Genomic DNA, 221,518 nt, shown 5'->3' on the forward strand with positions numbered 1-221,518 from the left:
AAAGAAAGAAAGAAAGAAAGAAAGAAAGAAAGAAAGAAAGAAAGAAAGAAATGCAAGTTATCAGGCCCCATCAGGTCCACTGAATCAGAAACTCTGAGCCCAGGTTTGAGAACCAATACATTATAAGAAATCAAAATCTGGCAAGTCTGGCCAGGCATTTCCTCCCCGCAGGCTGCAAGAATCAGAACCTGCCCTCCCACTGCGGTACGGTCTCTTTCAGCTACCGCCCCCACTGTTCTCCTCCCTCCCCGCTCACACACCTGCAGACACACACACACAGCCAGGTGAACACCTGTACAGCATTCAAAGACCTGGAAACCAGCCCTTACTTTCCTTTTCTTGGAGAGTTTATTTCATAACTGTGCACAGTGTTGAGGCGAAGGGTGGAATTTAAACAATCCCTAATTAAGGAGGACGGCACCACATATTTATCACATTATACTGTTGTGTATTTACCCCTTGCCGCTCTTGATGCATTTGCATATAATCTTTCATAATTCAATTCACTTGTTTAAATCATTTCTTTTATTTTCACTTCTTTATTCGGAAGGGAATGTTCATTTTTACAGAGTACTGGGGCCTCCCAGTGGCAATCTTAGGTAATTTCAGACTCGGGTTTTAGTCTGGAAGCTTTGGAGGAATGGCATCCAAATCCTGAACTTTTCACCTACTTGTTAGAATAGGGTGGAATCAAATCCAGCTTTTTGTCTGAGGTAGATTATACGTCCTCAGATGTTGGCCTCAACTTCTTGCATCTCTCAGACTCCTCGTTGAGTCACTTGTTTACTAGAGACGTCCGGCAGCAGGCGTCATTTCGTCCCGGTCGGTGTAAACCTCCACCAGGAATACATCCAACAGAAAGACGACCAGAGGAAAAAGTATCCTGCGATTCGTCTTCCACGCTAACTTGAGGTTTGCTCCCTAGAGTTTCCGTTCCTATCATCCTGCCTTTGAAGCTGTGACTGCCCAGAGAAGCCGCCTCCCACCAGAAGTTTCAGATACACCGTTTTTCCTCCTCTGGACCCTGGAACATTCCGCGGCTACCCGGGCTCACATCACTCGTCAGTGGCAATGGGCACGGTTCTCTGAGCTTCACCCTCACAGGACGGCCTCTGGCATCATGGAAGCACACACTGAACCACAGCGGCTCACGTCCCGCCACCTGTCCAGGCCGCCAGCTAGGGTCTGAGGCTTAGTCAGCAATCTCAACCTCCCAGAAATGAGGTGCCTGTCTCCAGATGAACCTCGGGCCGTTTCAACAGAGACAAGCACTTTGCCACGGAGATGCCGGTAAACTTCCAGTCTCCCTGTCAGAGCCCCTTTGCCCTCTCGTTGGCTTCAAAACCACTGCCTGAGTCAAGACTGCCCTCACCCTGAAAGACTGCTGAGAGGTGGTTTCTGGGAACTGGTGTGCTCATCACCCCAGGGCTTAGCTCTGTGCTGATGCAGCGAGGGTCACCACCTAGTAACAGACCTGTAAACACCCGCATCAGGGACAGACAGATCGGATGATGTTTGAAAGTTCAGCCCCACCCCCTTGGCCTCTCCTGCTGAAAAGTCACCCGAGGGCATCCTATACTTCCTTCCCTTCATTCGGCCTGTGCCATCTTTCAAGAAAAAGAACAGCTTTTGCTTCCCCCTTCAAGGCACCTTTTATACAAGAGAGTCTTTTCTTTAAAAAAAAAAAAAAAAAACTTTATTTATTTGTCAGAGAGAGAAGGCATGCACACAAGCGGGGTGGGGGGGTGGAGGCAGAGGGAGAAGCAGGCTCCCCGATGCGGGACTCGATCCCAGGACCCTGGATCAGGACCTGAGCCGAAGGCAGATGCTTAACCAACTAAGCCACCCAGGCACACAAGAGGGTCTTTTCTGACCCCCACACTGGCTGTTTGAAGATCACTACATATCTTTAATGTAATATTTGTTCAATATTCCTTGCAAAGAAAAAATTAAGTATTTGCTGGGTATATACATACATTTATAAAATCATACTCTTCTTGATATATATATATATTGCGAAAGGGAGTTCATCTTGGTAGTGTTCCACTAAAGCTAATTTGTGCTCAGGAGGCAAATAAAGACAATATTTAGTAAACTGGATTGCTCTGAATTAGCTAAAATAAAATTCAAATTTGGGATTTTCTTGCAGGGCTTAGAGTGGAAAGGGGGCACGAAACAGTACCCTGAAAAGAGCACAAGCTTTGGTGCCACAGGGACACAGGTATAACCTTGGAGAAGCTGCTCACCCCCACTGAGACTCAGTTTCTTCATATGTAAATTGGGCTAATAACTCGGGTATTAAAGGTTCAGTGAGTTGCCATATGTAAAATATCTAAAACAGTGCCAGAAACATAAATGGAGTTATTTCAGCTAGGGACAAGAGAGGCTACCATTTTTCCGGTGAGTATTGCACTGTCTCTAAAGTTTCCCACATGATGCTCCTTCTGCCCAGAATGTGTCCCCTCTTCCTTCTATCTCCTTTGTCCATCTATTCAGTTTTCTTCTCTAGGAAGCCCTCGCTAACTCCCTGCTTGTGGATTAGGTCCCCTCCTATCAGGACGGTCCATTTCCCCTCCCCATGCACTGATTTCTCCATCTGCCCAGTCACACCTAACCCTAGGTCTCCAGGAGGAGTGGCCCATCTACCTTATTCACCGTGTGTCTACAGCCCCTGCTTGGCATATTGTGGGTTTTCAACAAATACTGAATTGATGAGTGAATGAATGACAGCCATCAGATGCCTTCCTAGAGAAGAATAAAATCCAAAGAAAGTAAAACTAGTTGCATTAGCTATTTTGCCTTTTTATAATTGCCTTTAAACCTCCTTGAGTTCTTTCATAAATACAGAATCTGTTCCCAACCCATAGTAGCAGCTTGTCCTCTCTACCCCAAGAATGCTGTACATTCTTATTATATGCATTTATTATAATAATTGTATAATAGGGGCACCTGGGTGGCTCAGTGGGTTAAGCATCTGACTCTTGGTTTGGTTTTGGCTCAGGTCATGATCTCACAGGTTGTGGGATAGAGGCCCTCGTCAGGCTCCAGATTAAGTGATGAGTCTGCTTGAGATTCTCTCTCTCTGCCCCTTCCCCCAGTTGCACATGCTCTCTCTCTCTCTCTAAAATAAATAAATCTTAAAAAATAATAATTGTATTATTATAAATAATTATAATCTTATTATAAGTATTCCTCAATTCTTCTTTTTAACACATGATTATGAAATGTGTTTGTCATGTTTGACATCTTTCTAATTCTTAAATTGACTATCTATAAATCACAGAACTCCTAAGGAAGGAGGAAATCCTTGGTTAGAAAAGTGTTAATAATTTACTAGATGCAAAGTGTACTTTTACCTCTGAACACCAGGTGGGTAGAAAACATTACTCATGTTTTTTAATCTAAGAATTTCTTACATTTTTATGGCCTGTTCTTTGGGCTTATTTATGATGGTTTGTGACAAAGAGACAACCTTTGCTATCATGATTTATACTCTTCCAACAAAGGAAATACAGAAAGAGATAAGAAACCCAAATTAAATCATGGCACTAGATAAGAAAACCCAAATTAAATCATGACACTAAAAAAAATCCAGTGAAGGTAAGGGGCTACTCATAATTTAAAATTATGGACAATGAAAATATAAAAATTCTCAAACCCTAAACTACAAAATCTAGCATTTACCAACTAAGTAATTTTCAGAAGCCTTGTGTCCTATATTTGTGGCATTATGAAATAACGTCTGGCTATTAAAACATTTCTTTAAGGGACTGTTTTAATTTTATTTGGCTATGCTTTTGTTTGGAAAACCAAAGAATATTTTTTTGGCATGGTAAAGTATTAGTAGTTGACAGCAGATATCCTGTATTCTTCTATTTTTTTTTTTATTAATGCCATTTTCACAAAACTGACCTGGACATCTGTTTTCATTTTTAATGATGCTTTTAAATTCCTTGATGTTCGAGTGCCAATTCTAAAACTTGATTGGATTTCAGGGCAAGACAACTGCCTTAGAATCAAAGAAACTAGGAGAATTGAGAAGAAAAGAATCCTGCCTCTGAGCTATACCAATAAAAGCACTGTTCAAGGTAGAGGCCAAAGGTTAGTTGGGTAGAATAGACAGCCAGTGGTGTATGCCCAGCAACCTAAGTACTACACAGGTATACAAAACCTGCGTACACACCGGTGTCCAGCCTGGGCCCTCTTCATAGAGGAATTAATAGGAACTAACTGACACTAACTAAGGCCACCGAGAACACAACTGCCCCATTAATTCGGCCACATAAGAATACAGAACACAGTCTTTGATTTTGTGTGGAACTCGGAAGCAGAGCAGACATTGAAAGTGGGCTTGCAGGTAAATACTCTAGACTGAATTTCACGTCACAAACTCAAAAATACCAAAACCTGGATGTGGAAATCATTTGTGAACTATTTCCAGGCTTCATAAAGACTTAAAGAATTAGAAACACAAACATACTCACAAATGTCTATGGTTTTTAAATTTACTTTGCCCTGATCGCCTACACTTTGTGAAATTATTTATCTGTTCCAGACCCAACTTTGTTTCTTATTATAGCCCTATAATTTGGTGAAGAAATAAATGCACGATTTTTTTCCTCTCCATGCAGACTTCACTAAAACTAAGTTAAAATGGAGTCAAAAGAGGAGGCACAATATATGAATTTCCTTCTAAGCTTATCAATAAGTATCCTTAAGTAGATCAGATACTTTTATTTCTAGAACCCAAGTTTCCCAGTTTGCCTTCAAAATTAGTACATGTAAATCTTTTCTTATATGAAAATCCTACCCAGTGGACATGTTTTACTTCCAAAGGATATTTGGAAATGATTTACCTGCCCATACACCAACAGCAAGTGGGAGATGGTCTTTGTCTCTAAAGTGGGAGATGGTCTCTGTTTCTAAAGACCAGGCATTTACAGAGAACACCATGCTCCTGGAACCCAAGGATTCAAAAAAATAAAAGAACATTCTGTTATGCTTCCTCTCTTCTTTCTTCCACAACAGTGAATTCATACTCTTGGCTCCAAATCTGTTAGGAAGTTACCCAGTGTCACAATTCTTTACCCAAAAAAGAAACAGAATGAAAATATGGAATAAAAACCAATTTTTGAAAAATTCTGGTTGACAAAAATTGGCACAAGTGCAATAGATATATTAGTAAATTCTAAGATAGAAGATCTTATTACAGTATTGTTTCCTAGAGGCGATTGATACAGTCTGGGTCACAACAACTTTTGTGGTTACGTGTGTTAACATGGACACTTTGAGCTGCAGAGTATCACTAGCAAGTTGGTATGTCTACTGTGAAGCCAAAACTATTCTGTGATAACTTCTATTAAAACCTTGACAATCAGTGTGTTTATTCTATTAGAAATCTGGAAAGTTACTCCAAGAATTGGACCAGGTTCTCAGCACAGTTTAACTTGTCAAAAAAAGAACACACACACACACACACACAAAGAGAAAAAAGTGGAGTAAAGGGAAAATTCACAGTCAACTCTTTTGGACTAAAGGTAACAAATCAACTAGCCATAAAATAAACTTTTAGGGTAGAAAAAGCCTACTCAAATTACATCTTTTGAAATTAAATTATTATGAAATTAAATCTAGACAAGTGTGGAGACCCTAGAGCAAAAAGATCAAAGATGTGCACACAGTGTGTGGTGGTGGGTGTTAAGATCTGCAAGTGAATGCTATAAACAGAGTAAAACAATGGCTGTAGAAACCCTTGTGTTTGACAGATTGACACCTACAGAAAGAGGAACCATATGGTTGGTTTCATCCTAACACAGTCTTTGAAAAGGACCCTTTATCTCTTCTACCTAAAAATAGCTTAGTAGTGATATACAGACATTTAGCAGAGGAACCACTTAGTTACCCCTAAAACACTCCAGAAGCCCCTGAGTCAGCTGGAAGGAAATTTAGAACTCTACTGACCAGTTCAAAACCACTGTGGTAGTAAATTCAAATCCTTCAAAAGTCAACAGATATTAATATAACTTGTGGGTGAGGGGCAGAACCTCAAAAAATGTCTCAAATACACATGTCTGATCTTAATGTCGGCCAGCCTCGGGGCTCCATCCTTCTCTTATTCTGTGTTCCTCCTACTCCCTGAATGAGCTTTACAAACCATCTCTAAACTGAGGACTCTAACTTGACATCCAGTAGCTGGGATCAAACACTAATTTAGAGTCAGCCTTGACCCCTCAATATGGCGGGAAGGTCTGTTGGCTCTAGCTTCCAAACGTGTGTAGAAACGACTTCTCCTCACCACCTCTAGCCCTCATTCCCTGCTGCAGGCTCCTCCTCACCTGCCTAGATAGCTGTCACAACCTCCTAACTGGTCCCTTCACCCCTTCATAATATTCTCAAAACAGCGGCCAGAGTGGTCCTCACATGGGGTGATACTGTTCCACTCGACTCCAGATCATCTGGTGATTCTCCCCTTCCCTGGAGAAAAAGCTAAAGTTCTTTCAACGGCCTGAGAGGCAGTGGTGCGCACTGTGACGTGCTGCCCAGATCCCCTCCAGACAAACTGAGTACCTGGATGCTGCAAGATGGCCCTCCGCTGAAGAGTCACCTCCTGCAAGGTCACAGAGCCTTCCGGGGGCAGCCCATATCCAGGGACGAGTGACACGGGTCGTCAAGGCCCAGAGGGCTTACCCCGACACAGGACCACCCAGAAAGGCCAATCTCGGTCCAGGGCCCTGTGTGGTTGGGCCTGCCCTGCAGCTTGACCTCTGTCTCTCTCCCCCTCCCTCACACAGGTCTCGATCCTAGAGGCACGCCATGATAAATGCCTGGCAAACCGAACTCCACCTTAGAGTCTGCTTCTGAAGAAGACAGATTGCCACGAAGATCGGACATGACCTGGCCCCCTTTGACCTCCCTAACCAGTGTCCCCTGCTCACCCTGCTCCAAAGCACACTGGCCTTTGCTGTTTCTGCCAGATGACTGGCATGCCCTGGGGCACAGCTGTCCCTTTTGCTTGGAACACACTTCCCTAGATATACGCACTGCTTCTTCCCCCATCTCCTTCCTGCTTTGCTTAAATGTCACCTCCCAAATGCACCTGCCCTGACCACCCAGTTAAGGCCAGAAACAAAAGGGAAAAATATAAGGAAGGGCAATTCTCACTTCTCCTAATGTATTTGCTTGCCTTTCTGGGTACCGATCCCATTTCGAAGAGATGACTTCACTCTTTTACAAAAGAGCTTGAGAATTGCTGCTTTAAAAGCATATAGGCAGTGCAGTGGTAAGAACATATGCCCAAAGCTCAGACAAGCCCTCTGCTCCATGTGCCTGGGGCAAGTGACCACCCTCTCAGCCCCAGCAAGGCTGGTTGTGAAGTAGGGATAATGACATTCCCTCGACTTCTTAGAAAGGTCGAAAGGATCACATGACTTCATGTAGTAATGGGCTGTGAAAACGGGAAGAGACCATGTAAACTGGGAGACAGCCCTATGGGCCACACAACCAAAAACCCACTGGGAGTACATATGCATCCTCCTTATACATCAGGACCCTAGGAAGTCATTTTGTCAGTTGTGCTGGACCCTGCATGGCTGAGAACTTCCAGCAAAGCATAGGGCTGGGCCTAGGAAAATAAGCACCACCCCAGGGGCACTGTGACAGCCTAAGGACTATTGCAAGAGTAGCCACCCACCAACGGAGTCTGAACCACTGGGACACAATCATCATTTTTTACCCTCCCTGCACTGACTTTAATTACTTCAGTCTTTGTTATAATCTCTAAGGTCCATGTGAAAAAAAATCACATATGATTTCAAATATCTAGGTCTATATATGTGCATCACAAAAGCTTGGAACTTTAAAACCAGTCATATGTCTGGTTATTTGAGATTAGAGGCCTAAATCTTTTCATGTGTATTTTCAACCCAGAGTTTTTATATTTATCTCTGTTTCTGTGATTCAACATAACTGTACTTGGCTTAAAAATAAAACAATAACTCCTCCAAAATCTCAGCTGTGTTTATGTTTGCTTCCATTCATTTCTCGTTTACTAGAATGAAATGTCCTTGCCCATAACCTCAAATCCACAAGCATGATTGATTTCAGAGGTTGCACTCGAGGCCCACCCCACAAAGCAGAGACAACAGACCACCTATAAACTGGCACTAATGAAAACCACAAAATATAATCTCACATTTACCATCACATTATGCATCTGCCTTTTCAGATTTACCTGCAGATCCCATTATAAGCTATTTCTTTATTCCTAAAGAGAGAATCAGAGCTTAGGTTTAAAACAAGAATGTTCATTTTAGAGATATTATTAAAAATTATCCTATAGTTATACATTAAAAATAATAGTACCATTTATTAAAATGATAATAATAATAAATGGTGCTATAGAGGGATAAGGAAAGCAGACCTTGTCCTAACCAATGACCACACAGTATGACAGACCCAGGTGCTGTATCTGGGAAACTCCCTGTCTGGGGTAAGGCAAGTTCATTGGGGGGGGTGTCCCCCTTGGAAAAGTCATGCTACATCAGATCATTCAGGATCTTCTTTAAAGGAACACTCTACTAGAAACCACCTTTGCTTTTGAAGCCCTCCTTTGAGGGTATCACGCACTCCTCTGACTTTTCTTCACAGCTTTATACAACTTAATATTCAGGCTAGGGAAATTGTAAATCTCCTCCAGGTCAAACAACTCCTTAAATCTATCTATAAATTTATTTTCTTTCTCCAACCTGAATTTCATGACCCAGAGGATGATGGTAGTTTCTTTGCACAGATGGTCAAAGGTAATGAGGAGTTCTTCCAGGAAAGGGTGGGCGTAGACAACGTCAGCTGCCAGGATGTAGTCAAAATTGTTGGAAGACCTGGGGAAGTTCTCATCTAAAGCTATGCCCCAGGAGAGCTCTTTAACCTGAGGCAAATGCTTGCATTTCATTTTGGTGTTTCGGGAAATATTATATTGCAGGTTTCCAAGTAATTCAGGTAAGTCTGTGGCAGTCACGTGTGCACCTATGTATGAAACAAAGAACAGTAGGAAAAGTAACCCTCAAGGGATAAGGTAAAGCAATCAGGTTTCAAGCCAACGTGCCTTTGCAATTCTGCACAATCACTAACCCTAGGGAAAGACTGGTCGCTACACACAGAAGGGAAATCCCTTCAAAACAGATGCTAAGGCAGCTTTACACCTCCCCTTAAAAAAAATTTTTAGATTCCCACTGCACTTTTTAACTCCCTTGCATTTTTCTGTTCTCCTGGGTTTTTTGTTTGTTTTACCATTGTTGCTGTGGCTATTTGCTATTTATCTACTACATGCTAGGAGAAAAATAAGCTAGAGAAAGAGAAAAATCAAAATATTTGGAATCTTCAATGGGACAATCAGAAGTCACTGTTGAAAGGCACATCTGTTCTTTGCTAAAAGAATTCTGAGCCCAAGTCATGTGAGGCCAAATGAGTGTATTACAACATCGGGCATCCTGTTGTTGAACAAGAGGAGCTCAGGTGTGCAAAGAGGGCTTTTCAATAGAATTACATTGGAAGCATCATGACGTCCATGTTTATGCCCAAGTTTTCAGCTTGACCCCCTTACAAGTATGAATCTTCCCAACAGAAAATGTTTAAAACCTAGCCACAACACGTGCATAGAGTTCCTACAGCCAAAGACCATAGATGCAGGACAGAATACTCAGATGAAGAAGATATGAACAATCTCCAAATTAAAAGTGAAGAGTAGAAGGAAGAAATTGGAAGAGGCAAAATTATAGAAACCGAAAATCAATAAAATTTGGCCCTTAAACTATGAGCTGTGGCAGAGCCTGAAAATAATGTGTAAGTAAATCTAGAATTGGCCAATTCCACACATCGGACAAGAATAGACTGGGGTAAGAAATAAGAAAGCAGAACTGGGAGAGAAGTCTAGTGCAGCCCAGACCAGTTAAGAACCCATTCCTTAGTCACAATGACAAGTTTCTCTGGCCATTGTGATTATATTTTGTGGGAAATATTAAAGTGGGAGGACAATATGCGTATCATTGGCAGAATCACAGAAATATGTTGTCATATTCTAGTGTGGGTGGGTCTGTCATTTTCAACAAATCCTTTTAAAATCCCAAGAAAAGGGAGATTCCCCCATCTACAGTGAATATAAACCATCTGACTATTAAGATTTTTGTGTCTAGAGAGGTAAACACTAACTAAACAAAGCCTCTATCTTTTATTATTTGTGTCAAGTTATACAAGCAGCCTAAAAGGATCAATTCTTTTTAGTGAAACAAATAACTTCCCAAAGCACAAATGTGCTCCTGATCAGGAAGCCTTCAGGTATAAATCCAGTGGTACCACTGACTACCCATATTAAATGGAATGGTGACTTTAGAAAGCAATATCAGGAAGGAGCAATGTTTTTAAAAAAATATTTGGGGAGGACTTCATTTCCCCAGTGTTTAGGAAGTTGTAAATTGCTAAATCTTGAATTCCTCTCAAGATTTTAGAGTGGCAGGTGTGCACTTCTAAAGATCAAGGAAATCAGGAGAGATTTGGGTAGCGCACATCAGAGAAGGCAGCTAAATTAAGGCAATGAAACAGGTAACAACAGAGAGAGACTGAAGTGAAGCAGGCTCAGGCATTCATAGAGGCTGTCACACATGTCATGAGAAAAGGAAATGCTGGTGAGAAAAGAAGGGGGTCCCCAAAGAAGAATGAAGATGAGCTGAGAAAAGAAATTCAAGGGGAGCCTTGGTGGCTCTATCAGTTAAATGTCTGCCTTCCGCTCAGGTCATGATCCCAGGGTCCTGGGATCGAGCCCCGTGTCAGGCTCCCTGCTCAGTGGGGAGTCTGCTTCTCCCTCTCCCTCTGCCTCCCACTCCCCCTGCTTGTGCTCTCTCTCTCTCTCTGTCAAATAAATAAAATATTTTTAAAAAATAAAATAAAATAAATTTTAAAAAAAGGAAAAACATTTTCCAGGGAAAATGTGTAAAATTAGAAGCAGACGTGATTGATACTACTCCTTTCTAACAGGTGCTTTTTCATGAAAGCGTAGGACTTCAAAATCTACAAGGAATGTACAGCTATCTGGGAATGTTGAAATATGGCTAACATCTAAATAAAGACCACCAGAGTCAGCAGCAGAAGGTTCTGCCTGGGCCTTGTGTCCCACAAGCCTCCTCCAGCAGCCAGGCGCCTCCTCCAGCAGCCAGGAGGCCTGAGCGCACCGCCCAATTAGAATACACTTGTGACGTGGGTGCTCCATGAGCAGAACTAATACAGCTTCACAGACAATTCTCAAACAAACCAGTAAGGTGACTTTAAAATTGGTAGTGTTTCTTGATGAAGCCCATTCAAGCAATTAAGGAGTTAAAAGTAGGCCTAGGTCAGAGTAAACTGGGTAGTAAAAGCAGCTAATGACATCCGATCATTAAACCCTCTGACCCCGTTCAATCAAAATTACCTACTTACCAAGTAAACTTGCCACGATGGAGACTAGCCCTGTTCCAGCTCCGATTTCAATCACATTTTTGTCAACCATATTATAGTGCTTCACATTTGTTTCCAGAAAATAGCATAGAACAAGGGCCTATGATAGTTTTTAAAAAAGAAAAAAGTAGTGCTTGGCAAGTAATAACAGAAAGTAAAATAAAAGTCTATTATATAAATATACTATATACACTAATGCTATGACGCATGGACACATGTGAATGTATGTGTGAATATATACACTTCACTACAGGAAATTATCAACAGAAGTATATCCTCCAATAGGTTCAACATTTAGACTAGAAAAAGTCCTTGGGGGTTGTTGGGGAGATAAGAGAAATGAAACTATGGAACTCAGTTGCTTAGACATGATTATCTTTAAAGAAAGCAATTTCTAATAATAATAATAATAGTCACTTAAAAGAAGTATGTGGGATTGGGGCAGACAGTGGAGGGAAGGGGGGTCTGGACCCTTCATGAACAACTGCTAAAGGGTTGGTGACCTTGTAAAACATTCTGCATGTTGAGACTGATAGATTTTATTATGATTATTTAACTCAAATGGAGCCAATTGAACGGGAAATAAAAATGTTTGCTATTCTAAACTCCCATAGTCACAAAACACTGAAGGTTTAAACAGCATTCTCTATTAATCCTACAAGCCAAAAATAGAATTAATTGGTGGAAGCATTTTCCCAATTTTGTGATTTCTAAGTTTTAGCATTGTTTGAGGTCACAAATAGAACTATGGAAACTATTATTTCCTTCCAAATAGTACACAATAAGGAGCAAAACTGTTTGGAAAACCAGTGAAATGTAACAAGTTTTGTTTGAAATTATACCGATGGCCAAACAACAGCACCATAACAATCCATGGCTTCAGTAATCCGAATCTCATGACCGACAAAATGAAATCCCTCCCAGGAGGTGGTTGTTATTAGACTTGGAACAAAACATCTTGCCATGATCTCTGCAACCACCTTCTTGTCATCATCTCTCTTCTCTGAAAGGAAAACAAAAAAGTCAATAGTTGTGGTTGTGTTGGTAAGAACCGGGAAAAAGAACCTGATGGAAATGTAGCATGTCTACTTATTCTAAGTTACTTTTGAATATTCATTGACTTTAAGTGCAGTGTAAGAGTAAGGTAAACTATTTTAAAATAACTCATACTATAAGCTAACATTTCATACATCCACAGCCACGTGAACCAAATAATAATTCATTTCTGCAAAGCCATGTGAAACAAATAATAATTGATATACTTTTTAAAAAGCAATATATTTCAAGGGCTACCAATCTATTCATCTAGAACAAGAGAGAAAGATTGGTGATGGAACATAGGATCTTGACTATTCACATTGACTACATAGTGTAATTCCAGCTGTCAATAATGTATAGTAGTATATCCTTTATGACCTGCCTTTACCTAGGCAAAAGATATTTAACATCATCCAAAAATATACCTTTGTATTATTTTATTATTACTTATTTTTATAGCATTACTTTGGGCAACTCATGGCACCTTAACATCCACAACATTGGATAAAGTTCATAAGCAACAATATCAATTACTGAGCACATAGTTAACAAGCCAGACCATGTTAAATATATCATATCTGATATTTCATGTAATTTCATTTTATTTCATGTAACTTTTACAATAATTTTGTGAGATAGGCATTATTATTCGCACTTTTACAGGTAACAAAACTAAGATTCAGAGAGCCTTATTAACTTGACCAAGTTCATGCAACTTGTAAATGAAGGAGCCAAAATGTGAGGTTTTTTTTTTTATTGTTCCAAAGCCCCCTCTCTACTCCTAAAAAGCTAGAATGTAATTTAAAAAAACTAGTTGTCTCTAAGAATTTACAAACTAGTTATGGAGCAAGACACACATCTTTCTCCCTGTCTCTGTTTCCTTCTTTGTAAAACGTGAAAGATAGAAGAACCTCCACCAAACAGTGCTGGGCGATTTAAACAAGATGCTGTATGTAAAGTGCTTAGCACCTTGGCTATTACATGGAACTCAGTAAGTCATTATCATTATTATAACTTATTATATCTTGATCATGAAACTAAATAATATTAACATGATCACCATATAAACAAAAATATTGGATTGTGAGGTATCAGAATTGAATTAATTGAAAATTCTATACTTACTCATAGAAGCAGAGAGTAGAATGGTGGTTGCCAGGGGCAGCGGTGGGGGAAATGGGGAGATATTGGTCAAAGGGTGCAAAGTTTCATTTACGCAAGATTAATAAATTCTGGAGATCCAATGCATAGCATGGTGACTATAGTTAATAATAATGTATCCTTGAAATTGGCTAAGAGAGTAGCTCTTAAGTGTTCTCATCACAAAAACAAGAAAACAGTAACTATGTGAAGTGATGGATATGTCAATTAGCTTGATTGCCGCGTTCATTTCTATATATCTATACATCTATACATCTATATATATATATCAAAACATAATTCACACACCTTAAATATCTACAATTCTTACTAGTCGATTATACCTCTAGAATAAAAGAAAATTCTAGAGTTAAATAAGTAAGGGGGAATGCACTGTGGTGAAGGTCACTAATGAATGGCTTCAGGAAGGAAATATGTCTTAAGTTTAACCTCTGATCTATGATTTGCTTTAATATTGAAGCTTTGTATTTCTTATACCAATTCTTAAAACCCATTGACTTTTCAAGTCTCGTTTCTGTTCTCTGAGTCTGGCTAGAATCCTGCTAGCTACTTCCCCGACCCAGCACTAAATCCAGGCCTAGTTCTCTTCAGCATAGTTCTTTTTTTTTTTTCTTTTAAAAAATATTTATTTAAGGAGCAAGTTATAGCCAGTTTTTCCTTCCAAACACCTAGGCAATTGCCCCAACTTTGTTGAATACCCCATCTTTTCTCCCTGATTTGACATGCTATCTTTACAAGAAGCTAAATTTCTGTACACAGTTGGGAAAATTTATGGACTATTCATGCCCAGATTCCTGTCTATTTCTGTGCCAATACCATTTTTTATTTACAGTAACTTTATTAAAATATTTTAATACCTTTGGGACACTTGCCCCCCTCATTACTATTATTTTTCAGAATATCTCTGACCATGCTCTTATTTTTTCTTCTTTTTATATTAATTTTAGTAATATTTGACCCAAATCACCATAAATCATGTTGGTGTTTTCATTATAATTGTAGTGATTGATAGATTTAGAGAAAACTGACATCTTTATAATGTTGTATCTTTCCATCCTAAAATAATGTGTATCTTCCTCGCCTAAAACAAATTTTCTCTCCCTCAAGTTCCTAAGTAGAATTTGAGAAACTCGTGATTTTGTAAATTTACTTTTTTACTTAGTTCTTTTTATTATTTTATTGTTTTATCCGTTCTCTTGGCTTTTCTAATTTTTCTGAGTCTCTACCTTAGACATGTAGTTTATAGATAGTATAGAGTATGGTTTCATTTTTGGACTCAATCTGAGTTTTTCATTTTCTAAGGATTTTATCCCACTTTCATGTAGTGCTATCACAGAGGTTTGTTCTGCTTCTGCATTCTTATTTCAAAAAGTCTTCGTCTATTTGGACTGCTGTAACACAAATACCATAGGCTGGGTGGCTTAAACAACATTTATTTCTTCAGCATAGTTCTTAATTGCTTAAAAGAGGAAGTAGGGAAAGGGAGGGGCAGGGAAAGGAGGAACGGAGGGGAGGGGAGGGAGGAGGGGGTACATACAGATGGATATACATACGATGGTGGAGTCTTGCCTGATGGGAGTGCATCATGACCTGATGGGGATGATTAACTCACACCTCAGTCCTGAGATCCAAAAATAAGCAAGTAAATAAACAAATAACAAACACAAGTATTTCCAAGAAATTTGGGAGCAATACAAAAATTTCTCATTCTGGTCCTCGTAGAAGACAATCTCCTCCTAGAAAACTTATTTCCCAAATCTCAAAAATTAAAAACTTTCACAATTTCCAACACTGCAATTATTCAAAGTTTTAAAACAGATGCATCACTCAAAAATAAAATGTCATAGAATCCTAGAATGTCAGGGCACCTGGGTGGCTCAGTCACTAGGCGTCTGTCTTCAGCTCAGGTCATGATCCCAGGGTCCTGGGATCGAGCCCAACATCGGGCTCCCTGCTCAGCGGGAAGCCTGCTTCTCCTCTCCCGCTCCCCCTGCTTGTGTTCTCTCTGTCAAATAAATACATAAAATCTTAAAAAAAAAAAAAAGAATCCTAGAATGTCAAGATGGAAAACACTTCAGATACCTTCTAGTCTACCCTTGCACCTCGTGCTCATGTTGGGTGTAAACTACATATCAGCTTTTCAGCCTCTTTGAATATTCTCAATAAGGGTAAATATGTTACTTCACAAGATACATTTAGAAATATGATTATTGAAAATTCTTCTCAATATTAAGCCAAAATCTGACACCATAGATTTTTTGTCTATTACTCCTAAAAGTAAGCTCCAAGATGAGCAAACTTTTATTTTTAAAACATGTTCCAAAATTTTAGGACAGAGGAAAACATGCCAAAAAAAATTATATATATATATATATCTCTAGTGCCAGTCTTAAAAATTCTGGACTCAGGAGTATGTGAAAGCCTCAAGAGACTTTTAAACTTTTCCACTGCACTGAGGCAAGAATAAGTAGAAGTGACAGTGTTGAGTCCCTAAGTCCTAAGAGATGTTATTTCCAACTCTGTCCTATGAGATCCGATAACATCATTCCCCAGTATTTGGGGAGCAGAATGGCTAGATGGAGGTAGATCAAGTTTGACATTGTTGAAAACTTCCGTCAGAGGCCACAATTCCGGGGGTACTTCCTGTCAACATGATTTCCTGTCCTATATTCTGTGATCCCTCAGTAGAGTCCTTCTAAGGATCCACACGGAACCAGGTACTCCTCAAAAAAACTCTAACTTAACTTCATGCCATAGGAAGGGCCCAGTCTACACCCGCTCCACCACCCTCACAAACATTGACCCTTGGCAGAGATACAGGAAAACAAAGAGATGAAAAACTGATATTCTTCAGCAAGAGCCACCTCTTCAAATTCACTTCACTGTACTTCTTCAACTATGGCGTGCGTTCACATGCAAGAGCTCTAAGAACCAAAAACATAGGGGCGCCTGAGTGGCTCAGTCAGTTAAGCATCTGCCTTCGGCTCAGGTCATGATCCCAGGGTCCTGGGATCCAGCCCCACATCAGGCTCCCTGCTCCACAGGAAGCCTGCTTCTCCCTCTCCCACTCCCCCTGATTGTGTTCTCTCTCTGTCAAATAAATAAATAAAATCTTTAAAATATATATATATATATAGGTAATATGTTTTACTGGAACTTGAACTTTCCTTTCATTATATTCACAGGCCTTGCTGAGATGGGTGGGGGTGGGGGCAGCATTTGCTGCAGAATTTCCTTAGGGAAAAGCAGGAAACAGTAATTGCTTCCTTGACCTTTCACTATATGTGCCCTCTTGGGCCTCCTTGCATACTCTTTGTAAGTGGAGCACTTTTTGACAAGTCACCCAAGGTATCAGGGATTAATAGATGTTAGAGTACACTAAATCCCAGGAGCATCTCCTAAAGTTCCAATCTTTGATATAAAAACTTTGACAGTGAATATTTACTGCTACAATCTGACGTCTTTGACTTTGCAGTTTCTTTTAAAGGTTAGTGGAACAGATTAGTGCTATGGTCCTAAGAACAGTATAATAACAAATGATTCCTGGTTTTTTACTCTTTCTAAATAAACAAAACCAGCCATTTTTTTTAAATTGGCCACATCTTTACCTTTATAAGGAAGTGAGATTTAAAAACATATATGTGAATATATTATTACAATCAAAAATTACTTATACCTCCCAAAGTAAAAGATCTTCAAAGAGATTTAATGAAACAACAATAGCCACTATTAATTGCATATACACTTAAAAGAGCAGTTCTATCCATCTATATGTGGTCATTCAAAATTAATTACACACCCAGGATGACTATGTATCATACAGAAAATATTGTCAGGTTGAATAAAAATTAACTGATAATGTTTTATATTAATACTCTCTTTTGCATTTAAATACTATATAAACACTACAGGCATTCCATAAGAAGTCAGTCTCATAAAATGTTAGTATAATTTATAACAGGAAACCAAAATGTACCAAACTTGGCTGCTTAAAATAATTTGTCTAGATGTAATATGTAGGATTTTAAAAGCAAATATACACGTGCGGTTATTTCTATCTTAAAATTTTGACTGCTGTTTTTCAGCATTAACTTTGATTTAAAGATTTTGAGGTAACAATTTTAACAGTAGTTATTTAACAGTTTTAACAGCAGTCATTTATTTAAACCAAAAGACATGTTTAATATTAAGTTTTAGCAATATCACCACCTTGATGACAAGAGCCTCTAAACTGAAATCTAGTGGAAAGAGCTGCACTATATATCCTTATGTGAGCCTTGTAATAAAAAGGAGAAATCTATCCCCCAAATAATATTCAAAGAATATGTTCCTTAAAATACATGCTTAGTTATTTATTGAATATGGGATTGAATCTTGAGAAGATTAATGAATGAGTAGAGTAGATATTCTTTGACCTTTAGTTAAGATCTGAAGAGTAATTTCCTCCAAAAATTAATAACATTATCATACAATAGAATTCTAATTTACATTTCTGAAGAATATTGTTTCCACACATATTCTCTCCTTGTTACCTAGCACTTAGGCCCTGAGACAAGTAACTAAAACTGAGTAATGTTACACAAAATGTTGAATCTTGACTTTCCTATATGAAAAGCAGAAAGCTGTGTCTTTTGATAAAAGCTATCTACTACAATCTTAAGAGTATTATTTTATTAATGAGTTTAATATTAAAATATAAATATCAAAACAAACTGTAAATAAAACATAATCAAGACAATATTACAATTATGTTGCTATTTTGGGCTTATCTTATTTTAATGCTCTTTGATACAAAAAAGACTTAACACCATTTTCCTGCTATTAAATCTTTGCTGATAGTGAATAAAATCTACCAGGTGCTCTTGTTCTCCTGAGAATTAACAATTTCAAGTATGAAGTGAAAATTAGCAGGATTCTGCTACATTATGATGATGCTTTTCTTAGGAGGAAAATCTAACAGTGAATTCACTTCAGAGGCTAGATTACAGCTAGCCTTCAAAAACAGAAGCACCATCTATATTTTTCTCTTTTATAATTTTAAGGTCAATAACAACAATAATAAATGGAAGGGTTATATCACAGAAATACACCAAAAAAATGTCTTTAATAGCTATGGCAGGTGAATTTAAGCTTCCATTTGAGGGCTGTCATGAAAACCTGTCAGCAAAATTTAAAGTAAAATCCCCTCTACTACATGAAAGGGTCTTGTCATTCAACAGAATCTTCTATTCAAAGATGAATGTCATGTGCCTCTTAGAAATAGCCAGAGATTTAAAAAAAAAAAAATGTTAAAGATATTTTCCAATTAGTAAATGGTCACAGGCTAACCTGAAAGATAGAATTCTGAATGCCTCAGCAATGTCAAGGTCTTGGGCCTGATGTTAAAATTAATTCTTGAAAAGAGTTCACAAATATTTTTTGTCTGGAGGTCTGCTTAGTTTCAAGAATATACTGAGGCTGTCTCTTTAATCAAGTGGATCAAATGATGCTACATTTACAGAAGAAAGACAGTTCATCTTTTACTGGGCCGCTCAGGATGCAAGTGGGAAAGAAAAACAAAACAAAACAAAATTAGTTGTACTCGATGTCTGCTGCTGGGATTGTTGTGGGGACAGACACCTAAGCAATTGTGAATGAAGTACGATAAGCACAATAAAAGAAGTATTTCTAAAGTGCTTTTGGGAAGCACCACTGGTTGGTGAATCGGGAGAAGCATTCTCAAAGAGGAGACATTTGAGCATGTGGAAGGAAGAGGAAGGCAGCCAGGCTGAGAAGGGAGATGAACCGCCTGCCACTGCATGGAGACAGGCCAGGGGAGTGGTCAAAAGACCCATGGAGCTGGTGTCCAAGGTACCAAAAAGACTCTTGGCCAGTTTTCCAGTTTGGGAAACTCTGAGAACTAAAATGTAGGATGAGTGGGGGTTGTAGCATGAGATAAAATACTTAGGTCATGCTAAGAAGTCTTGACTTTGTCCTATTGGAAATAATGAGACATGGAAGAATTTTAGGCAGAAGGTGAATGTGACAGGATTTGAATTTTGAAGAGATCATGCAGCTATAGAGAAAACTAAAGAGGAAGATGTAGAGAGGAGAAAGAAAGGGCGCTGGCCCAGAGTGGGGGTAGAAGGTACTTACAACAGTCACAAGAAGAGATAATAAAGACCTGAATCAAGACAACTGGTGGTGTCAGAGGGTATGAGGAGTCAGGAAATATAAGTTGGTAAAATTGGTGGGATGGAATGATGAACGGTAGGAGGAGGAGGGACCAGGATGATTCTAGATTTCTGGGCAGCCAGGGAAATAAAGTTGCCATAAACTGAGATAGAAAATATAAGTTGGGCAGGGGTGTAAATCTGCAAATTATTTTCTGAAAGTGAATTACTCTGTGGTATGACACGCTGGCCACAGAGGTATGCTGTTCAGGTTAAGGGAGGGTGCCTCTGGGAGCACAGCTGCCCAGTGGCTCCAGCTGGGTCCCTTTGGCTCCTCAGAGGCTATGCCTCCCCCAGGACTGCCCGCTAACGCCACTTCCCTCCCATTCCACAGACAACATGCATCTAGTGGGAGACTTGCTCCCTCTCTTCTCGCATGTGTCAGACCTGCATTGTGATCTGATGGCTCTCCCCACCCACTTCTGTCCCCTCTTTCTTTACCATCCACAAACATTTCCCCCAGTAAATCTCCTGCACATTTAATCCCATTTTGGCATCTGTTTCTGGAGGGCTCTGAACGGACACAAGGTAGTACAGAGGACATCAAGTAAGCAGTTAAAGGGGCAGATTTGGGAGTCATGCACAGAAATCACTGAGCCTTGGGTTAGGACAAACCTGCTCCAAGGCCGCAGAGCCTGAGGAGCTATGTTATAACACACTGCTGTGTGGGCTAACAGCTGGAGGGTAGCTGTTGGCAAGAGGTAGGCAACACAAGATATTTGGAATAGTTAACGTGGATAAGGTTTTAGACAGCTTAGACTCTTAATGTAGCATTAGAAACCATAGACAGAGGACTATTTGGTATGTGCCATAGTCCTAACTGTAATCTGTGTATAACTTAGTGACATCCTATAATTCTTGGACCTTCAGGCCAGCGCTGAAATAGAAGAACTGGGCTATAGGTTTGCTCCATCTTTTTCAAGCACAAGATACTAAGTATAAGAGTTAGGACAGGTAAAGTCAATATCCTTCAGCACTAAAGAACTGAGTGTTCCTCTGGTTAGTGGAAGTCTTTCCAACAAAAAGCCATCTGACTCTGCCCCAACAGCACACACTTAATCTGCCTGTGAACATATTTTTAAAGCTGTAGGCTATCTGAATGATTATGGGTGTGTTTTCTCGTGTTATAAAATATTTTAATACTAGTTCTGTCTCAACCTTACCTTGAACTTCTCCCATTTCCTTTGTAATTTGACAAATTATCATATGCACAGTTGAAACCAAGCATTGTTACTAATGATAATAATGATGAAATTTTATTCAGAAACTGCAGAGAAATTGCATCTTCATTCAAATCATCTAAATGGTTGGATTCTCTAAGTGATTATGACTTCAAATGTTTAGGTTTGCAAAAATCACTACAGTAAAACCATTGTGTTGAAGCTATGTAGGCTGCCAACACCGGGCATACGCCCAGCTCTCTCGGCCTAAAGATATGCTCACCTAGGTAGAGGCCACCTGGTATGCCTAAAAAGGGGAGAGGGGAAGGACTACAATTCTTAGAAAACATCCATGTGTAGATAAAGAAGAGAGAAGAAGAAAGAAGCCAAGATAATTAAATTTGTATGACAAATGTTCTACAAAAACAGTACTAGCTCTTCAGGTCTACATCAAGAGTGACTGTCTGCACTTTTTATTTCAAGTCAATGGGGATAGCTACATTACATAATCCATGCAAAGTCACTCTTGATATTTAAAATGATGTAAAAATGGGAGGTCAGTTTCAAATAACTACAGTTATAGCAGAATTCAAACTTAAAGTCTCCTTATACTGAAAGGTCAAATCAGATTATATATTTGTCTCTATTAATACATCAGAGGAACCATAAACACAGGCTAAAAATGTTTTTATAGTCTAAAATCATCTTTCATGCAGGCATTTATAAAAACTTTTAGCCTTACACAAAACTAGTTTTCTCTCTCTTCCTATCTAAAAAGAAATATGTTAGAAATCACAATCATGTATGTAGTGTATAGCACTTGGGGAAAAAATTTATTCTTCTTTTTCATATCAAAAAAAAATTCTAACTACTTAGCAAGTCTGTATATTTAATTTGTCAAAATTATCCCTAACATATCATCAGGACCATAGGTATCAGAGTAGACATTACGCATTATTATAGATATTTTCAGGTTAGCAAACAGAAGCCAAGGTGCAATATGCAATTGATAAGTCTTCACTCTCTTTAAGACGTTAGGGAACACTGAGAAGTTAAGCACTTATATTCTATTAGTTGTTTGTCTTCTTAGAATTTGTCAAATTATATAAAGAAACATAAAATAATTTACCTTTTTCAACTCCTGGATCCATTAAGCGATGAACTAATGGATGGCTATATATTGATGTTTTCTTGATCATTTCTTGAAAACTAGGCAAATAATACATTACAATATCAACTAGTAATAATTCAAAAGTGTGTGTTAAGTGCTTTTATATACCTAATAAAGCTGAAGTAACATCAAACATACCATAGAAAATTCTATTAAAATTTCATATATTAATCGTGATTTACGATAGACCCCCAAAACACAATCTATGCAGTACAAATCAAAATTTGGACAAAAGCTTCAGAGTCAGAAATTTTAAAAGCTACTGGAAGAAAAAAAGACATTACTTCACCAGAGACTACCTCAGCTATCACCAAGAAAGGCATCATCTTTATATTGACTGGTCGGATAGCAATCTTCACATTTAGAGGTGATTAAAACATTGGGAGAAAATGAATTTCGTTCAGTGTAGTGAAAACCACAACATTAATCTAAAATAGCAATAGAGGCAAAGTTCACTTGTTTCTATCAGTACATCATTAGTAAGAACCCAATATCTAATAGCCCAACCACCAAATGGTCTTTTGAGTAGCTTTCACTTTAAAGAACCCATACCATCTCAGCAAATATATTTAAAATTGAAGAAATTAAAGTATTTTGTGCCTCTCAAATAGAGCATATCATGTGAGTAAGTTTAAACTAGCTGTTACTCCAACTTCGGGAAAAGACGATTTGATGTTTTACATCTCAGTTTTGGTTCATATTATAAATAATCACCATACTCCCGTGAACTTATGTAGCACTCCTTTCTTCCAAGGATCCCAGAACACCTTTCACAGCCACCACATTTTTCTTTGCAGTATGTCTCAATAAGTTAGAAGACAAATCATTTTCCCCTGCAGCTTACAGATGAAGAAAGCGTGAAGTTAAATAACGTCCCTGAGGTCACTGGCTAAACAACAGGAAACATGGTCACGCGTCTTGTTCCCAATTTAGTTCCTCTTCCATTTAAGGAAAAAAAAAAGCAGTCTTCCTTACACGTGTCTGCCTGAAGGTCAACGTTTATTAAATGTTAAGTCCGGACATACCTAAACGGGTTAGCTGAGTTTCTGGAAGTTCAAAAAGTATCATCCACACAGCTTTTGTTTTGCTGGAGAGACCTCTGAGGGTGCTTGAAAGGCTAGCCCCGAAGCAAGCCTGCAGTTTCCTACTGTACACACTGGCAGCAAGTCCTCGCAGGAGGGTTTAGGATCCTGACAGCTGCAGCTTCCAAACCTCAGGGGTACAGCAATGAGGCTGGAATGCACGTAAATAAGGGGGCTGAAGAATAGGAATATTCCATGTGAGTGTCTCACGAACAGAACTAGAGCCAGTGAGTGAACATAAACCACTCCTACAAGCGAGTGAAGACTATTTGAGCAAAGTGACCCCTTTTTTTAACTTCGATGCCAAGAGTTATTTAGGACTCCACAGCTATGACGTCCAGTGAGACGGAGGCTGCATACTTTTTCTGTCACCTGTCTGGGTGTGAACAACATTTTTAGAATCAGAGAGCCGCACCAGAAAGTTAGAGAATGTGTGCAGTAGTGCTCTGGGCACAGGCATCAAATTGTAATTCCTTCCCACTAGGACTGAAGCAGAAGGCTGAGGGTGCCTGTTACCCGTAGTTGCACGTGCACATGCATGGCTGCATCTCAGAGCACGTATAAATCACCCTGGTCACTCAGAATGTCCTTAATAAGAAGTTACTATAGGTAACAAAATCGAGCAATATTGTGAAGTTACATAAACTTAGAGGAGTGTAGGTACAGCTTCTAGGAAATACTTTATACAAAGTTGACTCGAGGTCACGTTAATATATTGGATGGAACTAGCAGTCTGGGAGCCTAATTTTAAATTTGCTTGGGATTTGAGGCATTTACTTAATGTGTTTCTTGGCTTCCTTATCTATAAAACAGGGATATAAAAGGTACTCAATATATACTTGTGAGAGGAATATGGTAGGTAAAAAAAAAAAAAAAAATCTGCAAATTGCAAAATCCTAAACAATGAAAACTATTATTCATAGGCAGTTAATTCTGGGCAGAGGACATCCTCTTTTTTGGCTTTTTTTAAAATAAGAATAATCATTTGGTGAATAAAAATTACCTGTCTTTTTCAAGGAGTTATTTAAAAGATCATGAAACCTCAGTGCCAGATTTCTTAAGAGGCAGAATCCCTAAATTGATCATTTAAACTGACATGACAATGATTATTTCAGTTACACTGAACTGTTTGAAAAGTACATAGAGACCTCTGCCTCCACCTGTAAGTAGCTTATAGCACACCTCTGCTTCCAAGAACTAGGAAAGCAGATTACACACACACACACACACACACACACACACACTAGTGGTCAGGAAAGAACTGCCAAGGTAGCCAAGAATTCCATGTTTGTTTTTTTTTAAAGATTTTTATTTATTTATTTGACAGAGAGGGACAGCAAGAGGAGGAACACGAGCAGGGGGAGTGGGAGAGGGAGAAGCAGGCTTCCCGCGGAGCAGGGAGCCCAATGCAGGGCTCGATCCCAGGACCCTGGGATCATGACCTGAGCTGAAGGCAGACGCTTAACGACTGAGCCACCCAGGCGCCCCAAGAATTCCATGTTTTTGCTGATTATTGATAATAAAGAGGCTGAGAAGCCAAAGGGAAGACAAGGAAGGATGCCAGGAGAGCTTCCAGTGATCGATCACATAGAACTGGGAAGACAAAGAATAGTGTTGGGAGCTGGCAAGGCAGCCAGGAATTGGGAGCCCAAGAGCCCAGGAAGCAAGAGAAATAAACCCCACACTCAGCACTGACCCTTCACTCAAGGCATTTACTCAATAAGATGTTAGGGCAAGAGGCTAATTTTCCAAGCAAAGAGTAGCTGAAAGTAGAGCAAAGCTCACAATAAGAAACACCCCCGGTGTCAGTTGGTACCCCCGAGAAACTACTTTTTTAGTAATGGGGAGAAACTGGAAGATGGAGTCTTACAAAGACCGCAAGGCAGCCTTGAATTCACTAGGTCCTGCTTATAGTCAGGTGATGTTCCCCTCTGCCGCCTGCCAGAGTACCTTCCCGAGTCCTCTGCAGAGGAAGATCCACAACATCTACAATTCCTTATACACAATGTCCGGCATTCACTCCGAGTTTACTAATCATACCAAGAAACAGACAATAGAAACAAGCCCACAGGTAACCCAGATATTGGAATTGTTTAACACAGACTTTAAAGTAACTGTGATGAAGATATTCAAAGAATAGATGACAAGAATTACACCAAAGAACTAGAATCTATAAAAATTAGTCAAGAAAATAGGACTGAAAATACATGAAATAAAGAACTCAACAGATGAGTTTAACAGCAAAGGTAGAGAAAGCTGAAGAAAAGATTAGTAGGCTGAAAGATGATTTTATAGAAAAAGTATATATATGATGGTTGTCATCCTACATCATACCCATGTATACCAACTCACTTTGAATAGTGATAAATTTGCTTTGCTGCTGCTGGTTTTAAACAGGCAACCTATTTTGTAGGTAAAATTGCACCCTGAATTTCAAATTAAATTTGGGGGAAAAAGAAAGATTTGGGTACTTTCCTACTGGTTGGGTGAATTTGGTAAAGTTGGTAAGTATCTCCAAGCTTGTTTCTTCATTTGTAAAAGGATATGCCTTGGTCAGAGGGTTAACAGAAAAAAGGATAAATACCAAAATGTTCTATAAATACATTTACAGCTATAAGCTGTATATCCATTTTTCCTTTTCCTGGGTACATAGTCCAGGTAGAGATTACATTTCTGGGTATTTCTGAAGAATATGCTCAGGTCGATTCAACAGAATAAGATAAGTGATTTTTAACAAAGGACATTGTCCTTCCCAGGGCTTTGGTTCTTTCCTCTTCCAGCAGGTTGAAATGCAGATATAGCAGTGACCATTCAAGCAAGACAGCAGCCTAGGAGATGGCTGAACCTGGGACCCTGAATGACCTCATGGTGGACAGCTGCCTAACCAGCTCAGATTGGCCAGCCTGTTGAGTAGGAGATAAATCATGGTCCAGCTTATGTAGGCCATTGTATATGAAGATCTCTTTGCTATAGCAGCTTAGCCTTCACCCCAACTAGGGTAGTGCAAAACAAATGGAAATTATCTATGAAAGGAAACAAAATTAAATTTTAACAAAAGTAGTACTTACAAACATGTATGCAGAAAACTCCCAATTATAAGTAGCTTTGAGAAATGAGAATAATATGAAAATATGCAGAAAACTCCCAATCATAAGTAGCTTTCAGAAATGAGAATAATGTGAAAAAGTTAATGTCTCCCTACTCCATCCCCCGAAGAAAAGTGTTCTGCTTCAAATACCTCCAGAGAGAAGACGCATTAAAAAAAGATCTGAGTTTATTTACATGGAAGTCATTGTCGACTCTAGAAGAAAGCTGCTAGAGAGGACTGGAAGAATCAGAGGAGATATTTCTAATTAGGAAAGAATAAATAAAAAGGAAAAGCACAGCTGTAGACCAACTATCTGAGAAGAAGGGCTGAAAAGTAAATATAAATTCAAGCCTTAAAAAAAGCGTCCAGTAGTCAGTACAAGGTTGTTGAAAGTTATCTGTATTTAGTATTCACTGGGGTAAAGATTTTCAATTATTTGAAGGCAGAGGGAAGAAAATCAGCAAAGACGGAAATACCAAAGATGTCAGAAAAGATACAGACTTGGGTAGACAGTACCTCTGAAGGCCAAAGAACCCAGGCTCCAGGTAATGGACAATGCTCTCCTCAGACTGTTCACAACTAAGCAATCAGAACTCCGGGAGTTGCTGTTGTGAGAGTGGCGGCCGGAGCAATAATAAACTAACCGAGGCTAGGCCACTCAGAAGGAACGTCTCTGTTAACAATAACCAACCCCTGAAAGCCGCTCCTAAGGGAGGCCCACCTACACCGGTTTAACCACAGCCCTGAGCCCCCACAGCCATTTACACAGAAGTCAGCTCGTGACAACCAAAGTATTTTAAAAGACAAACATTACGGTACAGAGGTTCTGTGTTTGGTTAATGCTCACAGGGGAAATCACACACCCCATCTCGGTTTCCTAATTATCTTGCTATAAGTGCAGCAAACATACTCTTCAAAGTATGTTGTAGCAGTGAGGTTCCCTCTTGCCACTTTTTTAAGGGGATCCGGAGGAAAAAGGGGAAGGAGTGGGGGGGGGGGGGGGGGGGGGCAGGACTTCACATAGGTGTGGGAAATGGCCACTGTTATGGAATTAAGAAATACGGATATATTCCTTCTCATCTGGGTCAGAAAGTCAAAGGGAATGCTGATTGACAGTGACTACTGATCAACAGAAATCCTTTCCCCTGGGCGCCTGGGTGGCTCAGTCCTTAAGGGTCTGCCTTCAGCTCAGGTCAGGTGAGCCCCGCATCGGGCTCCCTGCCCCACAGGAAGCCTGCTTCTCCCTCTCCCACTCCCCCTGCTTGTGTTCCCCCTCTCGCTGTGCCTCTCTCTGTCAAATAAATAAATAAAATCTTTAAAAAAGAAAAGAAATCCTTTCTTTTTGTAATGCTGTAGGAAAGCATCAAACATTGTATGATAATAGAAACATGAGCAAAGACTGTGAACACAAGGAAATAGTCAATGACATGTAAAACACTAGAAAAGTGTAACATGTCAGAAAAATAAATGTCAAGTTGTGCATCCATATTTAAAAAAAACACAATACAAAAATTGTGCGCATACTTTTAATTGTGTTATTTCCTCACAACAAATTCATTACAAAATGTTAAGTTGTGCCCGATGAGGGAGAACAAATGGGCTTAAATTAATTAGGTTGTTCTCTTCCTTCCTCTTGTACCTCTCCGTTTCCCCCTTCTCCTCCCAAACACAGATCTGGCGGTCACCAGCACTGGCACGGGCCCCTGTCTGTCATCATCACTAGAGCTGCTGCTGGTCGCGCCCTGGTCGCTGGCGGGAGCTGGGGTCGCTGCGCTCTGCAAACCCGGGCTCAGCAAACCCGGGCGGCGGCCAGGTGACTCCGGGGCTGCTCTCTCCTGCTGCACGGTCACTGAAGACACACACACAGCGTCCTCACCTGAAGAGGTCCCAGATGACGGCGGCGAGAGGCAGGCCCCCCCCAAAAACCCGCCACATTTACTCTCTCGCTTAGAGTCAGAAAGCCTCTTTCTTTTCAGGCTTGATGACTCTTTCCATTTATTTGCTAGGCTTCTCTTCTGGGTGTTTCCTTCTGCCTTATCAGGGAACTCAAAGTCGTTTTCCATGGCAACGGACACTGCTTCTATTTCGCTGGCTGTGGCTTCTCTCTCTTTTCTCAGCATACAAGTCACAGCTCTGTTCAGTCTCTGGCTCCTAATACCCTTAGCATCTTGTCTCTCCTGTTGAGCTAATCTAAAGAAAGAATCAATTCGGAGCTGCGTCTAAAAAAATGAAATGAAATGATTAAAAAAAAAAAAATTTCAGGCAAGTCAGTCAACTTTCTGAAGCAAATCAAAGAGCTCCACCTTGGTCACTGGCTTTGGATGACTCTTTCAGAGAAGGTGCCTTCCTTACCTCTCAAAAGCCAAATCTCTCCCTCAGGATTTACTGAGAGTAAATTTTATTTTCTAGATCACACTTGAAGCAGTCCTCACCACCGGTCACCTAAGCCCTCCGTCCACATCTCCAATAAGAACCCCCTTCCCAGGCACTCAAACAGAGTCAGGTGTTTTTCAGTAGCCAAATATGCCAACTTCTTTTGGAGTACCACAGTTTTGTGCGGTCTGTGTCTAAATTCCACTCCTCCCTTCTCTTCAAAACATGGTCATTGTGCAGTTCGTTGAGGAGGCAACCCACACTGCATACTGGGAAACGGTCATGGTCTTTGTTTAGCAAATCCACATTTGGCAAGACATTATTAAAATAATAGTTGCCTGTGGAGACAGTTTTATGCCTAACGTTCATCACAGCATTATTTATGAAAACCTGAAAATCAAGGGTCCACTAAGTGCGCTGAACCCATAAGTGAAACCTCTTTGATGCAAGGTAATCTGGTCGTTTGAAATTATGAAAACCATGCAATATAAAGAAAAAATCTTATGTTAATAAGTATGAGGGGGAGTTATATAGATCAAATTGCATTTATGTATGATAACAAATATATGTGCAAAGGAGGGGGGAGAGGAAAAGAAAATAAACCTATATGTTAATATCTGTCAGAGAAAGTAAATAATGGATCATTTTAATTCACTTTTTTCTAATTTTGGGGAAATAAATTTATATAACTTCTATAATGTAAAGGAAGAAACATATTACAACACAATGTACCTGAAATTAAGGAGTAATCATCACAAAGCCGACACGCTTTCCTTGGCTGTTGGCATACAATGGCTCCATTACAGAAAGTCATCACATAAGCAAGGGAGACGCTTTTCAGAAAGGCCGTCCACCTCAGTTTTACCTATGTTTTTTCTAAATTAACCAAACCTAATGACAATAGATTTAAATACGTGTACTTTCTAGGATATGGTCTCACTACTAAGTGGTTTACCTGTACATATATTTTGGAGGTTGTTCCCGGGGTGAGAACAATCTTCTGTATGGGTGGGAATATACTCACAGATAAAGCGAGACACGATTACCTACACCCACCCCACGAGAGAACTGAGAGCCATACAAAGGCCTCATCTCAAAAATCTCTCCTGCCAACATGCCATAGTGATGATGACTCATTTATAGAATGAAGGAGCATTTGTACTCGAAGAGAATTCAATGATCAGGATTTGCTTTGGACTGGACACTTCCCAGAATTTTTTTAAATGAAAATAGCTCTGAAAAACTAAAATATTCAAGCATAAACATCTCAGTATGCAATCCATTATTAGCCTGGTTTTTTCAAAGGCAGAATGAACATGCACAGACACGGAAGTCCAGCCCTAAGAGTGAAATTGAGAAATGAAGACAAAGTGCAGTTTTCCCTTTTTCTGTTTTCTTCTGTTCTCTTATCTAAAGTGTAATATTTTTGTATGTTACATGCTCTAAAATAAAAGAGTAACGGGTCTTTAATAGCTGCTACTGGCAGCCTTTCTTGGTTCACTCCTCACCCTGAAGTTAGGAAAAGAGCTGCCATGATTACCTGCTGGGCGTTCAGTTGCTTTAATACTGGAAACAGAGACTCGTCTGTCTTCGTCCTGTTCCACCCAAAATAACGCTGACAAAATATGCAGGCAGTTAAGGCTTCTACATGTTTTTAAAGATATTTAAACAAGTGATAAATAAAAAGGTGCAAAGAACTCACCTGTAATTCCATTCCCCGTATCTCTAAAGATTTTCACATTTATAAAGAATAAAGTGGTAAGAGAACAAATGACAAAACAAACTACTGCAACATAATCATGTGGCATGTCTCCTGTTCAATGTCCTCTAAGAGAAAACATACCCAACTCTCATTTTAGGACATCAAAGACTCGTTACTCTGAGAAAAGGTTAACCATTTAGAATAAAAACAAGTTTCAGATATCATACATATTTCTTTGAGAGAAAAAAACTGTAGTTAGACTAATACTATTGCAAACATTTAAGCATCTATCCAAATGATGATTTAAATATGTAAAAAGGAACATATAAATAAGAATGAATAAAACTAATCATCTTTTCTATTCTTTCAGAATGAATAATAATTATGTGGTTGTACCTTGAATGTTTATCACTACCTCTTTCAAATAAAGATCCTCTTCACTCTAAAGAGACTGTTCATAATAGCTAAAACATGGAAGCAACCCAAGTATCCACCAACAGATGAATGGATAAGCAAAATGTGGCATATCCACACAATGGAATGTTATTCAGCCTTAAAAAGAAAGGACATTCTGACACATGGTACAGCATGGATGAGCCTTGATGACACTGTGCTCAGTGAAATAAGCCAGACACGAAAGGACCAATACTGAATGATTCCACTTGTATGAGGTACTCAAGTCCTCAAAACCCTGAAGACAGAAAGTAGACTTGGTGGTCACCAGGGTCCGAAGGGAGGAGATGGGGAGTTGTTGTTAATGGGTCTAGAGCTTCAGTTCTTTTCGGATGAAAAGAATGGGGATGGATGTGGTGACTGGTGATTGTTGCCCAACGATATGAATGTATTTAATGCCATTGAATGGTATGCTTCAACTGTTAAGATGATAAATTTTGTTATGTATATTTTACCACCAAAAAAACAAAAACAAAACAAAAACAAAAAAACCTAAGGAAAGAGAAAAAGGAGCATCTTAAACAAAGTATTAAGAAAAAGCTGATCCAAGTGTTCCCTCCAACTCAAAGGAAAACATATATTTGGCTCAGTGCTCCTTTAGGTCGAAGGGGTAAAAGGATACTCTCTAATTTTGTCCAGATCCGGCCTCCCCCACAGAAACGACCCCCTGGACTCGTCCACCACAGGTTTGAGGTAAGCATCTGCAACGGCTGGGTTGGGAAAGCCAGGTGTGAGCTGCAGCTTGCGCAATTTTTTTTTCACTTTGGTGTCATATGGGTTGGGTCTTATCTTCTTACTTTTTTGAGCTTCATGCCACCACTCTCTACAAGGCAAAGGAGACAAGATTTCATGACATTATAGTGGATGCACTGCAGATAAAGGGCTATGCTTAGAAGATGTAAACTCAAGCCCCAGAACAAATTCCATGAGCCACAGAGGAACCATGGCAAACACTGACTGCAAGCTTACTCTGCGCCTGGCACCATGTCAGCGGTCATATATGCCGCTCGTCACCAGAGCACAGTCCTACGTACCACTGTCATCACCCCACAGAGGAAGAAACCGACCCCAAGCACAAGTCAGTACCTGCTCAAGACTTCACAGGGGGCACTGGTGCAGTCAGACCCTGAGAATCGCCCGTCAGGGCCCACAACTTCTCTGGGGCTCTTTCTCAGCAGGAAAATGAGGTCACATATCTGTATCATTTACTTCAAATCAACTACAATAACAGACCCAAGAATATTTAATAATACGTAAAAATGCCAAGAACAGGTTACATCTTAAAAATGCAGAACATGACTCTATAGAAAGTAGAACCTCAATTTTGGAGAAAATGCATATATGTGAAGAAAGGAAACATATACAAGGCAATTTAAAATAATAAAAGCAATGACAACTATTATTTTACTGTGTTAGGCAATGTTCTAAGCAAGGATACAGCTGTTCATTTTCTTCTTTATATTTCATTCCTTTTTCAGTTTTTCCATTGTGATCAGAAATTACTATGGCAAGTTAAAGACAGCCCCACACCCTTTGCTTCTCCTCCCATCCAGAAGTGGGGCCCATGTCCCCTCCCTGAGCCGGGTGGGCTCTGTGACGGAGGAAGGGACGCTGTACCAGGTCTTCAGAGCCTGCTGTTTCCACATCTGGACCCTTAAGATATCTGCCTCGGAAGCAGCTAACATGCTGTGTGAGGAAGCTCCAGATGGAGGGGATCCAGATGGAGGGGGTCCAGATGGAGGGCGTCCAGATGGAGGGGGTCCGAGGCCCCGGCCCACAGTTCTGGCTGAGCTCCCGGCCAACATCAGCACCACTGGCCAGACACATGGCTCCCTCACCAGCGGATCCTCTAGCCCAGCTGAGCTGCCCCCTGACATACACAGAGCCCAACAAGACAGGCCCACACAGCCTCACCAAACTGCAGATCCATGGGCAAAAATCAATGACTGTTGGAAGCCACTGAGGTTTAAAGTATTTTACAACGTGGCAAGGGACAACCGGAAAAATTTATACAATTAGGAAGAATGAATGGCATAAAGTTAAAAGCAAAGAAAACCCTCACCAATCTACACATTCAATGAAACATTAAAAAAAAAAAAAAAAAAAAAACACTCTGTTCTGTTGCACTGCTTCCCATCCTTGCCAGGTGGGACACGGACTCTGATCTGCTCTCAGCCAGTGCCTCATTTCACCAGTGCAGGAGTGCCGCCTAGCATTACAAAAGACTAACTGCAGTCTTCACTGCAGCATCAAAAGGCAAAAAGGAACTAAGATCTGTCTTCATCAGTTTTACAATACCATTTCCAGGAGTGCACTAAGAGAACACCTATAATTCTCGCCTATTCTCTTTTGAATTTCCATCTTTGAGATAAGGAATCAGGATTGTCAGCGAGGTTGAGCAGCACAACAACATGCCGAGCATTCATCCCACTGAGAGAATCTCCCCCTCCTTAAAGCAGGAGGGCCAGGCACTGCCATAAAGATGAAAGATGGCCTCCGCCAGTCAGCTGAACTGTGGGGAACACGGCAGGGAGTGGGAGCGACTGTGCTAGGATGGAAGGATCTGTGCCCGGGCCAGGTTGGTGGGGGTGACTGCCGTTCTCTGTCCCTGCTCTTCCAGGGACATCTGGGCATTTGGGCCCAGTGTGTTCAGATCTCATTTCCCCCCAAGAGAACCCAAAATGTTCAGTGAAATCTCCCCTAATTTAAATGTTGGTAGCCGGGACACCTGGGTGGCTCAGTCGTTAAGGGTCTGCCTTCAGCTCAGGTCATGATCCCAGGACCCTGGGATCGAGTCCTGTGTCGGGCTCCTTGCTCAGCGGGGAGTCTGCTTCTCCCTCTGCCTGCCGCTCCCCCTGCTTGTGTACTCGCTCTCTCTCTCTCTAATAAATAAATAATAAAATCTTAAAAAAAAAACATATCCCTTCTTATGGGGCACCTGGGTGGCTCAGTCATTAAGTGTCTGCCTTCGGCTCAGGTCATGATCCCAGGCTCCTGGGACGGAGCCCTGCATTAGGCTCTCTGCTCAATGGGAAGCCTCCTTCTCCCTCTTCCACTCCCCCTGCTTGTGCTCCCTCTCTCACTGTGTCTCTCTCTGTCAAATAAATGAATAAAATAAAAATAAATTCTTCTTTAAAAAAATAAATAAATATTGGTAGCCAATTCACAATGAAGGCTCCACAAAAGAGGGCACTGTGTAGGCCTAACCAAACACAGCTAGGCTGATTTCAGTGGGCAGGCCCAGAGTAGCTCCACCTTAAAGGGGGGTGATGAGCTGGAGTCTGGTTAGGGGAAAGGGAAAGCGGAAAAGAAAGCAAGGCAACACTCTCAATTTCACTGCTCTTCCACCTCTCCTCAGGCTCTCTAACTGCATCTGTCTTCACGTCCCCGAGCCAGGAACAGCTCCGGCTGCTCCTCTCTGCCAGCCACCAGCTGGACAACCAGAGCAGAAATGGCTAAAATGTAAACCACCCAACTAACGAGAGAAAAGAAATATGGCATAAATAGGCATTCACTCTATCAGAAATGCAAATTTTCAACAAACAAAAAAATTCAGGATAGCAAATTAAAAATCTAAATACCATTTTTACTTATCCTATAATAATCAGATAAGAACCCAACAATATGTCTCTGAAGGCACTCAAATCACGTTTGTTCAGACTTTAAAAAAAAAGAAATAACAATAGGCATGTGATTAATCACAATACATCAGAAGACTACTATGGAGTCATTAAAAACTGTTACTCATCTATACATTGTTGACAGTATGCCTTGTTCTATCACCAAATGAGTTATAGGTTAACATAAAAAGAAACAATACACACTTGTATGACTACAGATATATATATATAAAAAGTCTGAGTACACTGTGCACAGAAAACTCTAAAATTATATAAACCAAAATGTTAACTGTAACCATCTTTTTAATTCATATTTCATAATTTTTCTATTACTATTTGTACAGTCAAGTTATTTGTAGTTTTTCAAGTTATTTAAATACCATGACCTATGAGCTACCCAATAACTTACTGCCAGTATATTATTTCCTCAATAATATGGAAATCATGAGGAGAGATACAAAAAGTGTAAAATAAATACACTGGTACATGTGCTACAGCTAAAGAAGAGCAAACATTAAAACGACTTCTGCATTTAAGTTTTAATTTTTAATCACTGATTCTTAGACCAGAACATCTGAGAATTTTTCAGACACAGGAGATACAACTGGAAAGAACTCCAAAGAACCATTAAATCAACTCCTACCAAATAGTATCTCATGACAAGTTGGTGGTTAGAAATGCCATCACAACCTTGTGAATAGACTAAAAACCACTGAACTGTGAAATTTATGGTATGTGACTTATAGTCCAATTTTTTTAAATGCCATCGAGGACCAACCTTAAGAAGGAACTCCTTTCACGGACATCCTCCTCAACACCACTGTCCCAGAAACTCCATAATTAAAGTGTACCCCAAAGGCAGCACAATGGTGGGTTCTGGGTGGAATGCACCACCATCACTAAACACATCAGAGTACACGCAGCAAGAAATGGGACAGCAGGGCCTGAGGTAAAGCTCTCAACATTGTACTTCCATGCCACTCTGGCTCCTCTTTCAGAGCACTCGACACAGGGAAGTGCAGGGACGTGTTTGCTTCTGTCCCAAGAGCGTGGAGCTCCTTGAGAGCACAGCCTACGGCTTAGTCAACTAGGGAAAGCGGAAAAGAAGCCTACCCCAGCCTAGCAGGGCATCTGACACAAGAGCAACCACTCAATCCATATCTGAATGAATGAAATGGGAATTTCTACTTGCCTATGGAATCCCACAGACCTGGCTATGTAGCCCCTTGAACTAGGATAAGCCTGGTGCCTCTAAAAAAATTGTCTCTGATTTCACTGAAGTCTAGAAAGGGAAAACAAATTTGGTAACCCAATCAATTCCGGTGATTTGTGACACTTCATGATACAAATAATAGTTCTGTTTGTTAAATTGGGTTTTTTTTTTTTTTAAGACTTATTTATTTGAGAGAAAGAGAGCAAAAGAGAGAGAGCAACAGAGAGTGTGTGCATGCCTGCGCAGGGGAGAAGAGCAGAGGGAGAAGAGAATCCCAAGCAGACTCCATGCTGAGCACTGAGCGCTGAGCGCAAAGCCCAACGTGGACTTGATCCCAGAAACCCGAGGCCATGACCTGAGCCAAAACCAAGAGTCAGATGCTTAACCAACTGCGCCACCCAGGCACCCTAAATCAGATATTTACATAAACATTTTAATTAAAGAAATTAAGAAAGAACTTACGAGAATTTTAGGAGAGGCTCCAGGCCATGTCCAGGGAATTCATTGAGAATTTCCATGGCTGTAACACAACCTACAGTTGGTATTCCTTCTGTATAATCACTTCCAAGCAAATAGGCCAAATTTATTAATTTGTTCCGGTCTAATCCTATAAAAGTAAAAACATTTTATATTTTTTAAATTTTTATTAGAACACACCAAGCAAGATTCTGGCCCTTTGTCTGACATGCTCATCCCTAAGGTATGTACCACACTCACTACCTCTTTTCTTCAGGCCCTAGCCCAAAAGTGACCTATTAGTAAAGCCTTTCCTGACCACAGCTCTATATACAACAGCACATGCTCTTCCTGTGACTGCAGGTCACCCTCTCCTCTTCTACAGCTTTGTTTTTCTACATGGATTATGTTTATTATCTGTTTCTCGTACTAGACTTGTATTCTCCACTGTTTCCCCACCGCCAAGAACAAAAATTGGCATACAGGAATCACTCAATATGTATTTGTTAGATGAATGGAAAAATGAAGAATCACTGCCAGAAACACTAACACGGGGCCATGGAGCTCACCTGCCTCCCTTCTCTACCACCTTTGGTTTACTCCAGAGATCTCGGATAACCAGTCAAAGTCTAAGCAGGTCAGGTAATTAAAACTGCAGAAAATGCCTAAACATTACTAGGGTTTTAATTTCTTAATTCTAATTTAAAAATCCTATTCCTCTCTAGAAGCAAAAGATCATTTACATGAAAACTTGTAGAGACCCACCATTTCCTAATTAATACATCAAACTAGTTCCTTGGAAAGGAAAAAATTCAAAATACAAATTCTAAAGGTAAATCTCAAAAAGTACTCATACTCTGAAGTCTTACCAAGTTGGTTGTGAAAGTCCACATACTGGTAATACTCTACAAACTTGTTTTTATTAAAAAAGTTTTTATAGACATGCCGTGCTCCGAAGAGCCAAATATCACTATCATCAGTGATTGTTCCAGAAGTCTGATCGGTCAGATCTAGGATGGCGCACTGTGCCTCTGCTTCCATGGGAGCCTCGATGTAGGGAATGCCAAACAGGCGAAGAAGTTCCTGGAGAGTTAGAGACATGCCGTGACCCCCGGGAAATGCGGGACTCGGCCTTGACCAGAAATGGGAGCAGTGCGCACACATTTCATCGAAGGCATCCCCTTGGGGAATCGCATTAAATAAAACCAGCGGTAGGAATTGCTAAAGGAGGCCTGGTTTGTACACCTACCTGGCTTTCCAGGAACATCTGCCCTGTCACGGTAGCAGCAATCCGTTCTTGCTGCTGTTTTTGTGCTTTCAATGAATTCTGCTGTGCTAACAGGCTGCTCTCCAGAGTTTCCAGTTCCTCCTGCAAAATAATTCTATCTGTAGATAATTATATTAATGATCCAATTAAACTCATTTGTTACAAAAAGCCTGCATTTAGTCTGACTAAATTACCAAATAAGCGTTCCTCCTTAGGAAGTTTCCCACTTGGATTTCTGAGCAGGTCTGTAATATCTTTAGAGTTCCCTCACTAAATCACCCATGTTTTAGTTTAAATAAATGGAATTTTTAAAAAACAGAGTGAGGGGCGCCTAGGTGCCCCAGTCCATTAAGCGTCTGCCTTCGGCTCAGGTCATGATCCCGGGTCCTGGGATCGAGCCCCGCGTCGGAGCCTGCTTCTCCCTCTCCCACTCCCCTTGCTCGTGCTCACTCTCTCCTTCTCTCTGTCTAATAAATAAAATCTTAAAAACAACAACAACACAGTGTGAGATACCACTTCCCACCCACTAGGGTGACCAGAATCAAAAGGCCAGTATTAGTGTTGATGAGAATGTGGAAAAACTGGAACCCTTATACACTGTTGGTGGGAATGGTGCAGCCACCTTGGAAAACAGTCTGATGGGGCCTCAAAACGTTAAACACAGCTACCTGTGACCAGCAATTCTATTCCTAGGTGTACACCAAAGAGAAATGAAGATATACATCCATCCCCCAAAAAAAACCTGTACATAGATGTTAACAGCAGCATTATTCATAATAGCCAAAAAGTGTAAACAACCTAAATGTCCATCAAATGATAAATGAATAGGGGCGCCTGGGTGGCTCAGTTGGTTAAGCGACTGCCTTCGGCTCAGGTCATGATCCTGGAGTCCCAGGATCGAGTCCCGCATCGGGCTCCCTGCTCAGCAGGGAGTCTGCTTCTCCCTTTGACCTTCCTCCTTCTCATGCTCTCTCTCTACCATTCTCTCTCTCTCTCAATAAATAAATAAAAATCTTTAAAAAAAAATGATAAATGAATAAAAGGTGGTTCATATCCATATGATGGAATACTATTTGGCAATAAAAAGAAAGAGTACTAACACATGCTACAACATGGACGGACCTTGGAAACATTCTGCTAAATGAAAGGAGCCAGAAACAAAAGACCACAGGTTGTATGATCCCCTTTATATGAAATGTCCAGAAAAGACAAACCCATAGAGACAGACAGTAGATGAGTGGTCCCAGAGGTGGAGAGGAAGGGACAGGGAATGACAGCTAATGGGTACAGGGCTGTTTCTGGGGGGGATGGAAATGTTCTAAAATTGTGATAGTTGTATAACTCTGTGAATTACACTAAAAATTATGAATTGTAAAAAATAAAATGTCAATTACTATACCCTCAAAAATATGAAATAATTGGAGATAAATCTGACAAAGGATGTGTAAGATTTGTACACTGAAAACTGCAAAACACTGCTGAGAAAATTTTAAAAGATCTGAATAAATCAAGATATATCCTTTGCTCATGGATCAGAAGATAAGAGTGTTGCTAAGATTTAACTCCCCCCCAAATCGATCTGTATATTCAATATGATCTCATCAAAACCTTAGGCAAGTTTCATACAAATTGAGAAGCTAATTCTAAAATTCATATGGAAATGCACAGGATTTATAAAAGTGAAACAACTTTGAAATAAACAAAGTTGGAAGATTCACACTCGCACTGCCTCGTTTCAAGAGTTACTGTAAAACTACAATTTGTGATGTGTTTTGAGTTGATTTTGCTATATCACACTCAGCACCAAAGTTGTTTTTTTTTTCCTAGGGCCAGTGCAAAGACTCCTTTCTCCATCCAACTGCCTTTGTAGCATTGTTGAAAATTTGTTCTCCATATATGCATGGATCCATTTCTGTACTTTCTATATTATGTTCTATTGATCTATTTATCTTTATGCCAAGAGCAACCTGTCTTGATTACTGTTGTTTGCTTCTATTGCAGGACTCTATTTCGTTCTAGTGATCCATGTATCTATCCTTTAGCCAATATCATACTCTCCTGATTACTGTAGCTTCACAGGAAATCTTGATATCAGGTAGTATAAGTCCTCCAATTTTTTCTTTTTGGAAATTGTTTTGACTACTCTAGCTTCCTTGCTTTCCCGTATAAATTTTAAGAATCAGCTTGTTAATATCCATCATTGGGTTTTTATTAGAATTCTATGAATCTATGGATCAGCTTGGAGAGAACTGATATCTTAATATTGGGTCTTCCCATCCAAAACCACATCTATTTAGGTCTTCCCTGATTTCTATCAGTGTTTTGTAGTTTGAAATACGTATCTTTCACATATGTTGTAAGCTCTACAGGTAAGTGTTTTATGCTTTTAGGTGTTATTGTATGTGGTTCTTGCTGTGGACTGAATTGTGTTCCCCCAAAATTCATTGTTAAAGTCCTAACCCCATATGTGATTGCATCTGGAGATGGTGTCTTTGGGAGGTAATTAAGGTTGGTGGCGCCTGGGTGACTCAGTCGTTAAGCGTCTGCCTTCGGCTCAGGTCACAGTCCCAGGGTCCTGGGATCCAGCCCCGCATCGGGCTCCCTGCTCTGCGGGAAGTCTGCTTCTCCCTCTCCCACTCCCCCTGCTTGTGTTCCCTCTCTCACCGTGTCTCTGTCAAATAAACAAAATCTTTAAAAAAAAAAAAAAAAAGGTAATTAAGGTTAAATGAGGTCATAAGGGTGGGGCCCTAATTTGATAGGACTGTAGCCTTATAAAAGAAAGATATCTCCTTCCCTCCCTACCCTCTCCCCCGCTCCAGCCCCCTCCCCCACCCCAACCCCCCTCTCTCCCCACCACATGAGTACATGGCAAGAAGGCAGCCATCTGCAAGCCAGAGAGCTCTCACCAGGAACCAAATTAGCCCGCACCTTGATCTTAGATTTCCCAATCCCCAGAACTACAAAAAAATAGTTAAGAAAAAAAAAAAGCATGCAAATATCTGATAAATGTTCATCCAGTAACTCCTTCAAGTTCAAAAGCTATTTAACTTGGCTCTTTCTTAGCCGTAAATTAAAACTCGATGTCATATTATTACCAAATTAATATCTTGCCATTCATTGAGTGAACTGTCTGCATCTTTTTCAGCTTCTTCATGTGGCTCAGTGTCCAAAGCCTCACTTCCAGAGTTGTATCTTAGGAGGCCCTCAGAGTCACCAGTGGCTTCTTCCTTCTTAGTTCCTATCAGTTCTTCTTCATCTTGTCTGGAGGGAGATTTAGAAGCTTCATGTAACTCAGCCTGAAGTTCATCGTTACTAATTATACTCTGTACTTCGATGAAACTTCCTGTACCAAAATAACAAGGTCACTTTATTTACAAGTGAAACATTAAAATTATCCCAAAGTCATCAAGAGCATTCCAAAGTATCCTGAAAAATGTTTTACCCTGAAATGATCTGAATTTACTAGAAAACATGTAAGGCTAACATATTACTATTAAATAAATTTAATAATAAAAAATGAAGGGGGGAAATCAGAGGGGGAGACAAACCATGAGAGACTATGGACTCTGAGAAACAAACTCAGGGTTCTAGAGGGGAGGGGGTGGGGGGATGGGTTAGCCTGGTGATGGGTATTAAAGAGGGCACATTCTGCATGGAGCACTGGGTGTTATGCGCAAACAATGAATCATGGAACATTGCATCAAAGACTAATGATGTAATGTATGGTGATTAACATAATATTTAAAAAAAGACTATGGAGTGAAAAATAAATTCTGTTGTTTGTAAACTATTAAAAAATGCCTATAACTTCAAAATAAGCCTTATCCATTAGATAAACTGGCACTACCTTTGAAATTGGGAACCAGGCTTTCAAAGATTTGCATATAAGCTTTATACAGATATGCTAAGTTAACTACTGTTGTTTCAGAGTTCAAAAAGGAGAATTATCAGAGGATGTCAACAGTCATGTATGTTGTTATATGTTCTCATTTCACTATGGACATAGCAAAGAATAAAGCTGTGAATTAGTGGAAAGAATCCTGGAAAAGTACTCAGGAGAAATAGCTCTTCTCTTCCACCTTCCTTCCCTCCTCTCCTGTGTCTTGTCTTTTCTTTAAAAAGAAATGTGATTCCCTTCTTCAGGTGGAGGGGGATGGATTTCAGGATGCAATCAGGACAGAGTAGGCTGGAGACCTCAGAGTGGGGACTGGGGCCAAGGAGACAGCCAGGACCAAGGAGAACACCAATGGGACCAGGAGATGGTTACAAGTTAAGAGACAATAAGCAATAAGTCAATATGTTAAGGGCAATGGGAGTAAGGTTTCTCACTGTTAGAAGGGAAATTATAACAAAAGTGGAAGCTAAAATGAAATCTGTGATGTTGGATTGGAATGCAGGTATCGGTATGAACTCATAGATTTTTATACATGAAAATATACATTTATATATAAATATGTATTTATTTGTAGAGAAATAAATACAGATGGGTGTGTGCACATGCTTGTGTGTATATACATAAATATACTTCCTGCTCTGTCCCTGAGAGGGCCTGAAGCAATGACTACTCCAGTCCCAGTGAGCACACTCAGGGTCCAGATCTTGGTTTCTAAACATCATGCTCTATTACCAGAGAGACCTAGGACTCTCTGGTGAACTGGCTGGATCCAGGGGCAGGGCAGGGCAGGGAAAGTATAAGATAAATCTGGAATGTCTTGATCAGAAAGTAAAGAAATGCTCAAACTGTAAGAGGGAATTGTCAAAAGTCACAGAAGCCAGCCTGAAGGGGGCCCCCTCTGGCCAAAGCCAGGACGACTCCAACCATAAAGTACAACAGCATCATAAATCACTAAATAAAGTAAACTCTTGAGTCCACATGGATATTAAAAAAACAGTAAATGGGGAAGAGGGAAAAGATCCTCCTTTTTATAAAAGGACGTAAACTGAAAAATATGTAAGGAATGATGGAATTAGAAAACTGCCATTTGGCAGCCATCATAGTAACCATTTATTTAGGTAAAAATCATCAATGAATGCTGAAATAAGTGGGCAAAAATTTGTTCAGGAACAACATATTTACACAGCCTTTCCATAAAATACTAATTACAAAGGAGAAACAGTAACTTTAGAATGGAGAAACAGGGGGTGGGGGGATGGGTTAGCCCGGTGATGGGTATTAAAGAGGGCACGTACTGAATGGAGCATCGGGTGTTATACGCAAACAATGAATCATGGAACACTACATCAAAAACTAATGATGTGGGAGCCTGGGTGGCTCAGATGGTTAAGCGTCTGCCTTCGGCTCAGGTCATAATCCCAGGATACTGGGATCGAGTCCCGCATCAGGCTCCCTGCTCCTTAGGAGCCTGCTTCTCCCTCTGCTTCTCTCTCTCTCTCTCTCTCTTTCCCTCTGTCTCTCATGAATAAATAAATAAAAATCTTAAAAAAAAAAACTAATGATGTAATGTATGGTGACTAACATAATAAAATAAAATTAAAAAAAAAAAGAATGGAGAAACTCAGCAGACACCAGGAAAAAAGTTAGCTTGTGTGTGTGTACAATCAATTCTTGTTATTCACAACAGTATGTTCTATAAAGTCACTGTGAACACTTAATCCACGAGTACATCCTTGTTCATAGAGTAAATATATTTATAATTGCAAATCCTAAAAACAACCCATGTTGGCAAATTCTAATTTCTTTATCTTACAAAAGAGAAAATGAATATCAGGAGTATTAAGAGACTTGCCTGAGGCTGCCCCACTAACAGGTGCTGGAATTGGGATTCAAACCCCATCCAACTAACCCGAACCAGAGCTTCTTGGTCTACACTGCACTGCTCTCTCCCATATTAACCTTCTGGTCACCTCTGTGGGATAGCTGCAACACAAAGGCAGAGTGACACCTTGTTCAACCTCAGCTGGGAGTGGTATGGCAATTCAAACTTCTAGCCACTTTACTCAGGTCCATGAATGACCACAAAGATACTACTGCTAAGTATTGATTCTGGGGTTACAAATAAATTTTAGTAAGTAGGCAATTTCACAACTAAGAAATCTGTGAATAATTAGGATCGACAATATAGAAGTCTGTATAGATGTAAATATATAGTAAACATGTATATGTATATAAATATATTAAAGAGATATGATAAAGCACATGTGGTTAAATGCTAGCCATTGAGGTACTGCGGGAAGGAACCAGAATGTTCTGTAATATTCTTTCAACTTTATTAAGTTTATAATTATTTCAAAAAAAAAAAAAGTAAAAAAAACCTGAAAGACTCACTTTCACCTTTTCCAACTGGTACTCCCTCCTTTTAAAAACAACAAAAAAGAACCAGCTGTGTGTCCTTGGGAGAGTCGTTTCACCTTTCTGGGCTCCTCATTCATCATTGGAACAAAAGTGGGAACTAGACTACACTGCAGGATCTCTCCATTCCTGGAGATGCGAAACCCTACCGTTCTGTATATCTGGAAGAGTACAAGCACCTACCATCAGATTCACTTTCTTCAGAGTCCATTTCCATTGGCTCCACGGACTTTGGAACTGAAATTAAGTCCTGGTCTGCAGATTCCACTGTCTCATGTTCTTGGATGGTTTTCAGGAAATTCTCATGCTCTTTAGAATTAAAGGATACTGCATTTTCCAAGTTACTTATTGCCTCTGAAGGGACACTTTGTGTATTACTTGTTCCTTGCAAACTGACAGTGTCAGTGATTTCAGAAATGGGATTTTTTTCACCTTCTGCTTCATCATCACTTGAAAGAACAGAGGAGTCGTATTTGGGGCCTGATGGGCAAAGGTCTTGTTGTAGTCCAGGTTCTTTGGTGTATGTTTCATTTCTTGATACAGAACTTGAACTCATCAAAGGTACTGGTGTCAGTTGTCTCCCACCCTGGAGTCTAGGTGCATCGCTGTGCATCACCACTGTGCTTTCTGAAGGAACTTGGTCTTTTCTACTCTTAACTGTAGACTCATCGCTTGTCTGAAAGGTTTCACTCACCACGTGCATAAGTGACATTTCTTCTTTTAAAACACTAGATTCACTGCCTGGACAGAAGATGGGACGGGACAAATGAGCTGAGTCTGCCAGCCTCCTGTCACTGTCAGGGCTGGTTTCATGTGCAGAGTTCACACAAGTTAGATGGGGTCCTGATGGCAACAGCATTCCTTCTCCATCTCCCTCTTTTAGGCCCCCAACAACTTCTTCATGGCAACGGTTCTCAAACAGTGTTTTCACTCCTGACCCTCCTGCCTGCACGTCCTTTCCAGCATGTGCTTCCATGTCTTCATCATCATCAAGGACCTTCTGAATGGCTAAGAGAGTAAGCGGTGACACAGGTGCATTCTTCACATCAGACTGCTTTTGAGTCTCACGCTCCCACTCCTCTTCTGAGCTGCTTCCCAGCATGGCAGTCTGCATGTCCAGGAAAGTTCTTGGAGAAGGAGGGGTAGCAGCAGGCTCTTCCTCTGGCTTCAGTTTCTCACATGGAGATGACTTCATGTCAAAAGACCTGCTGTGCATTTCGCTGGAAGAAGGAAGAGCCTCTGAACCCACCTCTGCAACTTTCTTAGCTTGAATACCTTAAGAAAAATTAAAACATTTCTCATTATATAGTTTTACAGTGAGACAATATACTTCCAGTAAGATGAATAAAAGAATACTGGTTCTCATGAATGAAGTTATAAATTTTCATTTGAACAGCACTAAGAGTTAAATTTGTTATTTAATTTTAAAGTGGGTTTGTACAGGAGCACTGAGTAACGTACAGAATTGTTGAATCATTATACTGTAAACCTGAAACTAATAGATAACACTGTATGTTAATTATACTGGGAGTAAATAAATAGATAAATTTTAAATAAATAATAAAAACAAAGAGGGTTGATACAATAGTAGGTAATCCATTAATAGCTACATATATTTATTATTACATAAGTAGGGTGGTAGTTCCTAGAATTTAGAGACATATTTTTGGTTTTTAACCATCAGGTAAGTGATGGTACCGAATACCTCTTATTAAGATGTAATGTGAAGTATCTTCAGAGACCACTCTCCTTGACTCCACCTCCTTCAAAAAGCCCCCTTCATCTTCATATTGCCTTTGGATTTGTCCTGACTGTTGCTGATTCATTTCCTTTTGGATATTTTCTATGTGTTGGTTTAGGTAGTTTTTTTTAAGCAAGCCTTTGAGCTGATACTGTGAAAAGTCATTAGACTCCTAAAATAAAATAAGTAAAATTATTTTTTTGTATTAAATACAGATAATGTTCCCACATTTCCATCCTTTTCCCCACAAAAAGACAGAGAGCAATTGATTTTTTCCATTGGTGACATTTTCATATTATAACAGTAAAATTTGAATACTAAGGAAAAAACTGTAACTGCCTTATTAAAAAATAATCTTTAAAACAAAAAGATTTAGGCAAAAGAAATCATGGATACTGTTTGTGCCTTAATCGTTTATTCAAAAAACAATTATTAAGCAGTAATGCATGCCAAGCACTGTGACATTTTGATTATGGCTTAATAAATAGATAACCTTCTGGAACGCAAGTAAATATGCAAGTAAAGTGGGGCACCTGGTGGCTTAGCCGGCTGAGCATCCAACTCTTGGTTTCAGCTCAGGTCATAATCTCACGGTTTATGAAATCTAGACAGGCTCCACACTCGGGGCAGGGTGGGGGGGTCTACTTGAGGATTCTCTCCCTCTGCCCCTTACCCTGCTTATGCTCTCTCGTGCACGCTCTCTAATAAATAAATAAATCTTTAAAAAAATATGCAAGTAAAGTGCCTAGCACAGTCCCTGATCCATAAAAGACACCTAATAATTCATGGCAATCACACTTAATAATGATTATAGTTCACATTTATAAGGCATTTTCTGTGAAGCCATTCTTCTAGGAGCTTTTATGTGCATCATCCCATTTTCTTTTCTTTTTTTTAAAGATTTTATTTATTTATTTGAGAGAGAAAGAGAGCACATGAGAGGAGGGAGGGTCAGAGGGAGAAGCAGACTCCCTGCTGAGCAGGGAGCCCGATGCGGGACTTGATCCTGGAACTCCAGGATCATGACCTGAGCCGAAGGCAGTCGCTTAACCAACTGAGCCACCCAGGCGCCCATCCCATTTTATTTTCAACCACCCCATGAGACCTATGTCATTATCTCCAGTCTACAAATGAAGAAGCTGAGACAAACAGGTTCAGTAACCTCCCTAGAGTTGCAAGGCTAGTGAGTGGTAGATGTGGGATCAAAAACAGGTTGCCAACACTACACTGCTTCTATTGCTATTATGTTATTACTTACCATCATTACTATTCTCAATATTGCATTTGTCCAATGATACAGAGGTCCACCCTGGATGACTCAGACCCTCTCTTCCCTATCAGAATTACAGGTCCCATGGGCTGCTGAGCCACACTACCCTCTACCCTACCATCTACCAATCCCAGGCTCCATGGTGATGGGAAAAGAACAAAAGGGAACAAATCATTAGGGACAATCTCCCTTCTTCCCATGCCTTCCCAACGTTGTTTACATAACCCAAATTCCATTTCCTCAAAGGCCAGCCCGAGATCCTTTCACACTCAAGAAATAAAGTGCTTGATACACAGGCTAAGCCTGGATTTTTTTCCCCTGAAATGAAAACAAATTTACTTCTGTCCTTTCTATATCATTTCTGTGCACCTTAGCATTTTCCTATGTTCACAATGTTTGTGGAAAAACCAAAGGACTGATAGAGAAAGAAACAGGACCTGTCTACCTTTTTCATATTTTTCTATCAATTTAAGAAATGTCCAAAAGTTTATAGAAAAAAAACCACTACATCCATTCATTAGGAACAATGCTGCTGCAAAATGTACATTCTGTCCTACAGTGAGTTAGAGAATGATGTGAGAAATAATAGGTGGTAGCAGTAGAAAGGAAAACAAAGCTCATTCACCCACTAAAAGCAGTAGTAATTAATGGTGTACCATGATCAGGAGACAAGCCTGACCCCAACTCGGCACACCACCTGCTCCAAGTTTCTGTGGCTGTAGAGCCACCAGAACATGCTCCAAGTTGAAGAATTTACCACTGAATTTCCTATTACCTCTGTCTAGAAAGAGGAAGAGGGAAGGTGAAGGTCCAATTGCATTTCTAGGCCTGCAGCCAAAGAAGAGACACCTGGAATATCAAGTTAGATTAGATTCTATATTACTGTTAGTATTCTACAGACAATGCATATTATGGGTTAAAATAACTTTTATGAACTAACCTAAGAATTGAACCACTAAGCATACACTGAACATTTACTATGTGAAAGATACTGACCTAGGTGCTGAAAATACAGAAGTGACAAAACAGGCACATTTGGATGCTAAGAACCATAAAGAGACATTATAGGGTGTTATGAGAACACAGAGCAGGAGATAAGACCTCGTGGTTTTTATTTCATTTTTTATAGACTTATTTATTTTAGAGAGAGAGAGAGCACGCACAAGCAAGGGGAGAGTGAGGGAGAGAAAGAATCTTAAGCAGACTCCGTGCTGAGCATGGAGCCCGATGCAGAGGCTCGATCCCATGACCCCGAGATCATGACCCGAGCTGAAATCAAGAATCAGAACCTTAACTGAATGAGCCACCCAGGCATCCCAAGACCCGGTCTTAAGTGGAAAGTCAAAAGGTTTCTTTGAAGAAATATGCATAAGTTCAAACTTATAAATACATGATGCTTCACAGAATCTCTGAGACACAAATGCTGTTTACTAGAAACAGATACTATATAAGTAATACTTATCAATTTCCTCTTTTTTCTAATAAAAAATTTTGCTGAAGCTCTAAGCATTCTAAGGATTAATGTGCTGTTGTATTATTTCACCTCTGGCATTGCTTCAAATAAGGTTCGTCTTCGCTTGGTAAATTCTTTCATATCAGTCAAGATTTCATGCTTTATTTCAAGAGGCAGGCTGCTGAAATCTTCAGACTCAATATCTATGGCATGAGGATTATGAAAGAACTCTTCCTGTAAAGAGTAAAAACGTAACCATGAAATTTACATTTTGTAAACTTAACTCTATTTACCCTGATATTTACTGCACTTATGATAAATAGTTCTACAAAATCTACAACAGATTAAACACAGTTGTACATAATCTGCAATAATCAATGAATAGGCAGATTGGGGAATGTAGCTGTTCACTCACTGATTCACTCTGAAGAAAAAATACTTACCAGACACCCCTAATGTGCCAGGCACTGTTCTAGGTGCTAGGGTACTGTGCAGATCATGCCAGACAAGGTCCCTACTCTTAGGGGTAGAGTAAGACAGAATAACCAAATAAATAAATGAACAAGAAAATAAAGCGGGTTAATCTGATAAGACAGTTGATTAGGAGAACAGGAAGAGAGAAAACATTTATTTGATAGACAGAGAAGACTTCATTAAAAAATGACGTGTGATGGGGCGCCTGGGTGGCTCAGATGGTAAGCGACTGCCTTCGGCTCAGGTCATGATCCTGGAGTCCTAGGATCGAGTCCCACATCGGGCTCCCTGCTCGGCAGGGAGTCTGCTTCTCCCTCTGACCCTCCCCCGTCTCATGTGCTCTCTCTCTCTCTCTCTCAAATAAATAAAATAAAATCTTAAAAAAAAAATGACATGTGAGCAGGGACTTGAAAGACACCAACAAGACTGATCAGGACATCCCAGGCTGCAGGAACAGCAACGACAAAGGTCCTAAGGCAGGGATGAGCCTTATGCATTTGAACAGTATCTGTAATTCCCTTAATTAGATTAGTTTTGTTTTGCTCTTCACCTATAATCAGAAATGAAGACAAGTGAGAAATTCACAGGCATGAAAAAGTATAAAACTTTTCTAAATTTAACTAATTACCAAAAGTACTTTAAAATTCTTCATTAGTAAAGAAAATAAAATAATAGAATGTGCTTTCCTGTAGGTAGGTATGTTGTATGTGCACGTGCCAACCAGCCAGCACTCAGGACAGGCCAGTCATGCACAGAACACCCCTTGCGTTCCCCATACAAAGGGAACACCTTAATGTTCCCATCAGCCTTCTGAGGAAAGCATCATTATCATTTTTGTTTCACAAAAAAAGGGGGGGAGATGGGAAATAAAGCCTGGGAGAAGTTAATTTGTCTAAGATCACACAGCTAGTGCACAGGAGAGCCTGGACTTAAGTGCAGGTCTTTCTGACCACGATGTTCATGGTCTTCACCAAGGCTGCTCTCCATTTGCTGTACTAATAATGCAGAACCTCTACAAGTTGAAGGAGCCTGAGGTTGTAGCGCAAAAGTCTTTCTCCAGATGCACCAAAATAATAGGAACATACAAAAACCAGTTAACTTGGGAATCAAAGAATGTTATCCACTATTCAAGAAACTTGAAAAAAACTCCAAAAACTTGTTTATTACAGTACAACCTCAATTTGTAAAAATGTCATTCATTAAAATATGTGTGGTGGTGGTTTTAAAACATGACCACAGGTTCTCTGACACCTCTTTTCATCTAATTCCCACCCCTTAAATAAGGGCTGGCCTCACTGACCAGCTTCTCACAGACAGAATGTGTAGGAAGAGAGGCTGCGCTATGTCCGAAGCTGACTAGAAAAGGCCACAGGGTCCCGGCAGGCAACTGCTCTCAGGATGCCTGCCCTTGGAACACAGTGCCATGCCGTGAGCGAGCGCAGGCCACATGGAGAAGCCACAGGCAGGTGTCCTGACAGCCAGTGTCAACCACCAGACATGCAAGTAAGGAAGCCTTGGAGGGGATGCCAGCCCCAGCTATGGACAGCCTGCATTTACATGGGAGCCATGCAGACAGGACTGCCTCACTGAGCTCAGGACCCCCAGCAGGAGGATGATAACAAACAACCGTTTTCACGCCACCAAGTTACACAGCAATGGAGAACTGGAACATAAGCACAGACATACGTTTACATATATATGCACACATGTGCACCTGACATGCATACACATACCCAAATACACACACGGATGTTCAACCATAAGGAGAGGGGCAGGAGAATGGGCTAATATATATCAAAATGTTACTTGAAGTTATTTATGGGTGGTATGTTTTCTATATTTTTATAGAAGTACGTATTACTATTTATACCCATTTATTGTTTAGTTGATTGGTTGTAAAAGAAAGAAGGCTTATTTTGGATATCCAGACATGCATGATGATAAATGCCATACAAATGTGTATGGGTGCCTGTGTGTTTGTACAGATGTACACATGCACACACGTATACACACACACAATAAAGAAGGCATGTGTCTATTTTTTATCAGGAACTTCCACAAATTCATACTACCTCATTATTCATTTTCATATCATCCATTTCAAATAACAGAATATATTCTGAATTCAAAAATTACGTAAGTACCTGTAATGCCTGTTTTTGACTCATTCTTTCTTGCCATTCTCTTTCATCTTCTTCTTCTGAACTGAAAGTCAAGCATACATTTACAGTATCTATGATTTAATGACAACTTATAAAAATACCTCTGGAGGCAAGGGGCCACTAGTTCTAGGGGCTAAGATGGTGACTAGGTTGGCACGAAACACACCATCATTGTTCCCAGAGCCGGGAGGGGACACGTGCCAGGGAGCAATTATAGTAGGAGCTGATGATGTCCATCACAAGGGAGGAGCAGGTTGCTCCAGGTTGCAATAAGGGGAGTCACCTCTCTCCAATTGGGGGGGTGGGCGGTCCCTAAAGTTTCCTGGAGTCTCTGGCAACTGCACTGCTTGGACTTAGCCACAAATAAGAGAGGGGTCTAGTTGTAGGGTCTGCAGAACGTTCATGGAGACAAGTGTTCCAGGCAGAAACACTACGTTCTATAAACATCTGGAAACAAGGGAAGGAAAGCCTGCCTGGAGACAGTGTAAAGAGGGCCTGGTGAGGTTGGGGAGGCATGTGATTAAGAGGCTGGAGTTTTATCCTAAAGAAATGAGAAGCTAGGAACCGTTTCAAGCTCCAAAATAACATTATCAGGTTTGGGTTTTAACAGATTCTACACCACAAAGCAGAGATTGAACTTGACTGGTAAGGGTTCCAGCGAAAGGGAAGATCAAAGACAAAGACAGAGAAAGAAGTGTGGAAGCCTTTATGGTACCTCAAGCAAGGGTGATGGTGGCAGCGATGAAGAGAAACAGAACTGGCCTGATTCAAAAGCCACTTGGTGTCTCAGAAGCCCCTGGGAAAGGAATGCAGGCAGGTGGGGGCAGAGACACACTGCCAGGCCCTCCGCCTGCACTTCAGCCACAGAAACAGCTGACAGTGAACAGAGAGCCAGAGGAAGAGTCCACAGAGGAGCCTGAGAAAGAGTGGCCGGAGAGGTTCCCAGACAGCAGGACAGCACAGGTGCCGAGACACGTGCCGCTAAAAAGTACAGGAAGCTGACACCTGCAGAGCTTCTACTGGATTTAGCAAGGAGGACATTGTGTATGGTCTCTTGGCACGGTGGTAAGAGTCAGAAGACACAGGCTGAGAAACAGGTAGAGATAGTATGTAAAAGCAAAGGGTAGGAAACATGATAATCCACATCTTCAGAAATTACACACGAACAGTGCTAGCACAGGATCTGCAGAATGAAGAGACAAACCAGCACAAACTACCAAAACACAAGGCAAGTTAGTCACTAAAAAATTTAGTCTTTGAAAAACATTCTAAAAGGTGTCAAGAATGCATTTGCAGACGCATTAATTCCCACATGCCTTAACATGTAGATAGACACAAAGGTCTGTATCTGTCTGAATACATAGACAATTACTATTTTTAAATAGTTGAACATTTACCTATTTTTCTCTTCCTTCTGTAAAGGTGGCAAAACATAGATGTCATCTTCTCTTTGAACTTGAGTAAGACTGGGCAGTGCTTCATGTCTGAAAACACACACAGACGTAGGCAGAGGTGACAGGAAATAGGACACTGAGTCAGGAAGACTCCCCTGCTTACACAAGCCCTGCTGAGGGGGTGAGAGGGGGAAAACCACGGGGCGGGAACAGGCTTCTCCCTACTGCCCAGGCTGCCCAGGCCGCTGCTGTAGGAAGCAAGCGTGGCCTCGAGAGAAAGGGGAAGCCTGCCGCGGCTCCCGGCACCTGGCCACAGCCTCAGCTGCAGGCGCGGAGACGTGCCTTATGAAAGTACAAAGTGCGGGCAACGCGACACTACCGTTTTTCTCTCTCCGTATCCAAGCTGACTCTCACCTAACAGAGAATTTTCACGACTTCCAATTACTGGGTCAAATGGGCCCACTTATCCCTCTGATTTCACCGTCTGTTATCTGCCAAGTTAAAATCAAGGAAAGGGAACCACAAGAATTCAAAGCGAAAGTTAAAAGCCTTTAATCTTTAAAATTAATGTAATTTGCCTCTTGCCTTTTGCTTTTTAAGGCAGTTTTGATAGCTTGTCTTTTCAAAAATGTTTTCAAAAGCTTCTCTGTAGTTTTTCTGGAATCAGTGGTTGCCAAATCCTTTCTGTGCCTTCTCTTAGCCTGTGAAAACAAAGGACATAGGATTCTGTTTCAGGGTATTAGTATATTAAAAACATTTCTGTGACTTTTTTCCATAGAATTTGGTTTGTCTGAGTTTCAGATTATGACTGCTTTAGTATTTCCTCCAACTGTCTGTCGTATCAGTGGGTATATTCAGGCTTCTGCTACGTAAAGGACACTGAGTCTCCATCTACCTACTACTAAATGGACTAGCTAGGATACAGTATTTGGCAAACTATTAATTTACTTTCAGTTTCTTTTAAATGGCCCTTAATGTCCCCAGGAAGCCTACAACTTAATAATATATAATTAAGTAAACGTTTCTCAAAAGGGATTATATTAATGTATTCTTTAAAATGTTACTGATACACCAAAACCAATTTCTGGTATTGGTCTTTATAAAAATACATTACCTGGGACACCTGGGTGGCTCAGCTGGTTAAGTGTCTGACTCTTGACTTCAGCTCAGGTCATGATCTCATGGGTCATGGGATCAAGCCCTGTATCAGGCTCCATGCTTAGCAGGGAGTCTGCTTGAGATTCTCTTTCCCTCTGCCTCTGCCCCTCCCCCTGCTCTTTCTCTAGCTCCCTCTCTCTCAAAAAACATAAAAAATAAAAAAATACGTTACTTACATTCCACTCTGTCCCTCAACATTCAAGTTTATATCATAAGAAATCCTAAAATGTATAGGAGTTATCTTATAAGAAATGTCCATGTAGGAAAAAATGGAATACTCTGCATGCTTATGGTGGAATATAAGGAGGAAATACCAAAACATTCTTTTCCTTTTTTAATTAAGATATAACTGACCTATAACACTGTGGAAGTTTAAGGTGTATGTTTATATATTACAAAATGATTACTAGAGTAGTGTTAACACCTTTATCATGAGGCTGGGGAATTGGGGAGATGTTATTTACTAGCAAATAAATAAATTCTGGAGTTCTTTTTTCCTGTCTAATCCTTCCAAGGTGTACCTGATAGAATGTGCCTTGGATAATTTAAAACTGCAACATGCAAGTCTAGATCTAGACCTTTTCCTAAGGGAATAAATGTCCCCAGGCATTTACCAATCCTTACTTTTATCCTACATCCTCACTTAGACAATGTCTGTCTGGTGTGAGCATGAAGTGACAAGCTGGCATCTTCAACACATAAAAGTCCTATGTCCAAATGGGTGCTGTCATTCGTGAGGGGGGGGCGGGGAGCAGTTAATACAATTACTCCAAAGTTCACAACTTTGTTCCAACACTGTTTTAAACTATCTCCAGAATAAAGAAACTCAATGTCATTCTTTCATATCCTGGTCAATTTCCTTCTTCAATAATCCACTTCAGCCACACCTGGCACCACATAAAATCCAATTACTCTTTACTCCAATTACTCTGATCTCAGATTCAGGGAGGCATTTTCCCCAACAGCCTCTTTATCATGCTCGGCAGCATTGCTAAAACACACATGGGACACCTAAGAAGATACTCTAAAAGGAAAACTCTCAATTGTAAGAATTTTAGTTTTTTTTTTTTTTTTTGATTTGATTTATTTATTTGAGAGAGCAAGCATGGGGAGCCCTACTTGGGGCTCGATCCCAGGATCCTGGGATCATAACCTGAACCTAACTGACTGAGCCACCCAGATGCCCTCCCCTTTTTTTTAAGATTTTATTTATTTGAGAGAGAGAATTTTAGTAGTTCTATTAAAAGTTGAATTTTATCATGGCACCCAGGATGTAGTCTCACAAATAATCCTTTTTTAAGGAAAAAGTGTTGACTTTTCAAGATAAACTAAAAAAAAAGTTGAAATTAAGTGGGATATATGTCAAAATAAGTCTTGGCTTCCAAATTCTAAAGAGAAAATTAAAATTCTACATGAACTTTTCTTTCTTTCTAGTAATTCAGGAAGAAAAAAAAAAAAACAGATGACTCTTACCAAAGTTTGTTTCTTCAATAGTGGAGCATCCCCATCAAACACAAAAATAGGACGAATTCGAAAAAATAAGAGTTTGCAGAGCCGATGAAACAAAGTGAGAAGATGGGCATTTTCTATTGAGTTCCCATGGCGATCCCGGACTCCTCTTAGTGCCTGGTTTAACCAAATACTGATATCTGGAGGAATTGTTAAAGGAAAGTGTTTTGGAATTTCTTCCCTCATCCCCACAATTTCAACTTCCCAATAACTGATATTATCTAAAGACTAAAACTAAGCCCTCATCACAGTTCATGTGAAACTGAAAAATGTTTAGCCCTGATGGAATCTGCCTAAAATCCGTTAACTTTATTTGAACCCTTGTTACTGTTCGCAGACTGGTTTTAAAACGTTACATCGACAGATGTGTCCTTTAAAATATCTAATTGCAAACGCTTCTTTAAAAAAAACTAATACGCTCTATAGAATTTTAATAAATTAGCACAACTCTTGTGGAGAATAATTTGGCAATCCATAGCAAAAAATGTAAAAACTGACATTCTATTTTACTCCTTCTATCTCCAGACACTTATTCTCAGAAAATCATCATAGATTTACAGTAAGAGTTACTTCTAAGAATGTCTGCAGTGATAAAAATATGATAAATGGGGCGCCTGGGTGGCTCAGTTAAGCGTCTGCCTTTGGCTTAGGTCATGATCCCAGGGTCCTGGGATCGAGCCCTGCATTGGGCTCCCTGCTCGGCGGGAAGCCTGCTTCTCCCTCTCCCACTCCCCCTGCTCGTGTTCCCTCTCTCGCTGTGTCTCTCTCTGTCAAATAGATGAATGAAATCTTTAAAAAAAGAAAGAAAGAAAGAAAATATGATAAACAATGTAAAAGTTTTCCAACAGGTCTTTACTTAAACTAAATTGTGATATACCGAATTGTTGGAATATCAAACAGCCCTCAAAAAAGGAAGCTACGGAAGCATCGATAGTGATAAGAAAGACAGGCACAAAATTATTAAAGGACACAAAACAGGTTACAAAACAATGGAATGCATAATTACGTTTTATAACATGTGATCCGTTAAATACAAAAAACTAGAAGTTCAGATGCCAAAATATTAAACAATAGTTAGCTCTTCTGTAAGTAATTTATGTTTTCTTGGGTGTTTTCTTATGTTTAACTTTTGTAAAAACTGCTTCTTACCAAATTATTTCCTATTTGTCCATAAGACAGAGGGAAGTGGCACCGCTGGTGTTCCTGCTCTGTCTCTTCCCCCGCTCCCCTAACTCGCCACTCAAGAGCGACTTCAGCAGAGCTCTCCTGCGGGCCCTTCCCCTCCCCCTGCTGTACTGGCTGCCCAGGCTACCTTAGCACCCCACACCCACTTCGTGTGTGCAGGCTGCCCCAGGGCTCTGTCCTGACGCCGACTAGATGGTCTTGCAGACATTCCCAACTTGACATGATCAAAACTGAACTCCACATCTTTTCTTTTTTTATTTAAATTCAATTTAGTTAACATACAGTGTATTATCAGTGTCAGGGGCAGAATTTAGTGAGTCATCAGTTGCATATAACACCCAGTGCTCATTACATCACATGCCCTCCTCAACGCCCATCACCCAGTTAGTTATCCAATCCCCCCACCCACTGCCCCTCCAGCAACCCTCAGTCTGTTCCCTGGGAGTCTCTTACGGCTTGTCCTCCCTCATCTCCATGTCTCTTCTGCCAGGCTGCTTATGCCCCCATTGCAGTGAATGTTACCCCAGTCACCGAAGCCAGAAGGCTCAATGCCATCCCCTATGTTCCCCTCATCCAAACACTACCGGATTCTATCAATTCCATCTTTTAATGTATCTTGAAGGTAGACCCTTCCTGCCTCCAGGGGCCTCTCACATGCTCCTTCCGCTGCCTGAGTTTTTCCCTCTCTTAGCTTAGTGTTCTCTCATAAGTCTCAGTCCATGGGTCACTTCCTCAGCCCAGATAAAGACCTCCAGTTATACGTTCCTATTCAAAAATGTATTGCTGCTCATGTGGCAGAAATCCCACTGGAGATACAGGCCTGAACAAAACAAAGGGTTTGCCCTTGTGGAGTTTACAATCTAACGGAGGGAAAAACCAAACCATGAGCTCCATGCCTTGTCTAGACTACACTTCTGTGCGCTGCTCTCTCTTTCACAGGGCATGTAGGAGGCAACAAATACTTGCTATTAATGAGCTGAACAGTTAAGTATTTAAATGAATGTACATTACCTAATTTATAACCATAAAACAAATTGGCCCCTCAGCAATTAACTCAATAAACACTGTAACAAAATAACTAGTGGAAAGCAAGCTATTATTATACTCATTCCAATATTTGAGTGCTACTATGTGCCAGCATATCCAAGGTCCCAAGATCTTGGGATGGGCAGCAAACAACATAGCCCTGAACAAAACAGATACTGTGTCTATCTCCAAGAAACGTGCACTCTACTGGGGAAGATGGACAGTAAAAAAGAAAAAAAAATGAAGCAATAGATATATAATACCACTATATGTTACAGATATACTGTAATACATAGAGTTCTGTAACACAAAAAAGCAAATCGAGCAGAGTAAAAGGACGAGCCTGGAGGCCAGTGCAGAGCTCAGTCAACACCAAATCCTCCTTCCAGGGCATATCCTTTACCCTACCACCTCTCTGTCTCACCTTTTACTAGGGCTATTATAACTAGTTTTAAAACTAGTTTCAAAGAAAAAAACAAACTAGTTTCCTAAAGGACTTAGCTCTGCACTGTACTGGATAAACATTTCTGCTTGGCTTTTTTCTGGTTGCTACACTGTTGCACAGGACTAAGTTTCCACTTAAACCATGACTTTAAATGTTATAATCAATGAGAAAATCTAATTTCAGATCAGTGGCTCTCAACTTCTGCTATCTTTTCGAACTGTATATAAAGCTTTTAAAACATAGATTACTAACATACATATGCCTAAAATTCTAAATCCTAGAAACTACGATGGGTCTTTTTTTATTATTATTATTCATAGGTAGTCTCAACTAGGGTTAAAAGTTCCAGCTCGAAATTATTTTTTTAAAATACATGTAAAACTAGGCATTCTGAAAATATGTGCATAATTTGACTTGTCTAATTTCCGTAATTTCTTTTTTATAAAAAGAAAATAAATTTTCTTTTTATAAAGAAAAAAGGGGAACATTAAATTTGTCCCAGGGCTGAAAAAAAGTTAAATCCACAGCAAAGCCAGATCATTTTATAGAGAAGACCCAAAGGATCAATAACATTTTGAAATGAAAGATAAATTACTTTAGTTCTATTGTTAGGTGACTTACAATTTAATATCCGTTAGTATGCATAGTCTAAATCTAAAGAAAGTGTAATATTTTGCTAATAGACTTAAATGCATTTCACAAATGTTAAGGCCCATAAGAGATTAAAGTTAAACTGTTATTGGATACATTTAGATTGTATAAATAAACAAGGCACTCACCTATAGATGGTTAAAAATATATTTTAGGAGACCAAGAGTAAATTATGAACCTAGTGTGTCATGGATAATTTCTTAACCAGGAAGACAAAAAATGTAATATAGGTCAGATATTTGAATGTGAATTCCCATGAAAATGAAACAAAGCAAAATCAATTATAAAACATCAAATATTCTTTTACGTATGTATTTATACACATATACATATGAGATTGTAATTATAACTGGAAGATCTTTGCAGTCCTCTTTATATGATTTGTCCCTTCAGAAAAAATAACCTCATGAAAATTACTTCATGTCCCAAAACTGCTCCTGAGTCATCTAAAAATAGATAATCTAAATTCTAAATTAAATGCTTTAACCTCCTTCCTTTGGGCAACTTCCTAAAAAATTAGAATGCCGAACTTCATGCGTCATCTTAATGATGTTACTAGTTATTAATTCTTCATAGGGGCTACGACATACAATACCTAAGTCAGCTGAAGTTTGAAGGGTTCCTGTTACTGAAAACTGTGCTTTCCTTCACATTGGGTTCTAGGAAGAAAATTTTCAGAAAGCAGTGATTCGACGAACCACTAGAGGGCAGCAATCGCACACGCACGCACGCGCACGCGCACGCACACGCGCGCGGTATCGTGCATAAAAACGTTTAAGCAAACAAAACTCACTACGGATGTATTTCAAGATTATTCACACTGAAAAAAATATCATCATCATCTTAACTTTGAAAAATTACCACTGTCCCATTAGGTGTAAGTTGTCTCCATAGTAAATAACGGCTCCTCTCTCAGTGGCTCCTTCCGCGGGATTCCCAGCTATTCTTACACTGCACTTAGCACCGACAGCAGTTATTCACACGACTGTCTCCACCTCGCTTATGAACTCCTGGGCTCCCAGGTTCCCGGAGGGAACTGGCGGAAGGCACCACCAGCTTCCAGAACGGCCACCCAGAAGAGGAGGCGGCGGCTACTCAACGGATAAAAAGACCAAAACTTCAGAAACAGCATTCATATGTTTTGACAAAGAAGAAAAACGTCTGATTACAGAAACAGCAAACCAGCCAACACAGACACAGACGACAGTCCCTTATAAAAGTCCATCGCAGAGGCTGGGAGGAAACGAAGCCCAACACTGTGCGCCTTCGGATGCCTCTCCAGTGTTGTACCCATCAGTTTCCTGTTCCAAAACTCGTAATAAAAAACCATGAGAGTTACTTTTAAAAAAGCAAAACGGTGAAACACCTGTTCCCACTATCCTAGCAAACCTGAGTGGAGCCGGACTCAGGACGGCAGGTGAACTGCGGGGGCGAAGTCCACTCCCGGTTCTCCACGCCGACCGCCCAGCAGGACAGTATTTTTAGGCTTGACAATGTTAACTAAGCTCCTCTTACTTACACAGCCCCTTCTTCCTCACACCAACCCCGTGTGCAGGTACATACCGCTGTCGCCCCCCAGCACCGCCCCTGAGTGCTAAGGCCTGAGGACCGCAACCCAGCGAGGCGGGACGGCAAAGCGGGGACAAGCAGACGCCCCGAGAAAGAAGACGTCGAGAAGGGGATGCCATCGCTACCCTGAGAGGGGCTGTCATCCTACCAAAACCATTCCGCGCTCAGGGAGAAGCCCGGGGCGCGCAAAACACCTGCGCGAGTCCCCGCACCGAGAACACGTCAAGGATACCCACGGCGAGGATCTTCCCTTCCAGCGTCTCCGGGCTCAGCCGCCGCCCGGAGCACTCCAGCAGCTTCCAGAGCCCGTGGACGCCCATGAGGCCGCCGCGGCAGTCGGGGGCGGGGGGCCGGGATTCTCCCGCAGCCTGCACCCGCGCCGGGGCCCGGGCAGAGCTCCCCTGGCTCCCGCCCAGGGAAAGCGGAAAATAATGCAGAGCACGCGGCTTTCCAAGGCACGCCCGCACGGGCGAGAGCGGAACTTCCCGGCGGCTGACCCTGCCTCACGGAAGAAGGGCAGGACCAGAGAACGGCCGGCGTCGGGAAGGAGCAGCTCCTCCTCTCACTCAAGGTCTGGCCCAGATGTGAGCACCCTTAACGGGAGAGCAGGGCGAGAGCACAGCGCAGGCGAGACGAACAGCCCGGGCTTCCGCCGCCACAAGCCGCCTGCTTGCGTCAGTGCGTCACGGCCCCGCGGAAGGGGGCCTCTCGGCTTCCGTCTGATGCGACGCCCAAGGTGGAAGTCCCGCCTCGCGGCGCTACGTGGGTTGGCGGCGCCTTTCCGTTGCTGACGCGCGGGGGCGTCTGCAGTCCCGGCGTCGGCGTCCCGCTAACCCCGAGCCTTCCGCGCCCTGGCGCTTTGTCGCCGCCAGACGCTACAGCTCTCCGCCGGGTCGCCGCCTGCTGAGGTGACAGTTTTCTGCGTCTCTTCTGCGCATCCGCTTCTGCCCACCAGCCTCCACCTGTGCACGCTCAGTACCAAGTATTGTTTCACCCGAGAGGCGACAAGAGGAAGGTGGGCGGGCGCTTCGCTGGTGTCTTTTAAAATGAGCAAGTGTTTTGTCTGATCACTCGTAGTAGCTAGATAGTAGCAGGCCATCATTTTAAGGTAGGCGCCTTTTAGAAGGCTTCACCCTTCAAATTACGTTTGGTTGCCTCTGGCGTCTAAATTTAGGATTCCACGGCCTGTAGGGCGGTAATGACGAGAAACGGTGGCCGCCGGCAGCTCTGGGGGGGGGTTCTAGAGCCCTCGGGCCGGGGCCAGGCCCCACGCCTTAGTGCGCCGCGCTGTCCAGGCAGCGTTGTTCGGAGCTTGCTTCTTGCCCTGCACCCGGGCACGACACCCGTCTTCGCAGGCTGCTTTAGCTATGGGATCAGAGGCGCTGTGTGTCGACTGCTTGTCACTTCTGAGTGACAGCCTTTATCGGACGCGCTGGTTCCGGCTCAGGGGACTGAAACGGAACCTTCCCAGTGGGAAGGTTGATTTAAATGAGGTGATTTTGTCAAGGGAGCCCTTGATGACAGAACTGTCAAAAATTAATGTTTAGCCAAACCCTTGCACAAAGTGCTTTTTTTTTTTTTTGCATTTCCTCCATCTGTGGAGTAATTCCCAGAAACAGCGCCTAGCTGTATTTTACAGAGATTAATGTAAATTGCCGCTTCGATTTTTGCCTCCGCTGCAGCACACACACACCCCAGACGCGTGGCAGGCGTCCCACAGACACTCCCCGACGACCTCCTCGGCCTCTAGCCTCCAGCGGTCGGCTGGGTCTTGCCCCGTCCCGGAAGAACCTCCTCCCCAGGCAGGCAGCCTTTGGTCCCAGCCCCGGCTGAGCCACGTAGTAACGCCCGGTCAGCGGGGTCCCAGTCCCGGCCGAGCCACGTAGTAACGCCCGGTCAGCGGGGTCCCAGTCCCGGCCGAGCCACGGAGTAACGCCCGGTCAGCGGGGTCCCAGTCCCGGCCGAGCCACGTAGTAACGCCCGGTCAACGGGGTCCCAGTCCCGGCTGAGCCACGGAGTAACGCCCGGTCAACGGGGTCCCGTGCGTTCGGCCCTAACATTTATGTTGAAGCCCTAAACCCCACCGCCTCAGAATGTGACTGCATTTGGAGATAGGGCCTTTTAAAGGCGATTAAGTTAAAATGAGGCTGTGAGGGTGAACCCAAGCCAAACTGACTGTTGTCCTTATAAGAGGAAATGTGGGCACACAGAGAGACACCAGGGATGTGTGCACGGAGGAGAGGCCCCGGGAGGACGTAGCGAGAAGGTGGCCATCTATGAGCCAAGGAGAAAGGCTCAGTGAAAACCACACCTGTCAACACCCCCAGACTTCCCGCCTCCAGAACTGTGAGAAAATAAACTTCTGCTATTTAAGCGCCCCAGCCTGTGGTATTTTGTTACAGCTAAGACACCCTATGATCCTAAGCAAGGTTCTTCACCAGTGAGAGTCTGGAAAAAATGAAGACGCCGCCGCCTTCTGGGGCTTGTTCTGAGATCAGTGATTTAATATGAAACACCTAGTGGGTAATGGTGTTCAAATTCGTTTGCTGAGCGAATGACTGAGGGAGCAAATGCCAAGGGTGAAGCGGATATACAAACTGATGGATCCTAGGGCAACGTGCCTGAGCCCCTCTCGTGTCTGGGAGAAGGCAAGTTTGGGTGTGTTGTAGCTGCCGCACCAGCCTGGCCTGATGACGGCCAACATAGTAGCGGGGACAGGAGCAGCTTCAGGACTTGGTCTAAATATTATTTTATGCCTACGAGCTGGGCAAAAACAAATAGCCAATGTAGGCCTTTGAGTATTATAAGTGCTTTTGAGACCAGAACATTTCTTTCTGGAAGGAACAGTAACTAAGGGGTGTATGTTTGACTTATAGCATCCTTTAGATGCTGCTTAAAGAGCTCTCAAGATTCTGAACAGTATACACATCTTTTGGAGTAATAATAGCAAGCACTGTCTGGAAAGCACTGTTCTGAACACTGTACATGCATTAACGTATTTATTCTTCAAAACATTTTTATAAAATATATGCTATTAGCGCCACCTTACCAATGAGGAAATAAGCACAGAAACATTAATCTTAACTTGCCCAAGGTGATACAGCTAGCGAGTACAGAGCCAGTATTTGAACTCTCAATGCTTCTATGAAGACTCTTAAGAAGAGTTGACCAAGAAATCAAATATGACAGGAATGTTACTAATCTTGAAAGAGAAGCGTGCAGTAACTTGCACATAGTTTTTGGAAAATTAGTCTCTATAAACCTTAATGTGCTCTTAATAACTGCCGAACTTATATATCAAGTTATTCAGTAATCATATATCAAGACTTCGGTAAAAATTGTTTATGGTGGGCGCCTGGGTGGCTCAGATGGTTGGGCATCTGCCTTCAGCTCAGGTAATGATCCCGGGGTCCTGGGATCGAGCCCCACATTGGGCTCCTGGCTCAGCCGGGAACCTGCTTCTCCCCCTCCCCCTGCTCATGCTCTCTCTCTCTCTCTCTCTCTCTCTCTCTCTCTCTCTGTTTCTCAAATGAATAAATAAAACCTTAAAAAAATTATTTATGGCCAATAGGCAATCTCTATAAACTCATCCTTTCTTAGGTGTCACTGTATTCCTTATGTTGCATTTGTCTCCTTTCCTCTTGGTTCTTCCTGTCCACCTCTTCTCTGAAATGTTTCATTGAACTCTACGAAATTGCTGATATTCAACTATATTTGACCTACAAAAATGACAGCTTCGTTTGGTTCAAGCTAATATAACTAAATTTTCTATTTCCTATTATAAAGTCTTACAGGAATCTAAAATTATAGTCATAATGTATATTGTTTCATTGATTATAAAAGTCTGATACAAGACAATTTCTTATAATACACTACTTAGGCACAATTGTCACATACTTCAAACAGAATTCCAGGAGTACTCCCTACCTAAAACAAAGGTTCAAAACATTCACATTATTAAAAGTAGAAAACAAAACTTTATTTGATGAAAACTTCTTAAAAGTTCCAGTGTGAAGTAACAAAATCAACAACCTACAAAGCTCTTTCAGTCCTTTGCATTTCACGCAAAATATTCTCTTCAGAAAAATGACCATTTCATAATATATATCCCTCTCTGTAGGCTAGGCGTGTCTGAATGGATAAATGGATATAAAATTCAAAAGAGAAGAAAATGAAAATATTTTAAAAATAAAAATCTGAACCCTCTCCTTGAGGTGTATTGCAATATGGTTACCAACATATTCAGCACCTTGTAATAATCAAGTTACTGATCTGAGTCATGGAACAGCCCTGAAAAGAAAGAACAAGTCATAGGTTGGAAGCAGAAGAAAAATTGACATCAACTAGAGAGGAGCTCAAATATATGAAATCCACTCTTTCTGAACTATTTAACACTCACGTCAAACAGCTAATTGTACAGATTTAAAAAAGCAGCTCAGAGTTGGGAATACGGATATTTCCCTAACGCATCTTTAATGCTGTTAACAACATAGGACTCCACGCTGAGAGGCTAATCGAATATCAGAAGATCTCATTTCACAGATTACCTCAGATGTAGAAACTTTGGATCCCACTTGTTCTTTTATTCTATCCCAAAACAAGGTTCATTGGATAGTAAGATACCAAGTCAAAAAAATCAAGAATATCCTGAATCAATGCACCAGTAGAAAAGATGAGTTTCTTGAGTCTTCTCTTTTGCCTCTTTATTGAGGATCCTGAGAAAGTTAGGAAACAAATGAGGCAGGCAGATACTGCTTACAAGTAAAAGAATTCTAGATTCACTAAATAATTTTAAATGAGCTTTAACCATGAGAGGAAACTAGAAATCAACAGCCCAATTGTGTTTAAAAGGGCAGATGGTGCTTACATCTTGAGTTTAGGAATAAAACTATCTGCAGCAAATGTCTGGTGATTAAGTCATAAATAATTTCATGCTTAAGTATTGCAAATCATGATGCTATTAAGTGAATTTGTGTTTGATCTGTTTATATGCAATTTATTGGATTTTGTGAAATGTTTTCATATTCTTTAAAAGGACAGTAATCTGTGCTTATCTGCTTACATATCTGAAATCACCCATCATAATCATACACAAGCTTACTTACTGGAGAACTACAAGGTTATGTTGTACCATATGTATCTTGTACCACAAAATCTGTTCCTATTTAGGGTAGACTTAATAAAACTTCTACTGTCTTAATGCAGTCTTGTATAAACCAGTCATGTGTGTAACACAAGATGTTCAGTGCCCAGCATGGTCAGTCATTCCCGTCATAATCACTGTAACCCTGGTAGCCACTGTTCCTTCTCTCATGGATACTGGACATCTTTTTCCATGCCAAGTCCTGATGGAAACTAGCACTGAAAGACCGGCCCAGACGCCCATGCTGCTTCTTGGAGATATTATCTTCACTCTCCGATTTGGCAATTCCCTGGGCATGTGTTGGAGGTTGTGATTCTTGTCTCATGGTTCCAAACGGAAAGTTCCAAAGGCCAAATCTTTGCCAGTTAAGTCTCTGGAATGCTATGATGCAATGCAAATTTCCCCCAACCTGAGAAGGAAAGAAAGTTGGATTAAGAAAATAAAAGGAATTATGCTAATAATGTGGGTTCCTATGAATTCCCTTATTTTTCCTCCTTCACCTGCCTCAAAACAGACCATCAGATTGCCTTACCCTGCATCTTTCTTGACCAACTGCCTTTACAAAAATAGAACAATGCCCCCAGGAGCCAAAACACCTTCCCTCCATATGCCTCTCCACCGGTCACATACACTGTAACCTCCCCATTTGCCTAATCCAAACTCCAAGATGTGGGGTGCCTAGATGGCTCAGTCAGTTAAGCGTCCAACTCTTGATTTCAGCTCGGGTCATGATCTCAGGGTTGTGAGATCGAGCCCCACGTCTGGCTCTGTACTCAGTGCAGTCTACTTGGGATTCTCTCTCCCTCTGTCCCTCTGCCCCTCCTCCCCCACTCACTCTCACACTTGCTCACTCTCAAATAAATAAATAAATAAATAAATAAATAAATAAATATCTTCAAACACCAAGATAATTCCCCTTCCTATCTCCTATACGTTCTTGATGTTAGTAGGATCATAGTGGGATGTCAATTCACAGAATCTACCTTTCCCTGAGAACTTCCCCCAGCCACCTTGTGCACATATGGCTCTGCTTCATGGCCACAGTTCATTGGGCTCAGGAGTGAACACCTGACGTAAGCTGGGCCAAAACTATGGAACTGGGCCAGAGGCAGGTGAGTCTCAGTCTAGCCTGCTCATCTGAAAGGGAGATGTAAGCTGCAGTTCCTGATCTTTAGGAAGTAAATAATCAGATAAATAAGAATAGCATACAAATCCCAAAAGAATAAGACAGATTAGGGGCGCCTGGGTGGCTCAGTCATTAAGCATCCACCTTCGGCTCAGGTCATGATCCCAGGGTCCTGGGATCGAGCCCTGCACTGGGCCCCCTGCTCAGCAGGAAGCCTGCTTCTCCCTCTCCCACTCCCCCTGCTTGTGTTCCCTCTCTTGCTGTGTCTCTCTCTGTCAAATAAATAAAATCTTAAAAAAAAAAAAAAAAGAATGAGACAGATTAGCTACTTGGCCCCTGCTAACATTCTTTTGGTTGATACCCATCCCTTATGAATCCAGGCTATAGTCTTTGCCTTTTCATTCTAAAGATACCCTTGTGTCCTGAAAGTAATTTTCACTTTTCTATCTAAGATAATCCAAAGTGGATTTCTATTATTTACAACCTAAAGAGTGCTGAGTAGAATACTGTATTTTGGCTGATTGGGAAATATCTTCAAATACTATTGTGTTCTTACCTTCTTTGTTTTTCGATACTGCAGCCCCCTCTCCAAGTGTCGGATATCTAGATATTCTGGATTTTGAGTGTTGAGATCAGTAACAATATCTGCCCACCTATAGCGAAAAAGGAAGGATAAAGCACACTTTTCTTTAAGTACAAAATACCATTGTAATGGAATGTTTTCAAAAGATGTTATTTATTAATCTATTTATTTATTAGAGAGTGAGAGCACACGAGCGGGGCAGGGAGAGACAAGCTGACTCTGCACTGAGTGCAGAGCCCAGTGCAGGGTTAGATCTCACAACCCTTCAGGATCTGTACAGCATGGTGACTATAGTTAATAACATAGTATTGTATACTTGAAATTTGCTAAAAGAGTAGATCTTAAGTGTTCTCACCACACACACAGAAAAGGTAACTATGTGAGCTGATGGATATGTTAATTAACACTTGATTGTGGTAATCATTTCACAAAATATATGTCAAATCAGTACACTGTACACTTTAATATATACAGTTGTATATGTGCATTATACCTCAATAAAGCTGGGAAAATAAAAAAAATTTAAGTAAAAAAAGGAATAACAATATCAAATATTGGTGAAGGCATGAAGAACAACTGGACTCTCCATACAATGCTGGTGGGAGTGTAAAATGGTACAACCCCACAGGAGAACGTTCTCCCAGTTTCTTAAATATACATCCATCCTATGATCAGCAATTCCACTCCTAGATATCTACCCAAGAGAAACAAACATATAAACCTGTCCTCAAAAAACTTGCACAAGAAAATGTGGCATATCCATACAACAGAAAATTACTTGGCCATATAAAGGAATGTAGTTCTGGTCCATGCTACAACACAGATGAACATTGAAAACATTATTGTAAGTGAAAAAAGAAAGACACAAAAGGCCACACGTTTTATGATTCCATTTATATGAAATGTCCATATTAGGCAAATGCACAGACAAAGTAGACCAGGGGCTGGGGGGAGGGGGCTTGGGAGTGACTGCTAATTGGTATGAGGTTTCATTTGGGGGTGATGAAAATATCCTGGAATTAGGTCATGGGGACTGATGTTCAACTCTAAATACACTAAAATCCACTGAACATTTTTTACATTTTTAAAGGGTGCACTTTATGGTATGTGAAATTTATTTCAATGAAGCTGTCACTCAAAATTTTTTTAAAGACATGTACATTAATGGTCCCAACAGCTTTACCCACAATAGACCACACTCAAAACAATCCAAATGGTCATCAACAGGAAAACAGGTAACAAACTGTAGTATACCTACAGTACCTAATACCACTCAGCAATAAAAAGAGAAGCATGACATGCATGACAAAGTGGATGAATCTCACAAGGCCAGACAAGAAAGAATACTGTATGACTCCACTGACATGACTTTCAAGGACATGCAAAGCAATTCCACAGTGATAGAACAGAGACTGTCTCTGGAGACTGACAGGAAAAGAGAATGAGGGTACTTTCAATGCAATGAAACTCTTCCATATCTTGATTGGGGTGGTGATTACACAGGTGTATTCAGTTTCCAAAATCCACCTAATTATACAGTTAAGATCTGTGCATTTCACTATGTGTAAATCTTACCTAAATTAAAGAGAAAAGGGGAAATTAACATACTTTTTACAGTGAATAGCAGGATGTTTTCTACTTGATTCTCCAATTAAGATCCAATATTCTACTTCCTGTGGTGAGAGGGGGCCCCTGCTAAATATAAAATACATTCATAGTAAGCTTAGTATAGGCCATTCACTCCTTTGAAATATTGCCTCAACTATGTTAATAAAAGATACTAAAGTTTATTCAAATATGACATTCATTAATGCTAGAACAGATACTGGAGTATAGGCTTGAACAAATTTCTTAAGGCCATTAAAGAGAAAGCATAAATCACGCTTAGGTCTTAATCCCTATTATAAAATATAGGACTAAAAAAAATTAAATATACCACCTCTCTCAGCATCTAAAAAGAAAAAAAAATCCTAGCATGCTACCAGCATTCTCCAGCTAATCCTCTCCTTTCACTGTGCATTTAAAAAGTTTCAAAAGGCATCCTAAAAATAAAACCCTAAAGTGTACCAATGCCCTAATCCCACTTCTGGAAACTAATTCAAGTAAATCTGGAGTAGAGTGAGGGGAGGGATTTGCCCAACTGTAAAGGCATCTCAGGCGATTGTTAGGTACAGGCAGAGGTAGAGAACTCTCCCCTAATGGGTACAAAGTAGGAGGACCTACTGTTTCACATTTTATATTCGATAGATGTCTGGAGTAAGGTGAAGTTGCAGAATGAATCCACAGAAGAAACAACATACCTCACCTCCAGAGCAAAGAAGAAAACATTTCAGGATTTGGAGAGATCAAGTAGTTTCCCCCTTGCTCCCCATTCACAAAAATACAGTGTCCAGCTTCCTGGTTCCCCCAGGTCTCAGGATCCTGTCCCAGGACCCCGCTACCCCACAGCGCCTTGAGAGGGACTCATGCTGCATGGCCTCCAACCTCAAAGAACCCATCCTACCCTCAGATGACTGAGCCATGCTCTCCCTGCCTGACCCTCAGGTTTTACTGAAAGAGCAATTGCTACCCCTTCCTTCTCCTCAAGTACCGAGGCCACTCACCCGGGACAAAGGGGGAACACCGATAAATTCCACATTTTTCACCATGAGAAAAGAAGATGCTGCTTAATGTACTCAGTTGGGACAATCTTTTGGTATTAGACTCCATAATTCATTTTTCCATGTGGGACAGTGGGTGAAAACACCATGACATAAGATGGGACGTCCTATGCAACCATTTTATAATAAACGTAAACGTGATTTTTCAAACGTGTTTCCCTTCATGAGTCTGAACAACAGTATCTAAGTGGATAATGTAAAAGCACAACTAGCCAAATGCAATTCTGCAAAAGAATTAGCTAAAATATTAAATAATAGTCTAACTTGAAAAAAAATAACACACATTTTCTTGGTGAATTATCCACATAAAATATGTAAATGCTTACCTGAATGCTTTATTAGCTTTAACAGGGGTTGCTTCAAAGCCAATTGGACAAAAATAATGATTTTGGCAGTGATAGATATAAGCCAGCGATTCATCTTTCAATCCATGAGTTAACTTCGACAAGGCCCCTGAAGCTACACAAAACAAAAGCAAACAAACTGAGGGACCATAAAGCACTGTAGATGCTTTACACAAACTACTAGTTAAGGACGGAAAGACATTACTTGGAACGCACGGACACTGCTGAGGAAGAGTGAGAAACTATTGGCAGATACAAAAACTATTCATACATTTACTTTCAGTTTTACCCTTGCGACTGAAATTCAGATAAACTGAACCGCAAACTAAAGACCTGAATGGTGCCCTTGCTTATCAAAACCTTCTAGGGGCACCTGGGTGGCTCAGTTGCTAAGCGTCTGCCTTCAGCTCAGGTCATGATCCCAGGGTCCTGGGATCGAGCCCCACACTGGGCTCCCCGCTCTGCGGGAAGCCTGCTTCTCCCTCTCCCACTCCCTCTCTCTCTGTCTCTCTCTCTCTAATAAATAAATAAAATCTTAAAAAAAAAACCCTTCTAATAGCACATCCTTGTCTACAAAATTTAATGACCACATAAAACCCAATACCTAGTGTAAACAACAATGGTCTCAACTTTCCTGGTTGTGCATATCTGTCACTGGAAATTTCTCAATAGACATGCCCATTAGAAGCATTTTTGTTTACAGACTATATAGACTACTGTACTAATATGACTTTGTAAAAGATATACAAAAGGTAAGAATTTTTTGATTAAATTAAAATACTGGCATTCTAATATGTTCTTCCCATTCCACAGTGGTGATCTTGCACAGCTCCGGTGATATGTACACTGATGTTGATGGGTAAATGTAAACTCTAGATAAGACACAAACCTCCAAAATGCAAACTTTTCCCCACAACACACACTTTAGTCTTTCTACAAAAGCTACCCAGACTAGAGGGACAGCTTTCATAAGCCAAGTGATGAGATAAGAACATCTCTCAGACAGGCTGGTCATACCACAGAATCCTCTTAATAACCGTTCCTCCTTTTATATTTCCCACAGCTCTATTAGTTGTGAAGTCATTTCAAAAGTCTTACCATAAGCAGTAAGTTTTTACCAGCACTCAATACTTAAAGCCATTAACTGAGGTTTCGTTAACTTGCATCTCCTGGAAGAAACTAAATTATTAATGAACAAATAGCCCGTTAAAAATGGAAATCCTAAAAATAGGTGAAGTCGATGAAAGGTGGCAATTTATGGTTTCCCTGATTGACTTTCTGGCCACTGACATAGCTGAAGACCTCTAAGAACAGCAGGTCAAAGCTAACGCAGCAGGACGCCACCGTACCCCTGTAGACACAATTTGTGAGCTGCATGGGGACAATAACATTTTTAACTTCAATCTGTTCTCCAAGTCTTCATCTAGGTCTTTCCCATAGATTTCTATTTCATGGCCTACCACCAGGGCATATCTGCATGGCACGGTGAACTTTTCCACTAAAATTTCTATTTCATAATGACAAGTGATAAATCTTTCTGCAGCTTTTGGTTGACTTCCCTTGGCAATTTAAAAACTAACACCCAGAGCATCTGGGTGGCTCAGTCGATTGGGCATCTGCCTTCAGCTTGGGTTGTGATCCCGGAGTCCTGGGATCGAGTCCCACATCGGGCTTCCTGCTCTGTGGGGAGCCCGCTTCTCCTTCTGCCTCTTCCTCTCTCTCTCTTTCTGTCTCTCATGAATAAATAAAGGAAATCTTAAAAAAAAAAAAAAAACTAACATCAAGGGCAGTTCTAATGAATGCCCAACAGAACTAAAATTCAGAAGAGGGTCTTATGTCATTACCATAGTTGAACGTCATTATAGATAGGTTCCAGGATCGTGAGCAAATGTAAATGTATGCATTTGGACTCCTAACAAATTCAATAATTACAAAAGATGGGTATACACATAACTGGTTTAGAAAAAACTCTTAAAATCTTTTTTAAAATTGTGAAAATGTCAAATAGAAAGTTTTCCCAAATAACTAAAACCTTTACTGAATAACTAAAACTTATAATAAAAGGGATTTTTATTATAGCTTTTTAATGGATATCTTTAAGTATTTCACATTTTCCTTCTTTAAAGTCAAATGTAATACAAAACACCTGACTTCGTTAGTGTGCCTGTGAAGAGTAATGACTCTAATGTCCTGGAATATATTCAAGATTTCAGGAGCAAATGAGATAGGTTAAGAAAATTCGCTCTCATTATCCTCATTACCCTTCACATCTTTTTGTCTGCTGCAAGCACTCTTTTTTTTCCTTTTTTTAAAGAGTACAGGTGCTACAAACACTCTTTGACCATGTCATTTTTTCTAGAAGACATGAGGTGGGGGGTTTTTTCTATAGAGTAATAATTATGGGCTTAGTGCTAGTCAGGGATGTTCCTGCTCCTTACTTCAAGGTTCTGGTTGGTTCAGATTAGGGATTAGCAAACTTTTTCTTAAAGGGCCAGAGAGTAAATATTTGAGGTTTGTCGGTCATGAGCACACCTCATACTAGTCACCTCTGCCTTTGTAGCATGAAGCAGCCATAGGGAATGTGTAAGCAAATGGTTATGACTGTGTTCCAATCAAACTTTGTTACAAAAAGGACTGTAATTTGATGACCTCTAATTTAAGAATAATTTTCAAACTTTTTTGGACATGCAACCCCTCTGTAAGGAAAGTTGACATGGCAGGCTAGTGCATTTAAAGGCTAAAAGCAGAGTTGCCATGGCCAAAAAGGAGGTAGGGAATCTGGATGCCTGGTCCTCTCCCCTCTCAGCACCAAAGTACTGCCATAGGATTCCCATGGCTCAACTGAGCGCAATTTGAAAATCACTGAATTTCCTATCAATGGAAGACCCAGCTCTTGATAGAAAGACTACAGCAATAGTTCTCAAGCTCGACACACAGGGCTTTCTAAACAACTGATTGCTGGTACCCACCCCCAGAGTGTGTGACCCAGTAGGTCTGGAGTGGGGACCAAAAACTTGCATGTCTAACAAGAACTTGCATGTCTAACAAGTTAGCAGGTGATGCTGATATTGGTCCAAGGATCACATTTTGAGACTTGGTCTAGAGTTAATGGAAAATTCCATTTAACTCAATGTAGTAAACCATTTGTGAGCACCTACTAACTATACCAGGAACTGCAGGAAAACAAGAGGCAAGTAATGCATAGTACCTCGACCTGCCCTCCTAGGGAAGATAAAACAAGTGTTATTACATTATTATTTACTATAGAGTGGAATAAGACAGTGCCACAGAAAAGGGATATAATTCAAAGGAGAAGAGCACATCAGGTTTGAAGAATCAAGAAGGGTGCCATTCAAGACAGAACTTAACGAAGTGGTAGGATTTCAACAATCCAGACAGAGGAAAGGCCAGGAGGAGAAAACAAAATCATTGCAGGGGAGGGATGTAATCAGGGAACAGCAGGTGGGTGGTCTAGTTTAGAATACAGGGTATGACAGCATAGTGAATCCTACCGTAGGGCACCCCCAGAATTTCAGGACAAGGTCAGAAAAAGATCACCCTCTGAAATAAAAGACAGTAAATACAATATTTAATACATTAAGGTAGTCACCCAGGGAAGTACTTCTAGGCAGGAGAAGACACAAAAATGTGTTACTGATAGAAATGAAATTCAGCACCATGTTCAGCCTAAACCAGAGTATTTCTAAAAAATCCAAAACCTACATGACAGAGCAACCACTTCCAACTGCAGGGCCTGATCTGTATGGCGCACAAGAACTACTAGAACCAGCTGGACTGCTATACAGTGAAAAGGAACATACTTCCTGAGCGGCCAACGAGAGAATTCTGGTCCCTTTGGTTATATATTTCTCACTCTAAGTTAATATATAAACATTCTGGTATTCTCTGAGTCTGTTTAGTGCAAGTTTGTTCTATAGGGCCTGATCATCTATAGGAAAACTACAGAGAATTCTGGAAGAATTTGTCACAAGTATTTTACACCTTCAAAGACAAGAGCCAGATTCTTTAATCCAGGAACATAACATTATCCTGCAAGGTTCTTCCTCCCTTGACATCTTTTAAATGCAGCTGGTCCGTGGAGGACAGCAGTGGAAGGCCAATCTGCATTGGCTTTGAATGATGCTAAGGATTTTATGCTTTAAGCAAGCACTGGAGAGCTCCTAAAGTAGATGGATCTATTAGCACTGCACACTGAAAAGTGCCGTGGTGTCTAGTAAGAACTGGGAGAAACCAGCAGATGAGGAAAACAGAGTATTGATGCATAGTCCACCTGAGATGTGCTAAGACACAGTGGTAAGCTCCTAACAGTGGCCACAGTGAGAGTATATATGAGTCACATCGGGAAAGGGTAGAGGTAGCTGTTTTCGGTTAAGTGAAACTAAGAAGTTATAATACATACCAGCATAAAAATGAAATACATGAACATTAGTATAATTGTCAAGCTAGCTGATTAAAAAAAAATTAATCTAGGGGCACCAGAATCACTCAGTCAGTTAAGCATCTGCCTTTGGCTTAGGTCAGGATCCCAGGGTCCTGGGAGGGAGCCCCGTGTCTGGCTGCCGGGAGAGTCTGCTTCTCCCTCTCCCTTTGCCCCTGCCCTGCCGCCACTGGTGAACTCTCTCTCTCTCAGATAAATAAATAAAATCTTTTTTAAAAAATAAAAAAAATTAATCTAGACTTTCCTGGCACAAATGTTGGTGGCTAAGTGAACCAACAGTTTTTTTTGTTTTTTTTGTTTTTAAGATTTTATTTATTTATTTGACAGAGAGAGACAGAGCAAGAGAGGGAACACTGCAGGGGGAGTGGGAGAGGGAGAAGCAGGGAGCCCGATGCGGGGCTCGATCCCAGGACCCTGGGACCATGACCTGAGCCGAAGGCAGACGCTTAATGACTGAGCCGCCCAGGCGCCCCTGAACCAACAGTTTTAAGTTACCTGAATAATAATAATAGCAATAATTATATTATATTATGTTATGTTTATTATATATTATATTATATTATATTATATTATATTTATTATATTATATTATATTATATTATATTATATTATATTATATTATATTACATTACATTATATTACATTTATTATATTATATGAACCAATAGTTTGAACTAGTTGTTGACCACTTACCACACAAACTTTTATTATGAGTAATTACAACTCTGAAAAAAATACTTCTACTCATATTAACAGTTAATCTGTTAATTTCACCAAAACCCCTGCATTTTGCTTTTATTCCTGAGTGAGCTCGATTTCCATTTACTGAGGGCCCCCTGGAAATGAGCATGTCAGCAAGCACTGGGGAGTTACAAAGTCGAAGAAGACTAGTACCCAGGAAAACAGACCTAATAATTCTTTAAAAATAATTGAAACAAAAAGAGAATATGCATCTCAAAGTGTTTTTCAAGTGAACAGCAACAAGGGACAATGGTTTTCACTACCGAACATCCCAGAGACAAATGAGAAAAGCCTATTTCTCAACTCTTTCTTCCACAGAGAGAGAACAGAAAGGTCTTTTGCTTGACATTGTACCACCCCTCCCTCTGAACACGGTCAGAAGTTCGAGGGCAGCCCCTGCAAGGTCATGGTCACCATATACGGACTCAGGGCTATTGAAAGATGTCCCTATGGTCAAGGAGCTGGACGAACACACTGAAAAGATGAAACATAAGGCTGCAGAGGCCAAATGCCAAACGACAGATGCAAACGATCAGTCTTGTAGGAAGAGGAAGTGGCACATGAAGTGGCAGGGGGAGCTTCAGCGATAGAGCAGGGTTTGCACCAGACAACTGATTATTGAGGAGGAAGACAAGAAAATGCCAAGGTGGGAAGCAGATCAATTATCCTTCAGGAAATACGCATAGAAAAAGACAAAGTCAGGAGTTAAGTATTGTAATAGGGAAAATGAAAACATAAAGAAAACTGAGAAAATATATTATTAAAATTCATTTGAAGAAATGGCAGCAACCCCGCCCCCCCCCACTAAGGAAAGGGGGTTGGGGCAGGGGAACAGGTGAATGAGTAGTTTATTCCATTCCTCAGTGAAAAAGACCTGGCAGATATTGGAGGAAATGTGAACATATGGGTAAAAAAGTCCGTAGGGCCCAGGGCCACACAGCCTAGATTATTAGGGACAGTGGTGAATCTACACATCAAATCATTAAGTTAAAAAAGTCATGAAGGTGGGGCACCTAGGTGGCTCTGTTCATTAATGATCTGCCTTTGGCTCAGGTCATGATCCCAGGGTCCTGGGATTGAGACCCGCATTGGGCTCCCTGCTCAGCGGGGAGCCTGCTTCTCCCTCCCCCACTCCCCTTGTTTGTGTTCCCTCTCTCACTGTGTCTCCCTCTGTCAAATAAATAAATAAAATCTTAAAAAAAATAAAGTCATGAAGGACTACTAGGCTATTAGGAAATAAATAAAATACAAACCCTGAAAAGATCTGCAAATGAGAGAGTTTCCAATAAAAGTAGGGCATAAAATCTTAAAGTCAGATGGGACATTTGGACAAAACAAATTGAAAATTCCAGAACAGCAGTTCCCAAATCAACTGTCTCCAGGGCCCTATTAGTATTTTCCTACATTCCATTAATAAGTAACTACATTCTCTTACCTTGGGAATTCGTTTAAATTTACATACCTGATGCTTCTGCTATGCTCAGATTTTCTTTGATACTATATTCTTTCTGATATCATATTTCCTTTCATATTATAATTTCTGAGCCTTGGTGATTCCCCTGATTTCCTTGGATTTTAGTGACCCTTCTCTGTGTAGGTCCTGCCCCTCTATCCAGATGCTGCTGATAGTAATACAACAAAAATCCATGAACTTCTCTATGAAATCCTCTTCTGACTGGCAAGTAATAAGACAAGCAAGTAACGGACTCATGAGTCTTAGGCTGGTGTCTCCAGGGCCCCACTCACAACGCAGTCTTGGGACAGCAGCCCGAGAACAGTATCACAGTACTTTTCCACGTGTCGGACACATACATGTGACATTCTCTCCATCGATTATTGCATTATTTATAGAAAAGTTCTGCCAATCGCTGCTGTAGGTTTATGATTCTCAGCGTGGACACATCCAAGTGGTTACACAAGACCCCTTGGGGCACAGACACAAAATATTAGAACATTTACTTTTCTTTATTGTCACACTAAAAAAACAAGTTTTACTAATATTTATTCTATGGACTGAGCATGCATGTCATGAAAGATCCCATGTCACACATGCGCAGTTGTCAGAGAAGGATGGGAGTCCCACGGGGGGGGGGGGTGCTGGCTCACATCACTAATTATTGTGCCGAGACACCCTTGCTCATCCACTTGCTTCCAGCAAACTTCCATCTTCAGTGTAAATTTTATAAGACCTTTAATGAAGAGAATCATTATTATACTTTGTAACAACTGGAGGACGTTTAAATCTTTGGGGCCAGAAAAACATTCTACTTATCTTGTGAAAATCTTATGATAAAATCAAGGTCTGGGACACCTGGGTGGCTCAATCGGTTGAGCATCTGCCTTCGGCTCAGGTCATGATCTTGGGGTCCTGGGATCGAGCCCCGTCAGGCTCCCTGCTTCTCGCCCTCTCTCATTATCTCTGTTGCTATCTCTCTTTCTCTAATAAATGAATAAATAAAATCTTAAAAAAAAAATCTGAAATCAAACAAAACCCTTGTGCTAAGGAGACATGAAGCATTTTGGGGAAAAAAATGTTTAGCAATGTTTCTATCAGTATATAATTTTGTTGCTGAAAATGATGTACGTTAATTATAAAAAATGTTAACCATATAATAGCTCTAAAATGTACTAGGATCGTTAAAAGAACACAACAGTGGGACCCACAGAACAACAAGTGGTTAGGTTTGAAATCTGAAATCAGGCGGACGAGTTCTGACACCTGAATCTACCACTCACTAGCTGTGCAACCCTGTTCTGCTTACTGAACTTTCCATGTCTGTTTCCTCATCAGGGAAGGGGGAATGATACATCTATACAGGATTGCTACCGAATTAAAGCAAGGAAGTCTGCACAGTGCCTAGCACACATGAAACATCTGCTAAAAGATGGTTTTACTACTATAAAATTAATTTTTAAAACTGAGAAGTAGGAATGTATAGTAAAATGTATGGAAATGCCCTTAAATTTAAATGAAATTACCTGGGGCACCTGGGTGGCTCAGTCAGTTAAGCCTCCGACTCCTTATTTCAGATCAGGTCACAATCTCAGGTCCTCAAAATCAAGCTCAGCAGCTGGCCCCATGCTCAGCAAGGGGTCTGCTAGTCCCTCTTCCCCCGCTACTCCCCGCCCCCCGCTCACAAGCTCACACACTCTCTCTTTCTCTCTCTCAAATAAAGAAATAAATAATCTTTTAAAAAAATGAAATTACCCTCAAAAGTTAATATCATATGAAAGATGACAGTGGTCAATATGATATATAATATGATCTTGGTAATGATGAGTTTCTTGTTTTACAGACTGATATTATAAGCTAGCATCACCATAAACTAAAATACAGACCTGGCTAGGATAAAAATCTAGAACCAACATGATTAATATTATTTTCCTTTAATTTGAAGAAATAAAGTATAAGATGTCTCTTTCCTAGAACAAAACATACACATTCTTAGGAAATGTGTCATGGGGCTAACAGGCAGAAATTATTAAATATTAGTAAAAAGTACATTAAGGAATCACCAGGATTACCAAAGATGCTCCTTACTTGTCAATGCTGATTAAAAAACTAACAAAAACAAACAAAAAAGAAAAAAACAGACCAAAGACCTTAAAACCCCAAAACTGTATAAAACATTCAGTATTAAAGCAGGAATAATTAATATACCAAATGAAAGTCAAGCCACCAATCTGAATGATACAGTTTACGGAAAACTTTATATATATCCATAACTGGTACTGATGTGGAAAACAAAGGCAAAAGAAATGTAGCTTAAATTAAAATCTCCTTACAGCTTGCAGCCCATTGATGGACACCTGAAACACGCAGAGCGTGACCTTCCTCAAGGAACCCGTGGCTGCCTTAGTGCCTTCAAGTTTAAAAGGAACCTTATCTTAGCAGCACCTGGGCCCTCACGGTCCTGAAAGCCTTGCTTCCAGATTCCTTGGAGATTGGCGCTATCCCTAACCCCCATTAATTAAAAAGTATACAGTCAGTCACTCCCCACAATCCCAATATAGCTCTCTCTGCCCACAGGTCCCAGCCCGTGAATAGGGGAAGGGGTGAAGGTCAGGCAGGAGAGACAGGAGGCCCCTGAGTAGGCTCCGGAACTATTCCTGGCACGTGGAGATGCTGAGACAGAGAAGAACAAGACATAAGGGAACAAACCAAGGTTGCAGAAGAATCTCAAGGCCACAAGCTTTCCAGTCAGTTCTCAATAGAAGACTGCCAGTAAAAGCCCATGGTGACAACCCATTCAGGACCCCTCTCACTCTGGAGAGTTTTTTTCTTTCCTTTCTGCTCTCACCTCCACTTAATAAACTTTCACTTGACTTCACCCTTTTGTGTCGCAAGATTCATTCTTGGACTCTGTGAGATAAGAACCCTGCAATTCTGCAACAGTACCACTGCTAATTAAACTGTGCTTGATTTAATCCCTATATGCATATCTACAAATAAATCTGGTTTAAAGAGATAGACGTTGATCGTAATACATAAGTTTAATCACAGAAAGATTCATAGCATTCACAGTATATTGTTGTCTAAAGAATTCTGAGTTTAGGATTGTTCCATTCAACAGAATATAAATGCGAAAATAAACACAAATACATAAAACATAGTTTTTAAACTGATCCATCAGTTTTTCTTCCTTGGGATACAGAGACCCTAAATAACCCTGCCAATGACATAACAAACGTACTGGATAAAATATTTAAAAGATCTGTTAAAATACATAACTGAAGAATTTCCAGAGACTAAAAAATAAATAAAAGTAGAGGTCCTATGAAGGTCTTTGTCCTGAAGGTTTCTGCTAAACCCCATAAAAGGTAAAGTTCTACTCTGATGGCTGCAGGAGGTCTGCAGGAAATAAGGCTGGGGGCAGGGGGCAGAATGGAGCAGAATGGGAAGGAAATCGGGAGCAGAATGGAGCAGAATGGGAAGGAAACTAAAATATGCCTGTCACCCAAAATATGCCTCTCTGACATAAAAATTATTTTGAGCTGAAGGCAATTAAGAAGCCGCAAATGCAGGAAAAGCTCTCTCAACCCTCCCCTTCCCTACCTAAAGGCAGGATGTAAATTCTCCTTTTACCAGAGACAGACTCTTAGCCCAGAAATGGCACCAGAGGAATCTGCAAACAAACCTTCCTCCATTAGTTCCCTCCCACATAAGTAACCTTCCCTGGGATGCCCTGGGCTCCCCAGATAGCCGTCACTCCTCTACAAATGTATTGTTCTTTGTTGCAGATGCTAAGTAAGCCATTCTAAGCCACCAGGCTGAGTTACTTTTCACTGAGGTTTCTCCCACATGAAGTGCGCCGTACGTGTTAATAAACTTGCTCATCTGTCTTTTTGCTACATGTCCCAGCTGAAAACCTAAGATGGGTAGAGGTAAAGTTTTGCCTTCTCTTGAAGAGGACAAGAGGAGAAAACCCATGCAAAGCTGGAACAACATGAGGCAGTATAGAGGGGAACCAGAAATGAAGTGACCACATGGAACAGAGACCAAAGAAATGTGCCAGTCTAAACTTTGGATTGATGGTGCAGCCAAGATTTCCTCTAAGAATTCAAAATCATAAACCAGTTCAGAATGATGCCATCTGTATCATCAAAAAAAAAAAAAACCTCAATTAGAGAGTTTAAATAAAAATTGTCCCAGTACTCCAGGAAATGGGCAATACTAAATGCAAATCTTCTCTCAAGATTTTTAAATCCAAACCAAGCCCCAAACCCTGCCACAGAAGTAGATCCAACTAAACAGATAACAGTTTTAAAAAATTATACACACAAGGAAACACAACATCTCAACTGAAATCCAAAAGAAACAAGAGAAAGTAGAATCAGACAAATTTTAGATATTAGATCAAATACAGGGAAAAAAAGGTTTAATGTATTTGAAAAAAAATAAAGGGGGCTTGAAATTATAAGAAACAACAGACTTTAAAAAATAAAATGGGTTAAGCGTCTGGATGGTTCATGTCATGATCCCAGGGTGCTGGGTGCATCGGGCTCCCTGCTCAGCGGGCAGCCTGCTTCTCCCTCCCCCACTCCCCCTGCTTGTGTTCCCTCTCTCTCTGTCTCGCTCTCTGTCAAATAAATAAATAAAATCTTTTTTAAAAAAGATAAAAAAATAAAAAATAAAATAAAATAGGGAAGGTGAAATGTGTGAAGGTGATTAAAGGCACAAATTTCCAGTTATAAAATAAGCCAGATATGGGGATACAATGTACAGCTGGAGACTATGGTTAATAATGCTGTATTTTATAGTTGAAAGCTGTAAAGTAAGTAAAGCTTGACAGTCCTCATCACAAGAAAAAAAATCTGTAAGTACGTGTGGTGACAGGTGTGAGCTACACCTATTGTGGTGGTCCTTTTGCAATGTATACAATAGCAAATCATTATTATGTTATATAGCTGAAACTAATGTCATGTTATATGCCAACTCTACCTCAAGTTTAAAAATTTTTTTTATTTAAAGATTTTATTTCTTTATTCGTGAAAGACAGAGAGAGAGGCAGAGGGAGAAGCAGGCTCCCAAGGAGCAGGGAGCCCGACGCGGAACTCGATCCCAGGCCCCTGGGATCATGACCTAAGCCGAAGGCAGACGCTTAACCATCTGAGCCACCCAGGCGCCCTAAAAAATTTTTTTAAGATTTGAAAAAGAACTAGGTATTTCTGGAATGAAAAACATGACTGAATTTTTTTTTAAACTGAAATTCAGTAGACACTTTTCTTCATTAAAAAAAAAAAAAGCAAACTAAACACAGGGGAAGAGAAAATTAGCAACCTGGAAAGTATATCCTTTGTTAGTTTTTAACTGTCTGACCAATTCCTGAGGAAGTGTGTTGAGTCTCACCAGAAACAGAAAGAAAAAAAAAATACCATTCATTTAAAGCTGTTTTTTCCACAGGGACAGGCTCTCTGCAAATGCGCAGAATTTAGGGAGTAAGAATAAAAGCTAACATTTACTGAGTCCTTACTCTGTGTCACACAAGGGGCTAGGTATATATAATATATGTCTCTTTTTATCTTCACAGTGACCCTATGGGATGGGTACAAATATGGAAAGACAAAGGTCTACACTGGACTCAGTAAGTGGTCCTAACTGCCTTGTTCAAGGTCACAGAACCAGTATGTATAGAAACCAACACATGTCAACTCCCAAGTGTGCCTGACTCATAACCAACTTGCTATACCTGCTACAGGTCAACAGGCTATAACCTACTCTCTGTTTCAGTCCTTCACCTTGGTAAACCATGTACCCTCTCTCTTTAACCAGACTGGTTAAGTTCCTCGGAGCCCTCTTCTCCAGTAGGACTCCACCTCAGGCTTCTGTGTCCATCCTTGGTTAGTCCAATTTTAGCAAGAACCCTGCTAAGCCAGTTTAAGGAGACTCTGTCACCCTTAATACCTGATCAGTTTCCTCATGCCCCACTCTTGATGTCTAAGCCTGTAGCCTGCCCTTGGCCTGCCTACCACAAGAATCCTCTCAGAGCAGTTAGCAAGGATCCCCCTAACCCCCCTTCATGCCCCCTTATAGTAACCTCCCAACCACTCACTTTGCTAATTGGCTATAAATCTCAGTAGTCTTTGTTGTACTCAGGGTTGAATCCCATCTCTGCTCCCATCATAATAATCCACTACAATAGTCTTGAATAAAGCCTCCATTATCATTTTAACAAGTGTCAAATAATTTTTTTCTTAACTATATTATAATTTTCTAATTAGTAAAGTCAAAAGGCTATGATGAAATGTGAAAGATGGAAATTGTCCAATATAACTAACATATAACTAAAATAGTCCTGAAGATCAGTTCCATTACTCTCTGTTACAGCCAAGACTATTTTGTAATAGAACTCTGTCACTTTCAAAGACCATTGTCCTGTTGTTAGATGTTACTGTGCAGGCCTACCATCAGATATTCTAAAATCCTGGCATTCCTTTTTAGGAAGAGGAACTGCAAATTCCATGTTGTTTCCTGAAAGAGTTTTACCAGCACACACACACACACACACACACACACACACACACACACACACGCCATAGGCCCAAACAATACAAGCAATGCATTAAAGTAGTGTTTAGGACATACTTGAAAATTCTAAAAGTTCTACATGCAAAGATGAGAAGAGCTAAAAATATTCACCCATGTTATGAAAGTACCCTACAGATTTCTATTATGATTTCCCCCTTGGATAAAGACATATAAAAATAAGAGATTGTATTTAAGGTTTGCATAATGTCCCATGAACCAAATCAGCCAATCTTTGAGACAGATCCTAAGGCGTGTGTGTGTAAAAATCTTCTATATGCTTACTTACCAGTTTCTCCAGCTGTTTTGTTCTTCCCATGAGGCTTATATAGAACATACGAGCATCCTTTTACGTGGAAGTGGTCATTAATTTGTCTAAACCATCTGAAAATGACAAGAAAGTTTGCTCATAGCCAGCAGTTCCATAGCACAGATGGCACTATTCCAATTCCAGCAAAATTCAGGCAGCACCCAAGTTTGGTGTATCTACCAAAGGCTGGGGCCCAGCAGCTGGAAACATGGTTTTCCTATCAACACACATCTACAGCATTGTTATTTCACAGAACTAGAAATCAGGTGTTGTCTGTAAGCAAGGACTTCATACCTCATAAGTGTTGTATTTCCAGTGAAAGGGCCGAACCTAATATCTTCAAATGGGGGTTGAAAGCCCAAAATACGTAAAGCTTCTTCTTGGGTAATAGGTGGAAGACTACAAAAGAAACATTACCTTTCATTTTACAATTCCAATCATATGGAAATATAACCTGCCTCAATGTTCATATGTCCATCTGATTTGCAAACAATTTTAGTAATACAGTTGACCCTTGAACAACATGGGTTTAAAGCACACAGGTCCACTTATACACAGAAAATTTTTTTTTATAAATACAATGCAGTACTTTAAATGCATTTCTCTTCTTTATGATACTCTTAACATTTTTTTTCTAGCTTACTTTATTGTAAGAATACAGTATATAATACATATAACACACAAGGTATGTATTCATCTACTGTTTATGTTATTGGTAAGGCTTGTAGTCAACAGTAGGCCATGAGTCATTAAGTTCTTGGGGAGTCAAAAGTTTTATGTGGATTTGAGACTGCCCTAACCCCTGTGTTTTTCAAGGGTCAACTATATTCTTAATACTTATTTTATCACAAATAATACATGCTTATTATTTTTAGCTAAAGGCTTATAACAAAATGCAGCAATTTTTTTCTTGATGTATGAAAAACTTATTCTTAAAACTCTTCAATTACAGAAAAAGCGTATTGCTTTTTACTAAAAAACTTCTGAATTTGGAATTTAGGGATACCAATAAATTAATAAATACTTACTTTCCAGCTCCCATCGTGCTATATAAAAAATTCCAACACGAAATTAATGAGGAGATACCACAAGAAGTCTTATATTGTGGTCGGCTTATGCAGTACCTGAGAAAACAAAAGACTGTTTTCTTCACTTGAATGAATACAAAATGTGGATACAGAAATATAATATTCATGGCAACTAAATGTGTTAGCATAATGAAAACTTTACTCATATAAGCCAATGTAAAATCTTTACTCACTTAAAATATTTTTTTATTTATTAAATATATTGTAAATGCATAACAACAATAAACCATCCAGTTTAATAAAGTTAGCTAAGTTTAACTAACCACTCTTTAAAGTAGATGTTATCTAAACCAATGGAAAAGAAATAATAATATATAAATGTAGGCACCAACTACTAAAATTTCAGTGTAAGCTCCTAACTGAGCTGCATACATGATTATTTGCAACTTCAAAAATACTGGAGAAACGAAACAAAGCACTGTCCCCATGTATCAATTTTTCAGATTCTTCAACTCAGACTAAAAAACAATTTACCACCCATTTATCACCAACTATGTCCAACTAAAAACCCTTGGGTGAGAAGCAATGGTTCCATTGTCACAGAGAATTTTAAAGTGTAACACAAAATCCTTCCATGGCACAATTTCATTGCACTGAGTAATCGAGACAATTTTCTAAATTGTCACGTGTCAAGAGAAGTGACTGCAGCTAATGTGAACTGAGGAGAAAAGAAGCAGACTATTCAATCAGAAAAAAAGAAATAGTATTGGCTTTCAAATTACCTTTTCACAACTGCTTTTTTTTTTTTAGATTTTATTTTTTTTAAGGAATCTCTACACCCAATGCGGGGCTCAAACTCACAACCCCAAGATGAAGAGTCACACACTCTATGGACTAAGCCAGCCAGGTGCACCTCCCAACTGCTTTCTAATGAAGGTGCTGACAGTGGCCAAAACAAAAAGGAGAAATAAGACTTATCACTAAACACAGTTTTGGTCTTACCTTAAAGTTAATTACAAAAAGAAAAATTACAGATACATGTATATATATTCGTATATGTCCACATAATATGCATAATGGCGCCTACACAAATCAACAACCCTTGTATCTATAGGCTGAACTAGAACCTTTAAGACTAGATACAAAAGATTCTTATGGTCCTTAACTATATGGTTATTATGTAGCCACATAATACACGAATTGTTATGGACTGAACTACACCACCCTAAAAAGACACGTTGAAGTCCTAACCACAGAAGTCTATGAATACAACCTTACTTGGAAACAGGGTCTTTGCAGAAGGAATTGCATTAAGAGGAGGTCACACTGGAGTAAGGGTGGGCCCTTAATCCAAGATGACCGGTGTCCTTATAAAAAGAGAAGAAGGACACACAGAGAGGAGAATGCCTGCCGGACGAAGACCCAGACACATGGTGGGGGAAACAGAGATGGAGGCAGAAGCGTCGAAGCTTCAAGTCTAGGAATGCCAAGGGCTGCCAACAAAGCACTGGGAGTTAGAATGAAGCAAAAAATTCTACCCCATGGCTTCCAAGGGAATGTGGCCTTGCCAATACCTTGACTTCCGACTTCCAACCTCCAGAACTATGAGACGGTTTCTATTGTTTTCAGCCACCCAATTTATGGCACTTTGTTATGGTAGCCCTAGGAAACTAGAATCATCCTCCAGAAAAGACTACAAAATAACTGGTTTACATCCACAAAAGAAAAAAACCAATGAACACATTAGAATGACTTTGTTTATATCTATTCGCAAGGCTGTTTAGAAAAGAATTCCTACCCACAGAAATGATCCTGGCCTGAGAAAGTGTTGGCATTATACAGCTCCCGTTTCAAACTCAGAAGCTAACTTCTCTAAGTGCTCAGGTATTCATAGCTCCCTCCAACATTCCGTTCTGCAGCTAAATTTCCTCCAAATGGACTTAGCAGTCAACATGACTTGTTCCCTACTGCTTTCCATTCCTTTCTTTACCCGCAATATCTTGGTTGGTTTACATTCCTTGTTGAATGGCTAAGAGCTCATGGGTTTTGTAGTCACTGAATTCTCACATGATTCGGAGTCTGTTGCTTCCACACTCGAATGACAATGTGAATGTGACATCTGGGTGACTTTTTCTCTCCTGAGAAACATGACTCCACCGTAGCCTGGCAGCCAGTGCTGCCATGGTGAAGACAGAGACCAAAGGGATAATTTCCCTTTGTACAACTGGTTTTGCACCTGGGCACCCAAGACTCCTTATACTTGAATTTCAGTAACTCCCCTAGAACATGCCTTGGTGCTCATCAATCTGTATCGACTTTCCTTTCCTGGGACACAATTTACCCTTTCAAATCTGCAGACTCTAGCCTTTCCTCATTTGGGGAACATTCCTTCCAGTTGTGTCTTCAAATTATTTTCTTTTCTATGCTCTGATCTCTTCCTCAAGAATACCAGTTAGTACTATTTGGAGCCTCTGTCTGTTATCCGTATTTATCTGTTTTTTTTTTTTTTTAAGATTTTATTTTTAAATAAACTCAAACTCAAAACCTCAGGATCAAGAGTCACACACTCCACCAACTGAGCCAACCAGGCGCCCCAATATTTATCTGTTCTTTCATCATTTTTATGTCTTTGTTCTTTTCCATGTGAGTTTTGTGCGATTTCCTCACACTGGCTCGCCATTGACTTGATTATGTTTTTCATTGGGTTGGGTTTTTTTTTTCCTTGCTTCGAATGTGGTTTTCACCTCTACAATGACTTTTTTTTTTCTCCACTTCTTTCCAAGGACCTGTCAATTATTTCCTTCTGTTGTCATACAATGTCTTCTTTGACTTCATTTTGAGAAAGTGTGTAAATTACAACTTTTTTGATAAAGGGGGCTTATTCTGAATTTTAACTTTACTTCCTAGACTAACTCTCCCAAAGATGTATATGCCTTCTGCAGTTGTCCCTGTTTTTGCTTATTTGCAACTTTTATATACATGTATCAAGTTGCTTCCTCTATGATTTTGCTCATCCTTGAATAGAGCCCATTATCACAGAAGAGTTGTCTGCTATCTTCGACTCTCCACTGTCAAATCTGCCCCCATTTTTGTTTTTTTTTTATATAATTTTGGTAGAAACACAACATAAAATTTACCATCTTAACCATTTTTAAGGGTACAGGTGAGTGATGTTAGCTATATTCATATTGTTGTGAAAGAGATCTCTAGAACTTTTTCATCTTGCAAGACTGAAACTCTACACCCGCTGGATGACACCCTTTTCCCCCTCCCCTCAGCCTCTGACAGCCACCACTCTACTTTCTATTTTTATGAGTTTGACTACTTTACACATCATATAAATGGAATCTACAGTATTTATCTTTTCGTCACTGGCAACCACCATTCTACATTCTGTCTCTATGATTTTGACCACTCTTAAGTACCTCTTATAAGTGAATCACATATTATTGGTCTTTTTGTGTTGGCTTATTTCATCAAGCATAATGTCCTTCCTCAAAGTTCATGTATGTTGTAGCATGCGTCAGAATTCCTACTATTTTAAGGCAGAATAATATTCCATTCTAGGTACATAGCACATTTTCTTTATTCCTTTATCAATGAACACTTGGGCTGCTTCCCCCTCTCAGCTATTGTGAATAATGCTGCAATGAACATAGTATGCAAATATCTCTTCAAGATCCTGCTTTCAATTCTTTTGGATATATACCCAGAATTGGGATTACTGGACCATATGGTGCCTTAGCTCAGGCAGCTATAACAAATTGCAATGGACCTAGTAGCTTCAACAACAAACATTTATTTCTCACAGTTCTGGAGGCTAAGAAGTCCAAGATCAAGATGCCAGCAAATCCAATGTCTGGTGAGAAGCTGCCTCCTGTTTAGCATATGACCACCCTCTCCTTGTATCCTCACATCATGGAGCAGAGACAGAGGGGAGGAAGCAAGCTCCCTCTTCCTGTCTCTTTCTATAAGGCACTAATCCCATTCACGGGGGCTCCACCCTCAGGACCTAATTACCTCCCAAAGGCCCCACTTCCTAATTCCATCACCTTGGGGGTGGTTAGGATTTCAATATCTGAATTGAGGGGAGACACAAACATTCGGCCCATAACATACATACCATTTTTAATTTTTTGAGAAACTTCCATACTTTTCCATAGGTGCTGTACCATTTTATAATTTTATATTCCTACCAACAGCACACAAAAGTTCCAATTTCTCTACATCCTTGCCAATAATTATTATTTTCTGCATTTTTGATAGTGGCCACCCTAATGGGTGTGAGGTAATATCACACTGCAATTTTGATTTGCATTTCTCTGATGATTAATGATGTTGAACATCTTTTTGTATGCTTGTTGGCCATTTGCATATTCTTTGGAGAAATGTCAATTCAAGTCCTTTGCCCATTTTTTAATCAGGTTCTTTGATATTTTTTGTTGTTGCTGAATTGTAGGAGTTTTTACAGATTCTGGATATTAACCCCTTATCAGATATATGATCTGCAAATATTTTCTCCCATTCTGGAGGATGCCTTTTCATTGTGTTGATTGTTTCCTTTGATGCACAGAAGTTTTAAGGCTTGGCATAATTCCATTTGTCTATTTTTACTTTTATTACCTGTGTTTTTGGTGTTATATCTCAGATATTGTTGTCAAATCCAATGTGATGAAATTTCCTCCTATGTTCTCTTCTAGGAGTTTTATAGTTTTAGATCTTTATATTTATGTCTTTAATCTATTTTGAGTTCATTTTTGTGTATGGTGAAAAGTAAGGGTCAAGTTCATGCTTTTGCAGGAGGATAGCCACTTTTCCCAGCACCATTTGCTGAAGACACTGTCCTTCCTCTATTCTGTGGTCTTGGCACCCGTACTGAAGATTGTTTGCCTATTTACACGAGTGTTTATTTCTGGGCTTTCTATTCTGACCCCTTTGTCTACATATCTGTCTTTATGCCAGGACCACACTGTTTTGATTATGTGCCTCTGTAATGTTTTGAAATCAGGAAATATGTGGCCTGTGTTTCACTCTTGCCGTCACCAACCTTCCCAGCAATTCACCAGAGGCACTGTCCTTGGCTGGAAATGAAGGGGTAAGATAATCAAGTGGCAATCAGATCAGCAGGAGGTCTCCTTCCATAGCCCCTACCTGCATTTCTGTAGCGCTGAACTGGATCTCCACCAAGAACTCCAATGTTTCTCCACTGGTGCAGCTGTAACACCCCTGGATCTAACCAAAGGGTCACCGTATGGTTTTAGGACTGCCACACAAACATTAGGGAAACCTGTGCTGTTTGAGGCCCACCATAGTCTGTGTAGCCCTTGGTGTCCTCTCTCTGTTGGTCCAGAGTGCACAGGATTTCAGACGCTTGAATTAAAACCTATGGTTTGGGAATGTTGCTATTTCTTTGTTTCAGGGAAGATAGAGTTTTTCCCTATTTTTTTTTTTAAATTTTGTTATTGTTTCCATGGGTTTGAGGTGTAGGTGCCAAGAGCAGGTCACCCCAAGATGGACCACTTTGGCATGAACATTATTTTGAGTTAAAAGCAATCCAAACCCAGCAGATTCAGAAAAAGCTCTCTACCACCCCCCCAACTGCCTGCTTTTTAAGAGGAAGAGAGCTATTGGCAGAGACTCTCCTTTACCTAAGAAACTGATCTGCATAATAGGGCAAACTCTGTTTTTCAGAACATCTCCTTTCCCCTTCCTGCTAATGGCCTTCCTCCCCTTTGTATCCTCAGACCCCTACCCCTCTCCTTAGCTCACTAAGCTTCATGTTACCTCATTGTCTTTGGAATTTCCATGTCTGTGTGGGTTCCCTATACATACATTATTAAATTTGATTTTCTCCTGTTCATCTGTCTCATGTCAATTTGATTCTAAGTCCAGCTAGAAGAACCTTGAAGGGCAGAGGAAGGTCTACCTCCCCAACAGAGAGAAGGAATGGAGTAAAAAGACTTATTCTGTCATATTTAAATCTCTCCCTTCCATCTTAAACACTTCTTCACAAAGCCTTAGGATCAATCCTAGGCACCCTTAAGATTTTCCCTATTTCTTCATCCATCCAAACTTGTTTTACTGGTCTTGCTCATGACTGGCCTACAACTTTAATTGACTTTCTACTATTTCCTATGGGTGTTTCCACTGCAACCCTAATCTTGTAATATTCTCGGTGGGAAATGAGCTTGTCATCCTGGTAATTCTTCCCCTCAGGTTATTTCTCCCATCTATCCTCTTCATCCAAGCCTTTACGACTTTACATATTGTACTGTTAAAATACAATTATCCAAATTTGTTTCTAAAACATATCTTAAACCTAAGGGATTAGAAGCAAAAATGGGCAAAGCCTTTCTCCAAAGAAACTAACATTACTGTTTTGGATTATAGTGTCTTTCTCCAACATGCTCTACATACTTATTACTACCAGTTTATCTTTGTAAAATGCTCTTTTGTTAAGAAATCATCAATGGGGCGCCCGGATGGCTCAGTCATTAAGCGTCTGCCTTCGGCTCAGGTCATGATCCCAGGGACATGGGATCGAGTCCCACATCGGGCTTCCTGCTCAGCAGGAAGCCTGCTTTTCCCTCTCCCACTCCCCCTGCTTGTGTTCCCTCTTTCGCTGTGTCTCTCTCTGTCAAATAAATAAGTAAAATCTTTTAAAAAAAAAGAAATCATCAATGGTTTCTCTCTACATCATAAGAAAAAAAGCTAAATCCTTAGCCTGGTGTCCAAGATATAGATCATGACAGGTGTTACAAAGAAAGAATATGAACTTTGGAGTCTGGCTCTCTTCAGTTTCAATACAAGATCTACTTATTCACCATGTGATGTTGGGCGAGTTTCTAGGCTTCTCTGAGCTTCACTCCAAACAAGCTTGTCATATCTTCATTACCAACAAGCAAGACACTTTCCTACCATCCATTCAAAGACCTTTGGACACTCCATCCCCTCAGATTTCCTCTCTTAAGACCTAGCTCCTCAGTGAAGCCTCTTACGACCAAGCTCCTCATTACCTCCTCTACTAATGGTAGCTTATTCATACTCATCATCTGACAGACTGCCTGAGATATTTTATGTTTTTTCTGCTTAGTTCCCATTTCTCACCTAGATTCTAAACCTTGAGAAAACAAGGGCCATGTTTTGTGCATCTCTATTCTCAACCCACAGTAAAGGGTCTAATATATGAAATAACTGATAAAATCTAGCATTTTTCAACCTCATACAAATAATTTTTAAAACCTCAAATCATAGACTAGTAATATTTAAAAGCTATCATTAATTAAACATTTTTTTCTTTAGAATAGGAACTGTATTCTAAGGTAACCAAATAGCCCCAGCTGATGAGTGAACGTTCTTCTTATTAGAAGAATATCAGCTAATAAAAGGAGAAGAAATGATAGAAATTTGAAATATCACCATTTTGCAACAAGGATTCAGGCAACAATTGTCAATGGGGTTTGGCCAAAACCATTAGGTGAAAAGTTGATGGGGACAGGATATTAGCCTGATGCCACTGCCACCCCACTGATTACATGACGTTGCAGAGGGGAACAAAGAACCTTGGTAATGTGGGCTAGGCTGTCACCATTGAAATCCAGCGATCACTCTTAGAATCTAATCCTGGATGACCAGATACTATGTACCTCCTGATGTGATGCAATACAGAGGACACAGGATCACACTTAGGCAGTACTCTTGCCTAAAATGTTCAACCAGAATCTAAACCAAGTCTTTACGTCTAATTTCTAGCTTTCAGGAAATACTAAGGTTATAGAAATAATTTAGACAACTATCAAGGGAAAAAAATTAGACAAATCCAGAAGGTAGGACACTCTACAAGACATCTGGCCAAGTCTCTTTAAGAAGTCAATCTCCTAGAATTAAAAACAAAACAAAACAAAACAAAAACCATGAAGGAAGTGAGGTAGAGACTGTTCTAGATTAGGAGAGACATATAGGCCACAACAAACAAACACAAGGTGTGGCTCATGGTTGGGTCCCACTATGAACAACCAAGCGTGAAGTTACTTCAGAAAAACCTGGGAAATCTAACTTTAGCCTGGGAATCAGATACAATGGAAATATTGTTAATTTTATTAAGTATGACAATGGTATTGTGTGGTTAAGGAAAAAAGTCAATTTTTAGAGATTACCATCTTCTGAGATCTAATACTTTCCGCTGCTTAATGTCTTCAAGAGGAGAATACTGAGGCCACTCCCTTTGATGTCTTCCTTTTTTATCTGAAGTTTTTTTCTTGGAAATTTGTTTCTTTACATTGCCTAGAATACAAGAATATAAAATAAGCAAAATGCTCAAGATGAAATAAACTACCATGGAAATACAATTAATTATGTAACAAAATTAAAAAGCAATGCCGCTAGTTCTCAAAATACTCGCGAACATATTGAAGAAATACATGTATCTTCAAGAATACTCCCCTGGCTTAAAGAGAGAGAATAAAAACAAGTTTAAGCAACCACGAGTGTTAGTTCCTATTAGATTCTTATATTCCAATTCCTGATCTGGTTGCTCAGCTAGTAAAAGACGCAATCACAAAATTTTTGGTTTAGAAAATCAAATTACCAACAGTAAACTATTTAACTAGGCCACTTTCCAAAAATGAATCCTTTCTACAAAACAATAAAACCACATTAATGTAACTCTGTTAAGAAAGTAAAAGCACTAGATCCAATAATGCAATAATGTGATATTTAAAAATATCTCCAGGCCAGCCCCTGGGTGGCTCAGTCGTTAAGCATCTGCCTTTGTCTCAGGTCGATCCCAAGGTCCTGGGATCGAGCCCTGCATCGGGCTCCCTGCTCAGCGGGTGGCCTGCCTCTCCCTCTCCCACTCCCCCTGTTTGTGTTCTCTCTCCCTTTCAACTAAATAAATAAAATATTTAAAAAAAATAAAAAGGGGCTAAAAATATCTCCAGGCCTTGCAGAGACCACAAAACAAATTAAGAATGATACTCACATGTATATTATTAAAATGCAACTTTAGCACCAGAAACTAGAAGGGAAAACAAAGTCTCCTTTCTGTGTGTGTGTGTGTGTGTGTGTGTGTGCTTATGCATGAACACACATGCGCATGCACGCGCACATACACACAATTTCTCCAAAAGACACATAACGCAAATAATAGTAGTTACCTAAGGAGGAGGAGAATTGGGAGCTAGACAAAAAGGAGACAAAAATGAAATTAGACTTTGCACTGTTTAATTTTTACACTTTTTATTTCTGAATAATGCTAATGGATTACTCAGGCAAAAATTATTTAGTTAAAATCTTAACCATAGAGAACAAACTGATGGTCACCAGAAGGGATGGGTGAGCTAGGTGATGGGGATTACGGAGCATACTTGCAATGAGCACCGGGTGATGTATGGAAGGGTTGAATTACTATATTGTACACCTGAAACTAATAAAACACTGTCTGTTAACTAACTGGAATCTAAATAAAAACTTTAAAATATATATTAATAAATACCATTCAAGTTTCATGTCACTAAAACACCATTAACATTTCAGACAGCTACGCTCAAATATTTAATAATTTTTACACATAACATATTTTCAATGAAATAATCAAATCTGCTATAAAAATTAAATAAAAGCTAATGTTTTATTTTTATGAGTTATGCATAATTATAAAATATAGATTATATAGATATACGCCTAGAAACAGACATGGAAAGGGGCTTGTTTCATTCATTCAAGATGCTCTACAATAAAACCCAAACCAGCTGGAACTCAGAAACTCTTGTGACACAGGGGATTTCTTTGATTTTTGTAAGATGTCATAGGGACAAACACTATAATATCCAGAAACAAGTTTTTCCCCATTCCCTCTAGCTATTCTCGTTAAGTCTTTATGGAGAACACAAAATTTCTACAGAGCTGAACAACCACTGGCAAACATGAGTTAAGTCTCATTCTGAAAAGTTTCTTTTCACTAATAAAATAAATCTTAGAGAGTAAGAAGATGGAAAAACAACTTTGCAACATTTTTTTCCCATGTCTTCACTGCCCAATTGTGCCTTAATGCCCTACATAGCTTTCCCAACCATTTAAAATCTTAGAGACCAATGAAGTGTGGTAATCTGTGATCCAAGCAGCCCCCAGAGTGGTCTGGACCCGCATATTTCCTCTAAGGCTTACCTGAGCCTGCCCTCCGTTCCCTTCTACTTTACTCCTAGGAACCCCCTCGGCTAAGTAAGTGTGGATTCCAAATGCACACCCTTCATGAAGTCCCCACATTGCCACAGGGGGAGCTGGTCCCACAGACAAAATTCCATGCAGTTCGAGAGAGGGAAGCTCTGGCAAAGTGGAAGCTAAGTTTGAGAAGGGAACATAACAGATCAACACCTCAACACCCTGTCTCCCCATCTCATCAACTCCAGGAACCTTTGCCCACCTTCCCTTAACATTGTCATATTCCTTCTTCCATTCCTCACGCTACCAATAACACACCCATCTAGCCCCAACACCAAAGAAACATACATACATACACACCTACCTCTAGTCATCACACTGGCTTTTAGAGAAAGGTCTGAGGATAGCAAATATAAGTAGAATATCTGCCGTTCTTTTGACTTGAGGAACTACGGGACAGAGTTTTGGGCAATCACTGTCACTGGAAAGTAAGGTAGGTGGGGAGACCAGAAATAAAAGAGCCAGAAAAGGGGAGACTCAAATTTTGTGTATACATTTGGCCCAAATCTTAGGCTGATCCCTGAACCATGCATAAAGCAGACCCCAAACAGCACAGCTAAGGCTTAAAATATTGGACAGAGATTTGAAATGTCCTCCAGAGACAAAATCTGCAGTTTTAATCAAACCAAATTCATTGCTGCTAAAATTAAAAACAAACAAACAAATGAACAAACTTAAATCCACTCTCTGGAGGAATATACCAGAATCCCAAATCACCACAACATTTCCAATACCTCGGATACCTCCAAAATTATTGAACTTGTAAGGAACCTGAAAAATATGACACCTTCTCAAGGAAAAAAAAAGATAAGACCAACTCTGAGATGACCCAGGTCTTAAAACTGGCAGATAAGGACTTTAAAGTGGATATTATAACTACGCCTTATGAGATAGATACAATCTTCCAGTAATGAATGAAAAGATAGCAAATCCAAGATAGGAACCAAAACTATTTTAAAAATCTAAATTCCAGAACTAAAAGAAACAATACCTGAAACAAGTAGTTCATTGACTATATTTAAAAGCTATCTTTAAGAGATGCACTTTAGGGCGCCTAGGGTGGCTCAGTCAGTTAAGCGTCTGCCTTCGGCTCAGGTCATGATCCCAGGGTCCTGGGATCGAGCCCCGCATCGGGCTCTCCCCTCGGTGGGGAGCCTGCTTCTCCCTCTCCCTCTGCTGCCTCTGCCTACTTGTGCTCTCTCTCTGTCAAATGAATAATAAAAAAAAAAAAATCTTTAAGAGATGCACTTTACTTTTTTTCAGTTATAAGATTTTTATCAAGAGGAAGATGAATCATGTCTTTTCTTTTTTGAGTGGATTTGACACACAATGGTACATTAGTTTCAGGTACACAACACAGTGATTCAACAATTTTAGATATTATGCTCATCTCAAAAGTAGCTACCATCCATCACTATACAACGCAATTACAGAATCACTGGCTATATTCCCTGTGCTGTACCTTTTATTCCCATAAGGTATTCATTCCATAACTGGAAACTGTTATCTTTCACTCCACTTCACCCATTTTGCCTGTCCCCTCCACCCTCCTCCCCTCTGCCAACCATCAATTTGTTCTCTGTATTTATAGGCCTGATTCTACCTTTTGTTTGTTTATTCATTAGTTTTGGGTTTTAGATTCCACGTACAAGTGAAATCATACGGTATTTTCTCTGTCTCACTTATTTCACTTAGTATGATGCCCTCTAGGTCCATCCATGTTGTGCCAAATGGCAAAATCTCATCGTTTTTTATGGTTGAGTAGGAGACATGGACTCGAAATATAAAAAGATACAAGTTGAAAATAAATGGATGGAAAAGGGTATACCATGCAAACACCAGTCAAAAGAAAGGTGGAGTAGCTAGATTAATATCTAAGTCACTTTCAGAATAAGAAATATTACCAGGAATAATGAGGGACATTTCATAACGATAGAAAAGTCAATGCAACAAGAGGAAATAAAAATCATAATTGTGTGTGCACTTAATAATAGAGTTTCAAATTGCACAGAAGCAAAAATCAACAGGATTAAATGCAGAAAAGACGACAATCACAGCTGATTTTTAACACCCCATTTTCAGCAATTGATAGAGCAAGACAAAAATTAAGTAGTAACATAGAAGATGTGAACAACACTCTCAAACACTTTGACCCAATAAATATTTATAGAACACTACGACCAACAACTACAGAAGGGGCAGGCATTCTTTTCAAATGCACATGGTACATTCACCAACATGGACAGTATGTTGGGTCATAAAACTAGTCTCAACCCATCCTAAAAGATGGAGATCATATGTCCTCTGTCCACCATGGAATCAAATTCGAAATCAACATTTAGCAAAAGCCTCAAAATATTTGGAAATTAAGCAGCACAGTTCTAAACAGTAATGCATATATCAAAGAAGAAATCACAAGGGAAATTAGAAAATACTTCACATTAAAGGACAATGAAAATAAAGTGTATCAACAGTCATAGGCTGTGGCTAAAACAGTACTCACAGAGCAATTTAAAGCACTAAATGCTATAGGAGAAAAGTCTCGAATCAAAAAGCTGAAGAACAAAGTAAACCCAAAGTAAGTAGAAGGAAGAAAAAAATAAGCACAAATCAGTAGAATAGCAAACAAACAATCGAGAAAATTAACAAAGCTAAATGCTGGTTATTTGAAAAGATGAACAAAATTGATAAAGCCCTAGCCAGGAAAAAAAGAGAACATCCATGACCAGTATCAAGAATGAAAGAGGAATTATTACTAAAGACCCTGTAGGTATTAGAGGGATAAAGAGAACTATTAGAAATAAATTTATGCCAACAAAACCAACAACTTAGATAAAATGGACAAACTAAAACTTGACAGAATTAATGGGAATCAAGACAACTCGATAATCACCGTTAGAGATTTTTTTAAGATTTTGTTTATTTATTTGACAGAAAGAGACACAGCGAGAGAGGGAACACAAGCGGGGGGAGTGGGAGAGGGAGAGGCAGGCTTCCCGCGGAGCGGGGAGCCCGATGCGGGGCTCGATCCCAGGACCCCGGAATCCTGACCGGAGCGAAGGCAGACGCTTAACGATTGAGCCACCCAGGCGCCCCCTACTGCTACAGATTTTTAACACCCCTCTGAAAACCCCTCAGAAAACAGGAGCGATCACTTCCCAACTTGTCTTAGGAGACCTGCATAGCCCTAATGCCAACACCTGAAAAAGATATTATGAAAAAATTATAGGCCAATCACCCATAAAAAATAGACACAAAGTGAAACCCTCCAACACACCGAGAATTACGAATTTACATAATATTCTGTGAAACAAGTTGATCTGGCAGATGAACAAGTAAGGAGGTTTTACAAAATGGTCAAAGAAGCCTAGAACAAATCCCAGTTCTACCTCTTACTAGCTATCAACTTTCCACAAGCAACTTATCCCCTCTGAGCCTCAATTTCTTTACCTATAAAATGAGGATAAGTGTACCTACCACAAAAAAATCCTTTATTACTGTGAGTCCAAAAGAAAGAAATGAAAAGCTGTAGTTTCTGATGCAGGGCCACCACACTGCAATTTCCAAAACTGTATGGGACCCTAGGTGAACAGCACCCTCTTAAATTGTGCAGGACACAACCTACTCAGTGGTACCTGGAGACCCTGTTGGGTGCTCTAAAATTTTAACAAGAGAAAGCCACAATGTTATATGGTAGAAAACTAAGCATTTAATTGGGAAAGATGAATTCATGTCTCTGCAAAACTACAAAATAGTGGTATGTTATTCCAGTGAACCTCATGAACCATTTCTAAGCTACCACATACTTATCTGCAATACCTGTATTTTACAGCATTCTTAGATTTTTCAAAGCTCTCAAAATGTACAGGTTATGTGTGAAGTTTCCAGTGGTAACCCATTAATGAACTAAATGTCCTCTGCCCAAAGTTATATTTTAACTACAATGACAGACAACACCACAGCAATGTTCCTTGTTCAGCGTTATAAAAGGAAACCATGTTTAATGGCAAGCTTAAACAAGATATATTGTTTTCTGATTATTTTCACATGTGAAATTCAAGCCTCCTTCCTTACCTGATTTGTGTTTCATATTTGTGGTCACCCCATCAAATTCAGATTTATCGATTTCCCATGCAAGAGGTAGCTTGCCCAGGCTATTGGATAAGTTTTCCAAGCTATTTTCTTCATTGTAGATGATTTCTGATGTACTCGTTGGGATGCCAATGTATCTTGATGGATTATTTCCAGCAGATAGAGAGGTACTATCAGAGAGGCAAGAAGAGTGGGCTGAATTTGGAGTTTTATAGATTGAGGTTGCCTGGTTGAGAAAGGCATAGTCTGAACAGATGGCATAAATTTTCTCCCGAGTGTGGGTCACTGGACAGCTCCACGGATAATGACCATCTCCTTTGGGACCCAAGGGTGCCCCTGAAGCACGAGGGCAGAAAGACTGGACAGCACCTTGTAGATTCTCTTCAGGAGACGTTCTCTCGGATTTGTGCTCACCATTTCCAGAATCATTTGCCCTTTCTGCTTCTGCAATGTTAGGCATTGAATGCAACTAGGAAAGTTCTGTTACGAAGGAGAAGTTGCAACTCTTTCTATGACTTGAAAACCAACTGTGACGATTGTTTACAGCATTCTACAGAAATTTGAGAGCTGCAAGATGGGCTCCTAAGAAAAGAAGGAGGAGAAAGAAACATCAACAATCCACTAGACACTACAAAAGCACTAAGAAAAGGAATCAAGTATTTCACATGCCTTCATTCAATAAATATTTATTTTACAACTACTATACACTTACAGCCACAATCACTGGCCATGTGTCTTATTAAAAAATTATTTTACAATAATGCTTTATAATAACATAAAAGAACTCAATAAAAAATGGGCAAAATATCTGAATAGTCACTTCTCCAAAGACAGTGCAGAAACGGCCAATAAACACATGAAAAGATGTCAGTATCATTAGTCATCATGGAAATGCAAATCAAAACCACAAGATACTATGTCACACCCAGCAGGATGGCTCTAATCAAAAATATAGATAATAAAAAGGATTGTTGAGGACCTGGAGAAACTGGAACCCTCATACCCTTCTGATGGAAATGCAAAATGGTCCAGTCACCTTGGAAAACAGTTCCTCAAACATTTAGAGTTACCATATGAGCAAGCAATTTCACTCTTAAGTATACATCTAAGAGGAAGGAAGACATACATCCACACAAATGTTCATAGCAGCATTATTTCTGATAGCCAAAAAGGAGAGACAACCCAAAGGTCCATCAATTGCTGAATGGATAAATAAAATGTAGTATATTCATGCAATGGGATATTTTTGGGGCAATAAAAATAAATGAAGCTCTGACCCATGCTACAACATGGATGAGCCTTGAAAGCATTATGCTAAATGAATGAAGCACGTCATGAAAGAGCCTAATAGTGTATGATTCCATTTATATGAAATGTAAAATAGGCAAGTCTCTAGTGACAGAAATTAGATTAGTGGGTTACCTAGGGCTGGGAGGGAGGAGGAGGTTGGGGATGATGGGGTTTCTTTTTGGAGTAATGAAAATATTCTATAATTGAGATAATGAACACACAACTTTGTGAATACAAAGCTATTGCATTAGACATTTTAAACAGGGGCATTGTATGGTGTGTGAATTTCATCTCAATAAAGCTGTGCATTCATCACCACAATCAATTATAGTTAGTAGTCACTAACTTCTGATCAGTCTCAGGAAAAACCAATTTTCAAATCTACACCAATCCCTTTGGGGAAGAAACAGAGAACAGTTCAAAAAGCAACCAAGTGCATTTGAGGAAGCTGAAGATTTATATAAAAGCAAGACCTTGATAAGTCAGACCATTACAGGTGGTAGAGGAGTACTCGATGCAGGTGCCAGGCTGAGTGTGCCCACTTCCAGGGCTCTAGCAATGTGGCTCAAGAGACACAACCCACCCCGGGTGACCGTTTTGATGTTTACTATTTAAAAATCTCTGCCCATTCACTTATTTAAAAAACTAGAAATGAGAGTAATTTTCATAAGTTACAGAAAAATGATTATATAAAACCCATCATACAAATACTGAGTGACAAAAACCTCTAAGGCAATAAGAAATAACAGAAGAATGGTCACGCTAAGTCTGTGAGGAGAAACCAATAAAGGTAATGTCTGTCCTTCACGTAATTTAAGGCAACAGAGCTCATTACAAGGAGGACTCCACATAACCTAGAAAAGATTCCATTTTCTTTATTTTTAAGGAATGCTTTCCCTCTATTCAAATCTTCAGATCGTGATTTTTTTTTTTTTTTTTTTTTTTTTTAGTAATTGGTGCAGAGTTTATAGCTCTTTGCAAGAAGGTCAGTTTGGCTGGAGCTTCACCACCAAAGATGGAAACCCCAACAGTATCTTTTGGAAACTTTTTTCAAGAAATCCTAGGAGAACTTAGAGCGGATCTCTAGACAGGAAGCTTTTATGCCTTCTCTTTCTTCCTCATCTCCTGGCATCCTGGTCATGTTGGAGGAAGATGCAAAGAGAAGGTCGGTGCCTGATGTCACACAGACTAAACTGGGGTTTTCTGAGGAGTTGGTTTCTCTGATTCTTAGCAGATGAACTGACAGAGCATTTTCTACTGATCCATTACCCTCACGCCTTTCTCGAAGAGCCGGCGTGGTGGGCAGAGGTAGGTATTATTTGTGGTATTGGGGAACCGGAGGGTATTATGCTAAGCGAAATAAGTCAATCAGAGAAAGACAAGTATCATATGATCTCACTGATAGGAGGAATTCTTAATCTCAGCAAACAAACTGAGGGTTGCTGGAGTGGTGGGGGATGGGAGGGATGGGGTGGCTGGGTGATAGACATTGGGGAGGGTATGTGCTATGGTGAGCGCTGTGAATTGTGTAAGACTGATGAATCACAGACCTGTACCTCTGAAAGAAATAATACATTATATGTTTTAAAAAAAGAAGAAGATAGCAGGAAGGGAAAAATGAAGGGGGGCAATCAGAGGGGGAGACGAACCATGAGAGACTATGGACTCTGAGAAACAAACTGAGGGTTCTAGAGGGGAGGGGGGTGGGGGGATGGGTTAGCCTGGTGATGGGTATTAAGGAGGGCACGTTCTGCGTGGAGCACTGGGTGTTATGCACAAACAATGAATCATGGAACATTGCATCAAAGACTAATGATGTAATGTATGGTGATTAACATAATAAAATAAAATTAATAAAAAATAATGGTCACTAAACAAGAATGATCTCTTTGGTTGTACTTCTACCAAAAAAAAAAAAAATGAAGATCATCAACATAAGGACATATTGTATATTGATTGTCAATAAAAGCCAACAGTGGTCTGAAAACTTTCTCATCTGAACCATTGTTTATGGAAATTTCTCTGAAAAACTGTGTGATATTTCTAGATTTTTACCATAGAAGTAAAACAAATGACAGAAAAATACTGCAAAGTACCAAGATTACACAGAAAGTGAAAATTATCCAAATTCCATGACCCAAACACTGTCGGAGTTTCTTTTCTTTCCCTGTTCTCCGTCACATCCACATCTGTCCTCCCCGTGTCAGTGGGGGCCCTTGAGGCTAAGGGTGCTTGTTACTATCATGTCCCCAGGCTTTCCTACAAGTGAACTGAGCACAAGTTATTACTGATGACAGAATCATTAGAGACAGCAAATGCTGTATTATGTTGTAATTATAGCCTGAGGAAATACTGAGACACAGAGGGGCACTTTGTCCCTCCACTAAATAGCCTGCAGCCCCACCATTTTGTCCTATCTTGTATCTCCTTTTGTTCCTAGTTTTGTTCCATTCCCAGTTCCATCCCCACTCCTAGCCCTGGCACCACCGCCACCATCCCCAGCCCCTGCCTGGGTTGACATTTCTAATCCGGCCTGTGCGGAGGTATTAGGAAATAAATCTTGGACACATATATGATCTTATAACTCCCCTTCCTAAAACCTTCTGCTCTTAGAAAGAAGCCACTCCTTGTCTGGCCCCATGATCTATTTCTTTAACTCTACCTCCTTCCTCTTCCCCCTTCCTCCTTCCAACTTTCCATTCTCTGGATGTGGTCTCCTCCTACTGACCTCCCCGTCTTCAGTTAATTCCCATTTGTACTGCACATATCCTTCAATGTCACTTTCAGGGAATTCTTTCTTTGCTCCCCCAACTAGGCTTGGTCACCCTGTACGAACTCAGTATCTTTCTTTCACAAGGCTTGCCAGGGTTATCCTTAGGGATGGGCATTTGTGAAAGTCTCATCAACAAATAGTTATGTTTAAGTGCCTACATCATTCCGGGCATTATTTTAAGCTCCAGATTAGGAGCCTAGATTCCAGGGGGCTTTACTAGGAGAGGCCTTAGGAATCAGGAGCTGGACTTTTAGCCAAGAGGCCTCTTTTTCTCCTCCGTGGTTCTCATCTGTGAGATCTGAGTTTCCAGAGAGGTGATGCTCTGTTAAGATTTTACAAGGAATGATTGCATAAGGCTCAATTTAATGATGTATTCTTAGGATCACGGCACAAGCCACTGAACAAAATTTTATAAAATGCGCCGCTAGAGTAACGATTTCTAAAAGTCACTAAAATGAACTGTTCTGTAAAATCAACGTTCCATTTTTAAGGTCAATATTTATCGCCTAGGCTACATTCTTTTCGCGTTGTATTTTCAATCCGTATTTTTTAAATATTCAAGTTTGCTTAGGGAACGACGATCTTCAGAAGGGTCTTCAGCAAAGCCTCCCCCAAAGGACAACTGTTATGGTCTATTATATGCTGTGTGGAAGGCCACGGAGACGCAGGAGCCCGAAAGTGACTTACTGATGGTGAAATATGCGCCCCGGGGCCGGGCCAGAGGCGCTAAGCCCCAGCAGGTCAGGTCCCGGTCCTACCCCCGGGTGCCAGCCCCACGCGCTCCGGGCTCCCTGCGGGGTCGGCCCCGAGCCCCTCCCCCGGCTGAGGCCGCCGGCCTACGAAGGATACCGGGTCCTCCCGCGCGCCGCAGCAGCGTCCCACCCAGGCTCCGAGGCAGGCGAACGGAGCTCCCGCCGCGCTACTCCGCGAAGCCCGCGGCGCCGCCGGGCTCAGAAGCCGCCGGGACCCAGGCGACGGTCTCGCAGGCCTGTCCCCGCCGCGCCGAGCCGATGTGTGCGGAGGCGGCGCCGGCCGACAGGAGGAGCGAGGCCGCGCTCTCTGCCTGCGCTTCTCCGGCGGCCTCCCAGACCCACGAGCGCTCCCCCGGGCCGGGCGTCCCCTAGTCCCCGTCCCCGCAGCGAGGCCTCCGGGCCCCTCCGTCCGCCTCCCTCCGCGGCCGGAAGCCAGAGTTCGCCGCTAGAGGGAGCGGGCGGAGGCCGGTGGAGTGAGCGCCTCCAACCAGCCTGGGGCCGGGGGAGGCTCCCGGCGCCCGAGGCTCCAGGGCCGCTGGGACGCGGGCAGTCTACTAACCCCCCCGCCAAGGGGGAGCAGCCGATTCGCGCTTTGAATGCACCAGTTGATATCAATACTCAAGACATCAAGACAAAAAAAAAAAAAAGGAAAACAGAAAAGCCCCGCCTGGGCCTCCACCCAGGACAGCTTTGGCCCGCGGAGCCACCCGGCCCGTCTGGGTTTTCGGGGCAGCTGGCAAGGGTCCAGAGAGGGAAGAGGGAGGGAGAGCAGGGGGCTCTGGGTCCGATTCCGGAGCTGACCGTGACCCCTCCTGGTGACCGCCTGGCCGCACAGCCGGCATACGCGGAAGAAGGGACGACCACCGCACACTCCCGGCCAGGCCCGGCCTTGCGTGGCGTGGAGACCCGCGCCGGGCAGGAGCCACCGGTATCCACGCGGGCATCTCCAAGTCAGGCTTTGTTCCCGAGAGCACTCGTCCCTTGTCTCCCTAACACTTCCCCCATCTTGCTGCCCAGCTCTTCACCCCACTTTTTCCCGGAGGAGGACGGGCACGGATGCAGCGGCCTCCCCTCGGACGGCCCCGGGGCTCCCGAGAGGCCGTGGCCCCTGGCCACCCAGGCAGCATAGGCGGCGTCCAGAGCCGGCGGGCGGCAGCTGGCCGGGCCCGCGGCGCTCGCGTGCCAGGCAGAGGGCCCCGCGCGCTGGGCGCACAGAAGCGGGCCGCCACCTTCGCCCAGCCCACAGCCCCGGATACCTCTGGCCTGACCGGCGGGGTCGAGTCGCTGCGGCCGCCGCAGAGCGGGCGCCGGACTCGGATCACAGCTTCCCGCGCGCGGCCCGCGACGCGCCTCCGGTTACCCTGGGGCTGGCGTCTCTCGTCCCATCGGAGCGCGTGGGGACAGCTCCCTGGACGGCTGTGTCCGGCGACCGGTTGCCGGATATCATTGACAACACCTTCCTTTCATCGTTTTATAGCTGCCCTCTGCACGTGCGGAGGATATGGTGACAATTTTTTAAAAATCTTAGTTGTGTCCCCGCACGCCACTCTATTGGGCATCTAGTTTATAACTGTTCCCTGAAAGCGGTGACCGCAAAGTAAATAAATGAGTGAGAGGTGGTAAAACCTGGCAAGATTTCCGCTAGTCCTGTCGCGAACTACAAGTCCCAGGAAGCCTTTGAGCACGGACGCCACTGAGCCATCCACTTGGAGAAGGCCTTACTCAGCCCAGCCGACACGCAGGCCAATCCCCTCGCCCTGCACCTTGGGCTGGAACCTGAGACCGATTCGCCCCCAATGATGCTCCAGTTGCAGGAGCAACACAAATTTGTTTATCTTTGTCCTACGAAAGAGGAGTAGCGTGGTTCCTGCTCGTTTGAGCAAAACGACTGGCATCCGTCAGCTGGACAAGCCAGCGCTCCGCCTGTGATTTTTCTGGGGGAAAAGTGGAGACCCGCGCGCCTGCCCTGCACAGCAAGGGACACCTTTTGGAGTCGTGTTTGCTGCTGTGATCGGCCAACGTGCCCCTGCCCAAGGCACGGCTGGTCCCGATCACCTCTTACACTTCATTTATCCGTGGATCATTTGAGAGTCGGTCTTGTAAATGTTTAGCATTTTGCTGCTTTACTGCTTCTTTTGGGGGACAGTGCCGGCACTCGCCGAGACCGGCAGAGACAGGCGACTGAGTCCAGAGAAGAGCGAAGTATGGGGACCCGGGCTGAAGGCAGCCGTCGTCCTTCCCGCACGCTATTTCTACATTCAGGCGGTGGATACATCAGGAAATAAGTAAGTCGAGAAACGGCTCCCTAACTCTTTTGGAATGCAGTTAAAATGTACTGTTTCTCCCGCCCAAGATCCCGTTTTTCCACAGCAGTTTAAATTTCACGATATTTGGATGCTATCCACATCTGGTTATAACAGTCTTCCCCGTCGCAATCAATTTTATTCTCTGTAGTTTTAGAAGTAATTCCGGATTAGCTCTTCTCCTGGCTGTTTTGATAGGAACTCACACAGGACTGGAGAGACAAAGCCCCTGGACTTTGCTAGAAGTACCTTTTCCACCTACTTTGGCATAAGCTGTTGTAAGGAATGTAAACCCAGTTGTTAAAAACTTGGTTGGTTCATCTTTCTCTGGTGCTGCCTTCTGTTTTCAGGGAGACATCTGCAGGTAAGCATGTTTTGAAACTCAGAAAGAAAAATGAAGCACTCTTTGAAACTTTAAAGTTACAGAAACTTATCAGAAAGTATCTGATACAGAATTTGATACAGTATTTGATACAGAAAGTATCAAAGTGTGAATCTCCTACCATTTGTAAGGAACATTATTTCATTCCACTGAATTCCAGCAATTAAAATGATAACTCAAAGCTTAGTTTTAGAATTCACATACTCCCGAAGTGATTGTCTTTTTTTATTGGTGGATGCTGACTGTGTATATTTTGTAGGAAAAAAAAAAATCTTGGGTATTTTAAGAAAAACTACCAAGAAGTTTTCCAAAGCAGAAGGAGAAAAAAGTTATCAGTTTTGTCACGTGGTTATAACAATTGGGGGAACTAAATACCATCTTAAAAATCTTCATAGCGAGAGCACTCACATTAAAAAAAAAATTTTTTTTATACAGTGTCACTTAGATGATACACAACCTACTGGCTTTTGCCCGTGGCTGAACATGATTTATAATACTGCTCTTTTAAAGAATCATTGAGAGAGACTTTTCAAAAGGTCATTATCTTTAGAGGCAAATTACCAGGTGCATGAAATAGATTGATAAGAATATTTTTATATATAGAATGCGTAAGTGGGTCCTATGTTTACATAAATATGTAGTCTTTATATATTCCTTTGTAATTTTCTAATGAAATGTTTATGTTATTGTGGACATTTGTCATCCTCTGCTTTTTTTTTTTTTAAATCTCTGATCCATCACATTCATTCTGATACTACAAGCATATGAGAGAAGCAGCAAGCATATATGTTAGGGAGAGAGTATGGAAGAAAACAGTAAGGCTAATAGACAAGAGCATAATCTTTGTGCATTTGTGCCTTGAAATAATCTTTATGTCTTGTTGTTCTTCCCATGACAGATTCACATCTTCTCCAGGTGAAAAGGTGTTCCAAATTAAAATCTCGGCACCGGAAGAGCAGTTCACTAGAGTCGGAGTCCAGGTTTTAGACCGAAAGGATGGGTCCTTCATAGTAAGATACAGAATGTATGCAAGCTACAAAAATCTGAAGATAGAAGTTAAATTCCAAGGTCAACATGTTGCCAAATCTCCATATATTTTAAAAGGTAATTTGTAACATAATTTAAAAAAAAACAACAGTATTTATGAAGCCATGTAATGGATATTTCTTAGCTGTTTTGAATGCTGAGTGAAATTATTACTGTGATATTTTGTTACTTGTGTGTAATTAGGGCCGGTTTACCATGAAAACTGTGACTGTCCTTTGGAAGATAGTGCAGCCTGGTTACAGGAGATGAACTGCCCAGGAACCATTACTCAGATTCAGAGAGATCTGGCACATTTCCCTGCTGTTGATCCAGAAAAGATTGCAGAAGAAATCCCAAAAAGATTTGGACAAAGACAAAGCTTATGTCATTATACCTTGAAGGATAACAAGGTATGATTTGTGATTAAGGTTTGCTTGTTTGCCTTGGTGATTTTTTATTTGTTTTGACCATTTGGCAGTAAGTAGCTACAGAGTTTTATTAAAAATCATTCTGTGGAATGCTTGGCTGGCTCAGTTGGTGGAGCCTGCGACTCTTGATCTCAGGGTGTGGGTTCAAGCCCCAGGTTGGGTGTGGGGATTACTTAAAAATAAAATCTTAAAAAAAAAAATCATTCTGAGGATCATTGTGATAAGCTTTACCTCAATGAAATCTGCCAGTACTTTTAGATTAACATAATAAACACAATGGAAATAAGGGTGATGGGAAATAAACCATTTCTAGGTTAACTTAATAAATGTTCAATTCTCTTAGGTTTATATCAAGACTCATGGTGAACATGTAGGTTTTCGAATTTTCATGGATGCCATACTACTTTCTTTGACTAGAAAAGTAAGTATTTTCTCTTAGGTATAATAGACAGTTTCAGCCCAGGTTTTACTATATAATTTAAAAAAAAATAACAGCATCAGTGGTGTTCTATTCTGGAACCTTATTATAATACTATTCTGAGGCTCTATGTCACATAGGGTACCTGTATGAATTTCCTAGGGTTGCTGTCACAAAGTACTGCAAACTTGGTCGCATAAAACCGCAGAAATGTTTGTTCTCTCCTAGTTCTGGAGGCTACAAGTCTGAGAGCAAGGTGTCAGCAGGCCCCCCTCCCCCCCCCCGAGATATAGGGGAGAACCCTTTCTTCCTCTCCCTGCTTCTGGTGCCCGGCTGGCCATCTTGGGGCTCCTTGGCTTGCAGCCACCTCACTCCAGCCTCTGCCCCTTACCACCCGCTTCCCCCGTGTGTCTGTCTCTCTCTTCTCTTCTGGTAAGGACACTAATCATATCGGATCAGGGCCCGCCCTACTCCAGTAGGACCTCAGCTTAGCTAATTGTATCTGCAACAACCCTAGTTCCAAATAAAGGTCACATTCTGAGATGCTGGGGTTTTAGACTTCAGCTTATCTTTTGGGGGGACAAACCCCCAATGCCCACAGCAATACCTTATAAGGGAAAATGTCTTAGAATAAAATTGTTTTAGTACTAAACCTACTTTGAGCCCAGAGAAGGCTTACTGTATGCTGAATCCTGTTTCTTGGTATAAAGTGCTTTTCGTGAGGTTCTAGTGGAGACCCTCACAGTGATAGTAAACTGGCTGATGGGAAAAACTCTACCCACGTTGTTACCGGTTGCTTAATAACAATTTATTGGATAATCTGTGTCTATATCTTGATTGAATTACTCATGGAAAATCACAGTACCTTCTCAAGCTTGCAGAGCACTTACAGTGAGTTTATTCTGAACATAGGCAGCTACAAAGCATCTGTATTCTGTCTCCTTCAGCTAAGACTTCAGGATGCTAGCAAGTTCTCCTTGCTCATCTGTGTCAATCCATGGAAAAATAAAGACTGTTCAGGACTCCAGTTTCTCAAGATACTTTTCAGACTGACCAAAAACCCCAAGCATTTACCTGTGGCTTGATTTAAAAAAAAGAAAAACCAAACAGGTTCTTTGAACACGTTTGTACCGCTTGTCAGTAGAGGCGGTCTAGTTTGGAAATCCTTAGAGCTGGCTTTGGTGTTGGGCTTCCAGAGTTCAGATTCTGGTCCCCCCACTATCTGGGGTGGGGGGTATATTTTTTAAATGGGCACATATGGCTCATTAACCAGGAACTAGGGTTAGAGTCCCAGTGCTTTGTGCTGTAATTGTTTTCCAGTAATTCCCTCTCTCTTTCTGATCATCCTAGAGTCTCTTGGCAGCATTAGAACTGATATTATCTATGTCATTTCATCTCTTTTTGAAGCCAGTCTATTGGCCAATTTGCACATCACAGAAAGGATATCTAGTATGCTTATATATATGACAGTATTCTGAAAAATTACCCACTATCCAAATTGGGGTAATTATCATCACCTGAAGCTTGTAAAGTTGGTATTTCATTTGGTACAATTTCTAAATTTTCTTGTGTTTCCAGAATTTCTAATTTCTAATTTTCTTGTGACCACTGGGTGGTCTGGCTATGCTGCAGGATAGGATATTACGTGAATCCGGCCAAAGTGAAAAGACAGGTAAATGCCACCCAAAGAAGAAACCTGTGAGGGATTCAAGGTTGCTGAGAACAGACAGCACGCATACCAGCCTCAAGGGCTGTAGCGCTTACTTATAACAGAGGAAAGGGAACAAGATCCAGTCCCTTGCTCTGTGGCAGTCCCCCTGGGCATGCAGATCTGCTCACCGCCCCCCGCCCCCATACCCCCCCCACCACGCACTGTTGCTGCAAGCACCTCACTTCTTGCTGCAGTGGAAGCTCCCTGTCCCTCCCTGTGGGGTCTGAAATACGGCAAGCTGGGCAGCCTGAGGGCCGTGGACACCTGCGCTTAAGCAGAACAAGAAGTACATTCGCTCACAAGGAGGTGAGCCCCGCCCAGACTGCGAGGGCTCTATCTCTTGGTAAAGAAGTGTTTCAGACCTGAGACCCGTTCTTATGTGGCCAAGCAGGGGTGGAAAGACTGCATGCACGAAGCTGCCTTTCCCCACACATTGATCCATAGAAGGGATTATCCATTGCCAGTAATGTAGATAAGCTCTTTACCCTCCTTTTCCAGGTGAAGATGCCAGATGTGGAGTTTTTTGTTAACTTGGGAGACTGGCCTTTAGAAAAAAAGAAATCCAGCTCACACATCCATCCAATCTTTTCCTGGTGTGGCTCCACGGATTCCAAGGATATTGTGATGCCTACCTACGACTTGACTGACTCTGTTCTAGAAACCATGGGCCGGTGAGAGACGGGTCTACGATGACCCGGAGCCTTGGTTTTCTTTCCTTGCTGAGTTTTCTTTCTCAGCCACCTTTGCACTGTGATGGTTGGGGAGGAAAATCTGTGGTGCTTTCTGTCTTCCAGAGTAAGTCTGGACATGATGTCTGTGCAAGCTAACACGGGTCCTCCCTGGGAAAGCAAGAACTCCACCGCTATGTGGAGAGGGCGTGACAGCCGCAAAGAGAGGCTGGAGCTGGTTAAGCTCAGCAGGAAACACCCGGAGCTCATAGACGCTGCCTTCACCAACTTCTTCTTCTTTAAACACGATGAAAGCCTATATGGTCCTATTGTGAAACACATTTCATTTTTCGATTTCTTCAAGGTATGACCTCAGTTGTGTCCAATCCTTTTTGTTTTTCCAAATGCCCTCATTTGGGGGAGGGAAACTGAGGCCTATAAACGATAGGGGGTGAGAGAGGTGAACGTCAAGGCATGAGGCCCCAGGGACCACTGTGGCAACGTGGGTGGTACGAAGTACCCAGACCTGACCTTAAATCTGCATCAAGGGAGCTTGGGGCCTGGGGTCAAGGTAAGCACGTTTCAGCTCCAAATCCTTTCTTATTATTAAATGTATGTATGTGATTTTACAAATACTTCTCCCACAGCATTGCAACAGACTAAAGAAGATATAAACCAGGTGTCTCTTATCAGACTTTCTGATGGGGAAATGTCTTGAAACCCATCCCAAATGATTGCCTGGGAATTCTGGGAATTAGGGAGGGCTTTCTGTATCTAAAACCCGCATTGCTCATGTTTCCTGGGGAGGGATCCTTTTTCTAACTCTTTCTTTTAGGCAGTGGGACACTGCCCTGTTCTCCAAACCACTAAGTGGTTTCTAAAGACCCATGTCATGGAAGGAATGGTGGACAAAAGGTAGTCACCTGTCCTCTGTATGTGGAAGGCAAGTGATTAGCAAACTCTATCTGTGCTGTAGATAGCCAGGTTTTCTTTTGATGGGTTACATGGCAGCAGGTAGACCTACACAATGCTGTAAGTTGAATTGTCAGTGTTTCCTCCATCTGCATCTCACAAAGACTTCTGAAAGAAATGGTTATAGAACCAAAGAGAGCTGTCATCAGCCACCCCTCATCAGAGGGTGTTCTGTCATGCCTTTGCTTTATTCCTACCTGTCGAATTTGCTACAACTAAAGACTAATTGATGACCACAGCTCTATGAATATTTTTATTCATAGACGCCCTTGCCCCACAGCTTGTTAATTTCCTCAAAACTTGTGTGTAGCCATCTGATGTAAAAAAAGATGGCTAACATGGCACAGCTGCCATCCTTAGGTGCTCACATGTGATCAATAAAGCAGTAGAGGGATTACAGAGTCATGATAAATCTATCTTCAGACAGCAGTCTTACTATTTTATTGTCTGCTTTAGCATCAGACTCGTGGCCCCTTTGTGAAATTCAGGAGAGCATTGCAATAAGCCTTTAGCTCTAGGTCAGGTGTTCTGTAATAGCATTTACTCCATGGCAGAGGCAGAGGGCAAAATCTGGCCAGTTTGCACCCGACAATGATGAGGCTTCAAGTGTGGAAAGAGGAGAATCAAGAGTGGAGAAAGGCAATTTAATGACGGCTTTTATTTTACCACTGTCTTGCAGCATAAGTATCAAATAAACATCGATGGCACTGTTGCCGCGTATCGCCTGCCGTATCTCCTAGTCGGTGACAGTGTTGTGCTAAAGCAGGACTCCATCTACTATGAACACTTTTACAACGAGCTGCAGCCCTGGAAACATTACATTCCTGTCAAAAGCAACCTGAGTGATCTCCTAGAAAAACTCAAGTGGGCAAAAGATAATGATGAAGAGGTAAGGTCAGTCTCTTCTACCCCAATAGCAGGGGTTCATTTTAAATGTCTTGTCCCTGAAAAGCATTCAGGATGCTCAGATTTAGACCCTTACCTGTAAATGGAACACCACCTCCCCATGGCAGCACATCAGTCCTCCTCGGGGTGAACACAGGTGTCCAGGCTTGGATTCACTGTCCACTCTGCACTTGAAACCAAAAGCTAAATGTTGCCCTTGAGGATGCTTTCTCTTTTGGTCAGGTTGATCGGAGCCCCAAGCACTGCCTCACCTCTGCTAGCAATATGAAAATTAAGATGGCCAGACTGGCAGGAAGGAAAACTAACTGCTGTAGATTAAAAGGCGGGATTGCATGAAGTAAACTGAAGACGAGTTGCTGAGAACTGTTAAGGCAGTGTGTTAAGCCTTGTCTTGAATTTACTTTACAATGTCATTGTCACTCCATTAAATGTGTGCCCTCTCTCTGCAAGAGAGGCTTAATTCTGAAAGGTCCAGTATGATTCCTCAAACTTTCAAGTCTAAAAAAACCTCTGTCTGGGCGCCTGGGTGGCTCAGTCATTAAGCGTCTGCCTTCAGCTCAGGTCATGATCCCAGGGTCTTGGGCTCGGGCCCCGCATCAGACTCCATGCTCAGCGGGAAGCCTGCTTCTCCCTCTCCCACTCCCTCTGCTTGTGTTCCCTCTCTCGCTGTGTCTCTCTCTATCAAATAAATAAATAAAATATTTTAAAAACCTCCCTTTAATCTGAGTGTACCCTCTTAAACATTCCCTTAACCACATAAGACTACCCTCAAAGAAATTCCTCCTGCCATTGTCCCATTATATGTGGACTCTGAAGATCAGTTTGCATATGTCTGCATGGAAAAAAAAAATGTTTCATTAAAGGCTTCTGTTGTCATTGTTCCTATAGGCAAAGAAGATAGCAAAAGCAGGACAGGAATTTGCAAGAAATAATCTCATGGGTGATGACATATTCTGTTACTATTTTAAACTTTTCCAGGTCAGTATTTTCTAAGAGAATAGACATACAATTTGTAATTGGACATGTTAGCAGCAAATAATATTTCACTTCATAATTTCTTAAAGTGTATTAATATAAGGAGATATATATATATATATATACTTATGTGGGCTAAAAACAGGGACCAACATCAAATAGTAATGAAAATAGTACAAAACCAAAGATTAGCTAGAGGAGGATGCTACAACATAATGCGAAAAGTATTTATGTTCACACTCTGTGTTGTGTGGTTAGGAAATTGGCCTCTGATCCTGCAGTTACTGTACGTGGATCTGTATCTTATCTTTGTACAATCTTGCTGCTGCCTTACCAGTTCTTTGTCTAAACAGTGCACAGTATCTTCAGACCTATAATGCTGATCCCATATGAGCTGTGATGTCTCTCGGAAAGTGTTTTCATGGACCTAAGCATTTAGGGATTATAATCAATGTATATCTGATCATTTAAAAGGCTAGTAAACAAGTAATTTGCTAATAATACTACTAGATCTAAATTAGGATTTTTGTTTTAATCTCAGAATTGCAGGTATTGAGCCCCAAATCTTAGACTCTGCTATAGAACAAAGTCGGTCTGTTTCTGGTCTGCACTGGCCCCTCCCCCCTTTTCACCTTCCTAGGGGATGGTGAAGGGATGGAGAGGGTGAAGTGTGTAAACTGAAGGATCAGGGGATTCGCTGTCCAAATTCCTAAAGATCCATGGGGGTTGTGTTCATTCGTTCAGATTGCATTTACTAGAGCATCATCGCCTAGCCCAGAGCAAGCATGTTATAAACGGAGGTGGTGTCTGAGGCTGTGCAGGCCATGGTGGGAATACTCTCTGTTCTCAAATTCCCAGTCTAGGGGAGATCGTGTGCACAGTTATTTTCACTTCAAGGCAGATGGTAGTAAAACCAAAACCCTACAAGTTGTGTAAATAAAGGAGAGAATAGGAAGAGGTCCATTAGCAATTGGCAGCCAGTGTCCAAAGGACAGCCCCCTCTCAGAAGCTCTGGTGTTGGGTGTTTAAGGGGAGTATGAAATATTTTGCTTATCACAACTTGTCACATATGAGTTAAAAGGACCATATTCTAGCAAATTACAGTGTAGTGTATCTAATTTGGTTGGTGAATGTACTTTAAGTTACATAAGGAATGCTTTTGAATTGTTGCTTACACAGGAATATGCCAGTCTGCAAGTGAGTGAGCCCCAAATCCGAGAGGGCATGAAGAGGGTAGACCCACAGGCTGAGGATGACCTCTTTCCTTGCACGTGCCACAGGAAAAAGGTAACCAGAACTGGCCAACGTCAGAGTCAGAACTAGTGCTGTTCCAAGTCCTCATTCGTTCCTTTAGTCATTGAGGCAGACAGCAAGAATTTGAGCTCCTCCAGGGGCCTCCATGCAGTTCAGTCCACCAGAGAGGCGGATGCCATGGACAACCAGGATGAAGAAAGGGCGCTGACATGCAGATAAGAGAGAAGACACAGGAACCCCCCTCCCCGCCCCCCCGCAAAGCCTTTTTTCAACGTGAGAATTCCAATCACGTGGCATTTGAATAGATTTTTACAGTTTGAAAAGTATTTTCACATGCATCATGTGAGATAGGTTTGGCAAAGTTCATTACCTCAATTTAGAGATGAAAAAAATATATGACCGTGATTATTCATGTTATCAGATTATTCATTTAAGAAGCAATCTCTGTTGATACCAGTGCATACTGATTTCATTTATAAAAGGCAGATTCACATAGACTTGTAAGGCTAAAAGGGACCTTAGGGGTCACCCAGTAATGCCTTCATTTTATGGTTAAAAAACTGAGCTTGAAGAAGAATTTAGCTCAGAATCATCTAGCTAGATTATAGAAAAGCTAAGACGAAAAACTAGTCTCCGTCATCAGATTGTGTGTCTGGTTGTGTATAAAGACATGGTGTGGCAGGGGAGGGTTGTTTTGAATGTACTTGTTTTTTGTTTGAATGAACATATATTGTATAAAAATTGTAATATATATCACACATATATACCTATGTATACATATATATTACATATATATATATACATATATAATATACAGGCTTGATATTATTCTAAGCAATAGCCTCATGTCTCTAAATGGACAACAAACTCAAAACTGTGGTATTGTGACCAAAGATGAGAAGGCAGATTTGGCAATTATCATGCCTGTCTCACAAGGAGGTTTAAAAGGAATAAAGTGACCACTCTCCCTAGTGGTGTGATGGAACCAGTTGATATGAGCTCACTGACTGTGACATATTCAGGAATTTTGCACACTGGTTAATTTCCGGGAGCTTGGAATCCACCTGGTGGGAGAGTCACCATGACAACAGCAGGTGCTACAAATCAGAGTTTTGGTTATTTTGTTTTTATTTTGTTCTTTGGGAGTACCGACTTGCCACTAAGTAACTAATCCCCAAGAAGTGGTAATTGATCAGTATTAACTCCTGTCAGTGCTGGAAGTTCATAAAATGAATGAAAGCCATTGAGCAAAGAAAAATTGCCAGAATCACAGGCACCTGGCTGGCTCAGTCTGTAGAGCCTGCGACTCTTGATCCCGGTCATAAGTTTGAGCCCCACGTTGGGTGTAGAGATAACTTAAAAATCTTAAAAAAGGGGCGCCTGGGTGGCTCAGTTGGTTAAGTGACTGCCTTCGGCTCAGGTCATGATCCTGGAGTCCCGGGATCGAGTCCCACATCAGGCTTCCTGCTCACAGCGGGAAGTCTGCTTCTCCCTCTGACCCTCTTCCCTCTCGTGCTTTCTATCTCTCATTCTCTCTCTCTCTCAAATAAATAAATAAAATCTTTAAAAAAAAAATCTTAAAAAAAATTATCCAACTTGAAATGTACCCTCATGAGATTTATGATTGGGTATCATAACACTTGTTGGCTCCAGATGAAACTGGGCAGCTCCGTTCTTCAGTCCCCCCCCCTTTTTTTTTATTTTTCCTCTTTGTCTAAGTGATTTTGAGGAGTGCCAAATCAGTATCTTCCCCTGACTGGTGCACTGAAGGCCTTTGTTAATTTCCTTCTCGTTGTCTGCTCTAGCCCTTCACTGACATGATTCACAGCTCAGACCCTTTATGGGAATACAGACGCTTAGATGTTTGTGTTGGCCATCAGTAATCCCATAAGCCACAATGTGACTTTCTCCAGAGGTGATTCCAAGCATAATCCTAGGCCCTACAAGCCTCCAACTTGCCTTTTTTCCTCCTCCCATCTTTAGGGGAAAATGATTAATAGACTAACGTAAGTTTTCTTGACTCATCTAAGACTTCTTGATGGCACTAAATATTTTGCTTCTTAATTGCAGACCAAAGATGAACTCTGATATGCAAAATACCTTCCCTTCAAATAATGGTGCTCTGAAGACTCTTCTTAACTGAAAAGAAGAATGTTTTTTAAATATTAATTCCATGGACAGTGTAAAATCCACTGTGTGACTGTCTGGATTATGAACATATCTTTCTTCTTATGATGCAGTATTCCCACGACGATCCTTTAAAGCACGGTTTTAAAATTTTATAATAAAACCAATTTTATTTTAAAGGCCTGTGTTGTGCTGATTATTAGCTGTGTTTGGGCCACGGAGCGGCGCGCAGAGCAGGGCTGGGCCCTGGCCTTGGTGTGGCGCATCATGGCAGCCACTACCCACCCGGGCACAAGGCTTAAATGACAAAGCTGTGAACTGTGGTCTTTATGCCACTGTGATTTTGGATATTCAGCCTCATGGCCAAACATACTCCTTTACCTTACAAGGCCTTTCATAACCGGCCTCTGCCTGCATCTGTAATCCAGTTTCTCACAAACCTCCTAACATGTACCCTGAGGCCCAGCAACACCAGCCCCTTACCGTTCTGTAGAGGCCTTGCTTCTTACCTTCCTTGGTTATTTGTTCACTTGGTCTGGAATGCCAGGATTGTCTTCTCCTGGCTTGGATACCCTCCAATGCACATCTCAGGAATCCCTCTTCCAAATCTCCCCATCTGCATACTTGTATGGCTGTCGTTACCCCATGGTGTGGTAATGATCTCATCATCGCCAGATTTGAAGCAACTTGACTGCAGAGACCATGATCTCCCTTGTAACCCAATAGGGTGCCTGCAACTGGAAAGACTCAATATTGAATGGGGGGATATTGAAAATCACCTAGAAATGTGATTAAGAGAATTAAAAGGGAACTAGAAAGCCTAACACTGAAACCATAATATAATGTCCTACAAATTCCTTGACCCAATAGTTTTCCCTTCCATCTAACCACTGGTTAAATTATCTATTGCAAATTTTTTTTAAATTGTGGGACGTGGGGCGCCTGGGTGGCTCAGTCGTTAAGCATCTGCCTTCGGCTCAGGTCCTGGTCCCAGGGTCCTGGGATCGAGCCCCGCATCGGGCTCCCTGCTCGGCGGGAAGCCTGCTTCTCCCTCTCCTGCTCCCCCTGCTTGTGTTCCCTCTCTCGCTGTGTCTCTGCCAAATAAATAAAATCTTTAAAAATAAATAAATAAATTGTGGGACATATCCTATACACAGAAAAATATAAAACATATCTGCGTCTTAAAAATATAAGAAAACACCCATGTAATTACTGACAGATTCTGCTTGACCAAGCTTCAGTCAAACTCCTGAACCTTCAAGGCCATCTGCACTTGGTAGTAAGATCTCACTGGGGCAAGCACTCTGCTACGTCGGTTTAGAAAGAACTCCCATCCTCATATCCCATCACTCTTGTTACCTAATTGGGTTCCTGGTCCTCCCCCATCCCCCAGGTGATTGATTATGCTGGTGTATTCTCAGCAAAAACCCTGTCGGGTCAGATTTGCAAGAACCCTGTTGGGTCAAATTTCCCCCCCATAACCCTGATGATGATTCCTTAGTAATTTTCTATCCAATGACCTCCACCCTGCTCCTTGGCTGTAAATTCCCACTTGCCCATGCTGTATTTGGAATTGAGCTGGTTTTATACTGAGCTCTCCTTTCCCCTATTGCAATGGTCCTGAGTAACATTTTTTTTTTTTTACCACTTTACCGTCTAGCTCTGATTTTGCTTTGATCTTACCGCTCGGGGTGAGAAACGGAATGCTGCTGGTTCCTTAGAAGTAAGCTCTGTCTCCCACTCTATTATCTCCCGCTCACTTGCTCCCATGCAACCACTACTGTGATGGTTGTGATCTCTTCCTTACTCTCACCTACATATACTTCCCTAAGAAATGGAGTTGAATCTTGCCTATTTTTAAATTGGTATAAATGGAATCACACTGAAGGTATTTTTGTTACTTGCCTGTTGATGCATATAGTGGCATTACATTCATTTATACATGTACACAGAATTTCATCGTATGAATAGGATCACTCTTTTATCCCTTCTATTGTAGATGGACATTTGGGGTGTTCCCATTTTTTGGCAATTCCAATGAAAGCTACTATGAGGGCGCCTGGGTGGCTCAGTTGGTTAAGCGACTGCCTTCGGCTCAGGTCATGATCTCAGGGTCCTGGGATCGAGCCCCACATCAGGCTCCCTGCTCGGCGGGAAGCCTGCTTTTCCCTCTCCCACTACCCCTGCTTGTATTCCCTCTCTCGCTATCTCTTTCTCTATCAAATAAACTAAAAAAAAAAAAAAAGAAGAAGAAGAAGAAAGAAAGAAAGCTACTATGAGCATTCCTATTCATGTTTCCTGACTCCATTTGCCTAGGAATAAAATTACTGGGTTATAGAGTATGTACGTCTGCAATTTTACTAGATATTGATTGTCCCAGTTTACATTCTCCAGTGGAGTCGAGGATTTCCGGTTGTTTTACTTCCTTGCCAATACTTGATATTATCAGATTTTTAAAATTTTTTGCTAATCTGGGGTAAAATGGTAACTCATTATGTTCTAATTTCCCTGTGTCTAATTACTAATGAGGCTGACCATCTTTTCATATGATCGTAAGCCATTTGTTTTGCATTTCCTATACAATTTTTATTTGTTCATTTACTTAGTTTAGTTCATTTCCCTACTAAGTTGTTTGACTTCCTGGTAGATTCATAGAAGTATATTTTGGAGCTAGTACTTTGTTGACTGAATCTGCCACATGCCTCCTATTTTATGGCACGTCTTAGATTCTTATTGCAGTATCTTTTAATGTTCAAAAGATGATTTTTTTTCATAATTGAGTTTCTATTGGTTATTCTCAGGATCAATACAGACATTTTAATTTGTACACAATGCTTTTTTTTTTTCGGATTTTATTTATTCATTTGAGAGAGAGAGCACAAGCAGGGGGGAGAGGCAGAGGGAGAAGGAGAAGTACAGCCGGGAACCTGACGTGGGGCTCCCTCCCAGGACCTGGAGATCATGACCTGATCCAAAGGCAGATGCCCAACCATCTGAGCCACCCAGGTGCCCCAGTTTGTACCCAATTCTTAATGTACATACCAAAAATCTAAAAAATCATGTAGCTGTGATTCTTTTCTAAAACTGACTCCAGTGACTTTCCAGCTTAAAGTTTGGAGGCGAATTTTCCTTAACAGTATATCAAGCACCAATATCTTCAAATGTTGATAGGCTATTACACTGTTAAGTCCCATTAATTCACAATTTAATGTCATGTACACTACATACTCGGATCTTTCAATCTTGCATGGCACATTAACAAAGTTACTATGAAAACAACGATCAAGACCAAGATGTTACAGAATTCACAAAATTCTGACAGGGAGAGCCAGGATCAAGGAGTGGTTTTCTTTAGGAAATAATCCTACTAAAAACGACAGGGGTATAGAGGTCATTTAAAATGTCCAGGACAGGGGCGCTTGGGTGGCTCAGTCGGTTAAGTGTCTGCCTTTGGCTCGGGTCATGATCTCAGGGTCCTGGATTGAGCCCCGAGTCCCTGGATCAAGCCCCGAGTCGGGCTCCTTGCTCGGCGGGGAGCCTGCCTCTCCCTCTTCCTCATTCTCTCTCTCTCGCTATCTCTGTCTCTCTCTCTCTCAAATAAATAAAATCTTTTTTTGAAGATTTTATTTATTTATTTGAGAGAGACACAGCGAGAGAGGGAACACAAGCAGGGGGAGTGGGAGAGGGAGAAGCAGGCTTCCCGCAGAGCAGAGAGCCCCACGTGGGGCTCAATCCCAAGACCCTGGGATCATGACCTGAGCCGAAGGCAGACGCTTAACGACTGAGCCACCCAGGCGCCCAATAAATAAAATCTTAAAAAAAGTCCAAGACATATTAAATGCACAACTGACTCCCAATTGCCATTTAATATGCTTTGTATTATAAAATATAAAAACTACCCCAGCTATGGAATGTTGAGCGGACACCCAGGACAATCAAAGCATCCCCTATTCACTATCCCACTATTTTCTGATTGTAGCAAAAAATAAACAACCAGCAAATGATTTCACCTCTTTAAAAAAAAAAAAAAATTACACTAAAAAATGGGATGAGGTGGGAATCCTTCCTTCTTAAAATTGTTTCTAGAGCTACTAAAAAACTTGCATTAACAAAACAGTTGATAAAAATATTCCTCTGGATTGTACAAGGAGGGAGACAGGGACCGCTGATAAGGCAAGGTATCAGACTTGGCTTCTTTCTCTCCCGTTTCATCAGAGGCTGGACTCTGCTTGTTTTTAGTCTCCCCAGTTTCTGCAAGTTTTATTTCTTGGTTAGCCACTTCAGCCTGGCTTCCTTTTGTTCTCCTTTTCCCCTTTGTTTGCACTTTTTTGTCCGAAGATTTATCCTTTCCTGCCGCATCTTTGGCTTCATTTCCATTTTTGCGGGAGCAGGTTTGGCTAACAACCTCCCCCAGCCTGGGGCGGAGCTAACCTTCCTCTTGGGCATCCAGGCAGCAGGGCCAGCGCACAGAGCCTTTCCGAAGTCTGGCTGCCTGGCCAATGCCACTCCTCCTGCCCCCAAAGATGATGATTGTAACATGGAGGAATACATCAATCTTTTCTTTTATGGCTAGTGCTTTTTGTAACTTGTTTAAGGAACCCTTCCTTATCCCCTGAATCACCGAGCGGTCTCCTACGTTATCTTCGGTGTAAGTTTCCTAGGGCTACCTTGGCAAATTATTATAAAATTGGTGACTTAAAACAGCAGAAATTTATTCTCTCAGAGTTCTGGGCGCCTGAAGTCTGAAATCAAGGGGTTGGCAGTGATGGTTCCTTCCAGAAGCTCCCTCCCTTCATGCCTCGCTTCTAGCTTCTGGCGGCTTCTAGCAATTCTTGGTGCTTATTGGCTGGTAGACACATCACTCCAGTTTCTGCCTAGGTCTTCACAGTGGTCTTCCCCTCTGTGTGTCTCTGTATCTTCTCCTTCTCTGTCTCTTATAAAGACACTAGTCATCACATTTAGGGCCCACCCTAAAACCAGGATAATCTCATGTTGAAAGCTATAATTATATGTGCAAAGACTTTATTTCTAAGTAAGTACATTTCATAGGTAGGCATGTTAGGACTTGGACATATCTTTTTCAGGCCACTATTCTACCCACTACATCTTCTAAAAACATTCCTTTTGAAGTTAGGAACATGAGGATTCCCACCATCCCAGAGTACTCTTCAATGTATTGCTGGAGGTCTGAGCTAGCACAGTAAATCTAGAAAAAAAAGGTAGAAAGTAGGATTGAAAAAATAATAAATAAAACTGTCATTAAAAGCAAATAACCAGCTTCAGTACACAGAAAACCCAAATGAATCTACAGATAAATTGTTGGAATTAACAAGAGAATTTTGTATTTGCTAAATACAAAACCAACATATAAAGTTCAATTGCATTTCAACATACCAGTTAGTAACAGAAAACGAAATAAAAATGTTTAAGATAGCACTTACAATAGCTTTGAAAACTACGAAGTACATATTTGAGGAACTGACTAACAAAAATGGACAAGACTTTTACAGAGAAAATCATGAAAACTTTAAAAAAAAACTGATTAAATTTTAAAAAAATTACATGTTCATGGATTGGCAAAATCAATATAAAAGATGTTATTTCTCCCCCACATGGTATATAGAATCAATGTAATGCCAACCAAAATATGCCTTGCCCCTTTTTATGTGGAACTTTGTGAACTTTTTCTTTAAAAATGTACAGGCTTGTGAAGTACAGGAAAAATTAAACACTCTCGAGGAAGGATGAATTGTGAGAACTTTCCCCACGACGCAGCAAGACTTTTTATAATGCTATAGTATTTAAGACCATGTGATACTGGTGCAGTATAGAATAACAGAATAGTGCTGCATAAACAGACACAGACCCGTGTATATGTAGAAACTCAATCTAGAATCAAAACCGCAGGAAGGTTGGATAAAGGTTGCACATTGCAGTGCAAGGAGCTGGGACACCTGGGTTTAATGATTCTGGTCCTAATTCCAATGTGGGGGGGGCGTTCCCCACACTACCAAGCAGTTCTCACACACCGGCTGGGTATCCTGCAATTCAACTCCATTCTGACGCTATCTACCTAGAGAGGCATCAGGTTCCACAGGTTAAGAGCTGAGTCCCACAAGACTGCCCTCCATTTCAGACTGCAATCTCAAATCCAGGTTGTTACCGGTACTTCCGACCAACTGCTATAAGTCACAGATTACCAGGAACCCTTCTTTGGTTTCAGTTGACTTGCTTCAGTGGTTCACAAAAGTCAGGAAACCAGTTTACTCACTAGAACCCTGGCTTGTTACAAAGGGTATCAAGGATATGAATCACAGCCAGATAAAGAAATACATAGGATGAGGTCCTTAACAAAGCAGTTTATGTTCTTGGGCCCAGTAGCACATGGTTCTGGCTCACCAGTCTGGAAACTCCCTAACCCTCATCCTTTTGGGGTTTTATGGAGGTTTTATTACAAAGACGTGATTGATCAAATCATTGGCCATTAGTGATTGACTCAACCTCAAACGCCTCTTCCCTCCTAGGGAGATTGGGGGCCGGAGCTGGAAGTTCCAATCCACTAATCACCTGGTTGGTTTTCTTGGCAACCAGCCCCCATCCCTAGCTACTTTGCAAAAGCCACCTCATTGCCATAACAAGAGACACACTGATCACTCTCTTAGAAAATTCCAAGGGTTTTAGGAGCTGAGGGCCAGAAATGGGGACAAAGACCAAATCTGTATATTTCTTATTATAAATCACAATATCACAGGTACCCTTATATGGAAGAAAAGCAATTCAATCCCTAGCACACACTATATCCAAAGATCAGCTCCAGGAGAAGATTAGTGACAAAACACAAAACATAATTTCTTTTTAAGATTTTATTTATTCATTTGAGACACAGAGATAGAGAGAGAGATACAGAGAGAGAGAGAGAGAGAGAGAGAGAGAGAGAGAGAGAGAGCATGAGCAGGGAGAGAGGCAGAGGGAGAGGGAGAAGCACGCTTCCCGCTGAGCCAGGACCCTGATGTCGGGCTCGATCCCAGGACACTGGGATCATGACCCGAGCTGAAGGCAGACGCTTAACCATCCAAGCCACCCAGGTGCCCAAAACATAATATTTTTAATCAGCAAGAGGCTGTCTCTACATTATGCTGGTAGTATAAACTTTAGCAGCTGAAATGGCTGAAGAATTATTACTTCCTTCACATTGTGGCTCTGATCAATAAAGCCTTAGGAGTTTTTACCAAAAACTCTAGAAGTTTCCAGAACATGTGTTTCTCATTGCACAAGTCTTTCCCCCCCTCAGCCTGAGAAGGTTGCCATTTCAATCTATCACAATGACACCGCGACTGATGGCCTGTGTGTGTTCCCTGGGCCTCAAATGACACGCTAGCATAGCAGGAATTCCTCTTCTGAGCACCGTGTCTAGTTGTAAAAACAAGTGAAAAGTAGGTGCTGACAGGATGGCATTCATAACACACCTCCGCCTGTCTTATAAATCTTGTGTTTAAGTGTAAATGAGGAGAGTTGAGATTCCAATAAGGAATTCAAGAGGGGTGACTTTGATTGTTGAGCACAGAATGTGTGACCTGCTGACGGATGGTAACCTTGGCAAGTCTCATGGGTCAGTGTCCTTCAAAGTCTGATTTAGAGAACCAGACTTCAGTTTGGACATTTGAGTTAGGGTATGAGAAATTGAATTAAAAGCTTCATATGCCCATATAAATGTATATGAATTTTTCCCTCTCCAAAAAAACGTTTTCTGCAACTTTATCTCTTTTCTGCAATTTTTTCACTCAACAATTCCTCAAGGATCATGGCAAGATATGCTTGCAGTTGTAATGCTTCTTGCCGCATAAGAAGGGAGAAGTCTGGCATGTCCCCGGATTTACCCTACCCAACAAGGGTTCATAGTAAAATAGTCCTGCCGTTGACATCGCAAAAAAAGAAAAACAACAACAAAAACCAAATAAGAAAACCACAATACATCATGGATCTGTTTCTGAAAGAGGACTTTCACTACCTCCATTTGGAATGCAAACCTAATTAAGTTCTTCTTTCCAGCTTTCTCTTAACTTAGGAAAAAGACTGTGGGGGGGGGCACAGCATCCCCTAAATGGAACCCAAACTACCCCCTCACGCAATAAGAACTTCCCTCAGCCAACAGGACGCCATGTGATTGACTCCCAGACAATGATCGCTCTGACCTTCAATGCCCACCTGCATGTACCCACTAATCTTTGCCCTACATTTTCCTTATGTAAGCCTGGAAGTACTTCTGGCACTTTGGAGATGGTCTTTGAGACGCTAGTCCACTGTCTTCTGGGTGTTGGCTTCACTGAAATGAACTTTCTTGTGTCACCACCGCTCATCTCTCTGCCTCTGGATTTTGTCAGTGGGAGCAGCTGAACCTAGTCTGTTTGCGACCCTGGGAGCCAGGCGCTCTTGTGCCCTCCTCCCAAGCTACCTGTCCATAGTCTTACATTACATTTTTCTTAAAAAGAATATTTTGGATATGGAGAGAGGATGTGGCTATAAAGGGTAGCGTGGGGGATGCTTGTGGTGATGGATCAGCCCTGTATCTTGATCATAGTGCTGGTTAGCAGAATATAGCACGTGATAAAACTACATAGAACCACACACACACACGTGCACACACACACACGTGCACACACACACACACACACGAGTGACAAAGAAGAGGACAGTTACCACTTGCCCTGGGCTTGGGGTAGATTTATTCATTCAAGAAATACTGATTTGCCCAGGCATGATTCCACACACAGGAGATTCAAGGTAAGACAACCACAACAAAACACCCTGCTTTCGTGGAGTCTGCAGTTCGGTGAGGCGACAGATGCATTCACAGGGTGTCAGGGAACCGGGATAGGATAGGAAGACTGGGTGAGGTGATTAGGGAAGGCCACACTGAGAAAATGCCACGTAAGTGAAGACCCCAAGGAGATGCAGGGTTAGCCACTGGAGGAAGAACAGCCAGGGCAAAAATCCTGCACTGGGGGCATGTCTGGTGGGTTCTACCGTGAGGACAGCAAAGAGGCCTGGGTGCCTAGAGCTGAAGGAGCCAGGGAAGATGACCAGCGGGAAACAGAAAAGGAAGACGTGACAGGACTGATCATATTGTTAAAAGGGAAACCACATGCCCCAAATGGAGTCACTTAGAGTAAGACCCCATGTCAGCAAACCAAGACTTAATACTAACTTAACTGCAGTTTCAATCCCCACCCCCACCGCCAATGTAACCTTTAACCAGGCAACATGGAATTTCCCGGTCAGCACTACAGCACTAGGAAATTTACTGATAGACCCCTTCCGTTCCCCTTAGGAGGAGGACCTTGCCTAAAACAATGCATTACTTGCTAACAATTTCCTTTCCCCCAACATTCCCCCCCACCCCACCCCACCCCCGCCTTTGGAAACCTTTCTTCTTCCACAGCTTGATGGAGCTCCCTTTTATTTGCTAGATAGGATGCTGCCCGATTCATGAATCATTCAATAAAGCCAATTTGATCTTGTAGGGGCCAAGGGCAGGCTGCCTTAAAATGTGCCACTTTGGAAATTGATTATTTTAAATAAAAGTTACTTATGAGACAGCCTGTGCAAGGACACTCAGACCATCTTCTGTCCCCCTGAAAGCAGGAAATGAATCTCCCCTGCGAAAAGTACTCTCCCTGTACCAGTAGGTAAAGAGTCACCCTTATCACCAGAGATGGAAATTTTAGAGCTGAGGAAGTTGTATAAACAACCTTTGTTACTTTTTTTTTTTTAAGATTTTATTTATTTATTTGACAGAGACACAGCGAGAGAGGGAACACAAGCAGGGGGAGTGGGAGAGGGAGAAGCAGGCTTCCCGCTGAGCAGGAAGCCCGATGTGGGGCTCGATCCCAGGACCCTGGGATCATGACCCGAGCAGAAGGCAGATGCTTAACGACTGAGCCACCCAGGCGCCCCCAACCTTTGTTATTACTTTTTACTGATTTGCTTCCACGACCCAAATTCTGTTTAGAATTCCTTACTGATTCAAGCCCCCAGAGTTTTCTTTGTTCTGTCAGTTAAAAAGTATAAAAAGTGCCTGTCTTGATCATTTCTTTAGATCTCAATTTCATAATTGGGCCTCTGTGCACATGTAATAACACTTTGGGGTTTTTTTTTCTCCTGTTAATCTGTCTCATGTAAATTTAATTCTTAGTCCACCTGGAAGATCTCGAAAGATAGAGAATTTTTTCTTCCCTTCAATCTGTTAAATTAGTCAGTTGAGTTTTTATTGTTTAACAATATAAAACCGAGGAGCTAAGATGGCAGAGTAGTAGGAGGACCTTAGGCTTGCCTCTTCCCTGGAACACAGCTAGATAAATACCAAATCATTCTGAATACCTGAGAAATCGATCTGAGGACTGACAGGACGAACTGCACAACTAGAGGGAGAGAAGAGGCTCCATTATGGAACGTAGGAGGTGCGGAGACACGAACTGGGGAGAAACGGATCACAGGTGCTGCAGAGGGGAGGGAGCCCTGTCATGGAGAGAGGCTAGAGGGACAGAGGAACACATGGGGGATCGCACAAGGAAAACACTCCCCCAAAGCCACTGACTGGGAACACGAGAGGGGCTGGTTTTTGTGAGTTTTTACAACGAGCAGGGCTCAAAGACTGGAGCTTTAGAGGTCCATGGCATGGCTGGTGTGGAGCCCTGAGGGCGAAGCAGTGCTCCTGGAGAAGGAGGGCAGGTAGCCCGGGAGCAGACTGCAGCAATCTGAGGATCCACTGGGATGCACGGGGAGAGACGGTTCCCCCTTCTTGGAATGCATCTGGGAGAGGTGGCATTGTCTCTCTGAGACAAAAGAGCTGGAGGGTGCCATTACCCGCCCCTGCCCCTCAGCATAAGCACAGAGACGCCTGCTGAGGGCTGCTAACCCGGACACTGGCTCTTTCCTGCACTGTTCTCCAGACTCCACATCCTTGCGCTTTGGTGCAACTGCCCTTCTGGGACAAACCGGTACTGGCCCCAGCATGGAAGAACCTCCCCCAGAGGACCAGCGTGGGTCCATGCTGCACTGGTCCCTAAAGTTTGGAGTTTTAAAACTCAGCTGGCCTGCCAGGGATAGAACACAGGTGCACTGCACAGCCAGGCGGGCAGGTGGCCCGGACATAGACAAGGTGAAGGCAGGGATCTCAGGAACACCTGGGACACATGAGGGGAGATTGTTCACTCTTCTGAGAAGGCTTCTCAGACACTGGTAGGTACGAACTCCCCACTCTGGGATGAGGAAGAGGGCCCGTGCCATTTCTCTCCCCTGCCCCCTACATAAACAAACTTCAGTAAGCAGCATAGTGCCAACTCTGGCGGCCTAAACTGCTTACACCAAGCCCCATTCCCCCTGCGTTCTGCAGGTGCTGCTTTTCTCAGAAGACCAGCACAAACCCCCCCACATGCACCATGTCTACTGACCATAGAGTTCTGCAAAGCTTCAGCTCTAGTAGAAATAGCATCAGGTCTCTTTCAACAAACAGACCAGGGCCCACCTAGTTAAAACTTGTCACAGTCTGGCCAAGGTCCTAACACTCCCCACTACAGGCAAGGAGAAACAATGCAGAAGACTGACCTAAGGGAAACAGTAGCCAAAACACACAGCAGAGTGCACACAGCACACACCAGAGACGCTTCCTAAAGCACCAGGCCCTGGACAGTATATGACGACTTCTTTATAAAGCCATTACTCTCAGTAGCAGGAAACATAACAGGCTTTCCTAACACACAGAAGAAGACAGAGACCTAGACAAAATGCCAAGATGGAGGAATTCACCCCAAAAGAAAGAAAAAGAAAAGGTTACTGCCAGGGATCCAATTGAAACAGATATAAGTAATATGCCTGATCCAGAATTTAAAGCAACAATCATAAGCATACTGGCTGGGCTTAAGAAAAGCATAGAAGACACAGGGAGTCCCTTACTGCAGAGATAAACAACCTAAAAACTAGTCACACCAAAATGAAAAATGTAATAACCAAGATTGAAACCAGCTGAATGTAATGACCACGAGGATGGAAGAAGTAGAGGAATGAATAAGTGATATAGAAGCTAAAATTCTGGAAAATAATGAAGCTGAAAAGAAGAGGGAAAGAAAAATATTCACAAATGTAGACTTAGGGAACTCAGTGACTCCTTAAAGCATAATAACATTTATATCACAGGAGTCCCAGAAGAAGGGAGGGAAAAGGGGGCAGAAGGTTTACTTGAGGAAATTACGGCTGAAAACTATAAGGAAACAGACATCCAGATCCAGGAGGCACAGAGAACTCCCTTCAAAATCATCAAAAGCGAGACTACACCAAGACATATCATAGTCAAATTTACAAAACATAAAGAAAAACTCCTACAAGAACCAAGACAAAAGAAGTCCCTAACTTACAGGGGAAGACAAATAAGGTTAGCAGCAGATCTTTCCACAGAAACTTGACAGGCAAGAAGATAGTGGCATGATATATTCAACATATTGAACAGGAAAAATATACAGCCAAGAATACTCTTGACTAGTAAGGCTAGCATTCAGAACAGAAGGAGAGAGAAAGACTTTCCCAGACAAACAAAACTAAAGGAGTTCGTGACCTAACCAGTCCTGTAAGAAATTTTAAAGGGAAATATTGAGTGGGAAAGAAAGACCAAAAGTGACAAAGACTAGAAACAGAAAATCTCCAGAAACAACAAAACAAGTAATAAAATGGCATTAAACTCATATCTATCCATAACGACCCAGAATGTAAATGGACTAAATGCTTCAATTAAAAGACATAGGGTGTCAGAATGGATTAAAAAAACAAGACCCGTCTATATGCTGCCTACAAGAGACTCATTTTAGACCTAAAGACACCTGCAGATTGAAGGTGAGGGGATGGAGAACCATCTTTCATGCGAATGGACATCAAAAGAAAGCTGGAGTAGCAACACTTATACCAAACAAACTAGATTTTATTTATTTTATTTTTAAAAAGATTTTATTTATTTATTTGACAGAGAGAGAGCAGAGGGGGAGGGAGGGGGAGGCAGAGGGAAAGGGAGAAGCAGGTTCCCTGCTGAGCAAGGAGCCAGATGCGGGGTTCAATCCCAGGACCCTGGGATCACAACCTGAGCAGAAGGCATACGCTTAACCAACTGAGCCACTCAGGCACCCCCAGACAAACTAGATTTTAAACCAAAAACTGTAAGAAGAGATGAAGATTACTATATCATAATAAAAGGGTCTATCCAACAAGAAGATCTAACAATTGTAAATAATTATGCCCCCAACATAGGAGCACCCAAATATATAAAACAATTAATAATAAACATAAAGGAACTCATTGATAATAATATAAGAGTAGGGTACTTTAATACCCCACTTACATCAATGGACAGATCATCTAAGCAGAAAATCAACAAGGAAACAATGGCTTGGAATGACACACTGGACCAGATGGACTTAACAGATATATTCAGAACATTTCACCCTAAAGCAGCAGAATACACATTCTTTTCAAGTGTATGTGGGATATTCTCTAGAATAGGCCACATACTAGGTAACAAATCAGGCCTCAGCAAGTACAAAAAGACTGAGATCATACCATGCATACTTTCCGACTACAATGCTATGAAACTTGAAGTCAACCACAAGAAAAAAATTGGAAAGACCATAAGTACATGGAGGTTAAAGAACATCCTAGTAAAGAATGAATGGATCAACCAGGAAATTAAAGAAGAAATTAAAAAAAATGCGTGGAATAAAATGAAAACACAGTGGTCCAAAACCTTTGGGATGCAGCAAAAGCAATCATAAGAAGGAAGTATATAGCAACACAGGCCTACCTCAAGAAGCAAGAACAATCTCAAATGCACAACCTAACCTTACACCTAAAGGAGCTAGAAAAAGAACAACAAGTGAAGCCTAAAGCCAGCAGAAGAAGAGAAATAATAAAGATTAGAAAAGAAATCAATGATATAGAAATAAAGAACCCAGTAGAACAGGTCAATGAAACCAGGAGCTGGTTCTTTGAAAGAATTAATAAAACTAGCCAGACTTATCAAAAAGAAAAGAGAAAGGACCAAAAAATAAAATAATGAATGAGAAAAATTATATGCCAACAAATTGGGCAATCTGGAAGAAGTGGATAAATTCCTAGAAACATATAAACTACCAAAATTGAAACAGGAAGAAATAGAAAACTTGAACAGACTGATAACCAGCAAAGTAATTGAATCAGTAATAAAAAATCACCCAACAAATAAAAATCCAGGGCCAGATGGCTTCTCAGAAGAATTCTACCAAATATTTATTTTTATTTATTTATTTACTTTAAGATTTTATTTTTTTGAGAGAGAGGTAGAGGGAGAGAGCCAGATAGAACACAAGCGGGGGGGGGGGGAGAGGGAAGGGGGAGAGGGAGAAGCAGACTCCCCGCTGAGCAGGGAGCCCAATGCGGGGCTCGATCCCAGGACCCTGGGATCATGACCTGAGCCAAAGGCAGATGCTTAACCAACTGAGCCACCCAGACGCCCCCTACCAAATATTTAAAGAAGAGTTAATACCTATTCTTCTCAATCTGTTCCAGAAAAATAGAAATGGAAGGAAAAATTCCAAACTCATTCTATGAGGCCAGCATTACCTTGATTCCAAAACCAAAGACTCCATTAAAAAAAGAGAATTACAGGCCAATATCCCTGATGAACATGGATGCAAAAATTATCAACAAAATACTAGCAAATTGAATCTAATAGTACATAAAAAGAATTATTCACCACAATCAAGTGGGATTTATTCCTGGGCTGCAAAGGTGGTTCAATATTTGCAAATCTATCAACTTGTACACCACATTAATAAAAGAAAGGATATGAGCCATATGATCTAATAGAAGCAGAAAAAAACACTTGACAAAGTACAGCATCCATTCTTGATAAAAACCCACTCAACAAAGCAGGGATAGAGGGAACATACCTCAACATCATAAAGGCCATGTATGAAAGACCCACAGCTAATATTATCCTAAATGGGGAAAAGCTGAGAACTTTTCCTCCATGGTCAGAAACAAGACAGGGATGTCCATCTCACCACTGTTATTTAACATAGTACTAGAAGTCCTAGCCTTAGTTGTCAGGCAACAAAAAGAAATAAAAGGTACCCAAATCAGCAAGGAAGAAGTCAAACTTTCACTCTTTGCAGATGACATGATACTCTATGCAGATGACCTGAAAGGCTGCACCAAAAAATTGCCAGAACCGATACACAAATCCAGTAAAGTTGCAGGATACAAAATCAACATGCAAAAATCTGTTGCATTTCTACACACCAATAATGAAACAGCAGAAAGAGAAATCAAGGAATTGATCCCACTTACAACTGCACCAAAACCCATAAGATACCTAAGAATAAACCTAACTAAAGAGCTAAAAGATCTGTACTTTGAAAACTATAGAGCACTTATGAAAGAAATTGAAGATGACACAAAGAAATGAAAAGACAGTCCATGCTCATGGATTAGAAGAACAAGTATTATTAAAATGTCTATACTACCCAAAGCAATCTACACATTTAATGTGATGCCTATCAAAAAACCACTAGCATTTTTCACAGAGCTACAATCCTAAAATTTTTATGGGACCACCAAAGACCCCAAAAAGCCAAAGCAATCTTGAAAAAGAAAAGCAAAGCTGCAGTCATTACAATCATGGACTTCAAGGTATATTACAAAGCTGCAGTGATCAAGACAGTATTGTCCTGGCACAAAAAGAGAAAGATCAGTGGAACAGAACAGAAAACCCAGAAATGGACCCATAACTATATGGTCAACTAATCTTTGATAAAGCAAGAAAGAATATCCAATGGAAAAAAAGACAGTCCCTTCAACAAATGGTGTTGGGGAAAGTGAACAGCAACAGGCAGAAGAATGAAACTGGACCACTTTCTCACAAGATACACAAAAATAAATTCAAAATGCATGAAAGACCTAAATGTGAGACAGGAAACCATCAAAATCCTGGAGAACACAGATAGCAACCTCTTTGACATCGGCTATAGCAATTTCTTATTAGGTCTCTGGAGGCAAGGGAAACAAAAGCAAAAATGAACTATTGGGATGTCATCAAGATAAAAAGTTTCTGCACAGTGAAGGAAACAATCAGCAAAACTAAAAGGTAACCTTTAGAATGGGAGAAGATATTTGCAAATGACATATCTGATAAAGGGTTAGTATCCAAAATCTATAAAGAACTTATTAAAGTCAACACCCAAAAACCAAATTAATCCAGTTAAGAAATGGTCAGAAGACGTGAATAGACGTCTTTCCAACGAAGGCATCCAGATGGCTAACAAACACATAAACAGAGGCTCAACATCGCTCATCAGGGAAATACATACCAAAACTACAATGAGATTCCCCTCACACCTGTCAGAATGGCCAAAATTAAGAACCCAGGAAACAACAGATGTTGGCGAGGACGCAGGGAAAGGAGAACCCTCTTATAACATTGGTGGGAATGCAAACTGGTGCAGCCAATGTGGAAAACAGTCTGGACGTTCTTCAAAAGGTTAAAAATAGCACTACCCTAGATCCAGCAATTGCACTACTAGGTATTTACCCAAAGGATACAAAAATACTGATTCAAAGGGATACACGCACCCTGATGTTTATAGCAGCATTATCAACAATAGCCAAATTATGGAAAGATCCCGAATATCCATCCACTGATGAATGGATAAAGAAGATGTGGTGTGTATATACAATGGAATATGACTCAGCCATAAAGAGAATGAAATCTTGTCACTTGCAATGACATGAATGGAGCTAGAGTGTATTATGCTAAGGAAAATAAGTCAGTCCGAGAAAGACAAATGCCATATGATTTCACTCATATGTGGAATTTAAGAAATAAAACAGATAAACGTAGGGACAAAAAAGGAGAAAGAGGCAAATAATAAAACAGATTCTTAACTATAGAGAACGAACTGAGGGTTGCTGGAGGGGAGGTGGCAAGGGGGGTGGGTTAAATGAGTGAAGGATATTCTTGGGGGCACTTGAGATGAGCACTGGATGTTATGCACAAGTGTTGAATCACTAAATTCTACTCCTGAAACTAATATTACTGGAATTTAAATAAAAACTTGAGACTAAAATAAAAACAAAAAAATAAACAATATAAAACCTTGGTGGTCATTGTAAGGGCTTTGGCTTTCGTTATGAGAGAGACGGGAAGCCTCTGGAAGGCTTTGACAGGACGGTTTACATTTCAACCAGGTCCAGCTGGTTGCTGTGATGATCAGGTAGCAAAGAGGTGGAGGCAGAGATGGGAACAAGAGAGCATTTAGTAGATTATTTCAATAATCCAGGCATAGTTGAATGGGGGCACTCCAACCAGTCCGGTAGAAGCAAGAGAGGCAGCTGGCTTTTGTTTATATTTGCAAACAGAGTCAATAGGATTGACAGCCTGTGCGTGCGAAAAAAAGAATAATGAGAGTTGACCTCACGTTCACGGACCTGCGCAACTGTTGGAACGGAGCTGCTGGGATGGGGAAGGGTCCAGCGCGGAGCGAGCCGGGGTGAGGCAGCAACTGGAGGCGGCTCCTGAGCCACCTCGGGGCTGGCCAGTACCTGCGGCCCTGCCCCCAAGGAAATGGCTGGAGAACTCCCGCTCCCAGCGTGCTCCGCGCGCCGGCCCGCGCGCCCGGGGGGCGGGTCCTGTGCGCGCGTGCGCCGAGGCGGAACGGGCTGGCGGGGGCGGCGAGGCGGTTCCTTCGAGCGCGCTAGTTTGTTCCGTGAAGGGAGTGAGAACGGTTAGGCGCACTCGGCCACCTTCCGTTCCCCGGTAAGTGCGGCGGCGGTGGCGGTTGGCGCCGCCAGGTGGGGGACGGCCCCCGGACGAGAGTGCTGGCGCGCTGGTGGCCCCATCTGGAACGTTTCGAGCTCGCGGCCGTCGCCCCTCGGGGGCTGTTGGTCGCCTCCGCGAGGCGGTCGGTGTAAGCTTGGCGCTCGCGGGCCCGGCCGCCCGGGTTTCGCCCGCCTGGCAGATGGCGAGGCCGGAGTGAGGGAACGGGGCGGGCGGGGAGAGGCGAACCGCGGGGAGCCGTGAGGGGTCGCGCCGGGCCCCGGGGACGGCCACCGCGCAGCCCCGCGCACGCGCGCCAGGGGCGTGAACGCTGGGAGCCTCAGGTGCCTTCGAATCCCAAACTCCTGGGGGACCTCGCTCCGAGTTTCTGCCCTGGGACCGCTCGGTGTCTGTCGTGGACCCGGCCGGATCATCAGCCCCCAGAAGACTTGGACTCTCAAACGTTTCTGTTTGCCCACGACTTGCCGCGTAGTGCTGTAGATACGGCCGATAACGCCCACGGCCGTTTCTGGTCGGAAGTTACGGTGGTTGGGGCGTTTCGGCCCTCGGCGTGAGATGCGATCGCTTATTGCACGCGGAGCCTGAGTCGTCCGGCAGGTCACGCTAGCAGGCTCGCGCTGTGGGGACGCTGCTGAAAAGTGAGACGACTGCCGACCCGTCGCGGTGTCTCCGCAGCTCCCCGCTCGCAGAGCCACATTGGTGCCCTGCCCTCTGTGAATTCAAAACCAGAGGCTGTAGCCCGGACTGCGGAGCCCACGCTCCGGTGGGGTCATACGGGTGGTCGTGGTCGCCCGGCACGTGCGCGCCAGGCGTGAGGAATAGACTGTTCACGGGAGAGCTGGAGGGGAGTGGAGGTTCCCTGGAAAACACGCCCGCGCGCGCGCGCACACCACACACCCGCGCGCGCACACACCCGCGCACACCCCACACGCACATGCGCGCGCGCACACACACACCTGCGCGCGCACACCCCCCACACACGCCCCCCACGCACACACCCCCCACACACGCCGCACACACACACCGGCACACACACACCCGCACACACACCACATGCGCGCGCGCACACACACACACACACACACACCCAAGTTGTTGAGGAGTAGTATTCTAGGCTAAGATAGTGGGTTGAATACGTGTATCTGATACTACTCCCTCCTGAAATCTCACCAGAATTACAGTAAAGAGGTTTTTTAAAAGACATACATCCAAATTACGGAGAGAATGGGAAAGGAAACAACGGCAGTAAAATATTGGGATCTGGAAAGCAGATGGTCTTCGCAAACCTTAGCCTAATTCTAAACCTGCAACAAGGCGTACTGTGGAACAGGTCTGTACAATCCACAGAAACTGGCAGCCCCAGACCCCTTGAGAAGTGCCAATGAAGGAAATGGTGTTGGGGGCACAGGTGGAGGGCTTAAATAAAGCTTAAACTTAGGTGAAAGCTGTTCGAGAAGCAATTAGATGCCTACATCTCCTTCCCTATTTCACATTTTTGGGTGACTGCCTTTCTCCTAGTAGAAGGCAGGAGGCTATTCCCTTGAGAACATAAAACAGGCTCTTTGAACCAGGGGACCCCGGGCACACTTAATTATGGGGCTACATTTATGAAAGCAGGGACGCTTTGCACTCAGCAGTGTTCCCGCATGGCGAGCCTCCAGGAGTGACCTTCAGGACGACTCAGCCTCAGCTAGACTAATTCCCCTCAGGCTCAAATAAGAATTTTTCTACACATACATACACATTTGTGGAAAGACAGACGATAAGTTGGTCACAGTGGTTGCTTCCGGGAAAGGAAAGGAACTAGGTGGCTGGGGGAGAAGGATGGGAGGAGACTTAACTAGTTACATTTTTGTTCTTTTAAAATTTTGTACCATATGCATATATTACCTATTCAAAAATCAAATGTATTCCTTAAAAAATATAATTTCAGATGAATATACCGTTTGATACAGCAGTTCCTCCCCCACAAATTTATTATATAGGTTTGTCTACATGAGAAAATAATTTAAGTACATGCCATTCGTCACAATATTTTAGCAAAAGATTGGAAACAATCTCAGTGTTCATTAATAGATAATGGTTGGTGAAATAAATTATGTACGACCTTCCTTGGAGTATATTGCAGCCATAAAATACAATGAAAGAAGCTCATTGTATAAAGAAAAGAGTAAGCACAAAGTGGATTTTAAGTGGTGGGGGATTCAGAAAAATATCATGGGTTTTTTTTTTTAAAAGGAGGGGTGTGTGTGTATATATGTAGAAAATATCTGGAAAGATATGTAAGAAGCAGGTAATATTAGCTGACTTTGGAGAGGGGATCTGGATAACAAGGCAAAAGAGGAATAACAGAGGCTTTTCACTGTATATTTTTGGTACCTTTGAACTTGAACCCTCTTCTTGTTATCCACTGAATGAATAAATAAATGTTAACAGGAAATAATAGATGAATAGTGGAGATCCTGATGTTGGTAATACCCGGAACAATAAAAGATCTCTTACAATAAGAAGGAATGCTGCATAACAATCCCCAAATCTCAGTGGCCTACATTTCCTGCTCTTGGTTCTTCAGTGGCTTAGATCTTGGCTGGATTAGGCTGGACTCCAACTTTAGTTTTGGGTTCGTATCTGCAACATGTATCTTTGTTCTGGGACCCAGGCAGAAAAAGCAAAAATACCTGGAACGTGCTCTTCTGATGGCTGAGGGTGGGAGTTCAAGGGGGGCTTCTTGAAATTTGCCCTGTTTCTGCTCAGAAGTGACACATTGCAACTTTTACATATATTCCATTAGTTAAAGCAATGTCATATAGTCAAGCCCCAAGTCAATAGGGTAGAGATGTATGTACGCTCCGCCTACTGGGAGGCTCTGCAAAGGCACCTAACAAAGGGTGTGGATATATACTTCTGTTGCAGGGTAGGAGGAGGAGTTGGGAAAGATAATGATAAAAGAAATGGGTTAATAGAAAAATACTCTGACATTAAGTTGAAGGTAGTTGGTTGAGAATAAAGATGCTTAGAAAAAAAGATATGCATGTATGCCAAAATACAGCATTCTACTTTGATACGAATTTTCTTAAGGTTTCCTTGTCAAGGTATCACACTGGCTTTTCTTACGTAATATCTGCCATCCCCACACCTGGCCCTGTAACCCAATTCTGAGTGCCCATGGTTTTAGGAAGTTTGAAAATAATGAAATAATGCACCTGTAAAGGCACTAGTTCTTAGAGAAGTAGTTCTAAATGTGTTAATTTCAGCTCCTGAATGTGTTCATTAATAGTTCTTATGTCATATCCATGTCTGCCAACCCACCTTTCACAACAGAATCTTCTTTTCAGGGAGATGTCCTTTGCTTCTCAGATGTAATGCACTTTAAGTTTGTTATTCAACAGTGAAAATGAGTCATACAGAGGTAATACATATTTTCATATGTTCTGCATCTTCAGGGCTCCTTTTTTTTTTTTTAAGTCATGTGGCTCCAGAGTAATTTTCTTATTTTTAACTTGTACTGTGAGAGACGGTATAGCATTAGTGGTTAAAGGAAGGACTTTTGGAGCAAACAGCCTGAGTTTGAATCCTAGCCACTAGCCTATATAGCTAGTGGCTGTATAACCGTGGGTACATTACTTAACCTGCTGTGCCTCTGTTTTCTCATCTATAAAAAGTACTTGCTTCATAGAATTATTAGGAAGGTTAAATAAGTTAATACATATAAAGCACTTATAGTAGTACCTGACACACAATAAGTACTTAAATATTAGCTATGTTAATATTGCTTTTTATTTGGAGACCATGTGAATCATGGGCCTCACAGAACAAACATAGTTATTTAGTTGTCTGAATAGGCAAGGAAGTAATTTTTGATCCCTTTATTCTCTTGAATTCCAGGTTAAATTAAAAATACCTTTTGGAAATAAATTACTAGATGCTGTTTGTTTGGTACCTAACAAGAGCTTAACATATGGAATAATTCTTACACATGGAGCGTCAGGAGATATGAACCTTCCTCATTTGATGTCACTGGCATCCCATCTTGCATCTCATGGTTTTTTTTGCCTGAGATTTACCTGTAAAGGCCTTAATATTGTACATAGAATTAAGGCATATAAATCAGTTTTGGTAAGAAAATTTCTTTATATTTACTTATAACAGAATTTTGTTTTAAAATTCTTAATACATTTAAGACAAATTCTATTAGCAGTCATTTGGTTTATTTTAAAAAGCTTTTAATGAATATTCTTAGAAACTCAACAGTACATGAAGGCTGTATAGTATATTTCTCTTTGCTCTCAGTTTCCATGGAGATGAATGCTCACATCATAAATGTTCTTTCATGGTACTACCAAGGAAGCTATGATGTAATTTTCTTAATGGAATTATATAACTTCAGCATATAGTTCTGGATATTTGCCTACTATACTATGAATGTACAAATATAGCACAGTTTTGAAACTGTAAAATCCCTGGATAACACAAATTTGAAATTTTTTAAATCCAGATTATTTCAAACTTGCTAAGTTTTTCAGGGCTTTAAATTAGATTTTAGTACTATTCTGTATTGGTTGGAAGCTTTTACTGGCTGTTTTTTTTAATGTAATTCTTTAAAAATACTTTCGTACTTTAATTTTTTTTAGACAGGCCAAGTAGTTTTTTTTCTCATTTATTTGCCTGTGTTTACCCAGCTATGATTTGGTAGTGACAGCATGACCAGAAGAGCAAAGAACTCGTTACCTCTTTCAAGAAGAATCCCTTGAGATTTTATGGTTGTCTTTGCAAAGAGTTTTATACATTTCACTAATGATGAGAAATACTTGTTGGTTTTCCAGTGGAATATTTCATAGAAGAAGAACTGATAATTTTTTGGTTGGTTTTTCTAGAATTACCTAAAGACCTCAGGAGAATACAAACTGGCAGGTGTTTTCCTTGGTGGTAAGTTGCAATACTTGCTTTTAAATCTGTTCATACTGATATAGGAATAGGTGATCAGGAATTAAAATTAATTGATGATAGGAAGCTAATTTAAGAATTTTTTGTTCTGGGGCACCTGGGTGGCTCAGTCGTTAGGCATCTGCCTTTGGCTCCGGTCCTGGTCCCAGGGTCCTGGGATCGAGCCCCGCATCGGGCTCCCTGCTCAGCGGGAAGCCTGCTTCTCCCTCTCCCACTCCCCCTGCTTGTGTTCCCTCTCTTGTTGTCTCTCTCTTTGTCAAATAAATAAACAAAATCTTTAAAAAAAAAAAACAACTTTTTTTTTTGTTTTGGTAAGTCACTTTGTTGTATAACATCAAGGTACTTTATATATTTAAAGCAAATTTAAATCTCATAAATATGTACTGTAACCCAAAGAGCTCTTCTTTTATTTATATCCCTGAGTCACTGTTTCTCAAATGATTCTTCATAAGGATTGTCCTTACCCCTTACCTCAAGTATTCTTCAGGGGGAAAAAAAAAAAATTCCTTTTTTTTGACTTGGGATCAATTTTTAGCATTTCATGAAGCTATGGATGTCCATTATGGGTATTACAACTTGTTAATTGCCACCTTTTGGAGTTAAGTGATAGAGTCATGATGGATGAACAGTAAATGAAATCTAATTTGCCGTATTATCACTTCTATATATGAATGTTTATATTTCAAACTGAACTTAATTTTAATTGATTTTAGGTCGTTCAATGGGCTCAAGAGCAGCTGCTTCTGTAATGTGCCATATTGAGCCAGATGATGCTGATGATTTTGTTCGAGGTCTCATTTGTATTTCTTACCCACTGCACCATCCAAAGCAGCAACATAAACTTAGAGATGAAGATCTCTATCGTATAAAAGATCCTGTATTGTTTGTGTCAGGGTCAGCAGATGAAATGTGTGAAAAGGTGAATTATAACTTGATGTTTGCATAAATGAGAGAGTGAATGAAAGTGTCTTGGGAACAAGATGTTATCTGCAACTTTCAGTCTCTTTAAAAGGTCCTGATTGGACTCATGCTAATTTTGTGACTTAGTTACCTGTTGCTTTGGAGAACTGAAAAATATTAAGCATGCTGACAGAATTCATCTCCCTGGAAAGACTTGCTAAATGGATTGACTCTTATTGGGAATAAAAGATTAATACCTGAATTTTGTGATTTTGGGATTTATACTAAACCATACATTTGATTTATCATTTCAGCATTTAAGCAGATTCTTCTGTTTGTTATAAAACTGACTCGAGAAAGAGTAACTTGTACATGTTACTATGTATTGTCAGTAATGAGTGCTTGATCTGTTCTGTGGTATTGCTGTATTTGAGAGATGTGGACTGCCACTTCTGTGGACATCTCTTTGCATATTCCATTGCCTTGAAAGTTGTCTGTAGGGCAGGTATTTAATGAACATTCAGTGAATGGATGCCAGCATAGGCGGTGCAGGGGAGAGGGAGGATCTTTATTAAACCCTGAAAGAGCGTTAGTCTAGCATCCTCTTCTTTTTTTCCTTTAGAACTTGTTGGAGAAAGTGGCACAGAAAATGCAAGCTCCCAATAAAATCCACTGGATTGAGAAGGCAAATCATTCCATGGCAGTGAAAGGACGGTCAACAAATGATGTTTTCAAAGAAATAAATACACAGATTTTGTTTTGGATCCAGGAAATCACTGAAATGGACAAGAAATAATTGTATTTAGCTAAAAGCTATGTTATTTTGAATACAGATACAGTTCATTTGATAAAGAACATCACACCTCAGCATTATGAGATATTTCAGATGAATTTAATGTTCTTTAATGTTTCCCCCATTTTTAAAATACGTTTTAATTGTGGAAATTAAGGTCCTTTATAAAATATCATTTGAAAGCACTGTTGTATAAAGATGATGTACAAATATTGAAGGTGGTCTAAATATAATTTATTTTCATTAATATAGTTAAGTTTTGAAAAAAAATTAAACATTTGAATTTTGTTACAATGGAACTTTTGTCTTATTTGCTATGCAACTGAGAAAGTACTCTTAATTTTGCAGAGCAGTGTCTTTAAAAAAGGAAAACAACAGTTTACTGTGGTAAATTTAGTCAGTTTTATAGAATGTATGCATTCATTCACCTAATCTTTTAATCTCGCGGGATAGGAAGGAAGATACATTTTCAAATATGGGGATTCTGAACATTGTTTTTGTGATGAAGTAGCTTTCATTCAAGAAATGTTTCTTGAAGGCCTGTTACAGGCAAAGCCTGATTAGGTTTGTGAAGATGAGTAAATACTTAAGAGCTTAAATATAATGGAGGAACCTGATGTCTAGACCTCTCTCCAATTAAGGGGAGAAAGAAGTAAGAACTAAACCGTGGGACTAACATCTGTGCTGTATCTAGGCAGAGTTAGGGTACTTACTTTTGGCTCGGAAAGTTCAGTTAATACCTGGACTGGACTTGAGTGGTGTTGAGCTATATATTAAAAACATAGTGTCTGTATTTCCTACAAAGGGCACAAAATGTGATGGGGCTGATATATAAGTTTGTAGTAAAGGGTCGTTTTCTATAGTAAGGTATTAATTCTTTTTCCTGGCTTCTTTATACTCTAATATTAGGCCCTTCAGACAACCTCAGGGTGGCCTGAGCAGCTTACAGATTTTTGAGGTCCCTCATTCTTTCTCTGATGGAGTCAATAGATTTTAATTATTTGTTAATTTTTTCTAAATAGTACATAAAGAACAGAAGCCTAGATAACAATGTCCAAATTGTTTTATGTTGTAGAATGAAACTATGAAATCAAATTTTCCCTCAGTGTATAATAGTTACTTTTTGACTAAATTTCTCAAGGCCTAAATTTTTAAAAATAGTATTTATTTAATCATTGATTTACATTCAGAACTTTAAAACACTACTGATGTCAAAATATAAACATGTAAAAAACATCCAGAGCTGACAAATACAGTCATAGTGTATAAACAAGTATAAATCAATTGGGAAATATTAATACTGTAAATCAGAAGTAAAACTAATGGGAAAATGAAAAGGAAAACTTATTATAGAGCAGACCATAATATAAAAGTACAATGAAGAAATAAATTTAAAAGGTTACTAGCCAGGTTATATAGTTATAATATTCAAGTTTGCAAATTATAAAGTGTAGGCATGATATAGACGACCAAAAATACTATAACAAATACAGAGATAATGTAGGTCATTTAAAGTTGATTTTTTTCCCTGAGTGGCCTGTAAGAAACTTCCTGATTGATGAAAAGGCTTGTCTTTTGAGAACTGTGTACCTAGTCAGGGGTGGGGAACATATAACTCCTAGAGAGAGATCAGGGATCTGTGTAAGGCTGAAATGAACATTTGTGAAAAGGTTCCGGCTGCTTTTCACAAATTTGCCATGTCTTGCAGGAAAAATGAGCAGCCCCTTCAAGTTTGAGATTATGGTCAAAGAGCTGTCCTGGCATCTCTGGTAGGCACCCCTGATTAATGGCACAACCGCTACCTAGACCAGTAGTTCTCAACTAGTGATTTTGCCCCCTAAGGGACATTTGACAGCCTCTGGAAACTTGGTTGGCACAATGGGGGTGGCGGTGCTACTGGCATCTGATAGGTAGAGGAAAGGGATGCCGCTAACAGTCTATAACGCACAGGACCGCCAGCCATAACAAAGAAGTATCTGATCCAAAATGTCAGTAGTGTCCAGGTTGAGAACCTTGTCCTAGACAAACTTTAGCCATGGGAATATCGTGAAATCCTTTCTCCCTTACCATTAGCTTTTCTACCCCCTTCCAAATCCATTTGCTTCCTTTAAGTTGCCAAGCCCTGGGTTTTCAGTCTCAAAGTCTGTTGTTTTATCCCCTCTTCTGTTTACACTGCCATCACTCTAATGTAGGCCTTTAGTAATTCTCATCTGCATAATTGCAGTAACCTAACTGATTTTCCTATTTTGTGGTCTCCTTGCTTCAACAAACCAATTTGACACCCTCAACTCAAAAACTGCTGATGGATCTCCAAAAGTGGCTTATAGTAAGTCTTTAGGTCAAGGCTGTCCGCAATAGGGTGTATCAACTTTTTAGTGCATTTCCCCATACTCTGAACGTGTACAGCACAGTATTCCAGTTAACCCGGCGTATACAAAGTTTTGGAACAAAGTCTTTCTGCCTCCTCTTCCTGAAACTTTCTTGTTGGTCTTTGTTACCAAATCCTCCTCATCCTTTAAGACCCTTAAATTATTTTTCCCTCTTTACAGCTTTTTTTGAATTACCGCAACCAAGTATCCCTCCTTGGAACCCATATAATATCTTCCTCTCTTTGTTGTTAATCACACTCTGCCTTCTTAATACATTATTGGCATATTTGTGCCACATCATATATTAAATACTCCCATGTCAGGGAATGGTTTTTACTGATCTTTGTATCCATAGAGCACTTGTTAATTAGTTGTTCAGTGCCTTACATATTCATTATTCAGTATTTGTTGTTTTGAACTAAGATATTTAGAGGGAGAATTTTTAACCATTATGAGCAATCTCTGGTTTTGTATTGCTATTTTATACACCTATTATTGGGACTTTTTCCTGATACATAAAAAAAAAAGCCTAGTTCACAGTGTCCAAAAAGTGTAAAGAATGTAACATTCATAGACATAATAGATTTTTTTAAAAACTTAGAATTTTTCGGGGTGCCTGGGTGGCTCAGTCTGTTAAGCGTCGCCTTCAGCTCAGGTCATGATCCCAGGGTCCTGGAATTGAGCCCCACGTCTGGCTCTGCTCAGTGGGAAGTCTGCTTCTCCCTCTGCCTGCCGCTCCCCCTGCTTGTGCTCTCTCTCTCTCTCTCTCTCAAATAAATAAATAAATTTTTAAAAAAAACTTAGAATTTTTTGGAGTGTTCTCTTATGGTGTCTATATTACTGTTAGTGATGGGGTTTCTCTGGTGTTCATTATTTTATTTTTTTATTGTCTTCATAATTTTTAAAAATAGATCCAGCTTAGCACTTTACTCTTATGCAGCGTACTTGAGATTGACATGGGAAGACGTTTCTGGTGTAAAGAACAGAGATGTCTGCTGAGAACTAGGTGATTGTACCTTTTTTAAAGTAGGCAAGTACATAGGTAACAAACATGCAAAGCCCTAATGGAGGATACTTTTTACCTCTACGTTCTTCCCCTTCAGCAGGAGTGGTACACAGAAGTTCCTTTTCAGTTCTTACAGAGCTGGTCTGTGGTATACAAATCAGGCATTCCGTGCCATAAAGCTCTGAAAGATCTAAGGAGCTCTGAAGCGTTAAAACATTGAATACAGTAGTTAACATTAAATGAATTCGAGAATGCCTGCTATCAGGCAAGAGAAATTGAGTATTTTGCTAGCTGCATTAAATTCTATAGAAAAACCCAGCAGAATAAATCACCCTGATTGTGTATGTGGATGGGGGCTCAAAGAGGCGGGTATACTTTATCCCAGAAAAATCCAGAGGAATTGCTGAAGTTTCTTCAAGAACTAATGAATGCCTGCCCTGCATTCTGGAGGGCTATCCTTTGCAAAGACAAACCCCAAGGTCATAGTTAAACCTAAGTAAAGATTGTAAATACCTGTAGGCTATACTCTGGTAGACTGAGAGACTAAAACTCTGAGGCTTAGGATGTGTCACTGAGCTCATTATTTCCAATACCCCAGGAAGGTAAGAGCTCAATAAATCTTTCACTCAGTTATACTTAATATGACAGAAGAGACCTGAAGAGTTAACTCCATTGAAAAGAATATACTTCTTTCCTCAACCCACCTTGAATAAGTGAAGACAAAGAGAGAATTAATCTTCAAAGAGAAAGTACTCTAAATCCAAGGTAGTGTTAACACTTTTCATTAATAATCTAGACTGTCTTGTGTTTGGACTGTAAACTTATACACCTACTCTCTAGACTTTGAGGGCAAGTGAGCGGTACTTAAAGCCGGCTCTACTCCATGCTGATTCTGACATCAGAAAGCCTCCCAGTAGCTGTTCCTTGGAATCACCAGAGACAGGGCGAAAAGGAATTCACCAGGAGACCATTCCAACATTTTTTTTTTTAAAGATTTTATTCATTTGAGAGAATGAGAGAGAGAGAGCACATGAGAGGAGGGAGGGTTAGAGGGAGAAGCAGACTCCCCGCTGAGCAGGGAGCCCGATGCGGGGCTCGATCCCAGGACCCTGGGACCATGACCTGAGCCCAAGGCAGACGCTTAACAGACCATTCCAAAATCTAACTTTGGTTTTCAGCATTAACAGTAGATCGTTAAGGAACATTGCTAACAGACCCCTCTAGCTAAAAGAATAAAATGAGACATCCTATTAAAAAAAAAAAATCAGGCAGGCCCATAAGAGACAAGCTATCATGTCCTACCTAGTGACGATGAGACATACTAAAAAATCATTTGGTATTTACCTGAAATTTAAACTGGGGCATTTAGTTTTATTTTTTTTGTTTTGTTTTTACTAAATCTGGCAAAACTACCTATTTTCCTAATCACAAGCATAAAATACAGTATTCCTGGTGGGTTATGTCTAATTCAAATTTGTTCTGGAATTACAGGGTAGTAATAATCCAAGGGATTGTTTATAGAATTATTTTCTTTTTGTGAAATTAATAAAGGATTATTTAAAATTTTTAAATTACAAAAACTAAAGCAGCATACATGTCTCATCAATGAACTTTAATTATTGCTAAAGTAAGTTGACATGAGCTCAGTTGAATACCCACTATGACACGTACCTCCCTTTACTTAGGCCCAGAGCAGGCCCTGCTGCACTTGGTCGAGACACGGAGCAGCACTGGAAGTTTTCTTCTGGCAGAGCATTGCATGTGGTTACAAGATGGGCATACCACCTTTTTGTGTTTTGGGGCATCCAAAATTGAAGACTTCAGAATGAGACATCAACCTATCTCCCATATTACATAAAAATGTCAAAGCAATTTTATTTCTTTAAAAAAGCAGTGCAGAATAGACTGGAAGATAATACATTTTGGACATTGTGGGAACTTGTAGAGTCCTGGACTCAAAATGATTGGGTGGCAATCTTTTTTATAATTTTCCTAGGGATTATTGTTGAGATCATACTCATAAAGATCTGTACATCCTTTACTAAGAAGCCTGCACTTCCAGAAAAGGGTAGTTCAAGTGCCCAGGAGGTAAGAACAAATGGTTGATTTCTTTCTCTCCTATTTTTCAGAATCATACATAAGAATAACATAAAATTGTAGAACTTTGATATTTGGATTACTCCTCTAACATTTGTTTATTAATCTCCCTTGAAATAGAAGGAAGACAGTTGCCTGAAAAGCATGCAATTTGGTAAATATTATATAATTTCATATTTTAATATAAAACGTGTTCAACCTGAGCCTCTCCTATTGGTGCTCTGACCTTTTTTTTTAATTCCCACTTATCTCTAGATAACTGTCCAATTCCTTCATCTTCAGAAGAAAGGTAAGTGATATATTTTGAAATTAAATGAAACAGGTTGGTTTTGTGCTATTCAAAATTGCATTTACATCTGAATTACAGAAAAGGATTTTCCATATGTATAGAGGACCACAGCTACTTGACATCATAATTCAATCTAACATTGATTTTATTTTATTTTTTCATTTTTTAAAAATTGAAATTAATTTAGCCAACATATAGTATATCATTAGTTTCAGATGTAGAGTTCAGTTAATCATCAGTTGCATCTAACATTGATTTTAATGGTTGCTCTGTTCCAAGCTGTGTTAATATCTTTCATGTACTATTAAAATTATCCTTCCAAGTAGGTAGTATTATTGCTATTTTTACAAATGAGGAAAAAGTTTACTGAGGTTTAGTAACTTGCTTCCCTATCCAACCTCTCTCTCCCGTACACATGAATAAGTTGTAACACCAGTTCTGATAACTCAGTTGAAAAAAATATCATTTAGCACCTACCTACTGTGAACCAAGCAAACCCTGAGCTAGGTATTGCAAGAGTGACATTCTGTTTATACAGTCAGAATCCATCAGCATCCCGAAGATATTCCAGTGCTAGGGATTAAATATGACATCACTATTCTTATTGCTATTAATATTTTAATTGCTCATATCAAAATCTATTCAAGAATCATTAGATATCTACTCTACAATGGACTTTGTGTTTGATATTGGGATACGAACAATAAAACAGTCTCTGTTCTCTAGAAGCTTACATTCTTGTGGAGGAGATAAATACATAAAGGATGATTGCCTTGCAGTATGATAACACAGTGATAGAAGCATTAGGAAAACATTTAGGAGATACCTAAGCCAGCATAGGGTGTTGGGGATGGCTTCATGAATAAGGTTACGCTGGAGCTGAATTTTAAAGGATGAGTGAAAATTAGAAAAGCTAGCAGGTTAGGAGGATAAGGAGGGCATTCCAGGACATGAGTAGAGGCAAGGAAATAAGAAACAGCAGGGTATATGCAATAAATTGTGACTACTGTTAGGGAAGAGATATGGCTCCTATGGTGGGCAACATATTATAGTGAAAAAACACAAATTTGAATTTAAAAAACTCTAGGTTTATGTCATAGTTCTGCCTCTTAATGACAGTATAGTCTTAGGCTTAAACTCACCGATACTCCATTTCCTTACTTTCAAAATAGCAGTTAGAAGAATTACCTCTTAGGAAATCATGAAGATTTCGCTAAAATGATATGTGTAACAAAGGAAAAATACTTTGCCCTGGCGCCAGAACTATTTTTGAGGGCAGAACCATATTTGGGAGAGCATCTTAAGTTATTTTGAAGTGAAACTGCTTGAATATTGGTGGAAGCCCAGGCATCACACTGGTCAAAGTGCATCGCATCGGAGACAGTGAATTCTGTCTTAGGTGGGAGAGAAGAGAAGGGTGGAGGGATGGGCAGAGAGGAGGGAGGAGCAGGGGAAAAGACCTGAGACTCGGTACTGAATGGTGTTAAAGGACATCAAAGGATGAGACCACCACTCATTGTCTGAAATCAGGGAGAGTCTTGCTGGCCAGGTGTAGTCTCGGTGAGCAAAGCAAACTGCTCCAGCAGACATTGATCCAGTTTTGGGGAATGGTTTGTTTCAGGGTTGACATCAGCCTTAGAAGTGTGTTGGGAAAGCCTGCCACCATTATATGACTTTCAAAGCTTGGAGCTGTCACTGACTGGTTGTTTTCAGAAGCATATTTCCTAAAGGGTGTTATCATTGATAAAAATGTTTAAAAACAGAATTGGTATTTGTTACCATGACCTTAGGACTGTACTAGGACTATATTCCATTGAGTGGTTTAACGGATTTACAACTACTTCTGGTATTTACTTGTTACCCTGGCTTGGAGAACTGTCAGTCTTTTCCTAGGAGTGTGGGGATTTCTTTATTTTCCAAGGCCAGGGCGCCTGTGTGGCTCAGTGGTTAAGTGTCTGCCTTTGGCTCAGGTCATGATCTCGGGGTCCTGGGATCGAGCCCCACATTGGGCTCCCTGCTCAGCAGGGAGTCTGCTTCTCCCTCTCCCTCTGCCCCTCCTCCTGCTTGTGTGCATGAGTGTGCACACGCGTGCTCTCTCTGTCAAATAAATAAATAAAATCTTTAAAAAAAATAAAAAATAAATTTTCCAAGACCAGTTGAGATTGCTGGGAGAGGCCAAAGGACATTGCAAAAATGGGGAGACACAACCAATGTTCTTTTTTTTTAAGATTTTATTTATTTGAGAAAGACAGAATGAGAGACAGCACGAGAGGGAAGAGGGTCGGAGGGAGAAGCAGACTCCCCGCCGAGCAGGGAGCCCGATGCGGGACTCCAGGATCATGACCTGAGCTGAAGGCAGTCGCTTAACCAACTGAGCCACCCAGGCGCCCTGAGACACAACCAATGTTTAAGTGGGTGTTATTTGTATTGCTGTAACCAACTCCCCTCCATTTCTGCCTTCAGCTCTGAGCCACTTTGATGGGTGGTTTGTATATGTGGATTTCCCCCCTTACTGAACTAAAAGAAAGGGTTGGGTTGTATGTCTGGGTCAGCTTGTTGTGGATGAGGGTTAGTAATCAGAAACCTACAGCAAAGAGTGGTCACTCAGCAAATATTTACTGAGGGCCTGCTATGTGCCAGGCATCGCTGTATGCCCTTGAGATATATTAGTGTATAAAAACAACAGTGACTCCTGCCTTACGTTTTAGTCGGAGGGAAGTCTGATAATAAAAAACAAAAGGATAAATAAAGAAATAATATAATATGACAGAACATGATAGGATTTATGGTAAAACAAAAGATAGAATAGGGTAAGAGGAATGAGGTGCTGGAAATAGGGGAGGAGAGGTAGATGCAATATATACAGTGGGATTTGACTAAAGCCTTGAAGGGTTAGGGGAGTTAAGCAAACAGATCAGGTAGAAGAGTATTCCAGACAGCAGGACCAACTAGAGCAAAGACCCTAAGGGGGAGTGTGCCTAGTGTTTTAGGAACAGTAAGAAGGTTAGTGTGGCTGGTGCAGGGAGTGGGGGGGTGACATAGAGGATGGGGTCCAAGAAGTAATTGGTGACCAGATCATGGTTGGGCCTCTTCGGCTATGTTAAGGACAATAGCTTTTACTCTCAGTAACAATGGAGAATCACTGTAGAGTTTTGCACAGGGAAGTGATATGTTCTGTCTTATATTTTTAAAGTATTATTCTGCCTGTTGTGTTGAGAGTAGACTATATTTGGTCAAGGGTCTAAGCAGATAGCAGGCTATTGCAAGTAACCCAGAGTGAGAGATAAAGGTAAATGACACCAGGGTGGTATCAGTGGAGGTGGTTGGTTTCAGGATATACTTAGAAAAGTAGAGCCAACAGGGTGTGGATGTGAGAGAGAGGATGCAAAGGTGACCCCCAGGAGTTTTGGCCTGAGCAAGTAGGAAGTGCAGCTGTCGTCAACCTAGATGAAGAAAACTGTGGGTGGAGCGGGTTTTGATGGGGAGATCAGGAATTTTGTTTCCTATTTGTTGAATTAGGGATATTAATTTGATATCTAATAGAGGTAGTGAATAAGTAGTTCGGGAAAGATGTCTGGTAGAGGTAATAAGTTTGGGGGTTGTTGGCTTATGGACAATATTAAAAGCTACAAGAGAGGATGGAATTTCAAAGGGACAGTGAGAAGAGAAAAGGAACAAGGACTGAGCCCTGAGACACTTCAAAGGGGTCTGAAAGAAGAGGAGGAGCCATCAAAGGAGACTGGGAAGGAGCTACCAGGAAGTGAGGAGGAAAACCAGGAGAATTATGATGGCCTGGAAGCTTGTCAAATGGAGAGTATGTGGAGCTGGTATACAAGATAGATATCAGACCCGTATCCCTTATAAATAGAAAAGCAAAATCCTTAACAAGATACTAGCACACCAAATCTAGCAACATATTAAAAGGATTATACACTATGATCCAGTGGGATTGTTCCTAGGAATGCACAGCTGGTTCAACATATGAAAATTATCTAGCATTGTTTTATTATGTTTAAAAACACAGTATTGCATTGCTGAAATACCTGTCTTGCATTTTGGCTTTCCTCTCTTTCCTGAAATGTGTAAAAATTAATTCTTTTTATGTATTATATTTTCACTCTTTGTTCTACTTTTTTAAGTGAATAATTATATTCTTGTCCTGATGAAATTTTATCCTAATTATGTTTGGACACTGCTATAATTTATTGGGGTCACTTGATTCCCCAGAATGATTGTATGTCCTGCCTATATCAGTTAGGATATTTTAATTCTCAAGTGACAGAAAACCATGATTCAAACTGCCATACATAAGAGTATTACATAATAGAAAATCCTGAGTTAGACTAGGCTGCAGAATTGGTTGATACGGTGGCTCAACAACTTCATTGAGGTCCTGTATCTCTCCCTCTGCCTTTCTCAGTGTTAGTTTTATCTTGAGGTGGGTAGAAAGGTGACCACTAGAGTTTCAAAATCAGAACAGCAATGTCCAGAGGAACTAAGAGATCATTTCTTAGGAATGGGGCAACTTTTTCCACAAGTCCTTAAAAGTCTTTGCCTTATGCTAGGATTAGTTCATGCCCGCTCCTAACCTAGTCACTTGGAAATGAGATGATTGTTAGACTTAGCCTCATTGCTTGATGTAGATAGATGGTGGAGAGTCTACTTCCATGATCATTATTCCAATCTAAAGTTGTGCTGAGAAGCACTACCCTAAAATGTAGGCTTTTCTCTCAATCAGAAATAGCTGTTAAAATAATTCGGATTTATTTATAGAAAACACTGCTTATGGTATTGGACATTCTTCTGTTGTATCTAAATTTTCATAAGAATATTTTTATCCTTGTCAAAACTTTCATACAGAGAGCAGAAACAAACTTATTCTTTGTAAAAGGATATGATCTTTTTTTATAGCTTTTATTTATTTATTTGAGAGAGATCGTAAGAGCGAGTGCACGAGCAGGGGGAGGGGTGAAGGACAGGGAGAAGCAGACTCCCCACTGAGCAGGGAGCCCGACATGGGGCTCGATCCCAGGACGCTGAGATCATGACCTGAGTTGAAGGCAGACGCTTAACCAACTGAGCCACCCAGGTGCTCCTGTAAAAGGATATAATCTTAACCTACAACTTTGACTCATTGCTGCCAAAAATAGACTTTGGATGGATTTTTGAGGTAAAAAAAAATCCCCCATTCTCTGAGAAATGAAAATAATTTACTTCACTTTGTCAGTGGATTGATTTATGAAATGAATGAAACTAGGTTATGAATTGTTTTGTAATGTGGATAATGACTTTTCAATTTATCTTTCTGTTGAGCTATGTTTTCATATACTATATTGGGTTTCCATAAATCTAGAGAGAGTTCTTGTATGCAATATGTCCTAAGTGACAACTCATTTACATACTGTATTCTTATATTCAGAGTTGATGACTTTTCAGAAAGAACAATTACTTCATCACTTACATCTGAAGAAAATGAAGGTGACTTTGAAGATAGAGTTTCAACACCAGATGAAGTAATATGGTCAAGTAGCAGTGAAAGTAAATATCAAGTAAGTCACTTTAGTGAAAGTCATATGATATCTTCAAATGGGACTAGCTCATCTTTGTCACTGTTTCGTTCAGAAGTAAAGGAATTTTCTCCAAGCTGTGGAGGGTATCCAGAAAATGAACAAGAAACAGTACAATTTTCATTCAAGAAATTATTTTCAATAATGAAAACCAACAAAAATAAAAATTTAGTATTTTCTTCTGACTTTAACTTTTCGAGAAGTTCTAGAATCACTATAGAAAGTGAAGATCTCAATGTGGCACCATGCCCTCCTGCCCACTTATTTCTTTCTAGAGACCAAGTCAGACTTCTGGAAGAAAATGTGAGAAATCAAACTGCTTTAAAATCCAAAACTACATTAGAGAGTAAAACTACTTATCTATACTCAAGACTTCAAGAGTCCTTGATCCAGAATCAACATTCTGTTAAAATAGGTATTTCTGCCCAACCACAAGATTCCTTTCCAGGACAGAATGCTCCTCAGAATCAACATTTTTATGAAGCCAGATATACTAGTCAAGCCCAACAATTTGTTAACAACCAAGAATCAGTCAATAGCCAGTCTGATATCATGGCCAGATACTTTGCTCTACCTCAAGATTTGGTGAGGAAGCCATTTTCCAGCAGCATGCAAGATTCCTCCCAGACCCAAGATATGGACAGAAGCCAACATTTGCTCAATGTCTCATATTCTTTTGAGACTCAAGATTCAGTCAAAGGCCTAGAGTCTGATAAACACTTCGATAAGGCCCAGTATTCTGTTTGGCTTAAAGATTCAAACAAGATTAAATATTTAATTCGGGGGCAAAATGCCATTTTTAAGAATGCCAGATTTCTAATTTTAACTCTAAGTCCAAATTCATTTGCAGAAGAGGTGCTACAAATAAAGAGTATAAAGCCAGAGGGCCAGAAACAAATTGCTTCATCAGAATTAAGTCAGTATTCTGCATATGGCTCAGGGCCTCTTTCACCTATCCTTAAAAGGCAGAAAAACAGGAGAAAAACATTACACAGTAAAAGTAAACTTAGTCTCAAAGTTCCATCTCAAAAGTCAAAGAAAACACCAACTCCACGGGTATTTCAAATGACAGTATGTCACACTTCAAAACCTAGCAATTTTGGATGCAAGTATAATGCTAAGAAAGAAGAATTACATCAAAGGAAAGGTATATCAGATATGGCTTTGCATCTTACTTATGTTTCCAAGCTTATTCCTCCTTATGTTAAGAAGTATGCCAGAAAAAAACTAGTAAAAGTCATGCCAGGTGTAATAGGATGTAGACATTCTCTGTCACCAGATGCACAGAATGTCAGTTATGTGGGGTCTATTGAGAAAAGAGGAACCTCAGGCAGTACTAAAAATAAAAAGCAGCATGGCAGAGAAAATAAAGGACAAATAACCATTTCACCAAAAATCCCACCTCAGCTAGAACAGTCTTTCATGATCAATACTTTTCAACTACAATCACCTTGTTCTTCCTTAATAGAAATGACCTGGAAGAATAAAGAGTCTCTTGAAGACCCAATTACACAAGCAAAGGAAATTGGTATTGCAGAGTTTCGTGCCCCAAATAGTAAAAAAACATCTGACCTGCATATTCCAAAGCAGGAGGCATCTTTAAAAGAAGCTTTATCAGAACGTTGGCAAAAATTTGTCTCCTCTCCCGAAGTGGAATCAAACAGGAGACTGAAAACACTGGAAGACTTAAAAAGTACAGAGAATTCCCGTCTTCCACTTTCAAGTGGAGAAAAGTTACCAACTAGTTCACCAGAAATGCAAAAGTGCTTTCCAGATGGAAACACACAAAAGCAAAAAGATTTTCTAGAAATTGTTCTGGAGACCTCAGAGGTTAATCTCCTTATAACACTAGGAATCAAAGAGCACGAAGGCAGTGAACAATTAGCAAGTGTAAAAACTCAAGACAGTACAGAAGATGTAATTATGAAGGAAAAGAAACCACTACTAACACTTCATGTTACAGGATGTGATAACCTAAGTGAAAGTGAGGGACTGGAACGCAACACTAGAAGCAACATAAAAAATATGCAAGGTAAAAGAATATTTGCTACATTTCAGAATGCCACCAACACTACCATTCCTGAACCACCTGAGAGGGAAATGCATAGCGGATTAAAAGGCAAGACAGATACATCAACAACAGGGGTTAGTCATTCAGTGGTAAAGCTGGAGAAATTACCAGATGAAAAGAAAACATGGGATGCAAAATACATTGAGAAGAGATGTATATTTAAAAAGCCACAAGAACATGACAGAGAGGAAGAAGAACAAACTTTTCAAGAAGCATTTCCAGAGCTAACACAAGATTTCAGCCTCAGCCTGCAACTAAAGCAGAAGCCTAAATATGTCAGATTTGAAATAAAACAGAGCAGTTCAGGAAGCAGAAAAACTCAAAGTAAAGAGCAAGAGGTACAACCACAAACTCTTCCTACAGAAACAGTTTTGGGGACTAGTCCGTGCCCCACGATGGATCCATTTCAAATTGAGGTAAAGCAAAGCAGAGACAGACCTACAGGCAGAGGAACTGCAGATCCAGAGAATCCTCTTCCAGTGCTAGAGAACCCACGAGTTGGCGAAGTTTTAATTGAAACAACAGAATGTGGTGTCCCATTTGGTGGAAGCCCCAGAAAGATACCGGATGATCATATTACCGAAGAAAAGTCAGACCTCCAACGAGTTTTACCTGCAACTGCCCTGGGGTCTTTCATTATCTATATGCTTCCTTTATCACATTTTAAAAGGCAGCAAATTAGAAAAAAATTATCAGGAGCAAAAAGGGTACTCAGTCCCAAATCTGTAATTATGAAAGTAAAGAAGCCAACCAATTTACTGATGCCTCATATCAGAAGGCATGGTACTGCAAGTCTTAGGAGAAGATTGAGAGGCAATTTTAAAATCCTAATCAAAGAGATGCTGCAAGATAAAATTGTGGCAGATGTGCTTGTGAATGTTACTTACCCTCACATGTCTATTTTGCCTCGGATTAGAACACATGGCAGATTAAGTGCAGAGAATCGCAGTCAGAGCAAGCTAAAACAAGAGAAATCAGAAGATGAAAGGGAAGAAAAGTATTCAGATTCTATTAATAAAGGCAGTGACTCTGGCAACACATTAGAAGAAGTTAAATTGCAAGATGAAGTGAGAGGAGACAAAGAAGCTCCACCAGAAGCAGTCCTTCATGACAGCTGGAACCTCCGATTGGATGCCAATCCAGAGAAGGAGCTCAAAGCAGAGGAAGACATACCTCAACCAATTACATTCATGGAAACCCTTACGGAGTCTGTTTACTCTCCCATAATGGATCTAACTCATGTTGAGAATATGAAGAAAAGCCTAACAACACAAGCCGACTTAAAATGCACTGCAGATTCTGAGACACCTCTCCCAACATCAGAAAAATCACTGGCTGGAGACCCTCCAAACCGAACAAGAGAAAGTGGTGTTCTAGACTATGGAAGTGATACAAGGGAAATGGGTTACTTTTCTGCAGAAACAAGTTCTGCAGAATTACCAAAAGATTTACCAGCAACTTTTCCAGAGACTTTTAATTGCCACATGCCTATTTTAACTCATTCTAAAATGAATAAAAACAAAGTAAGATTCTCACCCACAGAAGGTTCAGTGAAGCCCAGATCTGTACATACGAAGACAATGAAGCCGTCAGTGTCACAAGTATTTAATAGCACAGGTCAGAGAAAGAAATTGGATTCCAAATATAAGGCCAAGTTGGAGAAGATCAACCAAGCTAATGGATTGCTATATGAATTTATAAATACCCTTTACTCTCCCATGCAGAGCTTCTGTCATGCTCAGTTAAAGCAAGGGGAATTAGGGGAAGTGAGACCACGGTATGTTGATTTTTTTGACAAGAGCAGAGCATTCCATGACCGAGAGGAAAAAGTGGAAGATGGAGAGGAAGTGGAGCAAAAAACTTTGCTAGAAGCAGCTTCACAGCATACCCAGTATCTCTGGCCTGATGCCTGTCAGGGGAAGGAGACCCACTTTGACGAACCAGACTCAGCACTGGACTGTTTAACACAGGAGCTGTCTGTTAATGAGCAAGATGCACAGCACCAAGAATGGTTTGTACAAACTGCTTTGCAGACTGGCCACCAGAAGGGTCCTCGAGAAGCTGAGGAACTCAAGAAAACCAGCGAAACAGAAAATGACGTAACAGCCCCTATGGGTCCAAAGATTCCATCGCCCAAAGCAGAGAATTCATCACTTGATACACGTTTGAACACCATGACAGAGTGTGCCTTACCATATGGTGGAAACTCTGAGAGGGTATTAGATTCTTATTTTGTGGAAAACAATTCAGAGTTACCAAAAGATTTGCAAGTGACATGCCTGAATTCTTTTGATTCTGTTGAGCCCTTTGTTTCTAAATCTGAAAGAAAGAAAAATACATTAGATTTAGGGAGGAAGCATATAACTGTGAGTCACAGATACAGAACTATTAGGGGGGAAAAGCCATCAGCTTCACATACGGTTAATGGTACACAGAGCAAGGGGCTGCAATGCAATTTTAAAACGAAGATGAAAAATCCACAACAAAATAAAAACAGGGCAGATGCATTTCTCAGTGTCATTCAGTACAACTTACCTATTTTGCCCAACACCAAAATGAGAGGCAGGTTAAATGTAGAGACAGATATGCAGAGGATAGCAAGACTTGATCATATGCAGCCAGTGCAACAGAAATTGCTAAATAGAAGAAAAGTAGGTTGCCCAGATTATATTGTGAGTACTTTAACTAACAGTGTGAAAGATGAGAAAGAGGAGGAAGGGAAACATGAAACTTTACCAGCTCCAGAGAATAGCCAAGGCTTTATAGTCAATGCATATCAGAAGGAGAATTGTGACCTTGTCAAATCAGATGAGGAACTGAAACAACCACGAAGTATAAATATTCAGGAACAACCACGAATACATGGCACACAAGCTGTTTTAGGTTCTGCTTCATGCCCCATGTTGGATCAGTTTCAATTTGGAAAGCTAGAGAGTTATGCTAGGTTTTCACCTCCAAAGTCAGGGGAAGCAAAGATGGATGGAATCATTTTTTCTACAAGAGAATATGGTGTCCCATCTGATGCAAATCATCAAAAAGAACAGGCTGGTGGTATTGAAAAGAAAGACACAGTGACTTTTGATCTCTGCATACCTGCTTTATCTACATTCAAAAGGAAGAAACATTTAAAAAAAAATTCAGACGAGAAAACTTTAGTGAATCTCAAATGTGGAATTTTAAAAGCAAAGAAACCATCGGTTTCATACATATTGAGTATTAAGGGTGGTGCTAGCCCAAACCATAGAAAAGAACTGGGATATAACTCTACAACCAAATTGGAAGAGATGGATCAAGGTGAAAAAATGGCAGAAAGAGAAAAAGGTATGTTAGGAGAAAGAAGTCTCAGTTCTAAACAAGTAAAGCAAGCATTATCACCACGTGAAGAGAATATTACTTCAGATGACACTAAAGAGAACAGTCTTCAAGATGCAGAGGAAGAAAGAAGTGAACAGGAGACATTAAAAGTAATTCTACAGCACAGCCAACACTTCAAATTCTGTTCAGGCCAAAGGGAAGAGCTTGACCTTCATCAGTCAGAAAACCAAGGAAGAGGGAACATTCTCTTTGTTTTTGAACAAGACATCTCACAACAAATGCCGCATACAGATTCAACGCAGGGAGAGAAGCCAAAGAAAAGCTACCAGACACAAAATGGTGCAATATATACAGCAAGTTCAAAGCTTCCTCTTCTAAAGCCAAAGAAATCACTAACTGGTCAAGTTTTAATGGGTACAATGAAAGGTGGTGTCCTAAGTGTTGGGAGCCATATGGGGGAATTGTACCGTCACAATAAAGAGGAAAATGCAGAGTTCAAAAAAGATCTACAAGCAACTGTCCTGGAGTCTTTGGATGTCTCCACACCTGATCTATCTGAATCTAAAAGGCAGAGAAAGACATTTACAAGTAGAGCCTTAAAAAATAAAATGAGTCCCAAATGTGTAATTATGAAGGCAAGGAAGACACCAATTTCACCAACATTTAAAATCTCAGGGAATAGTTATCTAAAAAACCTACGTCCAAAGACCCTGAAATCACAGATTATTGACTTGTTAATTCATATAAAATGCTCTGGGGTATTGGAAGATCTTATTGCAGAGAGAAAGGAAGGATTAGCACAAGAATTACCAGCAACAATTCTGGAGTCTTTGGATTCATCCACACTAGCTTTACCTGCATTGAAAAGAAAGAGAAACAATTTAAAGTATATAGACAAGAGAAACAAAATGAGTCTCAAATGGGTAACTTCGAAGGCAAAGAAGGCAGCGATTTCCCAGACACTTACTATCACAAAACGTGGCACACAAAGCCATAGAAGACAATTCAAATGCTACTTCAAAATCATGATGAAACAAGGGAAACCCACGGCGGACATGATCCTAAATGCCATCTCCTCTCCTGTTCCTGTTTTACTTGACATGAAAATGCATAACAGAATAAAAGAGTCAGATGTTTCATGGAAAATGAGATTCAGTCACAAACTGCAACAGCAAGAGCAATCACCAGATGGAGAGAGAGCCTGCTGTGCTGATTCCAGTGATAGGAGGGGCCCTGCCTCCAATGACACGAAGGAAGTCAAAGACCAACGTGAAGAAGTAGCCCCGCGGACTTCTCGACACTCCAGTTTCATTGCTGGTAAAATGAAGGAGCCTCACTTTGTGAAGTCAGAACTAGAACTGAAGAATTCAGCAAAGAAAAAAATCCCAGAACCACTTAACACAGCCCCAGAGCTGCAGCAACAAACACTTTTCACACGAAGTGTATTACAGTGCGTTTCTTGCTCTATTTTGAATTCACTTCCCCTTGAGAAGCAACCAAAAAGAACAAAAACACAAAAGGACTTAAAATATGCAAAGGGTCCAAAGATGTTATCTCCAGTGCTAGAGAAGTCAATTCCTGAATCTTTATTTGTTACAACACAGAGTGACATCCCATCTGAAAGAGGCCCTAGGAAGGAACTTGCCAGATCTACTCCAGAGGGAAAGACAAGGTTGCAAAAGGATTTACAAGTGAGAACCCTAAAGTGCTTTGATTTCTCCATGCCAGCTTCATCTGAATTTGAAGGTTGGAGAAATGCAGCACAAATCCCCAAGTCTAGAAATGGGAAAGTACAGATGGCATCAATTTTAAAGACAATCAACATCACTAAGTCTGATGCTCTTAGCCAAGGAAAGGAACAGGACTTCATCTTGGAAAACATGGGCAAAGAAATGTCTCAAAGTATGTCAGGTATATTTGTGAATACCTTCCCTTCACCTACACCCGTTTCACCTGCCATCAAAACGCATAAAAAAGTAAAAGCAAAGAGAGACCCATTAAGAAATAAAAGCAATATTATACAGCCAGAACAACATGAAGGGGAAAGACTGTGTCCCTATTCTAATAAATGGAGCAACTCAAGCAGCACATCAGAATCAAGATTGCAAAATGCAAAAGAAAGAGAGGGCAACAGAGTTTTATTTGAAGCAGGTCTCCAATTCCTGTATAATATAGGAAGGAGAAAAGATCAAAATATGCTTATTACAGAGCAGGATGTGCAGCGACAAACACTGGTTTCAGAAAATAAATTGGAATCTCCTTGTTCTCCTCTGATTCCATTTCAAACTGAAGAGCTGAGCAAGAATATCCCATCACAAAAAGACATACCATATGGAATAGGTCAAAAGATTCCATGTCCAAAATCAGGGAAAGCAGCATTTGACTACTTTTCAACTGATGAAACAGAGTGTAGTACTATATCTGATGGGAGCCCTGCAAGGAAGCTAGATGTTCACATTGCAGTTTCCCTACAACCTGAAGAAGAAGAGGAAGACATAAAAACTCCAAAAGTAATGAAACACAGAGTTGATCAAAATATCTTACCTACCAAATCAGGGAACTCAGTACTTGTAGATCCAGGTGATAAAAGCTCTAAAAGGAAAATGGGTGCCAAGAAACCTAGAGTGTTGCAAAGAGATTTACTAACGATGTCCACAATATCTGTTTTATTTGACTCTGAAAGTCAGGAGAAGATATTAAAATTTTCAGGAAGGAAAAATCTTAGGCGTCCCAAATATGTAACCACGAAGGCAAAGAAGAAGGCTCTTTATTCACAGATGCTTAATATCACTGAACACGATAATCTCTACTGTAGAAAGGAACAGAACTACAACTTAAAATCTACAATAAATGACATGCAACAAAGTAAAAGTATAGCGAATGCATTATTGTCTCCCACACCTGTTTCAACTGATAACAAAATAGATACTGAAATGCATAGCACATCAGAAGCAGAGATGGATCAACCAAGAGTAACACTATATAGCCGTACCTCTGCAGAGCTAGGAAAATCACCATGTGATAGGGAAGTATGGAAGGCCAATTCAGTTGATCCACAAAACAGATCCAGCAACACAATGAAAATGAATGTGCAACATGAAAGCAAAGAGGAAAATATCAAAAAAATGTTATCGGAATCAGTCCCACACTATAACCACCGCTTCAGTTTCAGTGCCCATCATATGAAAAATTTTGGTTCTTACCAATCAGAATCTGAACTGAGTAATTTAGAAGTCAGAAGCACTTGGAATTTGTCTTGTGCAGCACAAAGAATGAGGCAAGAAAAATGCTTTAGAGAAACTATTTTGGAGCCTGTTTCTAGACACGTGATGAATTTTCTTCAAGTTGAAACAGAGAAAAAAAGTCTTCATACTCAAGAAAGAATTAAATGTATGGCAGGACTAAAGACTCCATTTCCAAAAGCAAGAAAATCAGAGACTGGTTCAATACAATGTGGCGTTCTCTGGGGTGGAAATCCTAGGAGAAAATGGGATAGTTATATTTTTGAGAAAAAGGCATGGAATCAAAATGACTTAGTAAGAGTCTTAAAATCTTCAGGTTCTTCCAGCCTTGATTCATGTGAACCTAAAAGCCAGAGCTACACATTAGAGTTTGTAGGCAAGAAAAGTATAATAAATCCCAAGCATGTAACTTTGAAGGCAAAGAAGCGATCAGTTTCACAGTTGCTTAATATCACAGGGTGCATTACAGGAAGCCATAGAAAGGTGAAGGGGTGCAAATTTCAGTACAAGATGAAAACGCAGTGGTTTGAAGGTGTGGGCGAGGCATCACTCCTTGCTGCTGAGGGAACTAAGATTCCACCACCCAAGTTAGTGACTGATGAACACTCCCTCGATGCAACAGCAAGGGGCACGCTATATAACAGAACACTTCACAGAAATCTGCATGGTCATATTACAGAGGAAAAGGCAGAGTCATGGGAAAATTCAGCCACAACTTTCCTGGAGCCTATAGATTTCTTTACACCAATTTTCTCTGACTCTGAAAGCCAGATAAACACAGTACGATTATTGGAAGAGAAAATCACATTGAATCCCAGATGTTTAACTCTGAAGGGAAAGGAACCAGCAATTTCACAAATACTTAAAATCAGAGGGCGGTTTACCACAAAACGCAGGAAAAAACTTGGATCCAATTTAAAAACGAAAATGCAACAGATGAGTCAAGGTAAAAATGTGGCTGATACATTTCCAAACACCATTTACTTCACACCAGATACCTGTGACATTGAAAGACAAAGCAGATTCAAAATCGGGATGGACAGAATATCAAGATTTAGTCATGTACAACCAACACAAATGCAGTTGCCAGTTGAAGGGCTAGTGATTTCACAACCAGTTAATATCACTGGTCACGCTGCTTTAAGCATTAATGAGCAACAGGGAAAGAAGATAGACAGAAGGAGAGAGAAAACTGTATTAAATGTGGACCTAAAATTTGTATATGATTCTATGCCTATTTTATCACACCTAAAAATGGAGCCATCACCTAGTACCTGGGATATCTATGAAGAATCTTCTGGAAAGAGAAATGCCCTAAACAAAGCAAATGCTAGTTCTGCTTATGCCTACATACCTATGTATCCTAAAATCATAAAACATAAAGCTAAGGCAAAAACAGCAGATGTGAAAAACACTATGCATATCAGACGGATGAAATTGAAGGCAAAGAAACCACCTGTCTCCCAGCTGTTTAATACTACAGGATGTGGAACCAGAAGAAACAAAAAGGAACGGAGATGTGACATTAAGAAACAGAAGGAGTTCCGGCAAGATAAAACCATAGCAGATTTATTTCTGAACACTGTTTGTGATTCTGGATCTCTTTCATCTCAAAGTAAACAATTTACAGAAGTAGAAAGGGAGAAATCCAGGCCAAGAAAGCCCATTAACGTTCCTCCACAGCTAGAGCTGGAGAAGTCACTAAACAAAAGAAAAATGTCATCTTCAGAGTCCACTGATATAAAGAGTGCTATCTCAAGAAATATCAAAACACTGAAACAACGCATTAGAGAGCAAAAAGAAAAGCGCCAAATTGTTTCACGAGACATTCTCCCACAATGTAGAGATCAGTTAGTGACTGGCCAACGTGCGAAGAAGGAGCTTGACCATGTGAAAATAGGAGTAGCTTTGAAAAGGGAAGTATACCCTGGTCTAGCTTCCCAGAAGAGAGAAATCAATTATACTACGTTCAACATCCCAAGAATCAGAACTCGTGCAGAATGTGAATTCCCTGTTGCTCCAAGAGTAAAGCACAAAGATGCAGACGTCATCAAATGTTCAGTTTCAATTCCATGGGGGAGAGGAGTATCCAAGAAAAACAATATTTCATTAAATTCAAAAGAACAGAATATATTTCTTACAGAGTTGGGTGCTTCTCAACAGAAGACTCACAAGGAGCAAGAATTTCAGAAACAAGGAAGTATTTCACTGACAATTCGGGGGTCTTTTGCCTACCCCATTATGGAACCCCCTCGTTTGAAGAACACAGGAAGGGTAGCTGAGGAAGATATATACACTAACAAAAGGAGTATTTCACATTTATTGAGAAGAGAAGATATAAAAGAAACCGATATCTCACAAGGTTCAAAAGGACAGAAGTTTCTTTGTACCAATCTGGTGGGCCAGCAAACTATGTCTGCAGCGCAGAAAGGAGAGGTGAAACCAGCTGGTGTTCCTGAAAGTATTGTGGAGTCTGTGTCCCGCCCAAATAAAGAGCGTCTTCAGGTAACACAGGCAGTAAATACAAAGAAGGAAGATGTAAGCCCTTCTCTAAGTTTACGTGTAAATCCAGGGAGAAAAGAGCAATCAAAGTTAACAGATATTCCATTAAGATTAAATGGACAGAAAGTGACTTCTGAAAAACTGGGGGCGAAGCAACTACGTAGTTCTAACCAGAATAAAGAAAATATTCTGGAATCCATTTCTTCTTGCATGTTGGATCAACTCTATAATGAAAAGCTGAAGAAAAAAGTCTCAGCGAAAGGAGTGAGTTCAAAAGTTTTGAGTTCAGTAGTAGACAAAGCATTGAATGAAGCAGCTACTCCAGTAGATCAACCTTCTCTTAGCTTGCATAATAGAAGAAAAGAACATCAAAAAGAAAGTACGTGCAAGGTTCTCCCAAAATCTGTTTCTCGTTCCTCGATGGATGTACTTCAGATTAAGTTGCCATGTGTAAAAAAAACATTAAAGACTCCAACCTACCACACTGCAAATACAGAAGGAATTGGCTTGCTTGCTGAGGGAAAAGAAGAAGAGCATCCAGAATGTATACACTATATTTCTCCAAAGTCTGCTTCTCACTCTTTGAGGGATGTATTACAGAGTAAGATACCATGTGAAAAGAAGGCATCAGAAGAAGTAGCTAACACTGTGGATTACATTCCAAGTAGAGAAAAAATTAGCTCGCTCATAACAGGAAAAGAGAGCAAGGTGCACACAGGTAAAGGTCAATCAGGTATGAAACTGACAAGCTTGTGTACTTCCTTACGGTCTCTATCGCATACTAATGTGAATTCAAGAATAAAAGTAGGACAAGATAAGTCAGGAATACCAAGGAGCTGCCTTCCACCACTAAAGCTCCAGGTATCACCAAATGTCAGGAAACCTTCATTTGCAGAGTCAATTAATAGAGGTAGTTTAAGCAATGTAAGAGAATCAAAACATTTGCCGCAGGGAAAAAAAGAAGATGGAGTATATGTGAAAGACCTAAGGGGCCTCAAATGTGTCACTTTTAAAGGAAGGAAAACACCTTTTGAACACACGCTGCATGGAAAAGAACCACAGTGGAAGAACAAAGAACAAGAGGAAATGAGGCAGAGAGATAAAAGTGATCCAGACAGAGTTCAGAGTAAACGCCTTGCTTCCATTCCTTCTTCACCTCATGTGGGTTGGGATCCTGGAATAAAAGAGGTGCTCATGCGAGGAATCACAAGATTTTGTCCTCCATCACTGACGCTCCAGGAATTATCAGATACAATGGGAATATGTGCAGAGCCAGCTGATGATATTTTAAGCAGTATAAAAAAGGCAAAATATATGCCACAGAAAGATGGAGGGGAAATGGCTTTGGAAGAAATCAGGCATCCCAAAAGAATAGCTTTGAAGGCAAAACGGACTCCAGTTGCACATGAATTACAGTTGAACATCAAAGAAAAAGAGAAAAAGATGCAGGAAGATCAAGATAAACCAGTTGGGATTCAGAGCAAATCTCGTGTTTCCATCTCTTTTCCACCTTACTCAGAAGTGGACACAAGAATAAAAGGGGAAGAAGCCTTGCTAATAAAAACAAGACCCTCTTTCCTACAAACAGAACTCCAGGAGTCATCAGATAGAGGAAAAATAGCATACAAACAGTCTATTCGTGGTGATACCTCAAACAGTGTGAAAGAATCCAAGAAACATTATATAATTCAGGAAGAAGAGGAGAAAGTAAAAATGGTAAAAGTCATACTTTCGAGGAAAAAGAGATCACCAATTTTACAGCTGGACATCAAAGAGCAAGAGGAGAAGACACAAAAAATTAAAGGTGAGCCAAATGTCCTTGCGACCAATACTAGCACTTGCATACCTGCTCCTTCTCATTTACAGTTGGATACAAGAATAAAAAAAGCAGACTGTGTAACTGAAGCAACAAGATGCTCTCTTCCAGAACTATCACAGCAGAAATCATCAGATGCAGTGAAAAAAGCAAATAAAAAGTCCACTGATGGTGATATCACAAGTGATGTACAAGAAACAAAAGAACATACACCACAGAAAGAAGAGACTAAGGTAGAGAAATCAGCAAAGAGAGACACAATGCAGCCAAAAGATAAAGATTTGAAAGGAAAGAAAGCACTATTACAGGACATACCATTGAATCTTAAAGAGCAGGTGAAAGAGGGTCCAGAAGGTGAAGAGCAGGGGACAGTGGATAGAGGAGGTAAAGGTGAACAAGAAGTAGTTCTGCCCACAAATTGGGCTTCTGCATCTTTAACTCACCGTGAATTGAACACAAGAATAGGAGAGGAAGACAGGCAAGAAATAACAGGATCCGCTGTTTCACGACTACAGCTACGGAAATCATCTGATGCAGGGAAAGTAGTGTACACAAAGTCAGCTGGAGATGATATTTCAGATGATGTAAGAGTAGTCCAAGAGTATGAGCCACAGCAAGGAGAAGATAGAAGAAAAGTGGTAAATAGAAAATTTAGAATGTATCCCAAGGGCACAACTTCCAAGGCAAAGGTATTACCGCTTCCACACGTACTCTTTACCTCTGGGGGTTGTGACGCCCAAATTAGAGAAGTACAGACAAGCGTGAAAGAAAAATTAAGATACATACAAGAAAGAAGTGAGCTAGGTCAGGTTCTGACAAGACCTTCTCTGCCTCGGTTTAAATTAAACAAAAGTATAGAAGGCAAGGAGGAGAAACAAGTATCAAGACCCTTTCTTCCACCCTCATGGCAAAGGGAAGCATCAAATGCAGAGAAATTAAAACATACAGTACTACCTTTGAGCGATGTTTCAAATGATTCAAAAAGAACAAAATACACGACACAGAGAGAAGAGGATAAAGCGAATACTTTTGAGAAAGACATAATGCATTCTAAGTATATGGCTTTGAGGGCAAAGAAATCACCCCTTTCCCTTATACTCAAAACAAAGAGACTGCAAGTGAACATCAAAGAACAAGGCGAAGTGGGACAAGAAGGTAACAAGGAAACCGTTGTGCTTCTGAGCAAAATTCATCCTTTTCTCATTTCCTCAACTCATCTTAAGTGGAACACAATAAAAAACGAGGAAGGTGAGCCAGGAATAATAAGAAATGATGCGCCACGTCTTGAGCTCCAAGAATCATTGCCCTCAGGGCAAATAGCATCTACGGATTCACCTGACAGCCATGTGCAGAAAGGAGACCAATGCCCACGACAGGCAGAAAGGAGCGGAGTACAAACAGGAGCCAGGAGGGGCTCAGTGCAGCCCCGGGGCACAGATTTTAAGGCAAAGACATCACCACCTTCTCATACATTCAGTGTCACTGAACACGGTGCTTTGAACGAGAGAAAGGAACCACAGTGGCATATGAGGGAGAAAGTAGAACAGGGGCAGCAAAGAACAGGAGATCCTGATGCAGCTCTGACAAAAACGTCTCCTTCCACAGCTTCTCCATCTTACCACAGATCGGACACAAGAACTAAAGTAGACAAAGATTTGCTTGCAGTTACAGGATTCTCTCCTTCACAGTTGCTGTGCTCTAAGTCATCAAGTGCAGGAAAAATCAGATATGCAGATTCCAGTGAAAGTATTAGGTCATGTAGTGTAATAATAAAAGCTTATCAAAGTATGCCATATACAGAGGTAAAGGACAGAGTAAAAATAAAAGGTGGGAAAGATCGACGGGTCCCCCAAGTAATCACCTCGACAGCAGAGACATCCCCACTTCCACATCTACCCAGTAGAAAGAGGCTACATTTGAATATTAAAGAGCAAGGAAAAGAAGTGCCAGAAGGCGAAAGTGAGCCAGAAATGGCTCTGAAGGAAAGCTATGCCTCCTTACCTTCTCCGTCTTATCTGAAATGGGACACAAGGATGAATGAAGAGGAAGACACACGAAGAATAACACAATCCTATTTTCCACCACCAAAGATTCAGGATCCATCCAGTTCAGGCAAAAAGCGATATACTAAGTCATTTGATGGTTGTGTGTTAAAAGAGAAGGATAGACTCAAAACAGATCTTGAAAACAAAATGGTCCCAATACCTATGGCTCTGAAGGCAAAGGAATTACCACTTTCACGTGTACTCGATACCAAAAAATTGCAGTGGAAAATTAAAGAGCAAGAGAGAAAGGTGCAGAAAGATGAAAACGACCTAGCTACGCATCAGGAAAACATTTGTACTTCTGTACTTATTCTACCATATCTTAAATTTGGTTCAAGAGAAGGAGAGGGGTACATGATAAGAATTACAAAACCGCCTCTCCCGCGCCTACAGTCCAGGGCGTCACCAGATGCAGTGAAAACAACAGACGCAGAAACAACTGATGGAGGACTCTCAAATGATGTAAAAAAATTAAAAGAACACACATTACCGAAAGAAGCGAGGGACAGAGAGAAAAAGGTGGATATGAAGAAGAGTATGGTGGATCACAATGATAGGTATTTAAAAGCAAAGAAATCACCTAATTTCCTTAGAAACAATCTAAGTGCCCTTCGGCGGAAGACTGAAAAGCAAGAGGGAACAGCTCAGGAAGGTCAGCGTGAGCCAGGTGGTGCAATACTGACTAAGACTTGTACTTGCAGATCTCGCCTACTTCACTTCAACACAAATACCAGAGTTGAAGAAAAGAGAATACCGATATTAACAGGATCCTCTTTTCCCACAGTCGGCTCCCAGGAATCATCAGATTCTGAGGACATGGAATGTATAGAGCCCGTTACCAGCAATATTCTAATCAGTCCACAAAAAGGAAAACATCGTATGCCCCAGAACAAGGAAAGGGATGGAGTAGAAATAGTAAACCTCATGTTTCCCAAACATCAAGAAAAGAAGATGCAGGAAAGTGAAGATGAACCAAGGGTGGTTGTGGCCAACTCTTCCTCTCCATCACCATCTCTCCCTCACCTGCAGTTGGATAAAGAAACACAGGCAGGTGATGAAATGCTAGGACCTGCAAGGTCTGTTGTGCAGAGAGAATCAAATGCCGGGGAAGTAGTACATACAGAAGCAATCCGTGGTGATGTCACGGAAGACAGTCAGAACAAGAAACGACTCATGCCTCAGGAAGAGGAGCAGGACAGAGAAAAAACAAGAGATAGGAGAAATATGACACACACCACAGATATAAGTTTGAAGTCCAGGAAATCACCTCCTTCACTTAAGCTCCATAGAACAGAATTGCATCTGAACAGGGGAGGGCAAGAACAAAAGAAACATGAATGTCCAGGTAAACCACCTGGTACAGTGCTAAGAAAAATTTATGTTTCCCAACCTCCAGCTGAACTTACATTGGATAAAGGTATACAAGTAGATGAAGAAAGGCTTGGAATTAAAAGACCCTCTCTAATTCCACAAATGCTTTCAGCAGTATCAGATACAAAGATGAGAGCAGATACAGGGGCAATTTGTGATATAAGAGAAAGCAAACAACATATCTCACAGAAGGGAAAAAAGCACGAAGTGAAAACAGTAGATATGAGGATCATGATGCATCACAAAGAGGCTAGGATTTCGTCAATTTCACATATCTTTAACACAAAGGAATTTGTGTTGAACATTAAAGAGCTAAAGGAAAACGCATACAACGGTAAAGATGAGCTACCTGTGGTTCTGACAAGGACTTTTCTTTCTGTCCCATCAGCACCTTCCCTTTATCTAGACTCAGGGAGCAAAGCAGACAAAGATGTGCCAGGACTTACAGGATCCTTTCCTCCACAGCAAAATCTCCAGGAATCATCAGATACCCAGAAAACAGCAAATACAGAGGTAGTTGCTGGTGATGGTGAGATCGTTAAAAAAGCGGGACACTCTGTGCCCCAAGAAGACACAGTACAACAGTGGACCTCAAACTTCATGATCAGTGTACGGCGAAGGAATGAACCTCCACGAGTCAAATCTGAAGGAGATCTGAGTCAGTTAGTTTTAAATTCACAGCATGAGAACATTTATTTAACAGGATTTGGTACCATAACTGGAAAGAGGCTGGAGTATTTCTTTACAGGACAAGAGGTTCAGCCAGAAAAATACAAAACAGAAACTTTCACTACATTTCTTTCCTACCCCACCATGGAGCCCACTAAAATTGAAAATCTGAAGAAACAAACTGAAATAGTGGATAACTTAAACCATAAAATAAGCCCTAATGTTTTAGTTACACCGCCAAGGAAAATAACCGAGGAAATATATATCACATTTGGTACCCCCGTAAGTGCAAAAGGATTTTCTGTTGCAGAGCAAGATGCCCACCAACAAAAAACTTTATCAAAAGCATCGCCAGGATCTGCAGATTCATATAAATTTGATAAGCGAGAGAAAGATGTACATAATAATGATAAAGTGAGCAAAATGCTCTCTCCCAAAGTGTTGGCCCCGCAGACAGAGGGATCACTTGAGAAAATGAATATCGCAGAGTCAGATACCTCCCCAATTATAGAGGAACAAGAGATTGTTGTGAAAAAGCAAGTGGTGCTACAGTCTGAAAGTGGACATAAGACCTGGCTGGACTCCAGCTTTTCTCTTAAGTTCCCACTTCAAAACGGAAGGCAGAAGATGCCACTGGAAACAGATGTACACAAGCAAATGGCACTGTACCCCAGAATACTAATACTACCAGGAATACACATGGATATTCCAGTGTTTGATACCATAGGAGGGGGAAAAGAACAGGGACTGCCAGTTCCACAACAAGAGGAATATATTCTAGAATCACTTCAGAAGTCTCTTTCTTCCCACTGGACTTTTCCACTTCAATCTGGAGATCTGGAGGGAAAAAATAAAATGGACACAAGCGCTACTATAAGTCTGGAGCAAAAAACAGTAGAAATGGAAGAAGGGGAGTTAAAAATAGACACAAACGTGGCTATCCGTCCGGCAGCAGACAAAACAGAAATGCACAAACACACCATGGTCAGTCTGGAGGGGAGCAAGAAAAGGGACACAAGCAGCACCGTAAACCTGAACACTCCATCTCTAAAGACACAGATACCTCAAATTAACACTCAGCCGATAACTCATAGAGCAAACAGCTGCCCAATCAAGCAAAACCATAAAAAGGAACTAGAAGTCTCTGGTGCAAAACAAAATATTCAGCCACAGAAATTGTTTCAAAAACATGTTCTAGATTCATTTTATGCCAATATTCCTCTTTCTCTCAAATTTAAAAGCTGGAAAGGCAGGTTGACAGTAGCAGATTTGAAAAGAGAATTGAGCCCCAAAGATTTAACCATGAAAATCCCAAATCATCCGGTTTCGCAGATTCTTAACAACACAGGACGTGGCACTCCAAGCAATAGAAAGAAATTAGAGTATGACTTGAAGAAACCAAAGAAAACAGTTTTGCGGAGTGAAGATGCCTCCGGGATATTTGTCAGAAGTCTTTCTATTTCCACAATGAGTTCATCTCAGATGCAAGAAATAGTAGACTCTGAGACAAACCGAGGAAGAGAAAAGATACTCTGTCCTTCTGAAATCCAGCAGAAATCACCACACACTCAGAGGAATAGCTCGAGCACTGTAAAAGAAGGGGACCAGAGTTTTACAGACACAGCTCCACAGGATTCCCAGCCCTCCGTGGTAGAGGAGCAACAAATGCAAACACTCCCCAGTGCCAATTCAGAAGCAAACCTTGGCAGTGAAACAAAGGAAAAAAATGTAATTCCACAAACCAAAGAAGAAAGGGTTGTTCCAGGGCACGACAGCTCAGGGATCATAAAAGAACCTGACTTGCGTATGACTGAAGAAGAAGAAAAGGCACCAAAACCCATTCTGACACCTACAGAGGGTCCACTCATGTCTGACGAGCCAGAGGACAATGTGGAAGCCCCCATGGAAAGCACCCTAAGTATGAGTATTTCCCCTCCAGGACTAGAAGAACCACAACATGGGACTCAGCTATTCAATACCATGGAGTGTATCTCACCCCCTCAACAGGGGGATCAGAGCGAACCCATCCAGGCTACAACCGCACAAAACGTCCAGCAACAAAAAACTTTTCCAGGAACTGGGCCTATACCACCCCAAGTTAAAAGTAATGAAATAAAAGTAGTGGCAGATAGTACAAGTGCAGAAAGTTTACTTCCTCTTTTTGAAGCAATTAAAAGTATCTTTGAATCCCAGATAAAAAATATGATCTATGACAACATTTGTGAGAATATACTGGAAAAACTAAAAGCCCCAAAACCTGATGATTGGAAGTTACCACCGTGTGCAGGGAGCCCAGATACAACATGCACAGTACCTCCCAAAGTGCAGCCAAAACCCATTTTAGAACGTTTTACTCCCAAAGAAAACAATAAGCTCACTAATCATTTCGAGTCAAAAGCATTTGAAATAAAACTGAATCTGATACCAGAGATGGCAAAACAATCCTTCCAAAAGCTCAACTTTTATCTAAAACAGTCTTTTTCAGAAGATAACAGTTGGAGGCTATATCCGAGACATAAAAAAATGTGCTTTTTGTCTCTAGAAGGGACTGATACTGTAGAACTTCACTTAAAACAGAAATGCGCTAAGGGTTCACCGCCTGTCAGCTGTACGAAGACATTGATTGTCAGTGTTTCAAGTGACAGTGAAGAGATCATTACAAAGTTAAGGAGTATTAGTAAGCTAGGAAGTGGAGTGTCTTCAGTGACTCCAGCTAAGCAGATGCCATTGCCTCATATTCTTCAAAACTACTCAGTAGAAGAAAAAGACAAACTGCTCATACACTTTTCTATGAAAACATTGGAGATTCAAATGAAAGCCTTTCCCAGAATTGTAAGAGAATCCTATGCAATGGCCAGTCCTCAGAATATAAGGAAGCCTTTATCTAAATGTATTCATTCTGGTTTCAAAGTACCAAAACGAAAAAATAGAATTTTGTTACGTTTTGAGGAAAAATCTCTTCATCAAATAGATCTTGATTTACAATACAAATACCTTCATTTTCTCCTGGGGCTTCCAGTCGGAAGTGTATTCCCTAAACCAACTGCACTTCCCAAACATATTCTTAAGTTAAACACAGTTGCAATATGTGAAAATATAGATAACAGGGGAGAAAGTGGTGGTGGTTTTTGCATTGACACGGAACTGTTAGAACAGCACATCTCTTTCAAAAATCAAAGTCCTCATGAAAACTCATCATTGAGAAAATTCCTGGAGCCAACCCTTGTGTGTGCTTCTGACCCCAATCAACAAGGCCCAGTGCAGAAAGATACTACAGCTCTTTCAGAGTTAAAATCTCACATGACTCTGGAAAAAGATAAACAATGTCATGTATGGTTTCAAGAAACAGATATGTGCAAATCATTTGATTCAAAGACTCAGGAAAGCACTCCCAGTTTAGTTGATTCCCATTCAACTCAGATTTCTGAAGATTTTACCGAGAGTCAGACAAATATTGAGAGTTCAGCCAACTTGGAGGAATGCTCAGCTCTTGAAGCACATGAGAGTGAAGAATGTATGTTTTTGGAATTCAACCCTTATTTAAGTCAGGAATCACAAAACATTCTATTTGAATTACAGAAAGGCATTCCTTTGGAAAATCTCTACAAGATGAAAAAAAGCAAAATGAATTTGAAACCATTGTACAGGGAAGATTCAGGTTCCCAACATATTAGAGGCTGTAGAAAACATTCCTCAATTGTCACACCTTCCTATGAATCCCACAAAAGCAGGAAATATAGGTCATCCTCTAAAATGCCATCTCCTGACTTGTTGCGCCACGGTTCATTAAATGCTGTGGAAGTTCTGTCTAGATCATCTTCCATTCCATTCAGTGAAGAGAAGTCTTCGTGGACTGCAAGGTGCAGAACCAACCATTCTTTAGCTCCCTTAACAGAATCAAACATCAAATTACATCTTGCAAAAGGCCAAGGCAAACCTCACAGGCATCTGGAAAGCAACGAAGGAAAGAAGGCCAAATCTGATTTATTTAGAAAGAACAACATTCATTGGGACTGTGATTACAGTTATACATGGACTAAAGAGAAATGCACAAGAAAGAAGAAAGTCCATAATTGTGAGTCAGAAAGATCAAATTACTTCGCAAGCAAACCTAAGTTACCATCAAAGCTTCATCAAGAGGATATCAACTTTCATTCTGAAAGAAAACAAAACCAGCCATTTTTTTATGCCTGTATACCAGCAGATTCACTGGAAATTATGCCCCAAACCATTCGCTGGACTGTTCCCCCAAGAACTTTAAGGAAGACAAACTGCAGAGTTCCTCTGGTGGCAAAGATTTCAAGTTCTTTCAATATATGGACTTCATCCAAAAAGTTTTTGGAGTCCCTCTTGGAGTCCTTCAGTCCAGTTCATCCAAATTGATACTAGCATACCTAGATTCCTCTGAAGTGGAAAGCTGATTGCTGTTGTGTTATTCTATGAAAAATAAAATCAGATAAAGTCAAATGGTTTCCTCATGAACTGTTTTCTGAACTGATATATTTTATTTCTGCAGTAGATTTGCACAATTGTTCTGGGAGGATAGGTTGGAAGAGCAGATGACTTTGGGCTTGATCCCACCATGCAGTGGGATCTCCTTTTAGTTTAAGCGGCCTCCTCATAATCCCACAGTAGAGGAGCAGAGACATGGAAGCCTTCTTTCCATCCTACACAATGACTCAGGGTGAGTCTGAAGAAATGGAGCCTATCAATGAGATTGGGAGAGAATGACCAGAAAGTTGGGAGGGCATAGAAACTAAAGGGAGAGAGTTTTAAACAACAGTGAGAGTTCAACAATGTCAGAGGTCACAAAATACAGGTGTAAGTACTGGTTTTGAGAAACCATATTCCTGTGATGATTTTGTCCTCCTTCTGGACCTCAGCAGCAGCTCGTTGGCCTGCACCTGATCACCGTCTGCCATTGCAGGGTCACCTAGTCATTTCGGGACCTCGCTCCAGAGTATCTGCCACCTTGCAGGAACATGCTCTGGGAGGGGCAAAAAGTCATCCTCCAGCACTACCAGGGGGAGGGAGACGGCCTCCCAGTGTACCTGCACGACCTGCCTGCCTACAGCCACCTGCCCATGCACTTTCCTGCCCTGGGCTTCAGGGCCCCTGGCTCAGGGATGCAGCAGGCTCACCTGCTGGTGCAAATGACTGAGAACTCCACCCTTGCCCTTGGGGCTGATGACCCCTGCTCAGGCTCTTGCAGGAGGTCCAGGAAACTGGAGTCGACCCAGGGGCCTGCGGGAGAACAAACAGATGTGTGGGATTGGGGTGGGGGTGGGGCAGCAGGATTTTTAGCAACAAGGGAATATTTTAAAAATGTATTTTGTACTGGCTTATTCCTAGTATGTGAATAAAGTATTGGTCTCGTTCAGAAGATAAATTTTGGGGGGCTCAGAAATATTCCATAATGTTAATCATTTTGTTATTAAATGACAAGATAAGATAGACAATGGTTTTTCATGCCACCATTACATTCATGCTAGGAATAACAGTGCTTCCCTTATTATAAATGCTACCTGAGCTTTTTTAAAACACATATATACTATGCTTGGAATATTTGGGCATGCTTAATAAAACAAACAATTACAAAATATCCCATTGTTTTAACTAAGCAAGGTACATAATTTTATACAATTTACACACAACTTTAATGTTAACAATAGAAATAATAAAATTATTTCACTTTTTGATATTTAACAATAAAAAGACTTTAACTCCCAAGACATGCACTACAACCAATTTAATAGATTCTTGTCATCAGAATGATGGTCTTGGCAACTTATATGAGTTCTGTCCATGGGGTTTGACAATCAGATTGAACATGTTAATACTTTTTATTATAGAGAATATTGAGCATACACACACAAAAAGACGGAATAGTAGAATGGACCTCTGTGTCCTCACCCAGCCCTTGAACTTCAACCTGTAACCAAACCTGCCTTATCTACTTCTCATCCACTTCTCCATTAGTATTTTGACACAAATCAGATATATAATTTTATCTATAAATATTTTCTATATCTCAACAAGATAACTATTTCTTAAAACCATCTCACATCTTAAGTAGTAACAGTGATTTCTTAATATCAAATATTCAATCAGATGATTTCCAATTATTTCATAAAGTCACTTTCTAAGTTTGTTCGAATTGGGATATAAAGAAAGTTACACTTTGTGCTTGGTCTTGTAAGTCTTTTTTAATCCATAGGCTTCTCATTCCATTGGGGTTTTTTCCTTACAATTTTTCAAACTGAAGAAACCAGGTTTTTTGTTCTATAGAGTTTCCCATGATCTGTGTTTTGCTAATAGTGTCCCCATTGGCAGATTGAAATGATTAACTACGGATCCCTAATTGTTCCTTAAAAAGGTCTTCAGATAGATTACATCATGTGCAGCATTTCAAATAAAACATATTTGTTTCAGAAGATCAGCTGTCACTTGCGGCAATGCAAATTAGAAGCTGCTAGAGCTATAGAGTTCCCAAGTAGTTAAATGTTATATAGTTAGAGCTCTTATGGCTGAAATAGCAAAATTTCCTCCCATAAATGATAGGGAGGGATTGAGTGACTAGTTCATGCATCCTGAAGACATTTTGTATCATGAGACATCAAATGTCTACTTGTTAATATAGAGAAATAGGGGCGCCTGGATGGCTCAGTCGGTTAAGCGTCTGCCTTCGGCTCAGGTCATGATGCCAGGGTCCTGGGATCAAGCCCCGCGTTGGGTTCCCTACTTGGCGGGAAGCTGCTTCTCCCTCTTCCACTCCCCCTGCTTGTGTTCCCTCTCTCGCTGTGTCTCTGTTAAAAAAAAAAAATCTTAAAAAAAATATAGAGAAATACGAGATTCTGAATGTGAAAGTAGATATGAAAGGGCATATTTAGAGTAAGAAAAGAAATCAGTAGGAAGTTCAAAATTTGTAAAGCTGATCAAACCCAAACCATTATAATCCAGAAAAATGACATTTTTTAACTGCTTAATATACTTTTTTCCAACATTTTTTTTTTGGCTGCACACTCTTTGATCGCCTCTTTGAAAAACAATTTTATAATTTTTCATATAGAGATCAAAGGTAAACCAATCTTCTAGTGGTTGATCAAAATTTATTATTTATTACTGACAGTGTAGAAAATGCAGGCACTTTTGTTCACTCGGTGGCCATTTTTCATACCATTTCATCTGGAACCACCAGACTTCATTGGAACACGATACATCAAGTCAGTGAGATGCAAGCTGAGATGTGTAAGATGTGTTACGTTACACACAGATGTCCTTGCTGTTCTTGGTACTGGTATTGGTTCGTACCACAAGAGCAAACGGTGGTAAACTCTGTATCATGCAATCCCCGTGAAAAAAGAAAGTATGCTAAATGTATTCTGTGTGCTCTGCTCTTTTGAGTATAATGTCAGAAAAGAATATCCTTTTTGACTAGGTGTTATAGAGAATGATTCATCAGCTTATATTTTTACATACCTGTTGGAAGATTTTCTATAGACCAGTTTCCTATACCTCCCCTCCATGTCCCATTTTTCCTTTGTAATGGACATTCCTCCTGCACTGGGCACTGTAGGAGGCTTTCACACGACCTTACCCCTGACTTCATGTCTCAACCTGGGATGTGTCCTTCACAGTGGGCAGAAGGATTCCTGGCATCCATTTCTACACTGGGATGGCTAGCATAACTATAGACAAAAGTGAATGTCAATCACAACATTTAGCTCCCCGAACCCAACCTAAATGCACCCTAACTCCACTTCTCTGGAGATGGATCCCAAAAATGTTTACAGCCTCTCTGATCTCACCAAACATGAAGTCAAATATGATAGATGGTAAGGCAAAGTAGAAAGAGATAATATTTTTAACTAATTACAATTAAAATACCTCAAATATTTATAAATCTTTGGGGGCCCTACAGCTTAAGCTTCTTCGGTTTTTATGGTACATCTGCTTATGCAAATTAAATAACAGGAATTCATTATTCATATTCTAACATCAAACATCTATTCAGTGTCTGCCATGGGCCAGGCCTTGTCCTGGGTGCTGAACTTAACAAAAATGAAGAAAGCACAGTCTTGACCCGGGAAGCTCACAATTACAGATCAAGAAGAGATGATATTTGCAGAGCCCTGTGACAGGCTCACACACGCACACATACTTAAACACAGCTTAGTGGCACCTCATTTCCCCAACACACAAGCATTTGTTCCCACATCTTTGCTGGAGAAAACAGAAGCAGTTCTGAGGCCACAGTTATTTGGCCTAAGCCATCTATCAAGAACTATTTGCAGTGGATGTTAGCAAAACGATTAACATCCAAGGCAAGTCTTCTGGTGACCCACGTGGTCTCGTTTCTTTTAGATACACAAGACTCGGGGGGAGCTGAGAGTCCTGTGTTTCCTTTTGGCTTTAAATACCTGAGCCATAACAGATGCTGATGGTGCAGCTAAGTGCCATTAAAACCGGGAAGAGAGATTTCCGAAGTTTCAAGATAATGAGGGAGGGAGGATTTTTCATAAGCTATCCCGTGCAAGACTTAGATTTAGGTGTGAGAATTTCCTAGTCCTACTGCGCACAACTACATCCCTCAAGGGCCTTGACCCATTACTTGGAAGAAATAGAGGAAGCAACAGGAATTCATCCTCAAATCAGAGGTTCCCAAATTTTCTCAGTGCCTTTACTGTCTCCGATTACACCCCTAGACCAAAATAAATAGCTAATAATTCTTCATATTAAGTAGCTTAGGTCTAAACAACCTCATTATTACTTGTATCTTAACAACTTAGAAGTTGTTTGAAAAGAACTATAAATTAAAAATTTTTTAATTTTATTCTTAGATAACCACAATTACTTGCTGTTGGGCACTGCACAACTTTTCAAACTTTAGAATCAGATTGGACACTCCAACTGATTTTTGTGCAGTGTTTTATTTCAGCAAAAGCTAGAAAACTCAGCTTCACAAATAAACTGAGGAATGGACAGGAATGTAGAACCATCTAGTAATGGAACTGTGAACTACATTGAGCTAGTAGTTCACACAGTGTCCAACAGATGTCGCTGCGTCTCCCTCACAATTGAAAAAATACTCCATGTGGCCACAGGGCACATGTTTGGAACTGCCAACTTAAGTTTGTTGCAATGCTCTATTTTTGTAGTTGTTTAAGAGCAGTCTTCAAGAATAATAGGACAATGAAGGTGGTGTGAGTGGGGCAAAGGGATAGATTAGTGAGAGACTAAAGCTGGATGGATTCATTTCTTTCTCCAAGCAGATTACCCTACATAACACATAGTCACTCTAATTTGTGTCCTCTTACTTTTGCAACAACAAAACTGGTGGGCCTTAGTACATTTCCATAATCCATTCACCCCCGGCTCTCCTAGCTGACTATTTTATACCTTTACTTCTCTCCTCACACCTCTAATTCCTACCCCATGCTCACAAGCAGATGACCTTGCTTTGTACTTCACTGAGAAGGGAGGATAATTTTCAGACTCTCTTCCCATCTGCACCTACCATGGATGAACGATCCCTACTGCTGTCTCAAGCCAATGCCTCTGCGCATTAGATCCCATTACTTCCCATTTACTAAAGGGATCATTTTAACATTCTCCCCTCTCTGTACTATATCATTGTTTTTTCTCTTTCTACTGGATCATTCCCAAGAGCATATATGCTATTATTTCTTCATCTAAAAACAGAACAACAACAACAACAAAACGGGTCACCTGGGGGTTCAGTCGGTTAAGCATCCAACTCTTGGTTTCAGCTTAGGTCATGATCTCGCAGTGGTGGGATCGAGCCCCATGTTAGGCTCCGTGCTCAGTGCGGAGTCTGCTTCAGATTCTCTTTCCCTCTCCCTCCTGCTCTCTCTTCTTTCTCAAATAAATAAATAATCTTTAAACAAATAAATAAAATAAATAAAAACAAAAAAACCACAACAGATCAAAGCCCCCAAATCATCTCTTAACCTTTCTTCTGCTGCCAGCTACTTCCCCATTTAGTTTCTCCTCTGAGCAAGAAAAGTCCTCAAAAGAATTCTTCACTCACTATTCCATTCCTCTATTCCACTGTCTTATAAATCCACACCAAACATGTCTTCCCCACCACTCCACTTAAACTTTTCTTATGAAAGCCATGAGCAACCTCTGCATTGTGAACTTTAATGCTTTAAATCCAAATTACAAAACCTATTCTATTAGCAATATCTGACCCAGGACCCAGGGGAGCTCTCCCTTTCTCTTGAAACATTTTTCTTCAGTGGGTTTCCATGATACCACAGACGTTTGATTTTCCTCCTGCCTCACTAGCTCCCTCTTCTCATTTGCATCTGCTCATTCATCTTCTTTTCCCTCATCTCTTAAGGTACTTGGTTTCCTTCCCACTCCCTCAGTGATCTCATTCAGTGCCATGGCTTGAAAGATCTATATGTTTGATTATGCCAGGTTTATATCACCGACTCAAACTCTCCCCTAAACCCTAGACTCAGTTATCTAATTGCCCTTTCAATTTCTCCGCTTGTTTGAGGAGTAGATGTTTCAAACTCAGTATAACTAAGACTGAAGTCCCGATCTTCATGCACAAACTTGATCTGTCCATAACCTTCATCTCAGCTGATGTCGACTCTAATCTCCTAGTTGTTCAGGTCAAAAACCTAGGGTTTGTGTCTTCTGGTTCCAGATAAGATGGAATAACACATGCTGCCCTACTTCGTCCTTTAACTATAGCTAAAAACTCTGGACAAAATACACAAAACAAATACCAGAAGACTCTGAAAGGTGGAAAAAATAAGGCAAATTAGCCAGGGACTTTAGGACTCAAAAAGGGTATGGAGGTGAGTTCTCGGTCTTATTTTTCCACCGACATATCCTGCTCTGGGGACTAGAGAATGCCAGAACCCAGAAACACAAGGAGCAGACAAAATAAAGACCTCAAGAAACGACTTCTCCCTGTAACCTCAGGACCAGGAAAGGGGAAGCTGCTGTTCTACTTCTCACAAATATCACAAACTATACCCTTTCCTCTCTCTGCTACGTATTATAGCCAGCACTGGTACTGGGGGCCTAGCCCTAATTCCCTCCCCATCCTCCAGTAATGAGGTGACACATCTTCCCCTTTCTACCAGCCTGTGGGTAAGGTTTCCATGGAGACTGTGGGTGGCACCCAGACTTCACTGCCGCCATGCAGGAATGAGGTGGCATCAAGTGGGGAAATGATTACTTAGAGAAAAGAATTCCTTACATAGGCATCTGAAGTACTGGGAGACTCTCAAGCAACCTATGCATGAAATGTGCCAGAATCAAACAGCAAAAGGTTTTAGAAGTGAATTCCCTTGTGAAATGCTAACTGGGATTCAGACTTAGTCCTCTAAGTAGCACACAAATGGGGCAGACTAAACTAACAGTGCAAAACCTTTGAAAATTCAGTTGATGTTTCAACAAAAATGGAAGAAAGAAAAACAAAGCAAAAATGGGCCAGGATGTATGTTCTAAAGCCAAATAGGGTAGCTACCTGCCAAATTAGAAGAGTTAAAGAACTAGAGTCTCACGATACCCAAAAAGTCTAGAACACAATCAAATATTAGTTACCATACCAAAATCCAGGAACATCTGACCTCAGTGAGAAAAGACAAGATCTGTCAAAGATTTTAAAGCAATCATCACAGAAATGCTCCAATAAGCAATTAGAAACAAATAAAAAAAAATGAAGTGTCAGAAAAGAAATAGAAGATATAATCAATTGAAATTTTTTAAACTGAAAAATAAAATTAACAAGCTCATTGAATGGGCTCAATAGCAGAATGGAAATGACAAAGGAAACAGCCTGTGAACATGAAGGTAGATCAGGAATCTGAGGAATTCCTAAAGAAATTCACGCCAAGATATATCATCATAACATCTTTGAAAAAAACAAAAGACAAAGAGAAACATTGAAAGTATTCAGAGAAACAAAAACTTTTCCTATAGGGGAAAAACAATTAGAGTAACAGTGTATTTCTCATCAGAAACCAAGAAGCCTGAAGAGAATGGCACCACATTTCCTAAGTGCTGGGAAAAAAAAAAAAAAAGAGCTTTTAATAGAGAATTCTATATTCAACAATATCTTTTTTTAAAAAAAGATTTTACTTACTTATTTGAGAGAGGGAGGGGCAGAGGGAGAAGCAGACTCCCCACTGAGCAAGGAATCCGAAGCAGGGCTTGATCGCAGGACCCCAGGATCATGACCTAAGCTGAAGGCAGATGCTTAACTGACTGAACAATCCGGGCGCCCCAACACAGGACTTGATCTCATGACCTGAGTCAAAATCAAGAGTCAGATATTTAACCAACTGAGTCACCCAGGTGACCCCTAAATGGTAAGGTTTCTATATTCTGCTGTTAACTACTATTTAAATATGTTTGTGAAGTTCCAGGGAGACTCTCAAATGACTAAAGCATGAAACCAACCAGAATCAACCCAAAAAGTTTTAGAAGTGAACTACAATGTTGCAAACACCTAGAATCAGATCCTGAAGAGTGTGTGTGCTATATATATATATATATGGATTTTTATTAAATATATTTTATTTTATTAATTTATATATAATGTTATAATTAACAATATATTTATTAATATAAATATATTAAATATATTTTATTAAATATAAATTAAAATATATATTTTAAAATCATATATACCATAATGTATTTTAAGTTATATATATGAATACACACACATATATGATATATTCAAAGTAATCTTCAGGTAAATCAAAATTGATTACCAAATATCTTTCAAGTAATTCCCCAGAGGAATGCAGGAAAAGGGAAACGAACAAAACACAGAGGAAACAACCATTTACAAAATACAATAAAATGGTAGACTTAAGTCCTAACATATTATTTCAGCCATAAAAAAGAATGAAACCTTATTGTTCGTGACAACATGAATGGACCTTGAGGGCATTATGCTAAGTGAAATAAGTCCACAGAACAAGATAAATACTGGATGGTCTCACTTATATGTGGAATCTAAAAACAAACAAACAAAAGCCAAAGAAAGGCGCTCACAGATACAGACAACAAGTTGGTGGTTGTCTGAGGCATGGGATGGGGGGGGCCGATATGGGTAGAGGAGGTCAAAAGAAATCCGAAAGGGGGAGGGAGGAAGATGCCGGGAGAGCAACGGTGTTTCTGGCAGTATCCAGTGATAGCTCTATGCAATTTAACATTCCATTTCTTCTAAAATTCCTTACCACCAAAGCTATATTCCTATATTTTTTCCAATTTCATTTGAAGACGCATACAAATTTCGTATTTAAGATGTTTGCTGGTTTTCTTAAAATACTGTCAAATATCTATTCCCAGTCCCTTCTGCACAACATATAAACAATTCCATGGCTTTTCCAGCAACTCAGATATGCTCCTTAAATATCCAGAAAAGCAGAATACCACATCTTGGCCAACTCATTAGTAGATTTAGAACATGCATATCATCATAGGATTGCTAGGATTATTACAAAATAAGCCATATCACCTCTCCTTACTGACAAAAATAGACTGGAAATCTGGAAAGGAAAGCTTGCCCTTCTTCCAAGAATCTCAACTGATTGTGAGCTACCACATGCTACATTTACCAGGCCTCAGCATTACTCTGTGTTCATTCTAAGTCAGCGTGTCATCAATTCTTCAAAACTCAGCTGTTGCTGGCATATCGTTTTCCAAAGGGAGTAAATAAGTTGCAACGTACATTCTAAACACTAAATAATACCGTCCTGATATACAAAGCAAAGCCATGGGACCATCCACCATACCATGAGTGGCCATTTCATTAGGGAAGTGCTGGCCCCACACATGAGCCAGGGAGAGCTCATCAGCTGACACGTATTAAGCACAAGGCACACCAGATACACATTATAGCATTTACTCTTCAGACAGACCTAGTATTACTACCCTTTCCATTTTACAGATGTGGAAATTGAGGTTCAAAGTTTCAATAACTTGCCCAAAGCCACTGGTAAAGGGACAGCACTCGACTTGTACCCTCAGTCTAATTTCAAAGGCTCATTAAAGAAAAATACGATTCACATTACCTTTAAAGATCAGGTATGAGATTTTAAAGGTGGCTACTTCAAGCTAGTTCGCCTCTGCTTAGAAAAGTTTGGAGAGCTCTGGTCTCCTCTCTGTCACCCCCTGAACCCGGCCCTCCGACCTCCACACTCTTGTTTGTCCAAGCCTGCTGCTCCCTCCAGGCCAGTGGAAGCTAAGGGGTGTGTGGGGAAGCATGGAGCCGACCGCCAGGAGCCTTGGGTCAGCCCAGTTCTTCTACTATCTGCTGAACCTCCCTGGGCTCTCTTTTACAAAATAAGCACACTGTACTTGATTTGTGATCTCCCCTATCTATATCCAAGAGCCTCAAACAAGATACTTGACTTTTTAGTCAGCCTAACCTCAGCTGTCTCCTTTCACCTTAATCATGATTTACAGTGAATTTCTCACGAAGCGTTTCTCGACAGCTCACACCAGCCCAAGTGATGTCTTTCTTCTCTGAATTCACTGCTCATCATTTGCCATGTAGAATGCTGTCCTGACATTATTCTTGCCCCAGGACCCGGGAGGAATACGAAAGGAGACCCACATATCATTTGTCTAAATATGTAAAACTTATAAATCAAATTAACAAGCTGTTATAAAAAAATGTTCTATCCTTCTGCTGTGACAAATAAATCTTCATAATACCCTGGAAGCCCAGGCTCAAATTCAGAATTCTCAGACTTCTTGGAGATCTGCTCTGGAAAGTGACAGTGCAGAGAGGGCTACTCTTGATCCAGGATGCTGGTCCACAGCCCACCCCCCTTCCTTCCCAATCTGGCTCCGTTCCCACAAGGAAGGGGAACATCATGCTTACAGGTGTGGACACACTAGCACACACAGGCAAGCTTCATCAGCCTTACCCAAACACACACACACACACACACACACACACACACACACACACACACACAAGTCCCTTGCCCACCACTGGGTTCTGTCTTGTGTGTTCTTCCCATAGAGAACAGACTTGGGAAGAAGCATGTTCACTCAGGTCTGTTTGGACAAGGTATAGTGTAGTCCTGGGAACCTAGAGCACAGTCCAGAAGAAAGTGGGTGGTCATGACCCTTTCTCCCCACCTCCCATCACACACCCTGGCTACTCCTTGCCTGGAAGGTGGGCTCTGCATGGAAAAAAGTTGGGTGTTCTAAGACCTGGGTGCAGAGAAGGGGACCCTCTTGTGGGTATCTCTGGGTGGTACTAACTTTGTGACATTCCTTTTAACCTTCCTTAATTTTATCTCTCCTATTTCTTCTTGTGAGATAAAATCTTCAGATAGCTTTGCTTCCTGTGGGTCCCAGACCTTTCCTAACCATCGTTTAGGTAAGATAATTGGATATTTTACTTCCAGCCTATCGACAGGGTTTTCTTTGCACAATGCCTTTTCTATTACAAGATTCCTTATTTAGCATTTATACAGAATTCTAGAAACCTAAACAATCTATTATCAACCATTTGGAGTTAACCATGTATCCCTAGAGTCACAGCTCAAAAGTATTCTCCACTTCATATTTTTCCATCTTGAAGTCGATTTTCTAATTCATTATCATTTATTGTACCTAGCTTTCTGTATTCTGTTCACCACATGGAGTTTGAGTGACACAGCCAGGGAACCACGCGTGTCCCCATCTGTGTTTCTGTTGCCACCTGGTTAAGTGCTACTTTGGCTGGATATGGAATCTTGGGTTGCAACCTTTTTTTAGTGGCAGTTCATAAATACTATCTGTTTCCTAGCCTCAAGTGATGACAGAGGAGACATTCAATAGTATTCTCAATCTTTTTCTTCAGTAAGTTTATTTTTTAGTGGGGCAGCTCTTCAGTTTTGCCTTTATCCTTGGAGTTCAGAGCTTTTCTGGGACTTGCCCGCATCTAGGTCTGCAGGCTTCCCTGGAGTAGGCTAGTCCTCTCAATTCGCAATTGGGGTCTCTCTCTTGTTTAAGGGTCTCAGTGTATATTCTGTTATTGTCCCTCTCTTTGCTCTTTGTCTCCTCTGGAAAACCTAGTATTTGCACAGAAGGTCTTTTAGATGTGTCTCCCACGGTTCTCGGCTTTAGACCTGTTTTTGAGACTATCTTCCACTTGATCTCCTGGGCTACAAATGTATGTCTTAGCAATGACTAACCTCTCATTCAGTGCACCCACTGATTTTTTTTAAAGGAATGGTTATTTTTATTGATGGATTTTATAACATTTTTATTGAAGGATAATACATAAACATGCACAGATCATAAGTGTCCAACTCAGACATTTTTGCAAGAATACACCAATCTAACCATCACCCAAATCAAGATAAAGAAAGTTGCCCACATCTCATGTACCTCCTTCATGACCCCTTCCAGAAATTACCACTCCCGCACGGAATCATTATTCTGACTTTCATCACTACAGATTTGTTTTGACTTATTTTGAACTTTATACAAATGGAGTCATAGGATATGTTCCTTTTAAAAAAGTACATCTTTATACCCAGCGTAGGGCTTGAACTCACGACCCCAAGATCAAAGTTGCATGCTCTACTGACTGAGCCAGCCAGGTGCCCCATAGAATGTATGCTTTCTGTGGGTGACTTCTCTTTTTCAACATTTTATTGGGCCATTCATCCATTTATTTTTTTTTTCATTCATCCATTTAGAACGGGATGGTTTATTCTCCTTGTATAATATTCCATTGTATGAATGCACCATAATTTATTTATCCATTCTAATACTGATAGACAAACAGGTTGTTCACACTTGTTGGCTATTCCACTCATATGAAACATGCTGTTACAAGCATTTGTATAGGGATACATGCGTTTGTGCAAACCTGTAGTGTATACTCTTAGGAGTGGAGTTGCTGGTGCAAAGGGCACACGTATGCTCAGCTTCATTAGATACCACTAAGCGGTTGTTCAAAGTAGTTGTACCAGTTCACACTCCCACAGCAGCTTGTGAGAATTCCTGTTGCTTCACATCATTGATAGTACTTGTATATAATAATTTTTGTCCCATTTTACCCATTCTGATGGTTACTAGTGATATGTTATCGGGACTTTAATTTGCACAATTGATTCTCATTTAATAAGCTGCTATCCAGTAAACTTACTAAATTCAGTTATTAATTCTAGTACTCTGCCTATAAATCCTTGTTTTTTTTTTCTACATACACCATCATATCTGAAAATAATGGTAGTTTTATTTCTTCTTTTCACCGCTATATGCCTTTAAAAATTTTTCTTGCTAGAACTCCTTGTTCAGGGATGAGGGAAGTGGTGACAACCGGCCTCATGGTCTCATTCTCAGTCGCAGAAGGAAAGCCTTCGGTACTTCAGCGGGAAGTCTGATGGGTGCTGGGGGCCTTTTGCAGATGCTATTCCTGGTTTCCAACAGTTTGTTTAACCATGAGGGGGTGTTAAATGTTATCAAAGGTGCTTTTCTATCCCTGGGCTGAGCATACCACTCTCCTCCTCCACACCCCCTTTCTGGTAATGTAATTTTGAGTATTAAACCACCCTGATGTTCTGGAATAGAACCTGTTTGGACATAACGTATGCCCTTGTCGTGCGTAACTTGATACGCTGTTACATTGTCTCCTTCAATTGCCCACTGAATTTTTAAATTTCAAAATAGTATTTTGTTTTGTTTTGTTTTTTAGTTCCAGAGTGAATCCGTATGCCAAAGTCGAGTCTCTTTGAATGTTCTTTTTTACGCACTTATGCTGGAGTTACCATCTGGGGCCATTTTGAAATAGCTCTCTGTTATTAGGCCCTGCAGGTTCAGTGCGTTCTGCTGGTTCTTCCGCCCTCTGCTGCATCCACAGTGTTCCCTTGTGCTCCTTTGTGGCTCTAGTCATCCCAAGGGGCTTAGACCCAGCTCCTGATGTGCGGTAAGTAACAGGTCTGTAAGTTGCAGGAGTCCCTGGTGGCAAGTTGGCCATTCCCTGTGGACACAGAGGAGTCTATTTTCTCCTAGTCTTCTCAGCTGCAAGGCCAATGCTCTCCCAGCCTTGCAACATGGGAGGGTTCAGCCCAACTCTGCTCTTTCTCTGCAGGTCCTCAGCGGCAGAGGCACGGGTAGGTAATCCTAAGAAAAGCCATGCATCTTTCCCCTCTCGGGTCTGTGGATCTGCACAAGCCAAGCTCCTTCCATGAGCCCCTTTATCTAGACCATCTCGAACTCTCCCCTGCTGGTCCTCGGGCTGTCCTTGTAGACAGTGGTGGGGAAAGCTAGCAAGGTCCCTCCGCATGTGCACCCTGGCATATCCCAAGGCCCCTTCAGCATATCAAGGCAAACCATGGAAATCTGGACAACCAGCAGCTCTTTTGCTCAAAAGAAGTCTTGGGAGAGGAGGGAGTCAGGGCTGCATTTAGGTCACTGTCTTCCCAGAAAGCAATTTTTTTAATGCACCTACTGAATCTTTTTTTTTTTTTTAAGATTTTATTTATTTACTTGAAAGAAGAGAGAGAGCATGAGCAGAGGGAGAGGGAGAAGCAGTCTCCCTGTGGAGTGGTAAGCCTGACGTGGGGCTCGATCCCAAGACCCCGAGCTCATGACCTGAGCCGAAGACAGATGCTTAACGGACTGAGCCACCCAGGTGCCCCACACCTACTGAATCTTGAAGGATTCAGATGAATCACCCTCCCAGATGCCTTTCCCTATTCATATCCTATAAATAACACATGGCAGTGTTTTCTTTCACATGATCACATCACATCATTTCTTTGCAATGATCACATACCATCAAATCTTTTTTCCCATCTAATGAATGTTAAATGGTATCTCATTGTATCTCTCCTTAAATAGCTGTATTGAAGTACAGTTGAAGACAATAAACCACATAATCTTAAAGTGTATAGTTTTCTAAGTTTGACTTATTTATGCACAAACATGGTAATGAGGGGCACCTGGGTGGCTCAGTCAGTTAAACGTCTGCCTTCGGCTCAGGTCATGATCCCAGGGTCCTGGGATCAAGCCCTGCATCGGGCTCCCTGCTCTGCGGGAAACCTGCTTCTCCCTCTCCCACTCCCCCTGCTTGCTTCTGCTCTTGCTAACTCTCTCTCTCTCTGTCAAATAAATAAATAAAATCTTAAAAAAAAAAACATGGTAATGAACATATGCATCACTCCTAAAGTTCCCTCGTGCCGCTGTCTGACCCCCCACAGTGCCCCCCCCCTCCTTGGCCACCCGGCCCCCGTTCTGCAGGGAACCACTGATCTGCTCTCTGATACTATAGACTGGTCTGGTTTTTGTAGAGTTTTATATAAATAAATGGCACAATTATTTTGAGATTCATTCACAATGTTGCACATATCAGTCACTCACTCCTGCTTATTGTTAAGCTGTACTCCATTGTATGGATATACCATAATTTGTTTATCCATCGACCTATTTCTAGATACTAAGTTATGTTCAGTTTTTGGCAATATGTACAAAATTGCTATGAGCATTCATGTACAAATCTTTGTATGAACATATTCTTTCATTCGGCTTATATAAATATCTAAGTGAATGGCTGGATCTTATGACAGGCCTATGTTTAACTTTTTAAGAAACTACCAAATTATTTTCTAAAGTAATTGCATATTTTACATTCCCATCAGCAATGTATGAGAATTCCAGTTCCCCCACATCCTCAGCAATACTTGGTGGTATCAGTCTTTTAAATTTTAGCCATTATAATAAGTGTTTAATGGTATTTCTTGGCTTGAATTTATGTTTAATTAATGACAAGTGATTTTGAGCAGATTTTCATGTGCTTATTTGCTATCAGTATATCTTCTTTGGTAAACTGTGTTCAAGTCTTTTGTGCATTTTTTACTTCGTTGTTTTCTTATTACTGAGTTTTGAGAGTTGCATTTTGTAGAACACTTTGTAGAACTGGACATAAGTCTTTTATCAGATATTTGCTTTGCTAATATGTTCTTTCGTTCCAGGCTTGTATTTAACTATTCTAGTGTCTTACAAAGAACAGAACACCAATAGTCCCACCACTTAAAATTTTAACTTTGCCTTGATCATATTTGCTCCCAGGTTTTGTTCCAGATAGAGATATATGTAAAGGTCTCTTTCCACAGATGTAGTATGCCAATCTTGGACTTCCTGCCTCTCAGCTCCAAATTCACCCTTTCTTGACTGCTCTGAAAATGTATGTGACTCTTCTCTAAATTTTTCCTTTGTCTGCTGGACTGGTACTGAGCTTTGTCAGTAGAGAGTGCAGGAGGAAAGGGTTTTGCCCCCTCGTTCAGGTGTGGCCCAGCAGTCTGGCAGATTTCCCTGGGGCGCAGCTCCCACGGAGCCTGCAGCTTCTCTGTGCTCTGCATGCAGTGCACATACTGGGGGGTTTGGCACCAACCACACCCAGCAGCAGCTGCCCCCAGAACCCTTGGGTAGTTTTGTAGCTCAGTCCTTCCCTCCCAACAGCCTTCTGCAGCATCCTCTAGGGCAGATTTCCAACGACTATGACCAGGAGAACAACACTTGGACAAGTCTTCTGCCATCCAGCAAACCACAGCCAGCCGTGTCTTGTCATACAAATCTGGACCTCAGCCCTATCAGTGCATAGGTGAGGAGCATGGCAGGGAGTCTTATCCCAGCTCTGTGTTGGGACTGCTCCCTATATTTGCTATTTCTATATTCTTCAGAGTTCTCTTCTTACTACCCAGTGCCTTGTTATTCCAATCCCCTGTCACAGTTATTAATTCCTTCCATTTAACTTTCTTTGTTAAATTACTGTGTGGTTTCTTTCTCTTTATTGGACCCAAGAAGAAATACGTACCAGCAAGTGTCCCTTTCAACAAGTTATCTTAAATTTTTATTTTTCTAACAAGGTATAAAGTTAATTAATACTGCTGATGTAGCTGCTTTTACATCTGGATGTTTGGTAGGGATTTATGTGTTCTATGCTTGTGTTTCCCATCCCATAAGTGCCAAAGGGGATGGTTCTGATCAGGAAGAGTAGATATAGAGAAGTGACAGTACTCTTAGGGACTCACCCTCCCAATTCCTCTGAGCTATATGTCACTGTGACTAATGGTTATGTCCAATGGGCAGAGGGACACAGCCTCCACCTCAATGCACAACCTGGGGGGGTGGGACTTGTGACTTCCCTGGTGTGACCACCAAGCACACCCCTTTTTAAAACTGCTATTGACTTGCTCTTGGGCTCTGAAGCTGCACGCCTGACTCATGGAGACTGTGTGACCTCATTGTCCCATCGGGGGGGGGGTTGAACTCAGACTCAGTGACAAACAGGACGGGAAGGACTCAACGAGTCTCGCTCGAAAAATGGTATCCAGCCAGCTTGGCCCAAGCAACATCTCAGCTTTATGGGAAAAGGTAGCTTCTAGCCCCCTGAGGGAAATGTTATTCCCACTTCACCACTGAAGCAAGGCTTCTGGCTCCATGGGGCCCTCAACTCACAAAGGGGCACAATTGGGGAATAGGAAACATATAATCATTCAGTTCATTTAATGAGTTCAATATATGAGAGAGATAGAGAGAGAGACCCAGCTTATTGGACATCACGGGAAGTACCAGGACACCAATTTCTTCCTCTGAAAATTGGCAATTAAAAGGAAAGAATTAAACACTCATCTTGCCTTTCAGGATAATCAAATAGCCCCAGTTGAAGAGAGAAAGTTCTTACAGAGGAATTCCAGCTAATAATTGTGTAAGGAATGATGGAATCAGAAAATCACCACTTTGTCACCCTTAATGAAATAATTGAGTCATGCAACAATCATCAAAAGATAATATTACTTGATCAACATTTGGTGGAAAGCTATAGTGGAGGGATCAGGGCTGTCACCACCCGAACCCTCTGATCAATCTTAGCATCACTAAAAATAGAAACCAGATGCCTCCTGATGTAATTCAATATGAAGAACACAGCATCAACTGTAACATATTCTTGCCAAAAAAAAAGCTAAACCTGATCTAGTCAATTCTCCCAGGTGAGTGAGAGGAAATACAGGGGATGGAGAAGAAAGTTAAGTAAAATCACAAGGAAGCAAAGAAACAAATCAGAATGTGGGACATTCTATGGGACAACTCATCTAGCTTACTGAAGATGGCAGGAGAAAGGGTGGGGGGATTCCATTTGATTCAAAGGGACTAAAAAGGCAAAACAACCAAGTGTAATGAGTGGACCTTGATTCCAACCTAACTGTACAGATATTTTTCATACATTTGAGAGAATTTGATCATGGTCTGATTTTAAAATGATTCCAAAGAATTATTGCTAATTTCATTAAGTGTGATAATAACATGGGGGTTAAGGAAGATAAAGTTCTTACATGTTAGAGACTGAAATATGTGGGAGGGAAACGACACAATGTCTACAATTTTCTTAAAAATAACAAAGAAAAAGGAAAATGGAAATGATAACATGAAACAAATGTGGGAAATCGCAGTGACTGTTGAACCTGGGTGAATGGTATGTGGGGATTCATCATACTGTTCTCTGCAGTTTGTGCGTATTTTATGGTAAAATGATTCAAAGCCTTTTAGACCCTAGATTAAATGATATAACAAAATAGAAATTAGAAACCATGAAAACGAACAGCAAGGGAACCACATGTCAAAAATTGGGGGGAGGTGGAAAAAATATTCACCGGAAACCTTGTAGCCTTAAATGTTGCGATTATGAAAAAAATAGAGTGAAAAAAATTAATAAGCATTTAAATGAAAAACTTAGGAAAAGGTATTCTTCCACTGCTGGCCAAGATGGGGTAACAAGGGGCTGGGTTTACCCTTCCGCCGGAAACAAGAGTGGCTCCCAAAATATTGAGCATCAGGCCACAAAAGAAAGTAATCCCAGAGAGACACCAACAATGTGAGCACCCGGATTAACCCAGCTCACTTCCTGCATCAGACTTCTAGGCCGTGAGTTGAAGAGACAGGTATCGTCGTTGGAGAAAAGGCAGCCAAAGCTCAAAGAGCAGAGACACAGAGAGAAGAGAGAGAGGCATGGAGCTGGCATGGGACAAATAGACAAAGAACGCACCTCCGTTCTTAAACAGAACAGGCAAAAATGGGTGAACTTGGAGCCAAGAGGCAGAAAGTCCATGATCTGCACAATGTATCTGTTGAAAGGGACCTTTATTTTTATCTCTAACTTGAAAAGTGCCCAGGAACAAATATGATAAAAGGTTAACATTCTAAGTGGGTGGGACTTTTGGTGTTTGTGACATCAACTTTGTAACTTTCTGTATATTTCAAGTTAAGCAAAGTCTTGGTGAAAAAAAGGGACTGATACATTCTTTAAGCTCGAGAAAAGTTGAGCTAGTAGTTCAATCCCCCTACATCTAAAGAAAGTGATCTACCTCAACTTTTTACACTTTTGTGATCTGAAATGTGTTGAAGAAATAAAAAAGTTGTTCCCAATGCTCACTCATACATTCATTTACTCATCGAACATGTAATGAGTATCTTCTCGATGCCAGTAACCAGACCAAGTACACGCTCTCTACCCTCAAGTTCCTCACAGTCCAGTGGGCAAGACACAAACCTCAGACAGTTAAACTGGACCATAACCGAAGAGAATGCAAGCAGACTATTTACCAGGAAGGGGTTCTAGAAGTCTTCCCGGTGCAGGGATTTCTGAGCTGTGCTGAAGGACAGAAGTAAAGAGAGACAGGACAGATTTTTCAGAGACAACAACTGTTTGAAAAAATAAAAAGTCTAGTTCAGTTTTCACCTATAAAATAATTAAACCAAGAGAATGGAAGAAATTAGACTCTACATAAGAAATGTCTGTAAGAAAGAGCTATCTTCTAAATAAAATAATAATTTTGATGGTGTTAAGGCATTTATAAACAATCTGTAATCCTACGGCTCTCATTGTGCCCACAGAGTTTTTAAAAATGCTGTATTGGGGGCACAGTTAATTTTCTGGCTATCTGCGATGCTGAAGGTTTTAAGTGGTTGGGATAACTCAGCATGCATTTGAGACTAGAATCAATGTATTCTGGGACAGGTGACACATATCATTCATGAAATGTGCATTTTAGCACATTCATCTTCTCCTAAGTGAAAGTGGTATGACCTTTGCATGTTCTTTCCTGTTTATCCTGGGTTTTGCGAAGAGATACTGCAAGGTAACATTGCTGTTTTCCACGTACGTGTAACTGAGTATTTCCGATCTCATTGTCTATGAGTTAAGGCATGCTGCAATCCTCTCCTTTGGGAGAAGTCACTGTGTTGTTGTTCCAATACGTGAAGTGATTCACGCGTCTACGATGAAAAGATGATCCCGTATCGGTGCCACTGATAAAGCCATCGTTATTGCTGTGCTGGGCAGACAACCAAGCCAGTAACTAAATCAGCTGATCTTTGACACATGTGTAAAGCACTTAAGCTACCCTGCAATTCAGGGTTTCAACTTGCACTGACCTGACGATTGAATTCTGATTTCCACTCAGGGTTTTCTATTAACACGGTGAGAAGCGATTGTAAAAGATTGACTCGTCAAATGTTTTCTCACAAAACTAACATGGAACCCACCCTGGTGATTGCGATTAAAGTCTCCTTAACTCATGAAAAATCTGGAGGATTTCTGTTGCCAATTACTTTTGTTAATTAGTAATTTAATTTGGGGGATAGTTTTAGGTTCACAGCAAAATTGAGCGGCGAGTACATGGAGTTCCCATATACTCCCTGTCCCCACAGGTGCGTTGGCTCCCCTACTATCCCCACAGAGGGGTACATCTGTTACAATGGATGAGCCGACATCGACCCATCACTACCACTCAGAGTCCACGGTTTACACGCTTGGCGTTGCACATCCTATGGGTTTCGACCAACGTATCATGACATGTACATTTTTTTTACTGTGTCTCTGGTTTTGCCTTTTCCAGAATGTCATGTAGTGGGAATCATATGGTAGGTAGCCTTTTCAGACTGGCTTCTTTTACTTAATACTCTACATTTAAGGTTCCTCCATGGGCTTTTTATGGCTTGGTTGACAGTTCATTTCTCTTTATTGCTGAACAATATTCCATTGTCTGGATGTTTCTTTGTCCATTCACCTACTGAAGGACATCTAGGTTGCTTCCGAGTATTGGCAAATAATGAGTTTATGAGTAAAGCTGCGATATGTGTGTGCAGGTTTTGTGTGGACATGTGTTCAACTCCTTTGCGTAAATACCAAGGAGCACTAACTGCTGTAGAGCAGGGTAAGAATATGTTTTGTAAGAAATGCCACACTGTCTTCCAAAGTGGCTGGACCTTTTCGCATTCCCAGAGTTCCTGTTGTTGCACCGTCTGTCCAGCATGTGGTGTCATCACTGCTCTGGATTTTGGCCATTCTCATCGATGTGCAGTGATAGCCCATGTGCAGTGTTTCTAGTGATCATTTCCCTGATGACATTCGGCGTGGAGCATCTTGTCATGTGCTTATTTGCCATCTATTTATCTTCTTTGGTGAGGTGATTGTTTAAGGTCTTTGGCTCATTTTTAGTCAGGTTGGTTTTTTGTTGTTGAGTTTTAAGAGTTGTTTTTTTTTTTTTAATATTTTGGATAACAGTCCTTTATCAGGTATGTCTTTTGCAAGTATTTACTTCAGTCTATGGCCTGTCGTATCTTTTGGCATATATTTGTCTTTTGCAGAGTAGACGTTTTTAATTTTAGTGAAGTCCAGCTTATTACTTATTTCCTTCATGTTTGAAATTTGTTTTTATTTGACATTATTTTCCTTTTCCTCTGATAAAGATTACTGTCCTGTAAGCATCCTGCTGCCCTTGAAGAGATGACTCACTGAAACTTTCCTTCTCTCCTTTCTCCTGGTCTCCATGCTGCCTTTTCTGTAGATCTCACAAAATTTCTCTTAGCATTAAATGAGATAATGTTTATGAGTAGATTTTGAAAACTGAAAGCAGCTGTATACATCGGGTGGCATGAGCAGTCTCTTGAAAACGCACACACTGGCACGCAGGCACACGCCTGCCCACACAAGCCCACGCACACTGGCACACACACACACACACTGACACGCACACACACTGGCACGCGCACACACACTGGCCTGCAGGCACACGCATGCCCACACAAGCACACACACATATCCACACAAGCACACACACTGACACGCGCACACACTGGCATGCAGGCACACGCATGCCCACACACTGACACGCACACACTGGCACATAGGCACACACATGCACACACAAGCACGCATACTGGCACGCAGGCACACGCATGCACACACACTGGCACGCAGGCACACGCATGCCTACACAAGCACGCACACTGACACGCAGGCACACACAAGCACACACACTGACACGCGCACACACTGACACACCGGCGCATGCGAGCACACACACACACTTTTTTTCTTTCATAACACCAGTTTAAAAGAAACTGACTTCTCATTACAATTGACTGCAGTCTTTGGAATCTAAGAGATAAGAAGTGGCAAATGTCATTTTTGATTCCCGAAGTTGTCGACCTTCACTATATTAGGGAGAGTGTGGGTCTTTTCCAGTGCTTTTGTCTCTGCAAGCACCAAGAATTATTCTGTGGTTTTGCAAGATTTCCCCAATTTACGTTCATCTCCTGCTTCAGGTTTTTCTCTCCATTTGTTTTGATATGACTAAATAAAACTGCAGTGAACTTTGAATAATTGAAAACAACAAAAGAAAACAGAAATAGGGTGAGGGGAGGGGGAGAGGAACAGAGGGAAAGGGTGAGGGAGAGGAAGGGAGAGTGTTCTTGCTGCTGATCTAGTTAACAATCATTCTTGGCAAATGTCCTAACCGGGTGGTTTGTGATCCGCTCATGTCACCTCTATCCCATCAATTGTGGCAGTTTTGTTTAAGGTCAAAGCCAGCATTTCTGGGAAATTGGGACAGTTTAAACCTTGGTTAAGTGACTAAGTGCGTGGTCTGGGGTGTTTTGGAACTGTGGCCACCATCTGTTTTTCCTTTAACAACGTCTCCGTTTCCAGTATTTATACTGGTGTGTTCTCTCTCTCCATACATGTGAGTGCGTGTGCGTGTGTGCCCCTGGTCCTTTGTCCCTCGTCACACGTGTCCCCGTAAGTGCATTAATGTTTTCTTTGTCTGCTTCTTGGAGTCCAAGTCCACAGTACCTGGGGCTCAAGTACTTAGACATAATGCTGCTACCACTTAACAAAAAGGAATAGATAATATGAAGAGATTGAGAAAAAGAGATTAAACTTCTGTTTCACATGAAATACAGACACTGAGACAAAAATAAAACTTACAACCCATTACAGAGACCGGGGCATTGATCACATCCAGTGGGTAAGGGCCACCAATTCAAACAATATTTATGATTCATCTATTAACAAGAAAAAGTTACTTATTTTTTTTTAAAGATTTTCTCTACTTATTTGACACACAGAGAGAGAGCACAGCAGGGGGAGTAGCAGAAGGAGAAGGAGAAGGAGAAGCAGACTCCCCACTGAGCAGGGATCCCAACATGGGGCTGGATCCCAGGCCCCTGGGATCACGACCTGAGCTGAAGGCAGATGCTTAACCGACTGAGCCACCCAGGCGCCCCAGTAAGAAAAATTTAAATGCCTTGTGATCTTACAAGTCATATAAGAGAAAAGCAAATTTGACAACAATCCTGAAAATTCACACGACTTTGCCAATTATGGGTTGTAAAGATAAAAGAAACTTTATCAAAGTATCACTAATTAAAATAAATTTAAATTAACCGTGACAATAGAAAAAAAAACTTCATTGATGGTTTATCTTTCCTACAGAAGTAGGATAATATATTGGTATCATATAAAGTAATCAAAAAATAGGGAGCCAGAATTTTAGGACATAATATTTTTAAAGCATTGCAGAAAGTTAATTGATATAACATCTAAAATACTACTATATAATAATTATATTGTTATAATTATTATGTGATACGGTTATAAAATTATTTGGTAATATATTATTAGCATTATTTTAAAAATACTTTGTTATTTTTCATCTTTTAAAATTTTATTTTTGATGATTTCTCATCTTAAATAGTATTACTTTTGTATCCAATTCTGTATTTGTAATTTTTTCTTTAAAGAGGATACTCTCTGCAGGTTTATATAAATTTCAGGCTTCCCAAAACCTGGATTTACTCTGGCCCCAGATCTCACGTCCTGTCAACCCAAGGACGTATCTTTTGTCCCCCCTAGTGCATCAAAACCCCAAAGCCTTTGGATTCCAGAGCCTACACCCAAATCTGATAGACCCCAGGCTTGTGGTGGCATGAACTCATTCACTCACTAATGTGGCTCTAATTCTCTCCTTTTATGCTATTTAGGGCCTTCCCTCCTTTCAAGGTTGGATATGCATTTTTTGTTTTGTTTTGTTTATGACAATTTGTTTTTTATTATTTACATATAATGTACTATTTGTTTCAGGGGTACAGGTGTGTGATTCATCAGTCTTACAGAACACACAGCGCTCACCACAACACATACCCTCCCCAGTGCCCATCACCCAGCCACCCCATCCCTCCCACACCCCGCACTCCAGCAGCCCTCGGTTTGTTTCCTGAGATTAAAAGTCTCTTATGGTTTGTCTCCCTCTCTGGTTGTGTCTTGTTTCATTTTTTCTCTCTTCCCCTATGATCCTCTGCCTTGTTTCTCAAATTCCTCATATCAGTGAGATCATGTGATACTTGTCTTTCTCTGATTGACTTATTTCGCTTAACATAATACCCTCTAGTTCCATCCACATCGTTGCAAATGGCAAGATTTCAATTTTTCGATGACTGCATAATATTCCATTGTATGTATATATACCACATCTTCTTTATCCATTCATCTGTTGGTGGACATCTGGGTGCTTTCCATAGTTTGACTATTGTGGACATTGTTGCTATGAACACTGGGGTGCAGGTGCCCCTTCGGATCACTACCTTTGTATCTTTGGGGTAAATACCCAGTAGTGCAATTCCTGGGTCATAGGGTAGCTCCATTTTCAACATCTTGAGGAACCTCCATACTGTTTTCCAGAGGGGTTGCACCAGCTTGCATTCCCACCAACAGTGTAGGAGGGCTCCCCTTTCTCCGCATCCCCGCCAACATCTGTCATTTCCTGACTTGTTAATTCTAGCCATTCTGACTGGTGTGAGGTGGTATCTCATTGTGGTTTTGATTTGGATTTCCCTGATGCCGAGCGATGTTGAGCACTTTTTCATGTGTCTGTTGGCCATTTGGATGTCTTCTTTGCAGAAATGTCTGTTCATGTCTTCTGCCCTTTTCTTGTCTGGATTCTTTGTTCTTTGGGTGTTGAGTTTGATAAGTTCTTTATAGATTTTTGGATGCTAGCCCTTCACCTGATAAGACATTTGCAAATATCTTCTCATGTTCTGGACATGCATTTTTAAAGCATATTTGAAAACACTTTACCCAGTACCTTATGTGTTCAGAGTGGGAAGGAATGTGTGTATCAGCTTTGTCAGCTAACATGACTGGAGTGAACTTTTATTTTCTTCGGTTAACTTTATGGATGCACACATATCCTAGGGTCCAAATTCCTCTCGAATGAACTAATGATAACCCCGACATAGTCCCTGTAATGTCCAAAAGTGTTTCATATGCTCTGCCTCCCTTGACCTGTAAGAGAACCCGGGGCACGGTAGAGCTGTTCTCACCCCAAACAGACAGGGCAACGGAGCCTGGAGATGTGGCTTCCCTGTGACCGATTCCCCAGCTGGAGCCCAGGAGCTGCCCCACCCTCCCTGCTGCTTCCCACCTGGACTGAGACTGAGGTACCTCTGCCTGTTTCCCCCTGAACCATGACAGCACAGCGGCAGCTGAAAACCTGCCTTTCTCAGGTCCAGTCCGCCCTGGAATGGGGGGAAGGAATGAAAGGAATTCTCCCTTTGTGCCGCATCCCAGAATAGGGCCCCAGGTACACATTCTTTCCTAATAGAAATCTGTTGGGAAAACATTATTACCTTCCTGAATGCTAGTCAACTGCTGTTGCTAAAATCGGAGCATGATTCGTGACCACTATGTCCCTCTAAAAAGTGCCATTTCCAAGCAGCTGTTAGCCATGTGGAAGGAACGTCTGGCTTTGGAGACGTCTGCCTCTGGGGGAGGGCGGCTGTCAGGCTTGTCACAGTCACCGTCACTGGAGCCTGGTGGTCCTGACAGGAACCCTGGAACCGAGGGGTGGCCTCTCGCCCTCACTCTCCAAGTTCAATCCCTGTGAGAGAGTTTTTCCATATCGATAGATTCATTTGGTTCCATAAGCCATTATTTACTAAATTGTATTTTTTTTTAAATTTTTTAAAGATTTATTTATTTGATAGAGAACGGGAGAGAGAGTGAGAGAAAGCAGAAGTGGGGGTGGGGGGGAGCAGCAGAGGGAGAGGGAGAAGCAGACTCCCCAGTGAGCAGGGAGCCCAATACGGGGCTCGATCCCAGGACCCCAGGATCATGACCTGAGCCGAAGGCAGACGCCCAACTGACTGAGCCACCCAGGTGCCCCTATTTAATAAATTTTAAATTAGGAGGACTGATGTTATTAGCCAACAGACCCCAAATTCCTAGACATTTCAATGTCAGAATCTCCTATCTAAACCCATTTCCCAAGCGTGACATTCCTCCCTGTAATTAATATCACAGGCGTATGGCTCAGCTCCAAGGCGTTCTTGGCCATGTGGATGACATGATCCCTGGCCATTACCAATCGTGATTTACACACTGTTGCAGGGGAAGATGCTTCTAAAATAACAAGAGAATTTCTTTGAGGGTGAAATCTGTTTTAAGACCTGGCTTGGGGAAAAATTAAAAATAGCAACCAACAATTCAGTGCATCTCCTCTCCAAAATGCTCCCAAGGCCGTCGAGGCTGCTCCTGGGCGTCTGGTGAGAGCCGCTCTCTAAGGCCAATGATTTATGCGCCTTTCCTTGTGGCGGGTGTGGGGGCCAGCCATGCGCTATTTTTAAGATGAAATGATTATAACTTCACTTGCCGTTTCCAAATGGATTGGATTCTTTCACTCATATTCTCTTCCCTCGCTGGTAACATGATGTAGATTTGAAATGACACAGAAGGAAATGCTTCCATGTCCACAAGCCTGGCAAAACTTAAGTGCTGCCAGAATGGGTTTTGAACACCGACTATAAAATTTCTGATGGTGGTCTTTCTTCAGTGGGAGGAGGAAGCCATCGTGCTCACGCCCCAGGCAAACCCCGACAAGAAGAGTCGCATTCCTGTCCCGCTGCCTTGGCAGGCGGTCTGTGGGTGGTGGCCGCATGGCTGGGTGCTCTGAATCCTTCCATCCTGCTGGTGGCATTGCTGACCTGCCCCCCCCCCGCCCCGCATCTCAGGGGCTGCCCCTGACGGCTGGCAAACGGGTGGGCGTTGAAGCAACCCCTAACTCATTCGACAGAGAGGATTATGAACCCAGAGCCACTGTGTTGCCGGAGAGTTGAGGGACCAGAAGTTATGGAATTACGTCTCACTCTGAGCAAACACACTGGAAACCCCACGCATCCCTGAGTGTTGGTTACCAGGGTGTTTCAAGAACATCAAGTTCTGCCATGACACTCCAGTGCCCTGGAAGGGAGTTCTTACACCGTCTCCCCTGTAAGTAAGTATGGTGGACATATCTTCTATTGTCTGGTCAGCAACCCTTCCTTTGTAGAAGTTTGGGGAAGGTCACGTGAAAAGCAGGGAGCCTCCCCTTTGCATTCCTGGGGAGCAGCAACACATTGTGAGCAGTGACGAAAGAGCTCATCAGGTTCTTGTCCGTGGTCGCTGGGGAGCTCGTGCCCACTGAGGGAGAGGCAGGGAACCTCATCTGGACGTTCTGAGTTAGAGAGGAACAGCTCCGTGCCCTCCACAGGCAATAGCCAATGAGACTTAGACCATCCTCCATCGTAGAGAGGATGGGTATCCATTTTGAAGTTGTATTTATGGAAATAAGAGAGAATGTACACACAGGGTGGCCAGGAAGGGGCAAAAGGCCATCCAGAACTCTTGCTTGTTGTGTGGCCAACATCCCTCCTTCAGTTCCCAGCCCTACTCCTCATGATTTGCTGGGATGCTTCTCACATCGTCCAGCCCTACCTCTAGGGCTAGCTTATGACAAAGTTATACCAGTCGGAACTTTCTCCCCTGGATCTTGAAGCTGTTGGGCATCACTCACCTCTCTCAGACACATCTGCGTCCTCCAGCTGCTGGTTTCTGCATCCGTGCTGAGGAGCTGGAATCCTCCGGAAGCCCTCTGAACCTGGAATGGAATCGTTCTGAGCTGTGTATTTTGCCTCATCTCCCAGCCTTGCCCCAGGGGTACAAGTTTTCTTGCCCCCTGCAGCAGCTGGCTGTGCAGAACACCCCTTCCCTGGATGATCCCCCCCAGCACCCCCAAATCCTTTCTCTCAAATCCTCGTCTCCGGGTCTGCTCCCGGGAGAAATCTGATGGAGCCAGAAGGTGTGATGTTGGATCTCTCTATTGGACAGTCTGCAAATGCTAACCCACCCCATTTTATAGGCAAGGATACTGAGGCTGAGGAGGCAGGGATCACCCAGCTAGAAGACCGTGCCTGTAGGATGGAAATTAGAATTGACCCTGTGGCTCCTGGCTGGCTCAGGCGGTGGAGCATGAGACTCTTGATCTCAGGGTCATGAGTTTGAGCCCCACGTTGTAGGTAGAGTTTACTTAAAAAAAAAAAAGAGTGTCCTGAGAATTCACCCTGCAACTCTGATCCCCCCACAAGACAAGGGTTTCTCAGGCTCAGCCCTGGTGACATTTTGGGCAGGATTGCTCTTTCCTGTGAAGGGTTGTCCTGGGTAAAGCAGACCATTTGTCAGCCCACCACCACCCCCCCTGGCCTCTATGCGCTAGATACCAATAGCTCCCCGCCCTAGCTGTGACAAAGTACAAAATCTCCAAATTGCCAAGGCTCCCTGGGAGGAGGGGCGGATTCCTCCATGGTGAGGACCACTGGCTGAGAGAGTTAGGTTCAGTTGGAAAAACGCTGTGAGAGATCAGAGGTCTACACTGTTGAAGAAAGGCAGAGAGACCGCACACTCACGGCCTGTTTATTGACCCTGTATAAACCTCTGGTCCAATCTCCTGTGTTCTGACTCCAAGTCTGGCCCACTTTCCATTATGCTGGCTCCCTGAGATCAATTGTTCCATTGTTCTGCTTGTTAGAAAGTTCTTTCCTATTGAGACCAAATGTGCTTCCCAGGCACTTACTTCATCCGTGTGTCCTTCAGAGCCATGCCCGAAGCCTAATCCCTTGTCAGGGGCTGACATTTCAACTATGTGAGAGTCAGTCATGTGTCCCCTCCCCTATAGATTGGGTGCACCGGCCGGGTGCCAGGTGCTGAAAACACACAGGGGACGGCTGTTGGACTTAGAGCTCAAACCTCTAGGCTCTCTCTCAACCTTTGAACAGGAATTTCCAGGGGCCTGGAGTCTATGTGTTTTAAAGCTTCCAGGTAATTCTGATGTAGCCAGTATTTAGGGACACATTCATATACATTGCAATCAGTTTTTAAAAGTTATTTATACAATTGCAATGATGACCATCTTTTTGCTACCGCTTATATCTAGGGGTGCTTACATAGCAGTGCTGACCCCTGGTGGAAACCAGTTACCCAAGTGACACCATCAGAGACCTGGACCACTTGGGGAGTAGGCAGCATTCGAATGACATGTTTGAGCAAGGCTCCAGGTCACCTCCCCTAATTTAAGGGAATGGGAAAGCAAACCTAACGGTCATGGGACTACAGCACATCCAGATGAAGATCCTAACTTAAAAGAAATGCACATAAAGAAAAAAAACCTGACAGCAGCGAAAAGAGTACAAAGGTGGGGTGAAAAAATTAAAAGAGGCTCTGGTATCCACTCAAGTTCAATCACTATTTGCTCAGCCCCTCATAAATGCGAGTGACTGTTTAGGTCCCATCTGCCAAGCTTTTAATTTACATGCCCTATATTCTATTTTAAGGGTTCCCAGGCTTCCCAAATGAGCACACGATTTTCCTCCTTTTTTAACTGCCTTTTTTTTTTTTTTCAATGAACGAAATTGCAATGGCTTGCTTTTTTCTTGGAAGAGTTTTTCCTGGTTTCCTGTTCATTGTTGCCTCAGCTAAATACTCCTCATGCAGCCTTAAGCCTTTAACTCACGTCCCTTCTAGTTAGATGTTCTCCTGTCTTCTCTTGGTAGAGTCCTGTGTTATTTCCGGCTGCTCGGAGCAGGGTCCAGGACGGTTCACCGCAGGCACGACTCCTCCCTTCGACCACAACAGTTTGGCTGATGAGCACAGAGAAAGTCTGCACGTCTGTACAAAATCCTGTGCAGCCCAACCCCCACTTCTTTTTCAAGAGAAATATGTCTACATTTCAAAGTCCATCACGGCAACTGGATACCATAGAGGAGAGCCTCTGTCCTGCTGGAGGCATTTTCTGGATCTTTTGAGGGTGATTCCATTTCACGTTGCAAGGATTGCATGTAAGTATGTAGGCAAGAGAGAGGGAACACTGAGAATTGAAAGAGGGAGAGAGAATGGATATTCTAGCAAAGTAATGTGTCGAGTCCTGGTGGGTCACGCTACCCTAAATAACTTGGGCTTGCACTGGCTGGCTTTTGTTCATAAAATGTTAATCCTTTCAGGTGCAGATCTATATAAAACATTGGGGAGTCAAGGGTGCACAGAACTCTCACCTCTCTTGTGCTACGTAAGGTAATGTTTAAGTTTGAAATGATTTTGAGGGGTCTAACAAGACGTCACTTGAAAAGCTTCTGGAATCTTTATCAAATACTAACACGTGCCATATGGCATATGCGACGTCAGACTAACGGCATCAGGTAGAGAGCACCGTCATTGTTTTCTAGATTGCCTTCCGGTGCACACATGTCAGGGAAAAAGTTAATTTCTCGTGTCAACTATGATGATGGGGGAGGGGGTCGTTTCCTTTCATAAGGAAAAGCACACCTGGTATTGGAAAATAATTCTCCTTTGCTTGCAGGCAAAATGAGCAAATGTCTTAAATGTAGTGCCCAGCGTCCCCCGGTGCTGGATGGAGTGTGGCTTGCGTGACCGCCCTCCTTGCTTTGCACAGAGTGGTTGCTGTTGTATGTGAGATGCTCTGCATGCCTTACCTCTCCCAATTCCCACAAGCACCACAGGAGGTAGTACCCCCATTATCTGCAACTTCGATAAGGAACGGGCGTGGTGGAGCTAAGATTCAGTGGAGGCTTCCTCCCTGAAGACGCAGTGTGTACTCATCAGCAACCAGGCTGCCATCGTTTAGGGGAATAATTAACTTCCTGGAGTGGGGGAAACTTGAAAGGAATGCAGGAGTAGGTATCTGCAAGAGAAAGAACTTCAGAGTGAAGCACAGACCTGCAGGGCACTCTGGCTGGTTTGGTGAGTTGGAGAAGTATTTGGGACAAATATTTGATTATTCGATTCTAGAGCCAATGAAAATGTTAAATTGCTTTCACAGTGATCTCATTTGTTTGCAATCCTGGTGCGCACTAACGTGAGGGACAAGCGACCTGTCCGGGTGTGCAATGGAATGACATTTGCTTCAGGGGATGTGCTCTCTTGCATTTTGTCGGTGTGCTCACTGGAGTAAGCCAGTGCCCGCATGGCTTTTGGTCAGCTAGGCAGTGATGGTATGGCTGGCGTGTCTGGTCGCTATCCCTGGCTGGCTGGAACGATGGGCTGGGGCAACTCGGGTGTGGAGACTCACTCAGGATGGTAAACAGCTTTTTGTTAAAAAACAAACAAACAAACAAACAAACAAACCAACCAACTAGGAAACATCACTGTGGTAATTTCAGGGCAAAGTAGGCAACGGCACCCAAGGCTGAACAAGCCCACCCAAGGTGTACCCGCCAGGCGGTTAAGAGCGTAGATTCTGCAGCTGGACCTCCTGGGCTTGACTCCGCCTCTGCTCTTGGGCTGCTTTTTGAGTTCTCTGCGCCTGGATTGCTCGCATCTGAGAAGAGGCATAATAATAGCATCTACTTCAGAGGAGCAATTGCTAGGACTAGATGAATCCATAGACTTAAAGCAGCAGAACAGGGTTTGGCCACGATACACGCCCTGCGGTGATGTCATGTGTTACTATTTTGATGCCGACCAGTGATCCCCACAGCCAGGTCTCCTTTTCTAAATCAGGTGGTTTTCTTTTCTGTACACGTCCACTCTCCTGTTTCCCACTGTGCCCCTGGGAAGTCGGCAGATACTATATTATCCCCTTTTTGCTGATGAGGAAGTGGCTCGGGAGGGGATTATGTGAGTGGCCAAGTGCCCAGTCAGGTTCCTGGCTCAGCCTCCAGCACTTCCTAGGATCTTGCAATAAAGTCTCAGAAGAGAAGGGAGCAGCCCTGTGTTTGGTCCAAATGCTCCCTTCTCATCCACTATGTCATTAACCCCTCCATCCACACGGTACCCCCGATGGTAGAACGTGCTGCTGGATCAGAGTTTCTTCATTAAGGTTCATTTCCAAAAGCTATTAGAAAGACATTTTAGACCCCAGCCACATCATGCCTGTCCTCCGGCGACACTTGCTCTGTTTTCGCATTTCTTGATGCACAGAACAGGTGCCGTGATGGTTAATGGTCCCCCCCTTCTCCTTTGCTCTGCAAAACTAGGATGGCAGCTCCTTGAGGAGCTGCTTTGCTCACTGGGGGAAACTAAGCTGAAAAGCAGGGGTTCTTTTCGGCTCAGCAGATGCTAAGGCGATAAGCTGCACCTTTTAGAGCCTCTGGGAGGCTCAGCCAGCCTGGGCTGAGCTTGTGGGTCCTGTCTGTCTGGTTCTCTGCTCTCCAGCGGCTGCGGTTATGGACGTGTGTCTGAGCTCCGAGCTGCGGGAAGCACCGTGCACCCCAGATGGCTGCTTAGAGCCGGCAGCGGCGGCGAGGTCTCTCCAAGAGGATGGCACCAGCAGACCCCCAGGAGGTAACCTCCTTCCTCACCGCCACACCGTGTCAGTTGCTTTTCTGGCCACGGCACTTCCCAGTTAACTTCAGTGACAAGAATTCCCATCTCCTTCTAATTCTAGGTTGTTCCTATTAGTGAAGCTTAGTAGAAAAGTGCCTTTAGGCAAGCATGAGCATAGCATTAAAAGTAACCTCTATTTTTTCATTATTTACTTATCTAAATTTGTCTTGTGCTGTGTATAAATCTCAAATGGTTATATTTTTGTCCCAAGAACTTTTTAAAAAGAAACAAAATCTTGATTCGTGTCTGCTTTTCACCAACATGTTCTCTTGGCAGCTACATCACACATGGGTTGCATTTCTGGACAGGGACTCGGTAGTAATAAATAATAGACCTAACAGGTAATGTCAGAAAAGCCGAGGCATGGCATTTCAACCATTTATAATCATTTAACACGGTAAAATTATGTTCCAACTCAACTAAGACGGGATGCTATTTATTTTTACTAAACTAGTTTACGTAAAAAGGCAATTCTGTCTCTAAAATCTGATCTCTCTAAAACTCTCAGACTAGCATCGATACAATAAATGAAAACATTTAGTGTGCAATAAGCATACATTTCTTTATCTTTGTCCAACATAGAAGGGTCTTATGGGAGAATATTTATGTGCCCGCGTTTCTTTACAATGTTGGTTGGGAAAACATATCTATCAGCTCATTCGCCTGTGAAATGATGAGCTGTTCCAATTCAGCCCATTGACTTTTCCCACTGTCTTGAGAGAAAAATAGGTCCCCAGCTGGTGGGACGTGGGGGGAAGGGAAGAAAGACCTGCCTGAGCCACAGTGGGGAGGGAAGTCTGCAGGGGCTGGCGTGGGTCCTGGCTGGTCTGGCTGCCCCCAGTCACCTACCCCAGGGACGAAACCTCAGAGGAAAGGGGGGCAGCCCTGTATTGACTCCTTGCCCCGACCGGCCTGTACCAGCCCCTGAATCTCAGGGATTTTTTTTTTTTTTTTGAGGGTTGTTGTTAAACATGGCCATTATTGAAATACGAGTTTTGAAAACTTATCACTAAATAGATGATATAAAAGCCAAAGAGATATTAAAAAACCAAGGTAATGAACACTCACAACGCATCATGACTTACTTTGTTACATTTTGAGATTATCTTTATGCATGCCTACGCTCCTGAGCTTCCTGGCGTCTGTTGTCCTGCCTGGTGGAAAGCAGGTGGAAAGCACCCGCCTCAGTGGGCAGCGCACGTCCTTTCCCGGGGATGTCTGCGGGGAGTGTGGGAGCGTTCCCACTGTGGTGACCATCAAACCCTACAGATCAGTGCTTCCTCCCCTCGCCCCAAGCTGATGGTTGAACATGTCCCGGCACACCACCGTCTAGTCTTCTGCCTTTTTATCATCTCTCCAACAGTTCCGTCAGCCTCCCAGCTCGAGGGGAGAGACTAGGGCCTCTTTGGTCATTCACAGAAAATGAGCTGGTGGTGTCGGATGTTAGGAGCTCCCCCTCAGTGGTGGGTGCAGGCTATGGGTCTCCCTCCCGCCCCTCCTGACTCCCCACAGCCCCTACCAGGACGATGTCGCTCGCCTTGGTCACTATTTATTAGCAGGTTCGCGCCAGCTCAGTGAAGTCCCAGGTCTCTGGAAGCTCACCTTGTAGGTCAGGGCACAGAATTCTGGCCCCGGGGGGTGGAACTCAGGCTACGTCAGACCCGGGGGCGGAGGAGGGAGAGGGCAGGGAGGGCAGGAGTGGCACCCTGGGGAGCTGCGGACATCCCTCATGCTCCTTGACAACCCAGTCACTGTGCTCAAAGACCATTTCTCAATCTGCTGCACACAGACACTTTTGGGGTAAAATACAACAAAAATTCATTTTTAGAAAAACACAATGAAAATACACGCGAAGATAAAACGCAAGCCCTGTGTGTTTGGGTAAGTGGATGTGGTCACATTGCTGGAAACATTTCTAAGAGCTGACTCCAAATGTCTGTGCTCTTCTGTGACCCCGTTCGGGTTTGCAGACAGCTCTGGTGCAGGTGCTCTTCGGTGACACCCAACGTCCCCTGCCTCTGAGGGGCGCGCTCCCGATTAGGTTTCTCCAAACACCCTCCACCCTTCACCCTGTATTCGCGCCCTGCCCCTGCCCCCTCTAACACCTCGAGGGGACATTCCTGATTGGAGCATCTCCAAGGTTAACGGACCACTCCTTGTAGCTATTTTCCGAAGCCCACATTCCACCTGCAGCTAAGAAGGTCCCAGGCGGATCTCAGGGAGCAGAGGCGGGTTTCCTGCCGGTTTCCCTCCAGCTTCTGGCCGCTGATTCCTTCTCACCGCCAGTACCAGCCGCTTCTCTGCTGCTGGCGACCCCTAGTGCGAGTGCGCTCGGCATCCCACCCCTGACATTTTCCCACCTGCTCGTGTTATCCTGGAAGACTCAGCAAAATCGGCACAATCTGTGCTTCTAGGATGTCAGTCCCAATCAGGTGCTCTTTTCTGCTCATTTTATATGATATATGAGAGCTGCTCATGAGTTTAAAGTGTATTTAAAGCCATTGTAACTTTATAGGCTGAGCTCATCTGACCGCCTCCCCCAGGACTGTGGAGCTGGCTCATCTTTGGGTGACCTGTACCTTTTGAGGAGCAGTTGTAGGAAGGATTTAAGGAACACGCTCCAGCCAACATGTGGGAATGTTACTTCGCTTCAAGTCCTAAAAATAGTCAGGTCTGTGTTTGCCTAGGTCCTCATCCAGGCAGCTCATTCTTGCCATTCTGCTGGTAAGCTGCCTTTCTCCGGCCATCAAAACAGAGGGGTGGGGATAGAGCTGTCCTCGGCTACATAGCGGAAAGGACCCAGGGCATCGCCTGGCGTTTCGGCATCTCATGAAAACATCGCATCTGAACTTCGTGTCCCTATCGTCCGGTATCACTCCGTTTTGTGCTAGTTCACAGCACTGTCATTGCTGGCGTCACCCCCTCTCTGTGGGAAAACCGCCCGGTCCCCTCCCATTTTACCAGTTGTGCCTAGTGTGTGCTTGCTCTGGATCAACAAATCATGGAACCTATTTAATTTTCTGCCCCCACAGATTCTAACAAGATAGAACCATCTCTTCATAGCCTCCAGAAATTTGTCCCTACAGATTACGCCAGCTACACACAGGAGCATTACCTGTTTGCAGGCACGAAGATCGTCATCCAAGAATCCATAGAGAGCTACGGAGCGGTGGTGTGGCCAGGGGTGAGACAGCCATTACCTTCGGGATGTCGGGGCTCCTGGGGGCGACAATTCCCCCGTGGACAGGTTGCCGAGTGCTTTCACCTTCTGTGCTTCTGTGGAGGCGGGTCACGTGTTGGTCCGGGGGCTGGGGTGCACTTGGCTCCGCAAAAGCCCAGCATCTCTCCCAGAAGCATCATTTCGCTCTGTGCCATGTTTCCTGAAACATTATTTTTTACATCAGATCAGCTTGAATATTTCAGGAAGTAAGATGAAAAATTCATACGAATTTTGAGGAAAAAAACAATCGGAGCCGGGTGCTCGCTTCCCTTCCACGCCATGGGCGTTCCCGGGGAAGCGGGTAGGAAGCCGCCCCCCTCTCCTCCCTGCAGGCCCCCATGAGAGGGGGGCATGGGAATGGGGGAGACGCTCTGAATCGCAAGCCAATCTGCTAGTTCCTGGCTGCTCGCTTCACCTGCCCCACCTTTTTTTCCACACCGGGGAGGTTGGGCGGTGTGAGCACTTGTGGAAGCTGCGTATCACGCCTGCCTCCTGGGATTACCAACGTGCCACTGTTTGCACCTGCCAGCTGGGGAGGTGGGGGCTCAGAAAAGTCGACTCATTTGGGAGAGCTGTGCCACCGGGTTTGGGACTTTGGCCCTCCGGTGCCCGCTGGGTTGTTCTTGGAGAGGCTTGGACTCCAGGCTGCTCTGTCGCTGGCGGGGAATGGCCTGGGGTTTGTCTTCCAATGCAGACCTGGGACTCAGAGGTGCTGCCACTCCTGGGGGGCGGGGGGGTGGGGCAGGCCCCTGCTCCAGGGACCGCAGCTGAGCGTCAGGGGTGGAGGTGCTATGGAGCTCCCTGGGGCAGGGGCCTGGGTACCAGTGGCAGGTGATGGGGGACAAGGAGGCTGGACGAGGGGAGGGGCAGACAAAGGGCTCCAGGCTCCTAGAGCTGCCCACCCCCATCCCCTAGCTAAGGAAGCTCAGTGTTCCCCCCCCCCATGCATGTTAAGTATGATTTCCTTCATGGGGAAATCCTCTTCTTGGGCTTACTAACAAGTTTGAAAACCACCAACCTGCTCCCCAGCTTCCTACTGTAATATATTTGGCAAATGGACAGCCATAAGCAGGGGTACCAGGAGATAGGAATGGAAGAATATTTGTCCACAGGACCATTTTATTCCGAGGCCTCAACCTTCCGCGCACCAAACCCTGGCCTCTCCTGGCACCCCCAGTTCCCGAAAGCTGCCAAGGAAGGGTTTACACGACGTGCGAAAACCCGCTTCCTCGGTGGACGCCAGGGGCCGCTGTCGGTGAAGGCGCTCCCGCCTGCGCGTTTGCTGACGGGGCTGGGAAGCTGCGGGTGGCGCCGTGCCATGCTTCCTGAGAAAACCCGGCAGGGCACCGAGGGACGCTTGGAAAACCCCTCAAAGCACGTCTCCTTGGTGGCTCTAGGTGACACTCTTCCTCACAGGGAAACCCCTGCCATCACAAATCACTGTCCTGCTTCTTCATCCAGAAGCTAGAGCTCTTGGCAACGCGCCGTGCGTGGCCGTTTCCCCCGCCGCCCCCCGCTGGACACTCGGGGGGCCGGACACTCGCCATCCTTCAGCGCCTGGGGCACCCCCCGCGCCCCCGGCGTGTGCCTCCTTGGCGCCGCTCGCCCGCCTCCGAGTCGGCGCACGGGCCCCCTCCCAGCCCGGCCTGCGCCCCCCGGAGCGGAGCCGTGAGCGCACGTCCGTCTGGGCGTGTGGACTCTTCCCTATGAACACGCGGCCGGGCGGGGGCGGGGGGGGGGCAGCAGCCTGTGGGCTGGGGTTCCTGCCGCCCCAGCCCACGCCCCGCACAAAACGTGGCGTCCCATCAAGTTCAGAGCAGCCACAGGAAGACGAGCGGTGCGAGTGCACGGACCAGAGTTCGGGTTGCTCTGTCATCCCAGGATTCACGTCCTCACGCCCGACCCTGCGGAGCTCTCACATCCGCGGCGCTGCTGAGGCCGCACTGGCATAAAGGCGAACGCCTCGTCAGTCAGCGCAAATCCAATACCCTTGATCTCTCCGTAGAGAGGTCAGCAGAAGGTGGAGGCAGAGAGAATGAAGGGATAAGGAAGGGAACGTTTGAGCTGCTGTCTACAAAGCTATCTCAATTCATTCACATGCTTTTTAGCACCCCCTCGCCGCTCCGCAAAGTGTGGTCCACGGACCAGCAGCACCGCCCTCGCCCGGTGGCCTGTACCAGCGCAGTCTGGAGCACCCCCCACCCCGCCCCAGAGTGTGCGCCCCTTAGAATTACTGTATTGAGTCTGTTTCTTAGATGACCGCTTAAAAAAAAATAAACTGCCCAGTTGTCCAGGGTAGCAGACAAAGCCCTAACCCACCCGAACTTCGAGAAAGGAGTCAGGAGGGAAGTGGGGAAGACGTACAGCAATGCTCTTGAAGCAGGGGGCCGCCGGCAGGACCAAACCAGAGCAAGAGGTTGCTGTTTTCAGGCCTCCTTCCTGGACTTGTAAGAGCCGAGGGGACCTTCCTCTTCCCGGACACTGACCCAGAGTCTTCGGGTGGATAGAGGCGATTTAGCAAGTCTGTGTCTCCAGTTCCTCTGATGCGTATCATACCTTTCATACTGCAGCGGTCCAAATAGGGCATTGAATGCATATTTTGATTCTTCCGAGCCCCTCGATAAACTGCAACTATTAATAACATCTCTTGTAGTATTTCGCTTGGGGTAGGGGAGGGAGGTCGGGCCACCACTGTTTTCCAATGTTCCAACGCTCAGGTGACACCTGCAAATGTTTTTTTTTAGGCTACCGCTTTGTGTCAGTATTTGGAGGAACATACAGAGGAACTGAATCTCCAAGATGCCAAGGTACTTGAGATTGGTGCTGGACCAGGCCTTGTCTCCATTGTGGCCAGTATTTTAGGTTTGTCTGCTTATTCCTGACTTTGTTTCCAAAACACTTTGACTTGGACAGCAATGATAGGGAGCGCTTTCTCTCCGGCCAGCTGTGACTCAGGTGCTTGGCCATGACTTCACTCACTGAATCTCCCAAAATATCATGAGCTAGGAATTAGTACTGTTGGCCCAGGAATAAGATAATCGCAGGTGAGAGAGAGAGGTTAGGGGGCCTGCCCGGCCCACCGAGGACCGTGTGATGAAGCTGAAATTCAGGAGCTGTGACTCTCCTGTTGTACACAGCTACGTTTATGCTGTCTCCTGCTTTTCGTGGCGAATATTATAACTAACACTTTGAAGAAAAATAAGGGAGTTCATCCAAGGTGGAGACAGATTTACACCAAATGCAAGTTGTGAGTTCCGGGCATTGAGCAAGAGATGGGTACAGATGTGGCGTACTTGTGACTACAGCATTACAGAGCTTCTTCTATTACATCCAGTCTGGAAATGGGATGGTCTACTTTGTGAACTCTTGTCACTAGCTTTAAAACGCCTAACGATTAATTTAAAAATTTAGGTTGGAGACAGGCAATCATACAAAGTAGGTCAAATCTTCAGATAGAGTTTTAGAAGGAAAAACATGATTTATTAAGCAGCTAATTATCCTGAAATCTCCCAACACCACACAACTATTTCTTAAAAAACGATAACATTATTCTATTTCAGTGGTTCTCAACCAAAGGTGATTTGGCCCCATAAAGGACATTTGGCCACTTCTAGAGACATTTTTGATCGCCAGGAGCTGGGGGTGGAGTATGGGGGTGGAGACCCGGGACACTGTGAAACAGCGGACTGTGCACAGGGCAAAGCTCCCCATGGGAAATTATCCAGCGGGATTGGGTCAAGTATGTCCAGTCCGCGTGTAAATGTGGACAAAGCTGAGAAGCCCAGGTCCATTTCTTGTGTCTCCCTGAGTGTCTATGTCCACTGTGGCTGCCTGCATGTTTCCAGGTAATTGTTACAATTTTTCTCTTTTATCTCTTAGGAGCTCAAGTCACAGCAACGGATTTGCCTGATGTTCTAGGAAACCTTCAATACAATCTTTTGAAGAACACATTAAAACGTGCAGCACATCTGCCGGAAGTGAGAGAGCTGGTTTGGGGAGAGAGCCTGGAGCAACACTTCCCCAAGTCGACGTTTTATTACGACTATGTTCTGGCCTCGGACGTGGTCTACCACCACTACTTCCTGGACAAGCTGCTCACCACCATGGCGTACCTTTGTCAGCCAGGGACGGTGTTGCTTTGGGCAAACAAATTCAGGTTCAGCACCGATTATGAATTCTTAGATAAATTCAAGCAAGTTTTTGACACAACACTCTTGGCTGAATTTCCAGAGTCATCAGTCAAAATTTTCAAAGGAATACTAAAATGGGATTAAATTAAACAGAATGCCTTTCGAAACATTAGTGTCTTTTGAGCAGTGTTGGGAATCGTATTGTCAATAAAAGACTTGTGAGATCGAGAAGGTAGTGCGTAAAAACGACTTGTATGCCTAGATAAACAATTTAATATTACAGCAGCTCTCTAAAATAACCTACTTAAGATTATCTGGTTAATCTAAATATCTACAAAGAGTACTATGAAAACTTAAAAGTAGCTGTGTTGGCTTCCAAAAAGTCTCAATTGTTTAACAAACTTTACGTGAATAAATTTGTAAACAAATGGATTTCCCCCTTGTTCTTTCTACTGCAAATTTGTCAATACTACACTTTGGTCACATGCTTTTTGAAACTGAGCTTGGAAGGGTCCTTCTATCTTAATTTTGAAGAATCTACTTATACAGATTTTAGCTGTAGCAAAAGAAGAGGCTACTGAGTGACAGAAAACAGTAACATGGACTGAAAGTGGAAAATACGGGAATGGTTCTAGAATAAGGAAATTGTCAAGGATGTTGTCTTAGGAACTTCCTAAGAGAATCCACTCTACGAATGCCCTGGTTCTGTGCCAATGAATTGCTGGGATCATTTCAAGTTGGATTTCTGGATTGTCTGTTTCCACCCCCCCCAACACACAAATTTATGATTAAAATTTCTAGAAAAGTAGGAAAGAATGGAATTTTTGTGTGTTCTGATAGAGGAAGGCTACAAAAAAATCTAAAACATCATGATTATAAAATGTTAAAAGCGGGGCGGCCTGGGTGGCTCAGTCTTTAAGCATCTGCCTTCGACTCAGGTCATGATCCCAGGGTCCTGGGATGGAGTCCCGCATCGGGCTCCCTGCTCCGCGGGAAGCCTGCTTCTCCCTCTCCCACTCCCCCTGCTTGTGTTTCCTCTCTCGCTGTGTCTCTCTCTGTCAAATAAATACAATCTTTAAAAAAAAAAATGTTAAAAGCTTCTTCTCTAATAGGGGAGAACAATAAAAAATCCAGCTACCACCATTTCTCAGCATTATACTAGAGGCTTTAGCCAATGTGGGAAAGCAAAGGAATAAAACATGCACATTTAGAATGCAAGAAAACGGGCACTATTTGCAGATGACAGCATTGTTTATGTAAGCCAGGGTCAGCAAACCTTTTCTGTAAAGGGCCAGCTAATAAGTATCTTCAGTCCACATACTATTTCTACAGAATATGTGTATTATATATATATATATTTACAGCCAATTACAAAAATTCAAGATCCACTCTTAGCTTGTTGTCCCTGCAAAAAACAGGCTATGGATTGGATTAAACATATAGGCCCTGGTTTGCTGACCCCTGGGACTGTGGATAATCTACAGTGGAATTACTGGAATTCATGAGTTTAGCAAAGTTGCCAAATATCAATATTTTATATAAAGTTCAGTGATGTTACAGCATGGGACCTGACCCTTAAATCTCTTAGACTTGTAAGTGGATTTCTTTCACATTTCCAGAACAAAAGGATATAATGATCATATGCTTATTTCATTATGTTCTAAATGGATACAGGTCTGCCCTTTTAGAAAAGCCAGACTGATCATGATTCTAAAGACTTTGTCTTCAAACTTTTATAGGAAAATTTAAATATATTAAAAGTAGATGAATCGTACACTTTAAATGTGCAGTTTATTGTGCAGCAACTATAATTCAATAATGCTGGTTAAATAAGTAGATGAAAGAATCATGACCTAACCCCCCCCACCCCCACCATGGATTTTCAATTCCTGGCAAATTTTGTTTTATCTGTACCTCCACCTACTTCTCCAATTCTGTATTAATTTGAAGGAAATAATAGATACCCTTTCTTCTGCAGATTTGGTTCATATATATGAGACACATAACCATAACTTCATCACCCTAAAAATACATTTTATGCAATATAAAATTTAAACTAAGTAATTTAGTATTATATACTTTGGAAAATCCAGGGTTCCAACTTCCATTTGCCTCCTAAATGCCATGACATTTATTTTTAGAGTTTGTCTGAATTGGGATCCAGATGGGGCCCACATTTGATTCACTGACTGGCTGGCATGTATCTGAAGTCTCTTTTGACCTGTGGCTTCTCCCTCCCTCTTGCTCTTCCCTCTGGCCATTTATCTGCTGAAGAATCTGAGTTGTCTGTCCCGTGGCGTTTCTACCCGCTGCGTTATGCTGACGGCATCACCAGAGTATCCTTCAAAATGTCCCTCCACCTTGTTCTTCCTGTAAATTGTACATTTTCATGACTCAGCTTTGGGACCACCCAGGCCAAGCCCAGCTTGGACCAAACTCCAGCCAAGTTATACTCATGAGTGAGAAGAAGTGATTGTTGTTAGAAGCCACCGAGTTTTGAGGTGGCTTGGTAGACAGATCAGTGAGGCATATAGGTTAGTACCTTTTAAAATCACACATAAGATGAAGATTATAAAAGATATTTCCGGCTGCTTTATATTCTACTCACATTTTGGATAGGACTTGGCATAGTCAGGTTCTAGAACTATCATGTCATGACTGGAAATGCAGGCAGTCCCGGACATCTGTAATTGATCCTGGAACTGTAATTATTATTGTTTGACCCTTGAGAGGACATGGCTTCAATACATTAGACACTTGCTTGTTGAGTTTTTGAAATCCTCTCATAAAAGCAGGGGTTCTAAGTGACACTAACATAAGACCTTTGCAGGAGGGGTGCAGCTAACCTGTTGCCACACAGTGCACCGCGTGGTAGACCGTCTCTGCCTCTCGCCTGGCCCGCCGCTCGCCGTGCACTCCGGCAAGGCCGCTCCTGCGGGTGAGACACCCTGGGGCCTTCACCGGAGAGCAGTACTTACACCTCCTGCTTCTTTGCTAGCTTCCTTTACAGTTAGGACCAATGCAGTTTTTTCCTCTTATTAACCATGTTCAGACTAATAAAGTTCAGAGCTTATTCTTACTTTCTTATTCCTTAAGGAAGTCTCTGTTCAAGAGTTTTTTTGAAGATTGGGGGAATGTCCCTCCTTTCCCTCTCTATGCATGCTTCTCTGACTTAGATCCTACAGAGAGACAAAAACATACCTTTTAATGCTAGGCCACTGAGAGCACAGAGAATGAAATGCTGCAGAGGAAGACTCAAGGTAATTCAGATTCAATAAATTTTGAGTTGGAACAGACACACTGAATATACCGCCTGAATTTTCTGGATGAGACCCATGGAGGTCTAGTGATGGGGCTCATCAGGGCCTGAGCCAGGACTAGAGAGCAGAGATTCGGGCTGGGATTCCAGCCATTCGGTCCAGACATTTCACCGTCAGAGTGGGTAAGGAGGAGAGGGACCAAGTGGGAAGGAGGGCACCGGGCCGTGCTCTTCCAGGGCAAAGACAGGTCATCCAAGGGAGGGGTGAGAAATCCCATGATGGCAAAGCTCCTACTGATGACACCTGGGGAGCTGTCACTGGAAAGGGGCCAGAGACCTGTGCTGAGCACATGCTCTGTACCATCTCTAATGTTTAAGAAGTACCTAGCTCTTTCAGTTGTCTTCAGTGGACGTGGTACAAATTGGCTGCCATTACCTCAAACAGGAAAACTGTCCCTGGCTTTTTTTTTTTTTTTTTTTTTTTAAGATTTTAATTTATTTGAGAGAGCGAGCATGCTCATGAGAGAGAGAGAGAGCAGAGTCGGAGGGAGGGGCTGAGACAGAAGCAGGCTCCCCACCGAGCAGGGAGCCAGAGATGTGGGCCTCCATCCCAGGACCCCGGGATCATGACCTGAGCTGAAGGCAGACGCTTAGAAGACTGAGCCACCCAGGCGCCCCTGTCCCTGGCTTTTCTGAGTACTACTTTACATCCTACATTAACAGTAATGACTTTATTGAGGACACTTTCTTCTAGAGCTTATTCAGGTTCAGCTATCACCATGGAGGTGGTGTGATCAGGAAAGCAGAGGCTGACAAGACAGCCACCAAGTCAGGGCCTCTCATCATGGGTTCCACGGATGGAGCTGATCTTTCTAGAAATACAGTTCAAAGCAGATTTTGCCAGTCTGTGGATGTACCTGCAACTTCCACAGCAAACTAACTGATCTTCATTCTAAAATTTTACCATCTGTGGAAGACTTATTTTTTGGAAAAACAAAACAAAACACCCAAACTTGCCTGAAAATATTCATGCTTTACTGAATGTACTATTAAAAGCTCCATTATTTCACTACCTCCTCCTGAAAACACATAGCTCACTTGTTTGCTTTTCAGTACCGAAGAGAGGGCCGGGGGCCGCCGACTCAGGACATCACATATACGCAGGCTGCCACTAACTGGCCTGTGGGGAGGGCCCAGCTTCTCCCTGTGCCTGGAGCTCCGCATTGTTCTTGAAGTGTATCCAAAATCCACCAGGGGCTTTCTTCTTCTTCCACATTATAAAAGACAGCACAAAGACCAAAACCTGAGAAAGTAAGAAATCAGGGAACTCTGGAATGACGGTGTTTTTATATAAAAATAAGTCGTATTTGAAGGATTCTAGAATTAATTGTATCTTTACCTAACTCAGAGGATGGTCTTTCAAAATAAATGTACCACCAGAAAGTTTCTAACCTTAAATTTATATTAAAATTGGATGATAAATTCATGTGCTTAAAAAAAAGTGTGATGTCCATGAAAATGGGGTACCCATTGTGTCCGTGAAAAAGCACTTGTAAAGATTTTCTTTCTAAAGAGGAATGAGAAAACTGGCAAAAATTCTCAAAGGCAACTTTTTTCAGAAGTGTGGGAACTAACCAAAGGCCTGGAGCAAGCTGTGTGTTTTACTCAAGTAAGATGGCCAAATCTCAATAAGAACAGAATACTCTAATGTTCCCAACTCTCCTGTTCCATCCCATCTCCAGCTCCACAAGTCACCTGGAAAACCAGCAGCCTGGGAAGCACTGGAGGGAGCCCAACAGCAGTGGGAACTTCTCCCAAGCTTGTAGTGGTTGTTCCCCAGAAAACCGTCTTCATGAAGGCCATCTTCATTTTACTAGACTCAGCTCTCTCTCAGGCTGAGGGGTCTTTTCCTGAGGGGATGTTTGTCTAGATGATTACAGGCAATTGTGTAATTTTGTGGCTGCCTGAGATGGTGAACAGTTGGGGCTAATCCAAAGGCTTAAAAGGAAAAGCTGGGAAATGAGATGTTCACAGGGGCTTTGAAACCTGGTATCCAGAAGGCCATGCACATCCTAGGGCTGCACACATCCTCGTGAAGAACCTGAGAAGGACCCAAGCTTTCACCTCCGGCTGTCCCTGGGGCTCTATGCAAGCAGGCAGCACTCACTAGGAATGGCAAAACCTGCGTTATAAGACGGATTCTGTAAAATAATCAACCAGTCGGTCACCCTACCCTTTCTGTGCCTCTCAGTTTCTCCACTGGATGAACATGTATACATGGGAACCTGTATGACTGAGGATGAAAGTACGTGTTTGTGAGAGAATATACATGTGGTTATTCGTGGATGGACTTTTACATTCTAGATGGCTCAGAAATCGTTTGCAAAATGTTTGCATGCATATCTGTATTTTTTCATAAAGGCTCTGTTTTTATCATATAAAGGGGTCAACTAACCCAGAAAACAGTTATGAGAGACTAGGTAAGATTAGCTGGGAGGTCTTTTATAACAGCAAATTCTAAAGGAACAGATTTGAAAACCACACACACACACACACACACACACACACACACACACACACACACACACAAACACGTCTGCTGTCAGTGAGTAGAGGCTTTTCAATATTATCTATGTGTGTCTTTTTATTTTATGGAGGAAGGATGAGAGAAGCAAGTATAGTAGCCAGAAAGATAAAAATAATAAAAAGCCAAAAACATACACAAAAGGTAATCACGTAAGAACTGGCAATATATTCAAATAACTGCAAGCCTATAGAAATATAAATTACCTCATGTTGAATTTTTTGCCTATTGATTTAATATATTATTTCTGTACTAACTCCAAACCTTATTTATGAAAAATTAAGACCAACTTTAAGAAGCTTCAATATTCACTTTTATTATTTATAAAAAAAAATTAATGTATCAGAATGCATATGGTATATACTGTGATCTTGGTTTTGCACATTTATTCACGTGTTTTACATTATTTCAACTTTAATGAACATACCATATGTGTATCTTTACAATACCTGATAAAGATTTAGCTGTCTGGCACTTATACATGTATTATTAGTTCATTCTGATGCTCTGCATGTCAAGAGGATGTTAAAAATGATTGATCTGAAATAACGCCAAGATGAAGATCTAGATTTAGTGAAGCAGTTACACTCCAGCAATTGCCACACATTTATCTGTGCCGGTTTTATTTTTTCCCCTTAATTGAGTGTAAACTTTTGCAAAAAAAAAAAAAATCTGGAAATGAAGTTGTGTTACTTTTTAGTCCAATAAATAATTTTAGCTACGCTTAATGTAGCTTTTTAAGGCCTTCATACAATTGAAAAAATTAAAGTTGAGCATGTTAAAACCCTGTTCATTTATAAAATAAAAAATAGAATTTTACAGGTTTGCAGTTAAAAGTCACTGTTCAAAACTGATCATGCATGTAACAGCTGCAACCCAACTGAGAGTCCTTGCTGCTGGCAGTCAGGGCACAGCCCGCTGCCAGCAATGTGAGGCATTAAAAAAACACCATGATGTCAGAGGTCTAGATTTACATGTATTAAGCCACACGCCAGCAAATTCTCTGATAAATACACATCATTTTAATAATCAGTATCTGATAGCGGATGAAAACATGCATTAGACTAAAAATGCCACAAATCTGTTTTTATATCCATTCACTATAAAACTTTCTTTTTTAAAATGTAAAGTCTTGGTTCCTATTTTAGAATACACAATAATCAGGAGGATACATGATGGGGAGCCAGTTTTCAGTAAAAGATGCACAATGGGTCCATCCAAGTAACTTCATCAGCTAAAACAAAACACAAAAACATATTATTAAAGAACAGATTTTTTTAAGCTCAATATTCAGGGTAAATTCTGTAATAATAATGAAGGGTAGCAGACAGAACTTTCCTTCCCTCCAACCCACCCACCGACCACCCTTCCTACCAGCTGATCTTCCTTACCATCAACTAACCTACCCACTTTCCTGCCAACCAACCTCCACAGGCGACAATGACCATCCCCGGCCAACCTCCCTTCTTTCCTGTCTCTCTACTAACCTCTCTGTCCTCATTCCTACTTACTTGCCCCCTTCCTTCCTACCAAACCAGTTGCCTTTCTTTCTTAGCCTGACTGTAAGCCAAACACTGTCCTAGACTTCGGGAAAACAGCACTGAATAAACTCACCTCCCACTTGCAGGAAAGTTGTGTTTTATTCAGGAGAACCAAAGAATAAATAAGCAAATCAATGAAGAGATGAATAAATGAGTACGTAATTAAGCTGTATATATCAAGTATACAATAAAAATAAAACCTGATGAGATAACAGAGTGACTGGAAAATAAGATGGTCAAGAATGGGATCTCCGAGGGGGTGACATTTATGGGGAAATTTGAAGAAGAAACCTACTCTGAAAATCTGGGGAGGAGCTCTCCATACAGCTGGACTAGTTAGGTCCCCTGGCGGGAAGGGGCGGGAAGGGGCGGGAAGGGGCGGGAAGGGGCGGGAAGGGGCG

The 221,518-nt window shown here is 41.5% G+C and overlaps 7 protein-coding genes across 21 annotated transcripts in view; 4 read left to right on the forward strand and 3 right to left on the reverse strand.

Moving 5' to 3' along the window:
- Window positions 1–8,407: 8,407 nt before the first annotated feature.
- Window positions 8,408–23,432, reverse strand: LOC112826926 (putative methyltransferase-like protein 21E). Of its 4 annotated transcripts, XM_073894273.1 has the most exons (7): window positions 22,938–23,432; window positions 22,182–22,261; window positions 15,234–15,301; window positions 13,969–14,005; window positions 12,324–12,484; window positions 11,464–11,581; window positions 8,408–9,021 (listed from the first exon to the last, which is right to left on the reverse strand). In XM_073894273.1, the coding sequence occupies exons 5-7, from the start codon at window positions 12,444–12,446 to the stop codon at window positions 8,618–8,620; spliced, it is 645 nt and encodes a 214-aa protein (XP_073750374.1). In that variant the 5' UTR covers window positions 12,447–12,484; window positions 13,969–14,005; window positions 15,234–15,301; window positions 22,182–22,261; window positions 22,938–23,432; the 3' UTR covers window positions 8,408–8,617. The 4 variants fall into 4 exon arrangements, with proteins under 4 accessions (XP_073750374.1, XP_073750373.1, XP_025731085.1 ...); XM_073894272.1 differs by lacking the exon at window positions 13,969–14,005; XM_025875300.2 differs by lacking the exons at window positions 13,969–14,005; window positions 15,234–15,301 and having other exon boundaries at window positions 22,943–23,432.
- Window positions 23,433–27,905: 4,473 nt separating this feature from the next.
- BIVM (basic, immunoglobulin-like variable motif containing) lies at window positions 27,906–104,989 on the reverse strand. Of its 5 annotated transcripts, XM_025874626.2 has the most exons (24): window positions 104,626–104,986; window positions 98,537–99,136; window positions 92,401–92,527; window positions 84,245–84,340; window positions 83,511–83,615; window positions 83,196–83,290; window positions 69,663–69,795; window positions 68,285–68,371; window positions 66,650–66,746; window positions 65,145–65,376; window positions 54,913–55,088; window positions 52,867–52,982; window positions 52,285–52,371; window positions 50,870–50,930; window positions 48,342–48,485; window positions 45,493–45,700; window positions 43,971–45,062; window positions 40,573–40,820; window positions 37,460–37,579; window positions 37,080–37,293; window positions 36,217–36,361; window positions 31,544–31,744; window positions 30,307–30,391; window positions 27,906–28,612 (listed from the first exon to the last, which is right to left on the reverse strand). In XM_025874626.2, the coding sequence occupies exons 2-24, from the start codon at window positions 99,012–99,014 to the stop codon at window positions 28,004–28,006; spliced, it is 4,956 nt and encodes a 1,651-aa protein (XP_025730411.1). In that variant the 5' UTR covers window positions 99,015–99,136; window positions 104,626–104,986; the 3' UTR covers window positions 27,906–28,003. The 5 variants fall into 5 exon arrangements, with proteins under 5 accessions (XP_025730411.1, XP_025730408.1, XP_025730410.1 ...); XM_025874623.2 differs by lacking the exons at window positions 65,145–65,376; window positions 66,650–66,746; window positions 68,285–68,371; ... (5 more) ...; window positions 98,537–99,136; window positions 104,626–104,986 and adding an exon at window positions 60,057–60,547; XM_025874625.2 differs by lacking the exons at window positions 27,906–28,612; window positions 30,307–30,391; window positions 31,544–31,744; ... (9 more) ...; window positions 52,867–52,982; window positions 54,913–55,088 and having other exon boundaries at window positions 62,817–65,376; window positions 104,730–104,989.
- A 29-nt stretch (window positions 104,990–105,018) lies between these two features.
- Window positions 105,019–116,718, forward strand: POGLUT2 (protein O-glucosyltransferase 2). Of its 2 annotated transcripts, none has more exons than XM_025875000.2 (10): window positions 105,019–105,654; window positions 106,953–107,158; window positions 107,285–107,490; window positions 107,852–107,929; window positions 110,136–110,308; window positions 110,432–110,669; window positions 111,957–112,166; window positions 113,072–113,161; window positions 114,338–114,445; window positions 116,483–116,718. In XM_025875000.2, the coding sequence occupies exons 1-10, from the start codon at window positions 105,473–105,475 to the stop codon at window positions 116,498–116,500; spliced, it is 1,509 nt and encodes a 502-aa protein (XP_025730785.1). In that variant the 5' UTR covers window positions 105,019–105,472; the 3' UTR covers window positions 116,501–116,718. The 2 variants fall into 2 exon arrangements, with proteins under 2 accessions (XP_025730785.1, XP_025730786.1); XM_025875001.2 differs by lacking the exon at window positions 105,019–105,654 and adding an exon at window positions 105,734–106,036.
- A 17,500-nt stretch (window positions 116,719–134,218) lies between these two features.
- TEX30 (testis expressed 30) lies at window positions 134,219–141,326 on the forward strand. 4 transcript variants are annotated; one of them, XM_025875257.2, is made up of 6 exons: window positions 134,219–134,369; window positions 137,726–137,799; window positions 138,276–138,506; window positions 139,265–139,316; window positions 140,048–140,253; window positions 140,857–141,326. In XM_025875257.2, the coding sequence occupies exons 2-6, from the start codon at window positions 137,785–137,787 to the stop codon at window positions 141,028–141,030; spliced, it is 678 nt and encodes a 225-aa protein (XP_025731042.1). In that variant the 5' UTR covers window positions 134,219–134,369; window positions 137,726–137,784; the 3' UTR covers window positions 141,031–141,326. The 4 variants fall into 4 exon arrangements, with proteins under 4 accessions (XP_025731042.1, XP_025731045.1, XP_073750426.1 ...); XM_073894325.1 differs by lacking the exon at window positions 134,219–134,369 and adding an exon at window positions 134,637–135,089 and having other exon boundaries at window positions 137,730–137,799; XM_073894324.1 differs by lacking the exon at window positions 134,219–134,369 and adding an exon at window positions 135,556–135,720.
- Window positions 141,327–146,135: 4,809 nt separating this feature from the next.
- Window positions 146,136–174,633, forward strand: CCDC168 (coiled-coil domain containing 168). Its single transcript, XM_073894826.1, has 5 exons — window positions 146,136–146,490; window positions 146,620–146,653; window positions 146,755–146,788; window positions 152,208–156,571; window positions 157,163–174,633. Exons 1-5 carry the CDS (start codon window positions 146,263–146,265, stop codon window positions 173,767–173,769), a joined length of 21,267 nt encoding a protein of 7,088 aa, XP_073750927.1. The 5' UTR covers window positions 146,136–146,262; the 3' UTR covers window positions 173,770–174,633.
- A 30,389-nt stretch (window positions 174,634–205,022) lies between these two features.
- METTL21C (methyltransferase 21C, AARS1 lysine) lies at window positions 205,023–213,877 on the forward strand. The gene is made up of 5 exons (XM_025874794.1): window positions 205,023–205,113; window positions 206,213–206,341; window positions 209,416–209,567; window positions 212,348–212,465; window positions 213,483–213,877. Exons 1-5 carry the CDS (start codon window positions 205,023–205,025, stop codon window positions 213,875–213,877), a joined length of 885 nt encoding a protein of 294 aa, XP_025730579.1.
- A 5,989-nt stretch (window positions 213,878–219,866) lies between these two features.
- The window catches only part of TPP2 (tripeptidyl peptidase 2), a 69,907-nt gene continuing 68,255 nt past the window's right edge, over window positions 219,867–221,518 (reverse strand). For all 4 annotated transcript variants that reach the window (XM_025874629.2, XM_073894327.1, XM_025874628.1 and 1 more), the window contains one exon: window positions 219,867–220,810. In XM_025874629.2, the coding sequence (XP_025730414.1) occupies window positions 220,721–220,810 (90 nt within the window). In that variant the 3' untranslated portion in view covers window positions 219,867–220,720. The remainder of the gene's footprint in view (window positions 220,811–221,518) is intronic.

The sequence above is a fragment of the Callorhinus ursinus genome, unplaced genomic scaffold (assembly GCF_003265705.2).
Source record: "Callorhinus ursinus isolate GAN/ISIS: 27379988/994484 unplaced genomic scaffold, GSC_fseal_2.0 scaffold7, whole genome shotgun sequence".
NCBI lineage: Eukaryota > Metazoa > Chordata > Mammalia > Carnivora > Otariidae > Callorhinus > Callorhinus ursinus.

What these genes read in the sequence shown, in the direction of transcription:
- BIVM (XM_025874626.2), bottom strand. Translation starts at nt 99,014, where the DNA reads ATGCCTAACATTGCAGAAGCAGAAAGGGCAAATGATTCTGGAAATGGT. An exon ending in GGCATGGAAAAAGATGTCCA is followed by an intron (nt 55,089 to 65,144) that starts GTATCCATGAGA and finishes CAATTCCTCCAG; the next exon opens with ATATCAGTATTTGGTTAAAC. An exon ending in AGCAACTGAACGCCCAGCAG is followed by an intron (nt 28,613 to 30,306) that starts GTAATCATGGCA and finishes TCATTTTTTTAG; the next exon opens with ACGCAGCTCCGAATTGATTC.
- LOC112826926 (XM_025875300.2), bottom strand. Translation starts at nt 22,251, where the DNA reads ATGATCAAGAAAACATCAATATATAGCCATCCATTAGTTCATCGCTTA. An exon ending in GGATCCAGGAGTTGAAAAAG is followed by an intron (nt 12,485 to 22,181) that starts GTAAATTATTTT and finishes TTTTCCTTTCAG; the next exon opens with AGAAGAGAGATGATGACAAG. An exon ending in CATCGTGGCAAGTTTACTTG is followed by an intron (nt 9,022 to 11,463) that starts GTAAGTAGGTAA and finishes TTTCATACATAG; the next exon opens with GTGCACACGTGACTGCCACA.
- TEX30 (XM_025875257.2), top strand. An exon ending in GGCAGGTGTTTTCCTTGGTG is followed by an intron (nt 139,317 to 140,047) that starts GTAAGTTGCAAT and finishes AATTGATTTTAG; the next exon opens with GTCGTTCAATGGGCTCAAGA. An exon ending in CAGATGAAATGTGTGAAAAG is followed by an intron (nt 140,254 to 140,856) that starts GTGAATTATAAC and finishes TTTTTCCTTTAG; the next exon opens with AACTTGTTGGAGAAAGTGGC.
- METTL21C (XM_025874794.1), top strand. Translation starts at nt 205,023, where the DNA reads ATGGCTTTTGGTCAGCTAGGCAGTGATGGTATGGCTGGCGTGTCTGGT. An exon ending in GAGCGGTGGTGTGGCCAGGG is followed by an intron (nt 209,568 to 212,347) that starts GTGAGACAGCCA and finishes GTTTTTTTTTAG; the next exon opens with GCTACCGCTTTGTGTCAGTA. An exon ending in CATTGTGGCCAGTATTTTAG is followed by an intron (nt 212,466 to 213,482) that starts GTTTGTCTGCTT and finishes TTTATCTCTTAG; the next exon opens with GAGCTCAAGTCACAGCAACG.
- POGLUT2 (XM_025875000.2), top strand. Translation starts at nt 105,473, where the DNA reads ATGTTTAGCATTTTGCTGCTTTACTGCTTCTTTTGGGGGACAGTGCCG. An exon ending in GTTCTAGAAACCATGGGCCG is followed by an intron (nt 110,309 to 110,431) that starts GTGAGAGACGGG and finishes TCTGTCTTCCAG; the next exon opens with AGTAAGTCTGGACATGATGT. An exon ending in ACTATTTTAAACTTTTCCAG is followed by an intron (nt 113,162 to 114,337) that starts GTCAGTATTTTC and finishes TTGCTTACACAG; the next exon opens with GAATATGCCAGTCTGCAAGT.
- CCDC168 (XM_073894826.1), top strand. Translation starts at nt 146,263, where the DNA reads ATGTCAAAGCAATTTTATTTCTTTAAAAAAGCAGTGCAGAATAGACTG. An exon ending in CCTGAAAAGCATGCAATTTG is followed by an intron (nt 146,654 to 146,754) that starts GTAAATATTATA and finishes ACTTATCTCTAG; the next exon opens with ATAACTGTCCAATTCCTTCA. An exon ending in TCCATCGCCCAAAGCAGAGA is followed by an intron (nt 156,572 to 157,162) that starts ATTCATCACTTG and finishes ATGAAACTTTAC; the next exon opens with CAGCTCCAGAGAATAGCCAA.